This window comes from Dermacentor albipictus, chromosome 1 (genome assembly GCF_038994185.2).
Source record: "Dermacentor albipictus isolate Rhodes 1998 colony chromosome 1, USDA_Dalb.pri_finalv2, whole genome shotgun sequence".
Lineage (NCBI taxonomy): Eukaryota > Metazoa > Arthropoda > Arachnida > Ixodida > Ixodidae > Dermacentor > Dermacentor albipictus.
In genome coordinates this window covers 211,279,348-211,567,705 of record NC_091821.1, presented here as the reverse complement: position 1 = coordinate 211,567,705, position 288,358 = coordinate 211,279,348, and the positions used below count along the sequence as shown (strand labels likewise).

At 46.0% G+C, this 288,358-nt stretch overlaps 6 protein-coding genes, 6 long non-coding RNA genes and 3 pseudogenes across 19 annotated transcripts in view; 7 read left to right on the top strand and 8 right to left on the bottom strand.

Moving 5' to 3' along the window:
- Nucleotides 1-5,159, top strand: part of LOC135915988 (uncharacterized) — an 85,286-nt gene extending 80,127 nt beyond the window's left edge. Inside the window, exon 3 of the long non-coding RNA XR_010568799.1 lies at nt 5,079-5,159. This is a non-coding gene — a long non-coding RNA (uncharacterized lncRNA). The remainder of the gene's footprint in view (nt 1-5,078) is intronic.
- Nucleotides 1-76,881, bottom strand: part of LOC135915983 (melatonin receptor type 1B-like) — a 264,138-nt gene extending 187,257 nt beyond the window's left edge. For 2 of the 7 annotated variants that reach the window (XM_070530820.1, XM_065449165.1), the window contains exon 1: nt 76,565-76,881. In XM_070530820.1, coding sequence (XP_070386921.1) covers nt 76,565-76,675 — 111 coding nt within the window. In that variant the 5' untranslated portion in view covers nt 76,676-76,881. Of the gene's footprint in view, nt 1-75,714; nt 75,835-76,564 lie in introns of those variants that run through there. The other 5 variants (XM_065449170.2, XM_065449166.2, XM_065449163.1 and 2 more) reach the window with 4 other exon arrangements.
- A 48,481-nt stretch (nt 76,882-125,362) lies between these two features.
- On the bottom strand, nt 125,363-159,615 carry LOC139054175 (uncharacterized). The gene is made up of 3 exons (XR_011511058.1): nt 159,553-159,615; nt 151,107-151,220; nt 125,363-125,668 (listed from the first exon to the last, which is right to left on the bottom strand). It is a non-coding gene; the product is annotated as an uncharacterized lncRNA (long non-coding RNA).
- LOC135916002 (uncharacterized) lies at nt 131,542-146,521 on the top strand. The gene is made up of 3 exons (XR_010568806.1): nt 131,542-131,618; nt 138,975-139,115; nt 145,384-146,521. It is a non-coding gene; the product is annotated as an uncharacterized lncRNA (long non-coding RNA).
- A 1,110-nt stretch (nt 159,616-160,725) lies between the features above and the next one.
- LOC135916001 (programmed cell death protein 2 pseudogene) lies at nt 160,726-162,105 on the bottom strand (annotated as a pseudogene).
- Nucleotides 162,106-162,179: 74 nt separating this feature from the next.
- LOC139054174 (uncharacterized) lies at nt 162,180-181,543 on the top strand. 2 transcript variants are annotated; one of them, XR_011511056.1, is made up of 3 exons: nt 162,180-162,391; nt 165,395-165,427; nt 181,291-181,543. It is a non-coding gene; the product is annotated as an uncharacterized lncRNA (long non-coding RNA). The 2 variants fall into 2 exon arrangements; XR_011511057.1 differs by lacking the exon at nt 181,291-181,543 and adding an exon at nt 165,533-165,611.
- LOC139054173 (uncharacterized) lies at nt 174,491-183,250 on the bottom strand. The gene is made up of 3 exons (XR_011511055.1): nt 181,963-183,250; nt 181,554-181,831; nt 174,491-174,638 (listed from the first exon to the last, which is right to left on the bottom strand). It is a non-coding gene; the product is annotated as an uncharacterized lncRNA (long non-coding RNA).
- A 391-nt stretch (nt 183,251-183,641) lies between these two features.
- On the top strand, nt 183,642-184,951 carry LOC135906614 (programmed cell death protein 2 pseudogene; annotated as a pseudogene).
- Nucleotides 184,952-192,518: 7,567 nt separating this feature from the next.
- Nucleotides 192,519-196,827, bottom strand: LOC135906616 (programmed cell death protein 2-like). The gene has a single exon (XM_065438069.2). The coding sequence runs from the start codon at nt 196,801-196,803 to the stop codon at nt 196,141-196,143; it is 663 nt and encodes a 220-aa protein (XP_065294141.1). The 5' UTR covers nt 196,804-196,827; the 3' UTR covers nt 192,519-196,140.
- A 398-nt stretch (nt 196,828-197,225) lies between these two features.
- On the top strand, nt 197,226-200,692 carry LOC135906615 (programmed cell death protein 2 pseudogene; annotated as a pseudogene).
- A 10,909-nt stretch (nt 200,693-211,601) lies between these two features.
- Nucleotides 211,602-221,970, bottom strand: LOC135906679 (uncharacterized). The gene is made up of 10 exons (XM_065438235.2): nt 221,956-221,970; nt 214,767-214,885; nt 214,173-214,304; nt 213,353-213,548; nt 213,218-213,268; nt 212,628-212,717; nt 212,396-212,499; nt 212,238-212,296; nt 211,875-212,094; nt 211,602-211,791 (listed from the first exon to the last, which is right to left on the bottom strand). The coding sequence occupies exons 2-9, from the start codon at nt 214,770-214,772 to the stop codon at nt 212,067-212,069; spliced, it is 666 nt and encodes a 221-aa protein (XP_065294307.1). The 5' UTR covers nt 214,773-214,885; nt 221,956-221,970; the 3' UTR covers nt 211,602-211,791; nt 211,875-212,066.
- Nucleotides 221,971-227,115: 5,145 nt separating this feature from the next.
- LOC135906618 (uncharacterized) lies at nt 227,116-235,420 on the bottom strand. Its single transcript, XR_010565795.2, has 4 exons — nt 235,233-235,420; nt 230,358-230,519; nt 228,967-229,046; nt 227,116-227,331 (listed from the first exon to the last, which is right to left on the bottom strand). It is a non-coding gene; the product is annotated as an uncharacterized lncRNA (long non-coding RNA).
- Nucleotides 235,421-235,564: 144 nt separating this feature from the next.
- Nucleotides 235,565-239,826, top strand: LOC135906617 (E3 ubiquitin-protein ligase TRIM71-like). Its single transcript, XM_065438070.1, has 2 exons — nt 235,565-235,694; nt 235,804-239,826. Exon 2 carries the CDS (start codon nt 235,957-235,959, stop codon nt 238,222-238,224), a length of 2,268 nt encoding a protein of 755 aa, XP_065294142.1. The 5' UTR covers nt 235,565-235,694; nt 235,804-235,956; the 3' UTR covers nt 238,225-239,826.
- Nucleotides 239,827-261,219: 21,393 nt separating this feature from the next.
- The window catches only part of LOC135906620 (oxidative stress-induced growth inhibitor 2-like), a 280,892-nt gene continuing 253,753 nt past the window's right edge, over nt 261,220-288,358 (top strand). Inside the window, exon 1 of the mRNA XM_065438082.1 lies at nt 261,220-261,234. The gene's annotated coding sequence lies outside the window, so the exon portion shown is untranslated. The remainder of the gene's footprint in view (nt 261,235-288,358) is intronic.
- The window catches only part of LOC135906622 (aquaporin AQPAe.a-like), a 49,154-nt gene continuing 31,460 nt past the window's right edge, over nt 270,665-288,358 (bottom strand). Inside the window, exon 3 of the mRNA XM_065438093.2 lies at nt 270,665-272,248. Coding sequence (XP_065294165.1) covers nt 272,081-272,248 — 168 coding nt within the window. The 3' untranslated portion in view covers nt 270,665-272,080. The remainder of the gene's footprint in view (nt 272,249-288,358) is intronic.

The window sequence follows — 288,358 nt, the reverse complement described above, 5'->3', positions numbered from 1 at the left end:
AAAAAAGAAAAGCAAAGTGCCGGTGTACTGTCTCCACAGTTCGTGTAGGGATTCTTTTAATTCCCGGTAGAAATATTGCATTCGGTCCTAAAGGGGAAATCTGTTTATGCGAACTTCCTATTCGTGTAACCACATCAACTGCTGTGCAGGTTAGTCACCTCAACGGTTAAAATTAAATTATGGGTTTTTACGTGCCAAAACCACTCCCTGGTTATGAGGCACGCCGTAGTGGAGGACTCCGGAAATTTCGACCACCTGGGGTTCCTTAACGTGCACCTAAATCTAAGTACACGGGTGTTTTCGCATTTCGCCCCCATCGAAATGCGGCCGCCGTGGCCGGCATTCAATCCCGCGACCTCGTGCTCAGCAGCCCAAGACCATAGCCAGTGAGCAACCACGGAGGGTACCTCGACGGTGCTACTCTACCTAAGGGTGACGATTACTGTATATTCGCGGTGTCGTGCCCAATGAAGTTACGCGCCAGGGTGGACAGCTTTCTTTTGCGAGTGTCGTGTTGTTGTTCCTCTGCCCTGTCTTTGTTGCTCTTACTTGCCGGTGATATAGAGTCAAACCCTGGTCCTTACCCTGAGCAAACAACTCAAGAGCAATTGCTTTCTTCTTTGTTGGAAACCATGCGTAGGCTTGAGGCAGGCCAGGCAGCAGTGTTCCATGAACTGAAGGGCGTCAAGGAAAAAAAAAAGATGCGACAGATATGACAATAAAGCAGCTATCCAACATAGTTACAACTCTGGAGGCAAAGGTAGAATCATTTGGCCAAACCGATAACTGTTGTCTTGACCCTGCGCTTCGTGAAATCACTGTAAGGCTAGAAGTTAAAGTGAAACGTGACGACTCCGAGAACAGGCAGCGTCGGTCAAACCTGCTGTTGTTTGGTCTTCAGGATGACGCGAAAGAGAACTGGGATGGCTCAAAGCAGAAAATGATTACATTTCCCTCTAATCGGCTAGGAATCAGTGTTACCAAATCTCGTTTTAAACGTGTACATCGGTTGGGGAAGCTCGCTGTTGACAAGCAAAGGCCCATCATTGCAAAACCAACGTTTTTTTAAAGACAAACAGTGAATTCTGGCATCCGCGCACAAGTGGATGGACTCGAATTGTTCTATTCGCGAAGATTTTTCTTTGCCAACCAGGTTATCTAGGCGGAAACTACTACAATTCGCCAGAAACCAGAATAAGAAAAGCAAACTAGTCGCTGATAAACTGCGCATTGACAACAAAACATACGTCTTTGATAGCGCGACCAACTCAGTTCTGCTATCAGCAAGATAGCTAGACAAGAGCAAATCCACTCAGGAGCTGCCTAGACCATCTAGAACTAGTCCACGGCTATCATTATCATTTACTAACATCCGGAGCCTGCTTCCTAAACGCAATGAAGTGCCTTCTTTTTTGGGTGATACTAACAGCGATATTATGGCACTGACAGAAACCTGGCTTCATAAAGATGTAATGGGCAATGAAACTCTCCCTAACCAGAATAGCTATAACATATACAGGCGTGATCGTTCCGTTAAGAGAGGTCGCGGTGTTCTTATCGCCATCAAGAAAGCGCTTGCATCATACCACGTAGATAGTTATTCCTCTCTGGAAATAGTGTGGGCCGCCTGTGCAATGGCATCGGTCAAGGTATTGGTTGGCGTCTGCTACCGACCGCCAGATTGCGTTCTCTCCTTCATTACTAAACTTCATGCCAGTATTACTTCTGCCATCCAAACATGCCCAGCTGAATTCATTTACCTGTTCGGTGACTTTAACTTCGTGCACATTGGCTGGCAGAATTTGTCACCCTCGTGTCGCATCTCAGCGGAGCTTATCAGCCTTACTTTAGACTTCAATTTTTTTCAAGTGATAAATCAGCCAACTCGCGGTTCTAACGTTTTAGAGCTTGTCTTCTGCATTGCAACTGAAACGATTGGCGAAGTTCTGTATTTCGATGGTTTTAGTGATCACAAGCTCATTCATCTAGAGCTTAATGTCCCATTCGCATTTCAAGGTACTGCAACCAGGCAAATTCGTGATTATAATAGAGCCGATTATAAAGAAATGGATAATAGGCTTAATGACTTTTTCATTCAAACGTTCTTGCCCTCATTTTCGGATAGGTCTGTTGAACACAACAGGGTGCTTTTTAAGAACATGATAATTAATCTAGTATACAAATATGCTCCCTTGATTTCTATCTCAAATGACAAATCTAAACCATGGTTCACAAAAGCTCTCCGTCGTCATCGAAATCAAAAGAAACGTCTCCACAAAAAGGCCAAGCTCGTGTCCACACCATCGGCTAGGGAAAAATACAGTGTATGCTTAAAGTCTTATTGTTCTGCTGTTCGCGTTTCTAAACATAAATATTTTTCGTACGACCTCCCCTCTTTTTTAAAATCCGATCCCAAAAAGTTTTGGTGTGTGATATCCCCTGACAGTGCTAGTAATCATATTTCACTGAGCAATGATGACCATCTACCACTTTCAGGTAGTGAATGGTCTCATGCATTTGACAGGTACTTTCCATCAGTATTCACAAGGGAAGATCATTCCAACATACCCGCTGTACCTGATCATGATTGGCTATATATGGCCCCTATTAATGTCACCGTTGAAAGTATCGCTCAACTAATTGATAACCTAAAGATTTCTACAAGTGCTGGTGTTGACAACATTAACTCTAAGATATTAAAAAGCACTGCATCAATTTCCAGTCAAATTCTTTGCCTCCTCTTCCAACAATCACTATCATCTGACTTACTCCCTACCGACTGGGAAATTGCTAAGATCATCCCTGTGTTTAAAAGCAGAAACAGAAATTCACCCGAAAACTACCGTTCAATTTCACTGACATGCATTTGCTGTAAATTACTCGAACACATTATCGCTTCTCACATTTACAGTCACCTCGAGCATAATTCCTTCCTTTTTCCTGAACAGCACGGCTTCCGAAAAGGATTTTCTTGTGATACTCCAACTGCTAGAATTCACGATTGATTTGCATTTCAACATGGACCCTAACCTACAAACTGACTGCACCTTTTTAGATTTTGCTAACGCTTTTGACCGCGTTGCACATTCCCGTTTGTTTTCGAAATTATCTGTTATTTACCTAGATTCTTTTACGCTGTCATAGATTCGTAACTTTCTTTCTCTCCGCCAACAGTTTACAACAGTTAGCAACTTTACTTCATCACTCTGTGACGTAACTTCAGGTGTACGTCAAGGCAGCGTTCTTGGCCCTTTAATGTTTCTCATATACATTACGACCTGCCCGCTAACATATCTTCTCGTCTACGGCTCTTTGTTGATGACTGCATCATTTACCGCTCCATTACTTCTATGGATCATCATCTCGCCCTCCAAAGTGACCTTAACCTAATTTCCAGTTGGTGTAATAAATGGCTAATGACACTTCAGGCGAATAAATGCAGTGTTATCTCTTTCAGCCGCAAGCGTACCAATTCTAACTTATCGTATCTCATAGATCTTTCATGGGCCAATCTTTCTTTCTTTCATACCAATCTTTCATGGGCCACACATGTCAACACCATTTGTGCAAAGGCTTCAAGGACACTAGGGTACCTGCGCCGGAACCTGCGGAATTCCCCTAACAATGTTAGGAAACTGGCATATCTAACACTTGTGCGGCCACAGCTAGAATATGCAGTATCCATGTGGTCCCCATATCAAAACTACTTAATATTCTTGCTAGAATCCGTACAAAATTGAGCCGCTCGCTTCGTTATACCTAACTACAGTCACCGTTTGATCGTAACACAGATCAAACTTACCCGCCGTTGTTGCTCAGTTGCTATGGTGTTCTAGAAGAGTTAACTGTTGGGCTAGTTGGTCGTCCATATTTGAAGTAGTAGCTTAGCGCAAATAAAACCACGGACACAAGGAAGTGTCTGTCTTCCTTGCGTCCGTGGTTTTATTTGCGCTAAGCTACTACTTCAGCTATGGTGTTCGGCTGCTGAGCACGAGGTCGCGGGATCGAATCTCGGCCACGGCGGCCGCATTTCGATGGAGGCGAAAACACGCGTGTACTGAGATTTAGGTGCACGTTAAAGAACCCCAGGTGGTCAAAATTTCCGGAGTTCTTCACTACGGCGTGCCTCATAATCAGAAAGTGATTGTGGCACGTAACGCTCCATAATTTAAAAAACAGATCGAACTTGATATCCCTCATGAATCATTAGATATTCGTCGTTCAATGGCTTTTTTATTCTTATTTCATAAATATCGCCACTGCACCAGGCAATCTGCGTTACCTCTCGAAGCGCCGTCACGCATTTCGAGCCGTTTACATAATCAGTACAGCATCAAGCGCATACACGGAAGAACACAAGCCTTCATTTCATCAGCCCTTCCACGTGCCATCGTTCTTTGGAATGATCTTCCCCATAATATTGCATCCATATGCAACTATCAATCATTCCACGATCAGCTGTGCGAATACTTTCAAGGGAGATCGTGACGTTAAACCTTCTCTTGTATAAGGTATCGCGCTTTTCGGCTGTTGTGTTTTTGTAAATCTCTGGTTTATTTTTTTTTCTTTAGTCACGTGTCAGACATTTGCGCTGTATTTATATGCTTCGATTATTTTGTGTACTTTGCTCTTATGTTTGTTGCTGCTTTTTAGTACTGGCCCTGTGCAATGCTTTCCCTTTCCCTTTTGTTGACCTGTATATTTTGCATTTCTTATAACGTCCTTGTTCGTCCCCCTTACGCCATGGCCTCTGGGCCCCTGTAAGGTATTGTAAATAAATAAATAAATAAATAAATAAATAAATAAACTGACTCCTATAAGAGCAACATTACGGGTATCAGCGGACTTTCCCTGCTTTCAATGGCACTCCTTCAACCCTTGGTAGCAACCTTTACTTTAGCTCTCATTTCCTTGTATTACATTTATTTCCCTTTACACCGTTTCGCCAGCACAGGGTGGACAGCCGGTCCCTTGGTCACTGGCTAACCTCCCTGTCTTTCTCTATCATATTCCTCTCCAACTCTTGGCCGCCGCCTGGCCTATTCTGTTGTGAAGCAACTTTACTGCCTTACTTGCAGCTGGGTGGACCATTCGCGGACCGTTACCCCTTTTCCGGCGTGGCAGACATTGCTTCGTTCAACTGATGCGTTCGAAACGAGGCGGATGAACCTAATCTCCCGCCACTTCATTTTCTTTGACGGAGATTTACCATCTCTGCACTTCCCAGGGTATAGATTGGACGACAGAACTCCCACAGTACAATAAATTGTAGCCCTCCCTCCTCGAATACGATTCATATAGAAGCCCAAATAAGATACGTTCACACAAGAAGATGGAGCCTTGAATTGAAATGATTAACAGTGGTAGAACAAGGAACATCACTGGGGGAACCAACGTTTGGACAAGGGGACTTGTCTTGTCCTATACCACTCTTAAGCAATACATTTCCTGCGTTTGTTAAAGACGTTAGAACTGTGCGACTATCTCTGAATGCGGGGTGAACAGTGTCGTCTGAGTGCGTGCATTTACTGTCCGACGTGTTGCTGTTTCTTCTTCATTATGACCCATTTCTCTCCTTCCCCAGTGCAGGTATAGCAAACTCAGAACAACCTAGCTAACGTCATGTCCATTGCAAAACTAAGCAGCACAGCGTGACACTGAAAGAAAGACACAAAGGGCGCTGACTTTCAAACCGCTGGAAGTCAGCGCCATGCGTCTTTCTTTCTGCGTCGTCATCATCTGCGTTGTGCTTACTTTTGACATGAACAACCAAATCACGCGAAGTTGCACCCTTGTTAAGTTGTCACCCTTATCTTCTCCTTTCCTTTTTTTACGCTCTCCTCCGGCAATGCACAGAACTGCTTGGTATGTGCGCTTAAAATCATGGCCATCCATGAAAGCACGTCTTTAGTTGGTGATGTGAGAAGTTATAAATTGCATTATACTCAAATACCCTTGAGCTCAAAAGAGTGCTGGGTTCTTTACTAATTAAATCGAACAAAAGATTGCGAAGACCTTACATTGAGGTATAATTCCTATGTGTCTCCATTTTTCGCATTGATCTTTTGGTACGAGGCGTTGCGGAAAATTTTCGTTTACATCGACATGATTCATGCAGTTCTTTCTTTTTTTCTCTTCATATGCCCACACGAAAGTAGATCAATGGTATACATTGAGAGACACAAGCTTTAACGCTGTTCTGAGGACATGTCTGGCAAGACCCTGCGGATGAAAGGTACGAAGTGGCACATGCGTAAACAAACACACAGGCATGCACTTGTACAACGTACAAAATCAAAGCGCGCTCTCAAAGTGCACTCTATAAACTAATCAATATGCTTGCGCTTGTCGCTCTATATTTCCGTTGAGCAACATCAGAGAATGCAAAGCCGTCGTCTATAGTGGTCGCAAGCGTACTTCGTTGCAGCGCTGCTAGGGCGTTCAAAAAAGTTGAACCATAGCTATACGTAGTCTGTAGGACACATCAAGAACATCGTCAGCACGGACAGAATCCCTAAAGCCACGCAAGGATTTTTTACACGCAGTACTTAGCTGGTGCTAGAGCTTTCAGAAAGCTCACTCAAGCCTACAGAAGTTTAGTGAATACCGTTAAAAAACTTTGGCAAGTCTCTGTACTGGTTTCTGCAGCGTCCTCCTGCTTCAGCAGTTTTCATTAAAACTCCAGTAGTCAATGACAGGATTTATGATTTTACGACACGCCATTTCGGATCCTAATACATAAGTACACAAGATCTGATTTTCTGCAAAGTCTCGTTTTGATAGTCTTCTTAGACCCCTGTCGTGGTAGATTGAAAATTGCCCGCAGGCTCCTGCTCCACGAACGTATAGATGAGCTGTGAACAGCTAACTCTGTCGTTTGCACACGTGACGCCAAACCGGCGGGCCCGTAAATGGCAAGTTTTCATTCGGTGTTCTCGAAGCAAAGGCCAAGTTGCACCACGCCTTGCCTCACGTCAGGCTTTGAACATCGAGGCTGGTTTCAAACCACCGGAGCTGATTACGCGAGAAAGCACCCGTGCGAACGTGTATTGCGCAAGTATGGCGACCAAAATCCAATCTCAAATGTCTGTTCGTCGGTAAGCACGCTGTCCTGGCTCACTAGAGAAGTAATGACACTCGTGAAGATAGTGTCAGGATAGGCCAAGAATGTCAATCTATCCGTAAGAGAAGTTAAATCGACGGCCGGTCCTAGCCTTATAGCACCCGCAACGCGCTTGCATCCGAACCGGAGCGTGCACTTCGCCTGAAAAACGCTGGGTCTGCAACTGTTCGAATGCGGAAAAAAAAAAAGTGTGAGTGCCGGACGTTGCGCTTCAGTGAGGGTTTCGCGGAGGCGTTCGGTCCGCGTGACGGCGAGGAGTGCGGCGGCCGTTCCTAGAAAGGCGTAAAGATGTCGGACGACGCAATATACGCTTAGAGCCGCGCTCGCGCAGAAGCGCCGCTCGCGCCCAGCTCAGGATGGCGGCCGGGGTGCGGTAAGCCGTCCGAAATAGGGAGAGCCCCCTTCCCCGAGCGTTACACGAAGATCGTTTGGCTGTATACGGTAGGTTCATCGTTTCTGAAAGGTAGGAGGAAAAGGGGGAGGGGCGCTGGCAGCCTTCGTGCTGGCAGGCAAATCCCGAGGATTGCGCTGCTTCCCTTCGCCGCCGTATAAATCCCTCGACAGATCGGCGCACCCGCTCCGCGGCCGAATCTCCATTTGTGAACATCGTCTCCACTCAGAGCGAAGAAATCCTTGCCGATCTTTTTTCGACCCACGCTATTCGCAGGTTGGTTTACCTATGTCGTGTTTATTTTTGCTCTCTCCTTTGTTTATTTATTTATTTATTCCGTTGGGCAGTAATATAAGCTATTAGGGATAACGCCAGCTTTTGGACAAAGTCGAAGATAGAAATAAGTTGCTTGATTGAATTATTGCGACAGCGCTCGTCCTGTCGTCTTCTCGGTCTTTGTCCCTGCTATATTGCGCTAGTCTTTTGAATAATGATGATACACCAACTAGCCCAGCTTTCTGCTTTGATTATTGCGACAGCCCATAGGCAAATCATAAAGCTGTCCACGCTTCCCAGAATTGAATGTGTCCTTCTCACTTGAGGAATTGGACGCTGCTCTGGCCTCATGCAGGCGCTCATCGTCGCCGGGACCAGACGGCATCACCTACACTGCTTTATGCCACCTAGGTGAAGATGGCCGAAGCAGACTTCTGGAATGTTATAACCAGTCATGGAATGATGGCGTCGTTCCTGAGCGGTGGAAGTCCAGCCGCTTGATATCACTCCTGAAGCCTGGAAAGTCGCCACTTGACCTAGCGTCCTACCGACCGATTGCGCTGTCCAGCTGTGTTGGGAAGGTCATGAAAAGAATGATTCTCACCCGCCTAGAATGGTATCTTGAGCGCCACAACGTATACCCCGATGCCATGGCTGGTTTTAGAAGAGGCCGTTCCTCTATTGACAACGTCATCGACCTAGTCAGGTCTGTACAACAAGAAAAACACCACAAGCGTATGTCGGTTGCACTATTCCTCGACGTGAAAAGCGCCTATGATAATGTAACGCATGAAGCCATCCTTGATGCCCTGGAAAATAATGGAATTGGAGCATGCATGTTTCGGTGGATTCGGAGCTATCTATTCAAAAGATCCTTCTTTGTGCACAGTGCAGATGGCCGAACTGCTGACCATTACACTTACCGTGGCGTCCCTCAGGGTGGGGTTCTTAGCCCCACTTTGTTCAACCTTGCAATCCTTGGCCTTGCCGACGTTCTATCACATACAGTAAACCTTTCCATATATGCTGACGACATATGCATATGGGCCTCGGCAGTTACACGTCTTCAGGTGCGTGCACGGCTCCAAAAAGCAGTGATCCTAACATCATCGTACCTGCGTGCGCAAGGCCTCAGCATTTCGACCGAGAAGTGCGCTTTAGTCGCCTTTACCCACAAGCCCATGACCTGGTACCCCATTTCTATTGACCACCAACCAATTTCCTACGCAAAAACTCACCGATTCTTGGGCGTTATTACAGACAGAGACCTTTCATGGAGCCTCCACATCACATACTTGAAGAAGAGGCTTACGTCTATCTCCCATATACTAAGGTTTCTTGTCGGTAAAACGTGGGGCACATCCGTGGCATCTATGCTTCAACTATACAGGACGCTCTTCCTAGGATACTTGCGATACAGCACACCGGTGCTGTCCAGTGCTAACAAAACTAACATCCATGTCCTACAGAGCATTCAAGGCCAAGCCCTTCGAACATGTCCGGGGCTACCTCGAAATGCTTCAACCGTGGCAACAACTGCTACCGCGAGAGACCACCCAATAAGGACCTATATAGATATCGACGCACTCCGGGTGCATGTTCGCCATATATCCAGAGTCCCTGACCACCATCTCGCTCGCTTGCCTGAGAAAAGACCCAAGGCAGCGTTCTCCAGATCAATTGCGGCTAACCGGCACTCTTTGTCTTTGAGGCACTCACCCGCAACAAGAACACCATCCCCTATGTGGTGCTTGAAGAAGCCTCCTGTGTACCTTGCTGTTCCAGGAATAGTGAAGAAAGCTAGCCTGACCACCGCGGCTCTCAAGCAGATCACATTGGAACTTCTGCATTATTCATACGCTAACCGAATTCATGTTTACCCGGATGGTTCCGTCTCGGAAAATTCTACGGGCGCCGTTGTTCTACCATCTCAATCGGTCGTCATCAAGTTTAAGACTTCACACGTAACGACATCTACAGGTTCTGAACTGGCCGCTCTTCGCGCTGCTGTCGAATACATTGAGAAAGAACCGCCCAACAAATCGGCAATATTTTGTGACTCTAAAGCAGCCCTCCAGAGCTTGCGAAGTTTACGACGTGGCAATTATGAACAGCTGGTGTCACAAATCAACGAAACCTACCATTGCGCATCTGAAAGAGGACATGATATCATATTTCAGTGGCTGCCGGGACATTATGGCATCGTTGGTAATCACCTCGCCGATGACGCTGCCCGACGTGCCCAGGCTGGCTCACCGACACTACCCGCCGTGGTTGCTCAGTGGCTATGGTGTTGGGTTGCTGAGCACGAGGTCGCGGGATCGAATACCGGCCACGGCGGCCGCATTTCGATGGGGGCGAAATGTGAAAACACCCGTGTACTTAGATTTAGGTGCACGTTAAAGAACCCCAGGTGGTCGAAATTTCCGGAGTCCTCCACTACGGCGTGCCTCATAATCAGAAAGTGGTTTTGGCACGTAAAACGCCATAATTTTTTTTCACCGACACTACTTATACCTTTATCCAGAGTCGACGCTGCAAGAGAGCTTCGCAGTCTCGCTCGTACAATCACGTTAGGTTGCTGGCACACACCACAGAACTCTAAGTGTCGTTTACACAGCCTCGACCCATCACTGAAACTTACATTACCAGCGAACCTTCCACGACGTGACGCAACACTGCTGTGTCGGCTGTGGGTAGGAGTAGCATTCGCCAACTCCTACAGCTATCGTATTGGAATGGCGGATTCACCAATGTGCGCTAAGTGCAAGTGTGAAGAGACCATCAATCACCTTCTGTGCCACTGTTCTCGCTTCGATAATCAACGTGAGACTCTCCAGTGTGCCTTAAATAGACTGGATGACAGGCCATTTACGGAAGCGAAGATCTTGGGAGCCTGGCCTCACAGTTCATTGGCCCAGAAAGCAGTTCGAGCGCTTTTTCGCTACCTGAGGGCAACAGACTTGAGTGCCCGACTATAGACATCCTACACCTAAGTTCTCTCTCTCCCTCTTTCACTCCCCATTCCCCTCCCCATGTGTAGGGTAGCAAACTGGACTCAGTCTGGTAAACCTCCCTGCCTTTCCGTCTTCCCTTTTCTCTCTCTCTCTCTCTCCTTGTAATGAGTGATGAGATTTTAATAATAAATTTACCACCGTTCAACACCCTAACCTCCTCATCGTATCTTGAAAGTGCCTGTGACAGAGAGCGCCCAAGCGTCCTAGGCCAGCAGCAAGCATACTGGAAATCGGCACTTATAGGGCGCGCTGCATGAAGTATACGAGAAAATACGGTAGCTGTTTCTACCTCTGGAAGCGAGGCCGCCGTAATCAGGTGCAAAGAAGAATCACAGGATTGTGCACTTTAGAAATGCAGCGCACTGTAAAAAAAAAAACATATTGTAGGCTTTCCAACCTGGCTGCTGCTGTCTTGAGTGGCTTAACATATTATCTCCTGGAGGCCATGCAATGAGACTTGGCTACGCCATACCTCAGACTACACTTGTTGAAGAGCAACTCCACGCAAGGAAGCCAGACGACGTATGGCCCGCGAACCGTACAGATGAGGAGGTGCAGGAGGAGATTGCTTGCTTCAGGCAGCCTTGCCAAAGTTGCCGACAAGTGCTCCGCCTGAACGCCACCTATTAAAGGCGATACTGCCTGAAACACAACCCAGTCCAGCTAACAACACCAACTATCACACAGAGGTTGTCAGAAGCTCCTGGCATTATCCGATTTTCCGAACTCGCTAACTGACGCGAAAGTGCTTGAAGGAACATTGGACGATCAAGTGCACTGGCAGTGCTGCCGTCAAGGTTGTCGTGCAGCTAAAAACTGTGTAGTCTGCACGCACACAACCCTTTCCGCGTAAAGGCTGCGCTCCAGTCGTGCCGCGTTACTAACCGCGACCCTGTGACCCCTTGCACTACCGACTCGCGTGAAACAACGATCACTGAAGTGGACAAGCGTCGAACGTGCGGCCAATGCGAACATCCTGTGTAGGTTGTCTCTCATACGACGGGCGTGACGCCCTGGGCGCTCTTTCGGCTGGGAACAGACCGGCTGGTAGCGAAAATAAACAACGTGTGTAGCGTGAGCAATGCTTCGTCTCGATCTTACCGCTTCACCCTCGAGCGAAAAAGACCTTGCGCGAAAAATTGGGGCCTACGCGGAGGACGGCGCGCCATCGGTCGCATTTCGCTCTTCATTCGCGCCGTAAATCGACGAGACGACGGCGTCCGTGGCAACCGCCTATTCAAGATGGCGCAGTCGCGACGAACGCGGCCGGAACACGGGCGTGTGTGAACCAGTCTCTAGAGCTCATTCGACGACGCAAATAGACGGAAGAGGAAAAAAAAAACGTGTCATTACATAGAGAGACAAGGGGTGAGGGGGCGCCGGCATTAAACGTGGCGGCGTGCCACGCCTAAATATATACGCGCACACGGAGCCCAAGAAGCGACGACCGCGCGGCGCTCGCACGGTCTGCCGTTTGGCGGAGCGAAAGGTCCTAATTGCTTCCTCTCATGTCGTCGTGTTTTGGAAAGACGAGGTCCGGACCGCAGCGCACGCTGCCCGAGAAACCGGGCCGCCCGCGGAAACGGGGCGGGTATCGCCCGACGACGCTGAACGTGGTCGTCGTCCGCTGAACGCGACCTCCCCTAGGCTTATTAAGGGCCCCGTGAAACCTTCCCCCCCGCACGCAACACCTTCTTGGAGTCGCTCCAAGTTCCTTCCCCCAATCTCGGACACACTGTACTATCCCCGGGTTGTTCGACGCGGCGAGCATGCGCCCACTAGGCGCTCTTATGCGGCGTTAACAGTTGGTCGGCTCTCCGGGCCGAAGAACCGTGGGCGCCGAGGCGATCGACCGGAGCCTGCTTCGCTGCCTCGCGCAGCTGCGTTCTGCAGCAGGCATAAGGGGCGCAAAAGGGAGGCCACATCTCGGGAGGGTCGAGAGGCCACGGTCGTGTATCGGAAGGGAAGGAGGCCGTGCGCGCGCAGCGATACACCGCACCACTCGCCCTTGCCCCCGGGTTTGTGTTCTCCTTGCCGAATTGCTGAGTTGTTGTTGTAAGGTGCTGCTCCACAGCTGCTGGCATCTGGGGCGCTTTGCCGCCGCTAAAATTACTTTATCGACGTGGACGCCGGGCGGCGGAAAATGAGGAAGGAAGGGTCGCAAAGGGTGACCTGCCGCCCTCCTTTAATTCGCCCAATAGACACGATTGTTCGCGCTGTCGCCGCAGTGGCTGAAATGAAGCCGCCTATCTCCCCCCCCTCCCCCCCTTGCTGTCGAGGTTGATTCCAGCGATGAAGGCATGCGTGCTACTTGGCTCGGAAATTTAGCGCACGTGAAGCGATGAGAGTGAACCACGAGCCGAGAAACGATGAAAACTGATAGCACATCCGCAGCCGCGTCAGTCGTTGGAGGCGCTCCAAGAATCACACCCACTTCATGCTTTAACAGTCATCTATAACCTCTAATCGAGATGGGCATGCTTCCACGGGTAATTACTATAAAAATAGTTTTTAATTTATTTGGCTTTTTCTCTTCTTCTTTTCTTCAAGGTGCCGCACTGAGAAGACAAATGTTTTCTTTCTGCCTCATTATAAAGCCCCGGAATTACAGTTTTAAAGTGCAACAACACAGCTTGTAACACCAACGGTGAGTGGAACGCGAATGTAGAAAAAATACATTTTACCTCATTTTATTATTGCATCACGTACCTAATATGGCCGAAATATTGAAAGAAAGGAAGTGAATGAAGTGCTGTTTTCCAGAAAATAACTAATCCTAGGCATTTGTGAGTTAAGCAAAGATGTTGAAGCTCTTTGGCACGGTAAAGCCAATATAGATACGGCAAGATTCCGGTATATAGTCCTCTTCGCTGCCGTAATTTTTCATCACCAAAGCCTGCGAATAAAGCATATATATATATATAGATATATATATATATATTCCAGTGACTACGTCAGGAACATTGTGGGTGCGTCTCTACCTTTTTCCTGTTCATTAATTTCTTCGCTGCTTTCCTTGACTTCTTGCCATCGGGAAGATGCAATTGTTTTTTTTTTTCCAAGAGCGTACAATACAAATTGCGCCAGTATTCATTCGTGAGCATCCCTCAGAAATGAGTCAACATCCACACGCATGCGGCACTGCCCTCAATTTGGCTGTATGTGACGTACAAAGAGCACACATTTAGGGAGAACAACTGGCCATGCGGCCATCTTAACAAGCTGACTTCAACACCTAAATAAACGAGTTAACATATCTGGGACGCTGCCGAACGCCGACTGTTTCAGGAATTATGCTTCCGTTTCTGCCTGCTTCGCCCACTTGTCATGCGCACAAGGTCATCTGCACGCTGCCAAGTCACGGGACGTCGTCGTATTAATATTAGAGACGTAAATTAAACGCAAATTACGGACCATTTGCGCGTGTCGTGCTGGCTGCAATGGTTCGACATTCCTTTTAGTTATTTGCTATACCGCCTTCCTGTGCCAGTGCGATGACTAGCTAACACCAACGACTGTCCAGCGACACTGCCAATGGATAAAGGACATTTTTGCAAAGCGATATTCTGTGAAGCCCCAATACAAACGGGACTCCTAATGCGTTGTTCGGATATTCTCGGAAGCTTGCAATCACCGGAATACGCGTTCAGATCGCTAAATGATCTCACGCTCGTGCGGCCGCAACGATGATTTTGACATCGCTACTGGCTACGTACTTGCAATTCGCAAAAAATAATCGATGCCTCTGATCGCATACATACACAAAACACCCGATTAATTTCTTATTTCAATAACTACAAATGCGCGACTATCAAATGCACCACTATCTTCGTGCGTTATGATATCGGCTGTTTCCCGTAATAATAATAATTGCAATAACTATTTATGGTCATATAATGCAAAACTTTGCTTCCAAACTTGGACATATAATGCATAAAGTGGATTACTTTGGAGAAGCAACCGTTATGCGGCGTGTATCCGGCGTTTTTTTTTTTTTTTGAACGCATGCACAGCTTTAATTATCGTAATCACGGTTAATGCCTGAACCGAAACAACGAACTGCTTTGAACATCTTAAGATTGTTTCGTAGCTGTCATCCTGGTAGCATAAAGTGTCTTTAGCGCTTTGTAGCAATATTTTTCATAGGATAAATCAAGCACGAAATTTCTAGGCGACGACACTTCTCGCTTATATATGATTGACGCAGAGCTCGCACAAAGGTGACCACCGTCTGTCCTTATCGTTTTCCTGAGACCAAGATTTCGCGCTCTAAACTGGGGGGGGGGGGGGGGGGAGAGAGAGAGAGAGAGAGAGAGAGAGAGAGAGATCACGAAAGGAAACACGAAGGGGCGACGTTCGAAACAAGAACAGCGGAATCCTCTCGTTTAAATCGATTACACGGCGTCGGTGGGCGCTACCGTCCAGCCTGGGAAAAGCGCGTTGACCTGCGCTCGCGTGCTGTAGCTCGTCCTAAGCGCGATAGCACAGCGGTTCCCGATGAAGAAAACAAACCCTAGTTTTTCTCTTCCTTTCTTTCTTTCTCGTCCATATTGAGACGTACGTAGTTGGGGAGTTCGCGAAGTTCCCTCCTCTTCAAGCAATACTGCCGCGACGCCTCTGCGCTCTGCCATTCAGCTAGCTGGCGCTTCGGGGCGAAATATCTGCCATGCCTTCCCAGTAAGAGCAACTAAAACGTCGGCCACTAGCGGTCACGGCGCACCCGTCGTTACGCACGAATTTCGTAGTCTGTTGCTATAGTCAACAAAAGCGTGCGGTGAATGGCCTCGTGTAGTTCGATATCGGGCGCGGCCGGTGTCCGTTACGTTACGTCACCGCGGGCGCCGTGCTTTCCAGATGGAGAACGAAAATTGCGCCGCTTGCGCAACTCGTGTCTGAGCCTGTTAGTCCCGGCAGAGTGGCCGTAAATCTCGCAGCGTGGCGCCCTTGCAAGGCGCACGCGAAGAATAACAATTGTGTCTCTTCACGACCGCAACCGAAGGACTGCGGTGGCTACGGCACGTGATGCATTTATTATTAATTGTATGTAAGGAGAGGTTGGTGCCTACGTGTGGCGCTGGCTACTCCTCTTCTCTTACGTGACAGTTATCGTCGGAAAGTTGTCAACGATCAACAAACTGGACAAATAAACACGTACGTGAACGAACATTCACGTACTAAGTCTCAGTACTGCAATATAAACAAATGCTCGCGCAACAAAAGAGTTCACATGGCATAACTACACGCAATACCGAAATGTCCACACGCAACACATGAGTCCAGACAGCATAAATGTTCACAAAACCTAGATGTTCGCAGAGAAGATGTTGGGCACATGAATGCCGCACTCTAAATGCAACAAATACGAATGCTACAGGGACACGAAGACACATTGACATTTAATTAAGGATGCCTCTTTATAATAACAATCCGAACAATAACCATTGTATGACTCAGTATTGCTGTGATATGTTTGATTCCTCCAAAAATTGCACTAAGGCGCGGGCGGCGATGGTTTGAAGTTCTTGTGTTGGCCATGGACCTAAAATTTTCCCCTAAGGCCGTGTATCCAAGTCATGTAGCGTTTCTGAGTGGTTCTTGCGGGGATGGTGATTTTTACAGTGCGGAAGGTATTCTATGTCTTTTTCAGCCTCCTCACATCAGTATGTAGCACTGTTAGTTTTTCTTATCCTATACAGAAAGCTTTTAGTATAGGCAGTGCCTAGTCGAAGCCTATGAACTGTTTTTTCAGCAGATCGACTAATTTTAAACGGAATATTGAATTCTATTCCAGGATCTATATTATATAGTACAGAGTTCTGCGCATCATTTATGAACCAAGTTTCCTTGGACAATCCACCGCATAGTTTGTCCAATAGACATCGCGCATCACTCGCCTCTAGAGGAAGTAGTGACAGTTCATTCTCTTGATGTGCTACACGTGCCATGTGATCAGCTGTTACATTTCCTAGGATTTCACAGTGACTTCGAATTCACTAGAAAGTTATGTCGTGTCGTAGATCTTTCGCTATGGCGCATGTCTTCTGTATTTCGTATGTCAGTGTGCTGTTTGCTTTTCTTAAGCCGATTGCATATAAGCACAGCAATGAAGCTTGTGAGTCACTCAGAATTACCCAGCGAAGTGGTTCTGACTGCGGACATATGTAAAGTAAAGCAGAAAGTATCGCGTACAGTTCTGCCGTTGTGGACGTTGTAAATTGGCAACGCTTATAGGCTCTTTTCTCTTGGTATGCAGGTATAAAAAACGCAGATGTAGAGCTTTGTTCCTCGGCTGGTACAAACTCAGTAGTTGTGTGTCGTTCTTCAACGAGTATATCGACACTCCGAATTAAAATAACGCAGATTCCAAGAATAGCCGACCTCCTAACAATTCTTATTCAAACGCTTTCATAAAGAAAAAAAAACGATGCACCAACCTTGCCTGTGTTCGAAAACCAGTTGCGCCCTCTTTATTTCTGACAACGACATATATCCGTCCGTATACGCATGCTCATCGCCAGCGTCGTCTTTTTACTAATTTCGGCGGAATACTTGACCGCCGCCATATCGGAATTTTTCTGCGTTTTGCTGGTGCGTTTCCTCTTCGCTTATTCGTAATCAGTATCACCACTTTACTGAATGCAGTGCTAAATTACTTGAAACTCAACACTGCGCCCATTTCTTGTTAGGGGTGAACGTATACACCTCTTCGATATTCCACGTACGTCGGAGTCCTCGCTAGCAGCAGTGGCTTCTCAGAGAGCCTACTGGCGCTCGTCAGCGCTATACGGTCATTAAATCAAGAGGTCGACAGACTTCGACAAGACGCTGCGATACAATGCGCGAATCTCATCCCCTTCCACCCGCCCGCTTGTTACCTCACCGTCTCCCCATTCGCCAGACGCTACTCTGGGCAATCAGCCTTTCTGTCTTCATTTTTTTTTATCTATCGATGTAACCTGTTGGGTTGTTCTGTTATTTAGTGAATTTGTTGTGTAGTTCTAGTGACTAGTTATTTGGCGCTTGTACGGACCGCGGGTATATATAAAGTGAGAGTTTGCCGGAATCCGGTATTGAACAGGCACTTGTAGGTTGACGAAGGCCGGACCCTGGCCGAAACAGGAAATAAAGCATCGTTTTTTTCGTACGGGCGTCCTCAGCCTACAAGTGCATATATATATATATATATATATATATATATATATATATATATATATATATATATATATATATATATATATATATATATATATATATATATATATATATATATATATATATATATATATATATATATATATATATATATACAATGTATATATATATATATATATATATATATATATATATATATATACAATTTTGTCCTCAGCCTACAAGTGCATATATATATATATATATATATATATATATATATATATATATATATATATATATATATATATATATATATATATATATATATATATATATATATATATATGCTCTCTTCGATGAGCGTGCGCGAGGGGAAAGCTAGTTTTTTTTTCCAATCAATAAAATGTCAGTTGCCAGTCAGTGCACGGTCGTGTCGCTTCTGTGCCACCTTTTAGTCTTCGTTGTTTGCGCTGTAGAAATAATGAACATCTCAGGCGTTCCCTGCAATGTTCTCTGCAATTGTCCCTGCATCCTTACACCACACTGTTAAATGGCTTCTTATTCTCCGTAACATACGACCGAGCTTTCCGTGGTTTTTGGCGATAGAAACTCGCAAACGTCCCTACTTAACCAGAAAACAAAATAAATCCGCCAGAATTGCTACAAATGTACACTATACACTAGATACATCGAACGCATACGAAGACTTAAGTATTTCCCTATTATGTTTTGTTCCCGCCTAGAGTGGCGTCTACGTGACATTCCAGGATAACACAGCCGTTTAAAAGAGTAGCGCCAGTTGCAAGAGACCCAGATCAACTGGTGACGCACGGACCACTTTGCGCAGAGTGACAGCGCGAACCTCCCAGCGGGCACGGTTCGAGGTATCACTGAGAAGCGACTCCCACTTGGACCCAAACATAGTGCGAGCTCTGCCCAGTCTTATCGGGGAAGTCCGAGATCTGCGACAGAGTGAAGCCTTCTCGCGTAATCCCGCATAAGGTCCGTATTTATTAACTCCTCTGCGCAACTATGAGTTCAGGTTTCGGAAAGTAGCCAGACTGCATCGAAAAAAAAATAATTCACTCAAGCAATCACTCAACGGGCCATTTTATTTGTTTCCTTCTATCTCTGACCGTAGTTTCTAAAGCCTTACGGCTATTTTTACTAGCGCGCGGAGAGTAAAGTGTTGCCGGCATCACCTAAAGATGGCAATTGTCAAAAAAGAGAGAAAGTGGGATGTGTGTTCTTTTGACCGTCGTTTAGGGAGGATTTGCTTGAAGTGCGAAAACACAAGGAAGAACTCAGTGGTATGAGGATAAAGCTGAAGATCATGGCTTTAATGGAAGCTGAAGAGGTTAGTCTTCTCCACACCCACACAGTATATATATAAACGAGAAGTAAAGGGGGTTAACCGAGGGGCCCGATTTTTTTATTAGTCATACCATAAGAACAAGCGCTGACACCAAAGACAACACAGGGGAAATTACTTGTGCTTAATAAATGAAATGAGAAACCATACATTAATGGAAAAATAAGTGGATGTAAAAACAACTTACCGCAGGTGGGAACCGAACCCACAACCTTCGCGTAATGCGAAGGTTGTGGTTGCGGTTGACTGCACATATAAATTTTGCGGTTGACTGTATACATATAGTTTAACCTGTGTTAGCCCAGTGCTGTGCATTTACGCGAAACAGACGCACGCTTATCCGTAAAGCTGTTGATAATAAAACGAAGGCTATAAATGCCGGCAAGCTTGTTCGCTATGCTATGTAAACCTTTTGTACATACTCGCGTAATATCGTTCCACTTGGGTCAATTAGAAGTGTCAAATTTGTCCAAATGTTGATCACTGACCTAATTGGAACGGCGTTCACATAAGCTCACAATATATATGAAGCAGCGCTCCCATATATTGAACTGTTTTACTTTTTAAATACACATAACAATGAATATGTAGAACTGTGCTCCAGCCAGCGAAACAGCCCCTGTTATGCGGAACAGTGTTCCACATATATGTAATCCTTTTTCGGAACATTGCCTCACCCACATCCTACTTGGAACCATGTTTAAGTGTGCAGGACGATGTCCCGCATTCTTAAGCATTGTTCCGGGTAGAGATTTCTGAAACAGTGGTTTTTTTTTTTTTTTGGGGGGGGGGGATAATACGTACAGGCAAGTGGAACGCGAACGCTGTTCCCCATGTGCGTCTCAAATGGCTGTCACCAGAGATTAGCTCCAAAGTAAGCGTGCAAATGACGTACCTCGGACAGACGTAAAAAGGCGAAAATTGTACTGTTAACTTTTTCGTTTGATGTTACGTCTCCTTAGTTTTTTTTCCCCTATTACTCGGAATGCCAGGGAAAGCCTATTTGAGAACAGTCGGAATGACGTATGATGTTGCTTGTCTTCCGGCCCTCTGACCCAGTCTGTCGTGTTTCCGAGACCAGTGCATGATTTAAAGTGGTCTCGGTACAATATTGTTTCTTGTCCAGCCTTGTTAAAGGCAACTCTACATGTGGCCAGTTGGCCACAGGCGTATGTAATTCATACAAAGTGGCGTGTGAAATACAAATAAGAGTCCGTTTTCTTTCTTTTTTCAGCAAGTCGCAGAGCTTAAATAAAGAATGTCGAGTTACATATTGAAGCATCGTGTTTGTTTCAATTTATGTTTAAATTCATAGTGGATGTTTATTACTGGTAGCTGAGTTTAATGTTGCGGAATCACGTACACAACGAACCAGTGTGAAAGTAGCGTCTAATTTTATTCCGGAACAGCTAAATGTCCTTGCTCCTTCCGTTGAAATGAAAAAGTAACGTGCGACCCATTCTCGAACACATTACTCTTTTGCATTGCATGCAGTCAATACGTTTTGTAAATTGCGGAAGTATGCAATTTCACTACTCAGTTCTCAACGATGGCGCATTTCAATTAGGGAGATTTCATTTGATTGGAAGCCTTCTCTTCCTCACGTCGGAATGATGCATTCTTTGGAACAAATTTCTTGTATTATAGAAGGCTTTCCGTATCGCGGGAACTTTGTTTTACATACGCCCTCCATGTTTCATATTTTTCTTATAAGTTACAAAAAGTCGCCCGCCACATTTTGCGAGCCGATTTATTCATAAATACGTTTCTTTTTCTTTTTCCTTCTTAAGTTGCAGTACAGAATTAGCCAAAACATTTTTATATGCAGATTTGCGAAGTCTGAAAGGGCTATTCTACTTCGGCAAGAAGAGCATTTGGCGCGAATTCCACAAGGTGCCGAATTCGGCATTTGGCGCCAAATTCCCACGATCGTTTTATTCCACCTCTCCATACCATATTCGTTCGAGTTTACAGCTTTCCGGTAGGCCGCGCCGCGCAGGGTTACTAGCAAATGTTTATGGTCAATCTTCAGCGATTCAAAGGCAGCCCTACAATCTGTACTATCAGCTCTGCGTCGCGGGCCATTCGAACAGCTCGTATTCGATATTAGATGCCTACTCCATACATCACAGGAGAAAGTACACCATGTGACGTTTCAGTTGCTGCCAAGTCACTGCGGCGTCAGTGGAAATGAAGACGCCGATAATGCCGCTCGGGAAGCTCTTGAAGACGCATAAGAAGAGGCCATACCGCTTTCACGATCCGACGCAGCTAGCAGACTTCGAGTGCTTGCACAGGAGATCACGCTATCTCTGTGGTGCACACCAAACAGCCAGACCACCCAGAGCAACCGTCAATACCACCTGCCCTCTTTGATGCATCTCTATATGCCAACTGGACTCCGTCGAAGAGAGGCGACTCTGCTTTATCGCTTATGGCTGGGGGTGGCTTTCACTAAATCTTACTCCTTCCGCATTGGAATGGCCGACAACGCTCTCTGTAATGCCTGTCTTGGCGAGGAGACGCTGGAACATATTCTGTGCGACTGTCCTGAATATAATGTTCAGCGACAGTCCCTGGCATCTGTTCTAGCGCGCCTTGACAGTAGACCATTGTCCCTCGACACGATTTTCACATGCCGCCGACAGAAGACATCGCAGGTGAAGGCGACAAAGGGACTACTTCGGTTTTTGAAAGAGACGGGATTGGACAAGCGGCTGTGAGAGTGATGTCGCGTACCATGCCAGATTGATGGACTCCAACGGACGATGGTGCTGTGCTATGTGCTCTCTCTCCCTCTCCCCCTTCCCCATCTTTAATCTACCCCATCCCTCTCCCGTGTGTAGGGTAGCAAACCGGTTAAGCTAAACTGGTTAACCTCCCTACCTTTCCTTCTCCACTTTTTCCTTCCTTCCTTCCTTTATCTGCTGCTTTTTTCGCTCATGAGAAGATATTGTCATTGGGCGCGGTCCATATTTGCTAGTATAATGTTATGCCACTTTGACGGTCCCTGTGGGATCCACCCTAGCCTACAAATTTATTGTGACGACGGAACTTGATTTGGCAGATATCGTGCTTACTGCTAGCAGGAACGTTAGGAAGCCTTCCTCCCCTATAGCTGTGCCATTCTTTCAAATAGAGTAGCCTTGATACAGAAAAGCGACACTTGACAGCACAGTAGACAGCCGTGCTTGCCAGACAAACAGCTTATCACGGCTGTAGTCTCTGCACCTGTAACGGCAACGCGGATGCCGCCACAACTAAGTCAGAGGGAGAGAGATGTGGCGACCAGCTGGCGCTGCTTTAAATGCAGACCGCCAGCTGGCAGAGCCGGCATACGATGATCCCGACACACATGGCGCTGTTTTACATATAAGATGGGAGATTCTTCAACATCGGTGGAAGTAAAGCGTTAGATGCGGTGAGCGCACTATCGGAAACGGCGGCGTGGAATCAGTTAACACCTTGACGTGAATACCTGAACGCCCATGAGAGCCAAAGTTTACAAACTCGCACGTAGCGCGCAAGGAAACGAAAGGAAATCGAAGTGCTCGAAAAAGTCTCGCTCGCTCAGCTCGCAGTATACAAGACGTTGAGCCCCGTAAACGTGTGCGCGCCACGAAACAAACAACGGGTCGCAAGCCAATAGAGTCTATGCGCGGCAAACAAGAACCTTGGGCCCTATAACGTAAAACTATTCCAATATGTTTCTATTCCAATTTCCTGACGTCAAATTTGCGTAACCACCGACGAAAGCACCGGGCGGTCACCCATAGGGTTGTCTGAACAGACCAATCAAACGCTCTCCTCGTTCATAGGACGTCCCTTTTGTTTGCTTGAAAAACGAATAACATTGCCTACACTGAGCGGCTTGTTGTATCTAATTGGCTCACAAGAAGCGAGGAGAACGCTCAAGTGGAGAGGGATTCGATGGGGCCGAGCCACTGCACTGAAAACCGATAACCGGATGAAGAGGGTGGTGCTGGCGTCTGCGATTGGTCGGCTTTCCCTTACTTAGCTTGTGGTGGCTGGTCGAAAATCGCGGCGGCATGCAACGGAAGCTTAAGAATGACGCTAAAATTGACCCTCAGCAAAGAAGAGTTGGCAGAATGAGGTAGTAAACGTGCCGAAAGTGCTTGAAAACGTTACACGGTCACGCAAGAAGTTTTATTATACGCAAATGCACCCATGCTCTCCGGCAGGTGCGAGTGGCCAGCGTCTCAGCGATCGGCGGCAGCTATTTTTTATTCCTTTCGGAACGGGGCAGCCTGCGGCTATTCCGAAAAAAATTCAGTTTTGTTCGGCATATTAATGCATCTTTATCGCGTACACGTCACTTTGACGCGGTGAGTTCGTGCTGTTTTGTGACGTCGCGTGACAGGCAGGTGAAGTGGGTGCAGCCCGAAAACTTTTCACCAATAGCCGAGGGCTAATGGCGAAAAGGGGTCGAATCAGAAATAACTGTTTTTCTTTTTTCTGTCAAATCATGCATAATCAGTGTGCACACATCATATCAGATGGGGAGGTATTGCGGTTTTTGTAACGTCGCGTGACAGACAGGTGAAGTGGAGGGTGGTCGAAAAAAGTTTTTGACCAATCGCGGAGGGCTGATAGCAGAATTGGAATAGAAAAGTTTGGAATAGTTTTACGTTATAGCGCCCCTTGCCTATGTAACTGTACCGCGCACTATGGGTGGCTTGAGTATAGAATGGCTTCGGAGCGCAGAATGGGGAGCGCTTAGGCACAACGTGCTCTCCCTAGAGAAAACTCTAGGGAAAAGGAGTTTCCGCGCGGTTCTGGTCGTGCGCAGCCTAGGAACTGCGCCCCTTGCTCATCGCGGAGACCTGCGCTCCCGGCGCCTCCTCCCTCCCCCCCCCCCCCACCCCATATCCTTCCCTTCGCCACGCCCCGGCTTCCGCAAGCGTGGGGTCGGCACCGTTGTCGTCGTTGGCGGCGGCGCCTTCGCGTGCCCGCGCTGCGCGGTAAGCAAACTCGGCGAGCCGGAGAATCTGATCTCGTCGGCCACCTCTCCTCTTCCCGAGCGCGGGTGCGCGGGAAGCGGTGTAGCGCCCTGCCTCACAGCGGTGGTCGGCGCCTCTGCTGATCTGCATGCTAATCAGGAATTTCACGGCGCTCCGGACTTGCTTGCTGCGCGTTTCCGGGCATCCGCCGACGTTCGGCTGGAAGAAGTAAACAAGAAAGAGAAAAAAAAACACGAGTGACGATCGCGGGCGATCGGAAACGATTTCTGCGCCCAGCTCTTCCTTTCCAGTGACAAAGAACGTCGCCGCTGATTCGCAGTCCCAATCGTCTGCCCGAGCTCACCCTTAACGACGAAGGAGAATATTTCGGATTTTTTTTTTCTATATTCTTCGTTAGACTGTATTGCATTGTCGGGTGGCCCGTGGCTGGGCTAACCCATTGAACGTCCTTTCACGGAATGTCCCTTGGGCTATTACCGCTTGCTATTCCTATTCACCTTTGTCACAAACGTAAGTTATTCAGTACTTCAAAAGTGTGTCTCAGAGCTCTCTGGTGCATATATTAAGCTCTCTGTTGAATGCATTAGATAAAATGTGTGTGTGTGTGTGGTGAGGGGAAGGGGAAAGGGTCGATGCAGGATTTTGCAAATATGCCTACTAAGTAATCAACAAATTCAGACACATAAACGCAACAAACCGTACAATCGAAGTACATTAACAAAGACCAACTCTAATGCAAGAGCGAACATGCAATTGGGGAGACATTAATACCCCCGTCAAACGGGTAAGTTAAGTGCACTTATGTGGAGTGCACTTCGGGACCTTGAGTGACACTTTAGGCTACGCGGTGCTCAACGGTAAAACAGAGCGCACTCGCACTAAAAAAAATGGCGACAGACTAAAATCATGTTTATTGAAGATGCAGATTACAATAAAAAAACCTTCTAAAAAGCGATTGCGTATCACACATAAAAAGCAATCTTAATCGATAGTTACTGAACTAAAAACGAAAATATTTTTACCATAAGAGTGTTGCAAGTCGAGGCCAGCCGGAACGAATGCCTAGCCAATCCAGAACAAGATGGTGGCGTGCGACGAGGCGGCATTTGATCCTGCTAGGACAGAATATCAGCGAGTTCCGTTCTGATTATACTGTTAAAAGCTGTTCAATGGCTAGAATGAGCTTCCGTGTCCTTTTTCTATGCATTACATTTTGTATCGTTGAAACCGCTGGCGGCGAGGTTAAGCACTCGCCCAGCAAAGTGCATTCCGTGAACGCCCTTCGACCGGAGTCCCCTCTTCTGCGCGTACACTTCGCTTGCGACGTTTAGATTTGAGCAAGTGCACTTAAAACTGAGTACACTCTCCGTAAGTTCACTTAACTTGCCTGCTTAACAGGGGTGTAATACTTCCGCTAGCGATAATAACACATAACAAAAAGGCAATTAGAATTTTAAAAAGGCAATTAATTATCGGTACTCCGCAAATTACGAAATGATGCTCGATCTACTTCAGTGGCAACATGAGATGGTAAGCTGTTCTACTCAATAAGAGTGGGGGGTATGAATGAGTGCGCATAACGTGTTGTGTGAGATGATATGCGCTTGACTTTAAAACGATGATTCCAGCGTGAAAAGACGGCTGGGGGTGACGGAAGAAATCGGTATGAAGAGACGCATGATGGTAAAGTTTATGAAAGGGGCAATTACGAACGGTTTTGCGGGTACTGCATAGATATTGTAAATCAACGCATGCTTTTATAGAGTAAACACTAGTGTATCCGGAATATTGAAAAGGTTGACGCGAACTGTGCGGTTTTGCAGAGATTCCGTGTCACTAACGATGTATGTTTGACCCGGCCTATGTTCCATATGGCTGGAACGTAGTCAAGCTTTGGGCAGATTAGTGCATGCAAGCAAGTTCACGAATGTTAATGGAAGCAAATTTGAGGTCGCGTTCAATGATGCGAAGGGAGCGATTAGCAGTTGCATGGGTGGGCGTGAACAAGATTCTACGTTAAGTCATGCTACAAATGTAGGTACTTCTCGAGAGAGACAGAGATAAAACTTTATTGTGTCCTTGATGGGGCCCAGGGGTGGCGGGATTTGGAAGACTAACCCCCAGTAATCTCGCTTCCTCATACGGCGGCCAGTCCTTGCTTTCTGGAGGCGTCTTCGACCATCCGGACGGCCCAGAGCTGCTCTTCTGGGTCCAAGCTGAGCAGCAAAGTCTCCCACTGCTCGGCCGTAGTTCTGATGTTGCGTGTAGTGTTAGTGCGGTGGATGTTGGCGGGTGAGGTTTTCGGGCATGCCCAGATAATGTGGTCGAGGTCAGCGCGGGCCTCGCATGCTTTGCAAAGTGAGGAGTATGCATCGGGGTAAATGCGGTTGTATAGCACAGGGTTCGGGTGAGTTCGCGTCTGAAGTAGTCGCCAAGTGGTGGATTGACATTTATTCAGTGCTTCCTGTGCTGGGGGTTAGCGTAACCACTCTCTGCGGTAGTGGAGGACGATTTCTCTGAACGCGACCATTCGGTCCCGCGCGTGACCGCGATGCAGAACTGGGGGCTCATCAGGATCGGAGTACGCAGAAGAAGGATGATGCGCCCAGTGTGCGAGAGCTCGCGCAGCATCGTGGGCGGCTTCGTTTCCGGCCATACCCGAGTGACCTGGGGCCAAGATAATCTGGACGCGGCGTTGCCGAAGGGGGAGTGCCGAAGAGTATCTTCTGTGGTTGTGGTGCTATCAGTGCGCTTGTATAGTTGCGAATGGCCGTTTTGGAATCGCTGACGATGGCCGTTTCTTCTCCTTCTTCGGGTTGAGTGGTGAGTATTGATGCGGTCGCGGCGAGGCGGTACTGCGAGCCTGCGACTACGGCGACCGCCATGGCGTTCCGGTGGGGATATTCCACTTTGTTCACGTAGGCTACGTCTGCGGCCTGGTCGTAGCGCTTCGAGGTACTTCTCGAGGACTCGAGATGTACAGTATTACTGCTTAAACGGTACAGGATAGGGATTTGAATGGTCCCAATAGCAAAGGACGTAACTTCAACCTTGTTATGGTTTATGGGCCTTAGCTCTGAGGCAGGGAGAGGCCTTCCTCCTGCAGTGGACATAAAATAGGCTGATGATGATGGTAATATATATATATATATATATATATATATATATATATATATATATATATATATATATATATATATATATATATATATATATATCGAGAGAGACCTAGAAACTTCTAGAAAACCCCAGTGATACCTTAAGAACAACACGAAACTAAGGGACAACCCTCAGAGGATCCCCCGTAATCTGATGACGGTGCAGCTTGCAGGCGGCAATAGACGCGCAGTGTCATCCATTGCCGTACAGTCGAGCTTCATTGCAATACGCTTAAGGCCTTCAGTACGATGCACCAACAAGCCCAACCTGCTACTATTGCCAAACAGGTATTGCAATTTGCAATACACGCCCAACGTTGCTCTCCGTCATCGAGGTCGCCTTTTACTAAGCCTGCCTTCGATTAGAGCGCTTTTCTTTTCTTTTAAACTTTTTTGCGCATTTGATAAGCAAATTCGCTAATCTCGCCGAAAGCAAGAGCAGCGCAAAAACTTGGAAGACGCTTAAGCTTCGCTTTTAAGAGCGGAACGCGAAGCATTCGAAGATCCCTGACTGCTTCTCACGCATCCCGGCAAATAAAGCTCATGCAACCGTAATGTTTACCGAGAAACGCTGGCGGCGAACGCTATGCACGAAGGCGAGCTTTCTGGTAGAAACGCAGTGTCTTGCTTGGGCCGATCCCAGTATAGTGTACAGCCGCGCGCGCAAGAAAAAAACTATTATGTCTAGGTTTCTGTTATTGTCTTGCACTTTTAATATATAAGTCTGAGAAGATTTAACATAAAAGGCATGCGCTCTCGGTGTTTTGCTTCATGACATTTGTTTGTGGGCTGTCATTCACCAAATTCCGAGGAATAACTTTGTCGAGAATGTCAGACAAGGTGTGAGCAACTTTAGTGATAGAATGGTGTGGCAATGTAACCCGCATATACCGCATGTCATATTGCAAGGCGTGACATATACACATACCTAAATAGCTACGGAAATTTTCGCTCACGGACAACTCCGCTGACGCCGACACCGGACTTTCTGCGACATGAGGCCCTTAACGCTCTCGCGTTAAAACGAACGCCGCTAGAGCGATGGAAGATAGCACAGTCGTGCACATGCAGGCACCGCTTGCTGCTCTCGATCTTTTTTTTTTGTCCTTGTTTTTCAGAAGTGTCCCACATTCTATTTAAGGTACTTTAAAGGTTCATTCAATTCCGAGGTTTTACACGCCAAGACCACACTATGATTATTATATTAGGTACCCCGTAAGGGGGGGGGGGGGGGGGGGGGCTCGGAGTTACTCTTGACCACCTGGGGTTTTTTACCATGCCCCTTTACCTCAGCACAACAACATTCTTATATTTAGCCCCATAGAAATGCAAGGAACGGGGGGAGTGGGGGGAGTCGAACCCGCCACCGCAGCGCAACCACTAAGCCACTGCGGCCGGGTCATAAGCACATTAAATATAGTTTCTTTACGCCCCCCGTTTCTGGGCCGATTCGTGTACCAGTGTGTATGCCGCATGCGCCAGAGTGTCTAATATCATCATTATCGTGATATTTGCTTCCCGATAAACGCTGTGTAGGTGAGCGCGACGGAAAACTGTCGGCGTTTGTCGGAAGCCAATGTAAGCATTCTGTTCGATCGCATAAAGCAGCCGTGGCATATTGGTTAGAATGCGCGGCCTGATAACGTGTGATGGTTGATTCGGTGCCAGGCATACCGGATCGAGTAACTTTCATTTATAGCGTTACGCCGTGCCGTGTCTCAACAAAATTGGGACAAATTAACCGTCAAGTTTGGCTTAATTCAGGGCTCGTAACTGCTGCTCGCAAATAAAAAGAAGTATGTCGCATCCGGGTAACTTCAATAATTGGCTTATGTAATATTTGTTGAAGATACTGCGAAATTTCACCCATCAGTCGGGTGATTGAAGTGGGATGATGTAGTCGTAGATGTAAAGCTTGTCGTCAATACTACAGCTGCTCGATGGCCGGTGTTCCCGTTCATTAAAAAAAAAATGTAAAAAGCTGCTCTTGGAAAGAATTATGTACTTGGTGCTAAAAAGTTGTGTTCTACAGGCAGATAACTTCGAAGCCGTGAAATCGGCAAGAGTATAAGTGCGGTGGCTTCCGTCGTTCGCTATAAGCGGCACGCGAGTGCCTCTGCATGCCGGGTGAACTGTCGTGGAGCCCTCATTACCGTGTCGAGTATCCAACGCAAACCGCAACACCTATCGGCCGGCATCTGCTGACGCCTCTGTGGCAGCGAAGAAGGCGCCGCGAGAGGAGGGTGAACGTGTGTGCGCGGGCCCGCATCGAGCAATTACTTGGCTACCGCTCTCCTCGACGACCAGTGACAGGCGCAATGAAGGCGGCACCTCCTGCATGCCGCGTCCCAGCCGGCGAATCCGATCGGCCACAGCGCCGATACACGCCTGTATCCGTTTCCGGCCAGGCTGATTCCGCGATCAGCGATCTCTTTGCGTTTTGGCAGCTGTCGCCTCCGCGCCGATGTATCCACGTCCGTTTAGCGCACGTGCGGGGGAGCGAGGTGGGTGCCTCCGCATCCGTCCCGCATCAGACGGTCAGCACGGAGAGGCATTGCGCTTGGGGTAATCGCCAGGGACAACGGTTAACGCCGCCTTGCCTGCGTCCATCTGCGTGATGCTTTTGTTTTTCATTTAATCGACGTCGTGCTCGCTCAACTGCAAATGTGGTTATCCATGCGCCGTATCGATAACCGCGCGACAGCATTGAACAGGACAGCATGCTCGTCGGGCGAATGGCGATGGCTTGACGCTCCACGCGGAATGTAGGTCGATATGGGAAAAGTCGCCGTTAGCGAAGTGACCTATACACAGACCACATCACAAGCGTTGGCTAACGACTGGTTTTATTTGCACCAAAACCGGCCTAGTTATGCGCAAAAGTCTTGCCACGTAACACCGCAGTTAACACAGATATGGTCATATTTGGCTGAACATTGCAAGCTGTGCGGCTGCAAGCCAAAGTTTCACGACGCTAAGTTTCTGAGGAAAGCAAGAGACAGGACTGAGCGAGAAATCGTAGAAGCTTTTTTTTTTCTTTTTATGAAAAGGTCGGCGGACAACTGCGTCAGCAAGCCATCCATATTTTTGAATGACGCTAAGAACAAGTTTCCTGAAGGTTTTGTTTAGGTCCTAAATGTTTCATCCCATTTTAAAGGTGGTAATTTTCGTCACAGGAGTCTGCTCAAACTAAGCGTGTGGATACCTTGTTCTGTGCGCCATGTTCCTTGTTTTCATTATCATTTTTTCTGCATAGTGACTTCGCCTTAGCCCTAAGCATTGAGATACGTAACGATAGTAAACTATTTTCGATAAACATATCTTGTTCTAGCTGTTTCTGTAGATTTAGCAATGTGTTCTTAAACGTTTGCGGTATGTTATTTTTGGTTGATCGTGTGCGACCATATCTGTGTTAACTGCGGTGTTACATGGCAAGCCTTTTGCGCATAAATAGGCCGGTTTTGGTGCCAATAAACCCAGCTGTTAGGTAGTGCTTGTGCTGTGGTTTGTGTTTCTTTGTCTCCGTCCTAGTCGCGCGTCGCCTTTTGAATAGCCATGAGCCAACTCGCCCAAAATCAAAGTTTTACTCACGTAAACGGCCGCCTTATTGAATTGCGGAACAGAGAGGGACGTGTGGCACTGACCCATTGCGCGTGGCTCCGCCACTCGCCTCTGAGGCGTGCTCGTTGAAAACAGGAAACACGAGCTCATGTTTCAAACATGTTACACAAAGCCCCGTCTCCGTCAGTTAAGTCACGACGTACTGCATGCGAACGCCGGCGCAGTGATGATGTTCTTTTATCGAGTTCGCGTGAATGCGGCAAAGCGCTTTAGAATGCGCAGCGCACCTCGTGCAGCATGCATAAAGAAAGCATTGGGCCTCGAGCAGGTGACCACGCACTGGGCTTTTGCTGCTGCAGCAGCTGTAGGTATAGCGCCTGCGCGGCTGACACTCGGCGTTCACGTAAGCAGCGCCTGTACACTCGTAGTACAGGGAGGGGAGGGGAAGAGGGGTTGTGCGCGCCGCGCCTCGGCTTGGTTGCTATTATTTCTCGGCGGGCACTATGCTGGCCCCTCGCAAGGTTCGATCGGACGACTTCCCCACGGCCCCTGCTTCGTGCGCTGTACGGAGAGTTAGCCGCGATAGTCGCGAGGGTAATTGGGCGTGATGTCATTCACTCGGACGTTCTGCGGGGTGGGCTCGGCCGTGTTCACGTTAGCGGGCAAATAAATATTCGAGTTACGCCATTCACTACGGCGGGCGGCTTCGGCGTCTCCTGTGTTGTATATCTCTCGCCTTGCTCGCTTCCCATGCGCTGCTGACACGAACGGACCCACAGTTCGCACATCGCTGGTGGCACGAATTACGCAATGCACACGCTATGTGCGCTCGCTTTATGCAGGCGTGGATCTGAGTATCGATCCCGCTCTCCTTCGTACAGTGCATGACGGTGCTTTTTCTGGCGTCGTTGTTTCGCAGAAACTGGTTCAGATTTACCGTTAGAAGCAGGCGTACTCATTGGAAGCAGGTGGTTGGCACTCGCGATTTCTCCACCTCGCTTGCACCGGCAGGTAAGAACACAGCGATCTTGCTTGGTCAGTGGTGCGGGCTGACGGAGAGGTTGCTGAACCTTGCTGGCTTTAAATTTTGGCTTTGGCGCGGCTCTCATGACTGCACTATATGCAAGTGTAGCGCCAACGTCTTTCAGACAGTATTCATGCTTTTTATGCTCTACTGTTCCCTTCAGGAGGCTTGTAGCTGTTCTCGCATATATTTCAAAGAAAGCGACGAAGAAAAGGACGTCAAGAAAATCAACCTGCAGCTTGCCTTTGAAGATTCGGCGCCAGGAACCAAGCGCGTCTGCTTGTGAGGAAACATCTGCCAAACAAGACCCTCAAAGCCATGCCTCATATTTGCAAATCAGTCATACGGCCCAGTGGCTTCGAGAAAATCAGGGTTAATTATGCATTCAGGCTTTTCAATGACGAAACATTCAGAGGCCTTTTCTTGTACAATGAAATCACCGAAGAAAAGCATGGTAGCACGGCTGCGACAGTCAACTTTGTAGAAAAAATGAGAAGGCTGATTGAGGCAATGACATCAAGGTGCAGCTCAGGTGCACTTAAGCCTGGAGGGGCGCACGAAAAGGGCATTAAAAGCTTTTTGGTTTACTTGGACGCGTGGGAAACAGCTGCTGACTCCGAAGGTTTCCTTAGCAGTAGTGCAGCCGAGGGACTTCGTGTTACCTTTTCAAGCACCTTACACCTGCTCCGCTACGTGACGACAAAGTTGGACTTCAGCCATATGATGGCATGCCGTTTGGGTCAGGACCTTTTGGAGAGTCTGTTTGAAATCGTCCAACAAATGTCTGGATGCGATGACCATCCGACTCCCTCTCAGTTTCTGATCTCGGTTAACACTTTGAGCTTCCAGAATTTGGCAAAACCACCGAAAGGAAGCAATGCGACCTCAGGATTGCTAAGGAAACTGCTGGGAGACAACGGAAACGACGTGACACCTCTGGAAGGATACTGGATGAGCTCTTGACGCACGGAACCTTGCCGAAGCAAGTGAAGTGCTCAGTGAATTGCGGTCACGGCACTCAGCCTGCCGCCATGATGGTGCAAGCGAGCGATTCCGGACTCATATATTACATGGCTGGCTACGTGGCAAGGAAGAGCGTTGCAAGCACCAAATGTGTAGAGTGCAGCCAGTGGCTCCTACAAGGCGAGAACGAATGAGCTCCAGCTGCAGCATCCATCACTGCTGCTGTTGACTGAGGAGGCCTGCTGTACCCATCAGCCAAGCTCAGTGCATTCGTGACCGCTGTTGAGAACAGTTTTACTGACTGCTTTAGTGTGAGAGAAGTCAAAAGTGACAGCACCATGGATTTGGTTTCGGTCCTCCAGTTAAGAAAGCTTACCATTGTAGGCTGCCCTGAGCACAGTGCGTCCCTTACAAACAAAATTAGCTAGTGTTATGTGCTTACGAGGCTCCACTTCCATGTCAAGGTCCACACTGCAAGCGAAACGCAAATCAGGAATGAAAATGTTGAAATTAAGAAGGGTGCTCTAAGTTGCATATTGTAACTTCAAGCTCGAGTACTTCATTTTCTTAATTTTTTTTTTTTTTTTTGTGGAAAGTGAGATCTTTGCCTCCCCATTTCTTAGTGCCGAGCGACGCACTGTCGGTGTGCACTGTTTTAATATTTGTCTTTCTAATTAATTTACACATAGCATGTGTAAATGTGATGCCTTTCTTTTTTATTGAATAAGCCAGAATTATGTGATGTGCAATAGACTTTACTTATTAAATGGTGAGGAATAAATTTCTTTCTATGCTTTGTCTTGCTTGTTCAGAACTCCAGTCATTTTTTTTTTCTGAGGAATAAGCTGACGCCTTCTACCACAAAACACTGCAAAGAGCCACGAATAAACGTTCTTAGTCACGCCGAGATTCCACGCAGCGGAAAGCTCGGAGCGGCAACCAATCTCTTTTAATGGTTAAAATTGCATTCTGTCAGGCGTCGTCACGCTCAGTTAGCCTGTAATGAGTTAAAATATTACTTGCAACAGCATCACTGGAAGGCCCATGCGTTGCGCGCGCGGCGAGTCCAAGGCCAGCTGCGCGTACCGAACACCGCATTACGGCCAACAACGCCACGTACGCCACGCTTGAAACGGTTTAGAAGTAATTTAAGCGGTTTAGAAATGCCTTAGATAAAGAACTTAAAAAATCAAAGGAAATGTATTACTTTCATCTATTTTCTTCCTGTTCTAAACGAACAGATGTATTATGGAACAAGTTGAATTCACTTATAGGACGGAGCGACAGGAAGGAACCGGTGACAGAAGTCTTGCACGGTGTGGGAACAGTCAGTGGTGACCGTATGGTCAACGTGTTTAACAACTATTTCGTGCAGCGAGATTTTGACACTGGGCCACGTGCATCCTACACAGCTCTAGATCCTCAAAATGCAAATACATTCTTTTTGGAAGCAACAGTATAACATGAAGTTAGCGCTGTTTTCTTGGCGTTAAAAAACAGCCGAAGTTGCGATGCTGATGGGCTGCAAGTAAGGCCAGTAAAATACGTAATAAATAAAATTGCTCCTGTGCTGACATATATATATATATATATATATATAACTTATGTATTTCAACCGGTATTTTTCCATCCAAAATGCAAGTGGCTCGTGTAGTGGCTTTATATAAGAAAGGAGACAAAAAAGACGTCTCGAATTATAGACCAGTGTCGATACTGCCTGTATTTTCTAAAGGTTTCGAGAAAATAATCTATAGTCGACTATATCCTTTCTGTAACAAGCACGTGATAACGAAATGCCAGTACGGATTTATAAAAAATCGATCAACAGAACTAGCTCTTCTCGACCAGAAAGAATATATATTGGAGAAATTTGAACAAAAACAATTTGTTCTTGGTGTTTTTGTTGATTTTACGCAAGCCTTTGATTACATAAATCATCAAATTTTATTTGACAAATTAAGTCACTATGGCATTCGTGGGCTTCCCCTGATGCTTCTGAAAAGTTATATCTCGGAAAGACGTCAGTTTGTGTCAATGAACGAAATGGTATCTGACAGAAAGCAAATATTCTCAGGAGTACCGCAGGGTAGCATTCTCGGGCCTTTGATCTTTAATTTATATATAAACGACATAGTCCATATATCTTCAGAAGGTAAATTTGTAATTTATGCTGACGACACTAGCATATTTGTTTCGTCTTCATCAGATGCCGAACTTATTCATAAAGGTAATGCCATTTTAGAGGAACTAAGCACGTGGGCAGATAATAACCAATTAAAGATAAATGCAAAGAAAACAAAGGCTGTGATAGGCAGGAAGGTTTCAGTAGTACGTAACCTAGTTTATCGCTGCTCAGAGATAGAGCTAGTTAGGTCTATTAAAGTACTTGGTGTGCATTTTTCAGAATCACTGCAGTGGGATGAGCATATCAATGCGATATTACAAAAGTTAGGTGCAATAACGGGAATTCTGAACAGAAACCGCTACTTAATTCCGAAGTCAATAAAATTGTTAATCTTTAACGCCCTCTTCGCTTCCTATCTAAACTATTGTCATTTGGTCTGGGAGACTACAACACAATCGAATTTCTCGCGGCTATTAGTCATGGAAAAAAGAATTTTGAGAATAATTGAGAATGTGCCACTCCGGCATTCTACTGTGGAGCTCTTTAAAAATTTTAAAATAATTAGAGTACAAGACACATATGAGCATAAATTGTTGCGTGAATATCGACTTAACTATGACTGTCATAATTCTATCTTCATGGGTTTGGTGAATCTCCATTTGAAGGAAGCATCATATGCCACTAGAACAACAGAAATATGGAATGTTCCATATTGTCACACTGGCTATGGTCGGCAAATGCTCCAAAACAAACTTCCACGTCTACTAAATGAGTTTAATAAAAAACAAATCGATATTCGCGAAGCAACATTATCTGACTTGTACACATTCTTTCTAGCCTAACATTGACCACTAGAGCTGTTTACGATTGCTATTTAATTATATAGTTTCAATGTCACTATTACTAAGCGTACATTATTATGAAATTGGTTCAATTCAAATTGAAACTGAGACTTGGTTCCGCGATGAATACGACGCTGTACACTTCTCAGGCTATAAGTGTTCTTCACTGTCCCGAAAACATAAGAAAGGGGGTGGTGTCGCTATTTATGTAAAACACGATCTATGCTTTGATGTAATTTCTGAGTTTTCTGTAATACACGAGCACTATGAATCCCTCATGCATGATCAAGTGTGCGAACACTATATTTGTGGTTATTTATAGGCCTCCATCCGGTGTTGTATCCATCTTATTAGATTTCATTGAATGTATGTTGGATTTTTGTACACAGCTTGGCACTCCCCTCATTGTAACGGGTGATTTTGATATTAACCTGCTTTCAATGGACCGATCCAAACAAACGTTTCTGGATGTTTTTTTTTCGTTTGGCTATGAAAATGTTATTAATGTTCCAACCAGGGTGACGAACAATTCCCAAAGCCTACTTGACTTGTGTTTTACAACGCGATTAATTGGATTAGTGTCGGGTGTCCTCATCTCTGATGTAAGCGATCACATGCCTATTTTCCTGTTTTTTACACGTGAGACGAAAGTGCACCAACAGCGCAAAAATAACACACACTCACAGTACAGATTGATAACCAAGAACACGATTGCTGATTTTGAAGCGTCAGTCAGCAAAGTGGAATGGTCCGAATTATACGCATTGACGGATCCTGTCAAGGCATTCACTCACTTTCTCGGCGTAATCAAAGACCTTTATCACAAAGCTTTCCCTCTAAGAGAAGCTACAAGAAGCAAGAAATGCAGGAAACCGTGGGTTGACACCACCCTTCTAAAACGCATAAAGGAACGTGATAGACTATTCGCTACTTTTATAAAGACAAGGCAACCAGAGTACTAAGCAATACGGTTTCCGAAAACACCAATGTACTGAAATGGCGCTGCTAAAGATCAAAGAAAAAATAATACGTAACTTTGAGGACAAGCTGTACACAATAGGAATATTTCTTGACTTTAAAAAGGCTTTCGATTCCATTAAACACGATATCTTGTTAAAAAAGTTGAGTACGGCATTAGGGGAACTGCTCTTAACCTAATCAAAAATTATTTAACCAGCCGACTACAGTACACATACATTTGTCATTCCAAATCGGCATTGGGTGAAATCAAATACGGTGTTCCGCAGGGGTCCATCCTAGGGCCACTTCATTTTTTATTATACATTAATGACATCAGAAACGTGCCTCTAACACCTGACATAATCATGTATGCTGATGACACTGATATCTTCTTTTCTGGTGGAAACTTGCTTACTCTCGAGGAAGAAGCAAATATTTGGCTCAGTAATCTTTCAGACTGGCTTAGAGCAAATAAATTGGAATTAAACACTAAAAAGACAAAATACATTATTTTTCGGCCTCGTAACAAAGGTATTGATGATAGCTTAGTCTTACAATTTCGTGATGAAGTCATTATACGCTCTACGTGCCAGAGGTTCCTTGGTGTTACGTTTGAAGAAAACTTAAATTGGTCCAGTCATGTCGGCAACATTAAAACCAGCATTGCAAGATCCATCGGTGTTATTAATAAATTAAAACGTCTATTACCTTCTAAATTAAAAAAAAACAATTATACTATAGCCTAGTGCATTCGCGCCTCCAATATTGTTTATCTGTGTGGTGTACCACGACGAAAACTAACATCCATAGTTTACTAACCTTACAGAAACGCATGATTCGGGTAATTGAGAATGCGCCCTATAGAAGCCACTCCGCTCCTCTTTTCAAGAAGAATTGTATTTTAACATTAGAAAACCTTATTAACAAAAAAACAGCCATTGCAATATTTAAAGAGGTAAGACTCAATGAAAGCGCCTTTTTTAAAAAATACCTCCCGAACGAACATAAATACAACACAAGGCAATTACCTTCCACCAAAGGCAAGATCCGTACCAATTACGGCATGCAAAAGCAGGCATTCATAGTTGCAGATTTTTTGAATCATCACCCTGGCTTACTCACTATAATAAATGAATCACCGTCCCTAAACATTTTCAAAAAAAAAAGTGAGCATGTATTTGCTGTCGTTTCAGGTATGACTGTGCATTCTTTTGTACACAAATCAAATTCAGTATTTCTGTTACATATTTCATGTACTTTTCATTTTTTTGTGTATGCATCCACTTTGTGTACCATGCTTACCCTGCGTGCTTGAGTGTTTTGTGCTCTGGGAATGGGTCGGGGAAGGGGACTGACACTTAGTCAGGCATTCGCGCCTTTTTGTCAGCCTCTTTGACAGAGATTATTTGTATTTTATTTCTGTCAAAATAAACATTCATTCATTCATTCAAATGTGCTGTCATTCGATGCTGAGGTGAAGTAAAGTATGTTAACGCATGATGCCCTACGTAGGACAGTAACTAATGTGTTTAATTTTATGGTTTTGTCAAGGTTTATGGCAATGTTGTGCTTAATATGATGGTTTTGTAAAAGTGTACGACCATGTGAACAGGACGTGTGTGTCTCTGCTGTTGTCTTTGCCAGCGTGGGGGCGAAGGACTGCCTCAAGCCATCCTTGAATGGCTTTTCCCTTCGCCTCCCATCACATGTATATGTGATAAACCAATAAAGAATCAATCAATCAATCAAGTAGCGGGTTCCACCTAAAGTTGGCGTCACCTCCCCATTCTAGCCACTATACCATAACCATACGGGGAGTATGTGAGAGAGAGAGAGAGAGAGAGAAGGGAAGACGGAAAGGAAGGGAGGTTAACCAGACTGAGCCCAGTTTGCTACCCTACACGTGGGGAGGGGAATGGGGAGTGAAAAAGGAAGAGAGAGAACTTAAGTGTAGGATGTCTATAGTCGGGCACTCAAGTCTGTTGCCTTCAGGTAGCGAAAAAGCGCTCGAACTGCTTTCTGGGCCAATGAACTGTGAGGCCAGGCTCCCAAGATCTTCGCTTCCGTAAATGGCCTGTCATCCAGTCTATTTAAGGCACACTGGAGAGTCTCACGTTGATTATCGCAGCGAGAACAGTGGCACAGAAGATGACTGATGGTCTCTTCACACTTGCACTTAGCGCACATTGGTGAATCCGCCATTCCAATACGGTAGCTGTAGGAGTTGGTGAATGCTACTCCTACCCACAGCCGACACAGCAGTGTTGCGTCACGTCGTGGAAGGTTCGCTGGTAATGTAAGTTTCAGTGATGGGTCGAGGCTGTGTAAACGACACTTAGAGTTCTGTGGTGTATGCCAGCAACCTAACGTGATTGTACGAGCGAGACTGCGAAGCTCTCTTGCAGCGTCGACGTTGCAATGACGAGAGCGTCATTAAAAGCTATCATGAACCAAACAATACCTTAAGAGGTCCAGCAATCTGGAAGGACCTATTTCCCTAGAGCCAACGCGCATACAGACCCGAAGGGAGAGAGGCGCGTAGCCTGAGGAGGTTAGTTTGCCGAGGCCAGCTGCCTGGCGCCGTGCTACCTCTTGTGTTTCAAATGTGTAGGCATTTCTCCGCCTACCCAACGAGGAAATCCGTCCGTCACGTAAGACAATCGCTTTCAAGACGGGGACCGTAGCAGCGAGTGAATTGACCTTCGTGCTGCCTCTCGCTTTAACGCGAGCTCAGCGGCCAGAACACAGCGCACACGAAGCTATCAGCACTCAGCGCACTGTGTCCCCATCGCAGATCGCTTTCAAGGTAGGATCCGCGTGTCTCGCTTCAGCGTGAACTGAGCGGTGAGAACACAGCGCCCACAAAGATATCAGCACTCGACGCACTCTGTCCCCATCGAAGATCGCTTTCAAGATTGGGCCCGCGCGGCCGCACCATACCCAGCTGCCGCTAAAGTACGGTTGATCATGGTTAATAATGGTTCGACGCGGATCGATAAGGTGCTGAAGAGCGATTACGGCTTATAATGATCGGAAGGCCATGAGCGCACCTGGCGCCGCCACCTACAGTAGTTGGCTTGCGTTATCAATTCGCAGCAGTTCGTATCGCCGCAGCGCCGTCGTTTATATTCGTTAGATCAAATTTGATAACACTGATAATGACACCGCGCTTTGTGGAGGTGAGCAGGTGAAACGGCGCTTACGCATACTTAGACAACTACCCGAGGAGTTTCTGCGTAACTTTCTTCCCTTCCACCATGACTTGCATGTGCGACACTTACGTTAGCGGCATCTGTGATGTCGAGCGAAACGTGCTGAACCCGTTTCAAAGCGATCGCAAGTGAAAGCTCTGTGTGCAAATGGCGTCATCTCCCGCGGTGGAAGCGGCGGTTGTCTGGAAATTTAACAAAGCCGGCATGACGCCCGCCCACACGGGGCCGACCCGGCAGCCATTCATGTCGAGTGCGCCTTTCAACGGAGGGTGTCGTGTAACTGGCGTCCAGTCTGTCACGATCGATAGTTGTTTAACAAAGATAGTCTGCGCCGAAAGGACAGGTCCACGCACTCAAATGTACCGGCCCTTTTATTGCATTGATCAGGGCGCGTCAACTGAATTTGGCTGAATTTGCTAGGATTGTTGCAACGACCGGCCTGCCGCCACCCCTTCACTAGCCGACAGGAACGCCGTCAGCCGTCGACGCATCCTGGCTTTGGAGGTTGACGCGCTGTCGACGGCGCACGCGAAGTAATATATATGAGCACCCATAGCAACACGTCTACATTATAATTACACAGGAAAGCTTAGGGCGGGTCGAACATCTCTATAATCATAAATAATGTATATTTTCAAAGTTCCTCGAGGTTCCACTGTGTAATATGGTGGTACAGCGAGAGAACTTTCGATGCCCGTTACTCCCTCACAAGGCGACTGCCATAAAACATAAAAAATAAGTAGGTACCGTAATGTTGATAAAGGAACTGCTGCTTCATTTCATTTAAAACAGCAAGTGATTGTTGGTTACATACTTGCGGGATCGGTGTGCCTGTGCACTCTGCCCGTGCAGTGGATGAGAGGCGCATACAGCTGCAAAGATGCTGCAGGCGCGCGTTCCCACGACTTCCGTTTTTTTTTTTTCTATATCGCGTGAATAAGAAACGCCGCTCTCGCATACACACACGCGAATGATGACTGTCAGTGACGGACTGTAACTGACGATGTGTGTGCTGTGCCATGTGCTCTCTCTCTCTCTCCTCCCCATCTTTCATCCCCCCCCCCATCCCGCTCCTATGTGTAGGGTGGCACACCGGTTGAGCTAAACTGGTTAACCTCCCTGCCTTTCCTTCTCCACTTTTTTCCTTCCTTGCCTTCGGTCAGAAGCTGTTTCTCGTAACAATACCGTCTGCTGCCTGTATAGTTGTCCGCCGAGAAGGTACACACACACACACACACACACACACACACACACACACACACACACACACACACACATACATAACCATGAAACCCGTCGTTAGGTAGCTACGTTAAATGGTGGGACTTGGATTATACGCCATCCTAATGGCACGCAGAGCGTAATCCGAGCGTAACGTCAAACTCGTGCCTGACCACTTTTCCACGCGCAAGTTAAGAGATAGTAACAATAATAAATGTGGCGGGGTGGGGGGAGAAGAAGAGAGGAGTGAAGATCAAACGCACGGTTAGCTCGCCGTTCCCTGTCCCAGCTTACGTAACGCTTTCGTTCCGTTGCAAAAAAGGGTGTCTGGTTAAAGAAGCCATTCGGCGCGCGCGCGATTTGCATCGCGCTGCGCCGCCGCGCCTCCCTCCCGAGCACAATGAGGGGACTGCCGCGCAGCAGCTGCGGCCCCCCGTCTCCGCGGGGAGCACATTGCTCCCGTCGCGCCCAGCGTATCCGTGGGCGTCACTTCATCCGATATGCAAGCGCCACGCGGTCGTTTCTCGATGAGCACGCATGCTCGCCACCCGTGTTTGATCTCCTGTCACGGGCACGCCTGTCTCTTCTGCGAGCGCGTGACGGGCAGCTCCTGTGTGCGATAGAATTGCGCTCGGCCTGGCTCCGAGCGCGTGACCTTTCGGGAGCCCTTGTAGCTTGACACAATAAATCTCGTCGGGGAAATTGGCTCCTCGAACGCGACACGCGAGCGCCTCTTCCCGAACCCACTGCCTGACGAAATCGACGCTGAGCGGCGACGTTCTTCGACTGATGACGTCGATCGGCTTGAAAGGGTAACTGTATCCCGCTCTCACATCCAACGGGAGCTTCTGAAGAGCGAGCTCAAATAAACACACACACACACACGTTGAAGGGTAATGTGTAAGGGGAGAGTTTTCCGAAGCGTGAAAACGGTCAAATTCTTCGAAGCCAATTCCGTGTAAACGTACGAGATATTCGAAAAAAAAAGAATTGAGAATAGAAGGAATTGTAACTCGTCACACAAAGACTATCGATTGATAATACAACCCCAAGTTACAGTCAGTCCAAACGTAGCGGACAAATATTGCAAGTATGCGCCACAAATAATTTCGTGGGTGCTAGGCAGGCATTTCTATAATTATAGCGGCTCAGTGTATGCGGCTCGTGATTACAGTTACCAGTAGCAGGGTATGGTGTGGCACTTGGAAAAAAAAGAACACACACACACACACACACACACACACACACACACACACACACACACACACACACACACACACACACACACACACACACACACACGCACGCACGCACGCACGCACGCACACACACACACACACACACACACACACACACACACTACACACACGCGCGCGCGCACAAGCGAAAAAGCCCCGAGCCTGCGTAACCACTTATAACAATCATAAGTGACGGGTATGAGTGAGATTAAGGGCTATGGCGTATGCCTCAAAAAGAAAACATCAACTCTATGGGGAATATTTAACACAGCGGTGAATTGATCTAGTAGGTGTAAGTGCATTGTTATTTCACTCTGTGCAGCACACACTGAGGGGAACAAGATGCACACTGACTAAGAACGAACACAAAAAGTGAGACGAAGATATGCTTCTTCGTATCACGTTTTTTCTTCCTCCCCAGTTAGTGTACGTCTTACCCCGTTAGTGTGTGCTGTACGTAGCGAAATAACAATGAATCTATAATGAAGCATGTACCGTGGAGAAAAAGGAGACACGGAACCCCGTGTCTGGTTGGTCAATAATATTCAGCACAGTGCGCATCTCCCTGCTATCGTCTCAGTTTTCATTGCTGAACACAAGGAAAATAATTTAGTAATTTCTACAAATTACGCCGTTGTCACTCAAGAACAGTAAGAAGTTTGTCCAAAAAAAGAAAACACGTTCAGCGCTGTTCTACAAAGTCTAACGACTCAAACTTCTAATGATATGGTTCTCGCGGGAAAAAAAACACGCAGTAAAAGTACAACTATGCTTAGAATGTTCTGGTATAGCCATTCCGAATCCATTTTATTAAATGTGAATGAACTGCCGTTTTGCTTACAGAGAGAAAAAAAAGAAACACTGGCCATCATCAGACGCTCTAAATAAAACTGTAGCGTTTTACTTGTCAATGGCAGGATCAAATGATTATGAGGCACGCCGTAGTGTGGGACTCTAGATTACCTTTGACCATCTGGGGTTCTTTCACACGCACCTAAATTAAGTGCACGAGTGTTATTGCGTTTCGCCCCATCGGAATGCTGCCGCCGCGACCGTGGTTTAACCGGCGACTTCTAGCTTAGCAGCGCAACGACATAGCCACTGAGCTACAGCGGCGGGTGCATCATTGGACATTCGAGACAAAATAAAGCATGGTGGCTTCCTTGGCGCACGTGCACTAGGTCACTGGTTTGATTTCCGGCTGAGAGGTCAGCGTTTCAAGAAAATCCGACGATAGCTAGGCACTTCTTATGAGTTGTGAACGCGAAAGCATCGATGTCTATTTGAACGACGCTGAGTGGTCCTTCGAGCGAGGGTGACACAAATAATTTCGTGGGTGCTAGGCAGACATTTATATAATTTAATCGTAAGTTTTAAGACGCCTACAGCTGTTCTGTCACGTATAAGACAGTCTTTTCTACGATATAGGTGGTGTGTACTTTCACTAGCTCATCTTTCAAAAGCACTTGGTGTGCTGTTTGTGAGTTGCCACAAATGGCATGGCAGCGACACATATGCGAAGCAGCGACAATCAAAGTGGCGTGCAAACATGTCAGAAGTGATCGCCGCCATATACCAATTCCTTCGTTCTTTGCCTGCATATATCAGAGTAGTTAATGTGTCTGTTTCATATGAAGATACACATCCACGCCAAGCGTTATGAGCATGAGTTTACAGTGTACCAGCGGGATAAATGAAGAAAAGCTGAGATTAATGAGTGCACGCTGGCCATTGTGTCGGTCATACGCTAAATTCGGGAGCAGACGCGGGGCTTTGGGCCTATGCACCGACGGTCTACACACCATCGCCTCATCTCAAGCGGCTACCACATGGGGTGCAGTCGCGACGTATTTGCGGCGTGACGTCGCCGTCGCAGAGTCTATTTTGCCCTGCGCGAACACCACGCTTTAGTAGTGTTCGGGATGTGTTCCGTTCGGTTAATCAGTCATGGTTAACAAATCAAGTGCGGTTAACAAGGATAACCGATGGAACGCATTTGAGCGATCATAACAACGTGAGCATATACTTTGCGGTATGAAATAGACGTGTTGCTGCAGCATGATGCGAAGCAGATAATTTCGCTGAAGTTACGTCGAAAACAGGATCCTTGTAGTTGCTGATTTAATCTAGTAATTACTTGTAACAGCTGTTCGTTTTATTTCTCTCCGTTCCCATTTCAAGTTCCCTTTCCAAGCACATCGGTTGGTAGAAAGGAAGTACATAGCCGCACCGCCGCATGTAGCGTAACTTCTAAAGAGTAACAGTAGGAAGTATATACAGATGAAACAAGTCAGTGCCACAGTGCATCGCCCTCATTCTATAGACAGCCATTTGTTTTCACCTAGGCACACAGAAAGTGTGTTTCCCCTTCCTCCGCATCCCTTTCTTTTCCAATGTCTTTTCCCGTCTTTAGTTACTTTTATTTATTTTTTCTGACAAAGAATGCCGCGTGAGAGGGGAAAATTGTTTCCCTTTATCAGACTTCCTGTCGAGAAATCATTTCCCAGATTGTTTGTCGCGAGGCCATCACGGTGTCGCGAAACGATTACTGCCGACCTCATCGCGTCTCTTTCACTCTCGACCAAAAAAAAAATCTTATTGCTGATGATTCCGCTCTGCTGCTGAGCACGTTGAGATCCATTATGTTTCGTTCGACGGCGCTATACAATTTAGCACGCCTACGGCGATCTCAAGGGTGTCATACAAGAAGTTGTCACTGCGCGTACATCGCGTGCGTGTGTGTGTGCGTGCGTGTGTGTGTGCGTGCGTGTTGTCGTTGCTTAAGAGCGACATCGAAAGATGTGCTGCTGGTTATACGACGTCTGAAAACGCGACTGTCGTGTTTCTTGGGCAGATATGAAGGCTCTCCATGCTGCAAGCTCTAGTCCAGAATGTTTACAGCCTTTCTTTGTTTTTTGTTGAACTCTTGCAATAAAACAAAATGCTCGTATGTTAGTAGGGCACCTATCGGAAGGTAGATGTCATAGTTTACCATTCTTGTCTCGCTTATAAGAAAGCTACGATTCAAAGGAGACTCCGGCTCGCGATATTTACGAGTGCGTCTACATATTTCACGTGCATAAATCGGATTTCTACAATCTCAATCTGCAACACTAAAGTCTACCGACCGAAAAAGTAAGGGGATTTGTCGCGATGCATATATAGCCATAAATTTGTGCTGGTTATTGATGTCCATAAAGAACCCTGCTTTAAGCCACGCGCATATCCTACCTAGCATTCGGCTGAGAGACAATCTCTGTCCGAGTATGTAGGTGTAGCTGGCGTGACACTATACGCTAAATGTCAGGAGGCAACTTGGTATTGGTCACTTTCCAAACGTCCATTCGAAGAAAATAGCCAGTCGCAAGAAGAGAACGCAGTGTGCGAGTAAAAAAGTCGGAGTCATACGACTGGCGTGTGCGCTTGCCGTTTCTTGCATATGCTTCTCGTATCCGTTAGGACATACCTGTGCTTCGCAAGCCAACAGGGGGAGGGGGAAAAATGTACAAGCCACCGCTCTTCCCGCTACACGTAGCAGACTGACAAAGTATTTACGGCCGTTCTGTCAACACAGGTGCCGGACGTGCACAGTTAAGCCACGCGCCTTCTTCTGGAGCGTATGCTGGACGAGGTACACGACCTTGTAGAAACGTGCCACAGTACGGCGAGAGGCGCGCAGCCAATTCCGGCGCCGAAAGCCTGCCGTAACTTCTGTCTTTATTGCCAGCGGGAAAATATACGCGCTCGCTCACTTCTTATGAGAAAATTGTTGCTATGCGACGCGGCCAACGCGCCAAGCGTTTCAGAGCGCTGTCTTTAACGAGCGAAATTTCTGAAGGTGTTTTATTCCGGCTTCTCAGAAATGCTACCATGGTCTAATGTTTTGAACAGCGTACTTCTGGGGGAGGCAGTCTCTAAACTAACCATCCGAAATGTAATTGTATATATATATATATATATATATATATATATATATATATATATATATATATATATATATATATATATATATATATATATATATATATATATATATACTGCTTCGAGGCACATGTCAAGGTCACCCTTAAGGTCACATAGGCCTGCAATATCAACTGAACTGTAATATCAAAATGGGGGGGGGGGGGGGGGGAGATCCAAAGAAAGCTATTGCTTCTATTAAAAGCCTGTGCTGATACATTTTTTTTTCTTCGGCCGTCTGTGCAAAAGATCGTCATCATGGTTGTAATATATTTTACGCCATATTCCTTTGTGGTATAATGTCTTGCTTTGAAGACTTATCGTGCTGTCATTTTACAATTTGTCTTTTCTACATTTGTAACATTGCGTTAACCCGCCGTGGTTGCTCAGTGGCTGTGGTGTTGGGCTGCTGAGCACGAGGTCGCGGGATCGAATCCCGGCCTCGGCGGCCGCATTTCGATGGGGGTGAAATGCGAAAACACCCGTGTACTTAGATTTAGGTGCACGTTAAAGAACCCCAGGTGGTCGAAATTTCCGGAGTCCTCCACTACGGCGTGCCTCATAATGAAACAGTCGTTTTGGCACGTAAAACCCCATAATTAAAAACAAAACATTGCGTTACTTGTTATACATTTCCATGTTACTCGCGTAAAAATGAGCAGCCGGCGCTATATGTTGGGCCCAGCATATCCTTATTTGTTTATGTTAACTAAAACAATGTAAGAACAAACGTCGTTGTAGCAGGGAGGATAAGGTCAGTAGGAGCCGATGACGAGCGACTGCAGTGAGGCTTTACTGCACGTCTGATATGAGCATGTGCTATGAAGGAGCCCTGAAACATCTTTCACGAAGACATAGAAGTGTTGTTGTAAAGACAGTGCACTTGTGGACATATTATCGAACACCAAAATAGGACAGCAACAACGACCAACCAACTAGCCAACCAATCTTTCCTCAGCATAAAAGTGATACGGCAGGTTATGATTGTGCTGGCTACAACAACGGCATTATCGTGCCGCTAAAACGCCACCACGGGAATCGGAGAATTGTCTCTCAAGAAAAAGGGAGGGTATGCGGTGAGTGCAATCTTTGAATTCCTTATGCTTTCCTTATTTTCTGTCATTTGTGCATTTATCGGATGACGCTTACGCGTCCTCAGATAGTTATGATTATAAGTTTCCTGCCAAAAGTGTATACTGGCAAGACAGTTCAGCTATACGGTATACTGAACTCCACAAACGCAATCGTAGTAAATCAGTGATCACCGTACAACAACCTCAGCAAGCACTGATGGAACTTCTGTCAGCAATGTTTGCCTCGCAAATAACAGAAAGCTCAGCAAAGTAGTCGGGTGATATTGGTATACACTGGTTTTATACCTCGTTATATGAGTATTTAACATTGCTTCGTTGTCTTAGGATAAACTTGAAGACAGAGTTTGACTTTACTGTGGCTTGAAATATAAGCAACAATGTTATTTCTTAAGTTTTTATTATGCTGCACATGAGCAAGTCAGAGTTTGAGCTACTTTGTGTATCTTGTTCACCAGCCTTTCTTCAATGTTATTTCTTAAGTTTTTATTATACTGCACATGAGCAAGTCAGAGTTTGAGCTACTTTGTATATCTTGTTCACCAGCCTTTCTTGTTTTTCTAATTCATTTCGATCCAATTTATTTCGTTTTCTAGGAAGGAAGCGTTCATTGGCCAGTCAGCCGGACCTCTTCTTACCGTGTCGTTCTCTCAAAATGTACCCAGACAAATATAGCAACACTTGCCCGTGGTGCGAAGGAACACCGACATTGGAACACATAACATTCCAGTGCGCGTCACGTCCGGCGGCTGCCACCTCGCCGCTGCTAGACAACACTCTACATAACTGGTCGTGGGAGGCGCGACTCGCGGAAGTGGAATTGGGAAGCCAACTGGCGACCCTTGACCAGGCCCGGCGAGCCGCTGTAACCAGTGGGGCCCTGGAGGAGGGGCTCCACCCACCATAACCAAACAGTCTCTGTTACAATAAACGTTTACTCTCTCTCTCTCTTTTCTCAGGCATAATCCAGCTACTGCGATCACATGATGCGTACAACGGACAACCGTATTGTAAAAGTGCAGGTGGCCATTCGGCGAAATCAGAAACTATAGCGTAGTTTGGCAGACTCTAGCGGAAGCGCGGAAGCGCTGCAATCATTTCGCTACCCCACGTAAAAGCGACCCGAACGCCAACTCGCACAAAGTTCGAATGGGCCTTCTTTTTTTTCGAACGTATGCGCTATGCTTTACATGCATATACAAGAGATCGTTTCTGCAGGAAAACTGCGCTCGCTACAGTCCGCTATTGCAAATTCGACTCACCCTCCTATAGTTTCTCGAGAGAAGCATTCAGCTGTTATCTGCTCTCGAAATACACGCTGTGTAGTGGATAGACCATGGCTGTTTTGTATGGCGCCTCATTCCTATCGATACCGACCATGCGATGCACGATGCGCAGTATTCCTCTTTCTGCAAGAGATCGGTATCTATAGTTACAGGTGTGCCTATTGTACTTGCGCTCTCTATTTTTTTTTTCCTTTCTTGTTGGTCATGTCTTACAGTTAACACCGAGAAGCAACTTGCATTCGATTAGCGTTTGTAAAGAACTAGCGTACGGTGGTACATGAAAAAAACCCTAACTCGGTCGATACTTACACTGTACTCGCTACGGTGTCACTACGTGTACGTCTTGTCCATAGCGAGTAAGCGCCACATGGTCATTTAAATTGGGTAACTGGCGTTGCTCTCGGACACTGCGTAAGAGAGGCAAAGACTGTCGTTGTAGGCCTCGTGTGCACCGATAGACTCCTGTGAGAATGAACAACGCGTCTGATTACATGCGAGAGGAACGAGCGCAAATCAGAGATAGAGAGAAAAAGAGAGAGATTATTTCTTAGCGACGCTCAGTCTGCCTCGCTGTTGGAGTTCAGCGGAGTCCCCTGTTTTGGTGGTGAGTGCGTTTGTCTGGAGCTACTGATGTGTTTGATGCGGACCACGAGCGGTTGCCATAGCGTCTAGAGCGAAGCTCTTTGCAGCGATTCAGCTCCATCAGGTGTTCGGAAGGAAGAGCGGGATATTTGAGCGAATTAAAAAGTGGGGAAGAAAGCGTACGCCCATAAGTATGCAGTTCGTTGCGGTATCTGCCGCGTATTTGACGCGCTGGTTTGCCACGTCTTTTCTCATTGTGGTCGTGCATAAGGAGACACGTTCATTTTCCTAACGTACACTGCCCAACAAGGAAAACAGGCGTGCTTATGTATGGGCGTAGCACTTGTACAAGCCACTTGGGTGGGCTTAGCGCCACCTTTATCTTTATCGCACTCGTTGGGGCAACAATCTATGAATTTACAGCTGGCGTGAAGCACCCCATAAGACCGAAACGGCGTTTTCGACCGGCAAACATAAACACCGATCGGCTTGATTAACATTCCTTGTACATTTCACCGTAACTGTCTATCCAAAAAAAAAAAGAAATGAAATGAAACGAAGCGCCGCCTTCGTAAGCTCACCTAAAGAGGCTAAAATATTACGCGCTGCAATAGCTGTGGTTTCCCGCCTCACTTGTTCACTTTCGCGGTCAGTGCACCTGCTGCTTTTTTTTTTTGCTTACGTGTCTGCATGTCGACGAAGATGAATCTATTTCAAGCACAAAACCTCGCTTTAACCTAACAAGCGATCCTTCTATGCCGTGTAAAGCTCGGCTACTTGCACGACGATTACTGGTTTTCTCGTGATGCGGAATGTGCTGCCTAGGCGACGCACAGAACGTTTCAAACGTAACATCGTCCCCGCTGCGGAAGACACTCAACCCATTTTCTTTATTTATTTTTCTTTTTCCTCTCCGCCCACAGGAAGACGCGTTAAGTACAATTACTATTCCGCAGCATGGCGTATAGTGGGCGCGTAATCTCGGCGGCACTCTGGGAATGTCAGTACTAATTTACAGTTCCACTTTCTCTCAGTGCACAGCGAACTCATTCTCGGACAGTGCTTTCGGTTCACTCTTTTTTATGTCTGACTAACATCTCTTACGCACGTTAACGCACAGCCCTGGGGATGTTTGGCGCCAGAAACGTAATACCATCTGACCCAAAGTCGCGTATTCGATAGCTTCAGAAGGAAGTAAAGCGCGAGACATTGAGTTAACGCGACGCAATTGCGTCTCCTTATTCCTAATCTCTCTCTCTCTCTCTCTCTCTCTCTCTCTCTCTCTCTCTCTCTCTTCTTTCTATTCCAATTTTTATTCGCCCAGCGTAGGCTAGCCAACCAGATTGACGCTTTTCTCGTTAACGTCCTTGCCTTCTTTGTTTCCTTTTCTTCCCCTCTCATTTATTTTTTATCTCGCAAGAAAATGCTGGGGATGGAAGAAGGTTTCTGGCAAGGAAGATTGTGCTGGTAAAACAGGCGTCCCCGTATCAAGAGAGAAGCGAGGGATTTCGCGGCGACGCGCTCCATTTCGCGGAAGCCTCGTCGCGGCCAGCGGCGACGCGCGGAATGAAATTGCCGCCACGCGACACCGCGCCGGCGGAGCGACTTCGCTCCCAAGGCCGTTGTCCACGTCATGCACGTAATGCATGCGCACGCCTTAGCTTGAAAAGTGCGCGAGAGGATCTCCTTCTATAGCTCGCCGAGTCTCGGAAACCCGAGACGGAAATGGAGCCGAGCTGAAAAACACGAACTGGCCGGGAACCGGAGACGGCGAGAGATGAGGCGCGGGAGGGGCGCGCCCAAATTGGCGCGAAGCTGGAAAGACAAAAAAAAAAATAGTAATAATAATAATAATGTAAAACGAGTGCCGGGCGATAGTGCTGCAGACCGCAATACGCGAAGGCAGGGCGGTTGAAGGGCGAGAAGGCAGTTACTGTGAGGACAGAGCCTGATCGCGAACCGGGGAAATGGTAATGCGGGATGCCTCAAAATTTCTCTTTCGTCGGCCGGCCGCTTCGCGTGCCTTGGCGCATCGGGCCTATCTGGGGTAAATTGCACACACACACACACACACACACACAAACACACACACATATATATATATATATATATATATATATATACACACACACAAACGCCGGGCCAGCGGAGTAATAGAGCTCTGTCCTTTGTTTGCCCTTTGAAAGAAGACGCTGCAAAGGACAGCCTTTGAAGGTCACGTCGTCTTGCTTCCAGTTGCAGTTTTTCTTTTTCTCACCTGTTGTTTTCTCGCGTTCATTAAAAGGCACGCACAGCGCCGACGGAGCTAAAGCTGGCTAAAAAGGCGCTCCTCGTGCGCATCTTGCGCACCGCAACAATATGCTCTCTCTCTCGGCGAACCATTTTGTCGCCATAGCCGGCCCGAAGTACAATTACGACGTGAAGCGTGCTTTTTCGCACACATCCGGCTATGCCGCGAAGTGGCCGCCCCACCTACAAGAATGGGGGGCAAGCGGTCTCGCGAATGGTGGCGCAGTCGAGCGAGCGCCTTATCCGGGGCGCAGGCGACGGAATGCCGCTTCCGTCCATCCGCGGCCGTGATTTGCCATGCGAGAAAAAAAAAAGAAGAACCGGCACCATTTTGGTGTCTTCCAAGCCAGCGCCCTATCGCGTTCTTCCGCACGCCGCGAGAAGGAAAAGGAAAGAAAAAGAGCAAGAACCGGTGCAGAAGCTCGAGAAGGTCGCGAGAAGCATCGGGCGATATAGCCGCTTTATATTTGCATTCATCGGAGGACCGGCCACTGCGACCGTTCTTGGCGGGACGCTGGAAGACGCCGGAAGTCATCCACGGCTCGATGAAGAAGGGCGAGTGGACACAAGGAAAGGTCGAAAGGAGATAGACGGCCGCCACAGCACTCCCGCCGCTCGTTTTGCTTTCGACGGAAAGGATTCGTCGCAGGAGTGAAACATTCTCTGCACCTGTAGCGAGCCTTCAAAGCTATCGCCGCTTTCATCCTCCTATATAGAGATGTGGAACTTCGGGGCCGTCCGTTATCGGCGCCCATCCGCATTCGCGCGGTACCGGGGCTGCCGCGGTGGAATCTCGCCGCTTCGCGGCGGCGCATGCTCTGCAACGCGCAGATAAGGCCTTAATATCGGAGCTGTTTACTCCGGACGACGATCAGCCAGCATTCGATCGGATCGTTATGCCGTTCCATGTGCTCGCCGTGATCGCTCGCTATCTCAATGGGCGTAGCGAAATCGCCGCGCGAAGACAATACGAAAAGGCTAAAGTGGAGTGGGAGCGTGTGAAATCGTTTCTGCAAATCAAAACATCGTCATTACGTTGACACAAATAGACTCTGCCGTGTTCGCTTTACAATACACAGCTTTTTTCACTTGACATGAGTGCACTCGCGAACCTTCCAAACTGCAGTAACAGCAGGCTAACTTATACGCACATAATATACTCTTGCAAAATTGATCCGTCATGTGAGCGCTTATTTCAATTTATACGGTCGGTTACAGCGCACATTTTCATTCGTTATGTCTCTGTCGGACAAAATAAAAATTCGTTTTTCTTTTCTTTTTACATGAAAATGCTGCATTACTATACGGTTGTACGGGTTCTATAGGCGCATTGCTGGCATGAGACTCAGTGATTCAGCTTGTGGCGCTCATATCGAATGCATTTGAAATGAAAGTATTGACTGTTGATGTAGAGGGTAAGTTGAAGTCGGGAAAGAGGTATACATGCATACGCGCACAGGTCATTCACGTCTACTGCCGCTAACGTACGTCGTGTCAACAAGCTTGTAAAATGCATAGTGGCTCCGGCGCAGATTCAAGTCGAGTACTTTGAGTAAAGGAACACGATCCTCTACCTCTTCTCAACGCCACCACTTGGCAGGCATAACATTGAGAGATAAAAACAGGGCGCTGTGGATTTAAAATCGAACCATTGTAGCTGGTATTCTATAGTTGAGATTCAGAAGTGAAGTTGTGCAAGTATTCTCATGTGTAGAGCAGATAACCAGTCATCCACAAGAGAAACAGAATAGGGCGCCGAGCAAAGAGAAGTGGGGTCGAGTACAGCGGAGGATTAGGTGACGTAATGATATGAGAAAATTTGCAGACATGGAATACAATCAGCTGACGCAAGCCGGGGGCAATTAGAGATGGCTGCGAGCTAGAGGCTTTCGTCCTGCATTACGCATGGAACAGGCTAATGATGATTAGGCAATGCTGAACGCGCCTGTGTGGCTATTTTACTCTTTCCTTGCAGACCTACAACACTGTACGTTGATGAAATTGGTTGCGCTATACCCGCTGTTACGTTCGACCTGCGGGGGCTGGCGATCTGCGGGGAAGCGACCGTCGAAACCTGCCCGGCCCGCTGCGGCGACTCGCTTTGTAACGACGACCATGCGCCTCGTCAACAACCCGTTGGCGCCGGCATGTCTGCTGCGGCGGCTCGCTTTGTAAGGACGACAATGCGCCGCTTCCCCAACCGAACGGCGCCGGGATGTCTAGACGCAGTCGGCGGACCAAGTATTGTTAGTGGATGCGCCGTCACCGTGAAGTTTGTTTGGAGCGGGGGAACTCCTGGAAGAAGGTGTTTTGCGGCGCCATCTCACGGGACTTAGAAGTCTTCAGTCAAAGGACAGACGCGGCGGCCACTGTCTGCGGTATCAAAAGGCGCCTGCTCGGGGCAAGACCCGTGTCTGCGAAAACCCTCTCACCTCGGTGTGGTCAGTGAAACATGTGCGGAAGTGAGTGTGTAAACCCTCCCCCTGAAAGGCGGGTCGGCTACGATGACTTTGGACGCTCCGAATTGGTCGAAGGTTGAACGGCCGTTTTCCCTCACCTAGGGATCTAGGGAGGACAGAGTGTTTATAAGCAGCTGTTGCGCGGCTGCTGGGTGTGCATTCTCTTTCAGTCATACTAGACTGATGAACTGTAACGTTTTCATGTAGATACTTTAAATAAATCCCATATTCCTCGTTCTCGATGATAACAAGTCCCTCCTTTCAACAACGTCCTCAGCGTGGATGAGTTGGACGACGGCATGGGCCAGCTACCATCTATTTCATCCCCGACCCCAATCCTTACACCGCATAAATAGCTCTATACGTGTTCCTATGGGTGGGCAGCGCAACCCGGACGAAAGACAAGAGGAAGTACACAATACGAGCGCAGACTAACAACTGGTTTATTTTTTCAAACAAGGGACTAAAATATACAGAAAATGTAAACCCGTGTAAAGTGACGCTTACAAGGGCGAAAGGGTGTTCAATCACAACTCGCCCAGCTTGCCGTGTTAACTCTATACGTGTGGCATTTCTTCGTTTCTGATGGCATCGTCTGTATCACGAAAAACCAGGGAACGAAATATTTCAATAGTACACGTGTGGGTACATAAAATACGAAGCCATGCAAAGTTCAGGCTTTCATGAAAAGCGAACATAATCATCTTGCTATAAGACGATACTAACGCTTTCTTTGCTAACGGAAAACGGTATGCTAATGACAACATCAAGGACAAGAGGTCATATCAAGGGCATATCTACAACTGCCGAAGTAGTCCAGTGGCTATGACGTTGCGCTATACTGAGGTCTCGGGTTCGATCCCGCCCGCGGCATTTCGATGGGGACGAAATGCGAGAACGCTCCTGTACTTAGATTTAGATGCAAGTTAACGAACGTCGGATGGTCAAAATTAATCGGGAGTTCCCCACTACGGCGTGCCTCATAATCGTATCGTGCTTCTGGTATGTAAACACCTGAATTTCATTTTTTTTTCTGGGGTGGGGGGGGGGAGGGTGTTGATATCTACGTACTAACACACTTTGCACTGGACATTTGCCATTTAAACGGCAACATATGTGACACACTGTCGTGCCTAAGTTATCCATATCCGCCTTCATTCCTCCCTGTGAAATGTAGCAGAAAGGAGATCAAAAAAGACATGTCATCGCTTGTATTCTTGTTGTACACAAAGGGTTAGCATCAACTAGTGAGGTTTATTGTGATAAGGCTAGACCTGGGCTACGCTGGACGCCGTGGGCTCCAGGTTTAAGTCTGTCAACTCGGGGCACTGTAAAGTGAGCTGAAACCTCAGAACGCGCAAAGTTTACAAATTATCATGCATCAGAACGCGGCTGCCGAGGTAGGGAGTATGAGTTGAGGCCCTGCGCTCAGCGACAGCATTCCAAGGGCACTGGGACGCTAACAGGGCCAAAGGTCATCTTGTAAACAAAATCAAAATTAGAACGTAGGAGGCCAATGTGCAAAGGCGATGTTTGAACGACCGTCGCGCGACTAAAGCAGGCGACACATGATTGCAGCGACAAAAAGCAGCGTAAGCTGTTTGATATAGCATTGCGACCTGCAAATTGCGACAAGCAAACGGTTTATGCCTGTGTCCGAGTGTCTCTACATTCATCACCGATTCCACGCTTAATCCTTCATATAGTCGCGATATCGAGATTGCAGTTCCGTCGTTATTTTGCGCTAGAGAATAACAAAATCTTGTTCGACACGAAATAAGAATATGTTCTTTCTCAGATGATTTCCTTTATTCTTCTGTAAGAGCCTTATGCGCAGTAGTAATTGTGCTATCCTTCTGGCACGTCACTCGTACCCTTTCATTTCGATAGTCCATGTTATGCTGTACTTTAACGCAGCTATATAAGTTGTGGATGGGAACATTATTTCGTCTCTGCACACGGTGGCACGGAGTTCATGTGCTTGCGCTACACTTTTTCGTGAAAGGGGGTGTTGGTACTCCGTCCTGAAATTTGTTCAGAAATTCTCCATCTGCATCAGACACGTACCTATAATTTTTTTCGGTAGGGGGGGGGGGCAACCCTGGGTAACTATTCTATGAAAATGAGGGAGGGGGGGGGCACCTCTACTATTACAAACGTGAACAATGCCTACCGTTTGCCATAAGGACGCGTAAACCCGCAAGAAAGAAACGAAATAGGGTGTATCACACAGGTATACGTCTGTGGCATACACCTATCCTTTGGATGACAAACAAGGAATCACATCAAATGGACTCGCGCAGGAAGAACACTGCCAGGAACAACTAAACAAGCGAGTCTATAAAATGAAGATCTCTAGTAGCGTGTTTTTTTTTTTTAAGTAGGTCTGGAAGCAATATATAGAAATATATATTTCCTGCACAATCACAGTTCACTTTAATCCCTCGTTTACTGCTCTACCAAGTGCCAAAACCGACTCGTATTGTTAGTTGGGAAGGTGCCTAACGATGCGCGGCCACCAGTCCCGTAAATCCAAGTAGAGCGCCGAACGCTTCGGTTCTAGACGTACTGCGCCCACCTTATACTCCCTTTTAAAAAAAATATGTTAATCCATAAATATTTTCACAAGCAACGGTTAAACTTGTTAATTTTTGCTTTTCCTTCCTGTTTAGCTGTTGCCTCGGCTCTCTCCCTTAGTAGATGGCGTAATTTCTGAATTTCTTGCGACTCGTGTTTCCAGTTGTCAATTTGCGCGAAAAGCGCTGTACAGTTAGGGAAAAACCAGACGAGGTAACGGGTGGCATTCATATTGCTTACGGGTTTAACATTTATTGCAGGGTTTGGCGATGGGCGCTGTTTGGCATGATCTTATTTTCCACCGTTCTAACCCATATCATAGGTATACGGTTCCGAGGTGCCAGCGTCACGGCGAGCTGTCACTCGAAGAGGTAATGAGGCAAACGGAAAAGTTAAACGCAGCTGGCGTTTTCTGCCGCCGCAACTCGTTCCAAGAGCATACAGATCAGCTTACTGCGAACTGAATCTCTTTCCTGGTACCTGGATGAGTCTAAACAAAGAACGTTGAACTAATGAAGGAACAGCGAGACGCGTGACCGTTGCAATAGATGGTGAAAATTGAATGCCTCTCGAGATAATCGCGCGGGCACCGATCGATGAGAAAACTATAGCCTTTACACCCCAGGAGATGCCGTTAACTACCGCCATCCAAAAGGAGTGAAAGAGGCAGCAGAATGTTGACCACCGCATAGCTGTCAAGTCTCAAGCGTGATTCGGCGGCGCTTTAGGAATATGTGTGAGGCGTGGTGGCGTGGATAGGGGGGGGGGGGGGGGGGGGGGTATGCCACTTAATTTCTAGGAGGGGGTGGGGGGGCTACGTGCCTGATCCGCATTCACATAAGGGCCAACAGCTGATCGTGGGAGTCTCCCGCATTATGTGGATGTATCGAACTTCCAACTTTCCTTTTTGCATCGCACCCGTCTGGGCGTTGTTAGCACGCCCAAGTTCGTAGACCGCCCAATAAGCACGTGCACCCGTCAGGCGATCTTGCCGCCCACATCACCTGTTGGAGCGCTTGAACTTCGTCATGTAAAGACTCGAACATGGCACGAATAGTGAGCTGCCTGCGCCTTTGTGTTCCGCTTTCACTGTATGCAGTGGCTCGCATAGCCTGCTTGCTCGGCATTCAATCCTATCTTCGTTTGAAGCAATGTAGAAACCTATTAGAGATAGCAGCCTCCTATAGTGGCGTCAAGATGTTATTTCTTTAAAGTGTTCCTGACCACGTTTGCGCATTGCAAACAAACAAGCCTGATGCGTGTATCACGGGGCCACGATCGTGTCCGCAAAATATACGCGCATCTGCTCCGCCAACGTGGCTAAAGTCAACGTGGCTATTATCTTCAAAGCAGTCAGCAAGAACGTCACATATCTCGTCAACCACGTCAAAGCTCCCGTCTGCAACGCCGCAAATTATGGACGCAGTACAGCAGCACACAAATAGCCAGCATCAACGCGAACACGAAGATTCCCGTAAAACGCAGAGTGCACATACCCGCCGCTGCAGATGCGCCGCGAAGCAATAATGGAGCATAAATAAAATGAAGCTCGGGTTTGAACGTGATCGTGACGTCATCTTTCAGCTCCGATATGGGAGAAGGCCCGCGATGAATGTCGCTCGCGGACGCCAAAGTCGAAGCAATAGAGAGTTTTAGCAGAGCGTTTACCGTCCGCTCCGCTCAGACCGGCCCATCACAACAATTGGCACGCAGCCGCTCAGCAAAACGCTACCGGGAACACTGACGCGCGTGCGCACACCACACATAGCGGCAGCGGAACGTGGGACGCTGACCACGTTCCGCTAGAAACCTGATTTAGCGGTGCGTCAGGGGGCGTGTAGTTGCTTTCGTAATCGTTTTACCGCCAAGCTGAGAGCACGTCAGTGGCGTCTCTGGGAGACGCGCTTGTTAGATAAGCGAAATCAATGCATTCTATGCAGCCACCGGCGCGCGTGAAACGTGTGCGGAGCGGAGCGCAAGCAAACGCTCTGCTAAAACTGTCTATTAAGAGATATCCTGCGCTACGGAGAGGGAACATAGCTTGCACCATCACTTCGCAACATTTCACTGGCTATTGTCTGCGTTATTACTAGATCCTTTTAAGGAATTCTTGAGGTAGAACGCTCTCCGAAGTGTGTTTGACAACTTCTAGAATATAACAGAATTTCCTGTGAAGCCAGGCAGGAACCCTTTGGCGAAGATTTGCCTATCCTTGATTTAAGTCAGAGAATTTCTTTACTGAATCCTGACAATCTATGTTCAAGCATCTAAATATAATAAATTTGCCGAATTCCATGGTCAGTTAAAGAACGATGTTATAGGCGATAACACGTTCTTTAGGATATGTCATTATTCTTATATGCTGTACTATGTAGTATACAGCATACACTGCATTATCCATGTGCATGAAACATGGTACGTAAAAGAGTTTTAAAAGTGCGATCCATGTCCACCGCCACCATTTCTTTAATACTTCTTTCATTATCTCTTTCATTCTTTCTTTCTTTCTCCTTTTTTTTCCCCTTTTTCCGCAAGCACTTTCAGGGACTTCAGCTGGGTTCCGAGGCACGTGGCCAATGCCGTGCCTCTATAGCAACGACCCTTCTCCCTACCCGCTGTTTTGTTTACAAAATTTGTGGGGAGCCATCGGCAAAAACGCCTCCGGCATGGCCCGAAAGCTGCTAGGTCAAGTCCTGTTATCGATGCGTTCCGGCAAAAGAAAGGCGCGAAAAGCCGATAAGGCTAACGACGTCGCGCCGCACCCGCTGCGCCCAGCGGCCCTAAGGCTCATTTAACTTCGTGTGTACACAGCGCCTTTCTTGCCGGGGCTTTAGGGCGCTCGGATGGGCCCCCCGCCTGGCGTGCTGGCCAGATGGTTTAAATTTTAGATTGATTCAACGCCGCCGAGGTGGGGAGGGACCAGTGTCGTTTAGCGCGGCGGAACGTAAAAGGCCGCCGACCTATTACGTCGTGAAAGGATGCTCATTCCTTCCGGCGCGGCCCTTCGTATAACGGCGCTTTATGGGAGAGCGTCGGCCCGGCCGCGTCGTAATTTATTCGTCCTAAGGCGACGCGTGCTATGAGGTCCTCTTCCGGGCCTGGCGACTCATTTGAACGAGCATAATCAGTGCACGCCCCGTCACGACGGGGGCTCCTTCACGCCGACGAGGGCCTCGCCTTGTCCCGACAACAGCGCGGGAATGGCCGTGCTTTACTCGCAACGCCACGTGTTGCAGCTCGGGCCCTATATACGTGAAACTGGGTCCACTCTCACACGCTGCGCCTCACAGCACAGAGGAGCAAGGCTCAAGGGGACGAGTATAAACCAAGTGCCATTAACGGGTGCATAATAACCTTCTGGCCAACGCCCGGATCACCCCGAGAACGCTGCTTTCGCGCTGTAGACTTATCTCTCTCTCTACCCCTGCGCAACGATAGTTGTTTGGGGCAAGTTTGGAAGTTGGCGTTCACAGCGACGCCGTCGCTACAGTATCGTGCCTGGAAACTCCGTAACGTTAGTCTTTATTTTGAGAGCACAAGGCCACAAGCAAGCAGTATCCGTGGATTACCCGAGAAATAATCCACGTGAAACGAAAAATTCTTTTTACCTTAACCCTTGATAAGGTTAAGGAAAAGAAATAGGCACCGTACAAACTTATAACTAAAGGTCCTAACAAGACAGTTAAAGAAGAAGGTACTGGACGCCAAGAAACGATCTTGTGGCACTACGCTCAACAATTTAAAGATTCACCGCACAAATTCGGGAGATATATTTCACCCGAAAGGATGTCACTGCAAGTTCGTCCACAGACGGAAAGCAGCAAGCTGGCTCATTTAACACCTACGTCCAGTAGATTTTCACTGCCGACAACGATGTTTACTGGCATTAACATGCAATAGTACTAAGTCAACACCACTTTTAGGCGCTTCGGCCTTAATAAGTGTACCTGGAATTCTTTCTCTGTTGTTGAACCTTGACGACAAAAAGGGTTGTGGTCCTGATGTATTTCCGAACGGTTTTCTCAGGCGTTATGCTGAACCAATTAGTGACTACCTCTACCTTATATTTCTAAGGCACTTCACGACTGCTCTCTACCGGCGTAATGGAAAGCAGCAAAAATAGTCCCCATTCACAAATCAGGCGACGTAACGTCCCCGTCTAATAACCGACCTATATCTCTCACCTGTACCTGTTGCAGAATTCTTGAGCATATCTTATTAAAATTTATCAAAGAACATACCGAGACTAACAATATCATCCATCATAACCAGCATGGCTTCAGAGCAGGATTGTCCACTGTTATTCAACTTGCAGAAATTTTTCATGGCCTTGCTCAGGGAGTCAACGATCTAAAAATCAAACTGATATAATTTTCCTCGATTACTCGAAGGCCTTTGACCGTGTGTCACATGATAAACTGCTAAAACTATCCTCGGTACACTAAATCAGATACTTGGCGATGTTCCCGTTACGAGACAGATAACCTGCTACTCATCTGAAGGCCAACAATATGTTCAATATAGTGAACATGCCTCTGATATCGTGCCTGCATTTTCTGGAGACGGGGCTCTGCGCTAGCACCATTTTTATTTATTTTATACATAAATGACATTACACAACACGTGGGTGTAAAGACACGTCTCTTCGCGGACGACTGCGTGCTATATCAAAAATAAATACTCAAGAAGAACGACTAAATAAAGCCTTAAGCAACGTCGTATAATGCTGTAGTACCTGGCAAATGGTGATCAGTCTAAAAAAAAAACGGTAGTGATGCCAGTTACAAATAATAAATCAGAACTTAGCTTCCCTTGTGGCTTTGGCAATGGCATTCTTACAACAGTAACCGAAAAGAAATACCTCGGTGTCATTATTTCCGACTCACCTCAGCTCAAATACCCAATTCCAAAACACAACCAAAAAAGCAATGAACAGTTTATGGTTTCTTAAGCGCGCCTTGCGTTTTGCAACTTCAGATACTAAGTTGCTCGCATATAAAGTCCTTATCCGTCCAGTCTCAGAATACGCAAACATCGCCTGCTTTCCATATATGCAAAAAGATATACATATGCTCGAATCGGTGCAATGAAAAGCGCCTCGCTGTATCTATAACAGGTACCGGCGCGCTGATTACTCCACGGAGCTGCTTTCCCGCGCATGCCTAGATACATTATCAAGTCGCGTAACATTTCATAGAGTCAAGTTCTTATATCAATTAATAGATAACGCATTCAAAATGGATTCTGCTATTTGCATTAGCTGTAACCGTTCTAGGGAAACGCCTTACAAGAATCAATTTACGACACATGAATACTGTTGTGTTAAAGGGCCCCTGAAACGGTTCGGACAAATTTTGTAGGCGCGTAGGGTACAGCTTAAGTAGAACATTCGCACCACAATTTAAGTGAAGCGTTACGTATTAATGGAGCTGCAAGCGATTAGAAGTTACCCTCCTCCCTAGCTATGCTTTTCCTCCTCAACTCGCTCGCCGAGCGAGCGGCGCTAAGCTCCGCCTTCACTGGTTCAGCGTCACGATGCGACGTCACATCGCTCACTTCCGGTTGTTTATGAGCACGCCCCCTCCCGCGCGAGACCTCTCCGCTAGCCGCTTGGCCGCCGACCGAGAGCTATCGAAGCAGCGTGCGTTGCGAGCATTCTGTCGTAGCGCCGAACGTGTCCGGTACTCCGCTAAAAACAGGCAAGCTGGTCATTTCGGCAAATGACTGGAGGCATAAACTCAAGCTGATGAAGGAACTTTAGCGTAGACGTACGTGAGCAGCCTGATCGGCCTGCACGGTCCAGACACTTGCTGGCGCAGCGCTTAACCAGTCAAACAAAGCGCTAATATTGCTCTAACCAAGTGTAAAGCATTTTAAACATTTATAAATCAACGTGTTGATGATTACACTCCTGCGAAAAATACACACCAGCAGCAAAGAATACACTTTGTTGTTGCTACTGTGTATGGTTGAGCTCTGTGCCACCAGGTGGTTGCACCGTGCAGACCGTTCACATTTGCCCTTCTGCTAATCTCGTGGCTCATCCCGGCACAGTCAAGCGGCCAGACCCTGTCCCCTTGCGCTTGCGTTTGCCCTAATACTGGACTCGCGGTTTGCAGGTCGCTACGTTTGCAGTCCACAAGGCAACAAAGTCGAATCATAGTGCTCGCGAAAAGTCTGAGACCGACTCTGACCGCGGAGCTCTCGTCGAAATGGAGTACGTTGTAACACAAGCAGACACGACTACAAGCAGACGACACTTGCTGTGTGCCGGAAGTGCTGAAGTGTACTAAAAAACTATTCTTGTGTATTCTGTTTAAGTTATTTTCTTTTTACAAAAACAAAGTAACTAACATTCCAACTATTACGAGCATCATTTGTTCACCATAAAGTTGGAAAAATTATCGACCACGCGCCCTGGTCAGCCAGTCAGATAGCTCGCCCATGTGACGTAATATGGGTTATTTGCATCATATGGGTAGGGGCGGCTTAAAATTCCGCCGAGCAGTGCGCTGCGATCGGCAGCGATGTGTATTTTTAAAACCTTATAATAAATTACACGCTTTACGCAGAGCACTTAGATGCATCAATTAATGATCAGAAGAACCTACTCTAACGACTCAGTACGTTTGTAGAAAATCGCCAAAATCGTTTCAGGGTCCCTTTAACAACATAAATTACTTCTCTTTCTTCCCCCAAGCCATACGGGAATGGAACGCCCTAGATAAATTCACAGCTCCACAGGATACCTTAAAAAAAAAAGTTAATTGAGCTAACGGCTGCATTAGTCCTGTCAACAAGCCAGACTCGATGACCAACTTCAGTCTGTTTTTGATTTATGCCGTTAATTGCGCGATGTGTACTCTTTGTATGAATGTATGAATGGATGCTTTGCGATGTGTATGAACGCTTGCTTTGATGACCAAATTTGGCGGCTCTCTCCGCGGCCTCTCGTGTTCCGCACTCGATGTGTTCGCTTGTCAATGCTTTGTTTTCTTGTCTTTCTACATCTGATTGCTATCTTATTTTATTATTGATTGTAATTTGTACTTCTTGTACATAACCCCACTCCTGTTACAGTCCCAAGTGGGAATAACAGTATATTAAAAAAATTAAATAAATATACCTTGTAGATTTCGGTTATCTACTAAATAATTAGAGCACATATACCGTATGTCCCAGTTAACGCAAGCCAAGCTGTTCAAATAAAAAAAAAGAAAGCTTAAAAAAACGCGGTGCAAGATATCGTTATAAGACCTACGGTGCTCGGTTGTCAGAGGTCTGACGACTGAACCCAGTATGATAGCGTGTCGCAAAGCTTTAATGAAGTCCTGCATATCGTGAGCCTTCACGAAGCGTGCCGCTCCCACGTGGGAACCGGAAGGCCGAGCCTCTCGGCCGCATCGTGGGCCTGCTGGACAGCCCAGAGTTGGTCAGTAGGTCTTAAAATTGTGTCTTGCTCTGTGTTTCTTTAAAGGGGTGGAGACATCAAAATTTTCGTTCATGCGTTTGTTGATTCAAACGTTGCGTCATGCTTCAGGGAGCACGGTACACACAGCGGGATTCATATATATCCGATAAATAATTTAATAATAGCATTATTATACCGAGCGATTTCGGTTTCGGTTTCTGGGCTCCGGGGGATGCTATGACGTCACAGAGGAGGAAACGCAACATGGCTTGGTCACGTGGGCCACAAAAAATAGTGACGTAAAACTATGCTGCGTCGTCTGCTCGGGCATACGAGTGCTCTGCCAGCAGAGGTCAACTGGCGATTCGAAGTGCATGTCGCGATTATTATAATTATTGCGAAGAGCGACAACAACGGTAAGAAAATATTGCGGCTTGTGAGAGTCGGTGATTCATTCCGAAGCTTCGTAAGCTTTAGCTTCGAAGTGAACCGGAAAAGGCCTAGCCACGATATCGGCGGCGCCGAACGATCAGAGGCGGTGAAGCTGCCGTCGGTGCACAGAGTGACCACTCCTCGGACGCTGATTGGCCGCTTCGCCGTACGGCTGCCGCACAAATGGGTCCCGGGCCCGTGCTCTCTACAGCTAGGAAATCTGGCCGTTCGCGAGCAAAACCGCCGTCGCACGGGGGCCCGCGAACGGCAAACGGCGTGCGGCGAGTTTCCGTGCCGGTAACGTGGACGGGCCTTCACATTGAGAAAGGCCAAGCGAAGGAGAGACCGCTCCGAGCTGCCGAACTATGCGACTATGCGAGGAGAGAAGCGGACAACACGAACGCCGCGTATCGTCCCTTTCGGAGTCGGCCGGCTACTGTTTTACACTCAAACGTGCAAAGGCCCGTCGGCACGGCAACTCGCTGCACGCAGTTTGCCATTCGTGGGCCGCCGTGCGGCGTTCGTGTTGTCCACTTCTCTCCTCCTGTGTCTGTGTCTGCACGCCTTACCCCTTCTTTGCATTAAGAAAGGATTTCTATATGCCTGTAGCTCGGTCATAGTGGAGGTTATGCTCGGTCGCTCGGCTCAGCAGGCTCCGTAATCGGCATTTCATCGCTACTCATCATACGTCACGTTTTTGTGCTGGTGTGCTATGACGTCAATATTTTCGTTCCTCCTCTGTGACGTAGTAGCTGCCGCGCTAGCGATGGGTCTCGACTACGAGAAGGAGTTTTTAATGACTTTTTGGAGCTGAATTAAAATTATTTTTAAATGTTTGCAGCGTCCGATACCTCGTTCTGGGTGTCCTTGCATATGGAAGCAGCCTGCAACATGCTTTTTGTAGCCTCAAAATTTGCTGTCTCAACCCCTTTAATCTTTCTTTTCGTTGAACAGCTTGGCTAACGTTACCAGGGACACCCTATATGCTTAAAGGCATACATGCGAAATATGAAAGATGTTGTCAGTGCCGCAGATTTGTACAGCACTGCACACTACATTTAACGAAGGAAATTTCGCGAAAGTCGCCGAACAACTCGAGCAACAGCGGTGACCGTGCAGTTGACAGAATAGAACGCGCTAACCGGGCTGCCGCACGATAACAGCAGTCGTATAATTTAGTTCTGCTTGTATACGCTAAGGGTGTGCCATGTTTCCGCTCCTCTGGTGTAGCGCACTTCTGCACACACTCGGGCCACCTAATTCGCCTATGGTGCGGACTCCGGGCGCGCCAGGAACAAAGCACCGTAGTACCACATGAGTGTGGAGGGATTCATGAATTTTTTTGAGGCGCTGAAGCGATTGATTTTTTTTGGCTGCGCGCAATGCTGCGCTAAAGTCCCCTGGCTCTGTTTGGGTCGTTGGGGACGGGCCAGGAATTTAGTGGTCGTGCGGAACATGGCTATTTTCTTTCTTAGTTTGAATGAAACGCCAAGGAAGAAGAAGCAACGTCCGTATAGCACAGCTATGTATAACATTCGGAGAAAACTGGGAAAATGTTCGATGCAAAAAAAACAGCAGGGCCAGTCGCTTTCTTTTTTTTTTAACTTCTTTCTGTGTTTCTTGCTACCTTTTCCCGCTTTCTCCCGAATGTATGCGCATACATTGATGCCTACATTTCAAGCGGTTGTGAAAGGGCAGCAGTATATGAAATTCGCGTAGTTGGACAAGCGTGCCGCAGAGCTCCAGTTACGATCTATACGAGTGCTTCGGTGTCTAGGTGTTTGCGGCGTTTCTCAGCACGAGGTCACCCGATCGAATCCCGAATACTCGCCACGTTCCGATGGGGGCGGAACGCAAGAAAACGCCCGTCTCTTTAGATGCAAATGCCTATAAAATGCTGTGTAAGAGCAGTGCATATTGGGGACATTAAACGCAATAGTTATTATTAACTACCGTCGATCACTATCATGAGCGGCGGGCGTCCGAGCGGCGGCCAGTGTGAAAGACGCTCTTTCGTATAAGTTTCCAGGCCACCACACGCTCTCATTTCCTCTACTTAGCGCGTCGCAGGCAGGAGGACCTATCATCATCGGGCAAACAGGTTCTACTTCTAACTCCTGCACGCTGAAGAAGAAACGCAACAGCTCACGTCGCGCGGTTGTCAGGATTTTTTGGCGGCGCAAACGAGGCTGTGAGGTGCCGGCGCGTAATGCGCCGCCTTTTCTGCGCTGATCGACAAGAGTCCGAGCTCCCGTACAGAGCGTCGTAACGCAACCAGTAAACCCAACCCTTCGAACGTGGGCGGCAGTTTGCACCTACTCAGCCGCGCGTGCCAGCCGCCTCGGGGCCCTATAATCGAGCCCTGGGGCCAGCGCCATCTTCCTTTTTTTTTTTCCCCGGCGTTTCTTTCTATTACCTCTTCCTCATCGCCGCTTCGACCCCCTTCCTCCTTCCCCACCACCCGAGACGGCGCCGCTGGACGCGCCGTGGCCACGGGCGGCTGGGCGGCGGCGACGCCGGAGCGCCGGCCGCGCACTGCAGACGCCGGGCCCGCTGCCCTCCCCCGTTCTTCTTCGCCACGTCTTCTTTTATCACCCCGTGGGTTTTGCCGCTGCCCTCTTTGTGTGTGCTGTTCGTTTCCACGTCCGAGACTCGGCCCGTTCTGTTCGCGGTCGGGACGAGAAGTCACGTCGCTGGCGTGGGCCACCCTCGCTTTCAACACCTTCCGCCTCCGACACACGCCCTCAGGTGCCAGCCCCGACGGCGCGTTTCGTCATTTTCGCTCATAGGAAATAACAGAAAGAGAGAGAGAGAGACTTTTCTTTTCTTCGTCCTCTTATGCCGGCGTGAGATGCGCGGTTATACCGCGAAGCCAACAGGCTCTGAGATGGAGGCGATTTTTCTCGCACGTCAGACCTTTTAGCGCCGGCTTCGTGAGCCAAATAAAAAAGTATATTTATGAAATGCGAATAAAATTCCGGCAGAGAATGGGCGTGCGGCAAACCGCGTAACATTTTCGAGCGCGCACGTACTGCTGTCTGCAGTTCGGAGAGCGTTTTATGCTCTTTCCTCTTTTTCCTTGCGGGCCAAGGGAGCGATCCTTTCAAATAAAGTTTCTCTCATTCACACTGTAGAAGGCGTTAAAAACTGCACTTTTTTTTTCTGTTCTCTCGCAGCCTCAGAGAGGTACGTTGTTTCGCAACTTTAGATATCTTGCTTCGAGTATTCTTTTTGTCAGCCGCAGCTTCCTTTAGTCACGTTTCGAGCAGCGAGCAACTCGGTACAGATCGAGCACCTGCAGGTATACCTATTGGAATTCCGGGTGCGCTTGAAGAAAATGTACTGTGTTGGCCTTCCGTTGAAAAAAACTAGGCAACTGTCTAAATCTTTTTTTTTTTCTTTCACTTAACATGTGATAACGTTTCTTTGTGTGGCGAGGGGACAAGAATTTCGTCGACATCGGCCGTGGCGCCACCATCGCCTACGCATACACTTAATGAGAAACAAATCAAAGAACACATCTTAATAATCCCGTTTAACCGAATGCCACCTTTAAACGGAATATAACAAACTAAGCTACTTCGTATATTGAGCAAGCAAATTGCGCCGCCAGCTCGACTTGCCACCTCTCTCGCTTTATTATATCTCGAGGCTTTCGAGCCGGCAACGTGTCACATCCCTGACAACTTCAATTACGCACTTGCTCCGAGCTTAGGGACCATTCCGACTTGGTAGGAGTAGTCTATATATAGCTGGCTGCATTAAGGGAAACGAAAGTCAAACCAGCGGCCTACCTCAATTAGCGCGCTGGATTCTAAGACTTTGCTTTACTTCAGCGCCCACGAAAACAAATATGTCTGACTGTGCACACGAGTGTGACAGTCGGCGAAAAAAAAAAAAAAAAAAGACTGGAACGCAGGGTGGCTTCTTCCGTCGCCTCACTGTATCTGTGTCGATTGGAGACTTCCAGTAAGTGATCTGCACAAACGAATAGCCTCGAACGAAGCACAGTCGACGGAGTGGCGAGTGACGCATTTTAGAGCCACATATTGTGTAGATCAACCATATACCTAACAGTGTCAAAAAAAAAAAAAAAACGGGGGCGGGGAGGCGACAGAGTGTTGCGAAGACGCAGGAATTCGCTGTTGGTTGATGTGTGACAGCAGTCACAAACGAGTCACCGAGTCAGCCGTATGGAGAGAGGCCACTAGGCATGACTACCTCAAGTATGAACAAAGCGCGCACTGTAAAAAAAAAAAAAAGCTGCTAATTTAAAGAAAATTTACATAAATTGTCTGTATCGCAAAATAAATTTTCTGAGAATGTTCTGTGACAGAAACCTGCTGAAAGAAAAAAAACTGAAATTGTTTGTTGTTCTTGATCTCTAGCCTATAAATCGAGTCAAAACAAAAATATGAACGTTTTAAATTATTGTAACTGCATAAAAAACTAAAATAAAGTATGAACGTTCTTTTTTTTTTTTCATACCCGCCGTTTTTTGCATATACCACGCACGACGCGCTGTTTGCGGTACTGTGAATTCTGAGAAGGAATTCTGAGCGCTAGCAAACGGAAGACGCTGGAAGATCCTGGGTTGCGTGTGCCAGTAAAGTAATGCCAAACCGCACACTTAGCCTAACTTATGCTGCGCTTCCCCCAGCTCCGCTGGTCTCTCGTGTTTGCGATAGCAGAGCCACGCATAATTTTTGTTGTTTTGTATTGCTCCGTTTTTTTTTTTTCACATTACTCTAATCAACTTTTGATCGCCGGAAACCGCAACAAGCTGCAATAATAAATTTGCACACAGTCAGCATAGTTTTTACCGACCACTGCAGTTGCAGGTGACGACTTATTTCGTCCGCCGCGCAGCCAATATCTTAATTTTACTAGTAAGCTTATGTTCTAAAAGGTGGCGTAACGATGTAAGAGTTGCCAGTCTCGTAGACGACGTTACACTGGGACGTGAGTGGTATGCTTCAGCAAAGATGCTCAAATCCAGTCACCGCGAGAGCAATCCTTATGGGGGGCACATTACCAGAGGGCACCGAATTTTAAGAAATGCGCGATACGCTGACCAACCAGCTAACTCAAATTTACTCAGCTATTTAATTGGCAGCTATAGAAAGCACGTTGCGAGTTAGTAAGTTCTTCCTGTAATTTTTCAATGACTGCGCTCATTCTTATTAGGCATCGTGAAACTAGCGCTCGCTTAGAGATACCCATCCATGCAATATGGGCTCCAAACTGCTATCGGCGTAAGCACAAAACAGCGGTGTCCATTTCATCAGGAAGCATTCGTTCGTTTGTTTGTTCCCTCATTCGGTTCTCGCTAGGACAAAGTTGAATATAAAGCCTCAAAGAAAAGGTCTTGTACCTTTTCAGGCATTGTATACTTTCGCCCGCTGTGGTGGCCTAGCGGCTACGGTGTTGCCCTGCTAAACACGAGGTCGCGGGATCGAATCCGCTCCTCGGTGGCCGCATATTGATTGGGGCGAAATGCAAAAGCGCCCGTGTCCCGTGCTTCGGGGGCGTGTTAAAGTTCTCCAGGTGGTCATAATTAATCCGGGGTCCACCCACTACGGCGTGCCTCATAATGAAACCGTGGTTTTGGCGCGTAAAACCGCATTTTTTAGCATTGTACATTTAATAGCCAGGGCCCCCGTGTCTGGCATAAGCGGTGCTTCGGTGTCCGTGTGTTTTTTGGCGATCTGTGTTGTCACAACACTGTGCAGCGCTTTCTTTTTCCTCCCTTGTTTTTCGTTGTTCCTTATTTTTATTTTTTCCTTTAATAAGTGCAGGCAGATTACCGTGTGAGAACGTCGTCAGAGTCATTCTTTCTTTCTTTTTTTCTTACTTACTTATACATTATTCAGTCAAGCGTAGCGAGCGCTCTATTTCTTTACGTATACGTGGCCACGCTCCGCCCTCTCTTCGCGCGACGCATCGGCACGCTTTAGTATGCACACCGGGTCATTCAATCCTCTCTCCCTCTCAAAAGACCCAAGCGCAAGCAGGTGGGTTCTATTTTGTCCCGCCTATAAATGTCAACTTGTTTCACGGATGTCAAGTTAAAAAAATCATTCACGACAGCGGTTTCTATTGTTGTTAACCGCGTAATGACGGAAATTTCTGGCTATTGTGGCGGCACAACCAAGTGTCACGAAACCACCGAGAGCTGAGAGGTCTCGCATTCCTTTTTTCTTTTTTTCAGTTTTTCCTTCCAGCCCTAAACGTGTCGGGTGAGAAACGAGCGCGATAACGGGGTCCTTTTTTTGGAGGGAGACTGCAGGGCATTTCCTGTCTGCGCACGCCCGACTGGCGTGTCGTCATCTGTCTATCCGGGGAATTGCATTCTGGTGTCAGTGGGCACTTAGCTGACTCGGGAGTTTCTCACTCTGTAGCTAACGAAGTGAGCGACAAATGGTTAAGCGCCCAGGCAGCCGCTGCTCGAGAGCGCTTCTTCATTGTCGGGGTGACGTCGAGCATACACCGCCGCGCACAGAGGCAATGTGGCACTCGTAGCGTGACACGATCAGTTTAACGGCAGCAGTTCGGAAGGTGGATTGATACGGCCCTCTCTTCTTTTTCCCTGCGTCCAATTTATCGCGAGGACTGCACTACTTGCAGCGAGGAAAAAGAAGACGGGGAAGCGTGGGGCAGGAGGGAGACCGCGTACAGGGAGGGAGGGAGGCGGCGCGGCGATGCCTCACCGATGACCGGAAGCGGCGTCGATGGTTTCGCCGCGCGCTCTGGATACAGGGACCCGTCCAGGGCAAGAAATTGAGCGGATCTCCCTCGCGCGAGTGTGTGTGCGCGAGGACTATCAGTCGTCGGCGGTGGGCGGGCGTGTGTTTGCGAGAGAGAGCGTTCACCCGCGTCGCATTACGCTCTTGCGCTTCGTTGCGCGGCGCCCGCTGTTCCGGCGAAGCAGGTGAAAACGGGGGGGGGGGGGGGGGGTAGGAACGATAGCGGGAGGCTCATTACGCAGAAGGACGCGCTCGAAAGTTGGCGGAATCATGGCGCGGTGAGAGGCCCCGTTTAAGCCTTTCTCGAGAGTCTGCGGAGGCCGGCGCGCCGCGTTTATAGCGCATACGACGATGAAACGCGAGAGCCTGTTTTCGCTCCTCCTCGGCTTCCCCAGCGCCGTTTGCCCGCGAAAGAAAAAGAAGAGAACGGCTGCCTGGCGGCGCCCAAGGGAATAATTCTTAGCCGTGGCGCGGGGAGTGTGTAGTGGCGGCTGTACGACGACGTCGAGAGGGGTCTCCCTTCGTCATTTTGACGCGCGGGCAGGACGCCCACTTCGTCTGGCTAATAGCACGCAGCGCTGTCGAAGCTACGACGCTGCATTCGCGAATCTGTCCGCGTGCACGCATACGAGCGGTTCGCTATTGGTCGGCGCCTCGCTTATCGCGCACCGCCGACAATCGTGACTGAGAGGCACTTGAGCGCCAGCGAATGCCGAAGCCTCACCACGAGCGGCGGCTTCCGTGAAGTCGATCCCCGAGTGGCCGACGCGAGCTCCTGCTTTCGGGCGCTGCGCGGTTCTCGTGACACCGAACGTTATGGTCGCGCGTGTGGGAAGGACACCGCCCGCTGCGGCCGTCCATCCGCGAGTGACGCGGCCCGCGAAGCGTTAAGTGTGCACGCTGGAGTAAGCATCTTGCGTGGCGCGAATCGAATGGCTTCGCAGCGCGCAAAGCTGAATTAATGCGGAGCTACAGCGCCTCGCCTCTGACCGTACAGGTTCGGGGTCCTTCTAATCACGAGGCGTGCTCGGTAAAAAAAAATTACGCGAAGGGATGTACGAAGCGAATTTGTAGGTCAGAAAAAACAAAAAAGAAGAAGGAAAACGTCTTTCTCGCGCTGTGGTGGATCGCTATACATTCTCCACCAGCGCGGCTGGAAGAATGGCAGGGAATTCCACTAGCCACACACACACACACACAAAAACTGTTTAGCCGGATGTACCATTTATCGTAACATTTGTCTCGTCTCCGTCTACTGAGTGTCACCTAGCGTGTATCCGTCGCAGCAGTCGCTGCGCGTCGGCGTTTCTTTTCTCTATGCTACGACAGGTTAGCCCCAAACGAGCCGGCAACTGTAAGAGATCACACCTGATAACATGCACCAAAAAAAAATGAATTAAAATCGTTCGCAACTATAGCCGCTGTGATAGAAAAGAATACAACTAAGGAAGAAAAGTGCGCGTATCCTCTCTCTTCGAAACTATAGCACTTGGTAACAGAAGTTCGAGTTGACACGTACACACGGCCTGCGGGCATAAATGCATGACCAAGCATCATATTTTGTCCGTCTTTACGACACTTGCCCGCAGTAGTTTTCAGGAACGTAGAAAGTATGGAAAAATTTCGCGATTATAAACACATCAGCCTTAAGTTCGAGGGCACTTAATGTGGAAAATATATCCATACGTTCTCAAGAGCATCGCATTTTGTTCGCAGTTTCCACAATTCTAATTTTTCTGGGGATGTATCACAGAGGGGAGTACGGTAGCGCGATTAAAAGACGGGACAAAAGAAGACACATAGGGACACACACGCTGTGTATGTCCCTGTGCATGTCCCTATGTGTCTTCTTTTGTCCCGTCTTTTAATCGCGCTACCGTACTCCCCTTGAAGATCCATGACCAACAAGCCCACATTGCAACCCTCGTGTATCACAGAGTCCGGCCTGGAATCCTTGAGGTACTAAAGGGAGACCAAACTTGACCCGGATGGCAAGGTTTGATGAAACTGTTCGAAACCGCGCCTACGCCCGATAGTTGGCAGTACCTTTATCGCGGTGTTCGCGCACTGCGATAAAGACAAGGTAAAAAAAACAGGGGGACAGGAGGTTGTTTTTGAAGAACACTGTTTTGAAAAGCCCCTTTACGCAATTCGTTTTTACTGATGTACGGTATTATTGTGCGTCTTTAGCCATACTAATTAATCGCTCCAGAGGAATAAGTGCGGCGAATTTCCAGCAAGTCTTTTTTTTTTCTCTAACATATACTTTCCTAGCGTCATCTTAGCCAACGTTCCGCTGCAATTACAGAGCTTATTTCAACGCGTCATTGTCCACTCGACAATGTAAGGCCTCGTGTGAATGACTCTGTTCGATTCTTTCTTGGTGTTCTTTTAATTTTATTTTTTGGAGAACGCAACCCACGTGGCGAAAACGGGGTGGAACATGCGAAGTGATTTCGAGAAACAAACGGACTGTTTGCGTGATGACAAAAAAAAAATCTGCATTTGGTTTGCACTTGCACCAACACTTCGGAAACGCGCGGAGTGTCAGCCGCGTATGACCCCACGCAGACAAGACTTTTCGGCTCGTTGCCGTCTATTATTTTTTCTCCCTCCCGCGCATTTCTTATATATATATATATATTTTTTTTTCATTTATTTCCTCACTCATCGCACCCTCCCCTGCGTTCTATTTTGGCGAGATCCCTTTCTTATTTACTCCGGACGCCAGCGATCCGGGCGCGCACACACACACGCACACAAGCAACGCGCGCGCGGCCGAGTTTGCGAGGCACGCACAAGCGCGTCGACCTTGGGAACTTTCGAGATGCCGCTGGAATGGCACACCATTAGCGCGCGCGGATTTTGCGTCTGGGGTTCGAGCACGTTTTACGCACGCGCGTACACGCGCGCGTGCATGCGTGCACGACGCTCGACGCGGCGGCGTCGGGACCGCAAGAAGGAGAAAAAGGCGTCGAGCGCTCAAGGCCGTTATCGGCAGCCGGCCTCGTCAGTTGCGGAGACCTAAGCCGATCCGCGGCCGTCGTCAATGCGCCTCGAACCCCGGGGGCTCAACCGCTGCGGGAGGGAACGTCGTCGTGGACGAAGCGCGCGCGAGGCGGAGCGCAGCTCGCGGCGCAGGCCGCCAGGTTAATCCGATCAGCGCGAAACGACCACTTGGACGGCTTCGTGCGCCCACCGGGTGGCATGTTGTCTAACCCAATTAGGGACCACTCGAACGCGAGCCGCCTGCGGCGTAAGATGCGGCACGCGGTCGCTTTTGGTCCATTTGCACCGCGGCCACGAGTTATACTCTCTCCGACCTGCCGTATCAACCCTTCTTGGTTTCGCTGTCCATTTCGCTCTACTTTCCACCTTCGCTTTCAGACGCAGATTTCGCGCGTTAAATTTGACGACGTTGGCGAATTACACCCGTCACAACAGTTCAGCCGGCCACCAGGTGCTTCCCCCTTTATCTTCTTGCAACTTAAAAGCGTTTTCGGGCGGGGATTCTCTCTGAAGCGTGTAGTGAAGGCAGGGACCTATGTTGCAGGGCGACAATTTGCTTTTATTGCTTTCTTCACTTTTTCTTGCTCCCGTCAGATGGTCAGTGCACTCGACATTATGCGACACAGCTGCGCGACAGGCGCACGTGATCGAGAGAAAAGTGGCGCTGGAAGCGTCGGGCCATTGCGTCGGGCTGCCCGTCAGAATTATAAGAGAGCTCTTTCCAGTCTAGGACGTACGGGTATGCCTTGGCAATGAGCTTCGGCCTCGTGAGAGTGAAAAGAAGTTGGTCACCGCCGTTGAATGTTGAAAGTGGGCATTGTGCATACATTCAAAGACAATCAGGCGCGTACTTCTTATTCACACTGAGAAATATTTTTTTGGTGGCAGTATGGTGACTTGTTACTGCCGGCTGTTGCTGTCATACAAATTTGGTACGTGCTATCATGTATTTGCTCTAAAAGAATATGCAAAGATGGAGCGTATACAACGAATACGTCGCGTTCACTCATACGCGTTCTGTGTGGCACTCGCATACGTTTGTATCGTGGCACACCAACTGCATAACCAGGGTCACCATCTTTGGCACTAAAATAACCATATAATTCGTCATTCCCAGGACACCATAAATATTTGAATACACCAAACATTCATAGTTTCCTTTAAAGTTTCCTTTAAAAAAAAGCAAAAGAAACAAAGAAAAAGAAGCAAGCGCTAGGACACTACGAACGACGCCATGCATGCAGCGCTTCACAGCATGGTTCTCATAACCTACCTTCCTGAGTAAGAAAGCAGTGGCCGAGCCTTTTGTCGAGTCGTGTGTAGACGAGGCTCTTGCGCTGATCTCACGCTAACAGCGTCAATGGGCACGATGAGGCGAACGTGACACCGGCGTCTGCGGCAAGCGAAGAACTGAACTGTGCTGCAGTTTTCACCTTAACTTCACGTAGAACGGCGCCTCGCGAAAGGAGGCGTTTGCCGCGATACTGTCTGGTTATAAGAAGCATGCGCCCTGAACTGGGAGCGTCTTAACGGCGCGGACGAAAAGGACGACAGCCCACGCCCAATAACAATAGAAAACTGCAGCCTCGAACGCGGCGTTCTTCTCTAGCGCATTACAATAGAAAATAGGTCGCCTCGGACAGCGGTGACATTCGCAGTTTCGAGACGCTCACGTTTGTGCAGCGTGCGCAGTTCAGTCTCCTGTTGCTCAAAACATTCTCGAGCGCAGCGCCGATGCACGCGGCCCGTTCGGAAAGCAGGGTTTTCTGCAATACACCAAAGTTGTGCGGTAGAACAAAGGTTCGGTGAAAGTGATGTGCATCTCTCGTTGCGGCCATCACGGCAGTTTACGACCGCGCCTGCCCGTGTTTTCGTGACGGAACTAAGCGGCTGCGCGCTTCGTGCGCGCCTGGGACACGTGCCAGCGAGCAGAGCCACGGCGGGATTTCGTTCACGCAAAGTCGCGCCGTTCATGCAACGCGCGCATGCAGCCGCGTCGGCGGCGAAAGTGCCTTTCCCGCTTGAGAAGGGGGCAGCTTCTCATGCGGGGAACGCAAGAGGTGGCAGCCTTGTCGCCCGCGGCTGACAGTGAACGATGTGCCAGAAAGGTGCTCTCGGCTTACCCAGAGCAGGAGACGGACATGTTGATGCGACGGGGTGCTCGGCCGCCGCGCACCCGCGGACCGCTTCGCCACTGAGGCACTCTCTCTCAGCGCCAACCTGCCCCGCTGCATAACCCAGACCCGGAGACAACTTCGCAATCGATTATAGTCGCCGTGGTGGAAAATAAAAGGGGGCGAACTGGGGGGCGGCAGGGCCTGCTTCTCTCGCTCACGCACTTCCTTTGTTTTTTCTTTTGTCTCGAACAAAAGGGGTGTGGGCAGACAGCGCGAGCACTGAAACCGCCGTGGGAGAGCGGCGTCCGCACCCGACTAAATTCTCAGACGGACTGAGGGGAGGAACGGGCATCGTCTGCTCCTGGGAGGGCTGCGTTGTCGTCGTCATGGCGACCAACATCCGGGACCTTTCCTTCTTCGTTTTTTTTTTTTTTTTTTTCTCTCCCGCTGGCACGTCACCCGGGCAACAGGCGGTTGGCAGCTCCGTTGCCCCGATGACAGTCGTCATGGCGACAGGCACGCCGTCTCGGGACTTGTTGGTTTTATGGCGCGCACTCCCCGCTCCGCGTGGCCAGTTTGAAATGAGTTATCGCTGCTCCAACGCCGATTTTTGAGTGATATCAGGGACAGTGGGTAAAGTAAATAGAAGCTTATTACGCATGCCGAGCAATATGAACAGCCTTTTTTGCATCATTCCGACTGTTATATTCAACCGCGCTTCGATTTGGCGGTTGTCGCTCAGCAGTCAGCTTCAGAGAGAGCACTGAGAAGTTGCTTAGTTCATCGTGCTTTCTGAGAAATGTAAAAGCTGTTTGCTACAACTGTGCGTAGCTTCATTTCTCTCTTTAGTTATTATTAGCTTAATGGAGCTATCGATTTAGTAAGTTCTGTAATTCAATGCCTTAATAACGTTAGTTGCTTTATACCTATCACTAGTACACAAAACGGGGTGCCGGGAGAATATCTATTTGTACAAAACAAAAAATTGCCGCAGAACCCATTTCACGATGAGTGCGTTTAGCATTGAATCAATATAGCGACACAACGCATTGCCACCGTCGAAACGAGTTTATATATGAGACGTTCACTGCAGCGGGACTGCTCTTTCACGCTTCCCTCGGTGCCGTCTAGTGCCGTCTACCGCCTGACCGAAATGCATGGCACGCCGGCAGGGCTTGGCAAAGATACTTTGTAATTGTATTATGATACGATACAAGATACTCGGGCAACAAGTACTGGAGATACAGATACAAGATACCACCGCAATTATTGTATCCGATACGATACTTTCCATTTATATCTTAAGATGCTGCAATACATCAGCAACTTTTTACATTGTAGTTCTATATAATGAAGCAGCAAATGTGGCAAATCCACTAGACGCAAGGTAGCCCCATTCTCGCATTCTTCAGACTTCGTAACAAAGCACCACGCAAAAGAAACTTCGATAACGACACTATAGCGGCAACAGATTTTGCGCGAAAGACGCCGCACGCATTGGCCTACGCAGCACAGTACGGTGTCCATGAGCAAGTGTCATGGCACCGATGCAATTAAAAACAAAAAAAAATAAAGAGAAGGTCGGCTGCGCGCAGACGTTCGCGCGCTTGATTTTGTCGAGACGGCGCGAGCGCCACCACGTGACTCTGCTCCACCAATAAGGACGCACATACCTCATCGCCTGCCCTCGATGGAGGGCCCTGGCTGAAAGGTAGAAGAATGTCGCTGCCTTTAGCTTTATTCAGGCGGCTTAGTGGCAGCAGTATCAGCTTAAGACGCGGAGTTCAGCCAACGATCGTAGTTTCTCACGGTGAAGTTTTTTTTCATGTATCGGAAATGCAGATACTGATACAGGTCTAGCCATACGTATAATGAGGCTGTTGCAAGATACCCAAAGAGTATCTAAGATAGTGTCTAAGATACGTGTATCTTCGATACTGCCCAAGACTATAAATATATAAAACGTTGGCGTGAAAGCCGTTCATTGAAAGGCGGCACATAGCCAGTGTAGTTGTGCGCAGCCTGCTTATGCGTTGGGTTGCTGTCCTTGAAGAACCCTTGTGACGTGGGTCCGATTCTGCTCAGCATCGGAGAAATTTAAGGGATCTTTTTTCGGCATTGTAGACAGGCACATTCCCAGTGGCACACACCTAGTTACCCAATTAAGTTGACGTCAACGACTTTCATTGAACAGCGGCACACGCCTTCTGGCACATACTCGGTGACCGCACTTGGCATCAAAGAGGTTCATTTGAGACCAGCGCAGACCGAGTGGCACACACCCAGTGCTCCAAGTCGACGTCAAAGAGTTCCTTCGAACATCGGTGCCTATAGCCAGTCCCTCGTCCGCAGTGACCCATTTGAAAGAGGTTTGTTGAAGAACGGCACGTATGTACACATTGCCACGTGCTCAGTCACCCAAGTTGGTCCGATGGTTGGCTTCGAACGCTGTTACCTTAACACAGCAGCCCGATGCGCTACCCATTCGACCACGGACTACCCAGTGACCTAAAAGGTAGGAGAACGGTTAGATACATACATAATAAAGACCGCCATAGATAGTTGGCCCACAGAAAGTGCAAGAAGTACCTAACAAGAATGCTAACGCATCAGTAAACGGTTACAAAAGAGTGCGTACTTAATAAAACAGAGAACATGGTTCCACACCGTTTTTAATGCGTTGTTTTCCGTAACGTAAAAATACGGCATCCTTTCGCTGCATGAAAGCGCAATGTGTTCGAAATACAGGGTGTCCCAACTATCATGCAGCAAGATTTTAAAATATGCAAATGCCATGTAGTTGAACAGAACCAAGGTGTTGTTGTTGTTTTTTTTTTTTGCCGTGGCTTGGAGATACTCAGATTATATTTTTTTTTTTGCATTGCGCTTCATTGCATACGTAATTAGCCTTAATTAATATTATAATTAGATTAAAGGTGTCAATGGGAAAATTGTCGAGCAACATGAATAACTCCCGATACAGCTTTCTGCTGTTTAACACGTGCTACACCAAAGTGCTTTTCAGACCGGGAAACAAGCCCGCGAATACACGCAAAGTTCCTCGAGCTGCCAGTCGCGCGACAACTCTGCGTGCATTCGCGGGCTTCTTTCAGGCTCCGAAAACCATTTTTATGTAGGACGTATTGAGCAACAGAAAGCTGTATCGGGAGTTTTTCATGTTTCTATACAATTTTACCATTCACACATTTCATCTAATTATAATATTTGAAAAGATCATTAATTAATTGAGGCTAATTACGTATGTAATTACATGGAATGCATAATATAATCTAAGTATCTCCAAGCGACGGCAAACGGACAACATTACCTTGGGTCTGTCCGGCTACGTGGTATTTGCATATTTTTGAATCTTGGTGCATGATGGTTGGTGACACCGAGACCGCAGCAGCACCGACAGGATGCTTAATCGCGTCTTGTTCTTTGTGCAGTTTCTTTGCTGTTCACCTGGAATCTTCAACGCTGGCTTTTCCTCGAGGTGCTTCGAAATGGATGCGTCCGTTAACCATGCGCTGCAATTGAAGCTACAGCCTGTGCCCGCGTGTGGCGGTCTGCGTCCGAACTGCCCAGTCACCTACCTACCCGTGTGACAGCTTTGGCAAGTGCGATAGTAGTCCTATCGTCGCGCCATATGGTTCCAATTTATATGTGATGTCATCGAATGGCCCAATAGGAGCATGCTCGTGGTCAATTACGTAATCGACAAAACGCTTAAAAGTCCTGCACCCCGCTTCCCTCGTCAGTGGGCAAGACCACCGCCATAGATGCCGCAGCAGCACCGACAGGATGCTATTGGGATTGGAGCGGTCGTAGTTGTAGGGAGGACCTTGGAGCGACAGGACTAGGCGAGCAGGGTTTATTTACATTATTTACATCTTAGACAAGACATATACATCGACAGTCTAGCGTGACTCCCAAATGGAGCCCGCAAGACTAACATACAGTAAACAGCTTACGAGCACACAGCTCACGAGTACATTTCTAGCACGACAACGAGCACGCAGCTCACGAGTACATTTCTAGCACGACAACGAGCACCCTCTAGCAGCCGACAACCGCTGCTTATAAGTACTCTGCTTGACGTCACAGTTCGACGTCATTGAAGATGACCCACCCTTTTGGAGGAGGATGAGGGCTGTCGACTTGGAGGAGGATGAGGGCTAACATACACGTGTCGCACACACACACTGGTGTAAAGGTCCGGAGCCGACGTCAGAGGGGCTTCGTAGAACTCTGCTCCGTCCCGGATGGCGCGGCCGGGTAGCACATTGTCTCGTGTCTCGAAAAGCTCATGAAGAGGTTCCGCCAACTACCTCCCCTCGAGAACTCCCATAAATGGACCCCGCGCCACATGGCTGCCGGTTATCCGCAGTTCTCTGAAGTGCGCCCCGTCCCGGTTGGATTGGAACACGTACAGTGGGCTGAAATAGCTGGCACGTTGTCACCCCGTACGGCCATTCCTAACAGCTCCTCCATGGCCCGGAAAATCTCGCCTGGCCAGTGCTGGCAACCGCTGGACAGGAAGAGAATGGCTGGCGAGCAAGACGATGGTTTTGCTCTCTGCAACCCATGCGTACTTGGAATGCCTTCAACCATCTCACAACAACTGGCACAGAAGAGTCGATCCCGGCAACACAATACCGCTCAGCGTTCAAACTCCCGGAATTAGCTGTTAACCTGCCAGGCTTCCTATCAAATTTTCAATGCAAGTCACACAACTGGGAACCCAAAATTATGCCCCAAAATTTTGTGCCGCCAAAGCGAGCGATCATGTTCCTCCTGTGTTCGACCAAACCCGACCGTCGCGCCGCACAAGAGTAAAGGTTTACGCAGAACTGAACCGAAGGCTCTCAATCTGCTTCCTTCCGTCCACACAGGACACGCGCTAATGGACCTAAGAGTTCTTCTCAGTGCAAATCAGGCACTCACTGAAAACCTACGCGTTTAACCTTCGAAAATAAAAAAACGCTTATAAAAAAAAGAAGGTTAACTAATACACACGCGCGTTACGATAGGGCTTTCAACAATAACCTTGACATTCAGGTTACTCACACACAAAAAAAAGAGCCTATCTACTCATTAATGACCATCTCGCGATACTACGTGTTTACAAAAACACGTGTCTTTCAAATCTCGAGCTCCTCAAACAAAAGGCTCTCAAAAGGCTCTCAACTACAAATACCCGACCATAACTAAAGCAGCCTAGCTTCACGAACAGTCTGTCCAACTCCATAGGTATGTAATTACAAACGCGTCTTCTAACAACTAGTTCTATGCACGCTCACTAGCGAAGTCAGAATACGGCTGCCCTCAACACACACGAGCAACCCAGTCATTAATCTGCTTCCTTCCGTCCACACAGGACACGCGCTAATGGACCTAAGAGTTCTCCTCAGTGCAAATCAGGCACTCACTGAAAACCTACGCGGTTAACCTTAGAAAATAAAAAAACTCTTATAAAAAAAAGAAGGTTAACTAATACACACGTGCGTTACGATAGGGCTCTCAACGATAACCTTGACACTCAGGTTACTCACACACAAAAAAAAGAGCCTATCTACTCATTAATGACCATCTCGCGATACTACATGTTTACAAAAAAAACGTGTCTTTCAAATCTCGAGCTTCTCAAACAAAACATAAACAGAGCTCATACCTTACATATTGAAAGAAACTTAAATCGCGAAAATTATCCGAGTGCTCAAGATAAAAAACAAAACACTTCATTTCTACGGAAGCTCTCTTGGCTTCCCGTTTCAAACGTTTTTGACTGATGTTGAATTCCAATGGCAGATCCAGATCAAGTTTTTCTGCTCTGTATGGAGCAATCCTATTCCAATGGCAGAATGGGAGCGTGAGCTGTGTGTTTCAATGGCAGATTGGGACCAACCGCTGATCCCGGATTGCTCCGTGGAGCAAAAATATTTGCTCCGCCCACGGAGGAAGGAAAGTAAGGAGAGGCCCTACCCCCACCGCGCGCTAGGAGAAAAGTGTGGCGGAAATGACGTAGTAGGTTCTCATTTTTTTGCTGCTTTTTTATTTATTTTTTTGTATGGCCACGCCTTTTGGGCCACAATGGCGGCGTTGTTCTGATTTTGAGCGCTCACACGTGTTGCTCTGGTAGGTTTCGTGCCGTGGCAAAGGCGCTGTGAGGGCGGGTTTGCGTTAGTCACCGTGTCTCGTTGCGCTGTGTTACCTGCACCGTGCTCTGCCGGATGTTGCGCGAGCGTGCGCGAAACCACGCGCAGCGCGGCGTGGTTTCGCGAAAGATGTAAACAAGAGAGGAGGGTGGCACAAAAGGCGGAGCATCGCGATGAGCAACGCCAACTTCCGGCTTCACTTTTGCTTCACAAAGAGTGACGTCAGGGCCTCTCCTTAGTTTCCTTCCTCCGTGGCTCCGCCGAAATCGGCAGATTTGACCGGAAGTCGTCGTGACGTATTTCCTTCACCCGCCTCTGCTTCCTGTCACGGTCGCCTGTTTCCGGTCGCGGGCAGCTATGGACGACATGGGAAACGTGGACGCCGCTTCGCGCCGTGCGATTTTGTTCGTGCTCCTAGACAGCTCCGACTCAGACAGTACGATTTCAAAGTCGAGTGATGATTCTTCTGACACGGACAGTGAAATGGTGTGGTGGGTTGCGCTTCCAAGCGCTTGTTCCTCTCTCTATTCTAGCGCCCTCTCACTTGATTTTCCTGTACTAAGTGCCCCCGCGGGAGCGCACGCATTCCCTTCGCAGATATGGTGCGAGCAGATGAGAGCGATCTCAGTCGGAGTGACGCGCTCCGTTCGTGATCCGGCCGAGCGCTCGCGATCTACCATTGGAATTCAACATAACTCATACTTTGAGCCGTACCCGAGGTGGTCGCGGTCCGAAAGCTACTCTGGCTACGGAGGAACAACAAAAGGGCTGACTCACTATCAGCTCCTCCAAGACGTTACAGTCCCCTGCCAATTTGCGTCCTGGCGCCCCGCTTTCATCATGACCTCGATTGACCGCGTCGCTTCTCCCCATCTGGTCTCGTCTTGCCACCTTACGCTTCTTTATACTACACGCTGAGCTTCGAAAAGAACGACGGAACGACGAGGAATTTAGCTGCTCCGTGCCCTTTGTCCGCGTCCGTGCCGAACATGCTTCGCGGTCTCCTTTTGATCTGTGGCTCGAACGTGTTGGGTGCGTCAACATCGTCACCGGCGACCGCACCTTTATTTTCTCCGCGGCCTGCCTTTTCGTGCCTGTCGCTGTCTTTGGCTTCGCTACATTAGCCACCGCATTCCGATCTTTACGGCGCTTCTTTCTGCGGCGCTTTCGCTTTGACTTCTCTTTCATGTCGCCTTCTGGCGCCTTGTGCTGGCCGGAACACATCTCGTCGGCCCCGATCGGTCTCTTACCCGCACAGTCTGAGTGATTAATAACTAAATCACCCCTCTCTAGGCTACCTAGACTGGCGGAGAGCTGCACCGATCCCTGAACAATGCAGTTGTTTTCTCTTGAGCTGTGGTGCTCGCAATCCTGAGAATTACCCTCAACTGCATCGTCCCGCTGGCACTTTGACACGCAGATCTGACTCGACATGGGTGCTCGCGTCTGTCGGGTCAACAGTACTCTCTACTTCGCTAGCAACCTCGCTAACATTACAAGCGACGCACACGCGCAGTAACTGTGCCAATTTGTTCGCAGCTGGCCTAGCTGTCTCTACAGTCCTCTGTTGGCACAGCATCTCGTCGCTCTCACTCTGGCCTTTAACGGCCTCTGCTGCCACTAAGGCATCGTTAGCGGCTAACACTCCGAGTTCACCTATGAACGTGCTGCTAATCTCACAGGTACTACTACTTTCCTCGGCTTTCGACTGAAATCTGCTATCTACTTCCCACTTTCGCTGCGTCCAGCCTACAGATTTCTCAAGCCGCTGTTGACTTCATGCGTTTAACTGCTGCAAATTTTGTATCTCTTTGTTCACTGCTGTTCTTTTTCAACCAGTTGCCGTTTTTGCTCACGCTCTTGGCGTTTTCGCTCGCGCTCTTGGCGTTCTTGCCTAATTAATTCCTGTTCCTGTCTTTTGCTTAGAATTTGTTTACCTAGATGCTCGATTAATTTCAAATCATCGCCACTTTGCAGGATGGCCTTACGAATTTCTGATTCCGTCAAGTCCTTCTCTGTGTCTACCTCGATCTCTTCACACAACCACAACAGGTCAGCTCTCGTCAAACACATTAGGACCATGCTCGCTACTTTAAGCTTTGGCTCTGCTGTCACACAATACTTGCTGCAATACTCACGCAAATCAGAATACAAGTAAAAAGATCCCAGCGAATCAAATCCAAAAACACAGAAACATTGAAGCCTGGTAAATCTTACAGCCAAAACCAAACGCTTACCCACTGAAGTAGCACCATATCACCAGTCCTTCTCCGCCGTACCCAGTCAGTTGCAAGAGGTGGTCAATCTCACGTCGCCTCCAACTTGATCAGGATACCGGTCGGTCACCATGTGCCAACGTCCGTCAGCTGCCGTTGCTGTCTCCCAGTCATAGGCCGATTTAGGAGCCGTAAGCCGATTCCACCGCTGTCAACCAGATATTGGGATTGGAGCGGTCGTAGTTGTAGGGAGGACCTTCGGGCGACAGGACTAGGCGAGCAGGGTTTATTTACATTATTTACATCTTAGACAAGACATACATCGACAGTCTAGCGTGACTCCCAAATGGAGCCCGCAAGACTAACATACAGTAAACAGCTTACGAGCACACAGCTGACGAGTACATTTCTAGCACGACAACGAGCACCCTCTAGCAGCCGACAACCGCTGCTTATAAGTACTCTGCTTGACGTCACAGTTCGACGTCATTGAAGATGACCCACCCTTTTGGAGGAGGATGAGGGCTGTCGACTTGGAGGAGGATGAGGGCTAACATACACGTGCCGCACAAACACACTGGTGTAAATGTCCGGAGCCGACGTCAGAGGGGCTTCGTAGAACTCTGCTCCGTCCCGGGTGGCGCGGCCGGGTAGCACATTGTCTCATGTCTCGAAAAGCTCATGGGGAGGTTCCGCCAATTACCTCCCCTCGAGAAGTCCCATGAGTTGACCCCGCGCCACGTGGCTGCCGGTTATCCGCAGTTCTCTGAAGTGCGCCCCGTCCCGGTTGGATTGGAACACGTGCAGCGGGCTGAAATAGCTGGCACGTTGTCACCCCGCACGGCCATTCCTAGCAATGCTTAATCGCGTCTTGTTTTTCGTGCAGGTACGTTACTTTCAACACGTCCATTGTTTGAGATCAGATGATCGTTGTTTGCTGCTGCTCTCTGGCCCACAGAGTTTTTTGTCTTGTTTTACGCATACACTGTTCTGCGCAAATCGGCTTGTCCTTAGCGGGGATGTAGAATTAAATCCCGGTCCTACGAGAAAGACGACTCGTAACCAGTAATTCTGGCGAAATTTCATGCTCATCTGAGCCTGATATAACTGATAATGACTTCAACAATATTTCCGGAATGCTGACCGAACTATTGGCTGGGCAGAAAATGATGGCTCCTGACATCGCTGACATCAAGGTTATCCAGCAAACTGTTAACAAGCGTTTTGACGCTCTGGAATCCCGTGTGGCCACCGTCGAAAAAACTACCGCTGATCCTCGAGTCTCGTTTGATCATTCTGGTTCTGATGTACGCTCTTTATCTCAGGCCGTTTCGGAACTAATCAAAAAGAATGATGACCTTGAAAATCGCTCCATACGCAGCAATATAATTTTGCATGGACTTGGTGAACATAATGCTGAAAACACACACACGCTTTTGTCTAATGTACGCCAATTTTTCACAGAGAAACTTAAAATTGAATGCCCGCCCATCGAACGCTATCATAAAATTGGTACCAAGCGTGAAGGTAGATCGCGCCCAGTTATATTACGAGTACTAGACTTAAGAACAAAGTAGAAATGATGAAAATTGTCTAAACGCTTAAAGGAACAAAATTTTACATTACTGAAGATTTCTCGGCTAATGTACGTGTCATTCGCAAAAACTATGGGCAGCAACCTCTTCTTTTCGTGACCATGGCTCTGTGGTGAGGTTGCGCTATTACCACGTTTTTATAAACGGTTTCCTCTACAGGTGGAATGATACAGCTAACGCCCTGTAGTTGACAGTTCATGTCTCGCTGCAAACACCGTAGTGAACAATTCCAGTCTTTCTGAAGGCTTGCAAAACACTCTCCCGGCTATGTCGTCATTACAGTGACGGATCCGCAACTCCTACAAGCTTACTTTTTTTTTATTTGAACGCAAGAAGTCTAGTAAATAAGTTCCCGCAGTTTCTTTCCCTGGTAGCCTCCTATTCCCCTCATTTCATTGGTGTCACTGAAACCTGGCTTCACGATCACATATATGACTCTGAAATCACTCCACCCGGCTATGTAACTGTCCGATCAGACCCCAAACCTTGCAGGGGAGGTGGTGTCGCCCTTTGTTTTTCAAATCTGACTTAAAGTTTTCGGTTATCTATCCTCCAGCAGATCTTGAGTCTGTTTGGTGTAAATTGTACCTAGGCAAAAAAACAATCATCGTCTCTGTTTTCTACCATCCACCTGCCTCCTCACCCGATAACCTTTTTCCCCTTTCTCGCTGATTATATCAACCCACACAGTTTTCATGCATCTAGTTTAGTTCCAATGGGGGGTTTTAACACACGAGATATTCACTGGCCCTCACTAACGCATCGCAGTTCTTTAGGTAGTGAACTAATTAACTTTTCCTTTATCTTTTGGGCTTACGCAAGTAGTTGATGGTGCAACAAGACAAAACGCACTTCTTGACCTGGTGTTCATTAGTTCAGACCTTGTTGATCAGCTGTCTGACTGTGCAATTACTCACGGAATTTCAGATCACAGGGAAGTGTTTATATCGCTAAACTGCACCGTCTGTAAACCACGTGCCGAAATTCAAACTTTTTTCGATTTTAATCGCTCTGGCGACACGTCTATTCTGGAAGTTTTATCAGAACGTTTCGAATCGTTTTGCACACTCAGTAAAGATTGTGACGTGAATACCCTAGTTCGCCAATTTGAAAACATTACAAAGCTGTGTATTCATCGCTTTGTTCCGTTACAAACTAAGAAAAAAAAATCGTGCCATCCCTTGGATGACTAGGGAAATCTTGCAATTATCACGCCGCGTTAGAAGACTGAAACGCTCAAAACGCAGTAATGACCCAGATGCAATTGCTAGATTCACCTCTGCCAAAGGGCAACTAAATTTGAAAATGAACATGGTCAAAGATTTTTTCTTCCATGTCGAGCTTCCAGAATTGCTAAGAAATAATCCTCGGAAGTTCTGACGTTCCGTCATGCCTACTACTGATTCTTCATCTTCATTGACTATCAATGATGAAATTGTAAACGATCCTGCACGCATCTCCAATGCATTTAATGAATATTTCCCTTCTGTGTACGCAAACGATTCTAATGTCTACCCTGCTTTTGATAATGATTCATAATTTTCTACTTGCGACATTGCAGTTGATGTTAATGGCGTCCTTAATTTCATTTTAAATTTAGACACAAAAAAGTCTAGTGGCTCTGATGCTATTCCGGATTCGTTTTTACTTCGCTATTCACAATAGACTTCACGCTATCTTGAAATTATATTCAATAAGTCTCTAGAAACAGGAATCGTTCCTTCATCATGGAAACTTGCAAGATTAATACCCTTGTATAAACCAGATAGCAAGACAGACGTAACGAATAACGGCCCAATTTTTTGAACTTCCCAATCGTGCAAAACGCTGGAACACATTATTGACAAACACATAATAGATTTTCTTGAGTGTGTTCAGCATGGCTTTAGACGTGGTTTCAGTACTATCACTCAGTTAACCGACTTCACCCATAACAGTGCTTATCAATTGGATCTCGGTAAACAGATGGGCGCTTTCTTCATTGATTTTTCTAAAGCTTTCTATTCATTACTTCATTCTCACCTCTTGCGAAAAAGAAATGCAATACTAAAAAATTTCCGTCTGGTCGATTGGATTGCTAGTTTCCTTTCTAGCCGGTCCCAATACGTCGACTTTAGTTCTGCAAGGTCATCTATACTTGAAGTAAGCTCCGGGGTTCCTCAAGGATCCGTCCTGGGTCCTTTATTGTTTTTAGTTTATGTGAATGACCTCCCAAAAAATGTTTCCTCCAGCATTCGTCTTTATGCTGACGATTGCGTCTTATACGACGTGATTGACTCTGCGACTAGTTATAAGCGACTGAACGATTCCTTTGTATCTTTCGGTGCTTGGTGTGAAAAATGGAAAATGAACATTAATTTAAAAAAACAGTTATTTTGTCCTTCACGAAAAGAGCAGCACCTGTAATTGTCACATATTCCTTGAATGGGTCACCTTTAACGAGAGTTCGACATTACAAATACCCTGGCGTAACATTTACTCACAATCTCTCTGGACTACACACATTGACCAAACATGTTCAAAGGCCCTAAAACAACTAGGATACCTATGTCGTGCTATGCAGAAGGCTCCGAAGGCAACTAAACTCTTAATGTATAAATCTCTTCTTCGCCCCGTTATCGATTATGCAACAACAGTCTGGTCACCCTATAACCAAAACAACATAATCAAACTAGAAGCAGTTCAGAAAAAAGCCGTCCGTTTTATCTTTCACTGGTATGACCGCTATTTTTCACCCTCGTCTGCCCTCCCTATGCTGAAACTAGCATTGCTTTCAGTACGTCATGATGTAGAATCATTAAAATTTTTGCACAACATAATTAACAAGTCCTATCATACTTCAAACACAGCTTGCATATTTTTCACCAAGCCTTCTTGCACGCGTAACTTCCACGAGCTTAATCTTAACCCTTTCTATGCCCGTACAAATACTTTCATGTACAGCTTCTTTCCCCGCACAATAGAAGTATGGAATTCCTTACCTGGCTGCCTTCGTTCACTCCCGATAAGCGAATTCGAAAGTGCTCTCTATGAAAACCCGTATGTGTAACCACTTAAATTATGTTTAGTTTATACTTTACGTGTATGCATTTCGCTGTTTCATTGCTTTTAAGAATTGGTGAAAACGATTTTCCAGTTCTTTGACTGCCGTACAAACGTTGTAAGAGTCATTGTTGGTTTCACTTTATTTTTTGTTCACCACTGTTCTTACCCACTCCTGCAATGGCCCTCCTATGGAGCTGCAGTATGTACAAATAAATAAATAAATCGTACTGCAACGCTTTGAATCACATTCCAAACTTGCTTTGATATTGGTGTAAGGTCACCAGATCACACTACTTTTCGTTAAAGACCATTTGAAGAGATGAGTATATGGGGCGCGAGTCTCAAAGCTCAGCATGAATTGGCAACTTTAAGCATGCAGCTGTGATCATCAAAGATCTATACTAAAATATCTGTGGGGGGGCGATGCGAAGAGGTACAGCCGCCGTGACCGCTGTTTATTTAGGCCGTCCAACCATGGCACCGCGTGATCGCGGGGGCGGCCAATACCGCGGCCGCTCGCGTGTTTTCTCGCGCTACCTGCACGCAATCCGTCTTCTTCGCCTGTACTGGAGGTGATAGTCGCCTCCAGTACCGGGGCCCCTCTCCTAGTCTGGGCCCCTCCTCCTAGTGCGAAGCGCAATTGAAATAAAGTCCAGTGGTAAAGTCCAGGTAAAGGAGTCCAGGTGAAGTGCGCAGATGGCGTCGTCGTGGTTAGTGTCGGGTTCACGCAATCCGGGAGAGACGTATACCGTGGCAGCACCGGCAGCGTAGGTTGTGAGCAAGGCGCAGCCACACTGATACCGTAGTGCGAAATCACGGCCTGTAGCAGGTTCTCGTAGGTGGCCGGGCCTCGTAAAAGTCGGAGTTCCAAAAGAAGCTCGTCCGGCAGCTCGCGACTTGCGTGGGAATAGCCCAAGTGTTGGTCACTCACGTTGTTTACGATGAAGTGATTATCGAGCTGAAGAAACCAGATGGCAGAGCTGCTCCTGCTAAACATCTGAAGGCGCGCCTACTGCTGCTTGCATGCGGTTAAATCTCGAATTGCGATAGCATCAGGGTTGCGATGGTCGCTGAATGCATCGTCAAGGTTGTGCTCGTAGCGTCGCCGTGCCTGCTAGAGTGAAATTTGCGGACACTTCAGCAGGTCCGCTACACATTCCTGGTCTGGCGACCTGCACGCTATCCCACCTCGGCCAAACTGCCGGACATCAGTGATGCTCTGGTAGGCGGCGCGAATTAAGAGGTAGCCGCCATCGCCACGGTTTACTTAGGCCGGCCGGCCATGCTGCCGCGGGATCTCGGGAGTGGCCGATACCGCGGCCGCTCAGGTCGAGCGTCAGGGTGTTGTAGATGTTAATTTATAACCTAGACGCTAGTGGCACATACCCACTCTGGGGGATTGGCCAAGAATCGGGTAGTTCAATATAACAATAAGAAAAAATAATCATAAAATAACTGGAAACAAAATTGCTGAATGTGTATATGGGAAGTAATAGATAGAGTCGAAAAATCCTGGATTGCATCGCCAACCTTCCTTTCTCTGTACCCAAGGGTCGAGGCCCCCAGAGATAGTAAATTTTCAACATTTAACTCTAATCTAAAAAGGCGGAACGGCGTTCCTAATGTTAGTTTTCGCAATTCAGACTATCCTTGACAATCAATGAGAAAATGATCTATTGTTTCATGTTCCCCGCAAGAGGGAATCTCTAGTGCCCAATCTCTAGTGCCCAATGTATTTCGTGGCCGCTTGGTGTTAAGGAGGAGCGACTCGAATGCAGCACTTGTTGCTTGCTGACACGTCAGCTGCTCGCTTAGTCATCATTTGTTGCCCATTTCTAATTTTTGTGTCAATAAACCCGCACGATTCGTTATCTAAATTAATTAAATGCGTGCGTACCAAGTACAACTATATACAAATAACATCACTCAATATTAGCTCTAAGACCTGTTAAGCCGCGTCCGCAGTCCTGTGTGACCGTCATAAGCGGACTTCATTTACGTGCCACTTTCACTTTAAGATTGTCCCGAAATACCGTTGTCACATTCATCGTACAATAAGGTTTTTGCTGCGACAGCAATTAAACGCTCGAAAACTGTGCTCGAAAACTGTGAAAACGTCGTCGACGTCGTCAAGTCGTCGTCATTATCGGATCGCCATCAAGCCTTCTCATCCTCAGTTCCGCCCCAGTCATAGGACGAAAAAAAAAAGAATATTTTGCCCACCGCCGCCACTGCATATAAATGTGGGTTTAAAACTCTATATACGCGGCAAATGAAGAGATTTGTGTGTAGAAAGGCCTCTTTAGGGTCGGCTCTCACAAAATCCCAAATACACTACTTAAGCAAGCGTAAAGAAGAGAAAGAAAGCAAACAAGAAGAAAAATATAGACACGCACTGCCCACATGAACACAAGTCATACAAACAGTGTCACTCTACAGGCACGAGCAGAAGCACGCCCCCGTACTCCATCCCATAGGATGGGTGGGGAGTTTACACAGCGCCTTTCGTGTATACGTATTTGCATAACCTACATTTGCACATAAATCATGCCTCGGAAAGAACAACACGGCCGCGACAAGACAACGGTAAAAAAAAGGGAGATGTAGAAGGATAACGGTGTAGAGCAGAAAAATCGGGCAATTTTACTCACACGCAGTCCACGAGAAAAAAATCGCAAAGGGCACTAACGGAAGGTATTTTCACATCAGAGAATAACCGCGGCACAAGCACTTTGCTCACTATGAGAAGACATCTACCGAGGATCTTCAAAGTGTCGCACGGGCGAACCCGCTGCTGGTCATATTGAGGGCACATTCTATGATAATATTATCGACTGAAGCGTCGGGGATGTCACAGAAACTTACACGTTCTTCCTATGAAGCGGCACAAGAAGTAAGGCATGTAGAGAGAGAGGGGGGGAAGGGGAAGGTAAGGAGGTTAACCAGATGGGTAGATCCGGATTGCTACCCTACGCTGGGAAGAGAGGGGAGGGGGAGGTAAAGTGATAGCAAAGTAGAGATAAAGAAAGAAAGGCGTGTAGGCTATATGTATACAATACGTCTAAACTATGAAGGAGCGTGTCGAGCGTGCAGTCAGTGATTTGATCGGGTGAGAACCGCAGGAATGGGGCAACTTTGCACGGTAGCGAAGACTTTGTTCGTTGCTCAAACCACATGTCCTTTGAGAGTATTGCGCCGCAGGGTGCGAAGAACTTTATTCGCGTCTGATACAGATAATGTGACGGGAGTCAGGGTATTTAACCAGTTCAGTGTTGCAATTATGTGCGCGCGGAAGGACTTGCGTGGACCCCGCCCACTCTTGTGTGTGATGGGTGAGTGCCCAAGTACCGAAGCGTGCTTTTGTTGACATTCTTCTTTCTGTTTGCTTTCTTTTTCTTCTTTTCTTGCCAGAGAAGTGTATCTAGAATTCTGGGATAGCCGGCCCTAAAAGGGCCGCTTTGCAATTTTTCTAAATTTAAAATTAAAAGAAACTGATCTGTAAATAAGTAGTCAGCCTTGCCAGAGCAGTAAAAGAAAAGAAGAAAATTAGGAAATAACAAATTGAAAATGTGAAAAAGTCGATAATAAGAACATTAGACGTACAGAATAGAAAACAAATATCCTGAGAGATAAGGAAGTGGAGCATTAACATAGCAAAGCATTATCAGGTTGATCATTAAGTTTCCTGTATGCGATCGCAGATGGGCCCGCAAACGTTTCTACCGTTGAAGGTCACTACGTGAGAAAACACAACCGGACTACATATGCTCAACCCAAAACTACTAAACTGAACTTGCAGAATTCTCGTTCTTTGAGTAAAAAGGCTGCAGCAGTTTAAAAAATGTGTCTCCGACAGATTCCTGTCCATTACGGAAATAGGACAGATGAGATCGCGCCATACACGACTTATACAAGTATTCGTGGCGCGCACAGTGTAACATTGTCTTCTCGAGGGTAAGACCAGAAAGGCGTAAAAATATGCGACTGGAGCTTTCCTCCTGATGGCATGTAGTCTTAACGGAGTAATTTCGCGGATATTGTTCGTACTCGTATGCGTAGAAGGCGCGTTTAAATTTTCTGTTTTTACAGCTGCAGCTGTTCGGGATTTTCCGGCTGCATACGCGGCGGCGCCGCGGGCCATTGCCGTCGATCGTTAGTTGGGATGGCTCCTCGGTAATGATAATCACCATGTGGGTCATGCCATAGATAAAATAAAGATATCGAAGAGGCGAAGTAACTTCAGCCAAGTGGTTATACCGTGTGTCCCAGCTAATATTAGCCAGCTGTTTAAAAAAAATCAGAACGTCATGGTGCAAGGTACAATTATAAGGCCGACAGTGTTCGGTCGTCAGAGGCCTCACGACCAAACGCTGTAAATCCTAAAATCGTATCTTGCACTGTGTTTTATATATCTCTCTTTTTTTTCTTTTTTTTACAGCGAAGCTGTATATGACTCGGATCCCTGGATTTCTTCGTCTCCGTTGACGGAACATTTGACAGAAAACCATTCCACGAATTGAAGCGAAAAGTGCCTATCTCCATAGGAATTGTGCATGCAAGACACACCTCAGTATTCGTTTCAGTAAAGGAAAGCAAAAACAAGTATCAAAACCACGTGATAGATGATAAGGCGCGTTCGAACAATGCGAAGCACATAGCGTTCGCCGCATTCGTTTCCCGGTAAAGATTGCGGTTGCGTAAGCTGCAGTTGCCGGGAAGCAACAACTGCAGCATACCAAGCAGGGCGTAACGTCACTACTCTTTCATCCACGTGTGAAATAACCCGCCTAGCAAATGATTTCGTTTGTGTTGGGTAGCGCTATGAGTAGGTCACGCATAGTTGGGACTCCCAAAGAGCAGCGTGAACACGATGAGTGGCGACGAGAACAGTTAAGTCAATATACATAACGACGTTGTGCTCAGGCTAGGCAGGACGCAGCGGTTCCTGCACAAAGCAAGCCGCGCACAGTTAGGACGCATTTTACAGTGTACCTTTTAGTCAGGTACAGTGTATTTGATTACCTTGCTGTCATTTATTTCATGTAGTGCATTGCTCAATCGCTCAAGGCTACGTCACATTGGTCTATCGGATCAGGTGATGCCACGGCTTCGCTGGCCAACTGTCTTCGCAGCGTAAATTGGAGCTCCATTGTTTTTAGATGGTATCTTCGGAACAAGTGAACCATGTGTGCGACATACTCTCATTACGTAGGCCACGTAAGATGTTATTTTTTTCTTTCAACAGTTTGGTTAACGTTAGCTTGCATAACCTATATAGTGCACAAAAAATCACAAATTCCGTCGAGAAAGAAGCTGCTTGGCGAAGGCAAGCGCAGAAACCTTTTTTATTTCATACGGCACAAGTGTGGTTTATCAGTTGCCTCCCTCGTGTGGGAATGCGGCAGTTGGGCAGACAGGCCGTTTCGCCATTGTAAGGATAAGAGGACACCAGAGGAAGGCAGAAAGCCAGGACAGATATTCACACGTGGCTGCCCAGGGTGCATTGTGTAGGTGTGAGATGTATTCCGATATACGACAAAACTAGGCTGGTAGTTATAAGCATGAAGAAAAATATAAAATAATTATACTCGAAGCCTACCATACTAAGAAACGTGAACAGTTTTGCGTCAGTCAACCTCCCGTGGCCCTCAAGTGTTTACAGAAACGCTTCTTTCTGTTTGTGTGCCAGGCACATGGAGGCTTCAAGCAAGTCAGTCGTGCTCTCAAAGTAAAAATGAAAATGATTATAATCACGAGAAATGGATACGTGCGACATGTAAATGTTGCTCTTCAAGTAAATGGTTGATGTATTTACTGAGGGTAGATTACGGCCGGCGTATAATTTGCTCTTACAGGATGACCTGTCACGAGTAGAAGAAGCCTTCCTCACAATCTTTCATCCTATTAACACATCCTTCGTCTTCCTTTTGTGCCTTTCAACTCTTCAGGCACCATGGACATTGTATTGTTACAGCTGCGTGGATGTAGCTGGGTACAGTTCTCGGAGCATCCTGTTTCCTCGTCCTTGTTTCGTCTTGCGCTATCAACATCAAAACAAGATACATATCTGTGCATGATATTTTGCTAACATTCTCTAGCGTTTTGCTTTATTGCAAGCACTGTTGTCGTGGTCATTGTAATTTATCTCAAAGTGTGCAGCTGTTGTACTTAGCACAGAAGGAAGATGTTAATGTCATATAAAATATTGAGTAGAACTTTTGCTGCATAATTGGTGATATTGTCAGTACTGACATAAATATTTATTTATTTATTTATTTATTTATTTATTTTCATATTACCCACAGTGCCCGTATAGGCATTACAGTTAGGGTGGGGGGGGGGGGGGGGTTCAGGGGACAGAATGTTACAAATAGCAAGTACAACGGACGCACTGATTATATATAAATCATTTAGAACTTTGCAACCATTAAAGTATCATGATTTCATAGCAAAACACTGTGCACTCGAAAACACAAATACGAAAGGTGGGCACAGAGATGAGAAAAAAGCATCATTTGAGGCAATACTGACAACTTCTTGAGGCAGTGTAGTCAATTCATGGATCGTTCCATGCACTCTTGCACATTATATGAAGGAATGCAATTCAAGCACACCTTTTCTTTTATTTTGAAGTGTTTTTTCATATCGATACTCAAATCAAACTAAGAAACATGTATGAACTGTAGGGAAAGTGCCAAGAAGAGTACCAGGAGGTAATTACGACCACAGTTTTTAAATTGTATTATTGATTGCCAACTAGCTGCCTTCTGGGAGCATATTGTACTGCATAGTTTGCGTAATGTATGTTGGAATCTTGTTCTTAACCTTTTCTATTATCTGTGCCGTTTTTCTGCAGAAATCTAGCCCTCTGCGGTGTGGTATGAGCATCTTATCGGCTTAGATTCTAAATAAAAAGAAATTCAGGGAAAAGAGCGAAATTTTTATCTTAAAAATATTTCTACATACTGCAGGAGAGATATCTGCTGTGCTGAACTGCACTTTTTCTATAGTATGTGACATTATAGTGCGTGAACTTATGGTACCATGCATACGTAGTTGCAATGTGCAAATTGGATGTTGCTTCAGGTAGTGTTTTGCTTGGTTGGCCATTGATTCCAATGTAATAGCAAATAGAGCTGTCTTGTGTGCTCGGTGGTGTTCTCCTGAGTGATGCATTCGACACTTCCAGAAAAGGCTGTCACAAAGTGATTGTGTTTATTTCACTTTTCTGTTGCTAACCTGCCTTTTCTTTGCAGAGCTATGGATTATTTTCTTACTACAGTCAACTGCCGTGAATTCGACCCTTGCGGTACCGCTAGATTTGATCGAATTATCCGAAAGTTCGAATTGACAAACAGCAGTACAATAGAGGAGTTCAAATGTGTGTGTGTGCGTGTGTGCGTGTTTGTGTGTGTGTGTGTGTGCGTGTGTGCGTGTTTGTGTGTGTGTGTGTGTGTGTGTGTGTGTGTGTGTGTGTGTGTGTGTGTGTGTGTGTGTGTGTGTGTGTGTGTGTGTGTGTGTGTGTGTGTGTGATGACGTGCGCCTATATGTTTAAACGCTGCCTTAAGCAGGAGACACACGGTACGATTCGGCGTCCGATCCGACGTGCGGCGCCGCATGCTCCGGCATGCGGCATACGACGATTCGGGGCACACGGTGCGTGCATCCGAAAGATTGAGCGGCGCGTAAGCTCCGCCCAGATCCAGCCCCCCCAGCACGACTTCATAGCCACGTCGAGAAACGCAATATAAACAACTCTACACAACACTGCTTCGCTATACGCGAACACTGTCAATAAAATTATGCCCCTGCGAGTGACAGAACACTTCACGACGGTTTGTTGTCCACTGACGACTCCGCCAACAGCCAGCGATAGGGCCGGTAGGCCTAGCTAGGCAGACGCCGCGGCCGACGGTGCTTACCATCCAACCCGAGCTCGTCGAAGAGCGCTTATGTTTGCCAAAACAATTAACACTGTACACTTAGGTCGCCCGTAATTAAATACAATTAGTTTACTCGACGCAGTCATTGCGAAGGGCAAACGTGCAAGCGAAGCGATCGCAGCCTCGCTCAGACGGTGGGTGTGTGATGCCTTCCCGCGAAATGCCCTCGCGTCGCTGCTCCCGATCTCGCCAGTAGTGCTAGTGTACTAGGCGCTGCTTCGCATAACAGGCACACGTTCGAGATAATTTTACTGAACTGGTAACTATTTCGTGTCGGAAACAAACTGCAGCAGGCAAGGAAAAAAAACACACACACACACACACTGCAAGAAACCGGCCAGCCAGCGCCGCCTCCGTGGAGGGAACGTCACATGCCAGCCGCGCTGTCATTGGCTGCGGCCAGACGACGGTGCGGTTGTCGGACGCGTCGGACGATGAAAATCTGCCCGGTTTGTCGCATCCGGACGTCCGATCCGGCGCTTCAGCACGGCAAAACACCTCGATTCCGGCTGCCGTTCCGGCGCGTCGGACGCCGGATCGGACAGCGAATCGGACCGTGTGTCTCCCGCTTTAGCGTTAGACTTAAAGAAAAAATAATGTGGTGAATGTTATGGACAGTAAAAGTACAAAAGTACAGTACAACAGCTTCAGACGTATGGCAGCAGCACCGTATTGAGTTTTCAGCCTTAACAGCCGCTGTGTGCTTGATGGGACGCCGGCAGGGGTCGAATTAACTGAAGCGGCATGCTCTCGTGTTCGAACTAAACGAGTTATCTTTAAAAAGCAATGTATGATTTCTCGCCGATACTCAAAAGTGCGTTAGAATTAAGCGAAAAGTCGACCTAACCAAGACCGAATTAACAAGAGTCGACAGTATATGTTGTCTTTTCACAATAGTTCTGTTGCTTATTTTGAGAAGCCGCTTGACACTGTCGGCAACAGTCATTGACTCAATTTGAAAAGTGGTGTTGCACTGCCAACAAGAGTCGTATGACTTCATTCTGTACGTGCCGTTACCGCTTCACAGCTGTCTCATGCTCCAGGTGCGTCGACTGGTCCGCGGTATCCTGCACGCCCCCGAAATCCAGCCGAGTGGCGAATCGCAGGCGATCGGCCAATCTGTTTTGCATGCCGGCGTATCGGTCATGTTGCTTGCCATTGTAACAACCGTACTGTTTCTTCCCCTATGCGGCCGCCATTCACCAGCTATTATCGCCCCGAACAAAGCGAGCGCCGTTATCAGCCTCCGTTGGCGCCGCAACAGCCGAACAATGACGCTCGCGCTCCTTGGATTAGTCCCTCATCGTCATTCCGACATCACCAGTCCCGTTCGCCACCAGCTCGTCGACCATCTTCCCTATCGCCGAAGGCTCGTCGCCCACCGTCTCCGATGCAGCCCCGACGCCCGTCTCCGGAAAGCTAAGCGATGCAGCTCCCGGGGGTGACGCTGCGTTGATGACTCGACCACAAAACCCTCTGATCGCTTTGCCGACCAAATAGAACTTGATGGACGTTTTAGTCGATGGCGTCAGTGTCCCAGCACTCATTGACACTGGCGCGCACTGCACCGACCCCTGAACAAAGTTGTCACACCTGCTGCATCACACACGTACCCTCTGCATCGCCAACGGAGGAACGCCTACCGTGCTTGGTATGTGCACCGCTCGCATTGGCATCGCGGGGCACCTAACGACTGTTTTGTTTGCCGTTTTGGAACGATCCCCTTACGACGTTATAATCGGCTTAAACTTCTTATCATCCCATTCAGCCCTCTTTGATTGCGCGTCTGGTGTCATTCAACGTGAACTGCTCCACGGCTGCTATAGTCCACCAGTCTCACAACCATCGTATGCTCTCCCGAAGACATCCGCCTGTCGCCTCAAGGCACTACGTACGTCACTCTACTCTCGTTCCCATCTGTTCCTAACGGCATCCATGTACTATGTCCCACAGCTGGCATACTTCTTGAAAGAAATTTGGCCATTCCCCATACCACGCTTACTGTTACAGGTAATCAGACTTCGTTCTTCAAAACAGCTGTTTTAAGGACTTCGCTCCTCTCCTTAATTTTAACTGCTCGACTCAAATTCTTCCCACAGGCATGTCTTTGGGTAACATCTCGCCTGTAAACGATTGCGAGATATCGGCTCTTGACGCCGAAATTCCGTCGCCCTTTACAGGAGCCTCCAATTCATCGGCTCTCACAGACGAACTTAGCAAGATGATTGCACCTAATCTTTTTCCGGCACAAGCTGCGGACCTCCGCCGTCTCTTGGAAACTTACAGCGATATTTTTTACCTTGACGGCCGCTCTCTAGCCAAGACATCGGTGGTCACTCATCGTATTTACACAGGAGACGCCAATGCGATATGCCGCCGACCTTACCCTGTTTCACATGCTGAACGACAAATTATACAACGAGAAGTCGATAAGATGTTGACTAAAGGCGTTATCGAGCCATCTTCCACTCCGTGGGCGTCTCCTGTTGTCCTTGTAAAGAAGGTAGGCACTTGGCGTGTGGATTACAGACACCTCAACAAAGTCACACGCAAGGATGTCTACCCCTTGCCGCGTATTGATGACGCCTTGGACTGCTTGCACGGAGCCAAGTACTTTTCATCGATAGACCTCTGATCAGGCTATTGGCAAATCTTGGTAGATGATATGGACCGTGAGAAAAGTGCCCTCCTAACACCTGACGGGCTCTGCCAATTCAAGGTTATGCAGTTCGACCTTTGTAATGCCCCGGCAACCTTCGAAAGAATGATGGACTTTTTACTTCGTAGCTATAAACGGTCCACATGTCTGTGTTACCTAGACGATGTCATAGTCTTTTCACCAACTTTCACGACTCATCTAACGCGTCTATCGGCTATTCTTGCTGTTTTTCGATGCGTCGGCCTGGAATTGCACTCATCGAAGTGCCACTTTGGACGTCGTCAAATTACCGTTCTTGGTCATCTCGTCAGTGCCGCTGGCGTTCAACCCGACCATGACAAGATTTGCGCTGTCCAGAACTTTCATGCTCCGTCTTCCGCCGCAGACGTAAGAAGCTTTGATGGACTATGCTCGTATTTCCGTCGTCTTCTCAAGAAGTTCGCCGAAACCGCTCGCACACTCACCGACTTACTTAAGAAGGACGTTGCTTTCACATGAGACCTTGCTCAAACCAAAGCCTTCTCCGCCCTCGTACGCTTGCTCTTGGCTCCCCCATTACTGGCTCATTATGATCCATCTGCCACCACTGAACTTCACACAGATGCCAGTGGCCATGGAATTGGGGCTGTCGTTGTTCAATGGCAGCGTAACGCAGAACACGTAATTGCATACGCCAGCCGCCTCTCCTGACCCGCGTTAGTTTGAGGAGTTGCCAAATTCTGCCCCTACTTGTACTACCGCACATTTTCCGTGGTTACCAATCACCACGCCTTGTGCTGGCTCTCCTCACTTAAAGACTCCACTGGACGATTGGGTAGATGGGCGCCACGCCTTCAAGAATATTAATTTGCTGTTTTATACAAGTCAGGCCCTTTGTACAAGGACGCCGACTGTCTCTCCCGCCATCCTGTCGACCGTCCTGAATATGATGCGCATGACACCGACTCTTGCGTCCTGGCCATTTCTGATCTGCACGACACCCGCGCTGAACAATGGCGTGATGACTGCTTACATGTTGTCATCGATCGTCTCAATTCGGGACATTTGGAGCCCACACTGCGCATGTTCGTGTTCCGCGACGACGTTCTCTACCGTCGCAGCTAACGCCCTGAAGGACCAGAATTTTTACTCGTTGTACCACGCCATCTCCGGACATAAGTTCCGGAGCAGATGCATGACGCCCCTACTGCAGGCCACCTCGACGTTTCGCGTACTGACGGCCGCGTACGGCGTCGCTTCTACTGGCCAGGCCTGTACCACTCTGTGCACCGCTACGCTTTACCGCTACGTTGGAGCCTGTGCGCTCTGTCAGCGCCGCAAAAAAAACCTGCTGTGCTGCCCGCTGGACGCCTTCACAATACGCGGAGAGCTTTCATTTTTCCGGGGGGGAGGGGGGGGGGGGAGGAGCGGGGCCGGGGCCCGACCGGCGCTATATAAGTATATAGAAGACTTCATAGTAGGAGACAGTTCAATTTAACAGCCCGAGTCCTCTCGGGGGTGTAATCTTCTTTCGTGTAACTGTCGCATACTTGGATATCACTAATGCTTATTCGCCTTTCCGGTGAAACTGCAGCCTCTCTCTCTCTCTCTCTCTCTCTCTCTCTCTCTCTCTCTCTCTCTCTCTCTCTCTCTCTCTCTCTCTCTCTCTCTCTCTCTCTCTCTCTCTCTCACTCTCTCTCTCTCTCTCACTCTCTCTCTCTCTCTCTCTCTTTTATTTTTTTCAGTGAGACCGAGTATAAGCGCTGCTGCGCATGACTGCTGTTGTTTCTGATTTCGAGTAAATCCGGCTTGGCCTCATTTCGGTTACTGAGTGAATTATACAGTGTTCCCCAACTATCATGCATCAATACTTAAAGAGCAGTTGCGTTACTCGAAGAAAACCTAGTGCATATTATTTCTAGTACACTGGAGTAGCCTGCCAGTAATTCTTTCGTTATTGAGATTTAATTCGGTAATTGGAAATAATTATCTAACTCGAGAAGTACTGTCCTGTTTTTAAAGTGCCAATGAGGAATTTGTCGGCACACCAAAATGACATCTAACGGCGGTGTTTTCAGCGACGTACTAATTGCGTACAATTTTTTAGGCTGGCAAAAAAAACCTCACGAAGTATGAAAAATACCACGTGAGTGCGCTCCCACCCGCATCATAAAGCAGCGCCCTCAAATAAGCTGATTAAAAGCAACTGCATTTCCTGTCGCAAACCCGAAGAGACAGCTAATCACCTTGATAGTGGTAGGGAAGAAGCATCAACAGCACGTTTCGCGGCTTCGCAGACATTCCTTCCTCTCATTTCTACGTCACGCTTATTATGCGTCTCTCAAGGCAGACTGATCACATTGATAACAAAGGCCCCTTCATATAACGCGGCCGAAGCGCCTCTCTGACCACGCACGAAACGCGAAAAGCAATGGAATATAGCATAGAATGTTTCCAAATCCCGGCTTTGCTCTCACCGCAACGAAAGAGTGCGCGTGAAGCTATATTTCGTGCCAGAAACATGCTTCGGACCAAAGCCAAATTAATGTGAGCGTTTTTTTTTTTTTTCATGAAAGTGTATATGTGCTGCAAGAAAAGGTTCGTGTCAAAAAATGAAACCGAAATAAACAGACCGGGAAGCGACCAACGTGTACAGAAAAGGCAAAATCGATGCGTTCAAGAAAGCAAATATACCACTTCTAATTGAGCCGAATTGAGAATCAAGATGTCTACAAAAAAAAAACATGAGATTTCAGTGTTCCCTTATTATCTATGAATTCGTAAGCTCCATTGAACCCAAGCCTAGAGGACGTTTTCCAATAGGTTTCCTTTTGGAGCTACGCAGTACTGTGTCCATTTTATCACGTATTCAGTGGCTTTCTTGATGACGTACGCAAGAATTGTACGGCAGACAACCGTTATCGTTGCCTTGAACTAATCTGACGCCCATCTCGATCATGTAAGCACCATCTTTCACATAACACCAAAGAAAGAAATCGAGTGGAGAGAGGTCAGGTGACCTAGCCGGCCAAGTTACAGGCCCGTGCCTTCCAATTTATTGCGCATGATAAGTCGCATCCGGCCAGTTTCGTGCTCGGCTGGTGCTGTATGCTGGTGCCCCATCTTGCTGATACCACAGAAGCGGAACACGGGACAGTTTGACTTCGCTGAGAAACTCATCCACCTTCCTTTAAGGATTTCGTTCACGTAACGCTGTCCACTCAGTGTATATCGAAGAAGATGGAACCGATTATAGCATCGGCGTAAATTCTGAACCACGCATTGAGCGACCACTGGTACTGGTGTCGATTGCGGTTTACCCAGTGTAGATTGTAGTCCCTAAAATAGTGTCCATTATGCAAATTTACCTAGGCGTTTCTGCGAAAATTGGCTTCACCTGTGCACATGATGCTCCTCAGAAAGTCCGGTGACTCATCGGCATATATGTGAGGACCCAATTCGAGAAATGTAGACGATTCTACAGGTCCCTATCTTTTAAACATTGGTGCTGGTTAAGGTGGTACAGGTGGAAGGCCGTCATTTAGAACCCTCCAAACAAATGACTTGGAAATTCGTACCTGGGCTGCCACCTCCCGCACGCTAGCATGGGGGTTTGAGGCCATAACTGCTAGAACATCCGTGCGTAGGCTAGGACTCAAAGATGGAGTCCTCCGCCGTTGTTTCTTCAAGCTGCCAGTTTGTCTCGGGTTTTCATAATTTCTGATGATAGTCGATGCGTTTGGTCTACCGTCACTCGTCCATGACTGATATATATATTTGCGGCCTTCCTCTTGTTGCCATTTGCAGATCCCAAGGCAAGGATCATGTTTACCTTCTGCTCATTAGAGAAAGACATGGTGACTGCGACGAAGCAAAACGCACTTTTAAACCTTTGCACTGACGTTGTCAGTTCGCTTTTGTGGTGATAGGTCTTGTGGAGAAAAAAAAACATCCGTGTACTTTATCTACGCTAAGACAACAGCTATCACAGCTTGTTTCCAACTAACACCAAACACGACGTGTTACTTCAGCCGTGGCGCGGCAGATAAGGCACTAGATCGGTCGATCACGACGTTTTTTTTTATTTATTTATTTCCTTTATTTCGTGCTGGCTAACTCAGGGGGATCCTGTTCGAGGGCGCTGCCTTATGATCCAGCTGGGAGAGCAGTCACGTGGTATTTTCCATGTTCCATGTTTCGCACGATTGAGTTATCAGTCGGAAAGAAATGAGTATGCAATTAGTACGTCAGTGAAAATACCGCAGTTAGATGTCCCTTGACTGTGCCTTCAAATGCCTCATTGGCCCTTTGATAATTAGGATAGTGCGTCTCGAGCTAGATAATTTTTTTACAATTACCTAATTAAATCTCGGTCACAAATAATTACTGGCAGGTTCTCCACTGTACTATAAAAAATATGCGCTATGTTTTCCTCGAGTAACGGATTGCACTTTTTTTAATCTTATGGTGCGTGATAGTTATTTGGACACCCTGCATATATTTTTGACCTTTGCATGCAACTGACGATGATTCCATCTCGCGAATAGATGTTGTGAATTATTAGAAATGTTTTTTATGAGTCGTTAGCATTGTTTACTCGAAAGAGAAGCAATACTGAGACACACAACGTTCAGGTGCATTTCACACGCCATTGATAAAGGACTCTGCCGAAGGGGTCACTGAAGTCTATAGGTTTTTTTTCTTTTCATGGTCCGAAAAGCACGCAAGGCAATTTGAAGCGTGGTGAACATACAGCAACATATTCATTATATAGGCATAGGCTATCTATACCTTTAGAAATAATTTTTAACTGGCTAGCTCCGTCTTTTTCAAAAATATAATAAACTTTCTCCTGTGTGCATATTTAAATATATTGTATACGTATATGGTGCTTGCACTGGAAATTTAATAAAATGTTGAAGTGAGAAAATACGGATGAGGCAGCCGCCACTAGTGCTTCTTATGCGCTTGTCTTCCTATCGTCAGGATTTGAAGAACTAAAGAGAAAGTATGAATTAAAAGCCGAGTACGTACGCGCCAACAATTATGCAGTAAGTTATTAGCCCCAGTAAAATTTCATGTGGGAAGGTCAAGGAAAGTCAAAAGAAACCTCAAATGGTGTGGGTGACAAAGCTCTGGTAATGACGCTTTAGTTGTGTGTGTGGTTGGGTGGGGGGGTGGGGGGTGGGGGGGGGGGAGTGTTGGAGGGGGCTTCGGCATCGCCCGGGGGGAGAGGGGGCGGGGGAGGGCCCTAGAGCGCCCCCCTCCCCTCGTAGTCGGCGTCTATGCGCCTACACCCCATCGATGTGGCTTCAGAACCATTCTTTCGCGTTGGTCTCGATCTTCTCAGCCCTTTTCCGACGTCGAAATATGGCAACGACTGGGTCGTTGTCGCGACTGATTACGCGGCCCGGTACGCGATCCCGTGAGCTTTGCGCACAAACTGTGCAACTGAGGTGACACATTTCCTTTTACATGACGTCATCCTCCATCACGGCACACCCCGACAGCTCCTCATTGATCGCGGCCGCACCTTCTTGTCAACAAGAGTCGTTGAAGACCTACTTCGCCCCTGTTCTGCCGAGCACAAGCTTTCCACAGCCTACCACCCGCAGATAAACGGACTGACGGAGCGGCTAAATCTCACGTCTTACGTTTCTGACGAGCACAGTGATTCGGACAGCACGGTACCCTTCGTGACCTTCGCCCATGATCCGTCCCGTCACGAGACCGCTGGCTTTTCAACCTTTTACCTTCTGTTCGGCCACCACCCTTCTTTGCCCTATGACACACTGCTTCCTTCCTCGAGGAACACTCCCACTGAATATGCTCAAGACGTATTCGCCCGGGCTCGCACGGCACGGCACTGAGTCTATGGCCGCGCAGAATATCTGGTACGGCAGCCGACATCGGGACGCTCGATTTCCTCCTGGCTTCGTTGTCCTTCTATGGACACCATGTCGCCGAGCCGGCTTGTCTGAAAAGCTGCTGCCGCGCTACACAGGGCCCTACAATATATTGCGTCAGCTTGGCGACGTGACCTACGAGATCGCTCCACTGGACTCGCGTGTCCCCACGGACGTTGTGCATGTGTCTTGGCTGAAACCTTACTTTGCCGCGAGTTCACCTCCCTTATAGTTAGCGCCGAGACGGTGCCTTTACTGGCGGGGGTTATGTTACAGCGCAACCAAGAGTGGCGCCAATCAGGAGACGATTTGACGTGTGGCATCGCTCTCAACAGCCATCTTGTTTATGCATCGCTCTCTCTTGTAAACATTGTAAATACATATCTATATGTGACTTCTGCAACGAAACAATATTTCCACTAAGGTGTTGTAGCCATTGCAAAAATTCAAACAGAAATTAATTTCAATTAAAATATCATTTAAGGTTCTTGATGCCGACGAAAAAGAAGAAAAGAAACACCACGCTTGTGCGACTCTGCAGAATCACAGCTCAATTTCCAGCGAAGCTCTTCCTTTGGAGCAGATGCATTAGCATATTCAGTTCCTTTGGAGCAGACGCATTAACAGTTTCAGTTGCCCGTGTAATGCAAACACGCACTCTAAACCATTGCCCGCTATATAGCTTTCGAGCTTCGGGAAATTTCAACAAAGGGCGTACTTCACCTTTGTTCAAACCTTTGCATGCGTATCAGCCGTATTGTTCGTCCATTTTGACCAAGTTTAATCTCGGTGACTCTTGTTCTTCCAGCACAGCTTGCTAAATTCTACGCCGATTCTTCAAAGGCACTTACAACGTTCTTGGGCGCTTGCATACATAATTTACTACAAAGTCCGTGACTAACCCGCAAGCACTTTGGACTTTTCTTCATCCATAACCATTTCTCTATAACTTTTCTTATATATATATAACTTTCCTTTCATCCATAATCTGATGGCTATTTCTAGGAAATGTAAACAAGGTGACTCGTTTAGTTCACCGAAAAAGCCGTGGGCGCTTCATATGTAGCGCGTGAAAATTGGGAGAGAACGGCGGTTCATTAATTATTTCCTGAGCTCACAATTAAGCCAGGAACGTTAAAAGTTTCCCACACATCACACGGCCCATTTTTCCACTGAATGTGAACCTGGCGCCACGTATACAGCTTTCTCAAAACACTGGGAAACAGCGTTTAACGAATGTATATGACGCTTTCGAGCACTTGCTCATGGAATTTATTACGAAAGTCATAATTTATTTATATATACTTAATTTCGCATACTCGTAGTCCATAATGTTCCTCACAGTTTTACAAGGTTTCTGAGTGGCTGTTATAGTTTTCACGGTAAAGTGGTCTACATTCGGCGCCGTTTGTAAAACACTCATAATTCTCCGCAACGCTTCCACGCGCTGTGTACAGCAAGGCCGTAATTAACCCGCACAATATGAACTTCGCCTACACATCGCCTATGCCATGCCCCATATGTTCATCAAATATAAACAAAGTAGCTCGTTTAGTACATCGAGGACACCGGGAAAACTTACTATAAACCCCGTATATAATGCATCGAAATAAAGAGAAAGCGAGGGTTCAGCAATCGTTCACAAAACTCATGAAAAGGCCGGGGACGTTATTTTCCCCGAAGGTTCCTGCTGATACGGCCCCTGTATACTGAATATGAACTCGGACAGTTCTCTCTAGAGACTAGGGAACATAGGTCGTTTAACGCTTTGGGGCTCTTGCTCGATGAATTCTCTACAAAAGCCGTACTTCATTCACGCATACTTAGCTTCACATGCCCATAGGCCTTAATGTTCCCCACACTTTCACCAAATTTGATCTCGGAGGCAGTTATAGCTGTCCTTGGACAGTGGGCAAAATTCTGCGCCAGAGCGCTTTCATACGCAATTTACTGCAAAGGCTATAGTTATCTCTAACACGGTGATCTCTGTAAACACAGCACCCTTCCCCTTATTTTCACTAATTACAAACAAGGTGCCTCGTTTAGTTCACCATGGCCACCGGGGAAGGCTACTTTAAACCTCGTATAACGCATCAAGATAAGGAGAAAAAGACGGTTCCGTGATTATTTAGAAATGTCACAATTAAGCCATGAACATTCTAAGTTCCCGGCACATGGACCCTCTTTCCAGTGAACATTACCTTGGTGCACGCCACATGCAGTTCCCTCTGGGCATTGGATAACAGCGTTTAACGGCCGTATACGCTTTCGAATACTTTCTCAATAATTTTTTTTGCAAAAACTATAATTTAATGGCTTCGCATGCCCATAAGCCATAATTTTTCCCGCAGTTTTACAAAATTTTGTCTTAGTGTCTGGTATAGTTTTTTTTTTTTTTTTTATTTGGGGTTTTACGTGCCAAAACCACTTTCTGATTATGAGGCACGCCGTAGTGGAGGACTCCGGAAATTTTGACCACCTGGGGTTCTTTAACGTGCACCTAAATCTAAGCACACGGGTGTTTTCGCATTTCGCCCCCATCGAAATGCGGCCGCCGTGGCCGGGATTCGATCCCGCGACCTCGTGCTCAGCAGCCCAACACCATAGCCACTGAGCAACCACGGCGGGGTTATAGTTTTTTTTTACGGGAAAGTGGGCTAAATTCTGCGCCATTTCTAAAAAAGCGCTTATATAATTCCCAGGAACGCTTCCATACGCAGTGTGCTGCGAAGGTCATAATTAACCCGTACGGCATAAACTTGGTCTGCACATCACTCATAGCGTGCCCCTTATTTTCAATAAGTATAAACGAGGTAGCTTGTTTAGTACACCGAGGACACCGGAGAAATTTACTATGAGCCACGTATACCGCATCAAAATGGGGAGAAAGCGAGCGTTCAAAACTAATAAATACTCATAATTAAGCCCCCAGAAACGTTAAAAGTTTCCCAAAGGAACACGATCCCTACTTCCCAACGAATATTGGCACGCGTACTTGTTTATCTTTTTCCGGTGACTGTTTTTCGCCGGCTAAAAACCGTTACTAGGTTATCGCTCGGCACAAGACGCGCCTTCATGTATCGGAACTTTCTCGAATGTTGTTCGCGGGTTCTATAGCGAAAGGACCTCGTCTGCAATCAGACTGCTAGGGCGACGAGAATGGTGGTGCACATTGTGGGAGAGGCCATTGCCCTGCAGTGGGCGTAACCAGGCTAGTGGTGGTGGTGGTGATGATGATGATTCTAGAACGCACGCGAGCAGCAGCGTTTACGCTAGATTAATTACGCTGAAACCTGTGCATAAATAGCCGCCACGCTTGACCCATAGAATCACATTTCGACGACCGACGACCGCGCTCGTCGCTGTCGTTGTGCTTTGGTGTTCCTTGCTTTTAAGGACCCAAGTTCGCCAAATTAAAAGACAGTTTTTCGTGACTCACAGCTGTGCCACTGTCTGGCTTTTCACACTCACTACATGAACTCGGTGTCATGTACAGTTCTCCTTGGAGACTAAGGAACATATTGTTTAACGGCCGTATAACGTTTTGGAGCACTTGCTCAAGACAGTTTTTTTTTTTTTTTTAGCCTGTAGTTGAGTGAAGCACTTGAAACTTTGCCCACATATTACCCTTTATATGCCCTCTATTCTCTTGAAGTTGTATTTTTGTGGCCCGTGGACTTTTTTGGAGGACGTCGGGCAAACATTCTACGAGGTTAATGAAATACGCGTATATACTTAATTTACTGAAAAGCTGTAAATAACCTGTATGAAGGCTGTAAATAAGCTGTGTAAATTCTACTGAAGTTAGTTGCGAGTCATTGTGGTGCAAGCTAATGCGCCTTCCTGTTGTGTATCTCGCACTTGGCGCTTTCTACCGCAGACCTAGTGACAGAAGTCCCCACGCATTCACTTCACTGTCAGACATGTTAGCGAAGGTTAATACAGATTATCTGTTACTTAGCACCCTCTGCTATGACCTCAGCACCCTCTGCCTCATGACCTCAAGCGTACCGGAATCTTGGAAGAACGCTAACATAATCCTAATTCATAAGAAAGGAGACGCCAAAGACTTGAAAAATTATAGACCGATCAGCTTACTGTCCGTTGCCTACAAACTATTTACTAAGGTAATCGCAAATAGAATCAGGAACACCTTAGACTTCTGCCAAGCAAAGGACCAGGCAGGATTCCGTAAAGGCTACTCAACAATAGATCATATTCACACTATCAATTGTGGGGTCTGATGTGGGGGATCTCACACCGTACTCTTGGGACAAAGGAACGACAACACAGTAGTGCAAACAATCACAAGGGCATTTATTGCACCTTTCATACATCAATGCCTGCTAGCCGAGCTGCTATCCACAAAACATGCCGATGGGCGCGCGACAAATCTAGAAGTCCGACTCACCGCGTCCTCGTGAGCGAATATGTTCGCTCCATGCTGGATCCCAACGCCTGGTCGTTCGCGTGTATAGTCACGCGAATCGTGGCGCGTTCGAAGGCGGCCACGCGAGGCGGTCTCGCAGATGCATCGGTCGCCGCGTGCTCGCGGGAGACGTCCCCCGCCGGGAAAGAGGGGCGCTGCACGCGCGGCAGGTCCGTGCGGCCTGCTCGCTGTCTCGAACCCAAGAGAGCAAGCGCCTTCCTTTCGGCGCCCAAGTAACCTCGCGGCGTTAGCCGCGCAACACTCGCGCCATCTCTCGGACTGCGCCTGTACCATTCCGACCGCCGCATGTGCGGCGAAGCCGCACTACAGGAGACGCGCTATGCGGGAAAAACATCAGGGGAGGCGCGAGGGTCGCGCATCCCCACATCCCCCCAACCTTAAATCACTACATATTCCGGCGAAACATGTCACTCGGTCTCACATCAACGCGCGCTTCGCGACAAGGTAGTACATGTAACAGTGGCCGCGCCGAAGAAATGTCTACACGCTGTCCATAACATGCGAGCCGACTGTCCTTGGGTGCACCGCTGGCGTCCGCCGGTCACAGCAGCAGCTTTGTAGACTCGACGGCACGATGCCAGGCCAGGACTCCGGAAACGACGACGCACTAGTCGGCACGAGCAAGCGTCGCTCGCGCCGACGCTCCCTGCCGGCAAGAGCCGCAGTAGCTGTCGGTGACCGCCGGCTCCTTTGTCCGCCGCCGAGGGTTGTGAGCTGGATGCAGGAGGCCGCCGAAGTCGCCGCGCCGAACTGGCCACAGCATCACCATCGCCAGGGGTGGCTCGATCGTAGTCCGGGGCAGCAGCGCAGACGATGTGCAGGTGACGGCAAACCAGGGGTGACTCCAATCACACTGCGTAAACTCAACACACTCGGCGAACACTAAAGTAGTGCAAGGGAGAGGAATTCTGCATGCGCATCGCCCACGTGGTACGATGTTCAACTCGGCTAGCAAAGATCGGGCAGCTACTCAGATGCTAAGTTCACGTGAACGAAGCTCGCTTTCTTGAGTCGAACGAGTAATTTCAATTCGTGCGAGGCTAAATAGAATGAGGGAAGCAAATTGCAACACCTCAACGCCACGGTCCACCAGGTTGTGTCCCTCTACGTGCGACAGGCAGCTTCGTAAAGCCTTAGGCCTAAAGCGTCGCTACTCTGACAACAACCGGCATCCAACAAACGACACCCAAAATGGGCGCAAAACAGGCAGCCGCGAGGAGACGTCAGCTCTGTGAGGTGGTCCTACTCCGCTCGGTGCACACAGCATCCGAGTTGACGGCGCCCACCGTCCCAGACGGTGTCGGAGCGCCCGGTGCCAGGCCGCAATACCAGTCAGCCCGTAGTGGCACCCGTGGCCCGCGGCCACCCGGCTCCCAGAGCCGCGACTTCATCCGAGTCAAAGAGATAGAAGCTATTTACATAAGAAATTCGGACCACCCACGAGGCTTCCGTACTCACTCGCTTCAGGCTTGCCACTGCTCCGCGGGCGCTCAGCCTCGCTCTCCCAGGATGCAGACCACGTGGCTCTCGTACCAACGAATGCCATTAAAAAAAACACTTGCGAAAAGGCTTAGCATGTTCACATGTTCAAACACACTACAGCCACCGTCACCTCGCTCAAGAAAGCACGCCGCTGACGCTAGCGATCAAAATCCACGCTAGGCCTACGCTTCGGTTCAAACAAAGGTCTCGAACGAAGCAACACTTAAAATTATCGTCCGATGCCCCAAGAGCCCCACGTTGGGCGCCAGATGTGGGGTCTGATGTGGGGGATCTCACACCGTACTCCTGGGACAAAGGAACGACAACACAGTAGTGCAAACAATCACAAGGACATTTATTGCACCTTTCATACATCAATGCCTGCTAGCCGAGCTGCTATCCACAAAACATGCCGATGGGCGCGCGACAAATCTAGAAGTCCGACTCACCGCGTCCTCGTGAGCGAATATGTTCGCTCCATGCTGGATCCCAACGCCTGGTCGTTCGCGTGTATTGGCGCCGAGGAGTTACGGAGTCGCCCTCTATCGGAAGCGCCTCGCTGGCGTAGTATGAGGGATCACGTGGCGCGCTCCTCATAGGTTTTGCTGTCAGCGCTCACTGAAAACACCACGCGCGAGCTCTCCCGGACATTTCTGTAAGTACTTCCGAAACGAGAGAAGTTTCTTACTGTCTAAATAATAATCTTTCGCAAACTGAAAGCACACAATCGTTTACAGCCGCGATCTCTTTACCGAATACGTACAGTGAACGCCACTGCGCGCGGTCGCCGCGATGGAGTCTCCCGAACCGGCTTCTTGCGTGAAAGGTAGGTAAACGCTGAGAGCAAACTATGTGAAATATGTTCTTATAGTGTTTGTATAACTAAATGGAGCGTAATAGAATGAAGCCTCAATGCAGCGATCGCGCAGATTCGCCGCGACCGACTGCGCGTCTGCATGCTTGTCCGCGCACTGTTTCGCTTTCTCCGCGCGCGCGTTTTCGCACCGTGCCATGAGCTTAAGGCCGCAGAATATGAACATTTGACAGTATACAAGCAACCATTGTTGCGTGGGCGCTATCAAAGCTGTTCAAAAATAATTTCATTGTAGAGACTTGACGCCTACGGGACTGTGATGTGCCGTCGCGACGATTCAATCTTTTTTTTTCTTCTAAATTCTTTGACCTTTCAATGCTATTTCTTGAGTTGCATCGCACTGTATGTTTATCGGCGTTCTCAGCGCGCAATTTCCCGCTGCTCCTTTTTTGTAATCCAGTGCATTAATTCATAACACAAACATGACCATATGCCATGCTTTCTTTAAATGTGCTTCTTACCGCTGCCTTTCCACTCCACTGAACTTGCCAGTATCTATAATATCACAAGTTCATAGACTAAACCGTCATGACATTAGTCGGGCAGCGGACTCGCGCGAGCGTCTCAGTGCGCGTTTTCAGAACGTCGCGGACCGGGCGCCGTAGCAGAAATCTTCCTCGCGTCTTGGCTTGCTGCATACCCGAGTTGTAGCCGATGACTGTTTACCGGTTTTATGTTTCGCGAGCCAAGCTTCACGCAGCTTCTTGTCCTGCGGCTACGTGTGAATAAGGCTGACACCGGCCTCCGTTACATGCGTCCGGCCCTGCGGCACCGAGCAGTAGCCTACCATGTTGCGCGCCTTCAAAGGCAGCCACTACCTATTTTAGTGCTTTCAAGCGTTGTGAAGGAGACACTCGAAGCGGGAAAATTTCGCCACTAAATGAAAACCGCAGCGTACGAGGGAATTTAAGCTCGTTTTCAGCTCGCTTCGGCGCGCCCGAAGCAGCCGACGCGGCCGCTATGTCCACGTGATCCCTCCTAGCACGTCACGCCGACGGTGGCGCCAGCTTTTCCAGTGGTGGAGCTCGAGGCCAATAGTGACGCGAATCGTGGCGCGTTCGAAGGCGGCCACGCGAGGCGGTCTCGCAGATGCATCGGTCGCCGCGTGCTCGCGGGAGACGTCCCCCGCCGGGAAAGAGGGGCGCTGCACGCGCGGCAGGTCCGTGCGGCCTGCTCGCTGTCTCGAACCCAAGAGAGCAAGCGCCTTCCTTTCGGCGCCCAAGTAACCTCGTGGCGTTAGCCGCGCAACACTCGCGCCATCTCTCGGACTGCGCCTGTACCATTCCGACCGCCGCATGTGCGGCGAAGCCGCACTACAGGAGACGCGCTATGCGGGAAAAACATCAGGGGAGGCGCGAGGGTCGCGCATCCCCACACAATCAGGTGATAGAGAAATGTGCGGAATATAACCAACCCTTATATATAGCTTTCATTGATTACGAGAAAGCGTTTGACTCTGTTGAAACCTCAGCAGTCATGGAGGCATTACGGAATCAGGGTGTAGACGAGGCGTATGTAAAAATACTGAAAGATATCTATTGGCCTCGAGCTCCACCACTGGAAAAGCTGGCGCCACCGTCGGCGTGACGTGCTAGGAGGGATCACGTGGACATAGCGGCCGCGTCGGCTGCTTCGGGCGCGCCGAAGCGAGGTGAAAACGAGAGTTTAAATTCCCTCGTACGCTGCGGTCCTCATTTAGTGGCGAGATTTTCCCGCGTCGAGTGTCTCCTTTACAACGCTTGAAAGCACTACAATAGGTAGTGGCTGCCTTCGAAGGCGCACAACATGGGAGGCTACTGCTCGGTGCCGCAATGCCGGGCGCACGCAACGGAGCACGGTGTCAGCCTTCTTCACACGCAGCCGCAGGACAAGAAGCTGTGTGAAGCTTGCCTCGCGAAACATAAAACCGGCAAACAGTCATCGGCTACAACTCGGGTATGCAGCAAGCATAGACGCGAGGAAGATTTCTGCTGCGGCGCCCGGACTGCGATGTTCGGAAAACGCGCACTGAGACGCTCGCCCGAGTCCGCTGCCCGACTAATGTCATGACGGTTTGGTCTATGAACTTGTCGATGCTATAGATACTGGCAAGTTCAGTGGAGTGGAAAGGCAGCGGTAAGAAGCACATTTAAAAAAAGCATGGCATATGGTCATGTTTGTGTTATGAATTAATGCACTGGATTACAAAAAAGGAGCAGCGGGGAATTGCACGCTGAGAACACCGATAAACATACAGTGCGACGCAACTCGAGAAATAGTATTGAAAGGTCAAAGAATTTAGAAGAAAAAAAAAGATTGAATCGTCGCGACGGCACATTACAGTCCCCGTAGGCGGCGAAGTCTCTACAATGAAATTATTTTTTAACAGCTCTGATAGCGCCCACGCAACAATGGTTGCTTGTATACTGTCAAATGCTCATATTCTGCGGCCTAAAGTCATGGCACGGTGCGAAAAACGCGCGCGCGGAGAAAGCGAAACAGTGCGCGGACAAGCATGCAGACGCGCAGTCGGTCGCTGCGAATCTGCGTGATCGCTGCATTGAGGCTTCATTCTATTACGCTCCATTTAGCTATACAAACACTATAAGAACATATCTCACATAATTTGCTCTCAGCGTTTACCTACCTTTCACGCAAGAAGCCGGTTCGGGAGACTCCATCGCGGCGACCGCGCGCAGTGGCGTTCACTGTACGTATTCGGTAAAGAGATAGCGTCTGTAAACGATTGTGTGCTTTCAGTTTGCCCAAGATTATTATTTAGACAGTAAAAACTTCTCTCGTTTCGAAAGTACTTACAGAAATGTCCGGGAGAGCTCGCGCGTGTTGTTTTCAGTGAGCGCTGACAGCAAAACCTATGAGGAGCGCGCCACGTGATCCCTCATACTACGCCAGCGAGGCGCTTCCGATAGATGGCGACTCCGTAACTCCTCGCCGCCAATAGCGGCTCCACAGCAACCGTAGTCCTCCATAAAGAAAGCAACAAAATCCCAATAAAGAAAGGCGTCAGGCAGGGAGATACGATCTCTCCAATGCTATTCACAGCATGTTTACAGGAGGTATTCAGAGACCTGGATTGGGAAGAATTGGGGATAAAAGTTAATGGAGAATACCTTTGTAACTTGCGATTCGCTGATGATATTGCCTTGCTTAGTAACTCACGGGACCAATTGCAATGCATGCTCACTGACCTGGAGAGGCAAAGCAGAAGAGTGGGTCTAAAAATTAATCTGCAGAAAACTAAAGTAATGTTTAACAGTCTCGGGAGAGAACAGCAATTTACAATAGGCAGCGAGGCACTGGAAGTCGTAAGGGAATACATCTACTTAGGGCAGGTAGTGACTGCGGATCCGGATCATGAGATGGAAATAATCAGAAGAATAAGAATGGGCTGGGGTGCGTTTGGCAGGCATTCTCGGATCATGAAAAGCAGGTTGCCATTATCCCTCAAGGGAAAAGTATATAATAGCTGTGTCTTACCAGTACTCACCTACGGGGCAGAAACCTGGAGGCTTACGAAAAGAGTTCTACTCAAATTGAGGACGACGCAACGAGCTATGGAAAGAAGAATGATAGGTGTAACGTTAAGGGATAAGAAAAGAGCAGATTGGGTGAGGGAACAAACGCGGGTAAATGACATCTTAGTTGAAATCAAGAAAAAGAAATGGGCATGGGCAGGACATGCATGTAATGAGGAGGGAAGATAACCGAGTCGCAAGGTCACCTGGTCCGACATAGTCGCGGAAAGAAATACATACTCTGTAAAGAGCACCCCACTTTCTGTCAGCACGAGGGAAGCCCCCGACTCCCTCCTGGCGTCGAGGATGGAGAAAATGGAGCGAGAGAATAAGGAACTTCGAGAAGAGCTGGGCAGGGCCAGAAAGCAGAACGAACAATCAGCGAGGAAAATCGACGAGTTACAACAAACGCTCAACGAAATCTTGAAGGGCATGAGAGAATCCCCTCATGAGAAGATCTCCTCCTTCACCTCCCGCGAGGCCGCCGAGCGAGGCGATGCGACCGCGACAGGAGGCGAAGTAGGCCAGATGGACATGTGTTGTGGCGAAGAAGTGCCAGCGGCGGCGGGCTCCAAGCGCAAGGGCACAAGCGATACGCCACCTACGGAAGAGTCTTTGGACCACCCACAAGCACTGAAGAGACCCAGGTCAGGAGCCAGAAAGATAGACGCGATCGAAGAGCTGGTAAACAAACTGACGGACAAGACGGAGCGAATGTTTGACATACTCCTGACAAGGCTGAACGAATCCGACGCGGGACGGAACGCGCAGTACGCAGCGGTCAACACCCAACTCGCGGCCATGAATAAGCGAATCGAAGATCTGGAACACGGGACGAAGCAGCTGAAGCAACAGCAACATCACCACCACCTGCCTGGAAGGGCCGGGGTACCATCGTCACAAGTGGTAAACGTACCGACCATCCTCGCCAGCGACAACAACGCCAACATCACCCACACCGGGGCAGGAGGGACGCACGGACGATTGTGTCCCCCCAACACCTCTGCATAACAATCATGGCTGTGTCCCGCAAGTCCGACAACAGACGCATAGTCTGGCAGTGGAATTGCAGGGGCTTCAAAAACAAAAAAGCAACGATGGTACAATACATGAAAACGCTTGCCAATAACAAACTTCCTGTCGTGATTGCCTTGCAAGAGCCTTTCGACCGGGCCCAGCTTCCGGGTTATGTGACGTGCGGTCCCCCCTACGAATGCATGGGAAGGGACGTCAGGGTGTGCACCCTGGTTAAGCGCGGGACGGCCTTCATCGAACACGAACTCGTGCTCCACGAAGAGTCGGACATAGACCATGTACTGATCGAAGTCGTGCCGAGTATTGGATGTAGGAAAACCGGCCTTTTCGTGCTCAACGTATATAGCTCCCCCTCGCAAAGATACCGCACTCAAACTTTCGACGCCCTCTTTCGCGAAGCGATGGCCAAGGCCGCCTCCAGTCCCTTGCTGATATGCGGAGACTTCAATGCGCCGCACACGCAATGGGGATACGGAGCCGACTCGCCGAAAGGGAAGAGGCTAGCCGGACTGATGGACGAGCTCGGCCTGACTGTACTCAACGAACCTGCTTCGCACACCAGGATCGGACAGGGAGTGTGCCGCGACACGTCCCCAGACCTCTCCGTCTGGTCAGGCGTGGGCGTGGTCACTTGGTCAAACTCCTTCGAGGACCTGGGGAGTGACCACAGGATCCTGTGTGTGACCGTGGGAGAGGATAAAAACGAGGAGGTCGTCTGCCGAAAGGCCAGAATCGTAGACTGGGACAGATTCCGGAAAAATAGAGAGCAAGACAAGAAGGAGGGCCCGATCGAAGACATCAGCGAATGGTGCAGAGTGCTACTCGCGGACGTAGAGAAAGCCACCGATGAGATCGAATGGACGGACTGGCGACAAGAACCACCCAAAGAAGAGGCAGACAGATCCCGCGGAGCAGTAAGCGACGGCGCTCCCCAACCGTCCAGAGTGGACAGCCGGCTGGCACATCTTGTTGCGGCCAAGAAATCCATGCAACGGAGAGCGAGTAGGCAAAAACTCAACAGGAAGATACGCAAGAAGATCGCCGAAATAAACCGGGAGATCGAGACGCATTGCACCCGCCTGTGCGAGCAAGAATGGCAAGAACTGTGCGACACGATGAACGGGAACATGAGCGTTGGACGCACCTGGAAGATTCTCAGGCACCTGCTCGACCCGGCAAGCACCAGAACGGCGACCCGTACAGAGATGGCCAAGCTGCGACACAAGTACAAGGACGACCCAGAGGCCTTCGCGGAAGAGATCGTGAAGACGCACCTCGCACGCCCTAAAGGGCAAAGTCACCCAGAGTACTGCGGGGCTCCCAACGAAGAGCTGGACGCGGACTTTTCCGTGCAGGAAATTAGAACGGTCCTCCAGCTTCTGAAGACCAACTCGGCGCCCGGTCCTGACAGGATCACCAACAAGATCCTGAGGAACCTGAATGACGACGCCATCGAGAAGCTCTGCGAGTACATCAACGCGTGCTGGACGGAGGGCCGAATTCCGCAAGAGTGGAAGACCGCGGACGTTATACTGATACCAAAGCCGGGAAAACCGCTGGAGGTCCGAAACATGAGGCCGATCTCCCTCACGTCCTGCGTCGGGAAAGTGATGGAGCATGCCTGCCTTAACAGGGTGACGACGCTGCTCGAGAAACAGGACGCCTTCGGCACCCACATCATCGGTTTCCGGAAGGGCCTTTCAACGCAGGACGCCATGCTGCAGATCAAGGAACAGGTCGTGAACGCTCCGAGCACGCACGTGCGCGCCCTACTCGGGCTAGACCTCAAGAGCGCCTTCGACACTGTGAAGCACATGGCCATACTGGACAAGATCAGCCGACTCAATCTCGGGGCGAGGTTCCACCGATATGTCAGCAGCTTCCTGAATGGGCGCGAGGCGACAGTCAAGATCGACGGGGCCCCACCACGAACGGTCCGAATGGGTGGTGCGGGAACGCCGCAGGGCTCCGTACTCTCCCCCATGCTTTTCAACCTCGTCATGATCGGCCTGCCGGAGCGTCTTGAGGCGATAGAGGGCATCAATCATACCATATACGCAGATGACGTGACGGTGTGGACCACGGAGAACACGAGCGTCGGCGAAATGCAAGACCGACTGCAGCGGGCCGTCCGGGAGGTGGAGCGGCACCTCGAAAACACGGGACTCGTCTGCTCACCCGACAAGTCGGAGATCCTGCTCCACAGGCCGCGCAAGAAAGGACCCCTTCCACAGGCCGTGCTAGACGCTCGTCGTTTGGGCGTCCGCGTCACGACGAGGGAGGGGACCCGAATACCGACGGTGTCCAAGTTGCGAGTGCTCGGCCTGTGGCTGGAAGAAAACGGTGCCAACCGCGAGCTGGTTGCCCGACTGCAGAAGAAAATGGCCGCCGCCACACACCTCGTGCGGCGGGTTGCGAACAAGAAAAAAGGAATGAAGGAACACAACGTTACGAGGCTGATACAGGCGTACGCGCTGAGCCACATAGCGTACGTCGCCGCATACGCCGACTGGAGCAGGAGCGAAACCGACAAGCTGAACGTGGCGATCCGCAGGGCCTTCAAGACCGCCCTGGGAGTACCCCAGTACACGCCAACCCACAGGCTCCTCGAGTTGGGTGTACACAACACGCTCGAGGAGATCGCCGAGGCGCAGAGAATCGCGCAGCTGGAGAGGCTGTCGGGCACCGTAACGGGAAGACGAATCCTGGACTTGCTCGGGATTCGATATCACGAGGCGCGTGGACTGAAAGAACCACTGCTACCGGAAGTCAGGGACGCCATACAGACGGAAAACATGCCGAAGAATATGCACCCGGTGCATGACGTGCAAAGACGTATACGCAGGGCGGTAGCAATCCTCGAGAAGCATGGAAGACAAGAAGGCGTCCTCTTCGTCGATGCAGCGAGGTACCCCCGGCCAGTCGATGACTCTGATGGCAACGAGGAACGTCGACCACCACCGCCGATACAAGGGGAATGTGCGAGGCGAGCCTCAGTTACCAGCACCACCACCCCTACTCTTACTACGACAACAACGGCAGCGGCAACAACGGCAACGTCAACACGGCCGACCGACGGCGGCGGCGCCCGCCTTTTCCATGGCCGTCATAGATACAAGGGGAACGATCCGAGTCACGGCATCAGCGAGGCTGCCGTCGGCCGAAGCAGCGGAAGAGATGGCCATAGCCCTCGCGGTACTCCACGGAGGTGCGGAGGATAGCCTGATTATCAGCGACTCCAAATCAGCGATTCGGAATTACATCAAAGGTTGGGTGTCCGCGGATGTGGCGCGTATGCTCAACGCCCGGGCCGGGGACTTCGCATCCGGCACCATTACAAACAAGTGCCTCAAGTGGTTCCCCGCGCACATCGGGGAGCTTGGCAGTAACCGCAACTATGACACCAACATTGCTAACGGCCGAAGACGCAACGACACTCCACCCAACCACAACGAGCGCGCCCACCTCGTCGCGAGGCAGCTTACCCGCCGCGACGTGGTCACCCAGAGGGCAGCCGCTGCCGTTGTTGCGCGGGACCCCAGCGGAGGAGTGGCGGCGACGGCGGCTGCCACCCCGTCTGGCGCGGCCGCTGTCGTTACCAATACAACACAAATCGCGGCGGACGGAGCTGGGGATCACGCGGACGCCGACTGCGATGTCAGGGAGTTTCCGGCAACGTACAGAGAGGTGATTGGTCACTATCGGAAAGAAAGAAGAAAATATCCACAACCCCACGGGCGTCTAGACAGGTCCCAGGCGGTCGACCTGAGACGGTTGCAGACGGGCACTTTCACCAACCCCTACCACCTGCACCGCCTGTGGCCCGCGCTGCACCCGTCGCCCGGCTGCCCGTGGTGCGAGCACGAACGGGCTGATATGGCCCATGTGCTTTGGGAATGCCAACGCCACGTGGGACAAGGACAAAGAGGCCGGGGGAATACAACAGCGGAACCCTCTGAAGCGGGGCGCCTCGCTGAGAGATGGCAAGCCGCCCTCCTCAGCGAGGCACCCGAAGACCAGGAGTGGGCCGTCCAGCGGGCCAGGGCCGTTGCCGAGGATCTCGAAAGATCTTCCTCGGGCGATGGTCCACTGGCAGCCTAGCCCCGGGCACCAACATCATCAACTGCTGGATAAATAAAGTTTATTCCTATCCTATCCTATAACCGATGGTCGTTAAGGGTTACGGACTGGATCCCAAGGGAAGGGAATCGTAGAAGGGGGCGGCAGAAAGTTAGGTGGGCGGATGAGATTAAGAAGTTTGCAGGGACCGCATGGCCACAATTAGTACATGACCGGGGTTGTTGGAGGAGTATGGGAGAGGCCTTTGCCCTGCAGTGGGCGTAACCAGGCTGATGATGATGATGATCTGTTACTTGGAGAAGACTTCAACATGCCTGACGTTCAGTGGCATGTGTTTTCTTCAGTCAGCCCTGTCTTCTGCATTTGGCAATCTTATAGCCAAGCACGGCCTTCATCAGTTTCTCGAAGTAACCACCGTATTTCTGCCTTCACGGATAACGTTCTTGACCTTTTGCTTTCAATTCACCGCATCTAATAGATTCAGCTGTACCTATACCTGATATTAGCGATAACGAATGTCTTGTCGCAGATGCCATTTGTCCATTGCCTAATGCATCGAGCGTTCGCTCCAGAAAGGTTTATTTCTACGAAAGGGGCAACTACGATACTATAACATAGGTCCTACAGGTATACTCTGAAACATTTAGGAGTCTCAGTGTCGCAGTCAATGCCACTGATCTATGTTTATTGTTCAGACGGAACCTTACTGACGTTATTGAGCTTCATATTCCACACAAAATACTTACAGTCAAACAAAGGAAACGTAAGCCATGGTTCAACAATTACATTAAATGTCGTATAAAAAAAGAACGCATTTTTAAACAGTACCTCAAAGAGAAGGAGCAGAATTTGTATGAAGCCCTAGAGGAGATGGGAAAGCAAATAAAACTACAAATCAAGACTTATAAAAATGCCTTCATTTTCTCTCTTGGCTACAAGATTAGAAGCCATTCGAAAAAAACATTGAAAATTCGTCAAATATGTAACTGTGAAGGCAATACTGGCATCCCATCGCTTCTGCACAGCAACACTACCGTTGTTGCTCTTACTGATTAGGCAAACTGCTTCAGTCAGTATTTTTACTCTGTTTCTTTCTCTCGCTACAACACAAAAATTACCGAATTTCCTAATGTCCCAAGTATGAATCTATGCCCGAGATAACAAGCGACAGCTTTGGGGTGCCAAAACTGCTACAAAATCTAAATACTAACTCGGCTCCGGGCCATGATCTAAATGTTGTTTTAAAGTCTTGCGCCCCTTTACTGTCTTACGTATCTTGCGTTGATATACAATCTATACCTCGACACATGTGCGCCCTTCCACATGATTGGAAAGTTGTACCCATAATATTCATAAAAGCGGCGTTCGTAATTGCGTTGTAAACTGCAGGCAAATATCCCACACAAGTGTCAGTTGCAAAACTTTGGAACATATATTCGAGTACTTTCCGTCACCTTCAACGCAATAACTTCTTTGTGGATCACCAACACGGTTTTAGGGAAGGTCATTCTTGCACCACACAACTAGTCGAATTTTCTCATGATCTGTTCAAATCGTCTAACCTTAGTCATGAGACTGATTTTATATTAATATAGTTCAAAAAGCATTGGACAAGGGTTTGGCAGGCACTTTTTATTGCATAAATTGTCTTTCCTCGAATTACCTAGAAACATTATTCGATGACTGCAGTGCTACCTCTGTGGACGTTATCAAAAAGTTGCGATTAACGGAATGGAATCGGTGGCAACTTCTGGTGTCTTCTGGGATCCCTCAGGGGTCAGTGCTGCGTCCGCTGTCGTTCCTCATTTTTATTGATGATATAGGCATCGGTATAACATCAAAAAATCAGGCTTTTCGCCGGTGACTGCGTCGTATGCAGAGGGATTAGTAATGATTCTGATAAAATGATGCTACAAGCCGACCTTGACAAAACATATACTTGGTGCAACACGTGGTTAATATCTTTAAACATCGCTAAGTGCAAATGCATTCGCTTTTCTCGGAAACACAAGTCACATCCTGCCCATTACTATTTGAATAATCAGTTCATTCTGCAAAAACACTAAAGCAAAATATTTAGGTGTCATCTTTTCGTCAGACCTGACTTGGAATCGCGACATAGAATCAGTAACTTTTAAAGCTGCATGCAATCTCAACTTTATTCAACGAAATTCTAGACGTGTCCCTCAAAAAGGAACGAACGTATTTATCAAACATATTCGTGCAATTCTCGAGTACGCTTGCAATGTATGGGACCCACGTACTCAAAATCTTGTCGACCGCCTGTAAATGGTTCCAGATCGAGCTGCTCGCTTCGTGACTGATAATTTTACGTTTCCTAGCAGTATTACAGAAATAAAAACTCGCTCGGTTGGCCTAATATGTCGTCGCGGTGAAAGGTTGCCTGCATTACATTCCCACGCGCCGCCTACCTTAATCGCACGGTAGTCAACAGGGACATTTATTTAGAATCAATAGCATACGTGTCTAGGCGCCGTGATCACTCATTTAAGAGAAAAGAAATAGCCGCCCATACTCTCTCTTTACGAATTCTTTTTTTCCCTCTCTATCAAGCATTGGAATCGCCTTCAATGTGACGTCATGGCAGTGATCCGTGAAGAAAGTTTCATTGAAGTTGTGATCCAATATGTGTTAAGTGGATAGAGCTACATTTGTGCCTTCTCTTCGCTGCCTTCTGTTAGCTTTGCCTTTTATGCGTTTTCTGCATCACGAGTACGTTATTACTCGTTTTTTTTTCTTTTTTTTTTCACCGCGCATTGTGCTGCGGCGTTTGTACTTGTTACTTTACAGTTTCTTTTTTTTATATATAACGCTTTACGGTTTTGTTATTTTATAGTGTTTTGTTTTTTATGAGCTCCCGCTTGGACCGAAGAATTTTGTTATTTCAGCGTAATTAATCGGTCTTTGTGTTCGTGATCCCCCTACTGTAATGTCGTCGGAAGAATGTAGGTATTGAAACAAATAAATAAAAATAAATAAATTATCATACAGTTCAAACTTTCTGTAACGGTCATCCATAGCATGCCCCTATTTCCTTAGAATATAGAATATGTATGTTCCATCGTTTGTTCTCCCAGGGCAGCGGGGAAGCTTTGTGTTTCATATAACGGCAGTAAACATGCAGGTAGAAAACGAGAATTAAATTTATCAATTTTCAGCTAGCCCCTAACGTTTCCCTACCCTCGTTTCCTCTAAATATGAACTTGATGAATGACGCAGTTCTTTCATGGCACTGTGAAAACATGTTTACAACGTTTTCAAGTACTTCTACAGTCTCACTAGTAGGTTCGCCTTTGTGTATAGCTTCGCATTTTATGCAGCGTTGCTGTGTAAAAAGTGATAAACCTCCCAGAGAGAGAGAGAGAGAGAGAGAAAGGGAAAGGAAAGACAGGGAGGTTAACCAGAGATTATCTCCGGTTGGCCACCCTGTACTGGGGGAGGGGAAAGGGGATGCGACAGGTGAGAGGGAGAAGGATTTAAAAAAAAGGAAACTGCACACACACGCACGTACACACAAACTGTTTCTGTGGGCACTGTCACGCAGCCCGCTAAGGCATCCCAGAGCAGCACAGGTGCTATGGGAGGTGGCGTATAGTGTAGGGCTGCAGATTAATTCTCGCCACATCACGCTCTTTAACGTCCGCCCAGAACCCATGCAGTGCACGAGCATTTTTGCACTTCGTCCCCATCGAATGCGGCCGCCGTGGTTAGCACTCGAACCGGCAACGTCGTGCTCAGCGGAAGAACGACATAGCCACTGAGCCACCACGGCAGGTAATTGAGCACACAGTCATACTAGCAACGAGACCGACCATGTTTCTGACTCCGCTTTAAATTCAGCTGCAGCAAAAGTTGAACGACTTTTCGCGGTGGTCACCATGGTCGTACATGTGTAAAGCACATCATGCTTTAAAAAAAATGCTCGGTTGTTCTTTTATGCCACTGTATTCGTTGGGATGTAGGGTCATTGACAGGGTATTCTGGTTTCATGGTGTCGCGATTTCATTTTCTCTCGCTTCATGTCCGCTGCCTGGCTCTGAGTTTCGCAGCAACTTGAGAGCATCTCTATGCTCACAATTTTTCCTGGTAGGTATTTCGGTAGATATTCTTGGTCGCACTTTTTCATGGCGTTCTTCTGGGAGGTCGTTTCTTCTGAAAGAGAAAGATGAATGTTAGTTTTTCAGCATAAAATAAACTAAATATTGTTTAGAAGAGCAAATAACTGGGAAAGTTCGTTAAGATTCATGGCTGGGGGCAGCGCAAGGATCGAAGATGAAGAAAGCGAGACGACAAACACGGTGCCGTATTTGCCGTCTCGCTTTCAACGTTTTCCTCTCTTGCGCTGCCTCCAACATGAACAAAGAAATGTTGCGCCTAGGGTTTGGTGTATGGCGTGAATCTTAATTCATGTGTAGACAGCGCACGAAAACGAAGAGTAAAATGAGAGACAGGAAAACGCTTAAAGCCAACTTCCAACTGCACATTTCTTTTGATCATGAACCGTGCGGCATCACCGTAAGAGCGCCAGTGCGTACTCAAAACATCTACAAATTATGTTTTCAGTATATATAATTCGTTTTGCTGCTAGCGCAATGGAAAACTGAGAAACGGAAAGATCGACCAGACCAGCTTTGATTCGGCTTCAATAATCACTCTGATTAGCTGTTTACGGCTTTTCTCGACAACAACGGTATTATTAAAATTCGACCGGAAACTGCACCGTCTGCAATGAAGATCGAGAAAACCGCCGTTCTTCTTGTCGATGCTGTTTCAGTATACTCACTGGCGAATTATTCTGATTGACCGACGTATATAGAACCCACTATGTGACAAAAGCACGGGATATATGACATTCCCAACAAAAAGAATAAACTGTTTCTGCGAACCTTGTCGCAACACAATCAACAGTACGGGAGGGCCCGGCGAGGCAACTTAGCTTCTGTTGCTGATTGCGCGCAGTGCAAACCAACTCGACGTTTGAAAGCATCATTACTTTTTACAAGTGGCGAGAAATGCAGGGAATATAAATGGTGCCCCACGTAGCTGTGGCTAATCTTTAAAAATATTCGGGTGCGCCATAGGCGGACACGACCGAAGTATGTTGTCGGCAACTTTATGGAGCCAATCACACGGTTTTTTGCATTCTCTTTAGTTGCATAACTAGCCTAGATTAATTAATAAACTCTACAAGTCTTATCTTTAGAGGCAAACTTACCATGAGGAAATTGTAAAGAGTTCTAAGGAACGTCGGATGCGGCAGCATATAAATTTGTGCCTGTTACGCAATCATACTTTCCTCGTCATAAATAAAGACCGCGAAATATGAAAATACCTATGCGTGATTACGCGTCTGCGCTCCGTGATCGCGATGTTCTCACAGGTGCCACGCATGAACGAAGAGTGCTTCCAGCCTAGCGCGCAGCCGCTGAAAAAGTGGCAGGGCAGTTACGCAGGCGATGGCTTCGGAATTCACGCCAACGATTGGTGCCAGTTGCACTGCCGAAAGAAACAGATACGGCCGTTTGCGATAGCGAAAGCAAAATGAAGAAGGAAAAGAAATAAGTTACAGGGATTTACGTGCCAAAACCACGATCTGATCGTGAGGCACGCCGTTGTGAGAGACTCCGGAAATTTTGACCACCTGGGGTTCTTTCACGTGCACCTAAATCTAGGTACACGGGTGTTTTCGCATTTCGCCCCCATCGAGATGCGACCGCCGTGGCCGGGAATCGGTCCCGAGACCTCGTGCTTAGCAGCCCAACACCACAGCCACTAAGCAACCACAGCGGGTAACGAAGAAGGACAATGAAGGCAAATAAAGCGTAATAAATGACGCCACAAGAACTTCTGAATCCACAAGCACGAAGATAAGACAAATCCACGTACTACCCTTCATGCCCATTGTGGTTTACTGATTGTAGCGCCAGAGTTCCCTCTAGTAATTATTGTAGGAAGCTCTATGGCTTAAACGCGCTGTTCATTCATACGCAGCCCGATTGAGAGCACTGCGATCGCGGCACGAAAATGGGCCACGTGGCAATTTTCTTATTTCGCGTGTTTTCTTTATAACGCGGAAAACGTCGCTGTGTAATAGCCGTAGGTATGAATTGTAATACTGTTCAGTAAGAGCAAGTTTAACTTTGAAGACAAACACGTGCAAAAGGCCGACATTTGCATTGGTTCTCCCATTGCTCCTTTCTTGCGTGATGTATCATTGTCAGGCGTAGATAAAGATGTCCCTGCTAGTCTCACTGATTCACGATAGTTTAACTTTTTAGATGTGCTGGCGATTTCTAATTACTGAAAGTTGTTCCTAATTGTGACTTTGACAACACTATTGATTGTGTGATTAGCACGTTTACCAAGTACGGCAGTGGGCTGATTTTTTTTTTTTTTTTTTTACATTGGAGAAGCCTGCTTACAACTTTATCCAGTTTTTGAATCTACGCCTGTGTTTTCATGACGAACGCGTTTTCTCGGTGTACAACCCGAGATATTTGACAGGCCTGGTACCTTTCGATAGTGCGTGCTCGCCAACTATCACGAGAAGGATCGCCATGACTTGCCTTTGCGCCTCGTTAAAGAAATCCTGCTCGCATCTATTGCATTTGGGCTTTTCTTCCCAGACTGCCCGTTTGACGCGTTCCGGCTGCCCACCTTTAATGGTTGCCTCGGTGTACGAGAAGCCTCTTCAGGAAGTAAAACACCCACAGCGGGAAAGGAACAGGAGTGACAAGAAGCGAGTGCAGGAAATTACTTGTCTTCACAGAATCGTGCACAACATCAAAAATGTTGTCACAAGATACAGCGTCAAAGTGCTATTTTCTACCCCGATCAAGCTGGCAAAGGTTTGTTCCATAAATAACAGGAAGCCAAATACTTGCCTCCCATGAAGAAGCCCTAAAACAAATTCACCAATTGCAAGTCTCTGGTTGCGTACAAAGTCCCGTTTAGTTGCCTACGGAAGTACATTGGTCAAACAGGCAGATGTTTTAACGACAAGCTACGCGAGCACAGGTGAAATGCACACAACAAATCTGGAGGGTACATGGGCAACCATTGTCAAAGATCATTACCAACCGGATTTTCAGGGAACCATGTTCTCGAATACCGCCAATGACAAACTGTAAAGGGAGATAATCGACGCATTCTTCATCAGCAATGCCGGAGGCACTTGTGTCAGTGAGCTATCGATTCTTCTTTCCAAAGACGAGATGGATTTTCTAAAAGGTCATGTGTGAGTGGGCACTAAGCCTGCGCTCTTTGTAGTTGTATTTAGTGGTTGGTTTTTGTGTGTGTAATTCGCCAAAAGGGCTTCACTCTGTTTGACAGAGCACTTGTATCTTCCATTATTGCCCACTTTTGTGAGTACGGAAATGGCGCTCTGTCGTCCGCGAATTTCACGTTTCATTATATTTTTTATTCTTTCCGCCGTCCTTAATGATTGCGATCGCTTCAGCTATAATTGAACGCTGTTTGGTTTATTCCAGTGATCGGGCTTGCCTGCTTGCTGCTCTCCGCTTCATCCCACGTACCTTTTTTTCTTTCAAGAGAAGCTTGTATTGCCTCACTCGTGTCGGCGTCAGTGTTGGCGTTGCAGTACGAAAAAAACTCAAGCCGCGCGAAAATAAAAATTATTGGTTGGGCTGCGGATTCGAACCAACGACCTCCGTTTTTTTTTTCTTTATTGCATGGAGTTATGAGTAGTGTCAATCCAAAATTGTTACATTACATTTGGACATACATGAGAAACAAACGCACACATGGTACTCAGTCCAATGAAAGTTCGAATTCGGGCAAACACAAGCGTCCAGGCACGAAATCTATTCAGGTGCGGGATCAAAGGTAGCAACCACACTTCGCACTTGAGTAGCCTCTTCTCGAAAGACAGAGTTTATCGAGCGAGATGGCTCGGCATGTCTGTCGATCATTCGGCTTCTCCATAATGAATGAAGTCCTAATAGCATAAACAAATCATATGGTGTATTACTGGCTGTCTTTTTGAAAGGAAGGAACCGGATACCATAAGATGTGAGAGGAAGGTCTTTTTTGATAATTCTTTGTAAAATGTCCCAAAATGAAATGTACCACAACAAATAATGAAGCAATGTTCTATTTTCTGCGGGCATTTACTGCAAAGTCTACACTTTGTTCTCCAGGGTACATATAGTCCTTTTTCCTGAAGCCACGTTTTAACTGGCAAGGTGGAGGTGCAGCTTAAAGAAAAATGTTTTCGCTGCTGGCGTAATGCACATTCTACGGATATGGCAAAGAACATCTTGACCAAATAGAGACGGATACGGCTTTCGGTACATAGGTTCAGGGAAAAGGTTATGTATAAGTGCTATATTTAGCGACGTTCGATGAACGGTCAGCCGCTGTCGGTTCATCATGCGCGCCCTTTAAAGCGGGGTTTTATATGCATGAAGAAGTAGATGCAGCGCAAGACGCGAGCCAACCACAGGCGCGTGATTCAAATCAATCTAAAGGAGTGATCGCGCATTCGCTCGCCTCGCGCCCGCCGTTTCCCGCCAGTTCAGGCCCAACAGTCAGATGGGGAGGCCGCGTTTGGTTCGTTCTGCCGAAGAGCAGGCTGCGTGGAAGGCACAACAATGGGGGCGGGCAGCGCGTGGTGCATTCGGCCTAAGAAGAGGCAGCGTTTGATTAATGCCGCCGGGAACTCGCTCGAAAAAGGGCTCGTCGTCGAAGTGCCGACCTTGTCGTGAAGGAGCGCGAAGCCGAGGCGTTAGCTTCGCTTGCACCCCTCGTCACAGTAGCGGGCGCTGAATTTTTATTATTATTATTAATGTTGATTGTTACCACAACTAGTATTTTGTGTGACGTCACATTTCATCTTAGAATCATTTCAGCATGGTCATACAGGTTGTCTACCAACCGGGAGAACCGGGAATCCTCAGAGGTATTGAGTAGTCTGCAAAAAGTCAGGGAAAACTCATGGAATTTGTTCTTGTATCAGGGGAAAACTAGCTGTAATTTTATTGAGAGGTAACGAAAGTCGCGGTAATGCTGGCTCGCGTAGCATACAGGAATCGTAACGAATCGTCTTTGACGCCATGTCGTCGGCTGGAGGAGTTGCCAGTGTACAGTCAACGACCGAGTTTCCGGATGCCCGATAATTCGGACGGTTCGTGGCACAACCACGTACCCCATAGAGTCAATGTATCAGGACGTCTGAAATTTCGGAAGCAAGAAACCTTCGCCATCCGATTTTCCGGACTTTTTGCCGTGACCGCAGATCCGAAACGGCATTAATCAAAGCCACCACCGCTGCCGTTTTGATTACCTCGCCACCTCAAACCGATGCTCTCGCACGCAGATCCGCTGGCAGCCGTAGCCACCACTGCGGCAACGCTAGGCCTAGCTGCTTCGACGTTCGCTATTAAGCTTCTCGCCGTTGGGTGGCGTGTTTTTCATTGAAGGGATTCGCTGCTCTCAGCAATGGCACCGACTCCGCCTTTGTGGTCCTCGCGACTGGCTTAGAAGCTCGGAAAGCACGGTGCGTTGCATAATACAGGTTCCCGAAAGTCAGCTTCGCCTCTGCACATAAATGTTACTTGGTGAAGCATACGCAAAAGTATTGCGGTAAAGCATAAGCGTGGGAAAGGGCTATTGCCACGGGACACAGTATGTATTCCTTCAATATACATATATACGTCAACAAATGACGTGTACTATGAGCATTAACGTGCATTGCAAAATAATGATACGATATAAAAAATGCATAAATTTCTAAAATTCACTAGAGCACCATGGCCTCGTTAGAGCCCTTGAGACACAAGGGCCTGGAGGCATGTGCTATATAATACAACTATCACAGTGGCACCCTCTGGAAAGAGGATGCGCTACGAATTTATTGGGCTCATTACATGTAGGGCAACCTCATTTTAAAAAATTGAGGACTACTTTTGTGTTGAAAAATGGTTCCTTACCAAGAAACATAGCTGGGTGAAGAGGTACGCAATAAAGATATGCAAGAGGAAAATGTTTCTTTCTTTCAGATTCGGCTTTGCGACACTCCAAGAGGACGTGGAGGATGGTCAGCCTCTCACCACATCGACCACAGCTTGGCGGTTCATTTCCAGTACGCAGAAAATTGTGTGTACCAAATGTGTGCCCTATTCTGAGGCGGCAGAATAGGACATCTGTTCGCCGTGATTTTGTTGGGGAGGGCCAAATACCTAACTGTGGCTTTATAACGTGCAGTTTATTGTTTATTTCTGCGTTCCACATGCGTTGCCAGTGTTGTCGCAGTTTCTTACGCAAGAAAGGCTTCAGATCTGTGACAGGGACAGCAGCTGTAAGAAAAGTGTTTAGTGATGTGAGTGATGTGGCCATTTTATCAGCCAGCACATTACCCTCGATACCTCTATGGCCAGGTACCCAGCATATTACTACGTGTCTCTGTGATACATAAATATTGCATAAGAGCGAGTAAAGTTCAATGAAAACAGGATTTGCATGCTTTTGTAAGAAAATTAACGCTTTTACAAGGCTTAACGAGTCTGTAAATACTATTGCTCTATCGAATTTTAATTTATTTATATGTTTTGCTGCAGACAGTACTGCATAGGATTCTGCAGTGAAGATACTTGTTAAAAGATTCAACACGTCAAATTCAGAAAATGAGGGACCAACTGCAGCAAAAGATACGCCAGAATGTGATTTTGACGCGTCTGTGTAGAATTCGCTGCAGGAGTATACTTCGATTGAAGTTCACGGAAATGCATAGCAGTTTCAACCTCAGGAGCGTGCTTTGTGACCTCTACAAAGGATATGTCACAGTCTATCACCTGCCACTCCCAGGGTGGTAATAGCTTAGCTGGAGGCATTAGGCGATGTTCGAGAACTGGGACATCCATTTCCGTGCTAAGTTCTCTTGCACGCAGTGAGAAAGGAAGTCTCATAGAGGGTCTATTCCGAAAAAGTGTTTCACACGTCAAGTCGTTAACGGTTGTGAAACACGGATGTCCCTTATGAGAGCGAACCTTGAGAAAATACGTTAAGCTGATGTAAGTTCTCTGAAAATGGAGTGACCACTGATCTGACTCGACATATAGACTTTCAACAGGGCTTGTTCTAAATGCGCCAGTGGCCAGGCGGCTACCGAGATGGTGAACGGGGTCTAACATCTTTAGCGCACTCGGGGCGGCAGAGTGATAAACCACGGCACCGTATAGTCAAGTCGTGATCGAACTAGGCTCCTGTAAATATTCAACAAACACTGTCTGTCGCTACCCCACGTTGTGTGGGATAGGATTTTAAGTAAATTCATTGTTTTTAGACATTTTGCTTTAGGACATTTTATATGTGAGATGAAAGTAAGCCTCCAGTCAAGTATTACAACTAGGAATTTGTGTTCATTGCTCACAGGTATTTGTTGTCCGCCCAGTTCTACGCAAGGATCTGGGACGTGACCTCTCTTTCTTGTAAAGAGAACACAAGAACTTTTCTGTGGGTTGATTTTAAATCCATCTTGGTCTGCCCACTTGGACACCTTGTTTAAGCCCTGCTGTACCTGTCTTTCACACACTGTAAGGTTGCAGGATTTGAAACCTATCTGTATATCGTCTACGTAGACGGAATAAAAAATGGCTGGTGGCAGTGAAGAACGAAGTGCGTTCATCTTAACGATAAAGAGAGTGCAACTGAGTACTCCTCTCTGGGGTACTCCTGTTTCTTGTATAAAAGGTCGCGATAATACGTTGGCGATTTTCACGGGGAAGATACGATTTGACAAATAGCTTTCAATTATGTTCAGCATATTTCCACGTTTGCCCATTTCCGACAGGTCTCGCAAGATCGCGTAACGCCATGCCGTGTCATACGTTTTCACCATGTCGAGGAATATCGATAGGAAAAACTGTTTATGTATAAGTGCATCGCGGATATTTCCTTCAATGCGCACAAGATGATCGGTTGTCGACCGCCCTTCTCTGAAGCCACACTGATAAGGATCGAGCATATTGTTGAGCTCAAGGAAATCTATAAGTCCGCGATTTATCATTTTTTCAAAAAGCTTACACAGACAATTTGTTAAAGCTATCGGACGATAACTTGCCGCCAAGGAAGGGTCTTTTCCCAGCTTCAGAACAGGTACTACGATCACTTCCTTCCATGTGGATGGGACGTATCCCGCAGCCCAAATTGTGTTAAAAAGTGCGAGTAGTGTGACTTGTGTGTCGGTATGTAAGTTTCTTATCATGTCATACATGATCCTGTTAGGTCCCGGTGCAGAGCTTTTGCATGTGTTCAAGGCGGCTCTCAGCTCAGCAATACTAAAAGGCCGGTTATACGGTTCATTCTGTCTGCATTTTCGTGTGATTGGCTTTCGTTCCTCTATTTCTCTATGTTTAAGGAAGGATTGGGAATAGTGGATTGAGCTTGACACACGCTCAAAGTGCTCCCCTAGGGTGTCTCCCTGCTCTTCTAAGCTATTTACTTGATCGTTCATCAAAGGCAACGGATTTATTTGGTGCCCTTTTAGCTTCCTTACGCCATTCCAAACTTTCGCCTCCTGTGTGTAAGAACTGATACCTGAAAGGAACCTCACCCAGCTATCTCTCTTCGCCTGACGCCGTATGCGCCTTCCCTGTGAATTTATGTGTTTAAATTCAATAAGATTTTCTGCATTCGGCGACCTACGCAATATTCCCCATGCCTTATTCTGTCGCTTGCGGGCATTTCTACGGTCATCATTCCACCAGGGAACACGTCTTTTAGGTGAACCACCATTTGTTTGCGGGACAAACTTTTCAGCAGCATCAATAATAAAAGCGGTAAAATATGCGACAGCTTCATCTATACTAAAATTGTTTATAAAATCAAGTGGTAAATGAGTAGATTCCTTAAAATGCTCCCAGTCAGCCGATGCTGATTTCCAAATGGGAAACCGGGGAGGGTTGTCATGCTGCGTTATTGATATTAAAGTTATAGGGAAGTGGTCACTTCCAAAAGGATTCTTGATCACATTCCATTCAAGATGAGGCAGAAGGGAAGCAGAGCCTATTGCTATAGCAATAGGCTCTGCTCTGCTGTACCTATAGACCTATGGATGAATATGAATTGTGTTGAAGGCTGTAATATGTTGGTTCCTTCTTATTAAATAGGCAGGCATTAGAGGTCAGAACAAAATTTTCAATAAGTCGGCCTCTTGCGTCGCAACACGCGTCGTCCCACAACGTGTTGTGGGCTTTAAAATCACCTACAAGAATGTAGGGTTCCTGCAGCTGATTTATCAGGTTATAGAAATCGGTTTTTTGGAGATGATAGCTTGGAGGTATATAAATGGAGCAGACGGTTACCAACTTCTTGAAAATAATCCCTCTAATTGACACTGCCTCGAGCGGTGTCTGTAATGCTACCTGGCGACAAGCTACAGACTTGTCTGCAAGGATTGCTACACCGCCGGACGAGGTGTTAGCCTCATCACGGTCCTTGCGGAATATGGTGTACTGGCGAAGAAAGTTTGTTTGTGTGTGTTTTAGATGTGTCTCTTGAACACACAGCAACTTGGGATTGTGTTTGTTTAGTAGTTCTTTAATATCGTCAAGGTTATGGAGAAGTCCTCTAACATTTCACTGTAGTATTTGTGTATCCATTATGCTATGTGTGTTGGGTCATCATCATCATCATCATCAGCCTGGTTACGCCCACTGCAGGGCAAAGGCCTCTCCCATACTTCTCCAACTACCCCGGTCATGTACTAATTGTGGCCATGTTGTCCCTGCAAACTTCTTGATCTCATCCGCCCACCTAACTTTCTGCCGCCCTCTGCTACGCTTCCCTTCCCTTGGAATGCATTCCGTAACTCTTAATGAATCCATTCCGTAACTCTTAATGATCATCGGTTATCTTTCCTCCTCATTACATGTCCTGCCCATGCCCATTTCTTTTTCTTGATTTCAACTAAGATATCGTTAACTCGCGTTTGTTCCCTCACCCAATCTGCTCTTTTCTTATCCCTTAACATTACACCTATCATTCTTCTTTCCATAGCTCGTTGCGTCGTCCTCAATTTAAGTAGAACCCTTTTCGTAAGCCTCCAGGTTTCTGCCCCGTACGTGAGTACTGGTAAGACACAGCTGTTATAAACTTTTCTCTTGAGGGATAAGGCAACCTGCTGTTCATGATCTGAAAATGCCTACCAAACGCACCCCAGCCCATTCTTATTCTTCTGATTATTTCAGTCTCATGATCAGGATCCGCAGTCACTATCTGCCCTAAGTAGACGTATTTCCTTACCACTTCCAGTGCCTCGCTACCTATCATAAACTGCTGTTCTCTTTCGAGAAAACTAAACATTACTTTAGTTTTTTGCAGATTAATTTTAGACCCACCCTTCGGCTTTGCCTCTCCAGGTCAGTGAGCATGCATTGTAGTTGGTCCCCTGAGTTACTAAGCAAGGCAATAACATCAGCGAATCGCAGGTTACCAAGGTATTCTCCATTAACTCTTATCCCCAATTCTTCCCAATCCAGGTCTCTGAATACCTCCTGTAAACACGCTGTGAATAACATTGGAGAGATCGTATCTCCCTGCCTGACACCTTTCTTTATTGGGATTTTGTTGCTTTCTTTATGGAAGACTACGGTGGCCGTGGAGCCGCTATATATATCTTTCAGTATATTTACATACGGTTCGTCTACACCCTGATTCCGCAATGCCTCCATGACTGCTGAGGTTCCGACTCAATCAAACGCTTTCTCGTAATCAATGAAAGCTATATATATGGGTTGGTTATATTCCGCACATTTTTCTATCGCCTTATTGATAGTGTGACTATGGTCTATTGTTGAGTAGCCTTTACGGAATCCTGCCTGGCCCTTTGGTTGACGGAAGTCTAAGGTGTTCCTGATTCTATTTGCAATTACCTTAGTAAATACTTTGTAGGTAACGGACAGTAAGCTGATCGGTCTATAATTTTTCAAGTCTTTGGCGTCCCCTTTCTTATGGATTAGGATTATGTTAGCGTTTTTCCAAGATTCCGGTACGCTCGAAGTCATGAGGCATTGCGTATACAGGGTGGCCAGTTTCGCTAGAACAATCTGCCCACCATCCTTCAACAAATCTGCTGTTACCTGATCCTCCCCAGCTGTCTTCCACCTTTGCATAGCTCCCAAGGCTTTCTTTACTTCTTCCGGCGTTACCTGCGGGATTTCGAATTCCTCTAGACTATTATCTCTTCCATTATCGTCGTGGATACCACTGGTACTGTAGAAGAATAGAATAGAAAAGAATAGAACTCCTCAGCCACTTGAACTATCTCATCCTTATTAGTAATGATATTACCGGCTTTGTCTCTTAACGCATACATCTGATTCTTGCCAATTCCTAGTTTCTTCTTCACTGCTTTTAGGCTTCCTCCGTTCCTGAGAACATGTTCAATTCTATCCATATTATACTTCCTTATGTCAACTGTCTTACGCTTGTTGATTACCTTGGAAAGTTCTGCCAGTTCTATTCTAGCTGTAGGGTTAGAGGCTTTCATACATTGGCGTTTCTTTATCAGATCTTTCGTCTCCTGCGATAGCTTACTGGTATCCTCTCTAACGGAGTTACCACCAACTCCTATTGCACGCTCCTTAATGATGCCCACAAGATTGTTGTTCATTGCTTCAACACCAAGGTCCTCTTCCTGAGTTAAAGCCGAATACCTGTTCTGTAGCTTGATCTGGAACTCCTCTATTTTCCCTCTTACCGCTAACTCATTGATCGGCTTCTTATGTATCAGTTTCTTCCGTTGCCTCCTCAGGTCTAGGCTTATTCGAGTTCTTACCATCCTATGGTCACTGCAGCGCACCTTGCTGAGCACGTCCACATCTTGTATGATGCCAGGGTTAGCGCAGAGTATGAAGTCTATTTTATTTTTAGTCTCGCCATTCGGGCTCCTCCACGTCCACTTTCGGCTATCCCGCTTGCGGAAGAAGGTATTCATTATCCGCATAATATTCTGCTCCGCAAACTCTACTAATAACTCTCCCCTGCTATTCCTAGTGCCTATGCCATATTCTCCCACTGCCTTGTCTCCAGCCTGCTTCTTGCCTACCTTGGCATTGAAGTCGCCCATCAGTATAGTGTATTTTGTTTTGACTTTACCCATCGCCGATTCCACGTCTTCATAGAAGCTTTCGACTTCCTTGTCATCATGACTGGATGTAGGGGCGTAGACCTGTACAACCTTCATTTTGTACCGCTTATTAAGTTTCACAAGACCTGCCACCCTCTCGTTAATGTTATAGAATTCCTGTATGTTACCAGCTATATTCTTATTAATCAGGAATCCGACTCCTAGTTCGCGTCTCTCCGCTAAGCCCCGGTAGCACAGGACGTGCCCGCTTTTCAGCACGGTATATGCTTCTTTTGGCCTCTTAACTTCACTGAGCCCTATTATATCCTATTTGCCGCCTCGCTAGATAACGTTCTAGCATTAAACGTTGCCAGGTTCATATTCCAATGGCGGCCTGTCCAGATCCAGGGATTCTTAGCACCCTCTGCTGCGTCGCAGGTCTGACTGCCGCCGTGGTCAGTTGCTTCGCAGCTGCTGGGGACTGAGGGCCGGGGGTTTGATTGTTCTGTTTATATGGGAGGTTGTCGCCAAGTGCTGCACCAGGGTGGCCAGTCCTGCTCTGGTAAGGGAGTGTGTTACCGGTTCTGGTCACCGGCATCAGGCCACACTCCAGGCCTGTTTATGCAAATTTATCAACACGCGGATATTTTTTTCTTTTTTTTGGAAAATTGCGCAGCACCGGGATTCGAACCACGGACCTCTTGCACGCGTGGCGGGTGTTCTACCTCTACGCCACCGCTGCACTGGGTGCTGTGTGTTTACGAGACTGAGGTTAGCTCACGGGCCTTCTTCTGGCACCGTGACGGGAGTTTTGTCTCTTTTGAAGCTATCGAGAGTGCCTCACCGCTCCTTAGGCGCTGATGGCGCCGTCTTGCTGGTGGTTGTGTCCATCGCCTTTTGCGAGGCGCTGGACACGCGCTCTTCCGAGCGCTTTGTTTGGCGTGAAGGCCTCGGCACGTTGGACGAGGCCTTTGAGGTCACCTGCCCGGAGGTAGATGGCCCCGTCTGCTGGGTTGGCGTAGCAGCACTAGCTGCATCCGCCGGGGGGGGGGGGAGGGGGGGAGGGGGGGGGGGGGACGGCGTCACTGCCGGCTCACTGGGTGTGGGTCGGACAGCCGCCGGAGACCGTTGTAGCGCTGTCCCCTGACGCGCCACTTCGGCAAAGGTGTTCTTTGGCAGGAAGGATACCTGCCTGCGTGCCTCTTTGAAACCTATATGTTTTATTTTACTTTAATTGTAACTATTTCCTTTTCTTTCTTCCACGATGGGCACGACCGCGACTATACAGCGTGCTCCCCTTCACAGTTTACGCAATGGAGAGAGTTTTCACAAGATTCAGAGGTGTGCTCATGAGCACTGCATTTCGCGCAGGTTTGGCGGCCTCGACACCTAAGTGAACTATGACCGAAACGCTGGCATTTGAAGCAACGCAGGGGATTTGGAACATATGGGCGAACACGGAACTTGATATACCCGGCCTCGATGGACTCGGGCAGAACACTTGTGCCAAAAGTAAGTATCAGGTGTTTGGTCTGTATTTCCTTATTATCACGCCTCATCTTAATTCGCTTAACGTTGATGACGTTCTGCTCACTGAAGCCCTCCAAGAGCTCAGCCTCAGTCAGCTCCAAGAGATCATCATCGGAGACTACGCCACGGGCGGTATTCATAGTACGATGCGGAGTTGCTGTTACTTTGGCGTCGCCAAATGATACTAGATTGGGTAGCTTTTCATATTGCTTCAGGTTGCGGAGCTCCAAGAGGAGATCACCGCTTGCCATTCTGGATGCTTTGTAACCTGTACCAAAAACTTGGGTGAGACTTAGACTCGAGGAATGGTGAGATTGTTCGCACGGGTTTGTCTGGTTGTTCGGAGCGGACTATATGAAAGCGAGGGAAAGTTTCTTTCTGAGGGGCAAAAAATTCTAAGACATCATCGGTGCGCCCCCTCTTCAAGGAGCGGTCAGGTAGTGGGGGAAAGGAAGTAGCCATAGGAAATTGTAATTTTGGCAGTAACGCCAGCCACCCACCGCGGAGTCCTACAAGGGGACGCTGCAGGGCCTGTGAAACACGGCCTGCAAACGCCAGCTGTACATTACGACTATAACCAAATATGAAATAACCTAGGTTGGTTATTCACACAAGGTTAGCCCTTGCTGCCTGGAAAAATTGGAAGTGAAGAGAAGCCAGGAAAGATGGAAAGTGAGAGAAAGACGGAGATTTGAGGGAGAGCGAGAGACAGGAAAAGGCAACTACCGATTTCCCCTGGGTGGGTCAGTCAGGGGGTGCCGTCTACGTGAAGCGGAGGCCAAAGAGGTGTGTTGCCTCCGCCGAGGGGCCTTAAAGGGCCTGACACTCAGCATCGGCTCAACCCCCAGGATCCCCCTTTCCCCGGACACGGCTAAGCCGCGCACGACTACACGCGGGAGGGTCCAACCCTCGTGTGCTCGGGTACGTGGTGTCGCAACACACCAAACGCCTGCTGACGCAGACGCCCCTGCGGGTCTGCAGTGGACATAAAATGGGATGGTGGTGGTGGTGGTGGTGGTGGTGGTGACGATGATGATGATGCTGATGATGATGATGGTGGTGGTGGTGGTGGTGGTGGTGGTGGTGGTGGTGGTGGTGGTGGTGGTGGTGGTGGTGGTGGTGGCGGCGGTGGTGGTGATACTGATGATGACGACGACGACGACATATTATATTTAGTGGTGCCTTAACAACCCGCGGAGAATTCGGAAATCCGATTCGGAGGAATAAAAATTTAGAGGACGCTTAAGTTTCGCCTTTAAGAGCGTTGCGCTGCTAAGCGCGAGGTCGCGGGATCGAATTCCGGCCGCGGTGGTCGCATTTTGATGGGGGGCTAATTGAAAAAACGCCTGTGTCTCGTGCATTGGCGGCACATTAAAGATCCCCTGGTGGTCAAAATTAATCCGGAGTCCCCCATTACGGCGTCCCTTATAATAAAATCGTGGTTTTGGCACGTAAAATCCCAGAATTCATTTAGCTCGTGATGAATGACATGATGACGTCATCTGTCGCTAAAGTTTAAAATCGATAGCACTTAGTCGGCCCTGAGCACCCTGACACAATTTTTTTTTTTTTATGTCACGTTACACCCGGCAAGATTGCTGATTCCATATTGACTATATCGTGTTTGTTGAACCAAGGCGAGCATAATCTTTGGGACTAATCATGCTGGTCTCGAATATCTCATTTCGTTCGTCTTGGATGGTGTTCATATGCCTATCGCCCTGATGTCATCGTTCCCCGCACTCAAGGACTGAGTGTTTCGAAAGAAAAGTGCACGTTAGTGGCATTCACTACTAAGTCAATGGTATGAATATCTGTTTCGATTAAATCAAAACTAAGCTCGGCAAGAAAATATAAATGTATCTAGGTCAGAATTTAGCAATTAAATCGCGTAGAACCTAAAGTAAAATCCTGAATGGCACTGCAAACCTTCCCATCGCTGTGCGCCAAGGATAGTAATTTTGGAAAAGTTAAAGGGGCAGACAACTGCTCAAAACATGAATCGAGATAACCCCGCTGATGGAAAGATTGCCTATTGTATTTGTTAAAACGAGCCATGTTCTTCTCATCAAACGGTAGATTTATAATTTTAATTCTTCACTAAAAATTGGGACCAAAGACCTTGGGTGCCCCACGTGGCAAAAACATGAAGATGCATAAGAGGTCTAACACGTGACCTTCTATTAGTGCAAGCAGTTCCTTGTTTTTCTATTAGTATTGAAATGCAGTACACTTTTTTCTGTTATAACTTTTTAAAACGTACAACGTGCTGATAAGCCTTCGTTTGCAGTGAGCAGTAAAATGTCACTACCTTCGCCTTCTTTTTCGGTGAGTTGACTTGGCTCGTCTATCGACATAATAACGACTACGGGGGCCAGCCACCCATGACGTAGGCATGTACTTGAGGGAAAAGGCGGTACAAATATAAGAAAGGTCTGTATAACAACGAAAAGTTATTGTACCGGCTTTTTATCTTCAAAAGCGGTTGAAAAAGTCAAAATGTACGTGGTTAACCACAGTTGCACTCACTCCTATGAAAGCAGAACGATGAGCAGCTTTCACGATTCGCGAAGTGGGCTATCGACATCGGTCTGACTTCTAAACATTGCTGAAGGAGGGACTCTTACATTTTTTGAGGCTCCTCAGATCAAAAAGCTTTGCTTACAAAATATCCGCGCGCTTTTGTAAGTAGCCACTGCACGTGTGAATATACCGAGGATGTGCTTTGCATTGCGGCATAAAAAACCAGGTCCTTAAAAATCGGCTGTGAGTCCCTTAAAATATAATCCAAAAAGGCAGAGCCATTGTTTCTAAGTTCTTTTTCGCAAACTAAAATCGTTGACAAGCAATGACAAAGCTATCCGTTGAGTCATCTTTCGCACAAAACAAAAAATACACACACACATTCGGTGAAGGTGCCAGACCAGCTCGTGTAAGTAAATATTTAGATATGGTATTCGACAACGCAGCCTAGTGAGGAGAACTTCCAAATATTTACATTTGGGTCCACTGTTGAAAGGATGTGATAGATGCTCAAAATCTGGCTGGCGCTCTTTGGCCATCTCTGGCCCTTGCGCCAATAGACCCCTGTTGTAATCGGACCGCTGGCACGAGTTGTTGCAAATGGGTCGCAAGCCCCAAGGGTAGCGTTGGCCTGGCGGCCTGGGGCACAACTGGAAGCATCCGAAGGTCCTGGCAAAGCATGAGTCGACTGCTAACAGAACAACTTGTTTATTCTAGCATCGCAAAAGAGCGGCCGGTCAGGTCGACCGAAGTGGAGAGACGGGAGAGCACGCTACTCAACACCCCATATATCATAATCATCTCAAATTCTAGGGAGCTCGTTAAATACCGGGCACACAATTCATGCAACATCATTTGTCTAAAAAATATAGCCGCTATGAAGAAAGCTTATGAAGGTAGGATTTGAACAACAGGACCAGCCAGAGACGCCTTCGGCAACCAATTCGTAATTTTGTTTTCAAGAATAAGCCCTTATGCCTAGGCATCCAAACCAATTTGATGGAAGCTAAATGGAGGGGCACTAATAATTTGAAGGCTCCCACAGTTACGAGTCACCAGAAACACTGAGGGAGGAGTGCAACGACAGTTACGACCACAGCGGAATTTGCTGATGGATTTAGTTTGTGGAGGGCTGCAACTACAGCTAGAAGCATAGGCGCCGAGTACGGGGAGGGGGGGCTCCTGGACCCAAGCTCCCTCCAGAGTTTACCGGGGGGGGGGGGGGGGGGGGGCTGAGCAGCCCCCCTCCCGCACGCCCACACGCACACCTCAAGTGCCATTACCAGAGTTTTGTCACCCACATCATTCGAGGTTTCCTTTGACTTGCCTCTACCTTTTCACCTAAAATTTTATTGGGGCTAATAGCTTTCTGCATCATTGTTGGCACGGACGTGCACAGTTTTTTTTTTTTTTTCTGCAAATCCTAATAATAGGAGGACACATGCATGAGAAGCACTAGCGGCAGCTGCCTCATCCGTATTTTCTCACTTCAACATTGTTTTAAATTTTCACTGTAAACACCATGCACATGCACAATATGTTTAAATATACACACAGAACAAAGTTTATTATATTTTGAAAGAGATGCAAGTAGCCAATTAAAAATTATTTCTAAAGGTATGGATAGTCTATGCCTAGAGAATGAATATGCTGCTGTAGTTCACCACGCTTCAAACTGATTTGCGTGCTTTTTTGACCATGAGGAAAACTTATAGACTTCAGGGACCCCTTTGGCAGAGCCTTTTGTCAATGGTGTGTGAAATGCACGTGAATGTATTGTGTCTCAGTAGTGCTTCTGTTTCCAGTAAGCACTGCTAACGACTCATGAAAAAAAACAGTACTAATAATTTACAACATTTATTAGGGATGGAAACATTGTCAGTTGCATGCAAAGATTATAAATATATACAGGGTGTCTCAATTAACTAATTAACCAACATTGATTAATTAGTCAAGATTAATTAACCAGGATTTCTAGAAAGAGCAATGCGTTACTTGAAGAAAACGTAGTGCATATTGTTTACAGAACAGTGGAGTAGCCGCCAGTAATTTTTTTCGCTACTGAGATTTAATTAGGTAATTGTAATTATTTAGCTCACTCGAGATGCACTATCCTAATTATTGAATTGTGTCAGTGAGGCATTTGAAGGCATACCCCAGAGACATAAAACTGCGGTATATTCAGCAACGTACTAATTGCGTACAAATTTTTTTCCAAATGATAAACCTCGCGAAATGTGGAGAATACCACGTGACTGTACTCCCACCCGGATCATAAAGCAGCACCCTCGAACAGGCTCCCTCTGAGTTAGCCAAAACGAAATAAAAGAAATTTAAAAAAATATTGTGATCGAGCCAGTGCCTTATCCGCCGCGCCTCGGCCCAAGTAACATGTCGCATGTGCTGTTAGTTCGAAACGAGCTGTGATAGCTGTTCTCTTAGCATAGATAAAGTGCACAGATGGTTCTTTCTTTTTGCCACAACACTTATCACTACAAAAGCGAATTGACAACGTCAGTGCAAAGGTTTAAAGGTGCGTTTTGTTTCGTCCCAGTTGCCATGTATTTCTCTAATGAGCAGAAGGTAAAAATGATCCTTGCCTTGGGAGCTGCAAATGACAACAAGAGGAAGGCCGCAAATATATAACAGTCATGGAAGTGTGGCGGTAGACCAAACACATCGACTATCACCAGAAATTATGAAAACTTCAGACAAACCGGCAGCTTCAAGAAGCAACGGCAGAGGACTCCATCTTTGAGTCCGGCATATACGCACGGATGTTCTAGCATTTATGGCCTCAAACTCTCATGTTATCATGCAGGACGTGGCCGCCCAGGTACCAGTTTCCGAGTCATCAGTTTCGAGGATTCTAAATAACGTCCTTTCGCCCGTACCACCTCAACCAGCACCAATGCTTAGACGATATGGACCTGTAGAATTGTCTAGACTTCTCGAATTGAGTCCTCACAAAGCCGATGTGTCACCGGACTTTATCAGCAACATCATGTGCACAGATGAAGCTAATTTTCGCAGAAACACCTAGGTAAATAAAATTGCATAATGCACACTATTGGAGAGACTTCAATCTACACGAGGTAACGGGCAATCGGCACCAGTACCAGTGATCGCTCAATGTGTTGTCGGAATTTACGCCGGTACTATAATCAGTCCCATCTTCTTCGATCACACATTGACTGCACAGCGTTACATGAACAAAATCCTTGAAGGAGTGGTTGATGAGTCTCTCAGCGAAGTTCTGCTGTCACATCTTCCACTTCTGTAGTATCAGCAAGATGGGGCACCCGCACACAGCACCAGCTGAGCACGAAACTGGCTGGATGCGACTTTTTATGCGCAATAAATTGGAAGGCACGGGCATGTAAATTGGCCGGCTAGGTCACCTGACCTCTCTCCACTCTACTTATTTTTTCGGGGTTATGTGAAAGATCGTGCTTACATAATCAAGATGGACGTCAGATTAATTCAAGGCAAAGATAACGGATGTCTGCCGTAGAATTCTGGCATCGGTCATCAAGAAAGCCATGTGATAAAATGGACACAGTATACTGCGTAGCTGCAAAAGGAAACCTATCGGAACATGTCCTCTAGGCTTGTGTTCAACGGAGCTTACGAATTCATAGATAATAAGGGCACATTGAAATATGATGTTTTCCTGCATTCTTTCTTTCTTTCTTTATCTTTTTCTTTCTTTCTTTTTTTTTTGCAGACATCCTGATTGCCAATTCAGCTCATTTAGAACTGGTATATTTACTTTCTTGAACGCATCGGTTTTGCCTTTACTCTACATGTTGGTCACGTATGCATCTGAGCCATTATGCTAGGACCCCTTCCCAGCACCTGGCGAGCCTCGCTGCAGAAAGGCCCTGCTCGACATTTAGCGCCACTGTCAGTGCACATTGTGCGTCGTTTACTTCAGGGTATGCACCTGCACAGCCAAGCCAGTGTTTCCTCCATGGTGTTTGAGCCGTCCACAAGTACACATAATGATTCCAGGACTACAAAAGAAGACAGATCTACCGGCCCCTGCTCTAAAACAGCTGAGCTTACTTCTTTTGCATGAAAAGTACAGCAACCACGTGCGCATCTATACCGATGGATCAACTATGTCGTCCAGTTCTGGTGGTGCGGTGGTTATACCAACGCTAGGAATAACACTGCAATTCAAGACGTCGCATGTCATGACCTCAACGGCGGCAGAGCTAACGGCTCTGCGTCATGCACTGGAATTCATTGATTCTGAAAGACCTAGAAAATGGGCTGTGTTCTCTGACTCAAAACTAGCATTACAGTGCACACAGACAGTTCTCCGATGTGGATGTCATGGACAGTTGACATACGAAATCGTGAAACTTCACCATCACGTCCAACAAAAAGGTCACGAGGTTGTTTTTCAGTGGGTACCTGGTCATTGTGGAATCAGTGGCAATGATTCCGCCAAAACGCTGCTCGCACAGCACATCAAGAGGAGCGCAGCATTCCAATTCCGCTTTCGAGGACAGACACCGCAAGGCAGCTTCGACACCTGGCACACTGCGCCCCTGGCTCACTGGCACCTGGCTCACTGACCGAGTGGAACTCGCCAAACTTAAGACTTACATGACTGCATCGATTAAACCCCTCACTGCAGCTCCGACTTCCACTCGGACTTCCTTGACGTGAAGCTACGCTTCTCTGTCGCCTTTAGTTATGAGTTGCCTTCCCAAAATCATACTCTACATTAATTGGAGTGACCGACAGTGCAGCATGCAAGGTCTGCGGCACCGAAGAAAATGTTGACCACCTGCTGTGCCACTGTCCACGATATGCCCCTTCTCACAATAAACGTTCATTCCTCCTCCTCCTTTTCCCAATTTGTTAGAGATACCACAGTAGTTCCATTGCTGAATGGCTGGATGCTGCTTACGTGGAAAGTTAGCCATGGTGAATACTTGTTCGAATCAGTTGCATCAGTTTGTTCTGGGTGTCAAGTACAAGTGACCATACGGCCGAATCGCTAGGGACTTCTTTATTCACTGGCGGGAATGGCAAGGTAGCATGGCCATAGTAGGCAGCAACATTGCTGCGGGTTCCTTCCAGCGGGTAGCCATTCGTGCTTTCCTTTTGCGCAACAGTTCCAGCTGCCGTGACAGCAACGCTATCTGTGCATCCAAGTCAACAGTATCTTGCTCTTCAGCTACCTCAGCCTTATTTGTTCCCAGCAAGGCAAGAAACTGATTTGCCCTTTTTTGAAATTTTCAGCAACTTAGAATACGACGGGCCTGCTTGGGTGGTCATCTCTGGCTTTGGCCAAGCGTCTTCTGGCAGTATTGATTCCTGGAAGTGATTGGTAAGCAAGGCAGGCTCTGGTGTGTCCCATGTAGCACTACGCACATGGGCATGAGCTGAGGCAGCCAATTGGTCAGGCATATCGGGGATGTGAAGTCATACTCATCTGATTTGCAAAGCCCGCAACGATAGCGAGGCTTTCCCTCCGGTGTTGTTCGTTCTGGGTCAGGAGATGTTGGACAATACTTTTGCAGGTGTCCAACTTTAACACCTGTAGCAGTACACAATGCGTGGTTTAGACTGCTTTGGGAGCACTATACAGCTATATAAAAATTTTCAGGTGATGCCCGAGGACCTTGTATGGTGACAAGGTAAGTCCTGCCATTATTCAGACGCCAAACAGCAAGTGCATTATGGGACACAAACCGCAGTTTCCGAATACTTTGTGGAGTGGAGTCGTTTGGGTCGAGGTCGTGAAGGAAGCATCGCTGCAAGTTAGGTCCTGACGCAAAATATGTCTGTGTTAGCAAATATTTATTAGTTGTCACTGGTATTCTTCCTATATCGCATATCTTTTGCACGTCATCCAGAGAGGCAAGGTGGACTGTGTATTACAGCGTTCCAGGCTTAATGTACAGCGAACCCGTGGTAGCCACGGGTGCAAAGACACTGATCAATAACATGCCGCATTGCTTTTGGGGAGGTGGAAGCAATATCAAACCTAATGATTGGCCTGATATGGACAGTGAAAGATGGGTCAGAAAAGGGAGTCAGATAAGAAATGGTGGAGACCTCAAGGACGGCCATTACCTTCTTAAGTGGTGGCATCACTGCGGCATCATCAGGTGTCTCAGTAATACAGGAAGCCAATTAGTCCTTGCAGCAAGAGAGCACTGTAAGTCAATGTCCTGGTGTTGTCCTTTGAGAAAATCTGGTGTTGCAATCCCTGGCTGCTCAGCCAGGTGTTCGTCCATGGAGGCTCGCATGCTCGAGGCGATGTCTGGAAGCCATGGCTGGTCAAACGGCGCCATGTCTGAAGCGCCAGTGCTTGCATGTGTCTGGACTACCGGTGACTGCAGTGCTGCGGCTGCGGGTTGCTGCCCACCAACAGAGCTCGGCGTGGCCATTTCAGGCCTAGCCACAGCGCCCCATCTCCGGGCGCATACGTTCAGTTGAAGATAGGGTGAATGCTTGGTGTTGGTCGGTTTCGATGATGACGCTCTATATACTTCTGGTCAGCTTGTATGTCCTGTACGGGCTAAAAACTTTCTTCAAACACATGAAAACTAAAGAGCCTGATGTAGCCGCAACTACCTCAGAGTTTTTGTCGTCTTCTGTCATCAGACAGGTATGTTTGTAGGTTTTAATATAGTCCGCGAATGCCACATATTTGCCAATGAGATAAACGTAATGTCATCAGCATAGACTTCAGTAGGTACATCTTCATGACATGAAAAATCATTATATTCACGACAGCTTCAAAATGCAATTCATGCTTGAATACATTGGAAAGTTGGCTTTCGAGCTGGTTGACTAATATCACCAGTTAAAATGCTATCTATATAAGCTTTTGCAAGGTAGAGAGTGACCAACACCGCATACTGCCTTTGGCACCATGAAAACTTAATACGATTTTCAAGGTCAATATGAGCTTGCCATATTGAGCAACCTAGGCTGATAACAATATGAATATGGCCCAGGTTCTTTCTCTAATTAAGGAAATTCATATCGTGAATATGTAGAGTCTTTTGATCAACTTTACAAAATTTTAAATTCAAGCAATGGGTCTCATATTGTCTAACACATAACTGTCCCTCGAATTTTTAAGCAAGAGTATCATGTTTGCAGTTTTCTATTCCAATGACAGTTATGCCCTTCTGACTGAATTGATTATTTCTAGAGAATAACTTTGCGATTGGGGCCCAGCGCCCCCACTAGAAAACTTAAAAACATCTGACAATTCGGACAAGCAGATTTCACTAAAATCTTCATCAGTCGAGGAGATCAACGGAGGTGGCAGAAGTTGGGGAACAAGCGACTTTCCAACCTCCTAGTGACAACTTCTAACTAATCATTTATGTATTTGGGAAACAGAACTGTTGACCCTGCTTTTACTGTCAAAGCAATAATTAAAGCGTAGAAAGCTACACATTGCATGTTTACTGATTTAGAAAGGAAATCAAAATGTTTAATGTTATAATTGTCCTTTACCTTCAACACGGTTGGTTGAAAAAATTCACCAATGATTACGATACTCCCTAATGCGAAATTTGAGCGCAGCTTTATACATGTTTTCATATTGCGAAATATTGAGGCAAAGAATTTAAGAGAGACATGCATCAGAGTTGGCAATCATCGAAAATCTGATCTGCAGGTCAAGCACATTGGCTTTTATATGTGACCTGCCGTGGTTGCACAGGTGGCTATGGTGTTGGGCTGCTAAGCACGAAGTCACAGGATCGAATCCCAGCCACGGCGGTCACATTTCTGTGGGGGCAAAATGCGAAAACTCCCATCTACTTAGATTTAGGTGCATGTTAAAGAACCCCAGGTGGTCCCAATTTCCGGAGTCCCCTACTATAGCGTGCCTCATAATCAAATCATAGTTTTGGCACGTAAAACGCCAGAATTAAATTTTTGTTATATGTAACTCGTCGAATGTACCATTGTAATCGCTAGTACCGCGTGACCTCCAGAAAGTACTACACAATTCGCGTCAAGCATACAATCAGATTACAAAAGAATCGCAATCCATGACAATCGAAACAAGCGCGAGCTGACACGAGCAGACAAAGGTACAAAATGAGCAATCCAGCTGAGACCAGTTACGAGTACCCATCGAGCGGTTGGGTGGGTCCTCATGACACCAATTTCCTGTGTGCATGTCACTGAAGGGGCCGCTCTCATTGGTCTCATTGGCCGTTCGCAGCTCACATCTTTCATATCTCGCTCCACGTTCGCTCTTTCATCTTTTGCTGTGCTCATTTGCTCGGTTACGCCGACGAGGACGCTCACCGCTGGAACGGGCGCCTTAGAGCTGCACTCTTAAGCACCTGCAAGGAATTTACACTACATCTAATGTTGCGGGCATTATGTAACAGTCTCTTCTGAGTCGCCTTTCTTCCTCTGAATTCATGCAAACAATCTTCATTCCACCGAGGTGAATTATTTTTCATCGATTGATTTATGCGTTTTATTGGCGCAAGGGCCAATTCTGGCCAAAGAGCACCAAATTGGATTATATTTAACTTACCGTACCACAAATTCAGTTTTCTTACATCCTTTTAAACAGAAGAAATCCTCAATGTATTCAAATTAAAAAATTGCACCAGAAAAACAGGGAAGTCAATGAGGATCGCAAGAAATTTTCCAAACGATCACTGGATCTAGTGGTTCATACAATGGTTTACAAACAAGCCAAGCATACAAGAGTAGTTCTTATCTGTCTAAACCTGACCAAACAAGCAATGTACTCAATTTCACACAATGTAGTTTAAAGGGTTTAGCCTTTTAAGGCACTTCTTACACTTAAATTGCATTAACTTTAAACTGCATTTAAATTAGAGTACACTCATTACTACACTCATTACTAATTAGCTCATACAGGTTGTACACTCATTAGCTGCTCAATGCTTTGTCACCACTCATTACAACTAACGATCTAGCGGTGGCACTATCACTTTCGTCTTTTAGCTCATACGAAGAAACTGTTCTTTCTGCTACGTGAAACTGCTCAAATTCATCCCCCGACACACGGGTGAACTCAAGTGAAGTGAACCCCTCTCTTTTATGCTGAAGGACCCTTTACCAAAAGAAGTTTTGTCACTGACATATATGGTACGGTGCAATCTTCTTTGTAATTTCTTTATGTTTTCAGTGAGCAACACAGCAAAGGACATATGGCGCTGCCTTCTTAAACCAAAACTGACACAACAATAAAATAGGAAGGTATCTGGTCAAATTGCATCACTGCTATGTATAAAATCAGTTTTTTGAGCAACAAAATTAGTAATAAGGGGCCATTGTGTTTCATCAAGTTTTGTTTTGTGTAAGAACTGCACGCGACATTACCCTTCTAGGCTCACAATAGTGTTCGGATGTCTCCTGGCCCTACCACAAGGGACTTTCACCGAAAAGGATACTCCTTTGTCATATGTCACCCACGTGAACGCCTTCCCGATAGGTGTCCCCTGGTCAATGAGCCTTTGGAATGCCCATATGTTAGGGGCATTAGACAACTCCAGTGCAGACACAGAGGAGAAAAAGGCAAAGATTCGTCTGAAAGGCGAAACATAGATAGCGATAGCAACGTGTAAGAAAACTACATGAAGCAAGGTTTGTAGTTTTATCAGCCTTATGAAGTGCCGTAGGCATTCGCTAACTAATTAAATTATAACAAGCATGGTGTCATGCGTGTACAGGCAGACATGACCAGATCTCACTCGATGACCGCGAAAAGTTGCTGTCACAACGTTGGCATGAAGAGCGGAAGCAGCGGCGAGCGGATTCTCCTCCATGCTGCCTCTCACTACAACGTGAACTAGGTACGCGAGAACACAGCGCACAATTAGACGCCATCAGCCATCTCAGGTCGCCTACATTTGCACCCACTGCAAATTACCTATAAGATAGGGTGATGCAGCCACGGCCGAACTACAAGAGGATACGGGGTGGAGAGGAGAGGGTGGAGGGCGCAGGGTACTCCACCCCCCCCTCCCCCCTAGCGCGAGCTTACCTCCCTGCTTCCCCCCTTGCACTCACAAGAAGACAGTGTGCATCTTTCCTAGCACCCTCCCTTGCGTGCGCGAGAAGACGTCGTGCAGTGCATCAATTGAGCCATCATCTTCGGCTCACCCTCACAGGCTTTGCCTCGCACCTACAGCATATGGCGCGTGCTCATGATCTTATTGCCCCACGTCGACAACTGAAATTCACCTGCAGTGTCCATAATAGCCAAAGCAATTTTTAAAAAATGGTGAAGATTAGGCTTGCTCAGCAGTGCAGTTGAAGGAGTATTAATTTATCACTAGCCTGACCAACCACAATGCACAAAGAGTGGCATTGGGCAATTTATCTCCACGGTTGGATTAAGAATCGAATGGCTCCACATCTGCATAGTGCATATTTAATACAGTGAATGGTACATCAATTTCGTATAGTTGTTGGGCTGACTATAGAGAGATTAAAAATTGTGGCTCTTTTAATTGCATTGTACTGCTCTTGATCCAGCTCTGAACCAACAAAGCTATTGTCATATTCATGTCAATAGAACCAAGTACAGAGTTGGTGAGCCAATGGTTGTATGTGCACAACCTAGTTGAAAGGGTACTGTGGCCCAAGAACATTCAACCCTCTGAGTGCCATTCTTTTTTGTTGGTTTAGTGGACATTTCATGGCTACATACAAGTTGATTCTTCATCATCGTGTCCCATTTCAGAATTCATCAACATTTTATAGATTCCTTTGCTTGTGAACGTGCGGATGGACCTGACACACTGGCTCACCATGGCTGCCATGCTGAGGCATAAGGGCAGAGCATAGAGACATCTGTTCTATTTGCTGTCACAAATTTAACTTACAAGTTTTGTGTGCTTAGGTGACCTCTCTCTATACAGCACCACAGATACACAACATTCTTTTTTTCCACGAGTTGCTTTGGGAGAGGCAGAGAATGCACTGAAAACACAAAATGAGTATGCACGGGAGAAGCAGGTGTTGTGCAAGGGTGGGTCACCAAGGTATCTAGGGAGTGGCAGTGTAAGGGTTAAACAAAGCTTGATTTGCACTGCAGCATGGTGAATTTTAAATGGCCATACACAATGCATCTACATGTCCTCGAACAGTTTAAAAGAAAAAAGCAAGAAAAATTCCAAGCCTGCCACTCATTACCAGCCCAGCATCATGCCTCCCCCTCATCCTCCATTCAGCCCTTTACGAAGTTGCCAGAGGCAAAGGTAAATTGCACGGTTGCTTGAATAGTGAAATTTCCTATACTTTCTTATTTACTGGTTTCTTATATCCAATATTTTCTATATTTACTTAATATTTCATATATTAAGTTTGCACTTGGTAAAAAAGAAATCAGACTTACATCTCTTTCAGGTATGGTGCACACATTTGTGTGTGCAATTTGTTTTTTGCCAGTTATACGTCCAACAAGGGCAAAAAAAAATGCGACAGATATTGCGACAGAGAACCACTCATGTGAGGCAACCCCCCTGCATACTTAATGCATCTCCATTTCACTTCAATGTGCTGTGTACTACAGACAACCACTTTTCTGACAGCACTGTCATGTTGCCAAGTTCTGACAGTAACAGTGAAAGAATGATTTTTCCTTTCTCATAATGCTTGCAACTGATAATTACATTGTGTATGCACTTCAAGCTGCCGATTCAATTCTTATGCAAAAGTACTACATGACTGACCGCACAATTACTATTTAATTACTCCATAATTATTACAGTTCACTACAAATACATAAGGCACCATTCTACAACCTTGTCTTTCTTGCAATGGCGTGTCAAGTGCCTTGGAATAAAGTGCAAATTTGACCCATTTGTAGACAGTCAATTATTCATGCCTGAAGGGGCTTTACATTGACAGATGCGTGTAATGCCATTCACAATTGGGCCATCGGGAAAACTGAGGAGCTGAGCTTGTAAATGATTGTAAACAACCGGTTTCAATTACTTGAGGAACCATGGTAATAACAGTAATGAAACAAGGGAACAGCATGTTACCAGATGCACATGCAGTGCTGTGCATGCTGAAGGAGAGAAGTGTGATCCTACAGCAATGCACATTGTTTTAAATGGATGCTAACATGGCGAGACTGGCTAAATTAAATAAATCGGAACAAGTTTATATGTAGACTACCTAAAAGCGAGCCATTCTTATTGAGCGACTAGAAGTTATCTGCCCCGTGCGTTCAAATACCAGTGCCCCACCCCAACAACTGCACCTATGCTGCAGCATAATCATTTCGAAACCTTCACATCCATCGTTCCGTCTTCCTCGAGACTGCAATAAGTATTTTTGTCCTTATATATTCGAAAGAAACAAATATTTGACAACTTCAAATAGTGAATACTCAAATTGAATGCAAATCAGGGACTACAGTAGGGGCCATTCAATTTGTACACCAAACTTGGAATATTTGCATGCACCTAGTAATTTGTATTCAAGGTAGCTTTAACTCACTTTCTTGAGAATCATATTTGCTTACATCTTTTTTTTTTTAATTCAGGAGGCATTTATCGGCATTTATTTTCCTGGGAAAATTCATTCCTTATCGACGCCTATTTTTTACAGTAACACCTTTTTCTGCATTATCAGCACTTTGAAAAACTGCGCACAAAAATTTATATTGGGAGGGAAACAGCAACACGAGAAAGCTTTATTGTCTTAAAAGGCAGCGAGGCAAATTACCCAATTATTTAAATTATTCTTTGAGAAAGCTTTCTCCTAAAGGCAAATTACTTATTGTTATTGTGTCCACAAGTTAGCATGTAACTGCTTGTTTATTTAACAAATAGATACATACTTAATAAAATAAAAAGCCGCCACCCAAGCACTCCATCCGTACACAGGGCTAACCACCAAAGCTGAAACGTGCGGCCCCGGTGTATATCACCGGGTTAATCCCAACAGTTCAATAAATGACAGCTTGGTAGGCTGCCAGATCTTCAGTACGCAGTTGCTGTTTGCGCTCGGCTACCTGAGCCTGTTCTTGTGCCCTGGCTGCAGCATCCACACGCCGTGGATGAGTTCGTTCCTGGTTCTGCTCGCGGTGTTGCGGATCGAAAGCTGCCTCTTCCTAAGGAGTATGTATGGCGCATGGCCTTGTCATTTTGGAGGTGGAGAGTGTGAGTGAGTGAAAAACTTTTATAGCTCTAGATTCACTGGTCTTCTGCGGTCTTCAGATGGCTTCGTCCATCTTCTAGCACAACGGTCGGTTGCCCTTAGTGCAGGGCTCCGCTGGATGCTGCTGCCAGTTGTGCTTACCAAATCAGACCTTCTTGGTCGACTCGGCGATCGCTGGAGAGCACTCCCTCCCATTGCTCCGCACTCGGGTTTGGTATAACGGGTACGTCTATCTTCTGGCATGCCCACGTTATGTGATACAGCGTGGGTGTTTCGTGGCACCAAGGGCATTTGTCATTGTATTGTGTGGGATACATTTTACCGAGTACGTTTAGGTTCGGGTACGAGCCCGTTTGTAGCTGCCTCCACTCGACAGAGTCCTCTTTGCTAAGGAAGTTGTGTGGTGGTGGATACCGCTTTCTGCAGTCCTTGTAGTAATTTAGTATCGCCGAATAGTCTTGGGGTACAGGTTCGGTCCCCTCGTGGTCGCCTACGTTGGATGCTCGGTAATAAGTGTACCCTCGAGCTATCCTGTCCGCCTCTTGGTTCCCTGCCACTCCCGTGTGTCCCGGCATCCATACTACCGTATGCCTAATTGGTTCTTTTGGTTTTCGTTGTGTTATGTGGTCTCCGGAGCGGAGTATGCGGAGCGCTCCATGCCCTATTTTGCCGCATAGGTAGTTGCGGCACGCCGTTTGTGAGTCTGTAAGGATTGTTAGAGACCGTTTAGACCGAAAACCCTCCACTGCCGCTAGAGCGACAGCCGCTTCTTCAGCCTCGACTATCGTACAGCCTTGTAGTGATGTGTTGGTGATCTCGCATAGGTTCGAATCAATCACCCTTGCTACTGCGTTGCTGTTGCTCTGCCCCGCTGCTCTGGCATATGTGACTGCATCCACATATACCGTCGTTTCTTGGGGTGCTAGTGTCTTTTGTAGGTATTCAGCCCTCGTCTCTCTGTGTGCTTTGTGTAGGTTGGGATCCATGTTCCGGGATATGGGTGCTACATTTAGTGTGTTGCGATACTCGTCCGGAATTGTTTCGGTCCTCTGTATCTCTTGTAGTTAATCAGCGCAGCCTAGTTTCTTCAGGAGCTCCCTGCCAGATGGGGTCTGCTGTAGTCTGCGTTGTTGGAAGACTAGTTCCGCCTCTTTCAATTCCTCGAAGGTGTTGTGTAGTCCTAAGGCTAGGAGCTTTTCGGTTGAGGTGTTGTGGGGAAGGTGGAGTAGGGTTTTGTAGGCTTTACGTAGAATCGTGTCCGCCTGTTGTACCTCACTCTTGATGGCATTGTAGTATGGGAGGCTGTATGCCACTCGGCTGACGACCAGGCTTCTGACCAGCTTGAGTGTGTCCTCCTCTCGCATGCCGTGGTGTCTGTGTGAGATGCGCGTGATCATGCGGGCCACTTGTAGGGTGGATGCCTTGAGTAGGGCGAGGGTGTAGGTGCAGCATTGGTTTGACTGTATCCACATCCCCAGGATTCTGATGAGCGTCTTTTCCGGTATCGGCTTGCCCTCGAGGTAGACGTTGAGCTTTAACTCGTCGCTGGTGGGGACTGTGCGGTTTTGCTTTCCTCTCCAAACTCTCAGGAGCTCGGACTTCTCAGTGGAGCAGGCTAGCCCCCTTGCTCTGACGTTGTCCTCTACGCAGGTGGCTGCCTCTTGTAACTTCTCTTCTTTCTCTCTGAGCGAGCCTGTGTTAACGCAGATGGTGATGTCGTCGGCATACACGGCATGGTGTATGCCGTCGATTTCTTTTAACTGTTTTGCCAAGTAAATCATGGCTATGTTGAAAAGCGTGGAGGAGATGACCGACCCTTGAGGCATCCCTTTGTTTGGAGTAAGGAACTTCTCTGATCGGAGCTCTCCCAGGCCAATCGTTGCCATTCTGTTTGAAAGGAAGGCTTTGACGTAGCCTTAGACTCTCCTCCCGCTGTTCAGGTCGTTCATGCCCGTGAGGATAGCCTCGTGGCTTACATTGTCAAAAGCCCCCTTGATATCCAATGCCATTATTATATTCTTCCCGCTCCTGGGGACATTCCTGAGTAGTTCTTTGATTTGAACCAGTATGTCTTGGGTCGATAATTTTGCTCTGAAGCCGAACATGTTGTGGGGATACAGTTCGTTGTCCTCCATGTACTGTTGTAGTCTCAGCGTCACCACTCGTTCGTACAGTTTTCCCAGGCATGATGTGAGCGAGATCGGTCCGAGGTTCTCAATTTGCAGTTTCTTGCCCGGTTTAGGAATCATGACTACCTCCGCATGCTTCCACTCCTTGGGGACGGTCTCAGCTTCCCAGTGTTTGTTGAGAAAGTCGGTTAATTCTGCAACTAACTCTTCGCTGAGGTTGCGGATGAGTGCGTTATTGATCTTGTCTGCACCTGCGGCCGTGTTTCTGGTTGTGTTTCGAATCGCTGCGTAAACCTCTTCTCGCCTGATGGGTCTGTCCAGGTTAACGTTTTCTCTTCCTCGGTAGCGCTCTGCGTAAGCTGCTGGGTTTGTGTCCCCGAAACACTTAACATGTACCTTCTCCAGGAGTTCCGAGTCTGGTCCCTCAAACTGGTGGATGAACCGGTAAATGGTTTTGTTTTCTGCCTTGGTCTTGGTCGGATCTATGAAAACCTTGAGGATATGCCACGTCCTCGCTGTGTTCAAAGTTCCATTGAGGGAGTCGCTGAATTGCTGCCAATTTTGCCTTGCCAATTGCGCCGCGTACTCCTCTGCTTTCGCTGTGACTTCTGCGATCTTTATCTTTAGCTTCCTGTTGTATTTTTGTTTCTTCCACCTCTTGGTGAGCCCGCATCTAGCTTCCCACAGCTTGAGCAGTCTAGCGTCTACCTCGGGCGTCTGCGTCGTTCGCGCAATTTCTTTGGCGTACTTGCGCAGTTTTTCATTGAGCATTTTTCCCCACTCTTCTATGGATTGGATCCCGTTCTCGGCGAGATTCCTATTGCATGCCTCTCGAAAATCGCTCCAGTCCATAATTTTTGCCGATCCCAGCTGACGCCTTAGCCTGTCCGAAGTTACTTGCATCTTGAGTATGTAGTGGTCACTACCCAGGTTCTCTAACAGGTTCTTCCACACTGCTTGTTCCGCTCCTCGTATGAACGTGAGGTCGGGGCAAGTGTCGGTACTAACGCTGTTTCCGATCCTGGTTGGAGTGTCTGGGTCTGTAAAAAGGTTGCAGTCGGTGTTCTCTGCTGCCTCCGCTAGCGTTTTGCCTTTTGGGTTTGCTGTTTGGTATCCCCAGCTTTTGTCCATGGCGTTAAAGTCTCCTCGGATGATTAGTGTGCTGTCTTTTGCTAGTTTGCGTGCACCATGGAAAAGCTTGTAGAATTTTGCCTTCCTCTGTTTCGGGGGGCTGTATGCATTTACAATAAATATACTGCCCCTCTTTCTTTTCTTCTTTAGTATAATTTCTACAATCACGTGCTCTACGTTGGTGTCGGCTATCCTGTCGCGGCTTATGGCGATGAGTGCCTTGCTGACTAAGGTTGCCGTTCTTCCTTTCTCTTGAGTCTCGTAACGCGTGTATCCTGCGAGTGTTGGTGTTGTGCTCGTCTCTTGAAGCGATATGATGTCGGGTGGTGTTTGTTGTGTGTAAATGTATTGTTGGAGGAGGCCCTGCTTCTTACAGTAGCCTCTGCAGTTCCACTGTTATATATCTAAGGTTTTTTGCTTGCTTAAAGTTGTACTGGCCATGTTTAAGCCTCAGTGTTGTTTGCAGATGTGTCGGCGAGGGATGCCAGCGTGGGGCAGTGGTAGGCCTTCTCTCTAATGTTCGCGGTAAACGTCTGCTTGTGGATGCTGCTCCGGAGCTCTGCGACTTGTAATTGCACTTGATGCATTTGTTGCTGCATCATCTGCTGAACCTCTGCTTTAAACTTGGCGATATCCTCGTTGCCTGCTTGCCATGGGGCTTGGGTTTGTACGGTTTGTGGCTGCGGAGGGCTGTTCGACCTAAGGTCTTGCACTGCCTTCGTTAGCTCTGCTATTTGGCGTTCTAGCTCTTTCCGCCTAGCGCGTGATAGCTCTAATTCGCATCTCAGCGCTATTTGGAGAGAAACTGCTGCACGTGCGCTCCACTGCGATGGAGATCAAAGACGTTGCTACTGGCACAGCTAATCGAACACCACCTAGATAGCACAACGCCTCTTCACTCCGATTCATGACATCATGTTACCTGTCGTGACTGCCAGAAGATGTGGGGATGTTCCCGAGTAGGCAACACTGCTTTTGACGTCGCCACTTTAGTCATGCCGGCCTTGTCAATGGGAATTTCGGGCCAGGTTGCACAATGTTATGGATCAGAGTAAACAGGCCTTGTGCTATCTAGGTGGTGTTAGCTAATCGCGCGCCTTCCTTTCTCTCTCTCTCTCTTCTTCTTCTTTTTTTTTTTTTCCACATGTGCACGGGGTTGTGCCAGAGGAGTTTTCGGCTTGCAGGCGACTGACAGACGGACGGACGAATTGGCTAGCCATACACAGCTTCACTGTAAAACAAAAAAAGCGCACTGCAACTGTCTAGCGCACGTGGCTGACACCTGAATGGCAGTCAGCAGAGAGAAGTGGGAGTATCGGAGTAAAGAACAGGGAAAGAGTATGCGCTGATGACTGCTCCTGCTTGGAAGGCATCAACCCCATTACCACATTCCCTTCAAGTTTTCCACAGTCAGACACGACGAGGATATCCGCAGAAAGATTGGGGAGGAATGGACGCACACAAACGCTCTCTTATCCACTCACCTTTGTCATGATGCGGTTGGCAAGGGCCCCGGTATTTGGGCAAGGTTGGCAAAAACAAAACCTGCACATGCAGAAACCAACTTTTGGCCCCGCACAAGCGGAAGCTTCTGTATCAGCACCCACGCCACTTGGGAGGGCTCTGTCCCATTGTGCAAATTCAGTGCAATGAGCAATGACAAATTCCTAAATTCAGTAGTTTTCGGTTTAAACCGAATTCTTAAACTTCAAATCAGCAGCTAGCTTTTGGCATTTATCGGTAAAAAACAAATACTCCAATCATTACTTATGATCAAGAAATCACGTTTCATATACCTAAAGGTAAATGGCACACAGTGTAAAGATCCAACTACACTGGATCAGGACCTAGGTTTACACAAGGTGGTTGTGACCACCATGACTAGTAGAATGCATGAAAGTGCTGCGCGTATATTTTTCAAGTACTTTAACTTGATATGACCATATCCGCGAAACTCATAAAAAATTTTGCGAAACTGCGGGTAAGCTAAACAAATGTAGACATATCATTCCTCAACGTATAAAACTACTACTATATAACTTGTTAGCGCTTTCTCAGTTATCCTACGCCCACCTAATATGGGGCTTAAGAATAAGAACAAAAACAAACCTAAACTGACTGTTCCTAATTCAAAAGAAGTTTATGAGAATAATTGCAAACGTCCCATTTTCACACACAGCAACTCTTCAAACAATTTAACGTTATATATGTCCACGAGTGTTATAATTATCGTTTACTCCAGACATACTGTTCACCTACAAAAAAGAACAACTCTTTTTACAGCGAGATTTCAGAATTATTAACTGCTGCTGCTGCGTAAAGGGGCAGCCACCTCGTCAAGCTATAATCTCAGTAGCTTATTGTGGCTACTCCTCCTTGTGTATTTGTTCAAGAATAAAATTCAATTCAATGTGCATTCTTACTGCCACTGCAAATGCACGCAATTATGACACATCACCTAAATTCTGCAAGTTCAAATGCTCCCCCCTCCCCCCCATGCACTCAAATCCCACAAATATTTTGTCTGCTTGTTATGCCACTTGCATATTCACTAAATAAGAAATGCACTTCCCCACTTGCAAGCAGTTTGCTCACAGACGACACAGAAGTTGGTCTCCTCTCTTTAAGTATAAGAAGAGAGTAATCTAAAAAGAAAATTATTGACAAGACCACTTTTATTTATGTGCAAAGCGATAGTTATTGGTTAAATGCACTATGTGCAGAATTGTGTGATACATACTTCAATAGCGTCCACGCAAACGCACGCATCCCCGTGACAGTGTCCATACATTTGAAGCTTCTCCGGGCTGTCAGCGTTCTTTTTGCTTTGTTAAACGGTGAGCTTGGCCCGCCGTAAAAACATCCCATCCTTCACACTTTTCCAAATTCGGCGCACACAGGTAAGCTCATGACTATTCATCACATAAATTTTGCTTCCACAAATATTCTTCTTGGTATGGTTCGCTGTCGCAGGAGGCCTTGCACGTATAGACTAATAATGTCCCCCAGTCCAGGCTATCGATAGTTGACTCCGTAATGCTGTTAAGCAATTGCGGCAAAACCTGGAACTCGAAATGCCTCTGTGAACCGCACGAACAACAAGGCACGTCGCCAGGGTCACCTCTACTCGCAACCAGGAGAGGCGTACCACCCAGACTGTAGCGTAACACCTGATCAGGTGCTTTCTCAATGGTCTTCTTGAACTTCCAAAATACCTTATCTTGGCAGGTTGCCGCCATCTTGTTCAGGTCCGCGACATCTGCACCGTCACTTTCACACTCCGGATGACTGGTCATAAATTGACAGTAGTCCGCCAGCCTTTCTTCATCTGTTTTGCAGTGTTCGTCGTTGATGCAAACGTCGTCTTCTGTCTCTGTAACGAGCTCATACTCTGGAAACAGTGGCGCCGAAGTCCTTTCGCAGCTATCGAAGCACTGCGAGTTGCAACGTGCCTTGTGACCGTCTTTCCAATCCAATACTTGGTGGGACTTGGAACAATAGTGACGGCTATGGCACTTAGCGCACGCCTTGTCGCCTAAAGCACCGCATACGGCGCATATTTTGCAGAAATCTTCCGCCGAAGGGCTGTTCGGAGTGTCGGGGGATTCCACGGGAGGTTCGCTGCTGTAAAACGAGTTCTCTTTGCCCAGCTGCGACCGCAAAACTATAAAGCTGCCTGCGTCATGCTTATTTGCACAGTTCGGAGTTACGCAAACGAACACAAAGAGCGTTCTGTGAAAAGCAGAATCGACGTCGTCGCGCGGAGCATACAATTGCAGCAGCAAAACGCATGGCTCACCGCAGTTACGGCACGTAAGACGTTTGCCATTAGGAATATCTTTCAAGTGAAGCCAAGCTGGTCTTCCACCTACTTTACTGGGAAAATATCTGCTCTTTAGCGCCCATGCCACACGTTTTTCAAGAAATCCTAACTCAACAACACAGCGTGGCATCTCGTCTGCCATCGTGGAGATAGAGGCCGCCATTTCAATAGTAGTCCAGTAACTTAGCCGATCTATAGCCAATGCACTCTTAAGTAGACATGATGTAACCAGTTAACTCAAAGGCCGGCGTTGGGCGTACCCGGTGGTTCTAACGGGTACGTTGCGTTCACCCAAATAGCCAACTTATTACTGATTTGGCTTGGCTCCCGTTGGATTTTTAAAAGGCGGCGGTAGTGCGCTTTAGACATTTCTTGAATTTCTTGTGAGCGTCTGTGCAATAAGGTGTAACCTTTCTCTATGGTGAAAACTTTACGAGGTGTTTCTGCGTTGTATGTTCGATTTAAGTGGTCTTCGCTGCCGTGGTTAGTTAGTTTGGCTGGTTAGTACATGTGCAAACGGTCTTTTGTGATGTTCTGGAGTTGTGGAAGGTCGTCGCCCCTATTGCAAGTACTTGCGTTGTCGCGACATCATTCGAACACTATACGATCAGAGCAGAAACAAGTGCTGTAACCTACCCCGGTTATTGTGTAGGCGTCAGCTCTCGAAGTATTGGTCAATGCACGGTGGGAGCCCGTTTTATCTGCGGATGCGTGCTTGCACCAACTCTGACGAAACTCTGATCATTCGGGACCTATGAAAGCAGTGCTGTGTTGTTTTTGTTCCCTGCTTAGTTCGCCTGTTTACATACTCGCCTGAATGTGTGCTATTGTGGTTTTTAAGTTTTCCCCCGTGGGTCTGTACCAGATACCTCGCATTCAGCTGCTTGTCACCTGTGGTCGTTTATAACTTTGCTGCAGAATTTTGTCCTTAAGTCGAATAAACTTTGGAAGGAAATCGTGAAGCTTTACTCCCGGAAAGCGCTTGTACGTCCATAGAATTTACAGTTCAAATGCAACACATATCCTCATTTAAATTTTAGAAGAATTTACAGTTTCCGTAAATTGAAATTGCAGATAAACAGAATTCAATAAATTGAAGATTTCTATATGCACACCAAATAAGTTCTGCAAAGTAAAACGGTTTGTTACATTAAAGTTCAATATATGGAGGTCTAATTGTACAAAATTGATTGATATAGGGGTTGATTGGATACAGGGTGTGCATATTCACACGCCTGGTTCCGTAGTCAGTTGTTACGTGCCGCTCTACTTGAGCAATAAACAAAGCAACAATGTTAATGTTTTCGAACTGTTCATATATCGGGAGCACACCAAGAAGGTGATCTAAAACCTCCAGGCATATGGTGACTTTCTGTTCCAAAAGAAAAAAAAGTAATAGTAATAATGTGTACAGTGGCATAGCAGAGTACACAAACAAAAAAGCTGTCTTTTTCAGACAATGCTACATTTTTTTTTTCCTAATTACAGCAGCTGTGCAAGGTGTTCTAGACCACTTAGGATATTTGAAAATTCAGTGTGATGGGCCAGTCTGTTTCCCTTAGTGTTATAATGGCCTCATATTCTTGCGAAGTTAATCATATGACTCCTGTATCCTTACTACATTGAACTCCTGAAATGTTTTATTCCGGCCACTGCTCCTCATCCACCATGCTGCTTCTGCTTAATAGTTCTCAAGGCAATTATATTGCCTTCCTCTCCCTATTATTCAGGCAGAGAAACAGATCCACATGGCCATCACAAACTAATTTTCACTTGCACATGCCCTGACGTTCAAAACATTGCAGTTGAGCTGGAAGCTAGAATCAAGCTAGAAGCTAAAGGGAAGCTAGAATTAGCACTAGTGAAATGTGAAGGTTGTTAGCAAAAGTGCCCACAGTGTGTGAGGCCACAGTTTATGCGAAGATAAAAGTTTTGATAAAAATTGTATAAATTTTGCAGTTGATATTGTTGTTTTATTAATGCTGCTCTTGCTTTAGTTATCCTTTTTTTTTAGTCACCATATGTGTTAAATGTCACAGCATTTGATATTATAGCATTGACATATATCAGTGGGGTGGGGGGTCCTCATCTGGATAGTTCATTTCTAATGCATACACTTTGCATGGCTTGTTCGCGTTGCCAACACCTACTGTATTACTTTGCTATTAAAACCTTCACAATTGTTTTTCACACATAAATAAAACAAGCAGTCTAAAAATGCTCCTTTGTCTCATGCAATATAGCGCTCCTCTCAACTAAAGCTGTATGTTCTCGAGACACAAGTTGACAGCTACATGTTAGCTGCAAAACCTCTTAAATTTGCAACAATATTGAATATATTGAGACAGAAAAGCTATCTTGGTGAACATAATGCTGCAGATGCTGACCAGCACATGAGTAGTGCTTCTTTTATTACAAACATTTAATCACATTGCAGAGAGTGTGTACCACTTAAATCACAATCATTTTATTCAGATATTTTTGTGTCATTTGCATGTGGCAGAAGCAGGAAATAGTAAGCTGACTCTGCCTTAAAGCAAACATATGCATGAGAGAACGCTTAAAGCATTACTTGTTCAAACCGAGGCTTTGGTGTCTAGATTTCACGACGAAGAGAGTAAAATGTGAGGTCACACACGCTGTATTCTGAAACCATCTATGACTGGAAGCTTCATTCCACTGAGATGAGCGCAGTGCCACCCCTTGACTGAAGACGACGCTGTGTTTCACAGTAATTGACATGAAGTTTAATTAAAGCTAAGCAACCGCCTGTGTCAAGGAGTGGGGCTGCTGTGCATTTGAATCCAGGTGGAGGGTTGAGTGGAGAATACAGAAGTTAGTCACCTTTACCGATCCTTGAGCCTCTTAAGAGATTTCCTACAACATCTAAGCTCAGCCTTTCTGTTTTCTTACAGCATGGTTATTACAGGTGGTACAAAACATTCCATTGTACAGTTTCTATAATTCTTTGGGAAAACATACATCACCTCACTAAACAGGAATAGGCTCAATAGGTTCACTGGTATCATCTATAGTGTTTCCATCCAAGACCTATTGCTATTACAAGGCATTGCAGACATTCAGTGACGTAGCCAGAAATTCATTTCAGGGAAGGATTCTCCACTGGTCACTACCACTCCCCCATCACTTCTCTCTCTAGCACTACATAAATGTGTGGAGGGTTTTACATCACACCAAGACAAACTCTAGCACTCCCCGGACAGGAATGCTTTAGCAATGAGGATGCACATTTTTACATTGCCAAAACTTTGCTTAACTTCTGACAAAAGTTTTTCATTGCTAAGACTATATATGCCTAAAATTATGCTATCATCCTTGTGCTGTTTTTAAAAATGACTATATTACCATATTAAAAATAACATTTTGTTTACAAATTGATGTATTCATATAATGTATATTATGACCTTGTTGTTACATTACTTAGGAAAGTGAACTGTGCTAAAAACATGACAGCGCTCTGTCTTGTGTCTTCTTGTTTGCAGCCCAGACTTGTTGCAGCCCAAGTAACAGTGAAGGTCAGCGTTATTTTCTTACCAGATCTGCTAGTGAGTGGTTCAGCCATGGCTGTGTATGGAAGAGAGTGGGCACTATTTTGCAAGTCGCCTATTACTTAATTGCAGGCATTATGGGCATGCTTCCCTGACACCTGCCTATTCTAAAGACTGCAAAGCAGCAAGCACAGCACATGCTATGACAGGGTAGGTGAATCTCGGCTAAGGCAACTGGCCACAGCTATCTGGTGTTGAGCGATCGAGCAGTGATGAGACAATCCCCCTATGTTCCATAATTTTTCACTTCATTCTTGATGCCCTTAATGCGTGTCACCACCCTAGCCCCCTTACTGTATCATCCTCCCCACTCCCTGGAGCTCTCTGAAACTCTTTTCAGCTAATCACTGTCCCACTTTTCAACATTCACGGGGTTGTTGAATGACACAGCATTCTATAACATTCCTATATTTATGTTTCTGTGTGGACATCGAAGCCATTCACCTAGCTCCCATAGTTGTGGCGGCTTCTTAGCTTCCCTGGTCCAGCACCTCGTCCTTGATATAGATTGCCGCGCGCAAATCAGCATTCTGTAGGCCTTTCTTTCTTGTCCCGTTTTCTCTCCATTTTTTCATTCTTAGCAGTGTGTACAAACTAGCCTGAGAGCAAGCTCTTCTGAAGTTTATTAGCATAATGAAAGTCAGAGTCAATGGAAAGTAAAAGAAGAAAGAAGAAGGTGGGGGGAGTGTTTTTTATGAGTTTTCTAAACAAGCAAGTTGATATAAGTAAGTTGTATAATAGCAAGCACCAAGTATGAAAGAATAAAAAACACATTTGCACTTCTCGTCTGACGAAATTTACTGTGCTTTTACAGAAATGAAAATCATTGAAAAGGAAGTAAGTGTTTACGTTGAGATACGAGCACGTAATCTGTAAGCCTCGTAAGCTTATGTCAAGTAAAACAACATGAAATCCTGAGAGATTGAGCTTCTTAAGTACACGTACGTGTTATAATAGGAACACCATCCTTCTTCAGTATGATAAAAGCACTGTAGATCAAGGTTCTCCACGTAATGGAAACATTGTTAAATCTGTTAAGATGTGAATGTGGGCAAGTTGGTAACAAAGTTCTAACTTGCTAAAGCACATTACTGTCCTCATCGAACTAATGACTATAGTTTCTTGTACATGTGTCTTGATCACATTCAGCACAACATTATGCATTTTTAGCTTTCTTTAATACATTCTGTAGCCCCTCAATGGATTCAAGATGCTAGAAACCTATGTTGAACTACAAAGTGCTTGCCATTAAAAAAGACAAGAAGTCAGTTCCTGTGTTAGAAATATTTATTAGTTAGAGAAAGGCTAAAATTTAGTATGAACATTAGCCATGTCTTGAAGTTTTCATCCTACTCATTTTACAGTTGAAGCTAGCTTGCTTCTCAGGTTACTTGTGCTTAGAATTAAAGCACAACAAACAGATGAATGGCTTGCCGGGACGTTATTCACAGAAAGTGGTCACTTTTCTCACTCTCCCCATAGAGTTTGGGCTACTGCTGGTACTGTTGGCCGCATAGCAGCCAGTGCAGAGCCACTGAGTGTCGTGTGCCGATGTGCCAGTTTTTCTTAGCATGTGGACACTTCTCCCACGAGTTTCTTCGATGTTGTCTTGACGAGGGCCGAACAGTGAATGAGCCAGTTCATCTTGAAATTTTATAATTGGCGTAGAGTTTCCTTCAAGCATGCCACGAATGTTCCTTGCATTTATGATGACACATCCAACAAGCAACTCAACAGCTACTTTTCTGTACCACTTGAGTCCTTTTCTAAGGCAGTTGTGGTATAACGTCATTTGGTCACTATAGTCGACGCCCTTTTTTGCTGCATTGTAATCGAGACCGGCCTGATGTTTCATGATTGGTGCACCGTCCCTTGTTTTCTTCCCACTGTCCACCAAAGTTGCTTCATATTTGGCGACAGATGTGAGTATCAGAACAGGCCTCTTGTCCATCCACTTCAGTGCCTTCACTCCATTTTTGGACTGAAGTTCGGTAACACTGCCATTTGCAACCTTTACTTCAGTGAGATCTTTTGGCAGCCATTTCCTCACTGAGCGAACTGTGCCACGAATGAAAGTGTCTTCCTTTAGAAGGCGAAAAGTGAGCGGCAAGCTCATGTAGAAGTTGTCTACGGACAGCGGGCACACAACTTCCTTGTAATTTTGCAGGAGTTTCAAGCATACATCTTTGGCATGTCCGATGCCAATTGTTCAGTCACACTTTCCGGCATATACATCAACCTTTAGCCTGTAACCGTCTTTGGTACATGCCTTGAACAGCCTGCCTCTGTAAGAACGAAAGTCTGCCACACCATGGCACTATTGTTTTATCTATCACAACCTCCTTTCCTGGCTCAAGCACAGTGGCAAAAATTTTGGTTCAATTTCTCTACCAGAGGATGGATCTTAAAGACATGATCCTGCAACTCTGCAACCAGTTAATTGTCCGCAAAATGCCGGAACCTCAAAAGTAGGGAGAAGGCGGTCACGGCTCATATTTTGATGAATGAGTTCAACACCATACAGGTTACTTTTTGCCCAGTAGTGACTCGGATAGGAAGATGGACGAGATTAATACAAATTGGTATTCCAACAAATGCTTTCGTTTGTTGGAGATTGGTTTCCATCTAATTTTTCAACTTTGATTTAGATTTGGGAGTAGGAAGACGGAGGAGACCAATACAAATCAGTATTCGAATAAATGCTTTAATTTCTTTGGCATTGGTTTCCGTCCAATTTTTCAAGCGTGATTTAGATTTAGGAGTAGTTGACTTCAACACTTGTGTGAACCTGTTTGTTTCATTGACCATCATTTGCCAAATGTCATCCGTAATAAACAGTGAACATAAAGATGGGGCATAACGGCTAGATGGCAACTGAATGATAGTGGGCGGCCTAGAGTACGTGTGGTGTCACACTAGGCGAAGTGGTTGTTGCCGGTGTCCATTTCTCTAGAGATGGGCTGAGAGAAATGAGAGCATTGTGTCCTGAATCATTCACCTCAGAATCATCAGTCAGGTCTGACTCTCCATTCGACATGCTGGCTGAGGTCTGTGATGGTTCGTAAACACTATCTTTGTCACTGATTTCACTGTCCACTGCTGAACATCTGACACTGAAGCACTTGACTCATCCGCTGGTGATCGCGAAGTTGCTGGTGCATTCTTCTGGCCCAAAACTAAGTTTATTTGTTTCCTCTGCATTGTGCTTTTTTTTTTTCATCCGTAAGGGGCATGAGGATCTATCTATTAGACACGCTGAAAAGTTTGGGAGTAGCAAGAAAAATGCAGGTACTTATTCCAATGGCACGTATTTCAAAGACTGCTGCGAAAGTTTGCAAGAAACCCAACTGAGAAATGCGCCGCCACTCCACTCTCCGAAACAAACATGCCACCCCATGTCCAATGCAATAAAAATATATATTAGTTGCAATTTCAAACCTCAGATGGCAACACAAGAGCAAGAATTCTTGCGTGTGGGTCACTGGTGAGTCACGCCACACACAGCATAAAAACGTTTTCGTTGAGTGCATCGTGGATTGCCAGTGGTTCATAGCATTTAACATCAGTCTACTGGCTATCTATAATCTCACACAACAAAAATCGTACCTCTGAGTTAAAGTGTCATAATGTTATCGCAGCAGCAAGCAGATGAATGCCCGTAACTTTGCTGCTGCATAGGAGCACAGGCTGTGCTGTGATGGCACTCAGAGTGACACGTGACTTAGATTCAAGGCAGCATCAGTTATTTGTTGAATCTGTTGCTGCAGTGAACTAATTAAAGTTTAGAGAAATAATGAAAAATACAACCCGAATGTCTGGGTGCTTTTGTTTTACTTCGCACTGTAGCAAGAGAGATGAATTTCCGTTTCGTCTCCTTTTCCCGACGTTTGCACGCGCGCAGAGAACGAAACTATACGTCATTGTCTACATGTGTTCCAGCATTGCGATCATGAATGCTCTTTTATCCTCTCGCGTTTGCCTCAGTGCTGGGGCACTGACTTATACCGCTAATCACGTGTTCTCGTGTAGAGCGCGCACTATCGTCCGCTACAGGAAACGAGACAAGCGCAACAGCTCGCGCGACACCGTCACCGGAAGTGTGCCGGTGACGGTGAAACAAAGAAAACGGCAGGGTATACCCGCCGCGACCCCTCGGCTCCGGTATGGGGGAACGCAGCGAAGGAAATTTGCTTACACAGGCGAAACGGGGAATGTCGAGAGAGTGTTTATATAGGCGGCGACGCTCGCCTCCTGAAATCATGCGTTCGCGGCACTTCAATCATTCTCTATCTGCTGTTAATGAACCAATTTGAAAAAATGCTTGCGGTAGAACACTTCTTAGAGGGCACGTAACAACTTTCAGTGTATAACCAAAATTTGTTATGTAGCCTGTGAGGCGCCCTTTAAAACAAACTCGGTAAAAATCGGGTGTACTGTGGGATGTTGTTACAGCTGCGTCGAGCTTCACAGCCCTCTACACAAGCATTGCTGTGAAGCCTGTGGCAGAAATAGAGTTTTATTCAATCAAATGACTGCATAGAGCGCGCTCTCGTGTTGTGCTACGTGAATTAAATCATTCGTTCCCTGCCTGCACAAACGTTTGCATCTCGAGTGGATTTCAAGCACACCGTATAATAACGTGCAGTTCCGTCGTGCTTCGCAGCACTATACACAAGCACTGCCGTAAAGCTAGTGGCAAAAGTACGATGTCATGAAACCAGATCAATGCATATACCTCGCTATTTTGGGGCGCTGCGTGAATGGAAACATTGCTTGCCTGCCTGCACAAACGTTTGCATCTCGAGTTAATATCAAACAAATCATATAATATGTGCAGTTTCGTCGAGCGCTTCACCGCACTGCATGCAAGCATTGCCGCAAAGCCTGTAGTATAAATAGGGTTTCATGAAGTCAAATTAATGCGCAAACCTCGCACTTGTGGTGTACAAGGTAAACAAAGAATTCGTTGCCATGTCTCCGCAGTAGTTGGTCACGTTGATTTGTGTGAGCATATTGGTTCATGTGCCCCATCTACCTCTGTGATGAGAAAATAAGCAAGAATATCAGCTGCTATGTGTCGATGCATATGCTTTTTATTACAAGGTGTAGGAGCAGTACATCTTACTGCATGAGTAAACCACTCATGGAAACAGTACGTTCCTTGAACATTGTAGCTATTTAATAGCCTAGGAAGCGCGCTATATTGGAAGTTGCAATTTTTTTTCTGTTCGCAAAATTCAATAACTCGATGCTTTTTCTAAAAGCAAAAAATTATAAATTTCGCAATGATACGTATGCTGCGTCAGTAAGTTAAGTAGGCAGCACATAATTAGGCTAAACCAGAGGAATATCCGCAGGTATTTATACAAATGTACAAGTATTTAAAAAAAATGTTTTCTAAAATGTTTTCAGTGTGGAGTAAGGAGTTGCATGTGCGTCCAGCGCTGATTTCCAGCGCTTAATTTTTGTTGAACCTTGATGTAACAAAGACGTAACACTCAGCACTCTATTTTGTTACATCAATTTTTTTTTTTACAATGGAACACTGCATTCTACTATACGTGCCGCTCATGCGCCCCAAAATTTTGGCCCCTCTAAGGAAGTCACTGTTCTCTAAGTTTCGCCCGAAACTTAGATATCGCTACTTCCAATTGACACTCGTGAAACCAGCAGCCACGTTGGCTTGCCGCCTTTACACCGGCCGCAAATTACTTTTAAAAAATGTGGCACGCGCGGGCCGTGTATATGCACTCTGCTGCGCGCGGACAGCCATATGCACGGGCATGGCCAGGCAAGAGACGTCGCGCGCTCTCTGACCCTAGCGCGCACTAGCTTGATCACGGGACGTGGACAGCGCGCATAAAGCTGCCATCCTTCTCGGCTCCCAATCGCACCCTTTCATTCGCAATTAACCCCAACATGTGGGATGCAACGGAGCACTATAATTTTTGTCACACTTGGACTTTAAACCAAACATCAGGGCGATGGCGAAAATTCGCTTAGGGTGTCCAAACATTTCTATCGCAATAATACACTATGGAGAAAGGTATTATGTAAATTATCTGTGGATGGGTCGAAACCCCCTAATTTCCCAAACACGCACCCATCCACTGGCACGCTGCACACATGGATCCCGCGCGGCACGCTGCATCATTAAGGCGTATCGTTTTTCGCTAGCTCTATGATCATTTATGCAGTAGTCACTTGGCGAGAAGCTTAATTTCCAACCTATGCGCAAGTGTCGTAGCTGAATTTCGAAAGTACACGGACCATATATATGTTGGAAAAATAATCGGAACTCACTATTTAGACTCGCCAAAATTATAATTAGCTGCTCACTTGAACTCATAAGAATATACTACTCAGCCGAGCTCACTCAGGCTCAAACTCGCCAAAATACTGCTCAGCTGGGCTCACTCAGACTCATGGGATGATCTCAGGGAGTTGACTCATCAGTGAGTTTGCCAGCGTATGATGTGTGCTGAACCACAAACCTGGCTTTCTTGAATAAAAACAGTTGGTCGCTGCAGCATATGGATGCACATAAGTGTAATTCAGAGAGCGCGGCATTGTAAAGGCTGCCACAGTTACCATGCCATGCTGCAGCTCATTTCAATCATGTCAAATGCAATACCCTTGCCAGCTTTTAGTCAGTCGATCAAATGTGATTGCTATTTATCTCATCACAACACCTCATTTTCCTGCCTAAGGCTTTGGGTGAATTTTCCTTGGCATCCATTTTGTTACTCTAACAGGTTACCAGTTATCTGTTGCCTATACGAAATTTGAAGTTGTGCACATGTCATGTGGACTCCATGCCAAACTCGTAGTACTGCATGCGTTTTTGCAGTTAGGTCTAGAGTTACAGAATCGCATGTGGGAGTTACTTTAGTTAGCAGCTGTAGCTTTGGAACAAACACGTGCATGAGAGTGTGCTTAAGTGTTACCTGTCAAGACTGGGAGCACCAAGGCAACTTGTGCAGTAAAGGCATGGGCAGTACGAGCCCACAGATTTTGCTAAGTGTGGCTGAGGTGATGCGTCTAGATTTCACTATGAAGAGAGCCAAATAAAAGGTTGCCTATCCATCATACCTATTCTGGAGTCTTTTCTTGAGCTTTTCTAAAACATTAAGCTCAGCGTGTACACTTTATCACAGCATAATTATTACATGTGATATAAAACATTGTATTGTGCAGTTTCTCCAACTCTTCGTGAAGGCATCTATCCATACATTAAACAGGAATAGGCTCAATGTTGACATATCTCCACAGTAGGATCTCCAGGACCTCGTACTGTCACAATGCATCACAGACATTATTTAAGTGAACTCCAGAAGTGAAGCTCTTCGTTAACATTGGCTAAAATTGTATTTTTATATAGCAAAGTGATCATGCATAAATCTGTAAGTCATGACAGAACACTTCGTTTCTCACGGACTTTAGTTTACAATTGTTTTCAAGATCAGGAAAATTGTGCAGTGTGCTAGTTGGTTCAACATACTTAACACTGTTGTGCGGAGTGACGAAGGGACAGGACTTGAGCGAGAAAACAATAGACACCTGAGCACAAACTATCAACTGGTGATTATCACAAGGCAATGATTCTGCTGAAAAGTAGGAACCAAAGGAAAAGACAAGTCGTGGAAGCATACAACCTCAAGGTGGACCCACAGGGCTCATGTGTCAGTCCGCCGTCTATTTCACTCAGCAATAAAGAGATTAGCATAATCACTGACAATAGAGGGTGTAGGTAGACCGGGAAGAGGACTCCTGTGCATGCGTGTAGGCTTTATGTATGCTTCACTTGCAGAAAAATAAACCAGTTCATAGTTTGCGCTCAGGTGTCATGTGTTGTTTTCTCGCTCAAATCCTGACCCTTCATCGCTCTGCGCAACAGTGTTAAGTTTTCAGGTTGTTCACTATGTGATGTAGGAAGGGTAAAATTGATGGGAAATCCCAATATTCTCGGGCATATCGCGAAAAATATGGCCCAAGTCAAGTGTCATTTTAGGCTTCACTGTCCCCTTATATAGGGCAAATAGTAATAGTTTGAATTCTATGGACGCTGGTTGCTTTTTCTGACTTAACCTAGGCAGTGCTCAGCTCTCAGTTGAAAGGAACAGGTAAACAGGAGGACTTGCCACATAAGCAGAAGGTAGCACTCCAGACTTAAGCTTAATATACTGCGTGCTTCCACAGCCCTAGGGGGCTAGTCTGTAAGTGTTGACTAAGTGGACTGTCCATTCCAGTACACGCTGAATGAATAGAGCACGAGAGCCCATGGTGATGATTGCCACTTGCTGTACCAGCTTATAGCTCTACCTAATCAATGTGTGCTGAAACAGTCCACTTAGTGGATCCTTACAGAATCCTTCCCTAGACTGATGTTTATGTTGGTAGGTTGCAAGTATTGCACTTTCTTTCCTTTGATGTAGGCAGTTCCCATATGGATGCAATTTAACATATTGTATTCATATTGCCTTTGGTCTATACATATCTAATTCATGCTTATAACCAGGCCTACAAGCTCTTGTCCTGCATATTTATATAGCCTTCTTATTGGAGAATGGAGTCATTTTCCATTATACCCTCAAGCACTTGAAGTAAACACTGCAATAACCCCAAGGGAGGGGGGACAGTAACGCAAAAACCTTACTGGGCTTGTGGTGCTGCTGAAGGATGCACACATACCATTTATGCTAAAATTCCCAGCAGACATTCCAAAGTTTGTACGAGTTCGACTTTAGCTGGCTAAACTGAATGATTCATATTGAAGGCAATTCTTGCAACATTTGGTCAAACTGAATGAAACTGGACAGCACAATTAGCTGTATTCATCTACCATTTATATGACTGCTGCCCCGAGCATTTTGCCTGTTACTTTGCCTTTCGTTTCTGTACTATCAAGTTCAAGTACACATGTACTTTATCACTGTACAAGTAGAATGGCTTCAAGGCTTTTCCTGGGCATTCAACAGTCACTATTTATTCCTATAAACCTTCCTGCATGTGAAGGCAAAAGAAACTTATTAATTCATGCTGGAAGTATAAAAAGACAGGTATTTGCACAGAAAATGTTTATTTTGAGCACCGAGGTTCTTGCTGATGTAGATATGGTGCTGGCTCCCTCCTTGCCCGAAGCATGTGCTTGCTGTACACAGCACCAGATGATGGCTTCCTAGGTCAAAAGATCAAAGTGAAATAAGAGGCATTTTGTTTTAGCCCCGGAAAGAAAAAGCAGGATTGAGACATTAACATGTATAAAAAATACTTGCCTAAAGAAAAATTAATACACAAGCAAATTCACTAAAGAGGTTCACTTTCAAGAGCGAAAGTATGGTTACGATGAAAATTACAAGGAAGCTTCACTGCTCATTGAGGTTTCGGTTCAGTAGTTGTTGAGCCACGAGGGTTAGCATGCTACATCTTGCATATTATGTTTTGTAGAACAATATTGCACTTTGAACAATGTAGTGCCTATTTAAATGAACTGACAAGGAACGCTGAAACTCCAGGCTAGTTTGGTCTGCACAAGATATGATACAGACACTGTACTGCATTCATTTAGTGTTTTTATCACTGATCTCGTGCACAAAGGTCATTCACACCTATCCTACATGAAACGCAGTTACTTCTTTGAAGCTTCATCTAGTCCTTGAATTTGCTGCATGCTTATGTCTAAGGGAGTTCGTTTGGTTCCTGTTAATGTAGTACATCTAAGCAACTGTTATCAAATGCCCATAGTGTTCCCTTGCATGTACGAAACATTTTTGGCCCTTTCAATGCACAATACTCATTACATTTGACACTTGGGACTTGTGCAAGGCGCCATTTAGTATTATATGCTTGTCCACATCTGATAATACTTTCATAGCTGGGTCATTCCCATGCCAAATGCCTTGGTTATTACTGTGACCATCTCACACTTTTCCTTTAGAATCTTCTTGTCCACTTTTAAGGAAGCACCCCACGACACAATGTCTCCATCCTAGTGGTGCTATGGAGTTAACTTATGTGCTAGTTGTAGCAGATGACGTCAACTGAAAGCCACTGAAGATAAAACTCTCTGCGACAATTCCTTTTACACAAAAAATGCAAACAATACAGAATACTCAAAATGTAGTTATCTGGCAAGACTGGCTGCATCCATCATCTTTGTTTGGCGCAATTCTGAGGTGGCTCCATGTTACAAGACGCTTGGCGATTATTGCCATGTGACTGTTTGGGACTCTATAAAACACAAGAATTGCCTTACTCCGACCTTTCTCTTTGTGCAGCGGCCAAGGTTATTATTCATCCAATCGCACAGTGTCCTGTTCGTGTGTCCATAGACTAAATTCTTCACCACATTGTTTTTGCGGTATTTCGTGAGTGACCCATGAACTCATCTTGGGGTGGGACTTCTTATCTTTGGCGTTTGCTTCTATCTCTTGTCGTCAGCACCTCACACAACTGGATGATGCCACTGGCAATTCTCTTCCTAACCACGAAGAATGCATTCGTCTCGTCACCTCTTCCGATTACGTTCTTTGGCCACCTAGAGAAAAGATTATAGGTGTCAACTCCTGTAACATTGTGGATGGCGGTGTATTCATTCCACCCTATGACCATACCCTATCTCGAGCAATTCTGATTACCCCTGGCCTTATTCGCTTCTCTGAGGGGTCTGCATTGCTTACTGCAATAAACCAAATCGAACCCCAACTGTTGCCTCGTGGATCAACTGTCACTTGAGCTGTTGACACTCATGTCGTTGCAATTGTCACGAAGACAGCTCAGTGTGTTCTTGCGTCTGTTACCGTGCGCTGAACAAAATCGTGCGCAAAGATGTTCACCCCGTGTCACGGATGGATGATGCACTAGATTCACTCCACGGTGCTGAGTATTTTTATAGCCTTGACTTTAGACCAGGCTACTGGCAAATACCGATGTCCAAATCCGACAAAGCAAAAACGACATTTGCTACCCCTGATGGGCTCTACGAGTTCAGTGCGATGCCTTTTGGACTCTGCAATGTGCCTGCCACATTCGAACGCATGATCGATAAGTCTTGTGTGGCTTGAAATGGAAAACCTGTCTGTGCTATCTCGACGATATTGTGTTTTCAACCATGTTCTCACAACATTTGCAACAGCTTGATGAAGTCCTTGCCTGTCTTGCAAATGCTGGTTTGCAGCTCAACACACGCACACGCGCGTGCGCGCGCGCGCACACACACACACACACACACACACACAAATGCAGTTTGGCCAGCAAGGCCATCAAAGTTCTGGGGCACATAGTCTGCAAAGAAGGTATTCGTCCGGACCCCGAGAAGCTTACTGCCATCCTCGAATTTTGTGTCCACTGCGTCAAAAAGACATGCACAGTTTTCTTGGACTTGCTTCTTCCGGCACTTCATATGCAACTTCGCTACACTTACGTCTCCGCTCCATCAACTCCTCCCCAGTAATGCACCCTTTGTTTCGTCCGACGAATGTGAACATGCTTTCCTGCTTTTGCAACATGCCTTGACGTCAGACCCAGTACTGCGCCACTTTGATCCAACCGCGCCCACCATCTTTCACACCGACGCTAGCAGTCAGTCTCGATGCCATTCTACTACAATGCGACAACACATTCCGCGAACGAGTAATTGCTTAGGCTAGTCGTGCACTAACCAGTGCAGAAAATTACTACACCATAACCAAGCAGGAGTGCTTTGCTGTTGGGCCGTGCTAAAATTTCACCCATGTCTTCATGGCCGCCATTTCACAGTTGTTACCGACCATAACACACTGTGCTGGCTTTCATCGCTAAAGAATTTATCAGGTCACCTGGGTTGCTGTGTGCTTCACCTACAGGAGTACGATTTCAATGTCACCTACAGGGCTGCAAAGAAGCATCAAGACACCAATGCTCTCTCTTGCTACCCTCTGCCGAATCATGACGATTCACCATAACCTCTCCGCGATTGTGTACGTCCTGAGTCCTCTTCATCGGCTTTACCCATTGTAGCCCTCGAATGGCTAAGACACAACAGCCCATCTGTCCTTGTGTCCCACTAACGCATCGACCCATACTGCTGAACTATTCTCCAACGCATGGAAGATTCTTCGTCACCTCCAAACGCCTGACTTCGTCAACAACTTAATCAATTCAAGCTGCACAATGGGGTTTTACATCGCAACATTTATCACATCGATGGCAACAAATGGGTCCCGGTCATACCATGTTCTCTGCAATGTGAGGTGCTTGAAGCCTTTCACGATCATGCGATGACTGGTCCTCTAGGCTACCACAAGACTTACAACAGAATATGAAGTTGCTGCTCCTGGCCTGGCCCATCTTCAGCCGTTGCGAAGTATGCTGCACCCTGCGTTCATTGTCAAAGCAAGCCCAACAGCTCCTTCTGGCTCTTTACAACCTCTGCCTTGTCCCGCTTCGCCTTTTGAAGTAGTTGGAATAGACTTGTACGGTCCTCTTCCCATGATCTCACATGGAAATCGTTGGATTGCAACGGCCATAGACCATCCAACACGCTATGCGGAGACAGCATCTCTACCATCCTGGACTGCTGCTGAAGTCGCCGATTTCTTCCTACACAACATTATCTTACACCGCAGCGCTCCGCGCGTTCTCCTCAGTGACCGCAGCAGTCTTTCTCTCTTCTATCCTTACCGAAGTTCTGTGCGCCTCTAACACAATTCGCAAGACGACTTCCAGTTACCATCCGCAGACCAACAGCTTGATGATTGCGATGTACAGTCACGTGCAATATGAATTGCAACACCGGTGCCCGTGGTCGAAGGGGTTCCAAGGCTGTACGGCTGTGCAGACAACACATGGTAAGTTCCAGACCGAAACACAGCTTCAATTAGTGGTGTCTATTAAACTGCTATTTCGAATGTCAGAGCTGCTGCGCAGCCGTGGAGCCCCTTCAACAACGAACAAGAGTGTTGCAAGTCATATTGCATGCGACTGTACATCTACCCTGGCCACACGAACGGGGATGCAATCCTGTCGTTCATGACATTCGCCTATAACATGGCTACGCAACGTACCACTGGCTGTTCACCAAGTTTCATTCTTGATGTATCATTCCTTTTGACTCCTGTACCCCCTTCAGTTCCTTTCTTGGAACAGTTTGTGTCTCGCCTCGCAGAGTGCAGACGCCTCGCCCCGCTTAACACCGACGTCTCCCAGGACGCTCGCAAGTTTCGTTACGACTCGACCCACTGTGCTGTAACTTTTTCTCCTGGTGACAAAGTTCTTTGGACTCGTCGGGCAGCGAGCACAACCTGTGACACCCATGTGGCCACAGTGACGAGAGGCGGCCTGCGCAGCTGGCCGGTTGGGGTCATCAGGTTGTCGCCGGCCATCCACTGATTATATTGTTCACAGACACGGTCTTTAACAGGCTTGTTGAGCACGACGTCCAGTGGCTGAAGTGTTGACGTCATGCCTCCCGGAATGACGGCGAGTTATGTCCTCCCGTCGCGGAGTGCCAGCTTCAATCCTGCGGTCAAGTGCCCGCGAAAGGCATCCAAGACGAGCATGCTCGGACACCGCAAGAGTGCCCCTGGTTGCCGATTCCAGACGGTCTTAATCCAATTGAGCATGAGGGCCTCGTCCATATAGCCCTTTTCATTCACGCGAACGACATCCTGTGGGAAAGCCTCTTTCGGCAGCATCTTCCCCTTGAATATTATGTATGGGGGCAGCTTTCTGCCATCTGCAGTACACGCGAGCATCACCGTGAATGCTCGTTCCCCGTAGAAAGAAGCTCGTCTTCTTTTGTGCCGCGTTCGCACACTGTGGTGAGCGACGGCATGTCGAACCACACCGGCATTTCATCAGCGTTGCCGATCTGTACCAACATGTAGCCATGCTGCTGCCGGAGACGGATAACATAGCGCTGGAATTCGACCAACTTGTCCTCGTATGCCTCTGGCTGCTTCTGCCAGATTGATTTGCGCTGTCGAAGTGCGAATCCCTTGCGTTGCATGAAGCGACGAACCCAATAAATGGAGCCCTTGAATGCAACCCCTTGGGCAGTCCGGGCAGTCCGGAGTCCGGAGTCCCCTTGGGCAGCCCTTGGGCAGTCCGGATTCTCGGGCGATCTCAATAGCTTTGATGCAGATGAGTTCTGCTGCGACTGGCAAAGATCTGGCACGATGCTCGCGGACAAAATCCGCCACCCTGTCTTTGAGCTCCGGGTGCACTGCGCCATAGAATAAAGAACTTCGTCAGAATAAAGAACCGCGCAGCGCCCTTGGGCCGCGTCGGTCACCAAGGGGGCGATAACAATGTGGATGCCGAAAGGTCTGCGCTCCTACATGCTGCCAGACGACTATTCATGCTGTGCCAAGGGCCGGTATGTAAGTCAAGGGGTGAACTTTTAGTAATATTTTTGGGAAAAAACCTCAACCTATATTCCGCACTATACGGTACTCGCACTGCTGGAGACATATGCCGTGGTCGAGAACCTACGGCTTCCCGACTACTCGGGTGCCACCACCTGTGCCACACGCAGTTGCACTGCGGCACCCTGCCTAGATGGAGTCCATAAGCCAGGAAAGCCACGCACGGCAATCTATGTCCGCAGCACCCTGGCGCGTGCTCTTCTACCTGTTGCTGACATCGCCGGTGGCCCCTTGGAGTCATGCGCCGTTGTGGTACGCCTTGGCAGCCAGGACACGGCTGTGGCGAGCATCTGCATCCGTCCAGGAAAGCCGTGGGATCCCTCCAGCCTTATCCAGCTGGCTGTTCGCCTTAATGGGCATGCAGTCCTGTGCAGTGACTTCAACGCACACCACACGGATTGGGGAAGCCGCAGCTGCACCCGCTGAGGCAAAGGCCTCACAGATGCCATCAGCTGAGCTGGCCTGCTGACCTTGGAACACCAGGGAGCCCACCTACGTCTACCGCAGAGCTCGCACGGCCATTGACCTCTCCCTCAACACTGAGCAGTGCTCCTACTCCTGGGCCACAACTTCGGACAAATGGGGGTCTGACCACTTCCCTATTGTGATCAGCCCCAGGTCTGGGAGAAGGCCTAGGTCAAGAACTTACGTCACAGACTGGTCCCTGTTCCGGAAGCACTGCAGCAAGTTGGACGATGGCCGTGACTTCCTGAGCGCCATCGTGGATTGTGCTCAGGCTGCCACCGTTCAGTGCTCTACCCAACCAGATACCCCCGCTCCGGACCTCCACCTGCTCAACATTCGTGCCTCCAGGCGCCATATGGAGCGTGGAGCAATCCGGACGGGCAAGGCAGAGCATTGGACCGAGTACAGACGTGCAGATGCCTGCTGCAGACGCCAAGCCCGGCGCAGGAGGAGCCTCTGCTCTGCCATCGAGGGCAGGTCCAGGGGACCCCTGGCTTGGAGACTGCTCAAATCCCTCACCAGCAGGAGAGGAAGCCTACAACCTGTCCTCGCCGTGGCCATCACGCTGAGCATCAGCGAAGAGGCCCTTGCGGAGCTCCTCGCCAACCAGTTTGCGCTGGCTGTACCACGCACTGCAGCCATCCTGAAGGTAGGGCAGCCTTCCGTCAGCCTGCCTAGCTGCCTGCACAACCACCACACAGGGTCTTCGCTTCTGTAAATGGCCTGTCATCCAGTCTTGGGAGCCTGGCCTCACAGTTCATTGGCCCAGAAAGCAGTCCGAGCGCTTTTTCGCTGCCTGAGGGCAACAGACTTGAGTGCCCGACTATAGACATCCTACACTTAAGTTCTCTCTCTTCCTCTTTCACTCCCCATTCCCCTCCCCACGTGTAGGGTAGCAAACTGGACTCAGCCTGGTTAACCTCCCTGCCTTTCCGTCTTCCCTTCTCTCTCACCACCCAGGGTGGCCATCGAGCCAGGTTATGGCTATCTACCAGGACCCGCTGACGCTGCACGAGCTCCAAGCATCGCAGTGCACCAGGAGCCCAGTGCACCAGGAACCCAAATGCTTTGCAACCTGGCCGCCAGCGAGCAGCTGCACCTGCTTGACTGCTTGAACATCTGGCAGTCAGGGCAGGTGCCTGAGTCATGGCGCACAGCCTACGTGGCCCCCATCCTGAAGGCCGGCTGAAAAACGTGAGCTCCTATCGGCCAGTCTCACTCACCTCTGCTGCTTGCAAGCTGATGGAGGCCATTGCTTTCTGGCCGATGAGCAGATAGGCTTCCGGCGGAGCTGATGCAGTGCGGACTCCATCGTGGAAGAGGCCAAGGCCTGCGGTGACGCCGTGCTCCTGGTGCTTATCGGCATGAAGGGGGCCTTTGACGGCCTGCCCTATCCAGTCGTTCAGCAGGCCCTGGACCTATTTGGTAGAGGGCGTCCCACAAGGATCAGTGGTGAGCCCTTTCCTGTTCAACCTGGCCCGACTGCCTGCTGTCCTGCAGACTGACCCCCACAACCACGTGAATACCTCCATCAACGCGGACCACATCGCCCTATGTGTGCGAAATCCACCACACAGCCGCAGCAGTGCGCGCTCGGCTCTGCAAAGAGCCCTCGACACTGCCGCTGCTTACCTGATCTGCATTGGCCTTGCCATCTCGGCAAGGAAGACGGAGGCCATGCTGCTCCACCCAAGAGCAACCGCCCGCTGCACAGCTGCAACTGGAAGGCGACCTTGAAGCCCGGCAGTGACGTACCCGGGGCTACACGTTCATCACCGGCTGACCTGGCTGCCTGCTGTCAAGACCCTGCATGTCCAGGTCCTCCGGGTCCACAGGGCAGTCTCCCAGCTTGTTGCCCGAGGACAGAGCTGCACCACTAGGTGGGCTCTGCGGCTGTACCATGCAGTAGCCACCTCACGCCTGCGGTACGTCCTCCCACTCGTGGCACTACCACGTGCCCGTCTCAAGAAGCTGGAGCTGCTGCATAGGGCCGAGATTAGGTTCTGCCTGGGCGCTCCCTGCAGCTCTGAAATCGCTGCAACCTTGGCCGAGGCAGGAGCATGGTCCCCATCACTCCTGTCACAGCCCACATTCTACAATCAGCCACAGCTGTGCACATCGCTGAATGACACTGCGTTCAGGAATATCGGTCACATACCGACCGCACACACAACCCCCAACACATCTGCACTGAGCATTACGCTGCGGAGAAAGCTTATCAGTGAATGGCTACTGACAGCGCAGCGAAATTTTGGTTCTAAAGCAATTTTTCCCGACCGTGCAATGAGGCCGCAATGCGAGACCGCAACGAGGCCGCAATTTGGTGACTTTATTCACTACCGCCCTTAGCCGGCAGATCTGAACCATGCATCAGGAATGTGCATTTCCATTGGGGAACAATAGAAACTCTTATTTAGGCTAAACAAGCGCGCGTACGTACGTACTTACATGCCGCACTCGGGACATCTGCCATTCAAATATTCTGCCATGTAGCAGCACCGTAACCAAGTAATGTTACTGTTACGTGCTTCTGACAAAGACTCTAAATAACTCTGAAGGAGCGCAGTTCCGTGTAATATACGTTCTCTGCATTAGGACACTGTAGCACTGGCTGGCCGGTGTGGCGGTCCCTGCAATGCATCACAAAAGCTCGTGAGGAACCTGGCTATAAAGTATCATCACAGAACACCTATATATGGCATCATGCAGTCGAAAGATTAGCTACGCGTAGTAGATGCACATCAAACGCAAAGACGAAGTATACTTACGAGAAGCAAAAGCCCGAAAAATAAGCGATCCACCGCTTCGTGCACTCCGAGCCTGCCATATGCCATATTATGCCGCCAAAAAGGCCGAATGTGACATCACGGACGTGAAAAAACAAAAACCGGATGTGGCGTCCCGGACGTGACGTTTGGGTGAACCTAACGCTTGCGCTGCGTTCACCGGGTGAACGCAGACACTTTCTAACTCAAAAGAGCACTAAGATAAATATTTTTTTAAGGTTTCTAAAATAAAAACGCACCTCACTATCATCGTTAATCTTTGCTACTTTATATTTTATAAAGCCGTTGCCATGGCGCCGCCATTGATTTCAGACGGGGTGGAAGTAATCAACATAGAAAGGAGCTTACTGCTGATTTGTTTTAATTCAAATTTTGCAGCAACGTTGACAATTGATGCTTCTCACACACTGATCAGGTACCAACGAGCGGCTATGGATCAGCTAACAAGGTTAACAGACAAATTAACGAGCGTGAGTACGTGAGAATTTAGTGGTGACGACGTAATGAGTGCCATGACGTCATGGCGCGTGAGTTAAGGATTGGCCAGTGGATTGGCTTAAGTTCTGCAGTACTGGCAAAATGGCGACCGTCATTTGGACCACGACCACATCGATTTGAATGATCTCCACTCTGCACCATGGATCTCGATATGTCCACGATGGCAAGTCAGCCACGCTGTGTCGTTGAGTTGGGATTTCTTGAAAAACGTGAGGCATGGGCGCTAAGGAGCACATATACTCCCAGCAAAGTAGGTGGAAAACCAGCTTGGCTTCATCTGAAAGATGTTCCTAATGGCAAACGTCTTACTTGCCGTAACTGCGGTGAGCCATGCCTTTTGCTTCTGCAGTTGTATGCTCCGCGCGGTGACGTCGACTCTGCTTTTCACAGAACGCTCTTTGTGTTCGTTTGCGTGACTCCGAACTGTGCAAATAAGCACGACGTCGGCAGCTATATAGTTCTGCGGTCGCAGCTGCCGGAAGAAAACATGTTTTACAGCATCGAACCACCTATGGAATCCCCTGACAGCTCTGGCAGCCCTTCGGCTGAAGATTTCTGCGATATCTGCGCCGTGTGCGGTGCTTTAGGCGACAAGGCTTGCTCCAAATGCCGTAGCCGTCACTACTGTTCCAAGTCTCACCAAATATTGGATTGGAAAGATGGTCATCGAGCTCGCTGCAACTCGCAGTGCGTCGATAGCTGCGAAAGGACTTCGGCGCCACTGTTTCCTGAGTACGAGCTGGTTATAGAGACAGAAGAAGACGCCTGCAACGACGACCAAGGCTGTAAAACAGATAAAGACAGACTTGCAGACTACTGCGATTATGTAACCAGTCATCCGGGGTGTTCAAGTGACGGCGCAGATGTCGCGGACTTGAACAAGATGGCGGCAACCTGCCAAGACAAAGCATTTTGGAAATTCAAGAAGACCATTAGGGAAGCCCCTGATCAGGTGCTACGGTACAATTTAGGTGGTACGCCTCTCCTAGTTGCCAATACAGGTGACCCTGGCGACGTGCCTCGTTGTTCCTGCGGTTCAGAGAGGCAGTTCGAGTTCCAAGTTATGCCCCAATTGCTCAACAGCATTACAGAGTCGACAGTGGATAGCCTGGACTGGGGAACATTATTAGTCTACACGTGCAAGGCCTCCTGCGATGGCGAACCGTACCAAGAAGAATATTTGTGGAAGCAAAATATCTGTGAGGAATAGTCATGAGCTTACATGTGTGCGCGGGCATTTCTCAGGAGAAGTGTGAGCGGTGGAATGTTTTTATGGCGAGCCTAGCTCGCAGTTTAAACATGAAATAAAAACGCTGATTGCCTAGGAAAGCCTATAATGTATGGATACTGTCATGGATGTGTGCATGCATCTATAGACTTTATTGATGTATGTATAACACAATTCTGCATGTTATATCGAGGGCAAGTGAAGTGCTAACAACAGAGCATGTGCCTGTAGCATAACTGAAGGTACAATGCACTCCGTTAGCCAGTCATCCTTGTCCACGTCACGCGCACTTATGGTTTTCGTGTAAACTGCGGTGCTGCTCACCTTACTTTATTGTTTGATGCTTGTTTCTTAAGCCAGCCTGCTGAAGCACCATACCCATTTTGCCATTATGGTTTCTAGTGCTGTCGTCACTCGTACAGAAACACTGATGGTAAGAACAAAAGCAAAGCGATGCAGGTCTGGAAACCGAGCACGTATGTGTGATATGCTTCACGAGTGACGACTGTGCTGGCATGGTGAAAATGGCACTGCAGCGGGTCAGGTCAGGAAACAAGCGCATGTGGTTTTTTGCACTCCGCATAAAAACCACATGCGCATGTTGGCAAGGATGACTGACTGACTGTACCTTCAGTTATGCTTCAGGAACACACTCCACTGCTTGTACTTCATTTGCCTGATAGTACATTTAAACAACTTTCACTTTACACACCAAAAAAAGCTTTTTACAGCGAAGCTGTTTACCTCTAAGAACCGGCAATTTGGTGGTGATCCACAGAAAACTAGGCTCATGTACAAGTGAATCGCTCGCTCGAGCTCCGACTAGATCGCCACGTTCAAGGGAACGATTTCGAAATTCAAGCGCAAGTTCCCCGACGTGGAATTCAGATTCTCCTGCACCGTGCGCGACCGCCTGTGGTTCCGCGACGACTTATCGCACATGTCCACTGTAAAGAACACCGCAAAGAAACGCCATGCGTTCCCTGGAGACGCCGTGTCTGATTATGAGGTGTGCAGTTATACACTGCAGTTAGCAGCATGCTCATTTCATTAGTTAGACTAGAATAGGTTAAGTGGATGGTAGCAGCTTCGCTGGCATTCCACCTTCACTGAGTGGATTGGGCCTTAATTTTTTTTTTTTGATCGTGTTCTTTTTCAGTCATTCTCTTCGTTTACACTTATTTTAGTGAATTGCCTCAAAGAGGAGATAAGCTTGTGTGTCATTTGTCAGCAATATTTCATAGATAGGTTAGGGTAACATGCAGGCTGCTGGCAACTAGGGAACTGCAAGTGGTCCAAGAAGGAGACAGAAAATATTTCTGTAACTGCATTTGGTGTGAGCTGGGAGAATTTAGGTGATATTTCATTATTGTCTGTGGGTAAGTAATATTGCTAATGACAGTTGCATCACCTGGCTTACTCCTAGATCTTGAGCCAGTGTAGTTCTATCATTGTAGTGTGTGCCATTTACTTTTAGTTACACAAAGTGTGATTTGTTGATTATAAGTGATTGTGAAAAAAAGTGAGTTAAAGCTGCCTTGAATACAAATTGCCTTTGCTTTAGACAACTTGTTCACTCTTTCCTTACTGCCAGGAATGTGTTCATTTTCACTGCTTCTGTATTTTATTTGAAAACGTACTAGTCACAACATATACTGTGGTACATAATAGCATAGCTTAAGTAATGGTGTTTTGAGTCTAAGTAAAAGAAAAATAATTTCTCAGATAGTTTTCAAGAATTCTTTCATGTGAAAATATTAAAGTATGTTGAAGCATGAACAAAAAGAATAATTGCGATTTTTGCTTAAAGTACTGAGTAAAAGGAAATTGAAATATGCGTAATGTATGCCTTGCCACTTGAAGTTAGACCACATGAAACAATATGCAGATTTTATGACTTGAATATAAGCCATAGTGATGCCCATGTTTTATGAGAAAGCAGTGTTTTTCACAAGTGTACGAACTGGTGTCTATTCTGCAGGAAGCATTTTGTTTTGACTCCTTGCAGCCAGCATATTGTTTCTTTTTGCATTCTTTAGGCTCTTGAAACAATGGTTGTCAGGTTCATTAACCTCTTCATACTCAAGTATCCTGCTCAATCAGCTTCTCTCTGTAAGCAAGCTGGCCTAGTCGTGCACCTTAATCTGATGCTGGAGCCTCCATGCGCTTTGTACTTTATTTTTGTGGTACTGTACAGTAATAAAAAAGAACTTTTGCACAGGCAGTGTTCAAAAACTAAGAGAGCAAACTTCTATCCAAGCTTCTGCGGACACTGGGCTAATAGTGCGTAGCGCGTTTCCATTAAATATATTGAGAGTAGGAGGCTTATAATTTTTCTTGCCTGTTTCTTCAAAATTTTTGGAAGCTCTTTATGTACACATTGTGTTACGTGATTTCAAATGAGCTGTGTTGCAGCACAGTTCAAGCTGTTGTTGAAATGCACTCTGCTACTGCACTTTTTCAGCTAGGTTGAAAGCTGTGTATTTAGCTCTACCAACATGAACGTTGCAAGAGCTTTGTTGGTTCAACAGGTGGATTAAGGGCAGTGAGGTAATTAAAAGAGCCACAGATTTGTTTGTTTTTATATTTTATTGCAATAGCAGTTATATCGACACTCCAGGCACATTTTCGCCGCCGTGGCTGTCCCAAATAATGTACAAGTGTGGAGGAGAATGAGTGGCCCGCATGCCATATGTTGGTGGTAACTCGATATGCTGTTGGGGTGAGGCCAAAAATGAGAGCTCAAGCCACCAAGTATGGTGGTTGGATGCACGCCGTCTCACTGTGTGCCCTATGTTGTAAGTCACCTGATTGAGCCTGTGCAACCCTATGGCTGGGCTAGAGGAGGAGAGAAAACCTCTCCTCCTCTTGCCCCCGTGGCTGCCTATGTGGCCAAGATCTGTATGTTGGCCATCAGCTGCGGTGCTAGGTTGAAGGGTGAGCATCACTCGTGAATTTATGAATGCCAAGTGTTGTAGGTGTGTAATCTGAGTTTTGGAGATGCAGCATAGCTTAAATGGTGAAGCAAGCAGTGGTACAAGTTGTTCGCTTTAAGATACGCATGTGCACTCTGCTCTGCTGGCACTCCCGATTGTGTCAGCATTGTGACAGCAAGTGCTCGTTGTGATCAAGTGAAATCTGTTCATGTGTGTCTGTGCATGCATGACACAGTATTTGTTTAGTTAGTAAGCAAATGTTTATTGCAATTTCCATGGCCTGTAAAACTACAAGTATTAATATATTGCTCTCACTATCAATGCCTTGCCTTTTTGGAAAATATGCAACTTTTTTCTTTAATCTCTTTATTGTTAAAGCAACAATGTGCAAAATTAATGTTCCATTCACACACAAAAATGCACTGCACTGTATGCAGATATGGAGCCAAATCTAGCCTCTTTGATTCCTAATCCAACCCTGAATGTAATTGTCCATTTCCAGTGCCACTCTTTGTGCAATGTGGTTAAATAGGCTAGTTACAGATTCATGTTCCCTCAACATCATTGCTGAACAAGTATAGTTGCCCATTCATTTTTCTTAACTTGTGTGTGTTTGCACTGGAGCTGTCTAGAAATGGTTTAACAAGGAATATGAATGTTGAATGCAAAGTTTTCTGTAGCGTAAATATGCTTTCTCTGTATTAACCAAAAAGCAAAAGTGATAGTGCCATACTGGGTTGTTAGTTCATGGCAGGCCATGGTAGCATTAGAAACAGTTTAGGCCAGTAAGCCCTTTTTGCAATCTTTGTAGTCTGCTATGCTGCATTGGACTGGTAAAAAAAAAAACTGATTTCCACTTAAAAAACTACAAGCAAAGGGCATTGCAACTGCTCCCTGTACCATCCGTAACCTCCATCTATTGCAAATCTTTTCTCTTATTCTCTCAAGTAAAAGGTGCTGCCTGAAAGGATTAGATGTCAACTGCAACAAAATTTTCGACTGCATTAAAGCTTAGCTCGTATAGGGCAGCCTCTGTGCAAAATTTTGTTTTAGATACAAGAGGATGCGTTGTGAAAACCTTCCAAAAGGGTACTTTGTGATAGTGAAACAGGAAAGAAAAAAACGGCATTATTGCTTGCCGAAAAGGACGCAGGACCCAGAATGTTGAGAACCAGCGCAACACGGGGGTGTGACCTCCAAGGCCAGGCTGCAGCATGCTGAAAATCTTGAAAGCCATGGACTGGGATATGGATTGTACCTGCTAACCACCAGGTGCCCGTGTCATCTGCTTTGGTTATATATTAAAGGCTATTAAAGCTGCCCTAAGGCCCTATTAGAAATTTTGGTTATAAACTGAAACTTGTAAGGTGCTATCTAGGATGTGCTTTACTACAAGAATTTTTCAAATTCATTCATTATTAAAGGAGATAGAAGGAATTCAATTGTTGCGTCACCATGCTGCCAGGAGGCAAGCTTCACTACTGACATAGACGCTGGCTTAGCAGCTATGGTGTTGCACTGCTAAGCAAAAGGTCACAGGATCGAATTCCAGTGCGGCGACCGCATTTCGATGGGAGCTAAATGCAAAAACACCCATGTCTTGTGCATTGGGGGCACGTTAAAGATCCCCTTGTGGTAAATATTAATCCGGAGTCCCTCGCTACGGGGTGCCTCATTATCAAATCGTGGTTTTGGCACGTAAAACACCACAATTCATTCTTGACAGACGCTCTCTCTCTCTCGTTGCCTCGAATAGCATCCACAAGTGACATTCCTCGCCTTCTCAGCCAAGAGACCGCATCACATTCACATCACGAGACTCGTTCCCTTTCATTTTTCACAGCATGGCACACTTCCAGTAGTGACTTTGTGTACTTTGTGTTGGGCGATGTGCCGACGTCACATGCCATAATCGGTGAAATTTCAGGCAGGTTGCTTACATAGAGGTGTTTATGTATGTGACCTTCATTCTTCGGAAGCAGGTGGGGCTCCCTTGAAAGGAGGGATGAATAGTTTATCATTTGAAATTTCAGCTGCTTTTGTGCTGTAAAGCAATTTGATATTTGCAGACACAATCATCGGTATGTGATCTGCACACTGCACTTGTCTCTTTACAATCCCCAAACCTGGTGAGGAGCCCTTGCGTAAATTGCTTCAGAGGTGTATCCTACCCATAGAGTAGGTGCAGAATATGCATGTGAGATAGCTGCTTTAATGGCAAATAGCTAATGCTTACACTTGTTCATGTAAAGCAACAGGTAGTTAGGGTATTTTTATGCTTCATTCATAAAGGTGAATTAAATGGAAAGCAGCGTCCACAATCTGGACACTAGAAGGAGACGTACAGATGAATGCACTATAACTATTTGGCCTACACCAGCACATTGTCATTGTCAATGGCCACTGTTTTACACTTCGTTACCTCCATTGGCTATTAGGCCTGTAGCAGAACATTTTGTACTTGATTAAACAATCCATAGTCCATTGACAATTCAAGCAGCAGTGGCGTCTTAATCGACCAACACATGTTCACCATTAAAACCTTGCACTCTGTCCTTTGAGCAGTGTGCAGAAATGCCCCCCTGTAAATACTTTTGCAGATACCAAATGGTTGGGAATGCTGTTTTTCTTGCTTGGTTGCAAAGCTGAAATATCGTGAGTTGAATTCTGCAGAACTGATGGCTGTGGCTGGAAAAGTGCTTATTTTTGGAAGCACTATGCAGGCGTCGGAAAGTGGAATAGGGCAACACATGGTATAGATAGCATATGGTTAATTTCCTCTTCATTCATGCATCAACACAAATTTCTTGTAGACTGACTTTTTACCTGCTTACAACCAGTGCTGCTTTCTTCAAGCAACATTTCCAGTTTCTGGCACTTGTGTGGCTGTGTGCTTAAGTTTGTCCTGGCTCTTTGGCATTACTCCTTGTGCAACTTGTTCCACAACACAAAAAATTCACAGCACACACACTTGCAATGTTTGTGTAATATGTTCTAGAGTTTGTCAGCATGACCACAATAGCACATGACTTACCTTTACTTTAGAAAGTCTTCTGGTGAGCACAACAGCTGTTTGGCGATTTCTTCTGACTAACAATTTGCTTAAAGAATGACGGTAACTTTGGAAGGCATGCTCCATTTATTTGCTTGTTCACCTGTGTAGCAGCAATTATTGACTGAAAAATTGTCACCAAATTTTATTCAATAGTTACGTTTATCACTTACATGAAATATTTCCTATTCGTTAGGGCTCTTGAAAGAAATAGCAAGAAATAAAAGCTAATAAAGAATAATATGCTCAAAGGCATTGTAACACTGGTGTACTAAATCGATGTAAAATTGTGCCCTATGTCAAGATGACAGCAGTTGACAGTAATCCATGTATACATATGCTTGTGGGCTATTATTGTGTGTGATACAAATAATTTTCAGCCTTTATAACAGCAAATCAGGCTATTAAATACAAGTGAGTGTTTGTATTGATTGAGCCCCCAGCATAAGCCAACAATTATATATGTTCTACAGTACTTCAGAGCGAGAGAGAATTATGTGTGTATGTGTGCATATCCCTCTAGCATGCTATGTGTGTGTTCCTCTAGCATGAACCTATGTAGTTCCAGATTTATATATCTAAGGCATTCTTTTCTAAGTATTCTTCTGCACCCCTGCTACAAAAATTTAAAAGGTCTGGCAACCACTTCTGGCCTGCACAAGAGCTAAGCTATAAAACAGGCTTCGGTATGTTCATATGACATGAAATTTTGTATGAAAGCACTGATGCTCTTGATGATCTTTACAATGACCACTTTTTACTGCAAGGCAACAAGAAAGTATAATTTCTGTACCACAGTTTTATCAACTGGGTATAATGAGAAGCTTGAAAGAACCATCTTTAAAAAATAAATGCACCATGACAGCTCAGTATCTATAACCTTCTGCTGCTGAGCTAAGTGATGTCGGTTCGAGGCCTCACTGGAGCAGCCACATTCTTATGGGGATGGAATGCAAAAACACCCATGTACTAAGATGTTGGTGCACACTGCAGAATAGGAAATTCTTTGCTGATATGCACCAAACTTAGCAATTCATACATCAAAGACAGCGAAGCTCTATTAGGGAGTTCTCAACTTCTCACACCCATCGGGAGTTCTAGGGGACTGGTTTGCCACTGCCCAAAACCTACCCAAGACTTAGCAGATGCTTCACTATATACTGTAGCATTCCATTGCTCTACTCGAGCCTTTTTAAACGTTTCGCTATGTCCGAGCTTAGTACTTCTGTACTCTCCGTTATGTGCAATGTGTGTTCAACGCTGGCACCTGGCTGCACGATCCAGTGACATGGTAGGGCTCTACTGCTGGCTGTTCCTAGTGATAGTGTCACTGACCCTTGTGTCCAGATGTGCGTTTTTACCTACTCTGTGGCCACACAGCCACTTTGAGGCTCTGAGCAGGCTCTGTGGCTGGCTGTTTTCTGGCTGACATTTTGGACCGACCATGCGACCTCCAGCCTTCATCACTAGCCTTTGCCACATGAGAACCACTGCAGAACTCCCCTTAACAGCTTAACTGCTTTGCTATAAAATGTTGTCAAAATCAGTACAGGACATAACACTCCAATGCTGCTCAGTGCCCAAGTGTTGCTTACTACAACTAGCTGTTCAGTCAAAACTATTATTGTACTGAAGTTGGGCTGACAGTAGTGTGGCAGCCTGTAAATAAAAAATCTTGTAGTCACAGAAACCATTGGTCAAAGATTTAATTGTTGCTGGCAGCACCTAATGTTAAACATGCACACAAACTCAGTTTCCTAATGTAAGCAACTAAATAGCATGATAGAGAACAGTTGGAGCCCAGTTAGATTAATTCTTGCACTTAATGTGAAAGAAAAGTTATCCAAAGCAGCGGTGACCAGATAAGTAAAGCTTTTAAAAAATGAAGCGCCAACGGTAATAGCGCACAAAGAAGGAACAAAAGACAGGACAAGGCGCAAGTAAAGCCATCTAAGAATACTAGATTTAGAAAATTTTGTACTGACAGTGCTGATATTGCTTCAGAAGTTAATAAAAGTTCACCTGCGCTATTGAATGTCTGTAATACCCTAGATGGATATAGACTTGGTTATGGTGTAAATAGATGTAATGTAGGAAGACGCCAACAGTGTGAGAAAAGAAAGGTTTACCGGAAGCAGGAATTATGTAATTTTTATGGTGAGAAATACCTCACTTAAATGCATTGCAAACTTATATTGAATGTGTAAGCAATGTTTTGCGAATTCATCTGAATTTTACTTTTTATGTGAAAGAGAGATACAAGCTTTAATGATATGCTGGAGATACAGGTGCTGTGCCTTTTTCGTCGGTGTCCAATTCACACTTTTTAACCTTCTCATGAATTACTAACAAGCCGAAACGTCCACTCTGGTCAATTATACCTGTGTCACACTGGCACTTTTTATTGCAATCAAGTTAGATAGGAATCTAATTTTTCAATCGCCATTGGCTTTCTTGTGCAAGCTTACAGAAAAGAGCCAACTGATCTCACAGATTTCAATTGTTTTCATACTAAATGCTATTTGAAAGTGTACGTGTGACAGGAGTATTGGTGCATGACACACTTAATGGCTGGCTAATGTGTCATTAAACGCTACAAATGCTGAATGATTTCCTCTGTCAGTGACCAACTTTCACGTTTCACTACTCCCTTAGTAACAAACCTATCAGCCTGACTTCATCCTATAAGTACTTAATCATTCACCTCACACCCAGCCTTTCACAGTCTGCTCACATTAAAAAATTAACTGCAGTCATGCCGTGTACCGTATGGCAACCAAAACACAATCTTCACAGCAAGCCGTCCATTAACACGCGGGCTCATACATGGTGTTTCAGCAAACACTTTCGAAATTTGTTTAAAAATTGGCTGTGGCAGATAGCACAATGCTAGTCCATCAGCTCGTCTGCTCAAAGATGTGGCCATTACTTGCACAATAAATTGAAATACATAATCAAGTAATTAAAAAAATTAATTAAGCTTTTGTCTGATTACCATATGGCACATATTGTAATTTACAAATTCTAGCAAGTGAGACTGCAAAGCATATCCACTAGAAAAGAATTGCGTGGATGACACCATTTCCGAGATATGCGCCGTCAAACTTGCAGTAAAAATGCAATTTTGTTCCAGTTACTTTCTTAACAAAAAAGTGTTCTATGCATTGAAGCACAAAAGTAACTGGAACACTAATACATTTCTCCGCAAAGTTCAGGAATTCTCGAAACTGGTGTCATCCTGAGAATTCGTTTCAAGCGGAACTGCCTTGCGAACTGCCTGACTAGAATTAGTAAATTACATAATATGCCATTAGGTAATTAGTTAAAACTTAATTCATGAATAATGTTAATTAGTTTATGCATTTCAATTTTTCGTGCAAGTAATGTACGCCTCTTCGAGTAGACCAGCTCATGGACTAGAATTGGGCTATCCACCACAGGCAATTTAAAAAATGTTTTAAACGTGTTTGTAAAAACACCGAGTATAGCAATCATTTGTATGTGCAAACCTCAATGCCTCATGTATCTAGTCACCTGATCAAGATTATTTAATCCACTCACTGGAATCCATTCACAACCATGCCGCATATTTCACCACCAGTGACTACAACAAGCATATCCTAGTGCGACAAACATTCCATTTATTATCATTATCACTATCCTATTTAGAACCTTGTAGAAAAGTATTGTTCCTCTGTTTGCTTCATAAAATAACAACCAACCAACCCCTATGTACTTTGCCTCCCATTAAACATGTCAGACCTCATGCTCTCTGCACAATCATCTCAACCTCCATCATAGCCACACACACACACTTTGGCTCATCAGCACTGCCTAATGCCATAATGCTTTGGTGCGGTCTTCCTGAAAGCAGTCTTACTAAACAAAATGTCATAGCCTTATAATTAGACACCATTTTTTCCTAACAAATGTTCCATATTTAATAACTCGTATATCTTGTCCATATGGTTTCTACCAGCTTATATTGTTCTATAATGTGATTTTGGTTCTATATATAATTTGTGTAATACTGTGCGTTTTCTAATACTATGTAATACTATGTACTTACAGCATTCTCCTTATCATCTATGTTACTGTGTTAGCTATTGTATAATGCTGAATCGCTCAGATAGATAAGTACTCTTCCTCTTCCCCGACTCACACAATGTACCACTGGGAGCCTATGAGGTATAAATAAATAAATAATTTAAGCAGAAATCAGAATTATCAAGTCATTGTGGGATCGTTCCCCACCTGTGCCAAGTTGCTTTTTCATCCACTTTCATTTCCATTCATTTATCGTTTCTTTTCATTTTATGAAGCACAAGTATTTTCGACTATGTTGTCCTTGGTGTCAGTGTTTGTTGGCTTCTTATGATATGACCAATAAAAATCGGGCCCCTCGGTTAACCCCTTTTCTTCAAGTCATATAAAGGAACTGATAGCCCTCATAGCTGGGAATTTAAGCACACAATCCATTTTTCACGCATCGCACAAGTCTTTCATTTATTGTCACAACCGTACCACTAGCTCTGAAATGAAAGCAAAATTCAGTGAGATATATAGTACACCCACCACTCCTGCTTCCCCATTATAGCCGCCTAGAAGGCTTGACAGGCTTGTTGAATGCTATGTATGCCCCATTACTATGTCACTCCAGTACAATACGGTGCAAAACAGTAATACGTATGACTTACGTACCAGAAGGGCTCTTTGCTGTGCATCTCATGTTCAAGAGAAGCTCAATGATTTTGGATAACCACTTTAATAGGTTTGTGCTGCCTGATAGATTTCCTTCATTTATATGATAGCTTGTCACATTGTCTAGCCAACTTAAAAATACAACAAACATTTTTACAAACTGCAAAGAAATGCTGAAAAACATGTCTTAAAGAAACTACATTGCAATCCAACCCAACGTACGAGACAGTTACTTGTGTAAAAGGGTATCCAGCACTTGTTGCACTAATCTAGTGTATATGATAATTATTCACGTGCATTAACAAAAATGGAACATCAGAGTGCTGCAGGGACATATTGCATGTGATCATGCATCAGGATACCATGTTTGTACTTCCTAATTCTAATCATAGGTACCACACTAGCACGTATTGGCCATAGAAACATGTTCTGTTTACTTTTGGTGTACACACTTCCATATAGGACTCCAGCTGTTACCATCTTTAGATGCTGTTTACCGAACATTTACACATCCAAATTGAGGCTTGTGTCCCTGTAAAATCTATTTCACAAGAAAGAATTATGAGGCCTCGATGTATTTACATTTATGAATTTATGAATTATGAGGCCTCAATCTGTTTTACAGTGTTCGTCGTTGATGCAAACGTCGTCTTCTGTCTCTGTAACGAGCTCATACTCTGGAAACAGTGGCGCCGAAGTCCTTTCGCAGCTATCGAAGCACTGCGAGTTGCAACGCGCCTTGTGACCGTCTTTCCAATCCAATACTTGGTGGGACTTGGAACAATAGTGACGGCTATGGCACTTAGTGCACGTCTTGTCGCCTAAAGCACCGCATACGGCGCATATTTTGCAGAAACCTTCCGCCGAAGGGCTGTTCGGAGTGTCGGGGGATTCCACGGGAGGTTCGCTGCTGTAAAACGAATTCTCTTTGCCCAGCTGCGACCGCAAAACTATAAAGCTGCCTGCGTCATGCTTATTTGCACAGTTCGGAGTTACGCAAACGAACACAAAGAGCGTTCTGTGAAAAGCAGAATCGACGTCGTCGCGCGGAGCATACAATTGCAGCAGCAAAACGCATGGCTCACCGCAGTTACGGCACGTAAGACGTTTGCCATTAGGAATATCTTTCAAGTGAAGCCAAGCTGGTCTTCCACCTACTTTACTGGGAAAATATCTGCTCTTTAGCGCCCATGCCTCACGTTTTTCAAGAAATCCGAACTCAACAACACAGCGTGGCTCCTCATCTGCCATCGTGGAGATGGAGGCCGCCATTTCAATAGTAGTCGAGTAACTTAGCCGATCTATAGCCAATGCACCATTAAGTGTAGTCATGATGTAACCAGTTAACTCAAAAGAGCACTAAGATAAAAATTTTTTTTTAAGGTTTCTAAAATAAAAACGCACCTCACTATCATCGTTAATCTTTGCTACTTTATATTTTATGCAGCCGTTGCCATGGCGCCGCCATTGATTTCAGACGGGGAGGAAGTAATCAACATAGAAAAGAGCTTACTGCTGATTTGTTTTATTTCACATTTTGCAGCAACGTTGACAATTGATGCTTCTCACACACTGATCAGGTACCATCGAGCGGCTATGGATCAGCTAACAAGGTTAAACGTGAGAATTTAGTGGTGACGACGTAATGAGTGCCATGACGTCATGGCACGTGAGTTAAGGATTGGCCAGTGGATTGGCTAAGTTCCGCAGTACTGGCAAAATGGCGACCGTCATTTGTTGGACCACGACCACATGATTTGGACGACTTCCACTCTGCACCATGGATCTCGATATGTCCACGATGGCAAGTCAGCCACGCTGTGTCGTCGAGTTGGGATTTCTTGAAAAACGTGAGGCATGGGCGCTAAGGAGCACATATACTCCCAGCAAAGTAGGTGGAAAACCAGCTTGGCTTCATCTGAAAGATGTTCCTAATGGCAAACGTCTTACTTGCCGTAACTGCGGTGAGCCATGCCTTTTGCTTCTGCAGTTGTATGCTCCGCGCGATGACGTCGACTCCGCTTTTCACAGAACGCTCTTTGTGTTCGTTTGCGTGACTCCGAACTGTGCAAATAAGCACGACGTCGGCAGCTATATAGTTTTGCGGTCGCAGCTGCCGGAAGAAAACATGTTTTACAGCATCGAACCTCCTATGGAATCCCCTGACAGCTCTGACAGCCCTTCGGCTGAAGATTTCTGCAAAATCTGCGCCGTGTGCGGTGCTTTAGGCGACAAGGCTTGCTCCAAATGCCGTAGCCGTCACTACTGTTCCAAGTCTCACCAAATATTGGATTGGAAAGATGGTCACCGAGCTCGCTGCAACTCGCAGTGCGTCGATAGCTGCGAAAGGACTTCGGCGCCACTGTTTCCTGAGTACGAGCTGGTTATAGAGACAGAAGACGACGCCTGCAACGACGACCAAGGCTGTAAAACAGATAAAGACAGACTTGCAGACTACTGCGATTATGTAACCAGTCATCCGGGGTGTTCAAGTGACGGCGCAGATGTCGCGGACTTGAACAAGATGGCGGCAACCTGCCAAGACAAAGCATTTTGGAAATTCAAGAAGACCATTAGGGAAGCCCCTGATCAGGTGCTACGGTACAACTTGGGTGGTACACCTCTCCTAGTTGCCAGTACAGGTGACCCTGGCGACGTGCCTTGTTGTTCCTGCGGTTCAGAGAGGCAGTTCGAGTTCCAAGTTATGCCCCAATTGCTCAACAGCATTACAGAGTCGACAGTGGATAGCCTGGACTGGGGAACATTATTAGTCTACACGTGCAAGGCCTCCTGCGACGGCGAACCGTACCAAGAAGAATATTTGTGGAAGCAAAATATCTGTGAGGAATAGTCATGAGCTTACATGTGTGCGCGGGCATTTCTCAGGAAAAGTGTGAGGGGTGGGATGTTTTTATGGCGAGCCTAGCTCGCAGTTTAAATATGAAATAAAAAGGCTGACTGCCTAGGAAAGCCTATAATGTAAGGATACTGTCATGGATGTGTGCATGCATCTATAGACTTTATTGATGTATGTATAACACAGTTCTGCATGTTATATCGAGGGCAAGTGAAATGCTAACAACAGAGCATGTGCCTGTAGCATAACTGAAGGTACAATGCACTCCATCAGCCAGTCATCCTTGTCCACGTCACGCGCACTTATGGTTTTCGTGTAAACTGCGGTGCTGCTCACCTTACTTTATTGTTTGATGCTTGTTTCTTAAGCCAGCCTGCTGAAGCACCATACCCATTTTGCCACCATTTTGCCATTATGGTTTCTAGTGCTGTCATCACTCGTACAGAAACACTGATGGTAAGAACAAAAGCAAAGCGATGCAGGTCTGGAAACCGAGCACGTATTTGCTATATCATGCTTCACGAGTCACGACGGTGCTGGCATGGTGAAAATGGCACTGCAGCGGGTCAGGTCAGGAAACAAGCGTTGACCTGCACTCCGCATAAAAACCACATGCGCATGTTGGCAAGGATGACTGGCTGACTGTACCTTCAGTTATGCTTCAGGAACTCGCTCCACTGCTTGTACTTCATTTGCCTGATAGTACATTTAAACAATAACTTTCACTTTACATGCCAAAAAAAGCTTTTTACAGCGAAGCTGTTTACCTCTAAGAACTGGCAATTCTTTCGTGGTGATCCACAGAAAACTAGGTTCGTGCACAAGCGACGCGCTCGCTCGAGCTCCAACGAAAAGCGCCGAATGAGGCGAAACGCCGCAAGTGCCACACCGACAAGATTGCCACGTTCAAGGGAGCGACTTCGAAATTCAAGCGCACCTCGATGTGGAATTCGGATTCTCCTGCACTGCGCGCGACCGCCTGTGGTTCCGCGACGACTTGTCGCACATGTCCACTGTAAAGAACGCCGCAAAGAAATGCCGTGCGTTCCCTGGAGACGCCGTGTCTGATTATGAGGTGTGCGGTTATACACTGCAGTTTGCAGCGTACTCATTTCATTAGCACTAGAATTAGGACTCATTTCATTAGACTAGTGGATGGTAGCAGCTTCGCTGGCATTCCACCTTCACAGAGTGGATTGGGCCTTAAACAAATTTTTTTTTATCATGTTCTTTTTCGGTCATGCTCTTCGTTTACACTTATTTTAGTCAATTGCCTCAAAGAGAAGATAAGCTTGTGTGTCATCTGTCAGCAATATTTCATTGATAGGTTAGGGTAACATGGAGGCTGCTGGCAACTAGGGAACTACAAGTGATCCAAGAAGCAGACGGAAAATATTTCTGGAACTGCATTTGATGTCAGCTGGGAGAATTTAGGAGATATTTCATTATTGTTTGTGGGTAAATAATATTGCTAATGACAGTCGCATCACCTGGCTTACTCCTAGATCTTGAGCCAGTGTAGTTCTATCATTGTTATGTGTGCCATTTACTTTTAGTTACACAAAGTGTGATTTGTTGATTATAAGTGATTGTGAAAAAAAGTGAGTTAAAGCTGCCCTGAATACAAATTGCCTTTGCTCTAGACAACTTGTTAACACTTTCCTTGCTGCCAGGAATGTGTTCATTTTCACTGCTTCTGTATTTTATTTGAAAACGTACTAGTCGCAACATATACTGTGGTACATAATATTATAGTTTAAGTAAGGGTGTCTTGAGTCTAAGTAAAGGAAAAATAGTTTCTCAGATAGTTTTCAAGAATTCTTTCATGTCAAAATATAGAAGTATGTTGAAGCATGAACAAAAAGAATAATTGCGATTTTTGCTGAAAGTACTGAGTAAAAGGAAATTGAAATATGCGTAATGTGTGCCTTGCTCTAAGTTAGACCACATGAAACAATATGCAGATTTTATGACTTGAATATAAGCCATAGTGATGCCTATGTTTTATGACAAAGCCGTGTTTTTCACAAATGTACGAACTGGTATGTGCCTATTGTGCAGGAAGCATTTTGTTTTGACTCCTTGCAGCAAGCAGATTGTTTCTTTTTGCATTCTTTAGGCTCTTGAAACACTGGTTGTCAGGTTCATTAACCTCTTCATACTCAAGTATCCTGCTCAATCAGCTTCTCTCTGTAAGCAAGCTGGCCTAGTCGTGCACCTTAATCTGATGCTGGAGCCTCCATGTGCTTTGTACTTTATTTTTGTGGTACTGTACGGTAATAAAAAAGAACTTTTGCACAGGCAGTGTTCAAAAACTAAGAGAGCAAGCTTCTATCCAAGCTTCTGCGGACACTGGACTAATAGTGCGTAGCGCGTTTCCATTAAATATATTGAGAGTAGGAGGCTTATAATTTTTCTTGCCTTTTTCTTCCAAATTTTTGGAAGCTCTTTATGTACACATTGTGTTACATGATTTCAAATGAGCTGTGTTGCAGCACAGTTCAAGCTGTTGTTGAAATGCACTCTGCTACTGCACTTTTTCAGCTAGGTTGAAAGCTGTGTATTTAGCTCTACCAACATGAATGTTGCAAGAGCTTTGTTGGTTCAACAGGTGGATTAAGGGCAGTGAGGTAATTAAAAGAGCCACAGATCTGTTTGTTTTTATATTTTATTGCAATAGCAGTTATATCGACACTCCAGGCACATTTTCGCCGCCGTGGCTGTCCCAAATAATGTACAAGTGTGGAGGAGAATGAGTGGCCCGCATGCCATATGTTGGTCGTAACTTGATATGCTGTTGGGGTGAGGCCAAAAATGAGAGCTCAAGCCACCAAGTATGGTGGTTGGATGCACGCCGTCTCACTGTGCGCCCTATGTTGTAAGTCACCTGATTGAGCCTGTGCAACCCTATGGCTGGGCTAGAGGAGGAGAGAAAACCTCTCCTCCTCTTGCCCCCGTGGCTGCCTATGTGGCCAAGATCTGTATGTTGGCCATCAGCTGCGGTGCTAGGTTGAAGGGTGAGCATCACTCGTGAATTTATGAATGCCAAGTGTTGGAGGTGTGTAATCTGAGTTTTGGAGATGCAGCATAGCTGAAATGGTGAAGCAAGCAGCGGTACAAATTGTTCGCTTTAAGATACGCGTGTGCACTCTGCTCTGCTGGCACTCCCGATTGTGTCAGCATTCTGACAGCAAGTGCTCGTTGTGATCAAGTGAGATCTGTTCATGTGTGTCTGTGCATGCATGACACAGTATTTGTTTAGTTAGTAAGCAAATGCTTATTGCAATTTCCATGGCCTGTAAAACTACAAGTATTAATATATTGCTCTCACTATCAATGCCTTGCCTTTTTGGAAAATATGCAACTTTTTTCTTTAATCTCTTTATTGTTAAAGCAACAATGTGCAAAATTAATGTTCCATTCACACACAAAAATGCACTGCACTGTATGCAGATATGGAGCCAAATCTAGCCTCTTTGATTCCTAATCCAACCCTGAATGTAATTGTCCATTTCCAGTGCCACTCTTTGTGCAATGTGGTTAAATAGGCTAGTTACAGATTCACGTTCCCTCAACATCATTGCTGAACAAGTATAGTTGCCCATTCATTTTTCTTAACTTGTGTGTGTTTGCACTGGAGCTGTCTAGAAATGGTTTAACAAGGAATATGAATGTTGAATGCAAAGTTTTCTGTAGCGTAAATATGCTTTCTCTGTATTAACCAAAAAGCAAAAGTGATAGTGCCATACTGGGTTGTTAGTTCATGGCAGGCCATGGTAGCATTAGAAACAGTTTAGGCCAGTAAGCCCTTTTTGCAATCTTTGTAGTCTGCTATGCTGCATTGGACTGGTAAAAAAAAAACTGATTTCCACTTAAAAAACTACAAGCAAAGGGCATTGCAACTGCTCCCTGTACCATCCGTAACCTCCATCTATTGCAAATCTTTTCTCTTATTCTCTCAAGTAAAAGGTGCTGCCTGAAAGGATTAGATGTCAACTGCAACAAAATTTTCGACTGCATTAAAGCTTAGCTCGTATAGGGCAGCCTCTGTGCAAAATTTTGTTTTAGATACAAGAGGATGCGTTGTGAAAAGCTTCCAAAAGGGTACTTTGTGATAGTGAAACAGGAAAGAAAAAACGGTATTATTGCTTGCCAAAAAGGACGCAGGACCCAGAATGTTGAGAACCAGAGCAACATGGGGGTGTGACCTCCAAGGCCAGGCTGCAGCATGCTGAAAATCTTGAAAGCCATGGACTGGGATATGGATTGTACCTGCTAACCACCAGGTGCCCGTGTCATCTGCTTTGGTTATATATTAAAGGCTATTAAAGCTGCCCTAAGGCCCTATTAGAAATTTTGGTTATAAACTGAAACTTGTAAGGTGCTATCTAGGATGTGCTTTACTACAAGAATTTTTCAAATTCATTCATTATTAAAGGAGATAGAAGGAATTCAATTGTTGCGTCACCATGCTGCCAGGAGGCAAGCTTCACTACTGACATAGACGCTGGCTTAGCAGCTATGGTGTTGCACTGCTAAGCAAAAGGTCACAGGATCGAATTCCGGTGCGGCGACCGCATTTCGATGGGAGCTAAATGCAAAAACACCCATGTCTTGTGCATTGGGGGCACGTTAAAGATCCCCTTGTGGTAAATATTAATCCGGAGTCCCTCGCTACGGGGTGCCTCATTATCAAATCGTGGTTTTGGCACGTAAAACACCACAATTCATTCTTGACAGACGCTCTCTCTCTCTCGTTGCCTCGAATAGCATCCACAAGTGACATTCCTCGCCTTCTCAGCCAAGAGACCGCATCACATTCACATCACGAGACTCGTTCCCTTTCATTTTTCACAGCATGGCACACTTCCAGTAGTGACTTTGTGTACTTTGCGTTGGGCGATGTGCCGACGTCACATGCCATAATCGGTGAAATTTCAGGCAGGTTGCTTACATAGAGGTGTTTATGTGTGTGACCTTCATTCTTCGGAAGCAGGTGGGGCTCCCTTGAAAGGAGGGATGAATGGTTGATCGTTTGAAATTTCAGCTGTTTTTGTGCTGTAAAGCAATTTGATATTTGCAGACACAATCATCGGTATGTGATCTGCGCACTGCACTTGTCTCTTTACAATCCCCAAACCTGGTGAGGAGCCCTTCTTGCGTAAATTGCTTCAGAGGTGTATCCTACCCATAGAGTAGGTGCAGAATATGCATGTGAGATAGCTGCTTTAATTGCAAATAGCTAATGCTTACACTTGTTCATGTAAAGCAACAGGTAGTTAGGGTATTTTTATGCTTCATTCATAAAGGTGAATTAAATGGAAAGCAGCGTCAACAATCTGGACACTAGAAGGAGACGTACAGATGAATGCACTATAACTATTTGGCCTACACCAGCACATTGTCATTGTCAATGGCCACTGTTTTACACTTCGTTACCGCCATTGGCTATTAGGCCTGTAGCAGAACATTTTGTACTTGATTAAACAATCCATAGTCCATTGACAATTCAAGGAGCAGTGGCGTCTTAATCGACCAACACATGTGCACCATTAAAACCTTGCACTCTGTCCTTTGAGCAGTGTGCAGAAATGCCCCCCTGTAAATACTTTTGCAGATACCAAATGGTTGGGAATGCTGTTTTTCTTGCTTGGTTGCAAAGCTGAAATATCGTGAGTTGAATTCTGCAGAACTGATGGCTGTGGCTGGAAAAGTGCTTATTTTTGGAAGCACTATGCAGGCCTCGGAAAGTGGAATAGGGCAACACATGGTATAGATAGCATATGGTTAATTTCCTCTTCATTCATGCATCAACACAAATTTCTTGTAGACTGACTTTTTACCTGCTTACAACCAGTGCTGCTTTCTTCAAGCAACATTTCCAGTTTCTGGCACTTGTGTGGCCGTGTGCTTAAGTTTGTCCTGGCTCTTTGGCATTACTCCTTGTGCAACTTGTTCCACAACACAAAAAATTCACAGCACACACACTTGCAATGTTTGTGTAATATGTTCTAGAGTTTGTCAGCATGACCACAATAGCACATGACTTACCTTTACTTTAGAAAGTCTTCTGGTGAGCACAACAGCTGTTTGGCGATTTCTTCTGACTAACAATTTGCTTAAAGAATGACGGTAACTTTGGAAAGCATGCTCCATTTATTTGCTTGTTCACCTGTGTAGCAGCAATTATTGACTGAAAAATTGTCACCAAATTTTATTCAATAGTTACGTTTATCACTTACATGAAATATTTCCTATTCGTTAGGGCTCTTGAAAGAAATAGCAAGAAATAAAAGCTAATAAAGAATAATATGCTCAAAGGCATTGTAACACTGGTGTACTAAATCGATGTAAAATTGTGCCCTATGTCAAGATGACAGCAGTTGACAGTAATCCATGTATACATATGCTTGTGGGCTATTATTGTGTGTGATACAAATAATTTTCAGCCTTTATAACAGCAAATCAGGCTATTAAATACAAGTGAGTGTTTGTATTGATTGAGCCCCCAGCATAAGCCAACAATTATATATGTTCTACAGTACTTCAGAGCGAGAGAGAATTATGTGTGTATGTGTGCATATCCCTCTAGCATGCTATGTGTGTGTTCCTCTAGCATGAACCTATGTAGTTCCAGATTTATATATCTAAGGCATTCTTTTCTAAGTATTCTTCTGCACCCCTGCTACAAAAATTTAAAAGGTCTGGCAACCACTTCTGGCCTGCACAAGAGCTAAGCTATAAAACAGGCTTCGGTATGTTCATATGACATGAAATTTTGTATGAAAGCACTGATGCTCTTGATGATCTTTACAATGACCACTTTTTACTGCAAGGCAACAAGAAAGTATAATTTCTGTACCACAGTTTTATCAACTGGGTATAATGAGAAGCTTGAAAGAACCATCTTTAAAAAATAAATGCACCATGACAGCTCAGTATCTATAACCTTCTGCTGCTGAGCTAAGTGATGTCGGTTCGAGGCCTCACTGGAGCAGCCACATTCTTATGGGGATGGAATGCAAAAACACCCATGTACTAAGATGTTGGTGCACACTGCAGAATAGGAAATTCTTTGCTGATATGCACCAAACTTAGCAATTCATACATCAAAGACAGCGAAGCTCTATTAGGGAGTTCTCAACTTCTCACACCCATCGGGAGTTCTAGGGGACTGGTTTGCCACTGCCCAAAACCTACCCAAGACTTAGCAGATGCTTCACTATATACTGTAGCATTCCATTGCTCTACTCGAGCCTTTTTAAACGTTTCGCTATGTCCGAGCTTAGTACTTCTGTACTCTCCGTTATGTGCAATGTGTGTTCAACGCTGGCACCTGGCTGCACGATCCAGTGACATGGTAGGGCTCTACTGCTGGCTGTTCCTAGTGATAGTGTCACTGACCCTTGTGTCCAGATGTGCGTTTTTACCTACTCTGTGGCCACACAGCCACTTTGAGGCTCTGAGCAGGCTCTGTGGCTGGCTGTTTTCTGGCTGACATTTTGGACCGACCATGCGACCTCCAGCCTTCATCACTAGCCTTTGCCACATGAGAACCACTGCAGAACTCCCCTTAACAGCTTAACTGCTTTGCTATAAAATGTTGTCAAAATCAGTACAGGACATAACACTCCAATGCTGCTCAGTGCCCAAGTGTTGCTTACTACAACTAGCTGTTCAGTCAAAACTATTATTGTACTGAAGTTGGGCTGACAGTAGTGTGGCAGCCTGTAAATAAAAAATCTTGTAGTCACAGAAACCATTGGTCAAAGATTTAATTGTTGCTGGCAGCACCTAATGTTAAACATGCACACAAACTCAGTTTCCTAATGTAAGCAACTAAATAGCATGATAGAGAACAGTTGGAGCCCAGTTAGATTAATTCTTGCACTTAATGTGAAAGAAAAGTTATCCAAAGCAGCGGTGACCAGATAAGTAAAGCTTTTAAAAAATGAAGCGCCAACGGTAATAGCGCACAAAGAAGGAACAAAAGACAGGACAAGGCGCAAGTAAAGCCATCTAAGAATACTAGATTTAGAAAATTTTGTACTGACAGTGCTGATATTGCTTCAGAAGTTAATAAAAGTTCACCTGCGCTATTGAATGTCTGTAATACCCTAGATGGATATAGACTTGGTTATGGTGTAAATAGATGTAATGTAGGAAGACGCCAACAGTGTGACAAAAGAAAGGTTTACCGGAAGCAGGAATTATGTAATTTTTATGGTGAGAAATACCTCACTTAAATGCATTGCAAACTTATATTGAATGTGTAAGCAATGTTTTGCGAATTCATCTGAATTTTACTTTTTATGTGAAAGAGAGATACAAGCTTTAATGATATGCTGGAGATACAGGTGCTGTGCCTTTTTCGTCGGTGTCCAATTCACACTTTTTAACCTTCTCATGAATTACTAACAAGCCGAAACGTCCACTCTGGTCAATTATACCTGTGTCACACTGGCACTTTTTATTGCAATCAAGTTAGATAGGAATCTAATTTTTCAATCGCCATTGGCTTTCTTGTGCAAGCTTACAGAAAAGAGCCAACTGATCTCACAGATTTCAATTGTTTTCATACTAAATGCTATTTGAAAGTGTACGTGTGACAGGAGTATTGGTGCATGACACACTTAATGGCTGGCTAATGTGTCATTAAACGCTAGAAATGCTGAATGATTTCCTCTGTCAGTGACCAACTTTCACGTTTCACTACTCCCTTAGTAACAAACCTATCAGCCTGACTTCATCCTATAAGTACTTAATCATTCACCTCACACCCAGCCTTTCACAGTCTGCTCACATTAAAAAATTAACTGCAGTCATGCCGTGTACCGTATGGCAACCAAAACACAATCTTCACAGCAAGCCGTCCATTAACACGCGGGCTCATACATGGTGTTTCAGCAAACACTTTCGAAATTTGTTTAAAAATTGGCTGTGGCAGATAGCACAATGCTAGTCCATCAGCTCGTCTGCTCAAAGATGTGGCCATTACTTGCACAATAAATTGAAATACATAATCAAGTAATTAAAAAAATTAATTAAGCTTTTGTCTGATTACCATATGGCACATATTGTAATTTACAAATTCTAGCAAGTGAGACTGCAAAGCATATCCACTAGAAAAGAATTGCGTGGATGACACCATTTCCGAGATATGCGCCGTCAAACTTGCAGTAAAAATGCAATTTTGTTCCAGTTACTTTCTTAACAAAAAAGTGTTCTATGCATTGAAGCACAAAAGTAACTGGAACACTAATACATTTCTCCGCAAAGTTCAGGAATTCTCGAAACTGGTGTCATCCTGAGAATTCGTTTCAAGCGGAACTGCCTTGCGAACTGCCTGACTAGAATTAGTAAATTACATAATATGCCATTAGGTAATTAGTTAAAACTTAATTCATGAATAATGTTAATTAGTTTATGCATTTCAATTTTTCGTGCAAGTAATGTACGCCTCTTCGAGTAGACCAGCTCATGGACTAGAATTGGGCTATCCACCACAGGCAATTTAAAAAATGTTTTAAACGTGTTTGTAAAAACACCGAGTATAGCAATCATTTGTATGTGCAAACCTCAATGCCTCATGTATCTAGTCACCTGATCAAGATTATTTAATCCACTCACTGGAATCCATTCACAACCATGCCGCATATTTCACCACCAGCGACTACAACAAGCATATCCTAGTGCGACAAACATTCCATTTATTATCATTATCACTATCCTATTTAGAACCTTGTAGAAAAGTATTGTTCCTCTGTTTGCTTCATAAAATAACAACCAACCAACCCCTATGTACTTTGCCTCCCATTAAACATGTCACACCTCATGCTCTCTGCACAATCATCTCAACCTCCATCATAGCCACACACACACACTTTGGCTCATCAGCACTGCCTAATGCCATAATGCTTTGGTGCGGTCTTCCTGAAAGCAGTCTTACTAAACAAAATGTCATAGCCTTATAATTAGACACCATTTTTTCCTAACAAATGTTCCATATTTAATAACTCGTATATCTTGTCCATATGGTTTCTACCAGCTTATATTGTTCTATAATGTGATTTTGGTTCTATATATAATTTGTGTAATACTGTGCGTTTTCTAATACTATGTAATACTATGTACTTACAGCATTCTCCTTATCATCTATGTTACTGTGTTAGCTATTGTATAATGCTGAATCGCTCAGATAGATAAGTACTCTTCCTCTTCCCCGACTCACACAATGTACCACTGGGAGCCTATGAGGTATAAATAAATAAATAATTTAAGCAGAAATCAGAATTATCAAGTCATTGTGGGATCGTTCCCCACCTGTGCCAAGTTGCTTTTTCATCCACTTTCATTTCCATTCATTTATCGTTTCTTTCTTTTCATTTTATGAAGCACAAGTATTTTCGACTATGTTGTCCTTGGTGTCAGTGTTTGTTGGCTTCTTATGATATGACCAATAAAAATCGGGCCCCTCGGTTAACCCGGCCCCCTTTTCTTCAAGTCATATAAAGGAACTGACAGCCCTCATAGCTGGGAATTTAAGCACACAATCCATTTTTCACGCATCGCACAAGTCTTTCATTTATTGTCACAACCGTACCACTAGCTCTGAAATGAAAGCAAAATTCAGTGAGATATATAGTACACCCACCACTCCTGCTTCCCCATTATAGCCGCCTAGAAGGCTTGACAGGCTTGTTGAATGCTATGTATGCCCCATTACTATGTCACTCCAGTACAATACGGTGCAAAACAGTAATACGTATGACTTACGTACCAGAAGGGCTCTTTGCTGTGCATCTCATGTTCAAGAGAAGCTCAATGATTTTGGATAACCACTTTAATAGGTTTGTGCTGCCTGATAGATTTCCTTCATTTATATTATAGCTTGTCACATTGTCTAGCCAACTTAAAAATACAACAAAAATTTTTACAAACTGCAAAGAAATGCTGAAAAACATGTCTTAAAGAAACTACATTGCAATCCAACCCAACGTACGAGACAGTTACTTGTGTAAAAGGGTATCCAGCACTTGTTGCACTAATCTAGTGTATATGATAATTATTCACGTGCATTAACAAAAATGGAACATCAGAGTGCTGCAGGGACATATTGCATGTGATCATGCATCAGGATACCATGTTTGTACTTCCTAATTCTAATCATAGGTACCACACTAGCACGTATTGGCCATAGAAACATGTTCTGTTTACTTTTGGTGTACACACTTCCATATAGGACTCCAGCTGTTACCATCTTTAGATGCTGTTTACCGAACATTTACACATCCAAATGGAGGCTTGTGTCCCTGTAAAATCTATTTCACAAGAAAGAATTATGAGGCCTCGATGTATTTACATTTATGAATTTATGAATTATGAGGCCTCAATCTGTTTTACAGTGTTCGTCGTTGATGCAAACGTCGTCTTCTGTCTCTGTAACGAGCTCATACTCTGGAAACAGTGGCGCCGAAGTCCTTTCGCAGCTATCGAAGCACTGCGAGTTGCAACACGCCTTGTGACCGTCTTTCCAATCCAATACTTGGTGGGACTTGGAACAATAGTGACGGCTATGGCACTTAGCGCACGTCTTGTCGCCTAAAGCACCGCATACGGCGCATATTTTGCAGAAACCTTCCGCCGAAGGGCTGTTCGGAGTGTCGGGGGATTCCACGGGAGGTTCGCTGCTGTAAAACGAATTCTCTTTGCCCAGCTGCGACCGCAAAACTATAAAGCTGCCTGCGTTATGCTTATTTGCACAGTTCGTAGTTACGCAAACGAACACAAAGAGCGTTCTGTGAAAAGCAGAATCGACGTCGTCGCGCGGAGCATACAATTGCAGCAGCAAAACGCATGGCTCACCGCAGTTACGGCACGTAAGACGTTTGCCATTAGGAATATCTTGCATGTGATCATGCATCAGGATATCATGTTTGTACTTCCTAATTCTAATCATAGGTACCACACTAGCACGTATTGGCCATAGAAACATGTTCTGTTTACTTTTGGTGTACACACTTCAATATAGGACTCCAGGTGTTACCATCTTCAGATGCTGTTTACCGAACATTTACACATCCAAATTGAGGCTTGTGTCCGTGTAAAATCTGTTTCACAAGAAAGAATTATGAGGCCTCAATGTATACCTCCACTCTTGGCAATTACACGTGATTATGCACTATCTCAAGAGCTCCCACATGCAGCAAGTTTTTTTTTTTTTTGACTGTAATGAAGCAATGTCATGAGCAAAACTGTCACAAAATTGGGCATTTACTATATGTCACTGCAAAAAATAAATAAAGCTGACAAAACATATGTAGATTTAGACTTGCAACTAAAACAGAAAGTTGGACAAGTTAGTATGAAATCATGATGGTGGTTACAACACAAAGTAAAATATGGAATTTTGTTAACGTCTAAGCTACATGGAAGGAAACATGAGTGTTGACTGCGTGGCTGAGCTAATGGTACCTACTTTGGGAAAGCTGGGCACGGAACCGGGCAGCCACGCTTAAACTTTCAGAACAGTGCCATGTACAGCAGTTGTGCTGTCCAGCATGAGTAGCATGCTAATGTAAGATTTTTGTTTTATTTCGTGATCCAATATTGTACAGAAACTGGCCATGGTCAGTTATATAAATCACCTGTTGTATTGTGTCTGCTCCTTGCTGAGGCACTCATCTCCACACTGGCACGGTATAACTGTGCTCACTTATATAAAGGACAGACATTCTGTGCATCATGCATTTGCATAAGCAACAATGTTAATTTCATTCCCAGGTGAAAATGTTTTTACTTCCAGCTGTATTATGGAACTGGAAATTTCATCCAGCTGGATACATTTCTAGCTGGGAAGGCAGCTGGAAAAAACCCAGCTGGGTGAAATTTCCGGTTCCATAATCCAGCTAGAATATCTCCCAACTGGAACGTCTTCCAGCTGGATCCAGCTGCGAGAAATGTTAGCTGTAATTCAGCTGGAAGAGGTTCCAGCTAGAATCTCCAGCAGGACTGTGGGTAGACCCACAATCCGGGCTGGCACACAGCACCGGTCGCCACAGCTGAAAAATTTTGCCTCAAGAAAGTGATCCCAGCGCTAATGCTGTGGTCCTTCCGCAGACAACTGATGCCCGCTGCTTTCGAAAGCTTGCTGGAAGCTAGAAGAAAAAGCAGCTCGTGCAAATAAAGTAATGCTGTGGTGCAAGGTGTAATATATGTATTTCAGTCAAAAATAGCACATAATACATGACTAGTATTGCTGTTAATTCATGCACAGCTTTGCATTCAGTTAATGCGCAGCTTCCTCTTGCAGTCTTGAATCTTTTCAGTGAGGGTACGCATGACGTTGTGGTGGGCTAGCGTGGTGTCCACATTGTTGACATTGCCCCAGTAGGCCAGGCACCCTGCAGGAAAGTATAACGAAAGAATTTTGAAAATTAAACTCAATCTAAACAAAGCACAATATTGTGATGAAAAAAAGACTGACCGTAAACAACCGCCACTTTCTCTGGTGTCAGCTGCTTGGATGGCTCCTGCCCACTGTTGGCCTTTGTGGGTGCCAACCGACCACTTACGCTTCTCTGCGCAAGCGTGTCACACCTCCACACAACTTGTGCAGCATCCCTAACCAAAATGCTCGGTTTTTTGTTTCTGAACAGCTTCGCTGCTTGCTCTTGGGTTACAAAAATGTTTTTTGAAAGATGGAACTGAAAGAAGAGAAATGCATGGAGAAAGGAAACCTCTCATTTTAAGCAGTAAAAGAGCCTGTGCATGTCAACTTAGGCTCAACTTTTGTTTCACTCACAGGATTAAAAGATGCATACGAAAACACTTTTGGAGTTGCACTTACCAGCCCACCATTACATGCGGAAAATTCCGCAGGCACCATCGGCTGAGCTGCTTGGTTTGCTGTAATGTTGAGGAGTACAATTCACGAAACATGAGTATATTGAAATGTGCATACTCATGTTATTACTGTAACGATCGTTCAAATACTGAATTCCTTACGGCAGGCGCAGCCTTTTCGACTGCTTTTCCAGTGCAGTCATTTTCTGGTGCCAATACAGCTGGTGGTGTAGGTGCAGCAGTTGTTCCCACTTGCATACTGTCCCCTGCACAATTTTTTTTTACTTGCAATACACTAACTTATAGCTTTAGAGAGCAATGACAGGACAACATACAAAACCGACATGCACAAAAGCTCAAGGTACACAATGTAAATATTTTTTTTCATAATCACAGGGTTTCTCGTGGCCCCTAGCACTTTTAGGTGCTGGCTCTGATGCAGCTTTTGGCAACTCTGCTGCAATGCTTCTTTGCCGAATCCTGCCTGCAAGAAATAGTCTGATTAACACATCTGAAAATTTCCACATGGCCTCGCTTTGGGAAGACCAGGCTATAATTTAGATTATTGACAAGAGAGATGAACCGCTCTTCAGACTTCTTACCATAAATGAATTAAAGCAAGTTTTCTGGCCTTAAAATCAAATTTTCTCATGACGTATGTGGGGGATGTCAGAATCATGTTCAAGATGCAAAAAAGAAGTAATTAACGATCATGGAAATGTGCAAGGGCAGGCAAAATGTTGTCAAAGGAGACAAAACTTTTGCATGATATACACGAAACTTGTTCAACGTGAACATTGCCACATAGAAGCGACCTGAAAACTCCACTTTTTACATATTTTTTTTATATGAATAACATCAGCCCATTAATTTTCACACAAATAACTCTTCAGGAGAAACAGCATAGCACTCATAACCACTAAGCTTATAGCTAGTCTTAAACATATGTTTGCTCCCTTTTGCACAAATTTGCTGTGAGCTTACCATTCCCACACCGACAGGGCTGGCTGATAAAATCTTCCACTGTCTGCTGAACTGGGGAAAAATGGAAAAGTAACTTGTGAGCGCAGTTGATGTATATTATGACCACTTCACAAAATATTTGGTAATTCAACTTACACGAAGTCATCTGTTGCTCGACTTTTTTCTCGAGAAAGTTGATGTGCCTTTTTAAAGAGGCTGAATGCTGACTTTCTAACTTGAACCAACTTTTCCAGAACTTGGCCTCGTTCTCAGAATTTTTAAGTTCTAATAGTGTGACCAGAGTCTCGTCATCACTAGAGTCAGAGAAGTCTTTATCCAAAGTCCTCTTTCTCTGCATAAACAAGTTGCAAATAAAATTAAAACGTGTGCAGAGCTAGTTGTTAAAAAGAGTCATGAACTGACGAGACTAGCTTTATACTTCCAGGTGCTTTTCCAGCCTTAAAGACAGCAGTTGCCCTAAATTAACACATATTAGTTAAATTGGGTTCATTGGTGCAAAAGCAACTTAGGCTTTGCTGCACCAAAGGATGTTAGTCAATGGCAGAACAGTAAAACTGGCATTATTTAAATTCTGTTCAGAAGGCCTATTTTGTCTAAAAGATTCACTACATGTGTAAGAGGCACAAGTGTATTGTCTCCCAAAATGAGTGGGATGTAGTAGCAAGTGCAATATTTATAGATATATGCAGGTGGCTTTCAAAATCAATTTCTTTATCCAGTTACTCCTGTACCGATTAACAACAGCAGTGATCTAGCTGTAGCCTAATCAAGTGTGCATTTCAGGGGCTTATTTTAGTACATGCAGAAGATAGCAAGTTGCATTATTTATGACAAACTAGACTAAGGGCAATGCGAACTAAAGCCAGTTCATTTATTTCAATAATTCTGCCATCAGTCAGCACTGAGGCAAATGAGACCTGATTCAACCCAAAGTAATTTTGCGCATTGCTTTTACCTTTGGAGCTGCAACAGTTTTGCCAGCAGCCGTGCCATTGCTTAATAGCACATGCCTCGTGTGCTGCTCGAGCACTGCTGTCAGCTGTTGCTTTTTAACCAACACCTGATTTTGTTGCTTCCTCTTCGACTCCTGCAGCAGACAACATTCATGTAGAACCCAGTTATGCTGTCTACCACAGGCATTAATTTACCCAAATTACACAGTAGCTTGAATGTATCTGAAAAAATACACAAGTTTTCCTGCTTTCCCCCCACCATTTTGATACTGCATATTGGAACATACGACTCATGAAATTTTAGGCATCTGCCAATGCTAAGCTTTCATGGACATATAGAAGGCACTTAATTTTTCAATTTAGCAGGTTGCACAGTCACCTTGGTTTCATTCTGCCATCTCACCAGCCTAACATATGCACGTGCCAGTTTCATTAATTGTGAAAAGTTTGAGCAATCCAGTTGCTCAGGCAGTAAACACCGAGAGTTGCAAATCAAGTTTGGTACAATGAAGCTTAGATGCGCAGTCATTAAAATGCATGCAGCCTCAGTTATGACAGTAGTTGACAAATAAGCAAAGGCTCTTTTCAAAGTTTACCTGCATGGCAGTCTTTCTGCTTATTCGAACATCGTCATCTCTGCTTGCATCCTCCAAATCGGATGCATGAATTAGAGGAACGGGTGTTCTTTTGGCCGACTGCAGCCCTTCTTTTGTTTCTGCAAAAAGTTCATCCAGCAATGCATCAGTATTCCTGTCGCAATATTACCCATGCAATATTAGATCAGTATGCTGTCGTAATAAGACGCATGCTTACATGATTTTAATACATTCAGATCTGATAATGCCATTACAGGTGGTGAGTTCACAGATATTGCAGTTAAACATGCGCTACAAGGGACTTAAAATAGCTTTGATAACGGAAATAAGCTTAGTAGGAAAGCTAAAATGTCTTCTTCATTGAGTGCTGATGAAATTAATATTACGTTTTTAAAGAGGATATATACTGAAACTTTTTCAGGTCCTATATTGTCGCATATATTCTCACAGTCTTTACAGAATGCCTCACTACCTGACGACTTGAAGGCAGGATAGGTGGTCTGAGTGCATAAATCCAGTGATGACTAGCTAGGTCATCTGGCACCCGGGGCCCATAGGTCTTCTGTAACCCCCCCCCCCGGGTGTAGCCAGCGGAAAAAGGGGTGTCTTCAGATGTATATGACAACCCCCCCATTGCTACACCACTGGCTACAAACCTATTTCACTCACCTCCATTCCACGTCCATTAATTATCCCTGTCTTGCTTATTTTATACCATCATGCTCTTTCTTTCTTTTTCACTTAACCAACATGGGTTTTATAAACATCACATCTAGTGAGACTCGGCTGTGAGCATTTAATGATGTTTTTTTTTTACCAATTGGTTCATTAATCTCTTGTAGACTGCATATTTAATGATTGTGCTAAAGCTTTCAATACTGTCTCATCACTATAGTTATTACTTTTTCAACTTCGTAAACTAAGCCTAGATGTTAATATAAATAAATGGATTGAGTGTTTACCTAAGCAACTAGGCACAGTAGATAGTTTTAGCAGAGCATTGCTTACGCTCCACTCTACACACATTTCACATGCACCAGTGGCTGCATAGAATGCATTGATTTCGCTTATCTAACAAGTGCATCTCCCAGAGTTGCCAGTGACATGCTCTCAGCTTGTCTGTAAAACGATAACGATAGCAACTAGACGCACCCTGGTGCTCCGCTAAATCGGCTTTCTAGGGGAACATGGGCAGCGTTCCACGTTCTGTTGCTGCTATGAGTGTTGCGCACGTGTGCATCGGTGTTCTCAGTAGCGTTCGGCTGAGCAGCTGTGTGCAAATTGTTGTGATACGTCGGTCTGAGTAGGGCGCACCATAAATTATCTGCTAGAACTGTCTAGTATGTAACAGCTAAGGACCAGATGACTACCTTTATTGTCCAGAGGTGCTCCTCAAGGATCTGTACTGGAAACCTCCTATGTTTCTGTCTATAGTAACGATCTTCCATGCTCTGTTAATTCTTGCATGAGGCTTTTCCAGATTGTTATGTACAGAGAAAATTTTAACACCACTGATGCACTTGCGTATCCTTGATAACATTTGCTGCTGGCACAATAACTGTACTTGGCTGATGAAGCTATAAACAATAAAAAATACAAAGCCATGTGAATTACACGCATCACTAAACCACGTGAACTCTATATCTATTCTCTAGGTGTGTGCGAACAGTGATTTTTGAAACCTAATCGAATACGAATGGAATAGTGCCAGAAGCGAATCAAATCGAATATCGAATAGTTTTCGAATAATGAACAGCCGTTATCACAATTAATATAAAACAATGTTCACCTCCTAATATTCTTAATGTTAGCAAGTTTCTGCCATTACATGGTACATTATAAAGCGTTGTTTATTAAAAGCACAAATGGAGCATTAGGCTCAGACAAGTAGTTTCTTAGCATGCAAAGGATTCTCGGAGAGTGCGAATAATTGCTGTATAGCTCTGTAAAGTATGGTGACCTAAGCGATGTAGCCTGCTCCACTATACAAGTTCTCATGTTTTTTGTCTATGCTATGCCCATGGGGATGACAATGTACTGTCGACCAAAAAAAGCTTACGGACCATGAAATCCAAAAAAGAACTGAATATATTCACAGCCTCACAACGCTCACAACCCAGCCTGGTATTCGCATTTCCAGCTTCTACTAGTATATACGAACAATATTCTGATAAACAGTTTTACTAACTACCGATACAAGCTACTCAGAAATTCAGTGTTTCCCAAGATCCCATGGTCTGCAAACTTTTTTGGTCGACGGTACCATACTTTTGCTCCAATTTTATTTTATAGTTAGGTGCAGTTGGCATTTTGAAATATCCGAAAAGTATTAGAAAAGTATTTACAATTACGAATGGTGACTATTCGATTTGAAGACTGAATCGAATAGGACACTATTTGATTCGTTATTCAAAAGTTTCAAATATTTGCACATGCCTACTATTGTCTTAATGGCAGCTCTCTGAACTTTGTTAGTATGTACAGTATCTTGGTGTGCATTTTACTGACAAACTTTCCTGGCAAACAGATATTGATCACAATATAAGTAATGCTAACTGAACACTTGCTTTTCCTCGGCGTAACTTTTACCTTGCTTGTATGCGATTAAAACTACTACTTTACAAGACAATAAAGAAACTGACAACAGGCCTGGTAGGTAATGGTTCATTATGAGTACAGTAGCACAAGACAAAATGAGGACATGGAAGGAAACAGGACAGGTGCTAACTCATAACTGTACCCATCTGTGTACAATATGCTGTAGCCTTACAACGCGCATGCACGCATGAAGAGTGGAGAGACACAAAAAGGAAAGAAAGGATGTGATCAAAGGCCCCCCCAAAGCTTCTACTCAAAACACATCAGCTCGTAAATGCAGATAATGTGCCGACTCTTATCTCTGTACATATGATGGCAACAAATGAATGCAAATTATAAAGGCAGGAAAAAATGCGCATTTCACAAACACGGAACAGCTATGTAAACACAAATATATCAAACGTATACAAAGCACACCAAACTGGCGGGGGGGGGGGATGCAAATTAAAAACTAAAATATGCTTAAAGGCCTGACGCAATGATGTAATTTTTTTAGCAACACATTACTACTAGTGGAGATGGTGGATATCTGTAAATGTGTGGTATAATCACTAATTAACATATTAGTTAACTTTATATTTACTTGTCGCATCTTTAATTACTATGTTGTTTAACTACTTGTTGATTTTGTGAAATTGAAGCCAGTCAGTGCTTGAGGAATATCCAGTTAGCAGGGATGCTGAGACTAAGTAGCACCAGATTGGTGTTCTACATTGCTTTTCACCAAATTGTGTGATCAAAGCTGGAAAAATATTAATTGTTACAGGGATGTAGATCTCCACAAGCAGGGTTATCATGAAACTATATATTGCTCGTCCCAGAATTCCTCCCGTCGATGTGCCTCAACCACTGACTGGGTTCGAGTCTGAAATTGCAACATGTGCCCCAAACTGATTAGTTTAGAGGGCAATTAGCACATATAAGTTGATTATAATTAGCTTAATCATTGGTCACTGCACATTTATTTATGTCTACCACCACTAAGTGCTGCGACAAAAAAGACTGCACTGTCTTAAAAAGCCTTGGTTCTTCCCATTTGAAGTGGAGGTATTTTGTCTTGAGAATGTCATGCTTGTGACAATGATGACGTGGGCCGATCTCGTGGTCTGCCATGAAAATCCTCTATGACATGCAAAGTGCATTTCTCACAAGAATTGAGTTTTAGATAATAATTTGGACAATGTAATTCTCTAAGCAAAAATACCACAAGATAACTTAGAGCAAACCTTGAGCAAATAAGTTAGAGTAAAAAATTAATAACATGCATAATTTCAACTAAAGCAGTAATGAGTAAGTGATTCTCTACAAACAACCAACACTTTTGCTCAACTCAGAAGCCAGTTTTCTTCAGTAAAATTTTTAGGATAGCTTATTATTAAATCAAATGCCATGAAACTTCTGGCTTGACACTTGTCTCGGTTAATTAAGTATGTTCATGAACAATTTTCAGTGACATATTAGGTAGGCAGTCTAGTATGATTACAACACATTAAGACTATTATTACTTAAGCAAACATATATAGTTTTGGTTAGCATTTACTATATGATCTCTATATGAGACAAGCAATGAGATAAAAAAAAGATATGTTAGTGCTGTGAGCTTTGGGCAAAATCAGATCAAGCGATTCATGTTTGTTAGCAGTACTGTTTACATATATAGGCTACAAATAGCAGATAACAAGTTTCCAGGATGACAGGGACTATACTAAACGGGGTATATTGCCGCTATTTTGCAGTAATACATTGAAATAGCTCTTTAAGATATCAGAGGCAACACCATGTTCATATATAACTGTTCAGCATATATATGCATAGAGCAGTGCTATGCACTGCTCTATGCAGTGCATATTATGGCGCCTAGGGCTAAATTTAGGTCGGAGCCCCAGTGATGATGATTATGATTTACCAGTGATGACGATTGTGATGATTACGACAATGATAGCGGCAATATGAAACATTTCTGCTTTGAGGAAACGTGTTGCTCTGCCTCTGTAAGGTTGTTATTTACAAAGATTAATGTCCAATGGGTGTGTCACTATCATTCAAATGTGAAGTTAGTCACATATCCATGAACTGCTTCTTACTAAAGCCATCACCCAGGAAAAAGAGAACTGCGTGTTGTAAAGCAACAAATGTTTTAGTTATAAACATAAACACTTTACATTCCCCTACACATGTGGCATACAATCTATGCGAATACATGAAAGTGCATGTACAACTCTACCTTTAACTCTAAAACGAAATGAGAAATTTATGGCATGAGTAATTCTGACCACCACTTCGTACAGGAGACAACACAAACACTAAACAACTTTTCAAAGAGGTCACCAATTCAAGAAGATGATAATAAACAGTGGGCTAGTGGCACTTGATAATATGACAAAGACATAAAGTTAGGACAATATGAGGAAGCATAAACAAATTTCACATTCAAAATGCACCTTGTGGATTTCGCGGCTAGCGAACTCTGATATATATTACTTCATCAAAAGAAATATTCAACTAGTACCGTTTGATGGACATCGTGGCCAGAGATTTCAGCCGAGGGTGGAGTGCAGGCTATTCTTAATTAAGAAAAGCTTTGAAAACTATTGTTCGGTCTCGATGTTTGAGACTGGAATGCTCAAATAAATCCCAAGTGCAATAGAGACATTATGGAAAATGCCTAAAATTTCTTTTAAAGTAAAAAAAAATTGGTGGTCTCAGCACAACAGTATACACTCCAAGCACGACTAAGCTTAAAGAGTTACCGCAGCATGGTAAATAAATAGCCAGTTGGTTTTTCTTTATGTATGCCTGCAGGGCTATGTATTTCCTTGCTAAGTTGATGGTATTGCTGTAGGACTGGTCTTGGCACTTCTTTGAAATGCTGTTCTCCTGAAGAAGGGAACATGTACACGCAATTTTTGCCAGATATTCACCAGCCTGTTATTCAATTGGTACAGACTGAATGAATATTTTATGGACGTCACTGAGTAGCCAGTACTACAGTGGAAAGCTGGTCAACGTGGGATACATCTGCCATGGTATATCGACAACAAGGGAGCAACGTTTGCCTTTTTTTACCGCCTCAATGATCTGTATCCTTACAGTATCCGCAATCATGTCAACAAACTCATTGCAGGTCCACTTGGAATGATAAGATGGATAACCTTTGCTCTTGGTGCCATGGCAAATATTGTGGCTATTCAGGGCTGAACTCAGTAATCACCTCTAGAATGCCCCAAAAATTTCCATTCTAGGGGAACTAACGCTACCCCTAAATGCCAAACCTCGGTCAGCCAGCAGTCTGACAATAGCCACAATGCGCGCTTCAGCACCTCCTTATATCACATCATTTGGGTGGTAAACAGGAGCAGTAAACCAGGCTGTCCGTGTGACAACTATCTTTCTGTGGTCAGAACCGCCTTGATGTGCTCTTGAATTTCCTCCATCCTTCTCGAACTGGAGCTAGAAATTATTTCAGCTAACACTAAAACCTTTTTAAGAATTACTGTGGCAGCATTGATGCTTCCTGGACAGTATGTTACAACTTCTAGTGTACAGTATAAGCAAAATTTCTGACAGGACCCTGGTGAGGAGCCCTTAAGATTGTTGACGGGCCCGTCAAGAAAACATCTTTCACGGGGCCCTCTGGCAGTCGGAGTTCCGCGGCTGCACCCCCCAATTAGCCCATAGGTTAATCTAGCTCCATCTATAGAAAAGTACCATAATGAAACGCAGTTGAATGCCTTCTAAAATACAAAAATGCCAATAATATACGTTTTTCAATTTGACATTGCCAAAGATTGTTTCATCCGAAAACAGTTCTTGCTGATTTGACATAGTAGGGAAGCACAAACACACACACACACCACAAAAGAAAAGGGACAAACAAGGGACAGGCGCTACTCTCAATTGTTTATTCCATAATGTTGCAACAAAATAGATATCTGTGGTACGTGCATGTGTAGCTGCATCATGAAATTGCATCTATTTCTTTTATAAAACGTGCCATGAGTAATGGTGTTCGCTAACACTCCAACGGTTAGATTAGCATACATATATAGATACCCCATAAAGTGACCGGAGAAACGGCACAGTGGTAGCTCAATTGGTAAAAGCATCACTCGCATAATGTGACGACGTGGGTTTGCTCTTGTTCCCTAGTGAAATGGTGCAACCCACTCTGAATCGAGCGGTAAAGAAACTGTAGCAATTAAAAAAAAAAAAAGTTAGGGTGAAATGAAATAAGTATTTTGCAAATGGGATTTAAAGTGTATACTGTTGCAAATATGAATAATCAATTATCTAGGTATTTTGTTAATTTTGTGAGCATAACAAGTACTTAGAAGAATTCTAGCATGCAATTCTTTTTGTCTCACACAGAAAGATGCAGAGGGCTTCACAAACGTTCCTGCTGCTGTAACCCAGTACGGTAGCTCCAAAGGAAAGAATTACAGGATGAGTCAAATTCAAGCCAGGATTTTGGAAGAGTTCTTCTAAAAATATTTTCCCTTGAATAATGAAACGGCAGCATGTCAAAAAGAAGTGTTACAGAGATTCCCTCTTGATCATTACATAAAGGACACAAAGGCGATTTGTATCTCACTTGCAGCCAGGTGTGTCTTCGTCCACTTTCATTTGCGTTATAGTTTATTTATAATTTCTTAATGGCCCTTAATTAATTCACTTCAATGAAACTACAAATACTTTCCCCTGTGGTTTCCTTGGTATAAATAATTAATTGCCTGTTGGAATTATGATTGTGACTAATAAAAATCGGGCACTCCATTCTTCTTGTTTATTAAACGAAACACGGAATTCATGTGATGGCGAAAGCGATGTGGTTTCTTGAGATGTGTAACACCATGACATAGTCTGCTTTCTTCCTCCTCTGTTCTTGGGTTGATGCAGCTGTGCATGCGTATATATACCACTGACATAATGGCCGCTGGATAAAAAAAAAAAAAGAAGAGAAAAGAAAGGCGTGGCCTGCCACGTCAGGCGGGGTGCAAAGGGAGCGAATGTCTCAGCCGTAGTCGCATTCTGGGCCGCTCCACTGAGCCGAACAGCGCTAGCTCTCGGGAACGGGTCGCGTCGGTTTCCACGGGCGACGGCGTTCAAAGCGCGTTCCTCACATATTTTCTATGCCGATCCCAGACATTGACGGTCCCCAACTGGTGGCGCCACGGTGGATGACAGCATTTTCGATGCACGCGGCAGGCGGCATCTTCTTCAGCGGCCGTGCCATTGATATATATCTTCTTCATTAACCCAGCGGCCGTGCCATTGATATATATTTTATGTCAACGTTATGGAATGAACCATTTTTTGTGTGTTTGCATGTAGTACATGTGCGTGCATGTGTGCACTTCCTTAAGGGGGCCTGAGCCACTTTTTATCAAAGTGGAGAAAGACATTTGAAGTGAAGATATGCTATTTCAGAACCACTTTGCCGCAAAAAGTACTTCAATGCGTTCAGCAGAAGCAGAGTTATCGGCAATCAGACACGGCCTCAGCTGTGCTCCCCTTCCTCCTCCAATGCCTTGCACTGCGAAGGCTACGGCGTAGACGTCACCGTGGTGCGCAGTTCAAATTTCCGATTTGGTGCCTATGCCGCGCTCGGCAGTACAGTGCGCTTGGTCGGTGGTGGCAGTGCGCTTAGCTTAGCCACTGGACTCGTGGCGGCACCTCGCGGCGGTCGCGATGTAGCCGAGCGCAGCGACCAATAGCAGCCGCGTATTGGAGTGTGCTTTATGACGAAATAAAGCACACAGAAAAGAGCGAGGAGCATGGGGTTTTTGAAACGAGAGCGTTTGAGAAAAAGGTGACTTCGCGCTCAGCTTGCGAGCTCCACGGACCGCGTACGACAGCAGAATTTGGCTGAGATGTTCACAACAGCGTATGCTATCCACGGACTACGTTATTTCACCAAGCCCAAGGGGAACGTGGTTCACGGCCTGTTTAATATGTCAAAAATGCACCAATTAACTAGGCCATCAGCAAATCCTTTTAAGCTCTTCATCAGTTCATTTGTATTAATTTAGAAAATTCATACTGTCAAGGAGCAATACTTATGAGCAAAACTTTCTACTGGAGTATTAGTGACACCTTAAAATACTTTCTAAATACAGCTAGAATAGAAGTAGAATAACAATATATTACATCTAATCTTTCTGCCACCTTTGTAAAGTGGACACACACAAGTATCTTAAACTTTTTCGAATACACTACATACCACTTTCTAAGTCTAACACACAATTTTCGTAGTACATTGCATAGGACATTGCACATAAAATACACGTTTCAGGAAAACTTTTGTATCCTATCATAACCAAAAGAAGTATGATTTTTTTTCCTGATGAATAATTAAAGCTATTTCATGAGAATTGTCTAAGTATGTATCCGAATGTGAGTGCATTCAAATGAATAAAATCATATTCTATTGTTCGTTCCTTCGACCCCAATAGTCATTCAGTTTGCTAATACTATGCATCCTTCGCGGCAGCTGTAGCATGGTTTAACTAGCTGTGGAGCTGGTTTACTTGTTGAAAGTGCACTCATCAAAAGAAAAGTGGTTTATGGGGAAATTCTTTAATAAGGCGATTCACTTTGCAGATGTGGCCCACTGATCGAACGCTGTTGAATATGTGTTATTGGAGCAATCTGAAAAGTTACCCAAGCTAGCTGTGGCGAAGGAAGAAAAGTTTGTTAGGCACACCAAGATTGTTCACAAGTTGACCTCTTTACAAATGTTTATTTCTTGCAGGAAGTAAAAATAAGCGTTACGTACCTCAGTGACCTTAATCAGGGTCAACTGGAGAAATGTGAATTCAGAATAATCTCTAAGCCCGACACGTTAAGCCCAGAAGTTATTGTAATCTTTTGAGTGATCATGTGTCTGTCTTTGTGGCATTCTGGTGCGTTTACCACAGGTGCATGGCTTCAGTAGCTATAAGTGTTGCTATGACTAGATCTTCTTCCCAGTATAAAAACACTTAAGATTATTCTAGAGGCAACCAAGACAGGACAGCAATATGATCATTATCTGAATTTTAAGTTATCTCCAATGCTTCAATAACAGGCTTGTATGTATGAACATCAATACCTGCCTATAAAGACACACTCTTTTAAACTTGCCGAACTGGTAAGTTCCAAAGGCGGCAATTGTAGGACATCGAAATCTTTGTGTTTCGATTTAACTTTGGCAAGTGCAGCTAGCTAGAATTTACAGCCATAGGAAAACTGCAGGTAATGGTAGTCATGTTTGTTAAGAGCTAACCTAAAGTAAGCTAAATTTTTCAATAGTAAACAATCAATTGAGTAAATATTTAAAAATTATAATCAAGATATATTTTGATGAGTAGAACTTGTTTGCTGGGCGAGTTGGCTGAGATCTAATGAATACATTGTTGCGCTAACAGGAAAATAAAGACTTAGGAGGGCAGGTAAGAAACGATAGGTTGAGCGCTGAACTTCAACTGACTTTATTCTTACAGCAGAGAAGGTAAAATCCACAAATGCGCGTGCGTACGTCAGTGTTGTCTAGAGCAATTACAGTGACGTTTTTAACAGCTACATCTTGTTGTCAAACAGAAAAACAGATGTATCACTAATGAAACTCGTGCCTCTCTCTTTTATGTGATATGCCTGCAAAGTTCTCTTGCTAACGTATCACCACTGCTGCCAATTATCTTAATGTATCACGTAGTAGTGGCTGGCATCAGCCTGCCAAGCAAACCACGCAATGCATAGCTAAATGCGCATTACCTTTGTTAATTATAGACAATTCAAGCTCCCGGGCCCGGTCATTGACACACCTCCCTGTTTGTCCCGCGTAGGACTTCTTACATTTTATTTTACTGACAAGATTCTTTTGGCAATCTATAACTACTTGCATACATAACAACAATTGGAAAATGGCACAAGTACTTCCTGTATGAAAAGATAGAGCAAAGGAAACATTTGGCAAATATTGGCAAATTTCTTGATGTGGTTAAATATAAACTTTTTAAAATCCAAATCGAATATGAATAGTAAGTATTGAATATCAAACAGGCAAATGCAGATGCATATATATGCAGTAAGAACACTTATTTTGCTATAATTAGGTACCATTCCTGTTTTGGCTAGTATAGAGAAAGACAGCTAACTATAAGGGACAAAAGATCAGCTTGAAGCATAAAGATCACTAATTATCATATAAAAGCTGCACAAATAGCCTTTCCACAATATTAGAGCCAGATTGCAAACAAGCTTTCCAAGACTAAATGATTGCTGTGTGACTAGCTTTCCAAAAATGCTAATAAATGGTTGCCAGAAAAGGTCAGAAGTTGTGGAAAAACATAAAAAGCTGCATGCTGAAGGACTTGTGTGCCATAGATGCAGGTAAATGTGCCTCATTTTAGGAAAGCATCACAGATTATAGTGTAAAAGATAAAACTGCTACAATGCTAGACAGCCAAAAAAACTACAGGTGGAACTACAAGCAAAAATCACAAATCGTCAAGTAGGCTTCCGCCACAGAACCGAAAACAAAGCTTGCTTAAACTATTCAAGTTGGTTTCTGCATGGCTTCGAAAACTCTTGTAATTATATACAAGAGTTTCGAAGCCATAATTCTGATAATTTGCAAAGCTTTAGTTAGCGGATGGAGAACAGTAACCATATTTTAACATTTCGTTGTTGCAAAATATTCGGTTTGTTTTGAATATTTTAAAATACCGACGTTCATATTTGAATATAAATACGAATAGTAAATGTGTAGTATGTATTCGATTTGTGTTCGAAATTTCAAATATTTGCCCACCCCTACCAATTTCCCTTTCAAGTATACCATGTGAAGTAATTATGACTCTTCCAATTTTATGAATCATCTGTTTAAAATAGTGTGCTTCATGTAAACCAGCACAGTTTTTGACATTCACTCTATTGCAAAATTCAGCTTTTTGTATTCATTGTAAGCATTTGTCAAAATCTATGGCACTAGAAACTAGCGCCATTTCATTTTTCTAACACACATAATATGCTCCTCATTAATCTACACTCAGTGGAGGCAGACTCTAACATACCATCTTTGGATAAAAAATTGGCCTGAGAACTAAAATGCAGTATGTTGCCAATGGCAGTAATGCTCACCTTATCAACCTAAAGTATGCCATATATTGCTGAGCATTATGTTAGACTATTTGTCTTCTTAATTTATACAAATGATGTGCTTTAATGTATTAATTCTAATATTCAAAGCTTGCAGAAGGAGACAGAAGCGTTCCAGTTCCGAGGCTGGACAAGTCCACATTAAGTGGCAAAGGTCTGCTTCCATCACTGCAGAAAGGGACAGCTTGGACATGTCACATACAGTGGAAAGAACAGCCAGTCTCAAGAACAGATGACACCTGGTGTGTAGCCCACAGCCTCCTAAGCACGACTTCCTCCACCCCACTAAGGTGAATGGGGAGGGAGCAGACACTCGATGGGATAAGAGCATGTGTGTTCTGCTGGAGGAAATGTTCACAAGCGCCAAGTAAGGTGGCTTAGGAATTGAGGCAGCAGTGGGCGGAAATTTCGTGTCGCACTATTTTAATGTGAAGCCTTCTGCTTAATGGTAAAAGCTGCTGCCACCTTGCCGAATAGATAACACACTGGACAGCACTCATATGATAAATCAGCTTATATGTAGCCCCATCCGTGCTACACCTACAGATGTGCCGGTGGCCAGATCTCTACGGAATTACACAGTGAAACAAAATTAAGAAACGGTACCCAAATATTCTCAGCGTAACAAATATATGCCTCCAAGAGCACAATTCCTTTATTAATGCAAAAGTTTTTTTATGCCTTCTTTCCCGGGGTTTGGAGTGTTTATTCAGTTGGCTTCCTGTCGAACAGGATGGGCTGGTCTGGGGGATAGTGCAATAGTAAACTGGGTTGCGTGGTAGAGGTTTTCATGTCTTGCTGATTTGCAGGGCGGGCACACAATACTACGCTGCAAGATGCATTGCAGAAGGTAAAGTTTTTTTAGCATTTAATTAACTGCTTCACTTCACATAGATTCTAAAATATTTATTGGATCTTAGTTTTCTGCTATTTTAGGTAGCTGTCAGCTCCATAATTACATTTCAAAGCCCGAGTTTCTCAAGAGTGCCACAAATTATTAATTATAGCATCTTTCATGTGAAGCACTCTAAAGGTGCCTTTGGAAGTGAAAAAGGAGACCTTTCACTTCACCAAAAGTGGAGGTGCTGCTGAAAGCTGCCAAATTAGCTCTTCCAATTGTGCAATTCTCCTAGAAATGCAGGAAACCGTCTCTCCCGTCTTGTCCCGTTGAGTGCTGAATGAACTCAGCTTTTGGCAGCATGTTAAATGTACGATTATGCATCAGTGCTTTCTGGCACCACGAGGCCACTACATAGAGTTTCAGTGATGTGAACAGTCTCTCTTCTCGTGTCTGAAGCTGTGCTGCCCTTGGCATGCATGCTGAGCTGGTCGCATTAAAAGGTAACGTAATTGATTATTTGTTGTGCTCTCGAGGAGATGAGCCTCCATAATTATGCTATAGTGTAATTACTGGGTTAACAGCTATCTAATAAAGAAATAAATACGAGACAAGAATTTTCTTTCAGTACTCCATTAATTAAAAAAGTCCTAGAAGTGCTTTTGTGTAGGCTGATAATGATGGTAACAACACTGTCTAGGAAGCACAGGAACCACCATTGTTCACATATGACGCAATTGATGATTCCCTAAATATTTTATATTTTTATTCAGCCACAGGAGGACGCTGAAGCATTTTTAAGCAAGTTAGGTAAAATGCCTGCTTTTGTGACAGCACATGCACTGATTGCACAACTAGTGGAAGTACAAAAAAATTACAGAATGGCTTGAACAGAACGAGTGCACAAAGTATAATGCTTTCGATCACTTGAAAATGAGTAAATGGTTTCTTTTTCATTGGCCTTTGTGTTTTAACGCTTTGTCCTTCATTGTCCATGTGTAGTGGATATTTTAGTGCACCTCAAAAAATATTTTATTTCTATGGCTACTTCTGTTAAGGCGAACTATTGACATGACAAAAAGATATTCATGCTCCCTTCAAGTTGATCCTAAACAGAGCCTATTGCAGGGACATACCTATAGGTCAGCTTAAGTGGGGTGACTGGAACTTTTTTGTTAGTTTGTTTCTTTGTTTATACTTCCACTGCATAAACTGTGCAATTCCTTTTACTTACAAATTATCCAAATAAGGCTGCTTTTTCTTATATACACTTATCAATATTAAATACATCAAATGCTGTGTGCACTCTTACTGTAATAACGAACCTATTTTCAATTACACCAATGAATGTTTTTGTGCAACAAACATAAGTAAATTATCGTCAATTCATGTTACCAATGCAAAATTAGATGGGACACAGAGACAAAACGCAGACACCACAAATGCTGGTGTGGTACTGTTGCTCTGTGTCCCGTCTCTGTGTCCCATTTAATTTTGCACTGGTAAAAAGAATCAGAATCCAGCAACCAACCAGCTTGCCTAACAGCAATGCTTACATATGAATGATGCTCAGTGTTGGACAAAATCTGAACACATAAGTGGTAGAAAAGAGCAATTCATGCTTACAACTTGTCAGGATCACCAAGATCATCATCATCATCATGATTTTTATTTTCACCACAGGACACAAGGTGAAAAAGGGAAAGCTAGAAAAAAAGCCGAAATTTTTTTGGCTTGACAAAGCTCCGGTCTCCCAGACAGGCATGGTAGTGGCTGGTGCATCAATACAATCACGCATAAAGTGTGGATATAAGAGTATTTTAAGCACAAGTACATGTAGATACTTTCATGTTATTACGCAGAAACAAGTTATAATACAGTTGTGTAAAATAACTCCCAGCATACGATTACAATCTGCTTTCTTGCATATTATTAATTGACACAGACTAAATCGCATATATCATAAGAATAAAAAAAAGCAATATATATACATATGTATATACACACACATAAACACATAAATATAACAAATTTCACAAAAGTGTACAATAAGAACAGGTTACCAACAGGAAACGTTCTTTTTTTAGAAAATACTTTACACACTTACAAATATATATGTGCATCTATATTTAAAAAAAAAAGATAAGAGAAAGAAAATCTGCATATAGGCTGCTGCTTTCACGAAGACACCTCGGCAACGTAGCCCAGGGCATCATCACATCCTCGAATTTTAGAAACGCGAAGACGCCCTCTGCAGCATCGAGTTCACAACGCAAACCCTGCCACGCAGTCCGGGCACAATCATTGCAGCAGAAAACCTGGATTCTAGGAATCATAGTTACAAGTGTGAACATACAAACACGAGAGCACATCATAAGCTCTGCAGAACTGTTAGAGCAGTTAACAATATGCATCTATAAGAACAAATCCAATATTTTAGTTTTGTTTAGAGATAACACATCAACATTTTGTTGGTTTAAATAGTTAAGCATGGAAGGTAGCGCATGTTTAAGGCGTTGACAGCCATAAATAGTGCGTGAGAAAGGGATCTGCCATGGTGCTTCGCGACGATATGAATATGTACTTCTATTTTCTTGTAAAGTTGCCAGGGTTAGGAATGAATCGAGTTTCCCAGCATAGCATTTCTATAGCTTAGTAATGCATTGAATTTATATATGTCATGAGCTCTGATTATTCTGTTTTGTTGGAAAAGCTCTTAATTGCGTATGTTCGAAAAAGAAATGTTCGCTATCACCCAAATTGCTTTCTTTTGAAGTATTTCCAGCATTTGAATATTTTGCGCTGTAGTGTTACCCCATATAAGTGAACAGTAACTGAGGTGTGAATGGAAAAGAGCATGATAAATGAGACGCCTAACTTTAAAAGGTAGTGCACTTTGATTTCGATTTAACACACCTTTGAGCAAACATGATTAACGTGTTCATTTCAGGACATCTGCACTGTGAATATTACACCTAGGGTTTTTATGGATGACGTAATGTTAATTTTATACTGACCCAAAACAATATTATCTGGCAATGCAGTAGAACTTCTCGGAGCATGAAAAATAACACATTTTGTTTTGGTTTCATTGAGAATGAGGCTGTTTGCCTTAGACCATGCTCGAAGTCCATAACAAGGGGAGCTTGCTGTAGGTGTTATTTCTTTTAAATCCTTACCTGTAAAGAAAACAAGCAGTCATCTGCATATGCGACATAGTTACACATATCACTTACTTGTACAATATCATTAATGTAATACAGGAAAAGTATCGGGCCAAGGATGCTGCCTTGGGGCACACTTGCTGTCAAAGGTTTTATCTGCGATCTGTCCTCATTAATTTCAAGAAACTGATGTCGGCTTTCTAAATAAGATTGGATAAGTTCAAGTGTTATTCTTTGGAAGCCATATTTTTCCAGCTTTATCAGCAGCAATTTATGGTTGACCCTATCAAATGCTTTGCTGAAGTTTGCTAAGTATAACCCTAAAGGCAGAATTTTTTTTTCGATGTTCTCTAGAATAAGCTCCTTCTGTATACTTAAGGCAGTTTCCATAGACCGCTTTTTCGTAAACCCGTGTTGACAGTCGGTTAGCAAGCTATGTTTTTGTGAAAAATTATCAATACGAAAGTTCAAAATGTTTTCGAGTCCCTTTGATAGCACAGGAAGTATAGAAACTGGCCAATAATTGCCAATATTATTTTTGTCAGCTCCTTTGTGAATAACTACTACTCTCGCTACCTGCATATTACGCGGCAACACTCTGGTTGACAGGGAAATATTAAAAATGTGCATTACTGCAGGTGCAAGTAAGTCTGACATACTTAATTGGCCTAATTTCTAAATCATCTACGTCTCGACTGTGGCTATTCTTCAAGGATGAAAATGTAATCACCTCAGGAATGCTAGTAGGCTTTAGGAATAAAGATTCTCTTAATGAAGCTGCATGCATTGTACCTTGATTGTCGTGATCTACGCATCCTACTTGAACAAAAAAATTGTTAAAATGGTTCGCAAGTTCTGTACCACTTACAAAAGTGCCATCAATGTTCAACATATCTGTTTGTGTATCGACTGACTTCCGATTTAGTATTTAGTTTATTTTCTTCTATACTTTGTCACTTCTGCACAAACAATCATTGTTAAATATACGGCAGTAGTAGTCATTTTTGGCCTTTTCTTTTTCTTTGTTCAATTTATTCCTAAACTGTTTATACTCTTTCCACTTTGACAAGTCCTTCAACTTGATAAAAGACTGATAAAGCTTACTTTTTTGGTTGATTTGCCTAACGAGTTCTTTCGAAATCCACGGCTTGCGCGGTCAATATAAACATGGGCAGCCGCTGCTGCATATGGTACAGTGTCTATGGCCTTAGATTGGTCACATGACATTCACCCTGTCTTGCAGAATGTGCAGCAGACAGTTAAAAAGCTGGCAGCAGAAACCAATTTAGGGGGAGACTGCCTGTGGATGACGCGACAAATACATGCATGTGGCATGCGTGCTCAACAGGGGACAAGGTTAATTTGTGGACTGTTACCAGTTTTGCAGACTGTGGTACAGAAGTTACATAAACAGAGCCTGTTTATGTAACTTCTATACCACAGTGTGCTACTCCATCTGTTGGCCACCTTCTCGATTACAGAACTACAGACAGTGCGCTGCATGTGTAGACATAGTTTCGTTCGTTGCCAAGTTTTCATTCTGTTGTAAATTCAGTTATTAAAGTAGTGTTTCGTTCAGAGCAATAATGCTTTCCGCCACTTCCTGCTCCTTGTGAGAGGTGCTCATTAACTCTGCAACAAAGTGAAGTCGCTTCAAACTGCACCACCACCAATTATTTATATTTACCAAGTATTGATTTAAATACTCAATGAACTTTACATTTTCTATACTTGCTGTTTTTATTTGTTTACTCTTAGTATTCTAACCCACTCCTGGTTCAAAACCCCCTCAATAGAAATAGTTCGGATACCTTAAAATAGAAACCTATCTCCATATAATGTATCACATTCTCAATTAAGGGAAAATGAGACATCCACCCTATTGTAGCAATTGCTACAAAAGAAACCCATACAGGTTCCTCAAAAGAAAAGACCTCGCAGTTGAAAAAAATTCGTCCTAGTCCGGGACTCAAACCTGGGACCACCGCCTTCCCGGGGCAGCCGCTCTACCATCTGAGCTAACCAGGCGGCTAGCAGATGGCAGAGTGAGGTCGAATTTGTCAACAACAGGAACCCATATGGGTTTCCTTTGTAACAATTACTATGATTGGCTGAATGTCTCATTTTCCCTTAATTAACTACTTCTCTCCACCTTGCGAGCTTCTGCAGAACTACTATATCAAATTCTCACTTCTGCAGTTATCCATTAAGCTATAGGACCAGCTGCCAATTATTCTTCTTTGGAGAAATGACAGTGAGGGCTTCAGTAAAGCATGAACCATGGCCTAACCTAAATATGAAATTGTTGGATAATATACTACTAGTATATCAGTTTATGCTGTGTGTATTTGTTGTTACATTAGACTCTTTATGCGGCACTATAATGTTGAATGCATTCATTCTGTGCACTACATATGAGCAGTTCTTCCCATTGCGTTATTTATTTTACTCCCTTTCACGTACATACAGCCAATCTGAGGGACAATTAAGGAAAATGGATTAATATGCAGGTTTGGTGATAGAATGAGTACCAATGCCACGGCACAGCTTTTTTCTCACTTAACTCATACTATTTAGCACAAAATGATGAAGGCTTTTGCTCATTACAACAGTAATTAAATATGACAAATCAAAGCGATATTCAAGCTCACTTTGTTGACAGAACCATATATGTTACAGCTAAATGATTCTAAGAGTGTGCCTTTTCATTGTGATTTCTCCACTTCCATGAAGGGGCTAGTTCTCACTTTTGTACTACAGGCATGCAACAGGTGATATTGCTTTCACAATGGTCATGTTGATTATTGAGCCTAACTGTGTGTGATCAGGATGTTTGTATTTCCACCACATGCCTGGTAATGCTTCCACCTGAAGCTTGGAGGTTCCCCTCAGTTAGCTTGTTCCTTCTTGAGACATGTGAAAAAAAAAAATGTTCAGCTGCAGCTCACTTTTGCATGGAAATATGTGAATTACAAAATGGTTAAGGAACAAGCTAATAAAGCTGGCCTGCAAGAGGGCACTGACCTACGAGATAACTATGATTGATAGCCAGTGGCAGTGCAAGCTGTGTTGTATTCACTGCAAAAACAGAAACACTTCCACGATACTGCACTCAATAATTATGAATCATTATGAATAATCAATAATCTTAAAACTTCTGCATCAGTTTCTGTTACTCATGTCTGTGTGAGGTATTTTCTGGAGGGCAGCATTATGCAATGATAAGAAATGGCACCTTGCCAAGAGCTGCCAATATGCATAATTAATGTTGTCTCGTAAATTTTGCTATGTGGCAGCAGCAGTTGGCCCTTGATGCTCTATGCTTGCTGGAAATGCAACTGCTTTGAATTAAACAGGAAGAAACAGCAAGAGCCTAACTCAGTAGTTCAGGCTTTTGTATTGTACACCTGTATAAAGAAGCACCTGCTTTTCATATCTATTTCCTCAACCCAGAATAAGGTTTAGTCGAAAACTACATGCTTGTTATCAGTTTGGTTATTTGTTTTATAGCATCAGCTGTTAAGACCTCACTCATGCTTTTACACATCTATCCCCCGCACGGTCACCAGCATGCACACATAATGTTCAAAGAACCCATGAAGGCAGCAAACTAGACGTAGCAGGAGAAAGCTTTGCAGGTAACGAGCAGAGCACATGCAGATGCTAATGAGCCCCTTAAAGTGTGTCTGGTGAAATCCTGGAGCCTATAATTAACAAAGGTGTGGAGAACCATGGTAGCAGATGCAGATGCTATAGCAGCAAGGAACTTTGTAGGCATGGACTGACGCACTTGTGTAATGTCCTCCAGTGATGTCCCCCTCGGGGTGTCACCGTAGGGCATTCATAAACAACTAGAAGGAATCCCCATGGGCAAGTGGTTAGACATGCTAATGTGAAACTAAGCATACGGTAAGTAGATCCAGTGTAGGTACTAGCGAGTCTCATAAATGTTTTCAGCAATGTCATAAAGCCTGTCATTAACAAAGGCGCAGTGAACCTTGGTAGAGGGTGCAACTGCCACAGCAGCCAGCGGCGAGCTTTCTCAACGTATTCCAACAGTCACTAAACTTTAAGCTGACTTGATCTCTCTGAAGACTGCAGCATCAGCTAAAGATGGCATTCATAAATTTTTGCGAGCCTTTAAGGGATCGCTTTACACTATTAATAAATGTCTGCGTAGATCTACGAAATGTTTTGTAGGTGTTTCCAAAATTTTTATTGATCTGTGATTGAGTCTCATTCCTCAATCGAACCCGTATACTTTTCAGTTTTAACATTTTTACGGCTGCTTGGTTGCTAAGTGACCATGCTAACATTTTTCGCTTGATGTATTTCTACGAGAAGTAAGCATTGATTTCTAAAAGAGAGATGGAGAACATGTTCTCTGAATAATGCGCCACGGTCTTTTTGTTCTGCATCAAAGATAATCTTTCGAAACCCATTTAACCACGGCCTATCGGTGGTCCATATCCGATTTTAGCCAGTAGTTTTAGCGCGCAGAGGCTGTTGTCAGCATAATAACTATCAGGTTCCGCTGCCCACGTTCTTAAAGCTATACAAACACTGTTTTGAATGTTAACGTACGGCAAGGATTGCGGCGCAAGATGTAGCGACTGTTACTACATGTTGCGCATTGCCTTTGCCTCAAACGCTGATACGTTTACGCGAGCTAGGTGACTTTGAGAATCGCAAATATACACTTGCGCGTTCACGACACAGTGCACGTACAGCCAACTCCCTGACTAAACAGCGCTGGAGCCACAATGTTGGTTATCTGCGCACAGAATAACTGGCGCGCCCATGGCACGAAGGAATGCAGAGCAAGGATACGAGCGCCATTGCACACTTCAAAGCCGTCGAGTCGGTGACGCATGTTCGGCCAGTTTCGGCACGTGCTCTTACTTTTGGACAGCTATTTAAGGTAATTTAAGAATATATTTTGCATTCTTACTTTTTTGCCGCATTTTTAATATATTTGTTTGTATTATTAATATTCCTTAAATTTAAGAATGCTAACAACACTGGTAAAAACCGGCACTGATTATCGTTTATGTCGCTAGGCGACGTGCCAAGCGCGTCTGCGGTTATCTTCTGCGCTTTTGTGTGCGAGTGGAAAAAGAGACCCAAGCCTGAGCAAGAGGGCAAGAGGGAAAGGCTGGAAAAGTGTTGCAGCGTCGGTGTGCACGCAAGGTGCGTCTAACCATATCTGCTGCTGCTGCTTTCAGTGGCAGTCGACGCAGTGCTATAGCTGGTCATGTAACGTAACTCTAACACAAGGAATCCACCCCCTTTATCCCAGGAGCTGGCCGCACCACTGTTCAGCGTCGATGTCCTGTGAACGACGTTTCTGCCGCCGACAAATTGAGCCTGAAACGCCTGCCGTGAGAAATTGTTGGGTTTAAGACGAACTTTACATCCGAGCGCTTAGCCCCGAGGCCTGCTGACGGTCAACATGCAAGAGGTACAGCAGCGTGAGCCACGCTTTAGCCCAGTCGCGTCTTCTTTTTCTCGGGCGGAAATGCCAACGGCTCAGTGCGTTCGCTGCCATAGTAGCAGCAGTCGGCGCGACTTCACCGTCCTGCCATGCTTCCACGCAGTATGCCTGAAGTGCCTCGACGAAGTTCCCGACAAAGGTTGCGACGTGGTCGGCTACAAGTGCCCTGTTTGCCAAGAAAATCTTTACGCTCTATCTCAGTCGATTCTCATCAGTAACATTCTGAATGTTGTCCACGAGGACTACGATTACAGCGCCTGCAGCAACTGCAATGAAGGCAAACGGGCTTCGGGACGCTGCCGAGACTGCAACAACGAGCTACTCTGCGACAACTGTGTTTGGGCCCACCAGCGGGTACGTCTCACCAAAGACCACGAAATCGTGAGCGTCTCCTCCGACTGCACCGCGGCGTCGGCCATGCCACCTGCAGACAGCCAAACAGGCCTTAATCAATCCTGGTCCGACCGCCACGACTGTCAGGTGTTGCGGCTTTACTGCGAGACATGCTGCGAAGCTCTCTGCAGTGACTGCACTGTCAAGGAACACGGATCTCATAGCCTGGTGTACCTGCAGGATGCGCTGAACAGCGCGCGCACAGCTGTACCGTCTACCCTGGCCGATATGCGCTCCGTCGTTACTGTCCTCCAAGAGAGCATGGAACGCTCCCGCCGCATGTCGGAACGCTTGCGTGTGCGTACCCAAAATGTAGCCGCTGAAGTACGCAGTACTGCTGGACGCCACCGCGTCGCTCTGAACCAGCGCGAGCGAGACCTGTTGCAGCGGCTTGACCAGGCACAGCAAGTGAAAGAGCAGGCGCTTAAACGGCAACGTGACCAGCTGAGCGCGAAGCTTGAGCGTCTGGAACGAGCCGCCAGCGACCTGCAGCAGGCAGGTGACGATCTGGATTTGCTGCGAGCGCGTCGTGAAGCCCAAGCACAGCTGCAAGAGGCTCGAGACGCACCAACCGAGCCTGCCGAGGACGACCATATTGAGTTTACTGCACCCGACGGCGCGTTGCTGGCAGCTATTGGCACTTTAGGCTTTCTCAGCAGCGCCGGATACGGACCCAACTCGAGCGCGTCTGGCGAGTCGCTAGTGCGTGCCGTTCGCGGCCGTAGCGCTACATTCACGGTCCACGCGCGCGACCACTTGGGCGAGTCTCGACTTCTGGGTGGGGACCCGGTCCAGGTGACGGTGCGCGCCCCGGACGGAACCCTATGCCGCGCCGACGTTGTCGATCGCCACGACGGCACCTACCAGGTGACCTTTCAGCCACAGCAGGAGGGTACGCACATCGTCCGTGTCCTGTTGCGTGGAGCAGATATTCAGAGGAGCCCATTTGCAGTTTCTGTGCGTGCCAGTCGCAACTACGCGGCCATCGGCGAGCCTAGCCTCGTGATTGGCACTGAGGGCAGTGGTGACGGCCAGCTCTGTCGTCCCTGGGGTGTATGCACGGACTCCCAAGGTCACATCATTGTTGCAGACAGGAGCAACAATCGCATCCAAGTGTTCAATGCAGATGGAACCTTCCGCCTTAAGTTTGGCACTCGTGGAGAACTGCCAGGTCAATTTGATCGGCCTGCTGGAGTAGCCTGGGATGAAAGCCACGGAGGGCGAATTGTTGTTGCTGATAAGGACAACCATCGGGTGCAAGTTTTTGACTCTCGGGGCACTTTTCTTCTAACATTTGGCGAATGGGGCAGCAAGAGTGGTCAATTCAACTACCCATGGGATGTTGCAGTCAACTCTGAAGGACACATCTTGGTGTCAGATACTCGCAACCATCGAGTGCAGCTGTTCCAGGCAGATGGAACCTTTTTGAACAAGTATGGCTTTGAGGGGCCCTTGTGGAAGCAGTTTGACTCGCCACGTGGTGTGGCCTTCATTGGCGACGGTCATGTGGTAGTCACCGACTTCAACAACCACAGAGTGCTTGTGATCCGGCCCGATTTTCAGTCTGCAAGCTATCTGGGTGGTGAAGGGAAGGAGCCAGGCCTGTTCCAGCGACCCCAGGGCGTGGCTGTTGATCTGGAAGGTCACATTGTGGTAGCCGACTCTCGCAACCACCGGCTGCAGGTGTTCCGGCCTGATGGCAAGCTGCTCGCCTGCTTTGGCTCCCAAGGTCAGGAGCCTGGCCAACTGGACCTTCCTTCGGGGCTCTGCATCTCTCCTGAAGGCCGAATCGTTGTTGTCGACTTTGGCAACAACAGGGTGCAGCTCTTCTGAAGATGTAAGGATGTGATCAGGTCTATGTGGCTGCTAGTGATTTCAACACCTTTTGTGTTCCCACCTTTTGTTGCACTTTGTTTTTCTTGTAATGGAAAGAATTTTGTTCTTATATGTGCCTGATGCTTTGCTTGTTTTGGAGAGGCCTTGTAGTTGCTATTCTAAACCTGTTCAAAAATGTGGGCCTGATGGAGAATCAAGCACGCTAGTCAGGTGTGAAGAGCATTCTGGGTCCCTGGCCCATGTGCATAAGCCACTATGAATTGTGCAATAATGTAAGGCAATGCAGCTGCTCTTGCCACATCAGTTTTATATGCGATTTTATTGCCTCGGAGTACCTGCCCAGCAGAAGTACGGCACTTTTTAACATCTCGAGTGTTCTCATTTGTGTGGTCACAGGTTTGCAAAGCGTGTCTGAATGACTAAACATTCGAGGTTCTAAAGCAACCCAACAAGTTCCTATTTTATACAGTATTGTCGATTTTATACTCTGTGTTGCACTGGCCTGATAGTCTGTGTTTTCACAAGAGTGAAGTTCCTATGTGCCATACCATAAGGTTCCTTCTAAATGTACAAAAAAAGTATCATGCTGCAGAAACTACAAATATGCCTCAGGTGTGGAAGAAAACCTATGCCAATTGTGAGAAATTAGTTTATCATTGTCACTGGTGGCAAATAAGAGCTTTTACTCATTTTGTTTTTGTTTCAGTGTGTCAACTCCATTGCCACTGGAGGTACTTTTGATTGTGCTTGAAATTGTTTGATCAATGTGTTTTTGTATTGTAGTCCAGATGTTTAATTTTTTTGCCCGCGAGGCTGTTACTCAGGACTGGCTGCTCTTGACAAGTGCCGAACTGTACACTTAATAGCACTAAAGAAAAAGCATTGCATGCTGTAGAGACCTTGGTCAGTCTGCATTTGCATTGCCTGATGCTCATTGTGAAAGATCTGAGTTGTGCTGCAAAGCCCTGTTGCAGTTCAAGCACGTCTCTTTTGCATTTTTTCTCTACAGAGGTTTTGTTTGTTTGTTTTTAGGTGCAAATGCATGTATGTGTTCACTTGTTTGCAATTTGCATAACTCCCTTTTTAAATGCTTGTTTGGCTTTAAAAGGAGCGTTCTGTGATAAATGACGGGCATTTTTGCAATCTTTTTTTTCCCCTGGCTTTGAGGCAAAGCAGCACACTATGTACTCACTGATGGCCAAAAAAAAAAAATGCTTGGTATAGGAAAACGTAGTGTGCTTAATGTAGGTCTTTGACGCCATTAGATTTTTAGATATTCCTGGCACCCAAGCTGCTAAATTTTCTTGCTGTAAGCTACATTTAATGCATTGAACTACTTGGCGAAGCTTTCCAGGAACTAGTGAACATTCCAAACCTTTCATATTGCTTGAGTGCTGTAAACTGAGCACATTATGGAAGAATGATCTTGAAAGTTTTTAATGCTTTTCTTTTTGCCAGCAGTGCTGGCAGACAGTGCTGCTTTGGCGAAGTTTCAGAGGCAGATTCTCAGGAATTGTAATTCTGCCTTGTTTTATGCTATGCTATTTTTATAAAGTTTGTGATACGAGAATAAAGTTCCTGAGTTTTTATCAAATGGCATGACTGTTTCCCATTTTGTTTCCAATTATTTCAGTTGCTTTCGTGGGTCTAGTGACCATAACTGCATGCTTTCTTGTACTTCTGATTTTTTATTCGTTGACTGGAGGGTATGTCTCAAAGCAACAGTAGCTAGTCAAAGGCTCCAGATTTTAAACTTCAGCATTAGCATTAACCCAAAGCTTGGCATTTGTCTTTTAGCTTTGTTCAAGCTAAGCTGCCATGCAGCTGGTAAGAGCAAAGCATGTCACTTGCTTTTTGTTTTGGGCTTATGAAGTCTGTTTTGGTTATCTTGCATGCATTGTTGTGTACTGTGTTGTCACACTTTGTACAAGCAATTAACATTAGCACTGTGAAGCATTGGCTCACTAAAAAGTGAGCTGGTATTTCTTTAGCTATTGACTGCTGCTAGTGTAAAGCTAACATGTCAAGGAATGCAAGTGTTGTATCTGTTAGCTGGCTCTATTAGTGGGTGCAAAGACAGAATTGCATCTAGTCAGGAGAGACCATGGTAATTAAGATATTGCCAACCAAGGTTTTACCTTGGTTGGCACTGTCCTTTAATTGCTGCGAATTTGTGGGATGCATCAGCTTTCTTATATGCATCCTGGAATTCAATGGTGGTGTCTGCATTAGTGTGTAAAGCCACTGCAGTGAGCTTGATTCCAGGCTGCATTCTGAAGCTATGAGGACAGCATTTTCATAGCTCCCATGCACTGCAAATTTTTGCACTAGTGTGCATGGAGTTTCTCTGGAATTTGTGCCACTTGAATTTCATAGTTCCTACGCATAACTTTCATGGCTACTTGCTACATGTGGTTGATGTTCCTACCATTAACTTTTCCACTTGAAGCCATTGCATAACTGTTTGTGGTTTTAAAGACTTAGTTTCATACATCTTCACTGAGCCGTCCAACGGCAGCCAACTACCTCACTGCACCTGTCTGTGTAAGCTAAGTGACCGTCTGGGTCTACCTCCGAATGTCTGATGCAATTTGATAAACATGGGGCAGCACTGACACCATCTCAAGAGGTTCTGAAAGTTCCTAATGTCAGATAAGCTGCCTGGTGCACAATAGGACATTCGGGCATTTGCGTGATGGAGTAAATAAAACATTACTAAAGGGATGTGAAGCGCAGAGGTAGCACCGAAGCTTGTGCTATTTTGAATTTAAGCAGATGTATCACAGTTCCTAAGTCGCATTAGCGACGTCTCCAAGCAAGAGTTCCTAGGCTTCAAGAAGCAATTCACTTTTTTAATGGGCGATGTTCCTGTACTGTGTGTGTTATGGAGCCTGTATGCCTCTTTTTGGGAGCCATACAGCAACAATTTTACCTCGCTTTGTCAGTTGGTCACGATACCTGCCTGGAGCTACAAAATGAAACCTGTTGCATGCCCACAGGGAAATATATTGCATTGTGGTGGTGCTGCACCTGGCGTTGACTAGATGCAAATATATGTCTAGTGGCGTTATTTGTACCCTCGCGTGCGTAAGCATGCATCTTCCGCGTAGCTCTTGCGTCGCGGCTCAACAAAGGGCCACCACAAGGTGACAAGGTGAACACTTAGAGGGACTAAGTCCCTGCCACTCTTATAAAGCTCTCCTAAGAGGCGTCTTTGTGTTTTGATTGTGTCGTTTAGCATTGTAAGTTGAATGTGATGTGCTCGCATGGGTTTGACCCTATCGCGGTATTTTCGCTACTTGAGATCGATACGCGTGGCGTACAATTCTGCTGTCTGTCAAAGTTCTTGAGCCGAGTGAGCCTCGCGTATGTACGCCACGACAATTTCTAGTCTTTTTTTCTTTTCTTTTTTTCGTCAGAAAATTATTGTTCCGGCTCTCCGTAGGGCTTTAGACAGTGATACACTGAACGCAGAAAGGCTAGTTTATTTTCTCTTCGAAAAGTGCACTCGGGAAAACGCGCGGCGACGTTTCACGTCTTTCGGCACGGCGCTCACTTGGGCAGAAAGAGGGCGCGGTGCGTCTGCTGCGAAAAGCCGCATGCAATGTTTAGTATGAAGGTTTGATTCATGGTCTTACGCTGAAACATAATGGCAGATCCAGAGCAGTCCCCCAGCTGTCCGAATCTTGCGTTTATAGCACTCGCTCGCACAAACTTATGCGAAGAATACCTGCCAACCCTTTCGGCTTGTCGGCTTTTGCTAAATGATTTCGGATGCGCTGGCACCAGCTCCTGTCCTGAGGCGGCATGCTGAAAGGCGTGCAGAACTTTAGTAAATTAGGTGAACAAAATTCGAACAAGAACTAAAAAGACTGTATGACCAGCTGTCAACTTACCTTTTCATGTGAGCTGTGATGAAGCTGTCGGGGTTTGCGAGCAGTAAAAGATCGTCAAAGGCATTTGATGATGGCGACGATGTGTAATAAATGCTCATTTGCAGGCGTTGACATCACAGTGGTCAGGGAGGAAAAAATAATTATTTTGTTCCCTCCATCGCTGTGGTCGCCTATACTGGATTCTTCACTGCTTCAATTTGAGAGGCTGGTTTTCGAGTCAACACTGTCTTAAGCAGAATAAACTGCAGCGCAATAGTGCGACATGAATGCTTATCCATGGCTGCAGCAAAACTACAGAGGGTGCATTTGTTGACTGCTCTTTTAAGCGAAGGATTCTGGTGCTGTTCTGCACATTGTCATATCCCGCCACATTGTCGAATTCTGCAGTGGCAGCATGTTGAGCCTATCAGAGCCGACAAGCAGCAAATTCGACAATATGGCGTACTTCTACAATGCCCTGAATAGTATTGCTTGTCAACGATCGCTTTATACACTGTGCACACTTCCGTTCGAATCCGCCGATTTCAATGGAAAGGTCGCAACTGCTTTAGGAGCCATCTCCGACTGTAGGTCCGTTCTCAATCAGCCATTGCAGAATATGGTGTACACAGAAGTGCTCCAAAAAAGCATAATGCTTCGTTCAGAAAATGCTCTGAATGCGCCATTTAAGTTCAGCGTGAGCCTGTCGTGCGCCTAATCAGACAGCTGTCGTCCTTTCCCTGTGGACACATGCCGAGAACATGTCTGTCGAAAATCGCTCGAATAACGATGGACTTGAGACAGCAGCCATCTGGACCATGCACAGGGAGTGGCGAGAGCGCCTAATGCAAGCTTTTCATGGGGAGCCGAGTTCTTTGCTCATGTAGTCGTTCTTTCAAAAGACTGTTGTGCACGACGCAGTAATATTCATTGCAAGCGTCATTCGGGGCGCTCCGACAAAATAAAAAGAATCGTCCAGGGGACCGAACTATACAGAGAACGCTGTTGGAGTTAGCCTAGCTACATCTACACGGAAGCACAAAGTGCCGAGAAGACTAGTTTAGCAGGACCCCCCTCCCCCGTCCCCCTTCCAGCTTGGCTGCTGGTATTGGAGAAGTGTCTCACGACGAGAGCTATTTTTTTGACAAGAGCAAAGCTCGGAGCGTGGACTGGTTACTTTACGTGCTATACGAGCGCTTGCAATAATGTTCCTACGTACAGAGTTGTTCAGGCGTAGCGTTTTCCAATGCTAATCTATTCGTGTTTCTTTTTTTTCGTATTTGTATTTGTCCGCGTGACTGGTGGGTTTTCAAAACCCAAAACTATGTTGTCGATTCCTGATATTTCAGCCCGCCCTATAATTTTCTCTTCCTTTTTCGAGCCAATACTCGAGTTTTCTGTTCTTGTTCTTCTGCGTTACTAACGTCGCTGTGTGGCCCGCAACGAACATTTCTGTGCTCGTTCGCGAAGCGACATTTATTTAGTACAGAACAGATGAAGTTAAAGAGCACAGTCATCGTTCTCTTTGTACGCTGCGGCCGCAATAGTGGAATCAGGTGCTGTATCAGCATTCCCTTCTTTTTCTTTTCAAGGCATATTTTAGAAGCAAAAGGCTCAAAACTCGATCGCCGAAGCGAATTTTTCTTGCTTTTGATTTCTCTTGTTAGTTTAAATCGCACTGACGAGCGATGGATATTATTTTAGCTCCTTCGTCGCGTACTTCCGTAGAAATCACTGTATTGAATCCACGACTTCTGAAAGGAAAAAAAAAAAAAAAATTTAGAAGGACGGAGCATGGTCCTGTTTGCGCGAGAGATAAGTTCTGTTCCTGAGATGACGAATACCTGGTCCAGGGGCGTCGATCACGGCGTGCACTATGCCAAGCGTCTCTCTGATACTCGTAGCGCACATGTCTCCTGTGACCAGAATATGTAGCGGGCAACAAGACGGAGCAGGAAAGAAAGAAAAAAAAAGAAGAAAAAAAAAGCGACGCTGTCGTGCTCAAGGCATCATATGCCTGAAAACGATGAGTATAGTGATGTCGGTGAATTATGTGTATATGTGTGTTATCTAGCGTCGGTGATGTTTCCCATACTATGTCAGTGGTGGATATAATGATGCTTACTGTCGTGCATTGCACTTATGTGAATATGACTGTGCGAACTGTTCTCCATGTGAACTCGGAAGTGATGCACATGACTTGTATCGTTCACTTGTTTCTGCGGTCGATAGAAATGGCTCTCAGCAGCGATGTTCCTAACATTGTCAATAGTCCTTAAAAAAAAAAAAAAACAGAGACGGAAAAAAATGAGCATTCACTTTTTCTTCTTTTCTTTCTGTCTTTTTGAGGTCGTCCGCACTTTGTTCAAATGGTAGTTCCTGACACCAAATGCTCTGTATCGCCGTAATTAACATTGTTTTACTGGGTGCCGGGTCTGCTTACTGTGTGGCTATCAACAAAAAAGAGAAAGAGTTGGATATGTAAGCCAATTAAGCTGCGGGCATGACTGTGCGCTGGTGCATAATGAAGACGAAAAAGGACGCTTACTATGGTTTGCGCGTAGTAAGCGTCCTCATTCGTTTCGGAAAAAGAGGGAGAGAAGAAAAACAGTTGTTGCATGGTGGAGGACTGATATATATTAAATATTAACGCATTAACAAATTAGCGCATATAGAATGTATCAGCGCTTTAAAATCGGATGCATGCGACTCCTGGACTGAAACGCGCTTATTACATCCCTGCCTGGAGCCATTTCGATCAAATACTGTTGCACAGGTCGTATGCCGTGCGCTAAATGCATAAGAGTTGGTTGTTCCGAAAGGCGGTTGGCTGCGCCTAAGCCAGCAGATGAGTTCCCCGCCGGACGCGACCGAAAGGGATATGCTTCTTAGAATTCCTTTTCCTGCTTTGAATTTGCAACCCAAGCTCTGGCACGCTAACCAGTGGTCAAAATGCGGCGCTCGTCTCATCCTTTCCAGCCTTCACGACGCTGGCTAGGCAGGCTTCCTCATCCTCCACTTAAACCTCCCGTCTTCCATTGTAGCCGTCCAACACTAAAAGTGCGCGCAGGGCGCAGTCTGCCGCCAAGCGGCGCACAGCCTGCGCAAGCGGCAAGGCACATGGCGAAGCAGAAGCGTCCGATAATATCGCAGATGCGAACGCATTCCCTGTGCTGTGTAAGGTCAGGACCCTTTAAAACAAAGCAGTGCTACATTTAATTAAATATTTAGTTTTGCCGGCCGGCTCATAGCGGGTACTACGTGCGAAATGCTCGGGAGCTCCTGGCAGCAAGACACAAGGCCAACGGCCGTCTGCTCGAAGCATGACTATGCGTCACTATGTACTGACGCCAAAGCGTAAAAACCCGTTGCTCGTAAGGCCTCCCAGTGCAGCGTACGTTGCTCCTCTTGGTGTACCTGGAAGAGCGAACCGTTGCCCCTGCGTAAACACAAGGTAGGGCCAGACTCGTGTGTAACGGCTCCATGTAATTAATTAATTAGTTGTAATCAATCACATTCTTTTAGTTTTGTAATTGATCGATTACTTTCTTACTCGGTAGTGCTCACTGTAATTCAATCAGGTTTTTTTTCAGTAACCAGTTATTTTATTGACGATACTAGCTGTAACGGGCCGCGCAGCTTTGAGCACTTGAATTTTGCAAGAACTGCAGCAGAACGCCCATGGTCGGTGCTACGCGCAGCAGCCTTGCAGATCGGCATGTTCAGATACGCGAATCCCCCGTGCGCTCCGTATTTGTTTCCTCATCTTGACGCTCCACCAGATGAGTGGAACCGGCGCTGCTACGGCTTAAAAGCGATGGCCACGTAACACGCTGATGCCAGGAAGTTGGTTATGGACGATTTTTTTTTTAGCTTTTCTTTGGCCCTATACCAGGAGCGGTAGGGTCAATAAATATCGGCCAATGAAATATCGGCCCTACCGGTAGATCTAGCAGGTTCTAATTATAGTGTATATGCAATGTTAATAGAAGCTGGAAGGAGAGAAACAGAAGTAATCGGTTACTTTTCAGTAGTAATTCCTCAGTTACTTTGTTGGGGCAGCAATTGTTCACTGTAATCAATTGAATATTTAATTATGCAATTGTAAATGGCCACTTTCTTCTTTTTTTTTTCTTCTGCAACGTGTACAAGTCTGGCTAGGGCGGAGTAACCATGCGGATAAAGCATGTTGATGGAGAAGTCTTTCTGTCGCGTTTCTTGCTGAAATGCAGTAAGAGTGCAGCGTAAATATCCGTCTCTCGTGCGGCATTGTCCGCGCATTCCGATACCTATGCGCGCATTATTAGCAACGCACGAGGTGCTTATTGTTTAGCTGAGCTTATCTAGACCTGCTTGATAACAGCGCGGCAGTTCGTAAGGGGGTATTGGAGCTGCACTGGTTCGTTTTGTGTTCCACGTGTTCGTTTACTTTCGTTTGTAGCTGGCGCATATAACGGAGCTGCTTAGAGAGCCTAGCAATATCACGTGGGGTTCACAATCTCGCTCGCCGCAGCGCGACTGGACGGTTGCAAAAGGAGATGGAAGAACTGAGAGGGGAAAGAGCGAGACAAGCTTGGGTGTTTGGATGGAGGCAGCAAATGTGGACTTGTGCTAAACTAGCGGTGCCTCGTTGTGCTACTGGGCGTGATGTCGGGGATCCGTTTCCTGACCACAGCGGCCGCACACCGTCGACGGCGGATTGCAAAAGCGCTTGTGCACTCAATGCGCATTAATATCACTAGGTGGCGGAACCCTCATTTCATAGTCCAGATATAGTTTCGATAAGACGCCAATCATGTATTATTATTGGAGGTAGTCACTCTAACTTGCCGCCCTGGCTAGGTACATCGAACAAACCTAGTCGTGAAGGAAAAAAATATGGTACTGCCCGGTCGCCGATAGGGTCATCGGCGCGGCAGGATAAGCCAGAAAACACTGTGGTTCGCGTTCACGTGCTTATTCTTTGCTTTTATTTTATTTAGACAGGTGTTAAGTTATAGAACCAAAAGCTCTCTAACTGGTCGCTATATACCTCTGTTCGGCTGAAATCTGCGATAGCTTTTCCCTGAAACCGTCAAGCTTACGAACAAATCGAGTGAGCTCGCCTCTGTGAGTTTCAGGGGATGAACAGTTCAGTGGTTAAAGAATAAGAAGCAAGTTATGGGAAGCAGTTGGACTTTTAAGCAAGGAACAGGGACGCCCTCCTGAACCTCTCCAGAATTTGGGCTCCTATGCCTTGCAAGGTGATAAAAGAGCTGCGTAATTTTCCGTGCGTCACCCGGGACTGAATATTCCTTCCTACGCGTCGCAAACGGCGCGGTGCAGTTCCTAGAGCTACCGGGTGCGCCCACATTCCCGACCCAAAAAGAGCCGACTTCCCGGAACCCGACGGGGCTCTGTAACGGTGCGTCGAAGACGCCCGGACTATCCGCCGCCGATACCCTTTCCCTGCCGATCCACCCCGCCCCCCCTTCCCAACAGGCCGTGCACGAGTTGACGCGCAGCGTCGACCCCGCTCGAGCCCTGACTCCCCACTAACCCCACGTAGCTCTCTGTAATCCGCGTGTACCATCGTTGTCGTGGCTGGTTCAATGTTGCGTGTCGTTGTGTCTCTTTTCCTATATGATAGCGAGTCAGCCGCGCTGACAGGGGTACAAAGCACACCTCAGAACTAAGTTCGAGCTGATTTGTAACGCGTCGACTATTAACCAAGTTCCTATAGGATCCGAAGTGTGAAACTTCGCGCTGAGTGCCACTATACTATTCTACTCTTATATACACTACATACTCGAAGACGACTATAGATGCAAGGACTCTGCGGAGCTCTGTCATATGTTCCTATCGAAACAGCATGCGCGTGTGTGTGTGTGTTGAAACGCAAGCTACATAACTGTTATATTTACGCGCCTGACGAAGTCAGCGCAGCGAACTCCTAAATGTCGTGCACGAATTGACAAATTTGCCACAAGCGACACAGCGCGCATGCGAATTTGAAATCGCACTGAGTCTACTCCGCTCTTGTCTTCGCGCTCGCCTCTTGGCATCACGAACATTTAGTGTCTAAATCATGCTTTGCTAAAAGGAAGTGTTATTTGTTTGAAACGCACTTGGAAAATGTCTACCGAGTCGTGTGAACTTTAATTTTGACGCTGTCCCTTTGTGTTTCGATCTGTGTGTATGTTCGTGAACATGGCAATCTTTTATTATTATTACTATTATTATTATTGTTTAAGGGGTAATAAAAGTGTCATTTATTCTAGCCAGGAGCTTCTGTCCTTCTTCTGCATGCTGTGCGTCGAGACTTGCAAAACTAGACTCGGAACGCTGACAAAGCACATCCCGTCACGTGACGAGTGGACAAAGGCGCATTTCGCCTGCCTTACCAAAGTCGTTGCGTTTCTCTGTCTTCCTTGTCCCATTTCTTGTGCTGTTTTTTCCCTTAGGTCTACGGTGTTGCTGCTCTTGTTGCTCTGACGAGCTGCACGTCGCCAGACGTTTTAAAGCGAAAGCTGTACTGGCCGCCAACTTGCGATTTCGCCGTGGCGGTGCTCCGAGGAGGCACATGACATCACACCGCGCACCTCGCCGCGGATATTTCTCTCGCTGCCTAGCCACTACTGCACATGCGCCGCTAGTAGCCCCGTCACACCATAGAGTAGGAAACTCTATGCGTCACACCGCGTTCCTCGTCGTTGTGCTCGCCTCCGATCGTTTCGCCCAGCTGCGTCGCATGCCTTATAACATGTCGGAGGATTGAAAAGGAGAGCTCGCGTGCACCACAACCACAGTTGAGGTGGCAGTATGGACGGCGACAATTCTGATAAGCAGGAGGAGACCTGGAATCGACATCGGAACGAGATGAAAAGGAAACGAATCGCCCAGGAAACAGGCGAACAGCGCGCCGAACGACTGGCTAAACGCCGCAACATGGCTACACAACCAGACTAACCTGGACTTGCAATCAAGATTAACCAAGGCTAACCATGCTATGCCTTAGCTTTCGATACGTATATCCTGGCATAGCCGCGCTAAGCCACTGCCAATTTTTTCGGGAGACAACATTTAACACGTGCTTAATTAATGGCATGCCAGACTTGTACGTAACTAATTACGTGTAATTAATTACTTGTCAAAATTGAACACGTTCTTAATTATTGACATACCAGACTTCTATGTAACTACTTACGTGCAGTTAATTACTTGTAATAAATTATGTTTTTTGTACTTGCATATCGATTACTTTTTTACTCGGCAACGCTCACAGTAATTCAATTACTTATTTCGAGAACCAGTTGAATGTAACCAGTTACCTTATTGACGAGACAAGGTCTAACAAGCGACGCACGTTTGAGCACTTGAATTTGGCGGAACGACGAGTTACAGCAAGTGATTCAGGACCTCAACAGCGAGAGTGTAAGGTTGGGGTTGCAGATTAATATGCAGAAAACAAAAATGATGATCAGTAGCCTGGCAAGGGAACAAGAGTTCAGGATCGCCAGTAAGCCTCTAAAGTGTGTGAAGGCATACGTTTGCCTAGGTCAATTACTCACAAGGGACCCTGATCATGAGAAGGAAATCTACAGAAAAATCAAAATGGGTTGGAGTGCATACGGCAGACATTGTCAGAGCCTGACTGGAAGCTTACCACTATCATTGAGAAGAAATGTGTACAATCAGTGCATTTTACCGGTGCTAACATGTGGGGCAGAAACTTGGAGACTGACAAAGAAGCTCGAGAACAAGTTAAGGACCGCTTAAAGAGCGATGGAAAGAAGAATGTTAGGTGTAACGTTAAGGAGACAGGAAGAGAGCGGTGTGTATCAGAGAGCAAACGGGGATAGCCGATATTCTAATTCCCATTAAGCGGAAGAAATGGAGCTCTGCAGGTCATGTAATGCGTAGGTTAGCTAAGCGGCGGACCAATAGAGTTACAGAATAGATGCCAAGAGAAGCGAAGCGCAGTCGAGGATGGCAGAAGGCTAGGTGGGGGGATGGAATTGAGAAATTCGCAGGCGCTAGTTGGAATCGATTGGCGCAGGACAGGGGTAATTGGAGATCGCAGGGAGAGGCCTTCGTCCTTCTGTAGACAAACATAAAATATGATGATGATGATGATGATGATGCGCAATGACCAGTTCGGACGTCGACGCCATGAAATCACCTAACAACGATTTCTTCACCTTTATTGAGTAAGCACAATCTTGTACACAGGGTGTTCGTACAACACCGTCCTTCCCTCCAGCGTGCACATGAAGCGAGTTTTCAGTGTCGCTGCTGGTGCCTCCACAAGAAAGGGGAAATGACCGACGAAAATTTGGAAGAGCAATTGCTAGTGAAGATAAACAACGCGAAAATAGCTGCAGAGGACGCACTGAAAGGGTCGGGCCAAGTCGTTTTACTTGCTGTGTTTGTTCAATGTTAATAAACGCTCGGAGGACGGTAATGTAAAGGTAATCGATTACATTACAGTTAATTGTTCAGTTACTCTGGGGGGGATGCAGTCGATAGCCGTAATTAATAACTTTTTTTTAAAAAAGGTAATGGTAATTGTATTCGATTGCTTTCTTTGCTCAGTCTCTCTCTCTCTCTCTAACGTGTACAAGACCGTGGTACGCACCTTGGCACAAAAGACGGAAAACTCAACGAGAAGAATAATCAAATAAACAGCGCGAGAGGGACGTTGAGTAGTCGAGAAAGTACTACAGAGGGCCAAAAAGACGGAAGAAACTGGGTGCCGAACAAGCCGTCTGGGAGCTTGCTTGCTTGCTTACGGACTCTCCCCCCCCCCCCCCCCCCCCTACATGCTTCTGCACCAGGAGTGCGCAGCATGGTATGCGCGGGGCACACGCGGTGCCCCGAGCGCTACAAAATGTATACTACGGCCATGCCTTCGATGAAACAGCGGCTCCGACTGTTTGCCCAGAAGGTCGGCAAGATACCTCCGCATGCTAGTCGCCTCCCTGCTGTCACAAGGAAGGCTTTTAGCCGCGGTGCTGCCCGCGGCGGTTCCATTCGTCCGCCACAACCACCCAAGATCGTGCGGACAGTCTTCTTCGTGGTTTGGGTGAGGGAAGGTACGCTTATTCTGCAGCCTCAAAGATGAATGGACTGCGTTTGAAAAGTCGTTACAACGGCCGGTGGCAGCAGACGGCTTTTTGATCTTTCCGCCAATGAAGCCGTTTGGCGCCGAGAAAGCTGCTCGCGACACACCGGGGCGCGCGGCTGAGCCGACGCCTTCTTGACTAGGCCGAGCGCAGGCGGGCGAGAGAGGAGGATCGCGGGCCTGAAGAGGTCGCGCCGATTCCACTTTGACCCCGAGTGACCCGTTTGCATGTTGTGGAGGCAAACAGGTGGCATCGACCTTGGGACAGCAACAAAGGGTAAAAAGCGGCGGCGACCGCCCATGAAGTTGCCCCGGGACTCGTGTCTGTCTCTCGATACGTCGCTGGTTGGACGAGGTGTGCTCGCACTTGAACGGTCCGAAAATTAAAATAGATGGGCGACGACGCTTGTAGTTGTAGACGTCGGCCATAGAGGAAGGCCTGAGTGCATTTTGACAGCGTGGGGACAAGTTTGCATCCGCGATTGCACGAGGTGGTAGAAACCTGATGCAGCGGTGGCTTGCTTGAAAATTTGTCAGAGCGGGAAGAATAAGCACCCGAGGGCCTCGATTTGTTTGTTAGTCGCAACTCGCAACCATACGAAGAAACATGCAATGAATGCAGAGGGGAAATCAATTAAGTTTTACTCAAATAGGGGCTGGAGGGGGGGGGGCAGAATAATAAGGCTTTTACAGGGAGATGACGATGCACGGGCAAAAATATTTCTTGCCGCCAGGTGGGAGCAGAATGTAGCTATTTTGTTTTCCTTTTCTTTCTTTTTCTCTTGGCTAGGACACTAATATTGAGTCCACCCGTTACAAACGGTTCATTAGCTACAAACTATCATCGTTATTATCATCATCATCATCATCATCATCATCATCATCCGCATTGTGCGTCTGCCGCGGTTATCCTCCCATCTACTTTCTTAGTATTTGTGTGCGTGTACTAGATTAGCCTTGGGAGTGTTGACCAACGTTACTCATGACCATGGTGGCAAACGGGAAACATATTTTTAGTCGTAGGCGTCGCGAACATGTACGTGTGCTCCCAGGGCCAGCTCCCAGGGCCACGCAAATGTGCCCCAGGAAAGTGGAGGAGAGGTTGGCCGCCGCGATAGCTTGTGAAGTACGGCACGCGTAATGTGGAATATGCGGATTCGTCTGTCACCTGCAGCAAGCTATCTTATCGCCCACTTTCATTTCCCTTCGCCTTAGTATTTCTACCTTTGATCTAAAACATAGAAATCAATTTCTCTTACGCTTTCTCTGGCTTCATTGTCCGTTTGTTCGTACAGGTGTGACTATAGGCACATCACCCGCCCTTCGCAACTAATGTAGTTTTCGTGAGGTGACATACAAAGTACGCGAAGTTTTACGCGGTAACGTATCCGGGGAGGCTTTGAGCTCATTTGTAAGACAAAAAAAAAAAGGGAGAAAAAGAAAGCAAGGTTTCGTCCGTCCATTTGGCGACGGGTGTTTCCTCTGGGGCCTTTTTTTTTTTTTGCGCTTCCACTCCCGAACACGCGCTGACTGCATATAGTCGCTGACTGCATATAGTCACACCAGCTCTATTGCTGGTGTGACCACAATAGGGGCAGAAATGCATTCCCCTTTGATTCGTTGCCTGATATGTCTTGGCGAGCCGGCTTTCGGCCAGAGTGTGCGAGGGCCTGGCTGAAACGCGGTCAACACCGCTGATAGGCATCCCACAAAAATCACCCACAAGACATTTAAGCAACAGAAAAAGTAATGCTAACCCTTGCAGCACACGACTAACAGAGTTACTAGAAATAGTATTCAAGGCCACTCTACCTGTGCGGAGGCGGATTCAGGGGTGCACAGCATTTCCCCCTTAAATGAAATAAATATAAATATGAAGATCATCTTGTATATATATATTTCCTTTTCTAGCGCGCTAGTAAGTGGGCCCATCGACTAAACCAGGATTTTCGTCACTCGCCTAATGCGGTCACATGGTCTTTGTACGCGCTAGCATGTCTGTGCTGTGCTCTCGCCAGCAGAACATCATGGCCTCCGCCTTTGGCCGCGATCCGCCCTGCTTCCATGGACGGCGCCCCAGCAGCGCGGCGGCACCTCTGCTCCACATCCCGTTCGCACCATCCCGCGGGGCTGGATTCGTGGCGCTGCCCGCCGCCAGTCCCCCCGGCGACGAAAGGTCCGCGCGAAGAAAATACAGGATTTGAAATGTGGGGCGGGGAGGGAAGGACATTCTGAAAGCGAACAGACGCGGGGAACGTAGGCAGGCAGTGGAAAGGAACGAGGGAGGATCACGGCTTCCGCCTTCCCCGCTGTCAACCCCCTTTTTTCTCTTTAATTTAGTTTAACATCCCTGATTTCGCTGCCTCTGCTACTTCTTTCATGTGATTTAGCTTTGTTCATTATCTTTACTGTGTCTTTTTTTTTTTTCTTCTTCGATACCTCGAAAATCCCGTTCCCCGTTTCCGAAAAATAATCTGTTCAGTTTTCTTTCCTATCTGGGATTACTCCTTTCTTTCTGTCTTTCTTTCTTTCGTCGTGATGTCACCGCTGTAGTAGCAAACTTCGTTCCAAGGAATGAACCAAAAGCAAGGAAGATCGCAGCCCTGAAAAAAGGAGTGTGAAGTTAAAGAAAATCACAATATATATATATATATATATATATATATATATATATATATATATATATATATATATATATATATATATATATATATTGGTTACGCCTAACAGAGCGCAAGTAGAACGAGTAGGAGGAAGGGGAAGTGAGAGAAAAAAAAGGAAAGGGAATAATCATTATTCAACCTTGCTGTGCGCAGATGAGATATACTAAAACAGAAAAGAAAACGCTTAAGTTACAAGTAAAGAGGTAGAGAGAGAGAAAAAAGAACGATGCGAGCTTAGCAGGGCTCGAACGAGAATTATCCAGCGCGCTTGAACATACGAAAAAAAAAAAAAAGTTTCTCACGAATGCTTCATACTACCTTGCCTGCTGTATTCCTCTGTCAGTCTTTCTTTTTTTTTCTTCTTTTTTATTCATCCTTCGTGCGCACTGAATTAGCAAATAAAAAGAAATGGTGACTTTCATCTTAAGGCAACGAATGCAAAGTGCAATTAAAGGAATATCTCTTAGAATTCTTGCTACGGCGCTCTTTGCGCGCTGTTCAATTTTTCAAATTGATTCTTCTTTAGTATCCGTTTTGTCCTAATAAGTGTTATTGCACGCTGAATTAAGTTTGTTGCGTCAAGTATAAGCAGAGAGCGCAATTCTGCCAACGGGACTTGTGAGTGTATAAAAAAACACAAATATATTTAATTGTTATTTGCCTCGCGAGTGAAACAAATTGGTAAGCGAATAAAAGTATGAAAAAAGAAAATTAGGGAAGATAAGCGATAATCTGCACAAAAATACACACGAGAGGCACTTTCGAGCTTTCCGATCACGCAGTGAATATTCTCTTTTGAACAGCAAGGTAGCAATAAAAAATTGAAAACAAAATAAAGAAGAAGCCATCTCATGCAAGTACCTTATGTGGTCACGGCAATAAGAGCGATAGAAATATATGACGTGGCTAGACGCACGTAAAACATTTTAACTTGAGAGAGGAAAGGCAGATAACCAGAAGCAAATATGCAGTTTGCTACCCTGCACGGGTCAGGGAAAAGGGGGTTTAGAAAGAAGGGAGGGGACGATAATTGCACTTTGCATTCGTTGCCTTAAGATGAAAGCCACCATTTCTTTTTATTTGCTAATTCAGTGCGCACGGAGGATGGAAAAAAAAAAGAGAAGGACAGAGACAAAAAAGAAAAGTACTACCAAAGGTGCTCACCGAATCCTGCAGAAGCACGACTCTATTGTATCTTACCAGAAAATTACTTGTCCAAGCATTGTTACCCTGATTGCACGCTACAGCATACGCACTGCCTTCGAGGTAACCTGTTTAAAATTCATGCGCAGCTTCGCTGTTTGTACACATCTGCATTTATTTCATTTGGCTGCTAAAAAATGCGCAAAACTGCCGCTGACTTCAGTTACTTATATAGATATGCGCCTCTCCCAACGATGGCACATTAGGTTGCTTCATTCGCGATTTTCAGCGAACGAAAACATTTGTATCGCAGTGACAGCTTCAACAGAAAACTGTCGTTGTACCGTCATACACACGATAGTTGAGCGAAATAACCTATTGTAACTATTTAAAGTATAACAATGAGCAGGTCATTATTATTATTATTATTATTATTATTATTATTATTATTATTATTATTATTATTATTATTATTATTATTATTATTATTACTTGTGAAGCCATCGATTTTCCGTCAAGCTGACAACACCTAGCAATTCGGTGTTATGACGTCCTGTCTACAGAGGTTGCCATGTCATACACGTTGCTTATGTAATGTTTATTTTTATTCCTTACGCCTCAAGATAACCGGCACGGTAGGAGTGATGTCGTATATGGAGTCAGTACCATTTGTCTGCTGACGTCCCATAAGCATTTTGACTGTATACGTAAGATTATTGCATTTTGCATCAGTGACGTAGCCAGAAATATTTTTCGTGAGTGTATGGGGTGGAGGGGGTGGGGGGTGGATTGTCACCTGCTCGGTGTGCCACTTCCTGGCTACGCCACTTATTTGCATTATCATCTGGCACAGAGAATCAAAGTACGTCGGTACCATAGTTTGATTGGGAAGACAGAATACATCCTTCACAGTAGCGTCATAAGCTTGTTTCTAGATTCAGTAGGTTAAGGCGCAACTAAAGTTGGCCATGTAGCCGTTTACGATAGCATAGATCAAGCGTATTACGGGATAGGTATGACCTTTTGAGGCTATTCTTTTTTTTCACTGCCAATGAGCAATATCGCACCGCGTTAATCGAATTGTGTAGAATATTAGATTACGCAACATTGAATTGATGGAGACAAGGAGCAGCTTGAGCGCTGTATCATTTATTTAGACCACTGCATATCTTTAGAGCGCTATCAAACGCTTTTCGCAATGTGCTCTAAGCGATGAGTCCCTGTAAAATTGAAAAGTTAGGGACCGGCAGAGGCTACGATGATCACGCAGAACAACGCTCCCTTGAGTGTATATATATATATATATATATATATATATATATATATATATATATATATATATATATATATATATATATATATACACTCAAGCGACATTTAGTTATCTCTTTGCGTAACTACATGACCGATGAAACCTTTTGACGCGTATGTGGCGCCCAATCACCAATCTTGGTGAGCAGGGACGAGGTGGTCATCATCATCATCAGCATTAGCCTGTTTTATGTGCACTGCAGGACGAAGGCCTCTCCCTGCGATCTCCAATTACCCCTGTCTTGCGCCAACCAATTCCAACTAGCGCCCGCGAATTTCCTAATTTCATCGCTCCACCTAGTCTCCTGCCGTATTCGACTGCGTTTCCCTTCTCGTGGTAACCATAATGGTCCAACGGTTATCTATCTGGCGCATTACATGACCTGCCCAGCTGCATTTTTTCCTCTTGAAGTCAATTAGAATATCGTCTATACCCGTTTGCTCTCTGATCCAAACCGCTCTCTTTCTGTCTCTTAACGTTATGCCTAGCAATCTTCGTTCCAACGCTCTTTGCGCGATCCTTAACTGGTTCTCAAGCTTCTTTGTCAGTCTCCAAGTCTGTGACCCATATGTCAGCACTGGTAAAATGCTCTGATTGTACACCTTCCTTCTCAATGATAATGGCAAGCTTCCTGTCAGAAGCTGACAATGTCTGCCGTATGCGATCAAACCCATTTTTATTCTTCTATGAATTTCCTTCTCATGATCAGGATTCCTTGTGATTATTTGACATAAGTAAACGTACTCCTTCACAGACTCTATAGAGGCTGACTGGCGATCCTGAACTCTTGTTCCCTTGCACGGCTATTCATCATTATCTTTGTCTTATGCATATTAATCTTCAACCCCACTCTTACACTCTCTCTGTTAAGGTCCTCAATAATTTGTTGTAATTCGTCTGCATTGTTGCTGAATAGAACAATGTCATCGGCAAACCGAAGGTTGCTGAGATATTCGCCCGTCGATCCTCACTCCTAAGCCTTTCCAGTTTAATAACTTGAATACTTCTTCCAAACCAGCCTGTTCCCTTGGTTGACTAAAGTCCAGTGTTGCCATTATTCTATTCGAGATAATTTTGGTAAATATTTTATATAATACTGGGAGTAAGCTAATGGGCCTATAATTTTTCAATTCTTTAACGTCTCCCTTTTTGTGAATTAGTATAATGTTTGCGTTCTTCCAGTTTTATGAGATCCTTGCAGTCGATAGACAATTCGTATAAAGAGCCGCCAGTTTCCCAAGCAGTATGTCTCCTCCATCTTTGATTAAATCGGCTGTTATTCCATCTTCTCCTGCTGCTCTTCCTCGTTTCATGTCTTGCGAGGCCCTTCTGACCTCATCGCTTCTTATAAGAGGAGTTTCTGTATCATGTTCATTACTGTTTCTAATGGAGGTATCCTGATTACTGTTTCTAATGGAGTATCCTGAATGGAGGTAAACTGATTATCCTATCATCATCCGTTATACTCTTCCTGAGGCGTCTCCCACCCGGCCCATATAATCTTGAGGGAGGCTTGGTTTGGAACAACCGTGCTAACTCATCAACCAAGGGAGAGTCATGGGGCCGCTTTCGCGCTTTCCCGCGCTGGAAAATGTTCGTCGAGCAGTCGTCCTACGACGCGCCGCTTTTGGCACATACCTTTCTTCTTTCCGCTCGCTGGTATAACGGTGGCTGGAATGCACTCGCGACACGAGGGAGTATTGAAACGCATCCTTTTCGCCCCATGGCCTTCGAGATCGGGCGGCGCATGCAAAGTGCGCGCATCCTGATCTCTGAGGCCATGCTTTCACACCCACCCACCCACCCACCCACCCACCCACCCACCCACCCACCCACCCACCCACACACACACACACACACACACACACACACACACACACACACACGTACACATGCTCGCCGTGGTGGCGTAGCGGTTTTGGCTTTGCGGTGCTCAGACCGAGGGCGCAGGGTGGAGGTGGGAGACCTGGTCAAGGATAGCTGCATGGGAAATGTTATCAAAAGCTTGAGTGAGGTCGTGTCCGAGGATGGCTTTCATGTTACGGGAACGATCGTTTAGCACTTGATGTTTGAGCTGCAACATAGCGTCTTGAGTAGAAAGGTGAGGGCGAAATCCAATGATGGTGTGGGAATAGAGAGAGTTGTCTTCCAGGTGACTGTTGATGCGTGCTAAGAAGGCGTGTTCCATCACCTTGCCTACGCATTAAGTGAGGGTTGTACAGTAAAGTGCTGGTTGTACAATAAACGTTTATTCCTCCTCCTCCTCCTCGTATTACGGCGTGATTCTAACTCATACGAGGTTTTGGCACGTAAAACCCAAGAACTTAATTTTAACGCACGCACGCAATGAGAGTAGTGCGCAATCTGCATAATGTGGAAACAGTCGTACCATGGGCGATTTCATCAGCTGCACGTTGTGACTGGAAATTCGCTGGAAATTCAGGATTAGGCTCCAGGAAATTTTTTTAAAGCCCGATCGAGCACAATGAAATATGGTAGAGCGAACGCGGGGCGGGAGATGGAAGACGCGAGCTGCGAACGGCGGAGACCAATGAGAGCGACTCCTTTAGTGAAGTGCGCGCGGGAAAGTGGTTCAAGCGGAGGAGAAGGAGGAAAAAACTTCATTTTTCAAAGTAATTCGGGTCCTCCCAGGCCCCCTGGGTTCCCGCACGAGCCCACTGCACTCAAACGTTCATGTTTAACATGTCCATGACGCTGGCAGCCCGGCTGGCGGCGATCTTCTGCCTTGCCGGGTCCGTGGAGCGTAGTGAGGTTTCCCAGTCCTCCCAGGTTTGGAGTGGTACCGGACCTCCGAAGGGTGGAGAAGCCGGGCAGGCCAGGAGTATATGGGTGAGGTTTGCTTTCGGCGCATTGCACAGAGGGCAAGAATGTGGGATGGGTCGGTAGTGGGATAGGAGGGATGGGGTAGGTAGCGTGCGCGTTTGCAGGCGGCGCCATAAGTGTTGCTCCCTGGCAGTGAGGGAAGAGTGTGTGTGTTTGGGTGGGGGGGGGGGGGGGGTTATATTTGCTTCTCGGCACGAAGAAGGTACACGCACGCTCCCTCGAGAAACCCCCATGAGGTCCGCCTGTGCCCGGTTTCTCGACCCTCGGGCTAAAGAATCGGCTGCCTCATTGCCGGGGTTTCCCGAGGGCGTGGGCACCCAGATGAGCTCAGCGCTGCGGGAGAAGGGAGGGTTCTGGATCAGTATGTGGAAGGTGGCAGGGTGCACTCTGCCCCTAGCATAATTTAGCAGTGCAGTTTTAGAATCACTCAGGATGTAGGTAGCACTGGAGCTGCCGAGCGCTAGCGCTATAGCGATCTCTTCCGCTTCCTCTGGGTCTGTTCCCGGGGGTAGTTCCTGTATTAAGGGAGGGGTGTTCAGTGTGTAAGCAACCACTGTGGCTCCGTGCAGATCACATGCAGCATCTACCCATATTGCGTTCTGTTCATCGCCGTACCGTTTATGAAGGGCTGCTGCTCTGGCTTTTCGTCGCTCGCGGTTTTGGTCGGGGCGCATGTTACGGGGGAGCGGTCGAATGCGTAGCGTTTGACGAATTGCCATAGGGAAGGGCTTTTAGGGAGTTATGATTAGCAGGAATGTTAATTTGAAGTTTAGAAAGTATATGTCTTCCGGTAGCGGTGCTGGCTAATCAGAGATGTTGTGCCTGTAGGTGTGCTTCGGTTGGCTCTTGTATGGTGTTATGCACACCTAACTCCGCCAGGCGTTCGTTACTGGTATTTTTGGGCAGACGGAGCGTTGCTTTGGTAGCTTGCCTGATTATAGAATTTATTGTTTGGGTTTCGGTTGCATTGAGGTTGAGATAGGGGGCAGGATACAATACTCTACCCATGGTAAAAGCAGAGTATCTCATTCACGCAGGCCCGTGAGCTTTATTTGTTACTCTGTGTATTAGCTGCGTGGTGGCTGCTAGTGTGCTCTTTAAACGTTTGATTGTTTCAGTATTTCTGCCAACTTGTTGCATGTTGAGGCACAGGATTCGAATGGTGTGGACCTGTGGTACCTCTCTATTGTGCACGTAGATTCTGATAGGAGTGTGATACGTTTTACCCTTTGGCGGGATCAAGAAAAGCAAAGATTTTTCCGGTGAGCAGGTGAGGCCTACCTTGGTGACTTCGTCCTGTATTAGCATTGCGGCTGTTTGCAGCGCCCGACCGCTTGTTTCGTACTATCGTCTGATCGCGTCAGCTCTCGCTCGCGCTTGTTTGGTATCGTTCGCACTTGTTTCGATTATCAGAGTTCGCGATTTTTGTAATCTGATTGCATGCGCGACGCGAATTGTTTAGTACTTTCTGGAAGCCACGCGGTCGCCAGCTATTACACTGGAACTTTCGACGAGTCATGTATAAAAGCCAACGCGTTTGACCCCCAGATCTGATTTCGGACGATCGCCGGCTCTGCTTGCAGCTATCGTGTGCTTGAGTGTTGTTTTGCTGTGCACGATTTCGCCCAATAAAGAGTTAAATTTGTAACTCACAGTTTCGACACTGTCGTTCTTCACTGCCACTACCACGTGATAATATATAATACAAAATAGTGTCAGCCAGTTATTTCGGAACAACGAGCGACGCAACCGGTTGAAGTGCTTCGTCTGCCGCAGCTGCTAAACTAGCTGCCCGAGCAGAGGCTCAGCGCCGCTGCCGAGAGGACCCTGTGGTTCAGAATCGAATTTCAAAACACCTAAACAGCTGCGCTAAAAATTCACGTTGTAATTCGCGGACAACTTTCTGCGGCTATGAAGGGAAAGCTACGCGTGCGTGGCTGTGTTACCTCGCCAAGTAGTTCGCCAACGTTTGACAGTGCTTTTCGTTGCTCGAAGAGGCTGAATCGACGCAGTTTCCACGTGCGACGGTTTCACGTTTGCCTAGACGTGGAAGGGAAAAGCCGCAAAGTAAGTAAACTTTCACACTCATCGGTGTGATCTGTTTTATTTAACTGTTGCTAATAAGGTGCTTATGTTTTCTCTTCCTCAGCCTAAACTAACGTGCATTAAAACGCGAGACTCTTTTCAAAAGCGCCCTCACTTGTGCGCGCTTTGCCTCCGTAGCTTTCGCTTCATAGCAGCAGTAAGTTGTCCGTGAGCGAGTATCGAAATCGTCGGTGATTTTAAAGCAAAGCTTTAGTTGCCTTTTCCTTCAACTTTCTCTCTGCTGCTGCTGCTGTCAGGCACATGGCGTCGGGGGAGGGGTGTCACAGCGTGTGCATACATGACACGCGCGAGTCAGAGAGGAAAGGCTACGCTAAAAACTCGTTTTCACCCCACCGCGTCGAATGTGGACAATGCCCTCTGGAGCTCCCTGGCCGTCGCCACATTAGCCTCTTGACAGCTCTAATTATCCGTGACTCCCCTCAGAAGCATTGCAGAGACTGCAGCGCTTCCAGGATGCGAGTCCAGAGGGGACGTAGATAGAACTGTAGCGAGGAGAAAAGGCAGTTTGCATACAAGGGAGGGGAGTGACTTGAGAAGGTAAGCAAAAAAACTGGATAAGCTGGAGTTCAAGGTGCGGTACACTACGTTGCTGCTATTTCTGAAAAATAAACACTATGCAAATACGTCAAGCGGGCAAACTACGCAGGGCGTGCTGAAGCAGAGCCGCATTAATTAAAGCCCACCGCGGGGTCCAGGCGACACTACGGAAGAGATCGACCGTCAAATCAACACTTCTGTGCCCGCCGCGTTAGCTTTGCACCTATGGCATTGCTAGAGGGCCGTGGCTTTGATCCCCACCGCGGCAGCCGCATTTCGACGGGGGCGTAATAGAAAACGCTCACGATTTTAGGCACACGTTAAGGAACACCACGGTGCCAAAATTAATACGCAGTCCGCCACTACGGCGTGCCTCATAATCTGAGTGTGGTTTTGGCACGTACAGCCCCTTAATTCAATTCAAGTTTAATACTTCTGCCACAATGCGATGTGCCCTGTGAGGCAATAACTATGCTCAACCCACTCAGAGGTTATGAAGTATGGTGCACAACAACGCCTCAAGCAAACACCTCTCCCTGTGTGTTCTGTGTGCTACGCAGGTAACGTTCAACATCAACTCACCACTCTCGGGCTCCCTCAAGGGGGGCTCGGGCTCCCTCAAGCGAACATCGTTCGCTTTTTGCCTGAGCCTACCCACATCATAATGATGTAAATAAAACGGACTTGACTTGACTCTCGTGTTAGACTAAATGTTGAAGACATTAAGCTTTAGCCGTCAACATCAAATCATCCAGCACGGAATGCTTCGCTTACATGGATTTCCACAGTGCGTGGGATCTGCATAATTTCTCTCTCTCTCTCATTGAAGTTGTCTCCCATTATTCCGTTCACTCAACGATGGCATGCGCAAGGCCAATACCACCTACACAAGAGAAGGCATGAGCGCTCGGCGGGTGACGTCACAGAGAAGAGGCCGGCGGCGCGCTCGGGGACACGGGTTGAACGAATGGATCGAGCCCTTATGGGCAACATTAACTAGGGCGCAGATTGTTTTTTTTTAAACATAATTGAGCAGATGGCCCGCAGAGCACAGAGGGTGTTCCGGAATTACTTTATTTATGTGAAACTATTCACGCGCTGCATCATTATAAAGCCCGTCCATAAAAAATGAAATGGTTCAACCTTAGGAAGGAGAACGAATTTCGGGTAAATGATGACAAAGAGCATGGCTTATGTTGAAAAGTCACAGTGCTGCCCTCTTCATCAAAGTAGCTTCTTTGCCTTGATTGATCGTCGGCGTAAAAGAATTTGCCGTTCATGCAACCACAAAGGTTCTCCAACAAAATGTTAGCACTGCACCATAACACACGTATCATGACAACTTCACTGGTGTGCCCGTCTTCACATTCGGGACACATGTATTTATTCCAGTTTAGATTAGGCTTTAAACGAATAACTTCGCTTTCGAGGGACGCATGTATTTATACCAGTTTAGATTAGGCTCTAAACGAATAACTTCGCTTTCGAGGCATGATTAAATACAGTACCGCAGTCCACATATTAACAACACGTCAAACTAGTTTAGCAATGGAGATACAAAACATTCGTGCAACTATTTAGAAAGAAAGAGCTGCCTTAATCCGCAGAATTCCAGTTTTTCTCTTCTTTGCCTTAGCATTGGCATCCAATATTTTGTCATTGATCTTGCGGAAACATGAACGCATGATTTTTCGGCCCCGATTTGTAATTTCTCCAGTAAATGGGCACGCAGCACTTATTAGGCATATCCTGACATGAACGTAATCCACATTGCGCGGCAATGAAAGCTTGCCGGACGCAACCGCAATCGCAGCACAAGCGGTGACTACATGCGCGGTTCACTTCCAGAAAAAAAATGCGCTCGGAAGCATGTTGCAACATACCGGGGCTTTTCTAACCCCGAAACTATCCAAGGAGCGGCAAGGTTCCCGGAACTAATCGAATTGTTATCACCGTCGTCACCCACTCGGTCTTCGGCGTCTCATTTTCAACGCAGGTGCGCCGCTCGTAGCTTCCTATAACACGCTGCACGGAACTTCTATGTGGGTCTCTTTTGCGTGACGTAGTCCAAAGGGAGAGGGTACAGCCAGAAGGCCTTCAGTTCTCTAGAGGGCAAGGAACCTCCTGCTTCTGACCCTCTTCCCACCCGATTTTCCCTCGCTGCCAAACCGCTACCCTCGTTCTCTCATTCCTGCAGACGCGTCGCAGGTGTGGGCACGCTTCGAGACGGAGAAGTTTTCTTGGCAGGGTTTGACAATGACAGCGCAACCAATTGCTTCGCGTCGTACCACCCGGCACTGCAGCCGAATGCTCGAAGGATGTGGGCGCCAGCAGTGGATCTGAAGTGAGAGCGAAGGCAGCAGTGCATTGTACGTCCGTGTCTTTCTCACGGTGTCTTCCTCGCCGACCGCAAATTGCTCCGCTCGCCTCGTTCTGTCGGGGTGGCCTTTTGTTCCGGCCCTCGTCGCCCCGCGTTTGACGGCTTTTGAGCGGGCACGAGGCTGAATCGCCTGACCTTACCACGCACAGCTGTGGCTACAAACAACCTCCGGCAGATTTTGGAAACTGCTCGACACATTCTTGCTCGCGAAGCTACAGATCCTGGCTATCTTACCCTGGTCACACCGCGCAGCAGCCCAGTGGTTCAAAATAATCCGCTTAGAGTACAGAGGAATTTTTTTCTGTTTTAAAAAGCGCCAATGTATCGCGCAGCTCCGGCTGTGGTGGTTTAACTTCATAATTTTACTGAAACGTTTCAGGCATACTCGCCATTCCATACGCCTCATTCGGAAACAGAACACTAAGCATGGGTGTCATGCCATCGTCCATGTCGGAGGGATAAGTCCCGATTCATTTGTACGAGGAAGAATCCAAACGGACCGAACTTCGCGCGTGGCATCCGATTACCCTTCGAAATTGTGATTACACACTTACAGCAAAATATTTAGCAAGCCAGATGACACCAGCACTTGCTGACATGCTCGGTTCTTACCAGGATTGTATTCCAGGCCGATTCCCGGCCTCGCATTCGGAGACCTCATAACGTGGGCCAAGCCCTGTGCGCTGAAAGGAATAGTCTGCTCCTTTGATAAAAACAGACAGACAAACAAGAAAGCTTTTTTAGCACAATCAACCACGATTACCTGTTCCAAATGCTCGAGTTGGCAGGTTTGAGTGGATGACCGTTATTAAACACTTGGAGGACGCTTAAGCTTCGCCTTTGAAGAGTGGAACGTGATATCATTCAAATATCCCTGACTGCTTCTCACGCAACTGCACCTTATGTAACCGTAATGCTTACCGGGAAACCCTCGCGGCAAAGGTGATGCACGAAGGAGAGCTTTCTGATAGAAAAGCGGCCTCGATCTTGCGTGGGCCGATCCCGGAGGTAGGGCACAACCTCAGAATCCTTGCAGAGTTGAACCAAACTTGACACGTAAGAATAATGGGTCATATATAGTTACGCTGCTTCTGCAATTTGGGCGGTTGAAGGCGCATTTCTCTGTTGTGAATTTCTGAACACATTACTATGCTGTTTCCAGTGGCACAACAACAGTGGCTAAACCAAATTTGGAACATAGTGAGAGAACGACCTACAGGTTATTTAAATTAAAAGACCCGGGTGTGTAAAGAATTGTTGCTCTGTAGTCAATTTTTGAAAGTCGTTTCCCATTGAGTGATGCGACCGTATAGCACTCGCCGCCGACAGAGGGTGCTAGTGGTCGATGTCCCGAATTTCTGGACATGTGCTGGGACTTACGTCATAGCGACAACGACCAGGGGGTACGCGTCGTTTGCTTCCGCTGCTATCAAGGAAATTTGCTAACCCTGCGGCTTTGACAAGTTTGCTTCAGTGATATATACATCACTCATATACGACAAATTTAGCAAAAGTGAAATTTCGTTGCATTTGGCCTTGACTGTAGAGCTGTTGAATTGATACGACGTCAATACTGTTCTCTTTATTAAAGATAATCATTCCTGATTTCGCTGTGCTAAAATGAAGGCTTGAATATGTGTCTTCATTGCTAATGCGCCACATGTGGCGGAGAGTACGTCCGTACGGAGGAGAAATGCCTGGTGCGATTAGCGCGTTTTGACGTAGTCTTAAAGCTGTTAGAGTTCTTAAATCACTTTTTGAACTGATAACGTAGAATAGGTTGCCACCCGCACAAACGATTGCGTATTTAAAAGATCGGGTTGATGATGGTCTCGACAGGAAACTTGAGATGTAGCTGATTTGGTGCACCGTACAGTGTTGGTGGTACCGCACTTCAAGTAACAGCGTTACCGGTAACGCTTTATACTTTTTTTTTGTGGCGTGGCAAATCAATAAAATGTGTGGTCGCTGTCGACGACCCTTCTTTCGGCTTAGACGGGTACCACAAAACACATGTTCTTGACAAAGCAGGCAGCAGACCTAACTAAATATGTACTGACTACCAACCAAGCTTTAACAGACGTGCGCAAATCCGGTGCATTCACCGAGCGCCATTTGTCTTGAACACGGTCGTATTTACTAAGAAGCGAGGCGAGCTGCCTGATACGAACTTTGAATTGTAGATATTGCTCAAGTTGGACAGCAGGTTGTAATTAGAAAGTTGTTTGTCTACGCCAGGCGCTGTTGAGGAACTGTGTTTCGAGATCAAATTTTGTTTCTGGGTCATCCTGAGCGAGCGAGGCTGACAGCGAAGCGCCTTCTTGTAAGCATTTGCAATTTTTCTGGTAATTTCTGCTGAGACCCACTGTCTAAAATTTCTGAGCACGGAGTAAGGACAACGTAACGTGCGTTACTTTCTTTGGTACACTGTAAAAAAAATTCCAGGCTTAATCTCACGCTAAACTGAGTTTAAGCGTGATGCGCATATAAATGAGGCGCGGATGATGTTTCAAGCACAACGTGACCAAACATAAGCGTGACATTCCTTTATGTAAGCGTGAGGACGTGAGGCGTGAGCGAGTCGCGTACGCGTGAGAAACGCAAATCACACGCGCGGAGCGCTCGCGCTGGTACTTTCCATCACGCTTATAAAAATCAGAATAGGGGATCCGTGATATATCACGTGATCTGCGCGGAGCGTGTGCTAGGCAGAACTACGCTCTGCGTCTTCTCATTGCGCTGAGAAACGCTGGGAAACGCTGAGAATGCAAAACTTTTCTTGGGGAGGCTGAAGGAGACCGTGGTGTTTTGATGACTGCGCTCGGCCATTTTCGGTGTGGATTTTCCGGCGGACTGCCACGATTGACGTTCGTTCATTGCAGCACAGAGCTTTCGGTCTAATTTTAAGAGTTGGTGTGTATCGCCATGTTCACTTCTACAGACATTCATGGCGTATAACGCGGATGGTGCATGCATTACAATGTACGCTCTGCCGAGTTTACCACAGTTTACGAGAGAGAATCCACCGCGGTCTGACGGCTCCAGAGTAGCATTTCCATATGGATGATGGATATGTTGCGGTCCCTCACCTACTATTCATAGACGATTGAAATATGCAGGTAAGAACATTGGTTATGGTTCGCTTTTAATAAATAGCGGCTCACTGCCCATTTGTCATGATTTCCGGTACGTGCTTGTATGATGTGCGGTGCAAAATTTGACGTAATTGTGCATTTATTGGAAAGTGAGAACCTTTTACGCGAGCAGTAGCCTTGATCGAAATTGACAGCAGTCATCTTCGTGCTTTTTTTAACAAGTTTTAACACCGGAATGTCGAATTCCTTTGAATTGTTCAGTTTATTGTGCTGAAGTACCAAATTCCCACGATTTGTGTTGTTTTTATTTTATATTCACCAGCTCACCGCTCTCTCTGTGCCCGCTGCCATTTCACCTCGGGCAAGGGTGACGAGCTGGGAGTTGCCACTCTGTATTTTGCACCGTGCTTCCTCTCACGATTTAGAACTCTGTTAGTGGCGCATCAATGTGGTATGCCGTGTTTGCGGTGTAGTTGCCGCGTATGCCGCTCATAGTATACCGCTGCTTATAAAGTGAAAATTCATAATTTTGTGAGCTGTTTGTCGACTGACAGTAACCTGCATCTCTCCGAAGCGCTGCATGCGAGGTTGCAACCACACGTGCTACTTAATTTGCACCCTCAATTGCACTCAGAATCGGGATATATATCTAGTGTAGCTCCGCATATTTTACATTTTGGGCTTTAAAGAGAGGAAGTGTGACTGTTTTCAATGAACAGGAATATACTCTGCCCGTTTCAGCTCTTGATTTCCAGCTGCAAACCCATCTATCCCTGCAGTGAGAGTTCACGTGTGGTAAGTTCACGTAGAAAGTCATTCTTTTCAAAATTCCCATCTCCATTGGGTTGGGAATTAACCGTAGCTACGTTTTCTAGCTCATTTTTGCTTAGGTATTAAAAGGCTTTATCGAAACCGTTGCCAGTTGTGTTTGAATTTTTAAACTTGTATTCTTATGAAGAACATGATGGAATAAAATCAGTTACAGCTATGTGTCTCGCCAAATTTCGTTTTACACATTGTTCTTTTGCTTTTCAGATCAGATTTGAAAGCGAATAAAGGTTTGGAAGTAGGATTGATGAAAGGTAACAAAAATTGAGAAAGTTACTTCCGATCTTATCAAAAATAGCGAAATTTTCTGTGCCTTCATACGTCGCTTTAGAAGTGTGTTTGCGACCCAGGCTTGCAATGCATGCTGTCGTTACTGCGGTGATTTGGCCATCTTTCCAATATCGCCTACTTCTAAAAACTTCCACACCGCAACATTTTAAGAGCAGTCAACAGGAGAAATGTCAGAAGTGCAATCAGTGTTAAAGCAGTGAAAAAGCAAGTTGTTTTCGTTACCACATTTAGTCTAAAAGAAACATGCTTTCAGCTCTAAAGTATTATACTTTTGGTATTAAGACATCTTTTTTTTTTCTTCAGATAGCGCTAAGTGACATTATAAGACCATGCCTTGTTTGGGGGGAAAGGAGGTTCCTCATGTGCGGTTGTGAGCTGGAAAACAATGAGATGAGTGATGACACATCCCTAGAAGAGGCACTAGTGATGTGCCTATGCTTTTATTGTATGCAATATGTAACATATCCGGCGGCATATGGCCAAGTTTTGTGCAGCCAACTTAAAACCAAGAACGAGCCAAGAGATATCATGGGCGCAAACAAGACTAAAGGTTTAACGAATTTTAACGAAAAAAACCAGTCAAAAACACAAAGGACAAGAGGAGAGGTTCACACCACAACGACTGGACTATCAACTGAACCGTTCAGTTGATAGTCCAGTCGTTGTGGTGTGAACCTCTCCTCTTGTCCTTTGTGTTTTTGACCGGTTTTTTCGTTACAGTATGTACCAACTGGCCCAGATTTCAACCCTTCTGCAAAGACTAAAGGATTTGTTCACTACATTGCGCATTTAAATCGAACTCATATAAAACTTACGCTTTCTCAGCTATCTGAAAACGCTTTAACTCTAAGTTTTGTTTTTAAGCATCAACGTTTCATTGTACCATATATTCTGGAAATGAATATTATGAATAAAAAACTTACCCCAGGAAGAAATGTGCGTGTCATACTTTTTTCGCTGCCTAGAATATTCGTCTTTCTTAAAGAAAGAGGTCAGTGAAAAATAATTTGATCGGGCATTTTGGGCCAACAAACGGGGAAAGACTGCAATAGCATGATGATTTTAATGCGGGAAATTCTGTCCTGACGTCCTCATCCTACACAAGGGTTGCTATTTTCGAAAGCGCGGCTCCGCGGAACACGGTTGAGGGGGCATTCGTCCTTTTGTGCAAGGAGTTACCAAGGGGCCTGTTTACGTTTTACATTCCTTGTCGTCATTCAAGTGTGCCAGGGCTAGCCCCTTCTCAGTGGATTAGTTTCAGTGTCACCGGCGGGACGCGTGTTGCGCAATCTTTCTGCAACGTACTCGGCTCCTACTTCTCCGGCATTCTGGCGCTGTCACAGCGAGTCGGTTCGTCGCAATGTGCCGGCGCCGAAGGGCACGTTGGCAGCGACCCCAGTGGCGAGTCGTGTGTCCCCACGCTGCGATGCCTGCGCGACGCGCCGGCACGGCTTTCAAGGTTGGCCGCCGCGCTCGGGTTCACCGAATGCTTCCATTCTTTCCCGCGTCGCACTCCCATTCGAGGTGCGAGCAAGGAAGGGGGGACAAGGGCTCGACCGGCTCGAGCGCTGGATGCGCTCACTTTTGCGTTGTTCGTTCTTTTTGAGCGTGCACGCGTCCCTCACAGTGAGCGTTGTACTGCGAGCAAGCGTAAGCCTGCTGTTTGTCGCGTCCTGTCATCCCGCCGTTCCGTTCGAAGAAGAAAAAAAAAACTTAAAAAAAAGAGTGACAGAAGAACCAGCTTTCTTGGATATTTGCACTCTCCCGGACTTGCACTCTCCCGGACTAAAAAGCAGCGGCCAGAAGAAATGCCGCTGGCGGCCACCTTGAAAACTTCAAGGACGTCTGCGGAAATGCTCGCACTTTGTAGCGAACGCCCATTGAATTCGTTTGGATTCCTCTCGTGTACGTAACTCGTGAGTGTGGAAAGTGCGCTAGCAAGTGCTTGCATCGCGCCCTAAGGAAGGAGATCAAACTGAGGCTGTACACGAGCTGCCCGCATCGTTGAGCGGCCACGCTTCTCCTTTCGTATAGCCGGATTCATACCGGTATGCCGATTACTCTTCCGATCGTAAACCGATTACTCTCATCAAAGATGAGGCTGTGGCGTGCTTGACACGCTCCCAGCATTACCTCCGGTGGGACACGACGAGACGTGAATTCAGCATGGGAGGAGTGGAGAAGGGATCGGATGCATATTGGACCCGTGAACGATTTAGCACTGCTTCGAAAGGGATTCAGAGCCACTGGAGACAGTACACCGGGCATTAAATATCTCTTTTATTACAACATGAATGCAAACAGCACTGGTTCGTTGAATGTGTACATGGCTGACACGGTATGTGCCCGAGCACTTGCTGGGGAAACAGCGTGTCTGTGGTTAGTGGAACAATATTATTTACATTTGTCGCGCGCCTGGCACACGACACAAGTTGCAACAAAGCGCACCGCTTATGGTGAAACAGTTGTAACCTGAGCATCTTGCGTTACACGCGAAGCGCACGGCAGTGCATGGCACTTTATGCGAACCATTTGTGCTGCACAGATCAGTTTCAATCGTTTTTGAACTTTCAGAAGCTTATGTGGTTTAAAAAGATGCATTGATTTTGTGCACTACATACTATGTAACCAAACGCGGTGATCTGGTGAGTATAATATTACCGGCTCTATGTGTTTGTATGGTTAACCAGTAAGAATGACAATTATGAGTTGCGATGTGATGTGAACAAAACAAGGTACGATCTGCAGATGCCTGCTATAACAATTTCAGAATTATCTCTCAAGGAGTGTTCCAATGGCGCATGCGTCGGAACTGTCTTATACCGCTCAATTGTTTGATAAATGTTTAAACAACAGCGATTGGACCCAGATACGCGACATTCGCCTCTAATGATACTTCCATTAGCGCTCTGGAGTTCGGCAACAAGAGCATATCGTGTACGGGAGTCACAGACGTGAGACCTTAATATTTAGTGCGCCGCCAATTCAAAGTGTGCGCCTCAGCATTTCGGTATCCCTGTTGTAAAGTGCAGAGAGAGAGAGAGAGAAAAGGGGAGGAACGAGAAGGAGGTTAGCCAGTGTAAGCGCCGGCTGGCTACCCTGTGCTGGGGAAAGGGGTAAAAGGAATAAAAGGAGAGAGAAGAAGAAAAAAAATCAGAAAAAATTAACCCAATAACGCGATGCTACGCGCAGAATTTTCTTTAAATTTAGTGTAAAAAAAACACACGTTGACAGCTGCGGTGCGGCACTGCAGAGATGACGTGAGCACTTTGTGATGAGGAATGATACACCGTAAAGAAATCACACGACACACGATGACTAATAGGGGCGAGACGAATACCGACCGCGGCTAGCGGTGGTGCTCGTTTTCAGCTGCCAGGTAGGCGCGATATCAAACGCAGTCGTCCCGGGCTCCCGGGGACGTATTCGTGCGCATTTTTACAGCTCGTGCTTTCTTTTGTACGAATGACTATTATATAGCTAGCTTCATTCGATGCCTTATCGACGCTTGCATTGCGCTTCAGTGATAGGAACAAAGTAAGGGTGAAAGAAGCAACACCACAGAAAGCCCGCGCTTCCGACACCTGGGAAAGTAATAAACTGGCACGCAGCGAGCGGCGGTCCAAGCGTGGTGAAGGGTGCCTCGCCGCTCTGCTCCGTGCACGCGTCGTGGAGCTCAGATGGACGTGGTGCGATCGGCGACCACCTCCTTGTTGGCCAGCTTGGCCATAACCGTGATCTGGGCCTTGTCCAGATCCTCGCTGGTGATGGGCGGCGCCTGGAACACGTTCTCGTACACCACGGCGGCGATCACGCCTCCGAGGATGGGTCCCAGCCAGAAGACCTGCACGACAGGCGAGGCGACCCGTCAAAACACGATGTCTCAACCACTGTCAGCAGCTGCGCGCACTACTGCCACTACACAGTATGGATGGGGATTCGATTCCCGAACGCGGCGCCACAGAAAGCGGACATTACGCCACAGCCCTTACTTATGACGTACTACCTGTACGTCATGAGGTCACCGGCCTGTGTGCGAGTCACTCCCAGACGTTAAAGGGACACTAAACTGCTCCAGATATTTAGTTTAGACTGATAAAGTATTCTTTAAAAACCAGCTTTTAATCAATTCTGGCACGTAAACGTTTATTCTCGCGGCAGGAAGTGAAGGTCAAACTTGTATTTTCTGCATTTAGCGGTGAATACCTCAGCGCCAGTACGTCACTGTGACGCCACCGATTTCAAAGCACTTCCTCCTATTTAACGCTTCGGCTCCCAAAATGTTCCTGAAAACTCGCCAGGTTGAGTCTTTTCGTTCTTTTACAATGAAGTGCGCTCGTTTTTCTTTTTTAACCACATAAATAATTAACTAGATCCGAGTGAGGCTGTCGAAATGCACGATGGCATGGCGAGCTCGTGCTGAAACTTCAGGGCGGCGCCGCCGCCCACCTGTATTTCTCTATTGCGTCTTTTCTGGCCTGCCAGGCTTCGTCTCACGCCAGCAGTGTACGTTCTCGCTATTGCATAATTTATGAATGGAGCTAAACTGTGTCCCATCTTGCGCGGGTCGTGACTGGCACTCTGTGCACCAGGGTGACGTGAAAGTGAACAGCGCCCGATGGGTGTCTAACTAGGAGGGGTGTCGCAGGCGTCTGGCCATAGGCGTAATACAGCGGAGCCAGCCAGGCAGAGGGAATGGCGCGACGAATAGTATAGTGCATACAAGTCGATGCGAATCGAGGGGAGTTCTTGAGCATGTTTCATCATTGTACAGGTTAAAAAAAAAAAGAAAGCGTCATATATAATACTTCAAATGAGCATCGCACGCGTAATGCGAAGACGTGGGATCATTCCCCGCCTGCGGCAAGTCGTTTTTTTTCATCCATTTTCATTGCCACTGATGTATCACTTCTTTAATTCAATTGGTAAGTACGAGTAATTTCCCCCATGTTGTCCTCGGTGTCTTTGTTTGTTGGATTTTCATGATATGTTCAAATGTATGCTGTCACATGCGAAATGCAGCTTCTTAAAGCAGGTGTATAATATTCCTATACTAAAGCAGGGACACCCCTGATTCTCACCTCGGCACGGAGCGCTCGAACGAAAATGGCGGTCGCATGCATGCATGAAAAAAGAAAGAAAAAAGAAAGAAAGAAAGAGGGCGTTAAAGCTTGGTTCCCGAGAACGGCTACACACGCCTAACGCACTTCGCTCACTCGCGTCATATATATGTCTATACGCTGGTGTCTGAAGTCCACGAAGCGCGCTTATTCGGAAATCTCTTAGTATGCTCCGAGCTTGCACTTGGCTCGCGACTGCGACCACTTTGCCGCTGTCACGCGGTGCCAGTATATACGCGTGCCTGCGCTGCATCAAGAAACATGCATGCGCGTGACACAGCTAGAGGTGGGGAAGGAACGGAACTCGACTTGCAGATTTTTCACTCCCCCTCCACCCCTTCCTTCCTTTCTTTATACCATATAGTGCCGAGTGGTAACCCGCCGTGGTTGCTCAGTGGCTATGGTGTTAGGCTGCTGAGCACGAGGTCGCGGGATCGAATCCCGGCCACGGCGGCCGCATTTCGATGGGGGCGAAATGCGAAAACACCCGTGTGCTTAGATTTAGGTGCACGTTAAAGAACCCCAGGTGGTCGAAATTTCCGGAGTCCTCCACTACGGTGTGCCTCATAATCAGAAAGTGGTTTTGGCACGTAAAACCCCATAATTAGTGCCGAGTGGTAGCTGCATGGAACGCAGCCTGCTGTAGCTTCACAGCGCGAAGCGGTGTTGGCCGTCCGCTATTTCGATCTCGCGGGTATTATAATACACACCTGTGTCGACTGTCGATTGTGTCGGCGTTACGCTTTTCTGGTTAAGCCAAAGGGCCAAACTACCTTTCGTAAAGAAAAAAAGTAGTGATACCATCGGAGTATGACTGTCAAAGCCAAGCGATAGCTTCCCAGTGGGACACGTACATTGGTTAATATACATTTTTTTTGTGCACCAGATTTTAAAAAAAATTGCCCGTGGCCGACAACACTACTCTGACCCTTGAACTAGATTACTCGATGACGCAGCTGCTCGTTCTAAGAGAAATCAAAATGATGTATTGAATAAATAACATAATTAAACTAATTATATTTTTACTGACTTACTTCACGGCACATATTTCAATTTACGAATTGTAGATGGCGAGTTCGTAAGGCGCATCCCCTTGGAACAAATTTTCAGGACTACGTCAGTTTCGGGATATTAATTTTCAAAGTGTGCGACGAAATGCAGCGGCGTTCCAGTTACGTTTGCGCTTCAATGCATAAAACACCATTTTCTTTAAAAAAATAGAAATGCACTGCCTTTTACCGCAAGTTTGACGGCGTATATGCTGAAACCTGTGCCATCCTCAGAATTCGTTCCAAGTCACTATGCCTTGCAACCTCACCAGCTGAAATTCGTAGATTGAAATAATTTTAAAAGTCAATTAGCGTAATTATGTTAATTATTCAATCATTTTGATTTCTCGCAGAAGTAATGGGCATCTCATCGAGCAATTTACATCAAGGGTTAGAATTGGGCTATCTGCCACGAGAAATTATTCAAAATTTAGTGAAGCTTAAAAAAAAAAATTTATGCTAAAGGAGTCTCGTTGCACCGCCTCCAGAATCGACTCGCATTACAAACCACATTAAAAATTAAATGGATCCCACGCACTGTGGGAATCGATGTGATCGAAACTTTCTGCGTTGTTTGCTTTGATTGACGACAATTAGCAGTGTTTAATTTCTTCAACGTTCAGTCCAACACGAGAATGGTGAGTTGATGGTAAACGTTACCTTGCGTGCACCACTGCTGGTTGTCTGTGCAGTGCACAGAACATACACAGGGAGAGCACACAGGGGGTGGCACATCGCACTGTGGCAGACGCATTAAATTTTAATTGAATTATGCGGCATCACACCATCTGCTGGTTCCCGGCACACCTCGGAGAGATCGAGGACGCCCCTCGCAATCTCAATGAGATGGCTCACAGGAGCGCGCGAGACCTAACCTTCCGCGACGCCACCTATTCTGGTCGTGACCATCCCAGCGAGAATTGGGACCCTCCCTCCACATATAACGAGATCATAAAGCACTTTTATCTACACCGCAGAATATACAGCACACCTCACAATAAGCTCACCAGGCCTCAAGCCCTGACGTTCAGAATGCTTCAAACAAGCACGTACCCCACGCAGAACAGACTACATCACTACATGCCTGACCTATACAAAACATCATATTGCGAAAATTGCCATAGCACACTAGACGTACATCACTTGCTCTGGCCGTGTGGTCGGACCCACGCAAACAAGGATCAAGACTCCGCCAGGCTACAAGACGCATTACGCAGCACGGACCTGGCGGAGCAGCTCTGGGCCGTCCAGCGAGCCCACGATGGGGCCAGGGAGTTACAACTCCCGGTCCCAACGTCGGAGTAGCCCGCTCTATGGGACCTTGCGCCCTGTAGCTCGCAGGACCTTTCTATAAAGTTACTCCATCCATCCATGCGGCTGTACGTGCCAATACCGCAATCGGATAAGGAGGCACGCCTTAGTGGCGGACTCCGGATTAATTTTGACGCCCTTGGTGTTCTTTAACGTCTCCCTAAATCTGAGTGCAAGTGCGTTTCCTATTTCGCCCCCGTCAAAATGCGGCTGCCGCGGTCGGGACCAAATCCACGACCTCGAGCAATGCCATAGCCGCGAAGCTACTACAACGGGCATAGCGGTGTTGATTTGACGTGTGACCACTTCCGCAGTGCCGCCTAGACCCTTCGGTGCGCTTTAATGCGGCTCTGATTCTGCACGCCCTGCGTAAGTTGTCCGCCTGACAAATTTGCATGATGTTTATTTTTCAGAAGTAGCAGAAACGCGCCATACCGTGCCTTGACTATTTGAATATTACCAAGAGCAGAGACCTCCATAATGGTAATTACATTATAAAAGGATACGTAAAAGAAAGCTGGCCGCTTGTTAGAAGCATGCACAAGAATAGCTGATCACCGCACGTATGCAGTTTTCTGAAGATGCGCAGACGACAGGTATGTTCAGACTCCATGAGTGCTTTCTTTATACCTTGCTTTCTGGTTACGTGTTCAGTCTTGGTTTTCACATCGCGCCAGGGACTCGCCGAACGTTTCTCCCGCTTCGAGCTAGTGCTTGTGCGTAACATGTCATTTCCCTGTAGCCTAAGTACCAGACGTTTGCTCAATGCGCCTTCCCGTTTCCCTAATCGCACTTTTGTCTTTATTTAGGTAGGACTGGTCCACAGAACTCTGTTTAAATGTCTCGCCAGGAGGTGACCAAAAGGGACCTCCATAATGATATACACAAAATGCGGCGAATAACTTCGACGATGTAGTCGTCACAGATGCACTGAAGGCAATGTAACCATTACCGGAGATGCGTTACTTTCTTCTTTCTTTTTTTTTCTATTTAAGTCAACAGAAAGGCGCGCGCAGGCGGTGGCTTCATCTGCGGACCACAGAATTCCTTACAGGGCCGAGCGCGCAAGACGTAGTACGCGTGGCACCGAAGACTGATGAACTGCAAGTTTCTTTTTTTTTCCTTCTCTTTGACAGTGACGCAATCCCCTTCATTGAAAGCAGTTTCCTTGTAGCGTCGTCCTCAAGTAATTTGCAACACAATATCGAATTGACGTGGCAACGGCGATCGCGCAATAAAAGTCGCGAGACTGTAAACGCGCTTAAAAGACGGGGAGGGGGGCAGGAGAAGAAGAAAAAAAAAAGAGGACAAGACGCACGTAGTGCTTGCACCACTTGCGCTATTTGCGTCATGTCCTTCTTTTCGTCCACGACATGCTCGCAATGCTCCGCCAACTGGCCAAACTATAGCTGGGTTTGCCAGCAATAAAAGTGTTTTCACAGAGTTTCGAAACGATAATTGGCCGAATGTGCCGCTTTTCAGTAAGCCACCCTTTTTGAGAGAGCATGCGCAAAAAAAAAAGAAAAAAAAAGTGAAGAGTCGTACAAATATATTGCGTTTAAAAGCCACACGCGCCACTGAATACCCAGTTGAAAAAGACAACAGAAGTTCCTGACGTTTCTGTAGTTGCAAAATACATTTCTGACGTTACGACAGAAATTCTGACGTCGCAACAGAAGCATTCTGCCGCGATGACTAAGAGTTCTGAAGTCGCAACAGAAACGTTCTGTCGCGACAACAAGAGTTCCGAAGTCGGAACAGCAGCTTTCTATCGTGACAGCGATTCTGACATTACAACAGAAATTCTTATGTCGCAACAGAAACATTCGGTCGCGACGACCAAGAGTTCTGAAGTCGTAACAGAAACATTCTGTCGCAACAACAACAGTTCTGAAGTCGCAACAACAGCCTTATATCGTGACAGCAATTCTGACGTTACGACAGAAATTCTGACGTCGCAACAGAAACATTCAGTCGCGACGACCAAGAGTTCTGAAGCCGCAACAGAAACGTTCTGTGGCGATAAAAAGAGTTCTGAAGCCGCAACAACTTTCTATCGCAACAGCGATTCTGACTTCGCAACAGGAACTCTCTATCGCGACTACACATTTTCTGTGGTGGCGTTAGAAATGTGCCACTTTCTGTCGCAACGACATAGCAAGTTCTGACGCCGCGAAAGAAGCGCTTTCCGTCACGACGCTTTAAAATTGTATGTTTGTTTCGCATCGGTGGTGTATACTGTACTTTTCTCTTGCGCGGTATTTAATCGTGCTTCTCTAAAGCCTACAATGCTGATAGCACCGACACCGGTATTAAAGTCGACGTGGCCAATTGTTACAATTGTGCCGTGACGGCCAGGCACCAGCAACGCCCTACCGGCCTCCTCAACATCGGCCGCTGATCAAAATCATACAATCTGCGGGAATTGCTGCGTATCCGTTTTGTTGTATTTGGTAAGGTGTGGCACACAGGCTTGTGGACTTACATGTGCCGTTACACTGACACATTAGTTAATTTCCCAGAAATATTCCATAAGATCTTGCGAAGCGAAAAAGAAGTTTTGCGCTGTTCCACAAAGTTGCGTGAAAAGCTGTCTCGCTCGGGTCTCTTTGGCACAGCGCTGCCGTGAGAAACCAGTACGCTGTCAGAATGAACACTCATCCACGAATGTTTATGTAGCAATTTTGCTCTGAACACACGAATTATGTGCGCGCTCGAAAGTGTAAAGAGCGAGAGACAACTGTTGAAATTAGCAGTAACAACCCTAACAGTGTCCCCGGTCACCGTTGTATATTTCTGAATTTCTTATTTAATATGAATATGGTAAAGCAAAATTGATGTTCTAGCACTCCACGATGTACTTATCGATGTGCACGCGTAGTGTCGTGTTTGGCATGGTGCAGTGGTTCGATATTGGGCTCTGGATCCTCAGGTCGCGAGTTCGAATCCTCAGCGAGCGAGGTTCTTTTATATTTTTCTTCTTTGCACTAACAAATTTACATAGACTTAAAGAGGTCTCTGTCAATTTGTAATGAAATACTGATCAAGAACTCCAGGACGTCACAGTGCAGACAACAGAATGCCAAACCGAAATTTTCTTTTGTGTTTTTGTAACTGGGCATCGTTATGCGGGCAGAGAATTTTTCTTTGTTTTGTGGCTGTGCGGCTTGCCATGCGGCTAATTGACTTGCATGCACATCACTGACCGATTTTCTGATTTTGTAGACAGAAATTCTCAACCGATGATGCTGTAGAAAATACAGATTACTCTTCAGATGCGTCATTACCATGTGAATGAAAACTCAGTTTTCCTCACTAACGCCTTTCTGTGGTGCTGTGAAAAATTGAGGATTTCATGCTTTTGCTGGCTTCATTAAGATACCATCACAAGTCTGCGCTGCAACTGTATGTTGCAGCGCTCATCCATACCGACATGTGCCGCCGAGCAGATTGGTCTTTTGGACATCATATTACAAAGCAACACGCGTCGAAACGCAATGAACTTGTTTGAACTATTCACCGAGGACGAAATACAAATGCCATATCCATACATGCGGAAAGTCTGCATTTGGTATGCAGCTATTCGAAGTACATTACGACAACCGCACAAGGCGATAAAAAGTGCAGCGCAGCGGAATTAGAGGGATATTCTAAATCTAAATTGTTTTCTTTGGTTTAAAAAAGTGGTAGCGCCACCGTACGGATTTTACAAAAGCGAGAGCAGTTAATAGTCGGACGCGTGACGCTTATTTGTTCGAATGCATTATTGAATGTATCACAATTATTTAATGAGATTGTCTCAAACTGAATTAAAACGCTTACGTCGCCAGTGGAATAATTGCAAATACATTTAACGGAATTGCTTGTTTGTTGTATATATAGGAAAAGAACAGATTAAATATACTAATATTGCTAGTGCAATAAACACGTTTCTGTAGAGACACTCAGTTGCTGCAGCAGCAAAACGGTGGATACAGCGAAGTTCACACTCAATGTCACTATACCCCTTAGTTATGCCGTTTTATCGATGAAACCATCTTATTTTGAAATCGAAAGTTATGCTATACCCTCTCCTCTCTATGTAACCGCGTGAGGTAGGAGTGGGGTGCACTCTCGTGTGACCGTATCAGGCCAGGAAGCCGCTCGCTTCGGCTTGTTGTGTGCGTGCAACGAAAACTAGACCAAAAAGAAATAATTAAAAGGGAAAAAGAGACAGGAGACAATTATTTTTTGCAGCGCGTTTTTCTATGAATTACCTTGCTACCGCACTCTCAGTTCCGCAGCCGCTCAGGAAAGAAGCATTTTGCAGGGCTATCCGAACGACTGCGTGTACTGCGATGAGCGATGCAGTTTGAAATGTACTTGAGGCCATGGTATGAAGTCGTCGTAAGTGTGGTATGACAGAAAATTTTATAAAGTAGCGAAACATGGCGACTAGCTAGGAGAATAAGTGCTGGTTAGCTTCATTAAGGTTACACTCGCAGTACAGTTACAATTAGAAAGAATGATACGAGCAGGGTTATTTTGTACTAGTTCAACTGAAGTAGTATGACTAACGCGACTTGGATCCCATGTTGCAGATGCATATTCAAATTTTGAGCGTATTAGTGTCTTGTAAAGGTGTAGTTTTAAAGTAGACAGCGCTTTGGAAAAGTTGCACTGTAAGTACCCGAGCAGGTGAATTGCATTGTTAATAACATACTCTATATTGGTCCAATTTATTTGTAATGTGTACGCCAATATATTTATAGTACATGATGAAATCTAAGGGAGCATTGTTGAGATGGTAAGTGATAGGGTTAGAACTAGATCTGGATATTGCATTTTTCATTTGCAAAAATCAGTAACTAGGCTAGCCCTGCACCGTAAAAAATGGCTAGAACAGGCAACTTCACACAACTGGCCTCAAACATGACGAACCAATAAAATCAATTTTTCTTTCTCTTCAAACAGCAGATGACATACCTGAGGACAGTGTGTTCACAAGAAGTTTTTGAAATATACTTGAAGTTTGGCGTAACATTCAGCCAATCAACAGTGGACAAGCAAGGGAAGCTCAGCGTGGGAACTTATCTTCGGCACCGCCCTCACAAAAATGTTCGATTTTTCAAACGCTGGCAACAGGCTTAGGCTTCCCTTGCTCACCTCTGTTACTCAAGTGACGTGTTCATCTCATTGTAACCTTTTTGCATTGTTTGAACACGCAAACCGAGATGTTATTTAAACATGAAACCTTAAATTGCATTTTACAAGGATCCGTGAGCATTAATTGGGCATACTTATATGTTTATTTAGTGTCCTTGTTTACACACAATATTGGCAGAGGTCCTTGTAAGCACTGTCGTCTCCATAACGTTCCTCGCCTTCCTACGAGTACTCCACTTGTGACAAAGCCTTTACTGCTGCAGCTGAACACTAAATGTGCAGTAGAAATACCAAGAACACACAATATGTGATCTAAAATTTAGCATAACGTTTTTTTCCCTCTGGACTTCGCACCTATCGCCAATGTGTTATGAAAACAATGCGACATTGCAACTCGAGCTTACCTTACTGACAGTACATGTTTGCTGAGCACTTCTTATATGTTTCTTTTTTTAATCTTGCTGAAATCGTTGAAGGCGGACAACATACATACAGTATGGAACACGTCAAACAGAACTGTATGCAACACAAGTACTAATGTAGGCGAGCACAATATCGTTGTCCTTGCTTTAGCGGCACGCCAAACGCGATGAGAAAACTTCGCTCGAATGCAGCTTTCAATTCCGTTAAATAGATTACTATCTGTGTGTTGTAAACTCAGTAACTGACAGCATTAGCCCCACCTGACCTCTACGAAAATTGTGGTCATGTACTGCTTCATTAACGATTGACAATGAACAATGTAAGCTTCCTTGTCTGACGTGTTTTTTTTGTTTTTTTTTGCCAGTTGAGGCCTCTCGGTCACCTGGCGATGTAATGAAGTTATCGATAGACATTTTAGCGTATCGTACACACGAACACCGCTCCGAAAGCGGTAGCAATTCACCCAAAACCAACGAGCGAGCAGCGCAGCGAACCTTACCAGCCGCTACCGTCGCGGCCATATTGCTCACTACGTAATGACGATGATAATATTGCCAGTGCCATCTCTAGGTCGCATACTTTAATTTGCAACGCCACCGCTACTTTTGTTTCCGTTGCATTGTGGAAGGCACAGTTTCCATTCTGTAAGTTTGTATAGGTGTTCTGTGGTACAACTCTGCTTTCACTGATAAGACAGTAAGATGATTTCAGCTGGTCATTTACGTTGAGAAAAGGGCATCGTCCCCGTCAAGTGTTATTAGCGTACGTCCAGAATAGGTTGCTGCCCAGGAGCAGACTATCTCCATAGAAACGTGCTCATGGCACAAGTGGAGTTGATATGTTCAGTCTATTATTATTATACATATTTTAACAAACCGGAAATGCAATGGGCATCGTCGCAATGAGTTTCACTGGCGAAGTAAGTTCTTTAGTTAAATTGCATAAAATCGATGAAGATAATTTTTATTTTGCGAAAAGGACAGTAGAAAAAATGCAGATTTTGTGCACTTTGGGAATCGATGGAAGGCAAGCTTTCACAAGCCAGCAAGGCGAACTGGCGCTTTACGACGAGAGGTGCACTGAAAGACTTCAGTTACAAACGTGTCACTCAACCACCATGATGGATTTTGCCGAGCAAGCGGAAGTTGTATTTATGCCAAATAATTTTATATGACCGATGAGGCTGAAAATCGATTGCTGCCCAGGAGCAGACTATCTCCATAGAAACGTGCTCATGGCACAAGTGGAGTTGATATGTTCAGTCTATTATTATTATACATATTTTAACAAACCGGAAATGCAATGGGCATCGTCGCAATGAGTTTCACTGGCGAAGTAAGTTCTTTAGTTAAGTTGAATAAAATCGATGAAGATAATTTTTATTTTGCGAAAAGGACAGCAGAAAAAATGCAGATTTTGTGCACTTTGGGAATCGATGGAAGGCAAGCTTTCACAAGCCAGCAAGGCGAACTGGCGCTTTACGACGAGAGGTGCACTGAAAGACTTCAGTTACAAACGTGTCACTCAGCCACCATGATGAATTTTGCCGAGCAAGCGGAAGTTGTATTAATGCCAAATAATTTTATATGACCGATGAGGCTGAAAATCTGGCGTTGTCCGCAATGAGTGGTACAAATATAATCATCATCACTGACGTCATCAGCATGTTGTATAACGTCAACAGTAATACAGAATTAAAGTTGGAACAAGTTAGAGTAAGGTGACTTGAGGTGGAAGGAATTAAAGTGAATCAATGTGAATTCAAGTGGATTAAAGCTTAATACAAATTGGAGCAATGCGGATTAAAGTGGATATAGAGTATTGTGGAATCATTGTTAATGAGCCTACTCTAATAACTAAAGCGTTTTTCGAACATTATCAAAAACTATTTCGAGACCATAAGCCATTGATGCAGATGCTGCCAAAAATTGTATCGTTGCTTCCCCAGTTAAATCAGGATATTACAATTATACAAATGAAAACATTGATATTAAAACTGCATGCATCGATTCGTTGGCGAAGGACACGACGCCCGGCCCGGATGGCCTTACTGCCGAATTTTATCAGTGTTTTCGTTCCCTCTTATGGCCATTATTACTTCAGGTGTACCGCGAGGCCTTGGAAGTAGGGTACCTAACCGCCACAATGTACGAAGGACACACCGTCCTTATAGCCAAAAGCGATGGTGAGACTAAATTGCAGAAAGTTGACGGATATCGGCCTATGTCCTTATGCAATGCGGATTATAAAATTTTTGCTAAGGTATTAGCTAACCGTTTGCAAGTTGTAATAAGATATGTGGTCGGTGATCATCAAACATGTGGCATCAATGGCCGGTCCATTCAGACGAACATTCATGTTGCGAGATCGGTGCTAGAGTATGTAGCTGAGGGTATTCGACAAGTGGCAATGGTACAGCTAGATCTGGCTAAGGCATTCGACAGGGTGAATCACTCATTCATGTTTACTGTACTAGAGCGTATAAATATCGGATCCCTGCTCCTTAGAGGTGTCAGCATATGTTATACTAATGGCTCAACGAGGCTGATAGTGAATGGCTCTCTCTCCGATCCGACTAGGCTAGTATCATCAGTACGATAAGGATGCTCTTTGTCACCGCTTCTGTTCTGCTTGTATTTAGAGCCAGTTTGTAGGAGCATTGTTAAAGAACAAAATTTCCAAGGGTTTAAATTACTGACTAATGATGTTCGGGTTCTTGCAGACGACGTGGCCTTTTTTTGTACCGATAAAAAGAGTGTAAAGACTGCTCTTGCAATTACAGAAGAATTTTGTGCGGCTTCTGGTGCAGGCGTTAACTTTGAAAAAAAGTTCAGGGTTTTGGTTTGGATTATGGGCCACAATGCCATTACATTACGCAGGCATTCAATGGAAAGAATGAGATCTTCGTTATTTAGGTGTGCCTCTCTCACAGTATAGAAATAGCAACGCTCATTGGTCGGGAGAAGTTGGCAAAATTCAACGTAAAGTAAATTCATGGCGAGGGCGGAATTCGTCAATGTTAATTCGTGCGGAAGTGTGCCACGTGTTCCCGCTTCCCTCTTATGTATGTGCTGCAAGTACTGCGCTGCTCACGACTTCGCCTTCAGGCACTGCATCGCGTATTTGCAACATTTATTTGGAGTTCGAGTTATGAATTGATGCGGCGCGACAATCTGTTCCTCCCTCTTGAACGTGGTGATCTCGGATTAGTCCACCTCTTCGTCAGGCAAATTGTTTCTCGCCTGTATTTCTTTCGAGACAGTGACCATTCGTTTTTGCGTGAAATGTTGCAACTCCATTTAGTTCATTATGTTCCTAATATAGTAGTGTCATCGAATACCAAAGATGTCCCACAGGCTTCGTGGGGCTTTCTCAAGGAGGTTGTTGACACATTTCTTGAAAGTTAGATTCATCCTGGAGTAAGTGTTCACTGCGAGTCGAAAAGCAATTTCTGCGGCACTGGTCGCTTCTATTTTCCAAGATCCTTTGTATCATGCGCCTTATTTAAGCCGACCTTATAAGGATCTACTTAAGCTCGTCCGAAAAATGTGTGTACCTCCTGGTGTAAAAACATTTTTCTTTAAATTACATTCGGAAGCACTCTCTGTTAAAACTTGGTTGAATTCGAGGGGTTGCTTTGTGCCGTGGTCAACAAGCTGTCGACTCTGTCCACGTGCCGAAACCATAGATCACTGTTTCGTAGACTGTAGGGACGCTGTATTTTTTTCGGACATTCTCCAACGGACGCATAAAAAGGACATTGACATGACTCCATATTCAATTAGGTTTCTAGCGTTTAAGGTCACGGGTGGTACTCCCTATGACATGTTCATAGTACTTGGTTTATATAGCTTATGGAGAAGTAGACTGTGTGATCGCCATGCCTAAAGCCCGCGATTTACAAAATCCTTCTTTCGCGAAAGTGCTGCTCATATAAGAAGTGTGTATGCTGCGCAGGAACCTCCGCCAGACTGGATGCACTTGTTGGATGCATGTGTGTGTTTGCCTGAGTTTTAAGTGCACAGTTGTGTCCACTTTGTAATACACATTGAGTTTTGTTTTCCATGTAATAAAGAAAAAAAATGTTTGGCATGGTGCAGTGGTTAGATACTGGGTTCAGGATCCTCAGGTCGCAAGTTCGAATCCTCAGCGGGCGAAGGTTTCTTTACTTTTATATTTTTCTTTTTTGTACAAACAAATTTACATAGCCTTAAAGAGGTCTCTGCCAATTTTTGATTAAATATTGATCAAGAACTCCAGAACGTCCGACTACAGGACGTCGAACTACAGACAACAGAATGTCAAACCGAAATTTTCTTTTGTGTTTTTCAACTGGGCATCGTTATGCGGGCCGAGAATTTTTCTTTGTTTTGTGGCTGTGCGGCTTGCCATGCGGCTAATTGACTTGCATGCACATCACTGCCCGGTTTTCTGATTTTGTGGACAGAAATTCTCAGCCGGTGATGCTGTAGAAAATACAGATTACTCTTCAGATGCGCCATTACCATGTGAATGAAAACTCACAGTTCTCCCTCACTAACGCCTTTCTGTGGTGCTATGAAAGGTTGAGGATTTCATGCGTTTGCTGGCTTCATTAAGACATCGTCACAAGTCTGCGCTGCAACTGTATGTTGCAGCGCTCAACCATACCGGCATGTGCCGCCGAGCAGATTGGTCTTTTGGACATCATATTACAAGCAACACGCGTCGAAACGCAATGAACTTGTTTGAACTATTCACCGAGGACGAAATACAAATGCCATATCCATACATGCGGAAAGTCTGCATTTGGTATGCAGCTATTCGAAGTGCATTACGGCAACCGCACAAGGCGATAAAAAGTGCAGCGCAGCGGAATTAGAGGCATATTCTAAATCTAAATTGTTTTTTTTTGTTTAAAAAAGTGGTAGCGCCACCGTGCGGATTTTACAAAAGCTAGATCAGTTAATAGTCGCACACGTGACGCTTATTGTTCGAATGTCTTACAGTGTGCTGCAGCGGCTCGAGCAAAAATAAACCGTCGTTCGTATAGCGAAGTCCCGCATTTGTTTCTTCTACTGTCGTTATCGCAAAGCACAAATTATTTAATGCGATTGCCTCCAACTGAATTAAAACGCTTACGTCGCCAGTGAAATAATTGCAAATACACTGAATGGAATCGCTTGTTTGTTGCATATATAGGACAAGAACAGATTAGATATACTAACATTGCTAGTGCAATAAACACGTTTCTGTAGAGACACTCAGTTGCTGCAGCAGCAAGTGACTGGATATAGCTAAGGTAACACTCAAGTCCCCATACCCCTTCGTTATGCCGTTTTATCGATGAAACCATCTTATTTTGAAATCGAAAGTTATGCTAATACCCTCTCCTCTCTGTTTAACCGCGTGAGGTAGGAGTGGGGTGCACTCGTGTGACCGTATCAGGCCAGGAAGCCGCTCGCTTCGACTCGTTGTGTGCGTGCAACGAAAACTAGACAAAAAAGAATAATTAAAAGGGAAAAAGAGACAGGAGACAATTATTTTTTGCAGCGCGTTTTTCTATGAATTACCTTGCTACCGCACTCTCAGTTCGCCGCAGCAGCCGCTCAGGAAAAAAAGCATTTTGCAGGGCTATCAGAACGACTGCGTGTCACATATAGTATGTATTTCAAGAATACCTGGACAGCAATGACCTCAACAATGTTTTGCGGTTGAGATGCACCTTCGAACCCGGAACCAAGACCGATTTCACCATTGTAAAACGCAGAAATGCGTTAACGAGACTGGACCGATTTGAATGAAACTTGTTGCATTGCAGAGAGAAAGTTCCAACTCCAGGACGCGGAATTACTTCGTATATTTGTTTCATGAAAATTGCTGAAAATTGGTAACGCGGAGTAAAGGAGCCCAAAGTTCGCAAATCCTTAACTCTGCACCAAAAAGAGATATCGCAGTTCAGTAAATTGCACCTCTTGGATCATCCCAAGCGGAAATTATGAAAAGTTGAGAACTACAGCTTACACGAAATTGTTACACAGTCTACGATGCTTTTGCAAGTCTTACTCTCCAATTAGTGTACACTTCAGAACGCTGTATACTACGTCACTTTCGTACGCTTTATATGTATTATTAGGTTTTATTTTAATTGTGACATCATTTTTATGGCTAAGTTACAGAGTTGTAAGCTTTACACATGAGCAAACACGGGGAAGGCGGGAGATGGAAGTTTGATGAGCAAAACGAGAACAAAATAAAAGCGGGAGCTAACGTTTCGATGAGTGGACTTGTCTTTTTAAAGACAAATCCAGCTGTCGAAACGTTGGCTCCCGCTTTTACCTTGTTCTCGCTTTGCTCATAGCTTTATACTTGACGTTTCTGAAATTTCGAAAAAAACATTTTCTAAGACGAAGCTTACTCTTGATACACAATTCATTCGCAACAGCAAATGAGTCTCTCCGCCAAGCATTGAGAAGAAACCAATTTGCCACAAATTTGATAATTTCCTGCCTGCATAGGCCGCGCGCCTTATAGACATCGTGGAACTGTCATGATTACTTAAAGAAATAAGTGAGTGTACAACTTCGCTTTCATTGATATGAAAATAAGATGATTTCAGCTGGTCATTTAGGTTGCGAAAAGGACATCGTCTTCATGAAGTGTTACAAGCGTACGTCCTAAATAGACTGCTGCAGGATAAGAGTATCTCCATAGAAACCTGCTTATGGCACAAGTGGAGTTGATAGGTTCAGTCTACTATTGTCATATATATTTTAACAACCAGGAAATGCAATGGACATAGTCACGACGAGTTTCACTGGCGAAGTAAGTTCTTTAGTTAAAATGCGTAAAATCGCTGAAGGTAATTTTTATGTTGCGAAAGGGACAGCAGAAAAAATGCAGATTTTGTGCTCCTTGGGAATCTAT

Bases quoted from the DNA above. Each gene is read 5' to 3' on its own strand.
- LOC135906616 (XM_065438069.2), bottom strand. From the start codon at position 196,803: ATGGCGGCCTCCATCTCCACGATGGCAGATGAGGAGCCACGCTGTGTT.
- LOC135906679 (XM_065438235.2), bottom strand. The intron at 212,500-212,627 runs GTGATTATGAAA...AAAATTGTGCAG, and splicing joins TAGGGGCCACGAGAAACCCT to GGGACAGTATGCAAGTGGGA. The intron at 212,095-212,237 runs GTAAGTGCAACT...CTCTTCTTTCAG, and splicing joins CCGCATGTAATGGTGGGCTG to TTCCATCTTTCAAAAAACAT.
- LOC135906617 (XM_065438070.1), top strand. From the start codon at position 235,957: ATGCAAGAGGTACAGCAGCGTGAGCCACGCTTTAGCCCAGTCGCGTCT.